This window comes from Episyrphus balteatus, chromosome 1 (genome assembly GCF_945859705.1).
Source record: "Episyrphus balteatus chromosome 1, idEpiBalt1.1, whole genome shotgun sequence".
NCBI lineage: Eukaryota > Metazoa > Arthropoda > Insecta > Diptera > Syrphidae > Episyrphus > Episyrphus balteatus.
Genome location: NC_079134.1, coordinates 145,023,635 through 145,300,477, shown reverse-complemented (window position 1 = coordinate 145,300,477; position 276,843 = coordinate 145,023,635). Strand labels below are relative to the sequence as shown.

Sequence of the window (276,843 nt, the reverse complement as noted above, 5' to 3'; positions counted from 1 at the left end):
ATTTTTTGGTAATAAGTTGTTAAAACTACGTGATTCGAAAAATGTTTCAGAATTGTTGTATGATTAAAGTATTCAAAATCTGACATTTTTGAAGTGAAAACTTCTTTATTATCGTATAGTACAGGTAAAATAGGCATTTAAAAATAAATTGTTACACTCATGAAACTTGGCAAAAAGTTTGCTTTTGGAATAAGAACCAAGGACAAAAAAGTCTATAAAAGGTGAAGGTCAAAATTATACTGAAAAAAATTGTTTGTCGAATATCATCATATCACACATGTTTTAAAGGTATTTTTTGATGCTGAATCTAATGACATAAAAATAAAGTCAATACGATTGCTCTAAGAAAAGTTACTGCCGATTAAAAACAAGGGTGCTTGTTTTTTTACCTCAACCGGTAATATATAACCGAAACCCATGTGAAAAACATGCTACACTGATGAAATTCGGGATGAAGGTTTAAGATAAAGCAGGGACAAAGGATTCAAAAAGTTCTTAAAAATATTTTTGGTGAAAGGCTGTTTTTTTTTTTTGATGGGTTGAGTTGTGTGTGAGAAAGGTATAATAAAAGCTGACTTAAATTTTATTAATTTTTAAAAGTTGGTGAAAAAGTTTTGGTAGGTATAAGAATTAAGAATCTATAAAGTGTACAAAACTATTTTAAGTGAATGGGTGTTTTTTTTTGTTTTAAAAAATGATGAAATTCGGAATTAGTACCACAAAAACTGGGAAAAAATTGTTACACCAATAAAAATTGGTAAACATTTTTCATTTATAACAGAAACCAAGAATCCAAACAAATATTTTAGGTTAAAGGGTGTTTTTTTTTTGATATATTGAAAATTCGTGATAAGTCCGATAAAATCAATGGTATAAAAGTTACCCTCACGAAATGTTCTCTTTCCCATGGAAATTACGAATAAAAGAAATCTAAAAAATTTTTTCATGTGAAAGTTTGATTTTTTTTTAGATGTAGAGAAAATATGGGTATATTTGAAAAAGTGTGTAATACTAGAGTAATATTAGTGGTACCCCATTTAAATTCAGCAATTATGTTACTTTTAAGATAAGAAACAAGAATCTAAAGTGTCTATAAAAATATCATTTTTAAAAGGGTGTTTTTTTTTAGTGTAGGTAAACAAAAATGATGGGCCACCTTAATGAAATTTAGTGAAAACATTGATTTTGGAATAAAAATCAAGAATAAAGAGTTTTCATAAAAAAAAATTTAGATGAAAGGGTGTTTTTTTCGAAGAGACAGTAAAATCTGCAATTGGACCCAAAAAGCCAATGATTCATATTATTTATGGTTTTGATGACAAATTAAACATTTATACATAAGTTCTTATACGTTTTACACGAATCATTGGCTTTTTGATACCAATTACAGATTTTACTATCTCTTCGAATGATACATTTTCCTAAAAAGCCCATTAAAGTGACAAATTCAATAATTTTGGGTTCACTCTGGTGTATGCGTGCCTTTTTTTCTATATAAAAACTCAATCACTTGAATTTAAATCGTGGGTGTTAAGTTAGATTATTTTTTAAGATTATTTTATTTTTATTTTAAGATTATTTTTTTTTTCTATTTATGTATTTTGTTAAGGGTATAGGTTAAAATTGTAAAACTATATGCTTTAAGATACCAATTAAATTTTTTAACTAAGGGCTCTCATAAAAACAGAATAATTTTTAAATATATCTAATAGACTGATTAAAAAAAAAAATATTTTTTTTGTTCATAGTTATATCGAAAAAATTGTTCGAAATGACGAAAAAAAAATACTGTAAAAGTTACAGCCCTTAATATTAATATTTAGGAGTGCCGCATCGCAAATTTCTATTTCCCATATAATTTACATGGGAAAGATTGTGTTTTTGAGTTTGGAATTTTATAACTTTTTAATGGTTCATCAATAAGGCTGGACTTAATCATATTCTTGTATAGAATTTAACGCTATACAAAAAAGCTCAAAATAATTTTTTTGATAAACCACCCCGTTTCGCAGTTATTCAACTTTAAAATATAAAATGTAATTTTTTCTTCATTTTCTTCAATTTTTTGACGAAATTGTTAGTTTTTTCAAAAAAATTTGGCAAACTTTTCGAATTTTTTTGTATTCTATGTTGTTTTTAGGTTTCAAAAATCCTGACAAACTCCTAATACTATTAAATTAGAATTTTTTCAATAATTCGAATTATTCATTTTTCCAACTAAAAATTATTTTTATTAAATTTTTCGTGTCGGTTTTTTTCAAAATGTTATAAATGCATTTTTTGTAGAGCGTTCAATTTTATACAAGAAAATGATTAATTCCAACCTCGACATCGAGATCATAACAGCGCCGAGCAAAGGAAGAAGAAGAAGTTTAAATTTTCAGCTGTTTTAGAAAACAAGCACGCATAAAAAGTAGCATAAAAGCATAAAAATTAATATTAAATTTGTCTCTTAAATGACAAAAAACTTCTCTTAATATTGGTTTTAATCTCAAAATAAAGTATGCAAAAACAATTATAACAATGCGTTAAAAAATTTTTGTTTGGAAAATCGTTAGAGCATTTTTAAACACATAAAAAAAAAATAGATTTGGGATGACATAAGGATAAAGTATTAATTACAAAATTTACACGTTTTGTTGTCAAGAAATTAGTTTTAACAAGAAAATTATTTTATTTTGAAAGTTTTTCTTAAGCCTAGGATTCTTGAATTAAGATAAAAACTAAACATTACCTAACAATGTTAGAGAACGCTAAAAAACGGGGGCACGTGCCTCCCCTCCAGAACTGGTTCATACTTAAAGCAAATCAAATCATAAGAGTTGCTAAAATATATGAATAAAATAACAGAAAGAACTTGAGTGAGAATTTTTTTCTTCGATTAAAAAAAAAAGTGAATTTACTAAGTATTTTTTTTTTTTAATTTAAAAGTGATTTTGGTGAAAAATTTTGATATGGACTTAACAATCAAGGTATGAATGGTATTCTAAAAAAAAAAAATTAATGGTATATTCAACTCTATTTTTTCATAGGGTAGAGTTGCTAGTAGCCAGCCCCTTAAGGATTTTGTCTCATAAAATAGAGCACAGAAACTGCAAATATCAACATTTTCGAAAAACTCTTGAAATTAAATGCACTTTATTTATTAATTTTTCGGTATGGTTAAAAAAAAAGTTAATAATATTTCCCAAAAATATTTTATTTAAGTTTTTGTATAAAAAAGTCTGATTCTCCTAAATCCGGCCTTTGTTTCCTATTTTCGGCCATCTAGTGTCCCATTTCCGGCCACTGACTTTATTTGGTCAAGCCTAAATAAATTGAATGTTTTTTATTTAAATTTTTGTGTTTTTAGAATTTAGAAACAATTTTGATTGTTAATAAGTTATACCTAACATCAAATGATTCAAAAATGTACCTCTTTTTCCCCATTTTTTAAACTTTTATCAATAAAAGGGGGCCGAATACAGGAAACTCTTGAATTTCAAAGCTTTTTTTGTGTTTTATTTCCGGCCCCTCTTAAAATTACCAAAATTCACTTCTTTTTCCTATTTAAAAACTATTTTATTTGAAGAATAATATATATTTAATATAATGAGAAAAACAACATTTCAAAGCATACGCTCGGAAATTGTTTCCACAAAACACTAATTACGAAAGTAGGTTTCGGCAGTAAAATTACAAAAAAACCATACCCGATTGGATCACTTCACAAAAAGTTATTTTTTCTAAGAAAACTGAATAACAAGAATACTACGAATATTGTTATTTTAGGAGGGACATTTAAAAGAACAGCATAAGAGCAAAAATTTGGAATAAATCCTACAAAAACACTAGTTATAACGATTTTTGTGAAAGGTGGCCGGCTACTGGAGACGGCCGGAATTAGGCAACTCTACCCTACGGAGGGGTTGAAGTAAATACTTACAAAAATTTGCACTTTTTTCTTTAGATAAAATGCATTCCGGGAAAAAAATGCAAATACAAAATTTTAATGCAAATAAAAAGAAAACAGGGTTTCCCGGGGGAAAAGTATGTTTTAAAACTTAGTTTATCAAAAATGATTTAATGAAACAACTTCAATCCAAAAACAAAACAAAGATTAATTACTAACTTTAAGAAAAATTATAGCACAATATTGTAAGTGCATTTTTTGATTTTTAATATTTTTTTTCTCCCGGCTAATCGGGAGGTAAGTGGGTAAGCACTTAAGTGGGTTTTACTGTACCAAGAAAATGCAAAAAATACCGCACTGTGCGTCACTAAGTCGTATGATACTTTATTTCTAACTGTTATTGATGATTCTTTTGACAATCCGTACCTTGTACCCTCCCCCCCCCTCCAGAAAAAAAATCCTGGATCCGCCCTTGAAAGTACTGGCACTTTTTTTTGTGTGGGCCTGTGTTATTATAAAAAAGAAAGTAACAATAAGCATAAGAATCATCCAATATCACTCGTAGGTCCGTGATTCATTAGAAAATTTCTTGTCCATTATGCAAAGGTCTATTATTTTAATGAAATATTGTAAATAAATGATGACTAACAAGTATGTACCAGTAATAAACGTCTACCTACAGTGACACCCAAAGGTCTTTGAACTCCTATTTCAAAACCACGTGAAATCAAACAAGCAAACCAGAATATGTCAATATTAAGATAAATTCAACCACATTTCATCAGCAAAAAAAAAAAACCGTTTTATTTATTTATTATAATCTCGCATGTTGGAATTGGAATTGATTTAGTAGCGCGTCATTTGTAGCATCATCAGCAAAAAAATCTAAACCAACAAAAGTTCATTTTAATCATCATATATGTAGCTTGGCTATGTTCGTATAACTCAAAGTGCCTGTCTGTCACTTAAAATGTTAAATTTATTGGAAACCCCGCCACCAGAAAACAACATCAGAAAACGCACGCACATCATTTGAAAAATTTGAATCAGCTTTTGGCAAGCTGGGCAATTTGTGTTACGCTCCTAGTCCGCTACAAAATTTACAACTGTTTGGTTACCGCACGATTTACATACTAATACCTATAGCCTCTTCCTAGTTGTTGTATGGATTTGTATGGTCTATTGACAACAAAAATAGCCAAAACACGTGCAGGTTATGTGGGCGACCATCGACCAATCATCGGTATTAAAACTCAAAAATGTCCTTCGGTTTTTGGTGAGTCAATCTCTTCTGAGTAAATATTGAAGGGGGAGGAGAATTGAGAGGGGAATTATTGAAGTAAACCAACGAGGATTGTGGTTTTGTTTGATGCGCACATTTCGACCGGTCACTGTTATAAACGATTTATCATAATATTGATTGTGGTTTAACGATATTGCTTTGAGGTTTTTATATATGCCGTTACTGATGATTCAGTCAGCACACAGATCGTTTTGAATTTGCATATACGCAAAACTCTCAAAATACACACAATAGTATTATTTTTTTTAATGATTTTTTTTTTATTGCGTAAGCCACAGGCGGGATTTCAATTAAAACTGATTAAGGTGATTTTTAACAGTGGAAACCTGATTCGAAAACGAATTAAAACCATTTTGGGTGTGTAATGAGATGGTATTGGAATGAAAATTGGACCTGCGACGATATAATGATTGAAAAATGCTCAATAATTTGACCCTTTTAATATGGGATAATATGGTTACAAAGTAGAAAATTAAATGGAGCTTCCAGCTGATTTAAATTATGTGTTCGATAATATTTTTATCTTGTATCGTAACCAATTTCAAGAGCTTATAATTTTAATTCTGCTATGTTGATTCTTAGTTATTTATTATTTTTGGAGCAATTACACTAGTTTACAGCCACAATAAACACTCAATCCCACTATTTTTTCTTACGTACTTTGACCTCAGGAACTTGGAAATCACTTTAAAAAAAATTACGATGGATACGTTTTCGAGATATGATTTTTCAAAGTTTTTTTGTCGTTTTTTTTTCCCAGCTTACTTAGTATTCGGGCTATATCTTGAGTAATAAACAACAAACACTGGAATTACTTTTTTGGATCACTCAAAAAGTTTAAGTGCATTGTATCAAAACACTTAAAAAAAAAAAACGACTTTTTAAAGGAAATTTTTTCAAAAAAAGAGTTTCTTACTGACATAAGAAAATCTAAATTTTGCGAATCCTCATAGTTTTATATTTTGTATGTGTACTGCAAAGAAAAATTACGCAAAGAGGCCAAAAACAGTAGATTTTGCAAGTCCAATTTCAGCCGTATTCAATTTTTGTGACCATTATGTTGAAAGTATTTTGTTTTTCTCCGTTACATGTTCAATATCTATAAATTCTTAAAGGATAAAAATATACTATTTAGTAAAAACATCAAAAATGTCATGTTTTTATCTTTTTTGAATAGTTTTTCATTATTTTTTTTAGAATATTTTAATTTTAAATTTTTACTTGCTCTATAGGGCAAGTATTGGTTTCGTGTCAAAAAAATAATTCGAGGTTTTAATCAAAACTAACATTACGATAATGGAGAAGTCTGAAAAAGTGGTTTTCGTCATGACGTCCGTCGGTCTGTGCTTCGGTGCGTCGTCGGTGCGTCTGTGCGTCTGTGCTTCGTCAAAAAAAGCTGTACAAGAAGCTGCAGCCTAAACGGGTGGACGAATTTTCTTGAAATTATATACCTCCCATACAAACTTTTCGAGGTATTGCAATTTTCTCGAAAACGGCTCTAACGATTTTGATTAAATTTGACACAAGTAATGCTGTACGTATATCTATAACTGCGTTTTTAGTTTTTCTCAAAAAATACGGATAGTGGAAATATGACAATTTGTTTTTTTTTAATCGCTAATGTCGGCTCTTCCCGTGTATCGTTAATGAGTCATTGCAATTTTCTCGAAAACGACTCTAACGTTTTCGATTAAATTTTGTATTCGTTATAGTCTTAATGAGTCTAACAAAACTGCGTTTTTAGTTTTTCACAAAAATTTCCTAGAACGGTATGGCGTTGCCGTTTTCTGCCAAATGGATGCATTTTTTAGTTAATGTCGTATATTTCATCAAAGGCTAAGCCAATTTTATTCAAAATTTGCAGACAGATATTTCTTGTCATTTTTAGAAGTGTAAAATGTAAAAAAAATCTAAAATTAAAGGATATAATATATCGATAGGAAATTTAATTGTCTACAAACAAATATCTTGTTATCTTTGCCAGAAAGTGCAAAGCTTTCGGGAACTGGTTTTTCTGTTCAGAATAGTTGTTTATTACTCAAGATATAGCCCGAATACTAAGTAAGCTGGAAAAAAAAAAACGACAAAAAACTTTGAAAAATCATATCTCGAAAATCTATCCATAAATATTTTTTTTAGATAAGATTTTCGTGTTTTCTGGGATCAAATCTATACGAAAAGTATAACGGCACTTGGTGTCCAAAAAAATTTATTTTTTTGTAAGCTAGTGTTATTATAGTTTTTGTGAAAAGTCCATTCTGAAAATAAAAGTGTGCTGCACTTTATTTTTGCAAGGAAAAATATATTTTGCTCAGATAAATGGGTCACATGGAAAAAAATTAAGTAAAACTATTTCCTCATTTTTCAGGGTGCCGTGAAATAACGCCCAATATCAATTTTCGGCCTTATTGCACTTTATCAAAGTGAAATAACACCGAGTCCCAACTGCAAAATAAGGCCGAATGTTATTAAAAAGTGAGGATAAAAGCAGACGCAGGTTAACCGGTATGTTAACCTTTTTTCTATTTTCAAAGGCAAATATGGACCAAATTTATGAAGGAACAATGGCCCAAAAATCAATTTGGATCTTAGTTCATCGCATCGAGGTATACCTTAGTTCAAAAAAAAGTTTTGGGTCTTATGTGCCCCTTGGTTTTATTGATTGCTTTATAGACCAGTGCCAATAATTTTTGAAAATAAAAAAATTATAAGCAGCATATGGGTGGTGGGAAAATTTAGGATAAATGGTATATGAAAGGGGAAAAATAAAGTGCCCACAAAAAAATTGGGGGAAAGGGGGTGGGTGGGCGAAAAAGTGGGGTGGGTGTCAAAAATCATGGTTTTTCACGATTTCTGTCAAAATTAGACTTTTTTCGATAGGACAAAAGTCAAATGCAAAAGTTGTAGGTAGTATAAATGTCTACAATTTTTACTCAGACAATTTTTTTTCTATAACCTCAAAAATATTGAAAAAAAATGCAAAAATACGATTTTTTGATTTTTTATTTTTATCTTTTACAAAAATAGTTGGATTTTAACAAAACTTGTCTAAAAATTACTTTGTTATGTTTTCTATCTACTAAAAATGTTTTTGAGCAAAAAGTTAATTTTTGGATTTTTGAAGAATTTAATTTGAAAAAATAGCCTATTTTTAAATCAAAAAAGTTACCGAAAAATTTTTTGATTTTTGAAAAGTTTGGAATGCAATTATTTAGCTTAAAACCGTTTTTTAAAGATTGTGTGGAAAAACTATACTTTTGTTTTAGAAAATATTGAGAAAAATTGAAAAAAAACAAAAAAACGATTTTTAAGATTGATTTTTCCGTAAATGACAGTAATATTGGCGAGAAATAATTTTCCATAGAAACCAAATTATACTTTTCTAATGTTCATTGACTTTTTTAATTTGAATCAAGCTTTAGAGTAGCTCTAACCTGCAACGTTTTTGAGATATAGAATTTTGAACGTCCCAAACACTATTTTTCTGTCAAAAACGTGATGTGATAGAATTTTTCTGACTTCAGATTCGAGCTCAGCGCACAAAAAAACCATTAGAAAAATATACTTTGATTTCTATAAAAAAAACTTTTTGACTAGTGAAATCGAACAGGGCAGAAAAAATCGAATGCCTCGATTTTTTGACCTCAAATATCTACTAAACGGTAAGATAATTGAAAAAAGCGTATAAGGCGTTTTTTGTAAAGCGTTCAATTTTCTACAAGAATATGTAAAGAAATTTGCTAAAACGTCAATTATTAAAAAAAATGATTTTTTTTTAGTAGAAGCTTGATGTAAAAATGGAAAATTGCGAGCTCATATTTGGTGTGTATATTTTAGCAATCAATTTTTCGGACTACAAAATCGAAAAAACGTATTTCGATTTTTTTTTTACCCACCCTAATACATATATATCAATATCATAGTTTTTATTTTGAATTAAGTAGTTTCGAAACTGTTTGAAAGTCTAGTATACCTACAATTTTTTGTTACTAAAAATGTTTGTTCAATAACTTTAAATCTTGCGTTCAAGGACTTTAACCATTTGGGCTATAGGGAATTGGTAAAGTTGAAATTTTGTCTGAAGGTATTAAAAATATGAATTATAAGTGGCAGAAACTTCCGAAATATTCTTTTGAGAAATTTTAAATAACAAGCAAATATTTGGAGGACCATAAAATTGTCTTCTATGATTTAGCAAATTTCTTGCCATCTATAGATTTGTTCATTATTATTAGGTCAGCAGGCAAGTATAGAAATTTCACTTTAGGCATAAAGCTACGGTTTGACGATTTAATAATAAAGAGTCTTCTGTTATAAAAAATGTACTCGATGTTACTACTACATAAAGGTTCAAGAATATTAATTTCATTCATCCACTCAACATATTCTAAAAGAACTTTTTACTTAGCAAGCCATCAACCTGAGACTATATAAACTTGTTAGCTTTATATCCATCAACCGATATACAACACCCTCTCAAGGCGGTGCACAGTGGGCCCATATGGACTTAGGCGTCTCAAAAATCTGTAACTTTGTTGTCTTTTGTGATAATTGCTTCAAATTTGGAATATAATGCCTTTGATATATAACGAATCATTCAACTTAATTTTTTTTTTAATTAAAATTGTTTTTAAGCTTTTAAAAATTAGTCAAAGTTCAAAAAGTACGATTTTCGCTTGATTTGGGTATTTAAAAATATCTGTAACTTTTTTGTCTCCTGAAATAATTAAACCAAATTTGGAACATATAATCTTTAATGTATCAGAAATCATTAAGCGTAGTTTTTTTTTAAATGCAAATTATTTTTGAGCTTTGAAAAGCTAGGCAAATCTGTCATTTCTTCGAGTCTGAAAATAATTAACTCAAATTAGGAACATATTACCTGAAATGTTTAATAAATTATTTGACACACTGTTTTTTTAGCTAATATTTTTATTGAAGTATTAAACGTTTATGCAAAGCTAAAAAAAATACGATTTTGACTAGGCTAGAACGTTTCAAAAATCTGTAACTTTTGTACCTTAAAAGATTATTTTCTCAAATTTTGCAAAATAAGATAAAACTGGTTTCTTAATTTTATAAAAGCCTTCCTTTCGTGTCTTTAAATTACTTAATTATTTTTATGAGTATAAAATAAAGAAAAAATACATTTCAATGTAGTTTGTTTGTGTTACGTTATTTGAAATTAAAGCTATTTTATTAAAAAATTATAAAAAAAAAAATTGATTATACTAAATAAAGTCGTTTGTAAGGCAAAGTGAAATAGTCGAAAAACTACGCTTTTGAAAAAAGAGCAAAAAAAGAAATCACAAAAAAAAAACTTGTTGTCAATTTTCACGAAAATCCTTCTTAATTAAATATTTTAAACGGCTCTTTTGAAAATCTTCGAGTAAAATCAAAATCAGTAATTTAAATCTCTATTTAACTTTTTCCATAGATGACATTTTTTTCAACAATTACAATATTAAATTCTAACAGACTTTTTCTAATAGTACAAATATCTTCAATTTCGGGTGCATATACTAAGTCTAAGAGCCCACAGCAAATTTTGGGAGTGGAGGTATAACCAATATGTGAGTATGCAGTTTTATAGCCTTATGCGTTTTAATAACGAATTCAAAAGTCTGGCAGCTTTAAATCGCGGCTTTAAATGGTTTCCGAGGGGTTAAATATCGCGAGTTTTCCAATTAATGTGAGTAGGCTAAATTAACACAAAATCACATTTTGAATATAAGGACTGATGCTCTGTCATTCCCTCAAAGCCTGAAGACATCAATCTTGACAGTGCGATCAATAGAACTCAAGATATGTATTGAAACAGGTCAGGATGCACCAAAATACGTTTTTTACTATGTCTTTCGACAGATATATAGTTCTCTATCAAAGAAAAGCAGATAAAAGCATCCAATTTTTACTTGCGATATAGGTACTAGGTATATATCAAGTTATGCATTCGTACAAAAAAAAAAAGTTGAGATAACATTTTTCCATGACATTACGATGGTAGACAATGCCAAAAAAGTGGGTCCCGGAAGTCCGTCTGTCTGTCTGTCTGTCTGTCTGTCTGTCTGTCTGTATAAGGAGCTACAGCCTAAACGGATGGACCGATTGATGTCAAACCTGGTATGTAGCGTTATTTGGCGACTCTCCAGAGGGGTTTTTCGAATTAATTTTTTTGGACCAAAAATAACGGTACTTGTCATATACCGATTTTAGTAAAATTGAAATATCTCGAAAACGGCTCCAACGATTTTGTTTAAAAAATTCAAGTGTTAGTTTAAAGTTTAGGTCTATCTTCTAATGAAAATTTTTTTTTTTGAAAATCATTATTAATGGTACCTGCCATAGAACCGTTTTTTTCAAATCCGATTATCTCCAAAACTGCTTATTCGATTTCAACGAAACTTTTTGTGAAGAAGCATTTATATAATTTAAATATAAGCCAAAAATAAAATTTTGGAAAAAATAATTTTTGGATTTAAAAAAAAATTTTGAAAATTTTTTTTTTGAAAAATCAAATTTTCGAAAACGGTACATTTAATTCTTTTGAAATTTTGTTTTTAGATGTTGATTAGTGATTTCTACAAAATGGCATACCAATTTTGTTTTTAAACTTTTTTTCCAAAAAATTATTTATAAAAAATTAGTTTTTTAAAAAACGGCTCTAACGATTTTGAAAATTTTTTTCTAAAAATGCATGTTAATATATCAATCAAAACTGCATACTTGTTTTGGAGGGCAATTTAATTTCAGATTTTATTTTATTTTTTTTTAAAAACGAATTTTATTTTTTTTTTTCAAATTTCTATATAAAAAGTCTTAAAAATGTAAACAACTTTAACTCTAAGAGCAAGTTCGTGCGACCCCAGTCGTGCATTTTATTTTTGTATCTTTTAGTACATAAACCAAAGAACAAAATTGTGAAAAAAAGTAGACAGCGGAAACATTTTTAAAACTCAATTCGAAATTTAAAAAAACTGCAAATAAAAGATTATTGTGTGAAAAAAAATAATATTAATTAAAAATATATTTTTAAAAAATTTTATTTTCAGCAATATAAATAGCAGTTAAAATAAGCTTTCCAACGACATACAACACTTATATAATTTATTCAACTATAGTTTTGAAAACGTATCGTGAAGATTTGCTTTATTTTGTTACTCAAACAAAGTATTTTCAAGTGGAGACTTCAAATTTCAATGAAAACAATATAGATTGACTTTCCCTTGATTCATTTCCGTAAAGAAATTACCAAAAATTAAAATTTCATAAAAACCATATTTTTGAGACGCAAATGGTCCTTTGGGCCCATTGTGCGGTGGTGGTGGTTATATTCTGCATCAGGTAGGTATTATGATATAATGCCATCCATATGATGGCCACATTGAACCCAAAAATCTACCTTCCATAGACTCGTAAAAAAAAAACTCCCGAGATTTTGTAACAGGGGCCATAAAACCCATCAAGTGCGAATACCCCGAATATACCTTTATGCCAAACTTTTTCACGAGCCAGTGCGCTCTCTTGAAAAAGACAAATAAAAAAATAATAATAAATATAACTCATAGACACACACACACACTCTCAAAAACAACACCAAAAACCATCGAATCCATTGCCATGTGCTCATCGAAATTCTCTTACGCAGCAGCACACAATGTTATTAACCTCTCACAGAGCTCATACAGAAAATGAAAATTTCACAACGAAATTGTGTGTTTGAGGCTAAGGACCTTTGTCTGAGCACAGATATGAGCTGCGCTCTGCTATAGCCCCCCCCCCCCCTAGACCCCAAACCAAATGTCAAATTCATCGGCTCAACAACCCCAGACAGGGTGTCTGAAAATTGATAGGACTGGTGTTGTGCTGGCAAAAGAGGAGCTTCGCTTAGACATCATACAATACAGAAAGAAGCGAGTGTTCTTTTGCGAGGCCATTTACACTTTTATTATACTAAACCCATCGACGACGACGACCCCCCAAAAACCTCCCACAATTCGGTTTTGGTTGCGTTTCTAGGTTGTTAAGAGCGGTGAATCCCGCTTTGAGTCAACCACCAGCCAGCACCCACACGTGGATAAAGTGGGTGGTGTGGTTTGGTTGAAAGTCCTTGGCTAAAAAAAGGTGACCAGAAACTGCACGGATGGCCGCTCGGTCGTAAATTTCGTAATGACATTGGAATTTTTTATTGGTCGCTCCTTTTGCGGGTCACACACGTCCTTATACGACAAGGAGCGCGAGGACGTTGGTGGATTTTTATTTTTTATATATTCCGCTTCGCTTCAAGTGGCACTGACCTAAGACTCGACGAGACGAACTGCGAGGCGAGTTTATAAATGTTGGGGCGTTGTTATAGAGTGCGGCGGTTGTGGTCATTGGTGTGATGGTTGGAAATAGTGGGATCTGTGAGTGATTGTTGCTGCTGGTTATGTTCGTCGACGACAAATGATTAAATGTTTTCGTCAATTAAACTTGGTTTCAAGGAGTGGCAGTAGCCAGAGAGAGAGCAGCAGTCACAGAGACGGAAACAGCAAATGGAAATGGGGAATTTGTTCGTTGTTGCAGTTTTAGCTGGATGCGAGAATGTGTTGTGTTCGTTCAAGCGAACGGACTATAATGTGCCATAATGGAATGGGGAGGATTGTCGAAGTCAATGCCGACTTTAAGACCAACACGCGGTCATCGTGTCGTTGTCCGGCGCCCCTGCCCCTGTTCAGTCAGTCCAAATTCGAGCGAGGAAAAAACAAAAAAACGATGGCGTTGATGATTTTGTGCTAAAGTGACGGACCAAACAAATAAAAAATAAAGAAAAACAAGTAAAACAAATTCAATGGAGTTCATTTGACGTTTGTTAGCATTCTTTTAATGGCTTATAACTGTTGATGATGATGTTGATGTTTAGTTGGACTGTTGATGTACTGTATCGAGCATCAGTTTGGTTTTATTTTTTTTTATTTTTATTTTTGTGTGTTTTTATTACTTTAGTGTGTGCTCTCGTTTATTGCTCTTTGGTGAGGGTCATGATCAGAGCCAGCAGAAGCAGTAAACACGCAAAAACTTTGTTGATTTAATGATAGTTTGCTGTTTATTTTTGTCTTAACAGAAAATGTTCCAAGGAAATGAAGTGGATAACCTTTTAATGGGGAAAGGTTTTGGAGATTTGGATAATAATTTGAGGAAAAGTAGATTTAGTAAAAATTTTAGTTTTGGTCAGAAGAAAAGTTTTTGAGTTGAAAATTATGACGTGCAATTTTTTTCTTTTTATGACACGTAAAATAAGATTATCATTTTACTAAGTATAACAAACACCATTAATTTTGACTGCTTCACCAGCCGCATTTTTTGAGAATAATGACTCCAGTCCAAACCATTTGTCATTATTGATCACTGTGGCGTATGTGTAATATTTTGTTCCTATAGAAAAATTTAAACAGTTGACATAATTTACCAACGCAATGGATCTTGTATAACTATTTCTGACATTAAATTAAAAAAGTTTGTCTTCAAATTCTGTCTGTCTCTCTTTCGAGCTGCAGCCTAAACCACTGAAGGAATTAACTTCAAACTTGGCATAAAAGGGTTTTTGGTGATTTACTAGATAGGAAATTGAATTTTTTTTTTAACAAAAATGGAAGTGTATTTTTTTTTGTCTTAAACACGGCTCTAACGAAGATTTTGAATAAAAATATACAAGGATTTTGCCAAATTAGGTCATATTTTTAAAATAAAAAAAATATTTTTAATTAATGATACCTCCTATAGCACCGTTTTCTTTATATCTGACTTTTTCGTATATATGACACATCCGATTTTTATGAAAATTTTTGTAAAAAAAAAAAACATTTTGTTGGTTACTTTTAATAATGAAATTAAGAAACATTCTAAAAAAATAAATACAAAAAAATGTTGAATTTGTTTTTTAAATCAATTTCGAAAACGGACCAAAGAATTTTATTCAAACTTACCTACCATATTTTTTTGAAAATTTTTATATAAAAAAACTATTATTTTTAAAAAATGTTTCATCTTATTCAACGGTATACTTCATTTCGACGTGGAAAACGTTTTAGGAAGTGTTTTTGCAAATTTAAACCAAATTTAACACATATTATTTACATTTTGTTAAATATGTTTAAAAAGTTCTTATATGAATTTCTTAAATGCATTAATATTTCAAATTAATACATGGATTTAAAATTTTGTTTTTTAAATGTAAAGGATTAAAATTCAAAATCAAAATATTGTTTTCTGACTAAAAAATTGGTAAACATTTATATATTTTAAAGGTAATAAACAAAGAGCAAATTCATTATATACCTAAAAAGTCAATATTATAAATGATTTTAGTGTCACTGTGACATTTAGCTATATACGTAAGTTTTTGCAATATAGAACTCTTAAACAGTTAATATAAAATGACCGTTTTCAAATTCAAAATGACGTTCTTAGCTAATTGTTTAAAATCTTAGTGTACACTAGCCCGAAAAATTAAGAGAACAAAAAAAAAATTGTGATTTTTTTAGTGATGATTAAAAAATGATCGTACAATGACAAAACAAAAAGCATGTGAAAGCTACTTTCCTCTTGTTTTAGGATTTTAAAATTAAATATTTTATTTCTAATGGTGAAATAGCTAATTCTTTGGAACTGTTCACATACCAAAATTTTCCAAATTTTTTTTTTGTTTATACTTTTCTCTAAAATAATCATTTTTAGCAAAAAACAAAACCGACTTCCATGGATGGTTTTAAAATAGTTCCTACACAGAAAAAAATATGACCCGCTAAAAACTAACAGATTGCCATATTGTTTTAATGTCCATACATTTCATAAGGAAATCTTATTAAAATCAACGATTGATAAGGTGTTTTTAAAGAGATTTCTTATTATTTTTATAGAGAAAATCTTATTAAAATTTGACTGAAAAGTTGATTTTTTTTGCAACTTAGCACTAGAACAAAAATCGCGATCAATATTTTCATGGCAGGTTGGTTCAGGTGGTAAGGTTGGCGACTAATGATTTGAAGTCTCCAGTTCGATTCGCAGCCTGGTCATGTTTTTTTTTATTTTTTTGCAGATTTTAAAACAATAAGGAAAACCCGATTGTCTTAATAAGGTTTCCTTCTTGGATGAAAACCAAAAAGAAATCTTATTGTTTTTGTTCTATTTTATGTGGTCTATTTTTCTCTGTGTATGGCTTAAAGTAACCGACTTCCAAAAAGGAGGAGGTATTCAATTCGCCTGTATTTTTTTTTTTTTTTTATGTTTGTTATCTCATAACTTTGGACTGAGTGAACCAATTTTGATAATTCTTTTTGTATTGGAAAGCTGGTGGCTGCAATGTGGTCCCATTTCAATTTTGTTCAGTTATATCCATAGGAACTATTAAAAAAACCATAAAACCATTGATCCATGGATGTCGGTTTTGGTTTTTGATAAAAAAGATTATTGTTTTAAACTTCTTCGATTTTTTTTATCAATATCTAAGCAAGGGATGACTTTGATGAGCTATCAAAATAGGCCTTTTTTACGGTTTTTTGCAGCTGTAAATGACTTACTTCTAATTGCGTCACATTTTCTAAAAAACCGTAAATAAATTTTAGCAAATTTATAGCGGTAATGTTTTTTTTTTTTTAATAACGTTCGTCCGTTTGCTGACTTTGGAATAAGTAGAATAATGTCAATAACATTGCTAGGGCAATCTACTTGGGCTAATTTTTACCAACTTTACTTAATCTTACTTGGAACTTGTCGTGCGTATGTTTTCTTTAATGAGCTATACTATAAGAGTTAGACCAAGTTAACTTTTCGCTTTTTTTTCGTACATTTTAAGACTTTCTACGAAAAAAAAAGTATTTCCCGTATTACCAAAATCTTAATAAGACCAACAAAAATTTTGCAAGTCATTGCAATAAATTTAAATAAAAATAGTTTGACGTAACAACTCATTCCCATAATAAACGGTATTATGTGTTGCTTATTTTTCAACGGTATATTACCAAAGATGTCAATGATTTGTCATTACTGGCTAAAAACTCCCACATCGATTATGGAATTCCCCCCAAAAACCCAAAACCAGAAAGGTGATAAACCTATATTTTAGCCTTCTCATTCAAAATAACAAAACAGTTATTTCATTCCGTTATAATAATAAGTTATAACGAGTAAAGAGTTATGGTCAATTGTCGGAGAGCAATGATTTGTTTTTAAAAAAATTTCATAAACCATTTTTTTTTTTTTTGAAAATTCTTACTGATGCATGTTGTAACGCATGAATACAATCATAATAATCATTAATATTTCTCTCAGTCTTAGCGCCATTGCCATTTTGCCATTCCAAAGTGGTCTTGATGAGTAACAACAATTTTATGTTCGATTTAGCTGCACTATGCAATATCACACGACATTCCCTAACGTCAGAAAATCGGAAGCTAATCCCTTTGCATGACGCACACGTTCGCACAGCCACTTTATACTCACGTGAGTCTTTGTATTTTTTGTTTATGACTCACAACTTGTCATGAACATGGACTAAGACTCAGAGTTTGAATAGGAAAAATAAAAGACACAATCGGGGCAACAATCGCTCCGCCAACATGCCAGAGAGCCAGCGCCAGCGGAGACCTGTGACGGGAATTATAAGAATCTGTTCAAATACAAAAATTACAAACCCTACGCGTTGCGCCACCGTGTGGGGCCAATGGAAGTCATCTTTGACTATAATTTCACTCTTTTCTGTTGTCAGCTTAAAAGTTTCTTTTATTTATTAATTTTTTTTTTTTTCAACACGCAATTAGCGCTTGGGCTATAACCAGCGCACAATCATACATCGTATAATCGCATTTGAACGCTACTCGTTAGAATTAATTAGCGAGTTGTGGTTTGGTTTGGAGACGGAGATGCCGAGACGGATATGAAAGAAACTTTGCCTGGAGCTTGGCGTTAAGTCGGTTGAAATGGCGCTGACGCTGCTGACGCCTAATGGCAATGGTGATAGCAATGCACCATGACGATTATGATGATGTTGATGATGGAGATGGTGATGATGATGACAAAAGCAGCAATATAATGGTCCGGTTGACAGCGTTGACCGGATCAAATACGATTTGTACAATTTCTTGTATTTTTTTTCAACTTTTTTTTTTATTATTTACTTACACTTTATGGCGCGGTCAACAATTTTTGTTGTTGTGTTGTATAGTTGTTTAGATGAACAACAACTTTGCTGTGAGAGAGAGCATGAAACCTATAAACGTTTTGACCTTCGCTTCGGTGCATGATGGGGCTCTGTGCTCTGGGCACTGTGTTTTGTTGTCAATCATCGCATATTGTTGTGGTGTGGCAATGTGTTGATTTTTATATTTTTTAATTGAGATGTCAACAATGTGTTAATGAACTGTGTGCGGTTGGCCGATTCAAGACAGTCGACACAGCCAGCCAGCATCTTTTTCTCTATAAAAATAAAACAAATAAAATTATTTAGCATGGAAATGTACAATAATACCTACTCTCTGCGTAAAGATTTTTTATAGATTCACATTAAAATTAGTCTTGGCCTGAATTAGCAATGGTACTTCATCGACACAACAGAGATAACAATTATTTGAAAAAATTCTTTTGTTTTTTTTTCGGTTTTTATGTGTTTTTTCGTTTCAGTCAGCATAATGGTTACAAAGTTTAAAAACGGCAATGAATCCATAAAACCAAAAAATGCTAATGGAAATGCCTTTTGGTTGAGTTTTATTTATTGAAAACAAAAAAAAAATAATTACTAACCTACGACTTAAAAAAATATTTAGATAAAGAGGTGCAATTAAGCGACTGAGACATTCAAAAAACAAAAGTTCAGTTTTTAAATTGTTTTGAAAAAAAAAAAAAAACAAAAAAAATCTCTTTTCATCAGAAAAAGTCCAGAAAAAGTCATAAGACGTATGAGAGCTGATTTCATTTTTAGGGTTGTATGAATTTTTTAAGTACAAACCCCAAAAGCTTAGAATGGACATAATTTAAGTAGTTCAAATTTCATTATTGTTTGGATAAATCTTTCTTGTATTTGGAAAATCTTAATTATAGAAATTTTTTTCTACAGAATAATCACATTTTTATAGGGTTAAAACCTAGAAAAGTCCCAAAATTTCATGATTATTTTTATGACATGCAGTTAACACAGGTCTGCACTGGTATACTATAGAAACGTACCAAAAACACCAGTTCGGTGCAATTTTTGTCGATCTAAAGCTAATTTCTGGCTTGTGTGACTTACTTATTTATTAAATATTACCCAAATTTTTATACTAACGTCTAAAATTAAATTAACTGTCTGAAAGGTTTTACTAATGTCACTGTTACCCAAAAAGTCCCCAAGAAGTCTCATTTCATAGCTAAAATGTTTTGCAAAAAGAATAATTTTAAAAAAAAAATTGCGCATACGCCACAGTGACCATTTACCTCTGTAACTTGAAACAAAATAAATTGGACTTTATTGAGTTGGAGAAAACACAACGGCTGTATAACCACGGAAAAATGTAGAACCTATATTGGAATTTCATTTCAATAAAACAAAAATTTAGGGCAAGTTTAGGATTCGTAAAAAAAATCGAACTCGAGATAACAATTTTACATGACATTACGATGATGGAGAATGCCAAAAAAGTGGGTCCGGCAATTCTGTCTGTCTGTCTGTCAGTCTGTATGTACCTCTAGCTGCAGCCTAAACTATTCAAGTGATTTTGTTCAAACTTGGTAGTTAACAGTTTTGAGTGATTCCGTAGAGGACAAATTGAAATTTTTTTTTAGGACCAAAACTAACGGTACCTGTCATATAACGGAAATAGAAAACTAAATTTTTTTCAAAAACGGCTTTAACGATTTTGATTAAAATTTTTGAGTGTTGTATTACACATAAGAGCCAACTTTTTAAATAAAAAAAAATATTTTTTGTACCGTTATTAACGGTACCTGTCATCCCAAGTTACAATTTAGCTTTCATAAGGGTCAATGCAAGCTATTTTATTACTTTGATAACAAGAATGACAGGTCTTATACAAATCATTTTGGCGCATTTTACCGAAATTGCATAGGACTTTCCTTCACAGGTAATCCACAAGCTAATAGCTTGTGACAAACAGCTTAAAATGGCCTTACGGAGGTCTTTCTGCAGAGGCTTATCTTATGCACAAACCGGATTACTTGCGTAGGATGTTATTATAAGGCCATATAGAAGTTGTTGAAGGTGTTGTAGAAAATGTTGAATTTATGCATAAAAAAAAAGAATTTATTGAATTTTATTTAATTTTTTTTATTTTCTTTAGATTTTTTCTGTTTTGCATTTTCTACATTTATTTAAATTTTTTTTCTTATTTGTTTCTATTCCTTTTTTGGAAATTCCACTGCTTTTTCTGTTGTTCTGAAATGATGAAAATATTATTTTAATTGAAAAAGAGCACATTTTCTTATTTTCATCACATGGCCCGGATAGGAATCGATCCCAGGTACATATGCCTACCAAGCCAGCACCTTACCAGTAGACCATGCTCGAATATTAAAGATGAGTGGAAAATTGGGAGCTAATTGAAACCTCACATTGAAATGCAATAGGGGTATTCACGATTCGATGCAAATGGTCTTGTATCGTTGTAAAAGTGCAAAAGTGTAATATTTTCTTAAAATAAAACAACTAAATATACAGACTACAATTTTTTTACACTTTTGCTATACACTAACCCTATTGTAAAAATAAAATACAATGGTGTAAAATTTGTCTTTTGTAGTTGTTGTAGCAGAAAAATAAAATTTAGCAATATTACACCTTTGCTTTGCACCGGATCGTGAATACCCCTAATGTTTTTTTCTAATGCGTTACAAACTTTATTACATATCTGCAGGATAAAAACTTTGCATACTTACAGGTGAAAACATTGCATACTTAGAAGAACCTCTTGGAACAGGTCTTATAGAGGCCTGCAGTCACTTGAAAATACAAGGCTTCTTTAGAACGGTTCAAACAGGTCTTATAAAGGTCTTCTTTAACTGATATTTACAAGGCTTCTTCTTAACACTTCTAGATAGCCTTAAGGAGACCTCCTTTCTTTCCAAAATGGATGACTTGCGTAAGTAAGCCTATACAAACTATATCTTGTCGAATCGAACAAAATGGACCTTATGCAAGTTAAATTGTTACTTGGGATAGAACGGTTTTTTTGAATTTATGAATATCTCGTTCAAGACCAACCCGATTTCAACAAAAGCGTTTCAGTAAAGGTAATTATAAAATTTTAGAAAATTTTCAAAATACTCATTTTTGGATTTTTAAAAAATATTTCAAATTTTTTTTTTTGAAAAATCAATTTTTTGAAAACCGGTTTATGAAAAATTTTGAAATTTCGTTTTTATGTGTAAATAAATTATTTCTTCAAAATGGCATACCAACTTTTTTTTTTGGAAAAATGTTAGAAAGTTTTTATATGTAAAAAATTATTTTTTTAAAAAACGGCTCTAACGATTTTTGAAAGTTTTTTTCTAAAAATTAATTTTTATACAAGAAGTAAACTGGCATAATTGTTTTTTTTTTTTTTTTTTTGTGAAAGATCATTTAAAACGGTATTTAATTATTTATAAAAACGGATTTTATTTTTTTAATTTCTTAAATTTTAAATTTTCTTAATTTTCTTGAATAAAAGCTTTAATTTTAGAGTAACTTTAAGCATTAGAGCAAGTACGTGCGACCCCAGTCGTGCATTTTATTTAAACTTGAACGCTTAGTATTTTTTCAGATCTAATCTTTTTTCTAGCTTTTTTTTTCGGAAAAAGGCCAAATTTTTTTATCAGATTTTGCTGAGAAAAAAAAATTAAATAAAATTTTTTAAAAAGTTAAAATTTAAAAATTGGAAACGAATTTTCAATTTTTTTTTTTTGCTTTTTTTGGTTTTTAATTTTTTGTTAGCTTAAAACCTCTTAACATAGACTGCCTTTCTCGTAATTTTTTATTTCGTATTTATTAAAAAAAAAACATCTCCCTGGCCCTTTTGTTAGTCAATAATGGAATAAAACTTGTTCAAGTCTTTAAATTATAACTTTTATTAATTTGCCGTCGTTCTTTTTTTTTCTTCAATTTTAATAACAAAATAGAAAATTTAAATTTTTAAACAAAAAAAAAAGTAAAAAGTTAAAGTTTAAATAAAAATGTAAAAACGTTTTGACTGACCAATTGTTATTTGAAAAAAAAATCAAAAATGTACAACAAAATTTGTAACTATTATAATTCTACCCTTAAGAACTTATCATTAATTTTTTTTTAATGAAAAATGCGACCTTAATCTTGTGATAAGTGCAGTGTATTATAACAAATATTTACTTATCAAGGAGCATTTTAAAGGCTTTTATAACTTTTAACCGATTGCTTGACTTTGGGACTTTGGGTTTATTACATATTTTAATGTTTTTTTTTTTTTTTTATAAAATTCCGTAAAAAAAACATGTTTACAATGTCTCATGCTTTGTTTTAAATAGTTTTATCAAAGTGTCAAACCTTTTGTCAATTAATTTAATTTTTCCAACTTTCTCCTTTCACAAAAAATACAAAGTTGCAAAAACATTGTAATTAGAAAATTGAAAGCTTCATCTAAAACCCTTGTCCCAAATAATCAGTACCCCATGAACTATGTGGGTAAGGTGCCTTACTCTAAAACTAATAAAATTTCATCAAGATATGTCGAAAAAATTGTCTTAATCTGTCCATTAACTTGTTTAACTTGCCATTGGTCTGACCAGCTGCTGCCTATATAATACCATAGCACAAGATATCATTTCAAAGCAATCTCTTGCAACATTGTAATAGATTTCTTCTTAAAGTCTATACACGATCAATTGTATACCTAAAACACACACAAAAATAGAAGAAAAAATAAAAGAACACCCTAAGTTTAGATGACATTGTAAACCTCTTCCGACAGTTATCTGATGGTAATGGCTTAGGATTGAAAAAAGGTAAAAAAAAAAAATGCCAACCGCGCGATCGTGTGCCATGTGCCATCCCAAAAATGGTCAAAGCACGATCTAAAAGATCGAAAAATACTTCTTCCACTCCTTAATCATCACTTGAGAGATGTTTGGAAGCTAGACTTTTGTAGACAACAACAACAAACTATTTATCCCTATGAGCCACACCAAAACGTTGATTGCAATAATTTAGGCCATCACATCTTCAAAAGAGTCTGAAGATCTCTTTGCTTAGAGACGAAAAAAAACATCACCTCAGGGAACATACAGAAAAAACTCAGGAAACATAGCAACAAAGTATTTAAAAAAAAAAAAAAAAACACCAAAGCCTCTTTCTTTGGGTGCCTCTTTTTTTTTTTTCAATTCTGTGATTCTGAATCCGCTCCGCCGAGCAATAAGAGGATTTCAAAAGTCTGGTTAGGAGGTAACCATGTTGTGAAGTGCTGCCCGAGGGGCAAGCGTTGATAATTAATTCAGTGTGGAACACCAGTAGCTACAATTTGATTTGGTTTAATGTTGTGTGTAGCTTTATTCAAGAGAACCGGTTCCATCATGACGACTTGAATTTTAAGACGAAAACCATGGCAACCATACACAACGTACAGACGGACAACGATGATGTTTATGTTGTTGGCTGGCTGCCGGCCGTTTCGCTATCATGATCATCTCTTTGCACTCCAGCACCCAGTCAGAGCCAGCATAGGGATTTGGCATCAAAATTGAATCCAATTTTAAGGCCAGCTCAGGGCTTTTTAAACAGTTTGGTTGTAACATTGGGTTGTGTGTGTGTATTTATTCGATTTTGCAGATCAGGTTCATCCTCTCACCATGATACCCCAGCGAGCTCTTGAGTTATGGCCAATGCTGCTCTCTGAAATAAACTTTGTCTACTAACTCTATGAGGTTCATAGGGTAAATATAGTTTGTTGGAATTCAAAAACTAACTTCGTTAACTTTCAAATAATGAACAATTAATTAATATTGTCCCCATCCTGCTGATGTGATTCCTCAAGAGATAGAGAAAAGAACAGTAACACTGTTGAAACCATTTATTGTAAGTGCTCGCATAATGATGGGATACCACAAGGCTGAGCGTCATCACCGATACTTTTTTTCTTTAAATAGTAATTTCTAAATTCTTTTTAGAAAACAGACTTCTAAATACATGCTTTAAAAATTTTTTTTTTTAAATTCCTTTCGAAGGCATTGCATAAGAATTGTAGGAGTAACAGAGGCTTTTTGTGTTTGCTCACAGGATAAGTTAAGATGGGATAGATAGTTCCTAATAAAGACACTTTCTTGTATCCAAAGGGGCAAGAAAAGTGATCGTGATACCTGCCTAAATAACCTTTGATTCGTAACACGGGAACTTGTGATTACTAACACGTTCAGTCCGTGATATTTATTAGGAACATTCCGTGATATCAACTTAACCCTTTCGGTACCAGCGTTATTCTCATGTAACATATGTTTAAAAATTCGTAAAAAATATTCCATTAACTAATTTTTTAGGTTTCGATGGTATAATAAATTGAAAGATAATAATGCCTCGTTACTGGATTAGTACAAAACGTAAGTCAAATATCATAGTTTCCATTTTTATTTTTTTTACTTTTTTCAAACAATCATAAATTACAAGAAAGAGCTAAAAAAAATACCTTTTTAATTTTCTCATTATATTAATTTTTTTATTCTAAAAGCTTACAAAAAAAATTATGCAATTTAAAAGCCAATTATTTTTTCTTAAGAATAAAACCATTTTTAAATTTTTACAATTCGCAAAAAGTATAAAAATAATTTATTGAAAACAATCATTTTCATCAAAAAAAAGCAAAGAAAACATGAATTTTTATCTTCTCACGTCATTAATTTTATTTTTTTCCCTAAAAACCTATACAAAATTTTATACCATCTAAAAGCTTATTGTCTTAGCTCAAAATATATATATCGATCAGGTCTATGAGACATCTACAAAAAGAGCTAGAATTTTTTGAACTCGATCAAATTTCATTAAAAAAAGCAAAATTATTTTTATGTTCTCACCCTATGACATCAATTTTTTTGTTTGACAACCTATAAAAAATATATACCATGTGAAAGTTTATTATTTCACCTTTCATATGACGTATCAATCTCATTTCAAAGATGCCTACAAGAGAAGTTAGAATTTTTGAAAGTCAACCATGTCGAATTTCCAGACTGAGATTATAGTACTTCCCACACTGGTGGTTCGGGGGGCAACAGATCTCCACTGGTGTTTTGAGGTTTTTCGCAAGTTTCTTGATTTAACATTGTGTAGCTTGTAGTTAGTCTACCGTTATGTGTGATATACCAAATGAAAGGTAATTGTATCAGGATGTTTAATAAAATTTCTATCTGCTCTTGGTCAAAAGTTATAACCTGTTGAATTTAAAAAATTTATTTTACCGTTATCTCAAAATTGTGTTTACGAAAATGATTGAAACTTCGCACACATATAGTCGTAGTCATTGTCTATCATTACTCTATATATTTTATTCCTTAATCTATTAAAGAAAAAAAGATAAAAATAAAAAACGATCGGTTGAAAACGGTCAAAAAACGTGTGTTTTAAAAACTTGTTTCTTCCGTTATTCAGTCAAAACTCACTAAACGATTTTTGCACATGTATGCAAAACCTACATGTCCTATAAGTTTGAGATTTTTTCCCAAAATTTCCCAAAAATACCCCTAAAAAACAAGGTGTTTTTCAAAAATTCATATTTCGAAACGTAGAGTGTTGGAAAAAAATCCGTATCAGATGCCTAATATTTTTTTCCCTCATCTTTCACTTGGCATCTTTAGAATTGTCAAAAAAAATTTCCTTTACCCAAAATCATCATTTTGTCATAGCCCCAACACGTGTACAACGTTCAAACAAAACGTTATAGCTTAGTTTCAAAATTTTTTAAAATTTTTTCTACAGTATTTTTAAATTAGCCTCATCTATCTAAAGCAAAAAAAATCAATTCTCTACGACTTCGCGTTTAGATTTTAGCCCAAATTTCATCTTTCCGTTTTACCCCCGTTTACCCTATTAAATGGCGGAATTTTTAAAAATCCATGTAACATGGGATCGTGGGAAAAATTCCCTTTTGAGGAAATATTGACATCAAAAGATTTTTCGTTAATTTTGTAAATTAGAAATTTAATTCTGTTATCTTTTTGTTATACATCCATTTATTTTTATTATTATAGTTATTTCTATTTATATTTACTTGTAACGTTAGGATCTTAACGTGATCAATAAATGAAATCAAATCAAAAGGGAAAAAGTTAAACCCGCCTGGTTTTGTGGGAATTTCTTTTTAAACCGAAAAAAATTATATTTTTACAATATTTTAATAAGTTTTTGAAAAATAAAAGTGTAAAAATATAATTCTTATGTAACTGCTTTAAATGAAATGAAAAAAATTCTCCTTTTAAGAATAATTTACTTCATCAACTGGAAATTTTTAAATCCTGATATGGCCCTAAACGTAAAAGAATAAATTGTAAAAACTTAACAACTTCTATGGCAATATTTTGAATGACGATCACTTGCGTCATTCTTTAATGAGACCGTTTAACAAAAAAGACTATAATTTTTACTTTTAAAGATATAGGTGCGTATTCATAGTCGTCTTTAGAACCAGTTTATCCCAGACTGGGGTATATCCAATGTTATTTTAATAAGATAAACTCTAGTCTTTCTTAGTAACAACTTAGTAAAGGTCTATGAATATTTTTAAAAAAATATTAGTTTTGCATTGCCTCTGCAGAGGGAGGCTGAAAGAATTTTCAATTTGGGTCTTCATATTAGTTTTGGGCAGTAAATATCAAATATTTGTTTATTATGAAGTGAGTTATCACCACTACAAATTATTTATTAAAAATAATACACAAAAATATTTAATCTACTAATTTAAATCACACAAGTAGGTACAGTACGCATGTAAATACAAAATTGTGTTAACAAAAAAGCTGTGCATAAATTATGAAAGTATTTGTTTGTTATCTGTGAGAAATAAAAAGGGAAAAATGAAATATAGTTTGAGGGAAAAAATGGGAATTCGGGGACTGATTAAAGCGAATTCTTTCAAAAATGCCCACTCAGCACTACATGGGAGCAATGTTGCCACAATGTTACAAATGTAACAAAAGTGTTACTTATTTTGAAATATTTAATAATTTTGTTACCATGTTTTTTTTTATTCCGTTTTGTTACACTTTTTTTTCAATAAAATTTTGTTTGTTTGTCGTTGAAATAGATTGAAAATTTTAACCGCAAGCACTTTTTTCTTCGACAATTTATGCAATAACTTTGTCTATTTAGCAGGTAACGATGATCTGCTTATGGTAAAAAAGTTTTGAATCTATGTTTTGTATGTCTTTTTGTATTTGCTTAGGATAAAATGAGTTGATTATTAATGAAGGGAAAACTTAATGTGTTAAAGTTAATATTATAAAGTATTTAATTTTAGGCTAGACGCTCTAGCCAAGAAATTCTTCTCAAAAATAGTTCTACCTTTTCATTTTTAAATTATTTTCCAATAATATAATAAAATATGCACTTGATTTCAAAAGTTACAGTTACCAATCTTAAAATATATTTTTAATCTAAAAGCTTTTGTGGTTTTATAATATCTTTGAAAAATACCTAATCACCAGAGGACAAAACTGTTTTAAAATGCAGGGCTATTTTCCAGAAAGATATTAAACTTATCCAGTAGAACGTTTTTTTTTTTTAACTTCATTATTAAAATTTATGATTATGATGAAAAACGAAAAATCCTATTCAAAAATGGCACAAATAAAAATAATAAATTAAAAAATCTCCAAAGTGGGCAGCAAAAACGATAACGAAAAAATATAATCGAGAATTCTGTCAAAGTAAAAAAATTAAGTTTAATTAAAGCCATAACTACAATGACCTAAAAAGTGAAAAAGTGGGAAATTTACAAAAGTAAACATTTTTTATTTCTATATAGTGCTGTTTGTTTTTGGAAAAAACTACTAAAATTGTTTCTTAAACCAAAAAATAAGCTTTCTGCATCATTATTTTTAATTTTGTCCTCGGAAAAACTGCCTCAAAATGAGTTTAAAAATTTTCACTTTTTGACTTTTTGAAAAAAATGGCCGTTGTAGTTATACCTTAAAATCAGGAAAAAATATCGGAAAATACGTTTTTGAACAAAAAATGGTTGAAAATAAAAAAGCAAAACCGTCAACACAGAAATTTTTCGTTCAAGATAAAATAAAATAAAATTTTGTTTGAGCTGCGTATTAAGCAGTGAAAAGTGAAAACTCTACTAGCTTATTTTATTTCACCTCTTTTTCGCTGCAGCAGCCTAGACTTCGTAATAATAAGATATCAATAGAGATAAGATTCGATTTATGACTTTTTTTTAGTTTGTTACACTTTTTTCCCATTTGTTACGCGTTTTGAAAAATTTGTTACACTTTTAAAGAAGCCTGCGGCAACACTGCATGGGAGTAACTCATAAGTTTTGCTATTTATTATTTTGGAAAATAACTTTTTGCTATTCATATTTCTTAGTTGTGATGTTTTTGATATACGATAATACTAAAAAAAACATTTTTTTAATATCGATTTTCATAGCTTGTGTTCGAAAGGGTTAAGAGAATGAGAATAGCCCGTGATACTTACTGTATCACGTGATATTAACTGTTACTACCCGCCAGAGTGACACTTTCTGGGATAACTTGTCATATTTTTCGGGATAACCTGTGATACCTACGGAGGTAACACATACTGCATGTCCATCAACAGTTGTGATACTTACCGAAGTAGGCCGTGATAGTTACTTAAAATAGCAACAGGCAATACTTACCGGGGTATATAATGGTACTTACCAAAATTACCTGCTCATTCCGTGATATTAACTTAACCTGTTATAATTTTCAAGGCAACTTGTGATACTATCCAGGGTAACTTGTGATATTTACCATGATAAATACCAGCAAATTCAGTGATATTGAATCAAGAGGGCAACCATCACCATACGGCGTGACCCGTAATACTTACAGGCAATTTGTGATATTTACAGCGGATATTCTAAATAGAGCATGATACTAACCGGGCAGTCCATGCTGCTTGTCTAGGTATCTTGTGATACTTAGGAGGGTAATCTGTGATACATTTCAAGACAATACATAAAAATGTGATACATTCATTGATCCCTTCTGCTGGTACGCAGCCAATATCTCCGATCGTAAAACGTTGTAGTGCCTTTCCGATAAATCACGATACCGAATTCTTTCATTTACCTACTCAACGTAAACATGTTCAACAAAGGTTCAAGACTTAAACCTTAAATTATTCGAATGATATTCTATCAGGCTCGGAAAATGAACAATGTATGGTGCCAGGGGAGGTCTCTATCACAATAAGTTGGCACAAGTGAGCGTACTACCATCTGAGCTCTCAGTGCCCTCATAAGAACCTTGATAACTCGTTCTCATTATAAGCGGTTTACATCTTGATGGATTTTCTAACTTTTGTGTTTTTGTCAAATTGTTGATTCTACCGCGCTCCGATCTTTTGTTTCAAAACCCGATCCCCTCTTTTCTAGCGATTAAGTCTCCGGTGATCAGAACTTCCCCAAAAATTATCCTAGGGTATGTTTATCAACAGTCTTACGCTAGATATAGCGACTTCTTCTATAGTTACTATTTCGGAAAAAAAAACTAAATGGTTACTTGGTAACTTAGTTGTAGGCAGGTCCCTACAGTTACCACTGCACATCGTCTTGGATCTGCACTATTCTGGTCGTCTGTTTGGCAGGCAGACATAAATTTGTTCACCTTAATTGACCTTTTTTTCTCTTTCGCTGATCCTCTCCAAACCACCTCCCCGATCCCCAATTTGGGGGCTTGGTGGATGTCTCGTGTCCTGTTTTGTATGGTAACACAACAACACAAGTTGACAGTGATCACTTGTACAAGCGGGTCGTACACAGTAAGGTTGCATGTCACAATAAAGTGGCGTAGTGTCTTCGATCGTATAAAATGGCTTGACTGCGGTAGCAGAACATTGTTGCGAACAATTGTGCTGATTTAATTGCGAAACGACCGAACGGTGCAAAAGATACAAGATACAACTTCAAAAGAAAAGAAAAAAGGACACAAGGAGGACATTCACAGAAAAGTCATTGTACCATGATGATGCGATGTTGAAGAATCGATATAATCGAGTTGGTCGTCGATTTTTTTTTGTGAGAGTCTTTGGTGCTCTGCGACTCTCTTCCGAAGGTGAATTCAATTTGTATTTAGCACTGCAGCAAGTCATTAATCAATGCTTCTGGAGTGGACCTGGTTATGTAGATTAATTGCTGCCAATGGATGTCATCGGCTTTCTTCCCTCCCCCTCCTCCATATACTCTCTCACTCTCTCTTAAACAACTCTAAGTCCCAACGCATGGATAATTAGATGGCGAGTAATTGTGGGCGCATTAATCCGGGGCCCAAGCAAAACGGTATTAATTGAATGCAATTTCCTCCTTCGTCTACTCTACCTAAAGATTGGATAACGACCGACTGCGAAGTGAACCAGAATCAGCATATAGTAGTTTAGGATAGGATGTAGTAGAATATTAGAGGGTGGTTTATAATAGTTAAAAGTTTTACCTCCTTCATTGGAGAGTCCAAGACTCAATGAAGTTGCAAAATCGATTAATGACATTCAATTAATTTTGATAGTGAATCGATTGCTTGGCTGTATGCGGATGAAGAATAGGTTGGAGGCGAGCACAAAATGCATTTAGGGTTCAATTTAGTAAAGAGAGTTCATTAAGTTAAAACTATAGTCGACCATGTTATATCGATGCAAAAGGGTGGTTGGGGATTTCCGTAGAAAAAAAATTTAAGTTTCCTGATAATATTTGGTGGATTTAAAGGTTTTATCGATTTTAATTTAATTTGTTGAGTTAAGTGCCTTAGTAATTTAAAAAAAAATCGTTTAATTTAATAAACAGTAAATTTTGCCTTTAAAATGCCAGAATACTACTCAACTTGTAGTAGAGGTATGTATAATAACACATAAATTCAACAAAAAAACAAAACAAAAATTTTTACCCTTATAAAGCTTGGCAAAAAGGTTGATTTTGGGATAAAAACCAAGGATCAAAAATGTCTTTAAAAAAAATTGGGTTAAAGGATTTTTTTTCGTGGACAAGAAAGAGGGGGTGAAGGTCAAAAATATCGTGAAAATATTGTTTATGAAATATCACCAGATGTTGAATCTAATGACAGAAGTCAATACGATTGCTCTAAGAAAAGTTATTGCAGATTAAAAACAAGTTAGCTTGATTTCTGACTTCAACAGGCAAAATTTAACTAAAACTCACGTGAAAACCATGATACTGAAGGTTTTTAAAAATATTTTTGGTGAAAGGGTGGTTTTTTACTTGCAATATAGGTACTACCTACATAATATAACAAGTTATGGTATGTAGTATTTTTTTGGAGATTTTTTAGAGGGGTTTTTGGAATTAAATTTTTTGGGACTAAAAATAACGGTACCTACATACCTGTCATATAAAAATTTAGGAAAAGCTTAATTTCTCGAAAACGGCTCGAAAAATATTGTTTAACAAATTCTAATATTAGTTTTTTGGCAAGATCTATCTTACGATGAAAAAAAATTTTTTTTTTTTTCAAAAATCATTATTAACGGCACCTGCCATAGAACTGTTTTTTTTTTCAAATACGAATTTCTGCCAAACTACTAATACAATTTCAACGAAATTTTTTATACTGAAGCAATTTTATAATTTCAATAGTAATTCAAAATAAAATAAAAAAAAAAATGTTTGGAGTTTTTTTTTTGGAAAACAAAATTTTTGAAAACGGGTCATTGATTTTTTTGAAATTTTGGTTTTAGAATTTGATTAGTAATTTCTACAAAATGGCAAAGCAATTTTATTTTAAAACTTTTTTTTATAAAAAATTGGTTTTTAGAAAAACGGCTCTAACGGCTCTAAAAATTCTTAAAATGCATCTTATTAATATATCAAATAAAAATGCATACTTGTTTAGGAGGGCAAATTGATTTCAGATGTTTTGTAATAATTGCTTTGAAAAACGAATTTTATGTTTTTTTTTTTACTTTTTTTTTCTTGATTTTATATACCTTACATTTCCCAAATTTCAATGTAAAAAGTCTGAAAAATTTAAGCAACTTGAACTCTAAGAGCAAGTTCGTGCGACCCAGTCGTGTTAGAAAGGTATCATAACAGCTGACATAATTTTTTTAAATTTTTTTAACTTGGTGAAAAAGTTTCGTTTGTTATATTAGAACTATGAATCTTAAGAGTCTACAAAATTATCCTGAGTGAAAGGGTGTTTTTTTTTTTTTTAAGAAATTATGAAATTCAGAATTAGGACCAAAAAAAATGGGACAAAAATAGTACTCCAATACAAATTGGTAGAAATGTTTCATTTATGTATAACAGAAACTAAGAATCTAAGCAGTCTATACGAAGGTTTTAGGTCTATAAAAATATTTTTGGTGAAAGCGTGTTTTTTTTTTTTTTTTTTTTTGAAATATGGAAAATCCGCGATAAGTCCGATAAAATCAATGGTATAAAAGCTACCCCAACGATATTTATTAAAAAATTTTGTCTTTGCCATCTATGTATATCTATAAATTTTGTTCATGTGAAAGGGTGTTTTTTAGGTGATTTTATTGGAAAAACTAAGTAATAGTAGTGGTATCCTATTGAAATTTAGCAGTTATGTTACTTTTGAAATTGGAAACAATAATCTAAAGTATCTATATAAGAATATCAATATTAAAAGGGTGTTCTTTTGAGCGAAAACAAAATTGATGTGCAACCCAAATGAAATTTGGGATAAAAAGCAAGAATAAAGAGTTTTCATGATATAATTTATTTGATATATTAATAAGATGCGTTTTTAGAATTTTCAAAATCGTTTGAGCCGTTTTATTAAAAACTAATTTTTTATAAAAAAAAAAAAATTTGAAATAAAATTGCTTTCCCATTTTGTAGAAATTATTAATCAAATTCTAAAACCAAAATTTCAAAAAAATTCAATTTCCCGTATTCGAAAATTTGATTTTTCAAAAAAAAAAAACCAAAAAAATTTTTTTTTTAATTTTTTTTTTGTGAAAGGGTGTTTTTTTTCCGAAGAGACAGTTAAATATTTAATTGGTCCCAAAAAGCCAATGATGCGTGTAAAACCGTCAAAGAACTTAAGTATAAAAGTTTAATTTGTCATCGAGACTAAAAATAAAATTAGTTATTGGCTTTTTGGGACCTATTATACAGATTTTATTGTCTCTTCGAAAAAAAAACACCCTTTCATCCAATTTATTTTGTTTAGACTGTTTTAATCCTTGGTTCTTATCCCAAAAGCGAATTTTTTGCCAAGTTTCATGAGGGTAACAATTTTTTTTTAATGCCTATTTTACCTGGACTGTCGTTCTTATATAAAACTTTAAAGATTTTTCAAGAAAAAAAATTAAAAACTTTCAAGCCTTGAAATTTTAATTTATTTTTTCCTCACACATGAATATGTAAATAAAATCAACTTGAATAATTTGTTTACATTTTATAGACCCTCCAATGAGGTTATATAGATTTTAACAAGAAAGCACTTTCAATTCCTATCTAATATATTATTTTGAGCAAACATTGCAAGTTTCATTGCAAAACACTCAAGGCCAATTCTAGACTTTTCGGCACGTGGTTGTAATTCTATAGTTGGTGTTGACGATGATTCAAAAAAATATAAATTACAAACATGACTCCACCTAATCAAAGTTCAAAAATCCCCTCTAAACCCATTTACCACCCAGTCATTTATAACCACTCCTCTATAACAGCTGTTGCAATAAACAAAAAAATAACAAGATCTTGTTTTGCCTTCACAGACTTTTAGACTCCTTTAAAAAATACTTGATATCAGTTTTGTTTTTTTTTTTTTAATTATTATTATTATTTTTTTTTTTTCTTAATTTTCAAAATGATATTATTAGTATGTGTTGCATGGTGATTGGATGGATGATTGCATAAAATGTCTGGTAAACAATATCAGCTGCATGTGCCACATGCACTTTCTAATATACATACTCTCGTACTATCACCTCGTTCGTCTTATCAACATTTTTTTTGAAAAGAAGATAAGAAACCTCCAGTAGTTTTTGGTTGAGTCATGTTTTAAATTATTGTTGTTTTTTTTTTTATAAACTCGAACCGGACACTTTAACTTTGACGTAGAGGAAAGAGAAGTTATAAAATAACCTTGATGTTGCTTACGGATTCAAGAATATAAATTATGATCTCAGAATATTATTATTATTGCTGCCGGGATGATGAAATCCAACATTAAATTGATTCAAAGGGGAGATGGATATTTAATTTCATTATTTTGCCAAAGATGGACACCTGTCCAGGTGTCTTTTTATGTTGACAATGTTTACATTTTATTGAACTGACATGACAGTTCAATGTAATTTTTTTTTTTTTGTATTTGACAAGTGGTTTTGAATTTTTGTGCATAATAATATTTAATAAAAATATAAGAAAATTCCTTGCAATAAATTTTATTGAAAGACATCAAAATAATTCTCAAATTCTCATACAAAAATTGTTTACTTGGGGCGGGAGTGATACTATTACATACAAAACAAACAAAACTTAAAAAAACAGTGATGTTATTCATAAAGCAGGGTTGTACAAAATAATTTTTTTAATGCATTTGTTTTCCATTAAAAATTAAAAGAAAATATTTATTTAAAAAAAAAATTTGCATTAAATATTTTTTTTTTTTATATTTGTTGAATTTCTTACAATTTTTTCTATTAGATATTTAAACTATAAATTGAAACTAATGTAGATGCCAAATACTAAAAAAAATATTAATGCACACATTTTTTTTTTCAATGCAAAAATTTTTTATTTGCAATAATTTTTTTTTATGCAAAATATTTTTGTTTTGCAATACAAATTTTATTTTCAATGCAAATATTATTCAGTTGCATCAATATTTTTTTTTAATGCAAATTTTTTTTTTAACCCTCTGTAGGCACACTTCTTTTTTGTGACGTGATAGGCACACGGGTGCGAATTTGGTTTATACTTTTTCATGTCGCTAGAACTTTTTTCGGTCACAATATTTTATAGAGAATCAAGTATGAAATTGATGTAGAATATTCCGAGGAATTTGAATATTGTATTCACAATTCCGAAAAAAAATATTTTCACCCTTTTAAAGAGACTTTTTTGTGACCACTTTTTTGAAAAATCGTAATTTCTTTATTTTTGTCTTGCCAAATTCGCACCCGTGTGCCGACAGAGGGTTAGTTTTCAAAATATTTTTTTTTTAATGGATATTATTACAACTCTGTTATAAAGTAATCCGATACAACTGATGGATATTACGTTGCGAAAAGTTGCAATGAAAAAAAAGCATTTTCTAGCCTATTTAAATCCTAATCCTAAGAATTACTTTAATTGATAAAAATAAAACTTACCACTGGGTTGCATTTAAACTTGATCTTATGGTTTAAGTTGCTTTGAATGTTAAATAGCATATAAAAGAATAAACTCTATTTAAATTTATACAAAATGTAAAAAAAAATGTTTTTAAATTTTTTATGGTTTAGATTTTCAAACGAAGTGTGCCATTTGATTTCTTGTACAACAAAGAAATTTTATAATTTTTTTTTTTTAATTTTTGTAACCATTTCGCGTAAAACGTGTAAAAACTTATCTATAGGTAAATGTTTAATTTGTCATCAAAAATAATATGAATCATTGGCTTTTTGGGTCCAATTGCAGATTTTACTGTCTCTTCGAAAAAAAACACCCTTTCAATAAAAATTTTTTTTATGAAAACTCTTTATTCTAGCTTTCTATCTCAAAATCAATGTTTTTACCAAATTTCATTAGGGTGATCCATAATTTTTGTTTTCACTAAAAAAAACACCCTTTTAACCATGATATTTTTATAGAGACACTTTAGATTCTTGTTTCTTATCGTAGAAGTAAAATAATTACTAAATTTCAATAGGGTACCACTAATATTATTCTTGTATTACAAACTTTTTCAAATATACCCATATTTTCTTTACTTATAAAAAAAACACCCTTTCACATAAAAAAAATTATAGACTTATATTATTCGTAATTTCCATGGGAAAGAGAACATTATTTAATGAATTTTGTAAGGGTACCATTTATACCATTGATTTTATCGGACCTATCGCGGATTTTTCCCTATTTCCAAAAAAAAAACACCCTTTAACCTAAAACATTTTTAAAAATTTTCAATGGTGTAACAATTTTTTCCTAGTTTTTGTGGTACTAATTCCTAATTTCATCATTTCTTAAAAAAAAAAAACACCCTTTCACTCAAAATAATTTTGTACACTTTATAGATTCTTAATTCTTATACCAACAAAAACATTTACACCAAGTTTAAAAAATTAATAAGATTTAAGTCAGCTGTTATGATACCTTCCTTACACACAACTTAACCCATCACCAAAAATAATTTTAAGAACTTTATGAATCCTTTGTCAATGCTTTATCTAAAACCTTCATCCCGAATTTCATGAGTGTAGCATGTTTTTCACATTTGTTTCTGTTATATTTTACTTGTTGAAGTAAAAAAACAAGCACCCTTGTTTTGTTTTTAATCGGCTATAACTTTTCTTAGAGCAATTGTATTGACTTTATTTTTATGTCATTAGATTCAGCATAAAAAAATACCTTGAAAACATGTGTCATATGATGATATTCGACATAAAATTTTTTTGTCCGCGAAAAAACACCCTTCCACCCAACTTTTTTTTATAGACTTTTTTTGTACTTGGTTCTTATCCCAAAAGCAAACTTTTTGCCAAGTTTCATGAGTGTAACAATTTTTTTTTTATTTCTTGATTTTATGTACTATTTTACCTGTACTAAATTGTTATGAAAGATTAATATTTTTTTTTTAGTGACATATTAAATTTTGAAATTTTTTGAAAAGTTTTTAAATTTTAATTTTTAACAATTTTTACCATAAGAGCAAGTACGTGCAACCCTGTCGCTCATTTTTTTTTTGTTTTGTTCTTCTTTAATACTCTCAAAATTTTTCTTGAAAGAGAATTATTCCGTGTTGATTACTCATCCGTCAACCAGAAAAAAGGAGAAAAGAAGTGGACTAAAAAGGCAACCCTGTTTGACCCGTGATGGCATTAGAAAAAAAGTCAAACACTTCGGCTCCATTCAATACTGCTGTCAATAAAATTTCACTGGAACGTCACGTTTTTGAAATATGTACTTAAATATAAACAGGTCAGAAAAACGGTGATTTTGACTTCAAATTTGTTCAAAAAGCCATAATTTTATCATCAAAAAATTAATATTTTTTGCAAAATTATTTTTATTTCTCAGAAACATTCGAAATAGAAATTTATGATTTTTCAAAATTTTAGTGGAAAACATTAAATGCTTTTTTTGAAGCAATTTCCAATTCTTGATTTCTTTTCCTATCCAAGTTTAGTTCAAGTACCTACTATAAAACTTTTTAACCTATCCATTTTTCTTTCACTCAATAACTATCCTTAAATAATGATCTAAATTTCAACAGACATCTTCCAATTATGTTACCCCGAGCTGTGTAGCAAAACCATACACCAATAAATAAAATTCCATTCCTTTTTGCATATCTCTCCCCGTCAATTCTAATATAAGATAAATGTCTATTCCTGTTTCTTTGAATCAAAATATTCCATCACGAGTAAACAAAACGTGTCAGCCGTCACCATACCGCCACCAAATAGAGATTCCTTCAATTCACAAAACAACCGGCAACGACAACGATGAGGAATTCAACAGAACCCAAGGAATTATTTGTTTAGAAGTTCCAAACAACCTGCTCAACACATAAAAAAAGTCCTCTTTTTCATATTGTTCTTCTTCATTTACTTTACCTTACACACCACTCCGCACTCACTCGTAATCCAGTAACCAAATTCAAATAAAATCCAAGTCGTAATCTTCTCTGCTTTTACTAACGCCACCTACATTTTCCTTTTATTCATTCCCTCTGTCATAATTTCAAAGGCAAATACAAGGATATTTTTTTTTTTTTCATTCCTTTATAAAGAAAATTGAACCCGCAAATCGACACGTCTGGCCCATTTCAGAATCACAACAAACGACACTACCACCACCACCGCCAATACCATTTCATTAGTACCAACAACGACCACACAGAGCCACCTTGAGTCGTTGAACTGACTCGAAGAAACGAAGACTCTCAACTCTCGAAATGGGAATAGAAATTCCTCATCACACAAAAAACGAAACAAACTAGATATTACACCCCGCCAGAAGTTCGACGGAACGAATTTTCACGAACAAGGGCAGGAACCTTTTAGAAAATACCCCCAAACATCTTTCCCACACATCCTCATTACTTGCGAGTTCTGAGCTGCAAAGTGTCCTTACCGAAGGGAAATTCCTAAAAATTAATTTCGTACAATCGGTCTCGGTTTTTCTGTTCTGTTTTGTGTTCGCTATCGTTCTCCATTCTGAGAGCGCGGTGTAAAATTCACCGACTAATGAACTTAAGATGACGAAGTAAGTGTAGCAAAATAGCAATGCCCCAAAGACAGAGGAGACTTGTGCCGCGAATCCTTATAAACCTCCCTTTCCCTAAAAACTGGTGTTTATAATATTTCGTTCCGATGCCATTTCCCATTCCAATTCTCTTTTTCACTCTACAATTCCACCACCTCCAAAAAAAAAATGTAAAAAGCAACCGACTCTCGGGCTGTCATAAGTAAGTCTTTGAACTCGCCAACTTATTCAGCGGCGGCAGTCGTCGTCGGCAAGGCACTTCTTCTTCGACAGTTCGCTTGTGTACGATATGCAAATTAATTCCGAGTCCCAACACAGCCGTTTTGGAGAGATTCAACAATGGCAACGGTGAAAGGACTCACTTACATTTCCCAGGACTCAAACTCCTTTGCTTTTTCTCTATTCTTTTTACCTTCAAGCCTGCCCCCTGCCTGCAACCCACTATACTCAATTGTGTCTGCAAAGGAAACACATTCAGGATTATTCCTTGAAATGAATAATACATACATTCGCCTGGAGCACGTCATTGCCATTCTTCTCTAATACCGTTTTACCGCCGCCCCGTCGTCTTCGTCCGTTTTTAGTGTTTCTTGTTGTTGTTATTTTTGTTGTTTTTGAGAATATGGTGTTTTGAAACCTTTTTTCCAGGTTTGGCCTGGAAAATGTCGTCTCTTGTGGTGCATAAACTCAATTTATCATTTATGTTGAAGGATATCGCGGAATGGGAGCAGAGGAGGCCGCCCGCCGCCAGTTTTTGGTTCGGGAAAAAGACCATTGAAACAGCTCATAAACAAGTTATGGAGTTATACATTACTTTGGCTAAAAAAGGGTTGTTTCAGGGGGGCGATATATGAACGATGAGCATGTTCAAAGGGAGGTCTTGTGTGAGTTCTTGAGTTCAAAGTTATAAAATAAATTTTTTTTAAATTTTGAAGAGAAAGTTCCTTGAACAGAAAACTTGTCTTCCTTTTCAGTTTGGGTGGATTGTGGGACGAAGTGGAACGTAAATTTGAAGAAAAACGGTTCGATTTGGTGTCCCATCACGACATTGGACGCAAATGATGGTATCGGACGGAAATTTATTGACCATTTCATTGACTGTAATTTGCCATTTGAACATTTTTTTTTTCGTTGTTGTTTGTTTTGTGTGTTGCCTTTGGGAGAGCTATTTTGTACTCTCCTCTCGGGCCCAATCCACATTGCCCCACTGGAATTCTCACGAGTTTGTGAGATCGAATTCGATCGTTTAATAGCCACCGTGGTTGTTTAAGTCTCGTTGTGTTGTCGGTTGTCGTGCAGTGTCAATCGACAATTTGGGATACAAATTTTCTACCACCAGGGAGTTTTCATGCGCAGCGAGCAAGGCGGCAACGAATAGTGCTTAGAAGCAATTAAGGCTTTTAGGTTTTTTTTTTGTTTTTTTTTGGTCTAAATAGTTTGTTTGTTTTTTATGGGTTTTTGCGCGATTTTGCGGAATTTAAAGACTCTAATGAGAGTTCCGATTGAAAAAGTTCTTATATTCTGGTGGTGCAGTAGATACAACTAATTTGCTCATTTAAAGAGTTGTTGTGTTTCAAGAATCGATTTGTAATGAGGTCAAGACAATAAGGAATCTTATAGAGAGAAAAATCATGTGAGGAACTACAAGACAATTTGTAGATGTTGTTGGTTAAGTGTGGCATTGCATGTGGACATGAAAAAGTATAAAGAGCGTTAGGAAAAAGGATTTAAAGTGTGTTTAAATTGACAAGAGATTTTTGTTTACTCATTTTGAAGGCTTGATGGAGGTCTGTAGAATATGTCATTCAATACAATTTGGGTGTTCAAAGGTTTTTTTTAATTTTAATTTTTTTTATCAAAATCCAATTACATACTAGCCAAAAAACTCAAAGGAACACAAAAAATTTGTATTTTTTTTTTTTTTTTTTTTTTTAAATTTGATTTGGTTCATAAAAAAGTGAATAGAAATAAATCGTTTATAGCTGCCAAAATGCAGTGTTTTATTTCTTCTCAAAAGTTTAAACCTTTAGAATAAAAAAACTATTTGATAAATAAACCTGTATCTATAGTAGAGTAACTAAAGCAAATTATTAGGGAACCCGGCCGAACAGCTCTGATTTTGAAGATTTTTTTTTTTCAAACGTAGGTAATTAAAAATACTTTAAAGTCTATAGATTAAAAATTGCCGGTGTTGCCGTATTGTTTTTTAAAATTAAAATTAAATTTTTTTTGAACAAAACCATTTTTTTTGCTTAAATTTCATAAAACAAATGATAGCAAAAGATTCTCTAGGTAATTTAAGGAAAATATATAAAAGGCAGTAAGGGACAATCTTCCATCGTTTAAGCGATAAATGCAATTTTCTAACATTCTGACCTCAAACACAAAAAAAATATTTTGAAAAGAACGGCAACACCTACAATATTTTAAAATACATTTTTAAAAAGCCAGAAGCTCATTCTTATCTCTTAAATTTAAATCCACTAAATTTAATCAAGACTTTTTGAAAAAATGGTCCTCAAACTCAGAATTAAAAAAAAAAAAATATTATTAGAAAAATTTAAAATGACTTTTTTCCAAACTTTTTCTAATAAAATATGAATTTAAAAAAAAAAAATGTTTGACCATAAATATTATCAGTTGAATTTCGAAGCAAAAAAGGTAAAATATATCTCACTTTTGAGAAAAAATGAAAAATTTCTTCAATTTCAATGGTTTTTTTTTATTAAAACTGAATTTTTGCATTGAAGTAATTAATTTTCTCAAAGACTGTGGTAAATAGAAACTTTAAATTTTTGCTATTTAACTTTCAACAGTAAGGGTTATGAAATGAATAAAAAATAATTTTATGTTTAGATGTTGAACTTTAAAAAAAAATAAGTTACATTTTTTTTCAAAACTTTTATTAAAAAAAGTTCTTCGAAAATGAAATACTTTTTAATTTTTTTCATAAACCGTAATACATTTTGACATTTCCTTTTATAATTTGAAATCATAATAAATGCGGCCAAAAAAATTTGAAAATAAATGCATTTTATATTACGACCAAGTTTAAAAACGACATGTTAAAATTTTTTCAATAATTTTTTTTTTTCAAAATCTGAGTTCAATTACCATTCTTTCAAAAGCCGTTCATTCAATTAACTTAATTTTAATTTTACATATATGACTAAGCTTCTAGCTTTTAAAAAATGTATATTTGAATATTGTAAGTGTTGCCGTTGTGTTCAAATATTTTTTTTTGTGTTTGAAGTCAATTAATAAGAAAATCGCATCTATCGCTTGAACTATGGAAGATTGTCCCTTACTCCCATATATTTTTTTTATTTGAATTTCCTAGACAATCTTTTGGCATCAATTAATGTATGAAATTTAAGAAAAAATTTTGAAAAAAATTTGTTTTTGTTCACAAAAAACTTCAATTAAATTTAAAAAATCAAAACGGGAACGCCGGCAATTTTTAATCTATAGACTTTAAAGTATTTTTAATTACCGACGTTTGAAAAAAAAGATCATCAAAGTCTAAGCTGTTCGGCCGGGTTCCCTAATATTGCCAATTTTTGAGCTTTAGTTACTCCACTATCTAACTTTGTAGATTTATTTCAGTTATCTTAAGCTTTAATAAAATAGGTTCCTTTTAATCTTATCATCCATAGTTATAAAATAACGGAAAATTCTGCAAAAAACCGTAAAAAGGCCTAGGTATTTTATTAGCTTTTCCAAGTTACACTGGTCGGCAAAAATCTAAAAAAAAAGTCGGGAGCAAGAACCTTATAAGGTGATTTTGATTGACTTAAGTGTGCTGAATTCAAAACTGTTTACAGATTTTTTCTATCACGTCTAGTTTTCGAGCTATACTCATCACTTTTTTCGCTATAAAGCTTCAAAAACTAATTTTTAATTGAGTTTTTTTTTATGTTTAGTCAAAAATATATATTTTCCGTAATATGTTGCTCTTTATAAGTCCAAAACAGAAGACTCAAGATGGAATTTGATTCAAAAAACCATTCATTGCTTTGAAAAAAATAATCAAGATTTTGAGATATCTATCATAAATTTCTTTTTTCAATATCTTTGAGAAAAAAATAATTTTGAAAAAATATAAATACCTTTAGAACGTGTTGATATGGCGTTTTGAGATTGCATAAGTAGTTTTACAAAAAAAAAAAATTAACGGTGATGTAATTCGATGTCAAATGTACCCAAAAACACGCGTTTTTGACCTATTAATATTCAACTATTTCAAAAACGTGACGTGCCAGTGAAATTTTGACTTCAGATTCGGACTCAGCACACAAATTTCCTCTCGAAAAAAAGGGTTTGGTTCTTGCTCTATATCCGTTGCCGACCAGTGTTATCGTTCTAATATGTAAGAAAACATTTTTTTTAACAAGGCAAACTTAATTTTTTGTAGAGAATTGAATGAAATTTTTGAATGTATTGATTGTAAAAGTTAAGACTATGGTCTTTGATCTGATGACAGATATTGCAGTCTAAAAAAATTGTAGAAGTTTGAAACAAAAAGAATTTTGAAGCTTAATAAAATAGCCTTTCTAAAAATAATAACTATTTTGTCAAATAAAATTTTTCCACTTTCTATAAAAAAAAAGAGGTTGTCTGTAAAGCCGGTTTACGGACGATGATTTTACGTGATAACGTCGTCAGAAAACAGGTTGTGTGCTTTTGTTTAAAATGAGTCAATTCAAGCGTTTCCTTTTTTCAAACAATCACAATTTACAAGAAAAAGCTAAAAAACAATACCTTTTTTATTTTCTCATTATATTAATTTTTTTATTTTAAAAGCTTACAAAAAAAATTATGCAATTTAAAAGCCAAGTTCTTAAGAATAAAATCATTTTTAAATTTTTACAATGCGAAAAAAGTAAACAAATAATTTATTGAAAACAATCATTTTCATCAAAAAAAGCAAAGGTCATTAATTCAATTTTTTTCCCTAACAACCTATAAAAAAATTTTATAATATCTGAAAGCTTATTGTCTTAGCTCAAAATATACATATATATCGATCAGGTCTATGAGACATCTACATAAAGAGCTAGAATTTTTTTAACTCTATCAAATTTCATTAAAAAAAGCAAAATTATTTTTATGTTCTCACGCTTAGTAGAGTAACTAAAGCAAATTATTAGGGAACCCGGCCGAACAGCTCTGATTTTGACGATTTTTTTTTTCAAACGTAGGTAATTAAAAATACTTTAAAGTCTATAGATTAAAAATTGCCGGTGTTGCCGTATTGTTTTTAAAAATTAAAATTAAATTTTTTTTAACAAAACCATTTTTTTTTTTGCTTAAATTTCATAAAACAAATGATAGCAAAAGATTCTCTAGGTAATTTAAGGAAAATATATAAAAGGCAGTAAGGAACAATCTTCCATCATTTAAGCGATAAATGCAATTTTCTAACATTCTGACCTCAAACACAAAAAAAATATTTTGAAAACAACGGCAACACCTACAATATTTTAAAATACATTTTTAAAAAGCCAGAAGCTCATTCTTATCTCTTAAATTTAAATCCACTAAATTTAATCAAGACTTTTTGAAAAAATGGTCCTCAAACTCAGAATTTAAAAAAAAATTTTATTAGAAAAATTTAAAATGACTTTTTTCCAAACTTTTTCTAATAAAATATGAATTTATTTAAAACAAATTTTTGGCCATAAATATTATCAGTTGAATTTCGAAGCAAAAAAGGTAAAATATATAACACTTTTGAAAAAAAAAAATTAAAAATTACTTCAATTTCAATGGTTTTTTTTTATTAAAACTGAATGTTTGCATTCAAAGACTGTGGTAAATAGGAACTTTAAATTTTTGCTATTTAACTTTCAACAGTAATGGTTATTAAATGAATAAAAAATAGTTTTATGTTTAGATGTTGAACTTTAAGAAAAAAATAAGTTACATTTTTTTTTCAAAACTTTTATTAAAAAAAGTTCTTCGAAAATGAAATACTTTTTAATTTTTTTCATAAACCGTAATACATATTGACATTAAAATGCATTTTATATTACGAAAAAGTTTAAAAAACGACATGTTAAAATTTTTTCAATAATTTTTTTTTTCAAAAATCAGAGTTCAGTTACCATTCTTTCAAAAGCCGTTCATTTAATTAACTTAATTTTAATTTTACATATATGACTAAGCTTCTAGCTTTTAAAAAATGTATATTTGAATATTGTATGTGCTGCCGTTGTGTTCAAATATTTTTTTTTGTGTTTGAAGTCAATTAATAAGAAAATTGCATCTATCGCTTGAACTATGGAAGATTGTCCCTCACTCCCATATATTTTTTTTTTTTTTTTGAATTTCCTAGACAATCTTTTGGCATCAATTAATTTATGAAATTTAAGAAAAATTTTTGAAAAAAATTTGTTTTTGTTCACAAAAATCTTCAATTAAATTTAAAAATCAAAACGGCAACACCGGCAATTTTTAATCTATAGACTTTAAAGTATTTTTAATTACCGACGTTTGAAAAAAAAGATCATCAAAATCTAAGCTGTTCGGCCGGGTTCCCTAATATTGCCAATTTTTGAGCTTTAGTTACTCCACTAGCTATGGAATCAATTTTTTTGTTTGACAACCTATAAAAAAATATATAATATGTGAAAGCTTATTATTTCATCTTTCATTTGACATATCAATCTCATTTCAAAGATGCCTACAAGAGAAGTTAGAACTTTTTGAAGTCAACCATGTCGAATTTCCAGACTGAGATTACGGTACTTCCCATACTGGTGGCTGTTCGGGGGGCAACAGATCTCCACTGGTGTTTTGAGGTTCTTAGCAAGTTTCTTGATTTAACATTGCGTAGCTTGTAGTTAGTCTACCGTTATGTGTGATATACCAAATGAAAGGTAATTGTATCAGGATGCTCATAAAAGTTTAATAAAATTTCTATCTGCTCTTGGTCAAAAGTTATAACCTGTTGAATTCTACCATTATCTCAAAATTGTGTTTACGAAAATGATTGAAACTTCGCACACATATAGTCGTAGTCATGGTCTATCATTACTCCATATACTTTATTCCTGTATTTATTAAAGAAAAAAAGATAAAAATAAAAAACGATGAAAATCGGTTAAAAACGGTCAAAAAACGTGTTTTTAAAAAATTTGTTTCTTCCGTTATGCAGTCAAAACTCATGAAACTATTCCAAGTTTTTGCACATGTATGCATAAGGCGAAAACCTACATGTCCTATAAGATTGAGATTTTTTGAACGCTCCAAAAAAAGCTAAATATCAAAAATTACCCAAAAATACCCCTAAAAAACAAGGTGTTTTTCAAAAATTTCCTATTTTGAAACACAGAGTGTTGGAAAAAAATCCTTATCAGACGCCTAATTTTTTGTCCCTCATCTTTCATCTGGTATATTTAGAATTTTCAAAAAAAATTTCCTTTACCCAAAATCATCATTTTGTCATAGCTTCAACACGTGTACAACGTTCAAACAAAATGTTATAGCTTAGTTTCAATATTTTTTAGAATTTTTTCTTAAATGCAGTTATTCTAAATTAATCTCATCTATCTATAGCAAAAAAAAAATCAATACTCTACGACTTCGCGTTTAGATTTGAGCCCAAATTTCATCTTTCCGTTTATGCCCTGTTTACCCTATTAAATGACGGAATTTTTAAAAATCCTTCATTTGGATTAAGCTTTAGGTTATTATCTTTCAAGTAAGCTATAGAAGATTTTTGTATCTCTAATAGTTTATTTTTAATTTTTAATTGAAATTTTTTACCGCACTGCGAAAGTGCGAGAGTGTAACGTTAGAAAATGGCGTCACTTTTGTGTGATGGTGTGATTGTGTGATGCCATGGTTCATCGATTTATAAGACGTTATCACGTCAAAAAAAAATTAGAAAATTTTGGTTTTTGAACATTTCGAATTATTTAGGTATTTTACCATTTGAAATAAAATATTTAGCACTGAAATTCTAAAACTAGAAGAATGTTTGGTTATCACATACAATCATTTTTTACTGAGACACTTAAAAAAGTGATTTCACTTTTTTGGGTTAGTGTACATAGTTTAAGCTTAAAAGATATTTTTTTATATTTGGAAATTACAAAAAAAATCAGTAGGGTTTATTAATAGGCCAGTCAGTATAGACTTCTTTGATCTTTGGTATGTTTTAGGTTAGATATCAATATTTAAAAACCAAGTTTGCAGCTTCGAAAGACCCAACTCCGTTGTAAGGGAAAAACATCGAAATTTTCGTACTTTTTTCCGTTTTTGATTTACAATTTCAAAAAACCACATTTTATAAAAAAAAAGTCAACAATAGCAACCAATTAAAGACGAATAAATTAGCTATTATTGCTATACAATAACCACAGCTCTGTTAGTTAAAAACTTATTGAAATAAATCATTCCAAAAATTGAATATTTTTCTCATTAAGTAGATAAAGCAAAGTTATGGACTTGAGTCAATGAAGAGACTGGTGGTGTCAAATTAAAGTGTGAAATTTTTTGAAAATCGTATAATGCGACAAAAAGATATAACGGGCCAAATTAAAAATGCATAAGCCCTACGTCTTATTATTTGGTATCAATTGAATGGTATGTAAATTCATTACCTCGAGACTGAACTAAAATCTTCTTAAGTGTAAAATAACCCTAAATAATATTTTTAACGAAACCTTTTTAAGAGTTTTTTTTTTTTTTTAATTGATGTAGGTACCTATGGAAATTCACTGAGATTGGACACATTCATGCATTTATTGTTTATATGTATAGTTAAAAAAAAAAACTTTCCTCATGTTTGTACGAAATTTCCCAAAATCCGACAATTCTCATGTTTTTGCAAGAATCGTTTCATGAAACCACTTTCGTTATAGGAAAAAAAAATCTTTAATTTAAGTTTTATCATTCATTGACCTCAATAAGTTGTTGAGTCATGAAATCAAATTAATAGGCAATAGGAAAAGATTATCAATTGCCAACTGCAACCGATTGGCAATCTTTTGCAGAAACCAATTACTTTTTGGTAAAAATTACTGATTTTTTGATAGCATCTAATCAATTTGCTATCGGTGTCTTCAGTCACCAATTTATTACTTTAAATTGGTTATACTATTTTAATTATTCCCTATTCACTTTTACATCAAATAGAATTTGTTTTGCCAACCTGTCAAAAAGGATTACATAATACTGCCTCTGTTTGCATATCTTACATTCATCTATAAACTATAACCCAATTTGATTAAAATCATTAACTTAAAGTGTAAAATTAACTAAAGCCACTCAATTGCATCTAAAGACTTAAAAAAAAAAATCACAGAAAGTTGTTTAGGCGTAGGTAGGTACAAGAAATAAGGGAGCACCCAAAATGTCTTAAAATAAATATCAAACATACAAAGTTGCATGCAGTTTTAACCTGTTTCCTTATAACAGTCAAAATAACATGTTGCATGTTATATGACAGAGTGTCCAGATCATATACATGCAACCATCTAATAAAGGAATACTTCTTCCTGGTTTATGTTTGGGTGGGCTGCGGGATTGCCACAACAAGAAATCAGTTAAACCACGTGTGTTGTTAGGACTTACTTATATTATAGTCCATCAAAAGTTGTAATTTTTACAGTCTGTCTTAAAAGTTAGAAATTTAATAATAAAAGTCAATATCAAAGACAGTCTACTTCTAGCACACCCTTCTATCAATTTTCCTCCTATAAAGCTTTACAGAAGCAACTGTAGTACCTGTAAGGCTTTATAGAAACAAAATTGTAAGTTGAGTGGAAATGACAGAATAAATATTACTCTCAAAAAAAAAAAGACTGTTATACCCACTGTAATTTGAATAACATATCAACGTTAAATCAAACTTAAAACCAAGCAACCCGCATCCGCACATCTAAAACAGACAGACGCAAACAAACGAAAAAAAAAATAAAATAAAAATACAGTACCTACACGACTGGCTTTTGGGGATTATGTCATTTCATTTTGAAAAATGTCACAAAAACTATGTTGCCTTCCTTAGAAAAGAGATGGATGGAGTATAGAGGAGCTCCAACTCAGCCACCAGACAGTAGCTTTTTTTTTTGCATTTTCTCCGAAATGCATGCGAACTGCATTGTGCACCACGTAGATATGTCATCTGACAGCGACAGGTAAATTTACTTTGACAGATGCAAAATAGTTAAAAAAAATTATATCGCTGATTCAAAAAAAAACTGCTCGTAAAGTTACAAAATATACCAAAATCAACTCAAGGTTACCCTCTTTGCTGATGGTTTGGTTGTGATTTATTTATTTAACGGTCTAAAGTTGAAAGCTTTTTTTTTTTTGTGGGCCAACATCACACAATTTCAAAATCCATTCAAACACAATTTTTTGAAAATCATTAATTTTTGAAAGCACACAAAAATATTGTCCTTGATGATGTGATGATGAAAGCTAATCATCGACAGACGGCGAACGAGTCTATTCGAATTTTCCATTTGTATGATGTCACATTTTTAGTGATGGTGTTGATTTTGGGATGCGGAAAATCATTAGTCGGAGAAAATTGTGTTTTCAAAATGATGGCTTCTGGGGTTTATTTATTGATGATTATGTATTTGTGGCATGAGAGAGGGTATTTGGAACAGTGCAACCTCGATAGTTAAGTGGTTGGATATAAATGTAGTGTGCATAGAGGATAGAAGCCATATGGAGCTTGTCTATGAAAATTAGAGCAATCAATGATATTACGTGATTTTGTCCATCAAACATTTGAAAAATTATGAGAAATTCCAGATGTTGAAGAAAGACAACACGACTTATAGATTGTAAAAGAGTTACAATCAATTAATACATTTTTTTTTTTTTTTGTAATTTTTTCAGGATAACCAAAATTATAAAAAAAACGTCAAAATGTATCATCTTGGACGTTGACTCATTGTCCATTATTTTTTTTTTTTTACGCACCTGCGTCACTTCTTTCTGATAGTCATTCTAATTTTCATACAAATTTGATCGTAAAAAAGCTGTGGTTAACAGATTCACTTATATGGGAGAGAGACGCATCTTAGTCATAATAATTTTGATAACACACTATTGTTTAATTGAGTTATCACGAAAAATTAAACTAAATTAAAATTTCTAGGAAATCATTGCGAGTAATTTAAAGGAAGGGGTCAGTCACTCAAACATACAAAATTCAAAAAAAAATTAACATCATGAATTGATGACTCAAATAAAAAACGCAATGAATGTCGGGAAGAGCACATTAATCAAAATTATATGCGATTCCAAATATGGAATGACAATTTAAATTGAAGTAAGTTTTATATTTTTTTTTTTTTCCTTTTTTAATCGTTATTTCCGATGCACATTTTTGGCATGAGATTACTCAGCAACCAGAAATAAAAGGAACTTTACGTTTTCATTTATTAATCCAGCTTAAAGAGGCCTTGCTTTTAATGTCTAACTCGTTTGATTTTTAAGAAATTTTTAAAAATGCATTTCTTTAAGGCAAGAGGTTAACCTTGGATTTTTTGTCGAAAATCTGAAAAATATAAATTTATAATTTTTGTACCAAAATCGAACTTCAAACGATCTTTCTTTAAATGTCCCACTCGATGGATTTGGAGGAAATTTTTAAAAATGCATTTTTTTCGGCAAGAGGTTAACCTTGGATTTTTTGTCGAAAATCTGAAAAATATAGATTTGTAATGTTTGTACCAAAATCGAGCTTTAAGAGGCCTTTCATTTGATGTCTCACTCGATGGAATTGGAGGAAATTTTTAAAAATGCATTTTTTTCGGCAAGAGGTTAACCTTGGATTTTTTGTCGAAAATCTGAAAAATATAGATTTATAATTTTTGTACCAAAATCGAGCTTAAAGAGGCCTTTCTTTTGAATGTCCCACTCGATGGATTTGGAGGAAATTTTTAAAAATGCATTTTTTTCGGCAAGAGGTTAACCTTGGATTTTTTTTCGAAAATCTGAAAAATATAGATTTGTAATGTTTGTACCAAAATCGAGCTTAAAGAGGCCTTTCTTTTAATGTCCCACTCGATGGATTTCGAGGAAATTTTTAAAATTGCAATATTTTTTCTTCAAGGGGTTAACCTTGGATTATTTGTCGAAAATCTGAAAAATATAGATTTGTAATGTTTGTACCAAAATCAAGCTTAAAGAGGCCTTTCTTCTAATGTCCCACTCGATGGATTTGGAGGAAATTTTTAAAAATGCATTTTTTCGGCAAGAGGTTAACCTTGGATTTTTTGTCGAAAATCTGAAAAATATAGATTTGTAATGTTTGTACCAAAATCAAGCTTAAAGAGGCCTTTCTTTTAATGTCCCACTCGATGGATTTCGAGGAAATTTTTAAAATTGCAATTTTTTTTCTTCAAGGGGTTAACCTTGGATTTTTTGTCGAAAATCTGAAAAATATAGATTTATAATTTTTGTACCAAAATCGAGCTTAAAGTGGCCTTTCTTTTAATGTCCCACTCGATGGAATTGGAGGAAATTTTTAAAAATGCATTTTTTTCGGCAAGAGGTTAACCTTGGATTTTTTTTCGAAAATCTGAAAAATATAGATTTATAATTTTTGTACCAAAATCGAGCTTAAAGTGGCCTTTCTTTTAATGTCCCACTCGATGGAATTGGAGGAAATTTTTAAAAATGCATTTTTTTCGGCAAGGGATTAACCTTGGATTTTTTGTCGAAAATCTGAAAAATATAGATTTGTAATTTTTGTACCAAAATCGAACTTCAAACGACGTTTCTTTTAATGTCCCACTCGATGGATTTGGAGGAAATTTTTAAAATTGCAATTTTTTTTCTTCAAGGGGTTAACCTTGGATTTTTTTTCGAAAATCTGAAAAATATAGATTTATAATTTTTGTACCAAAATCGAGCTTAAAGTGGCCTTTCTTTTAATGTCCCACTCGATGGAATTGGAGGAAATTTTTAAAAATGCATTTTTTTCGGCAAGAGATTAACCTTGGATTTTTTGTCGAAAATCTGAAAAATATAGATTTGTAATTTTTGTACCAAAATCGAACTTCAAACGACGTTTCTTTTAATGTCCCACTCGATGGATTTGGAGGAAATTTTTAAAATTGCAATTTTTTTTCTTCAAGGGGTTAACCTTGGATTTTTTGTCGAAAATCTGAAAAATATAGATTTATAATTTTTGTACCAAAATCGAGCTTAAAGTGGCTTTTCTTTTAATGTCCCACTCGATGCATTTGTAGGAAATTTTTAAAAATGCATTTTTTTCGGCAAGAGGTTAACCCTGGATTTTTTGTCGAAAATCTGAAAAATATAGATTTATAATTTTTGTACCAAAATCGAGCTTAAAGAGGCCTTTCTTTTAATGTCCCACTCGATGGAATTGGAGGAAATTTCTAACAATGCATTTTTTTTGGAAAGGGGTTAACCTTGGATTTTTTGTCGAAAATCTGAAAAATATAGATTTATAATTTTTGTACCAAAATCAAGCTTAAAGAGGCCTTTCTTTTAATGTCCCACTCGATGGAATTGGAGGAAATTTCTAACAATGCATTTTTTTGGAAAGGGGTTAACCTTGTATTTTTTGTCGAAAATCTGAAAAATATAGATTTATAATTTTTGTACCAAAATCGAGCTTAAAGTGGCTTTTCTTTTAATGTCCCACTCGATGGAATTGGAGGAAATTTCTAACAATGCATTTTTTTGGAAAGGGGTTAACCTTGGATTTTTTGTCGAAAATCTGAAAAATATAGATTTATAATTTTTGTACCAAAATCGAGCTTAAAGTGGCTTTTCTTTTAATGTCCCACTCGATGGAATTGGAGGAAATTTATAACAATGCATTTTTTTGGAAAGGGGTTAACCTTGGATTTTTTGTCGAAAATCTGAAAAATATAGATTTATAATTTTTGTACCAAAATCGAGCTTAAAGTGGCTTTTCTTTTAATGTCCCACTCGATGGAATTGGAGGAAATTTCTAACAATGCATTTTTTTGGAAAGGGGTTAACCTTGGATTTTTTGTCGAAAATCTGAAAAATAAAGATTTATAATTTTTGTACCAAAATGGAGCTTAAAGAGGCCTTTCTTTTAATGTCCCACTCGATGGAATTGGAGGAAATTTCTAACAATGCATTTTTTTTGGAAAGGGGTTAACCTTGGATTTTTTGTCGGAAATCTGAAAAATATAGATTTGTAATTTTTGTACCAAAATGGAGCTTAAAGAGCAATTCGATGGAATTGGAATAAATTTTTAAAAATGCATTTTTTTCGGCAAGAGGTTAACCTTGGATTTTTTGTCGAAAATCTGAAAAATATAGATTTATAATTTTTGTACCAAAATCGAGCTTAAAGAGGCCTTTCTTTTAATGTCCCACTCGATGGAATTGGAATAAATTTTTAAAAATGCATTTTTTTCGGCAAGAGGTTAACCTTGGATTTTTTGTCGAAAATCTGAAAAATATAGATTTATAATTTTTGTACCAAAATCGAGCTTAAAGTGGCCTTTCGTTTGATTTCCCACTCGTTGGAATTGGAGGAAATTTTTTAAAATGCATTGTTTTCAGCAAGTGTGTGTTAACCTTGAGTTTTTTTCGAAAATCTTAAAAATATAGATTTATAATTTTTGTACCAAAATCGAGCTTAAAGTGGCCTTTCTTTTAATGTCCCACTCGATGGAATTGGAGGAAATTTTTAAAAATGCATTTTTTTCGGCAAGAAGTTAACCTTGGATTTTTTGTCGAAAATCTGAAAAATATAGATTTATAATTTTTGTACCAAAATCGAGCTTAAAGAGGCCTTTCTTTTAATGTCCCACTCGATGGAATTGGAATAAATTTTTAAAAATGCATTTTTTTCGGCAAGAGGTTAACCTTGGATTTTTTGTCGAAAATCTGAAAAATATAGATTTGTAATTTTTGTACCAAAATGGAGCTTAAAGAGGCCTTTCTTTTAATGTCCCACTCGATGGAATTGGAATAAATTTTTAAAAATGCATTTTTTTCGGCAAGAGGTTAACCTTGGATTTTTTGTCGAAAATCTGAAAAATATAGATTTATAATTTTTGTACCAAAATCGAGCTTAAAGAGGCCTTTCTTTTAATGTCCCACTCGATGGAATTGGAGGAAATTTCTAACAATGCATTTTTTTTGGAAAGGGGTTAACCTTGGATTTTTTGTCGGAAATCTGAAAAATATAAATTTGTAATTTTTGTACCAAAATCGAGCTTTAAGATGCATTTTTTTGGAAAGGGGTTAACCTTGGATTTTTTGTCGAAAATCTGAAAAATATAGATTTATAATTTTTGTACCAAAATGGAGCTTAAAGAGGCCTTTCTTTTAATGTCCCACTCGATGGAATTGGAATAAATTTTTAAAAATGCATTTTTTTCGGCAAGAGGTTAACCTTGGATTTTTTGTCGAAAATCTGAAAAATATAGATTTATAATTTTTGTACCAAAATCGAGCTTAAAGAGGCCTTTCTTTTAATGTCCCACTCGATGGAATTGGAGGAAATTTATAACAATGCATTTTTTTGGAAAGGGGTTAACCTTGGATTTTTTGTCGAAAATCTGAAAAATATAGATTTATAATTTTTGTACCAAAATCGAGCTTAAAGTGGCTTTTCTTTTAATGTCCCACTCGATGGAATTGGAGGAAATTTCTAACAATGCATTTTTTTGGAAAGGGGTTAACCTTGGATTTTTTGTCGAAAATCTGAAAAATAAAGATTTATAATTTTTGTACCAAAATCGAGCTTAAAGTGGCTTTTCTTTTAATGTCCCACTCGAAGGATTTGGAGGAAATTTTTTAAAATGCAGTTTTTTTGAAAAGGGGTTAACCTTGGATTTTTTGTCGAAAATCTGAAAAATATAGATTTATAATTTTTGTACCAAAATCGAGCTTAAAGTGGCCTTTCGTTTGATTTCCCACTCGTTGGAATTGGAGGAAATTTTTTAAAATGCATTGTTTTCAGCAAGTGTGTGTTAACCTTGAGTTTTTTTCGAAAATCTTAAAAATATAGATTTATAATTTTTGTACCAAAATCGAGCTTAAAGTGGCCTTTCTTTTAATGTCCCACTCGATGGAATTGGAGGAAATTTTTAAAAATGCATTTTTTTCGGCAAGAAGTTAACCTTGGATTTTTTGTCGAAAATCTGAAAAATAAAGATTTATAATTTTTGTACCAAAATCGAGCTTAAAGTGGCTTTTCTTTTAATGTCCCACTCGATGGAATTGGAGGAAATTTATAACAATGCATTTTTTTGGAAAGGGGTTAACCTTGGATTTTTTGTCGAAAATCTGAAAAATATAGATTTATAATTTTTGTACCAAAATCGAGCTTAAAGTGGCCTTTCTTTTAATGTCCCACTCGATGGAATTGGAGGAAATTTTTAAAAATGCATTTTTTTCGGCAAGAAGTTAACCTTGGATTTTTTTTGTCGAAAATCTGAAAAATAAAGATTTATAATTTTTGTACCAAAATCGAGCTTAAAGTGGCTTTTCTTTTAATGTCATACTCGAAGGATTTGGAGGAAATTTTTTAAAATGCAGTTTTTTTGAAAAGGGGTTAACCTTGGATTTTTTGTCGAAAATCTGAAAAATATAGATTTATAATTTTTGTACCAAAATCGAGCTTAAAGTGGCCTTTCGTTTGATTTCCCACTCGTTGGAATTGGAGGAAATTTTTTAAAATGCATTGTTTTCAGCAAGTGTGTGTTAACCTTGAGTTTTTTTCGAAAATCTTAAAAATATAGATTTATAATTTTTGTACCAAAATCGAGCTTAAAGTGGCCTTTCTTTTAATGTCCCACTCGATGGAATTGGAGGAAATTTTTAAAAATGCATTTTTTTCGGCAAGAAGTTAACCTTGGATTTTTTGTCGAAAATCTGAAAAATAAAGATTTATAATTTTTGTACCAAAATCGAGCTTAAAGTGGCTTTTCTTTTAATGTCCCACTCGAAGGATTTGGAGGAAATTTTTTAAAATGCAGTTTTTTTGAAAAGGGGTTAACCTTGGATTTTTTGTCGAAAATCTGAAAAATAAAGATTTATAATTTTTGTACCAAAATCGAGCTTAAAGTGGCTTTTCTTTTAATGTCCCACTCGATGGAATTGGAGGAAATTTATAACAATGCATTTTTTTGGAAAGGGGTTAACCTTGGATTTTTTGTCGAAAATCTGAAAAATATAGATTTATAATTTTTGTATCAAAATCGAGCTTAAAGTGGCCTTTCTTTTAATGTCCCACTCGATGGAATTGGAGGAAATTTTTAAAAATGCATTTTTTTCGGCAAGAAGTTAACCTTGGATTTTTTGTCGAAAATCTGAAAAATAAAGATTTATAATTTTTGTACCAAAATCGAGCTTAAAGTGGCTTTTCTTTTAATGTCCCACTCGAAGGATTTGGAGGAAATTTTTTAAAATGCAGTTTTTTTGAAAAGGGGTTAACCTTGGATTTTTTGTCGAAAATCTGAAAAATATAGATTTATAATTTTTGTACCAAAATCGAGCTTAAAGTGGCCTTTCGTTTGATTTCCCACTCGTTGGAATTGGAGGAAATTTTTAAAAATGCATTTTTTTCGGCAAGAGGTTAACCTTGGATTTTTTGTCGAAAATCTTAAAAATATAGATTTATAATTTTTGTACCAAAATCGAGCTTTAGGAGGCTTTTCTTTTAATGTCCCACTCGATGGATTTGGAGGAAATTTTTTAAAATGCATTTTTTTCGGCAAGAAGTTAACCTTGGATTTTTTGTCGAAAATCTGAAAAATAAAGATTTATAATTTTTGTACCAAAATCGAGCTTAAAGTGGCTTTTCTTTTAATGTCCCACTCGAAGGATTTGGAGGAAATTTTTTAAAATGCAGTTTTTTTGAAAAGGGGTTAACCTTGGATTTTTTGTCGAAAATCTGAAAAATATAGATTTATAATTTTTGTACCAAAATCGAGCTTAAAGTGGCCTTTCGTTTGATTTCCCACTCGTTGGAATTGGAGGAAATTTTTAAAAATGCATTTTTTTCGGCAAGAGGTTAACCTTGGATTTTTTGTCGAAAATCTGAAAAATATAGATTTATAATTTTTGTGCCAAAATCGAGCTTAAAGTGGCTTTTCTTTTAATGTCCCACTCGATGGATTTGGAGGAAATTTTTAAAATTGCAATTTTTTTTCTTCAAGGGGTTAACCTTGGATTTTTTGTCGAAAATCTGAAAAATATAGATTTGTAATTTTTATACCAAAATCGAGCTTAAAGTGGCCTTTCTTTTAATGTCCCACTCGATGGATTTGGAGGAAATTTTTAAAAATGCATTTTTTTGGAAAGGGGTTAAGGGGTTAACCTTGGATTTTTTGTCGAAAATCTGAAAAATATAGATTTATAATTTTTGTACCAAAATCGAGCTTAAAGTGGCTTTTCTTTCAATGTCCCACTCGATGGATTTCGAGGAAATTTTTAAAATTGCAATTTTTTTTCTTCAAGGGGTTAACCTTGGATTTTTTGTCGAAAATCTGAAAAATATAGATTTGTAATTTTTATACCAAAATCGAGCTTAAAGTGGCCTTTCTTTTAATGTCCCACTCGATGGATTTGGAGGAAATTTTTTAAAATGCATTTTTTTTTGGAAAGGGGTTAACCTTGGATTTTTTGTCGAAAAATCTGAAAAATATAGATTTATAATTTTTGTACCAAAATCGAGCTTAAAGTGGCTTTTCTTTAAATGTCCCACTCAATGGAATTGGAGGAAATTTCTAAAAATGCATTTTTTTGGAAAGGGGTTAGCTTTGGATTTTTTGTCGAAAATCTGAAAAATATAGATTTATAATTTTTTGTACCAAAATCGAGCTTAAAGTGGCTTTTCTTTAAATGTCCCACTCAATGGAATTGGAGGAAATTTCTAAAAATGCATTTTTTTGGAAAGGGGTTAACCTTGGATTTTTTGTCGAAAATCTGAAAAATATAGATTTATAATTTTTGTACCAAAATCGAGCTTAAAGTGGCCTTTCTTTTAATGTCCCACTCGATGGAATTGGAGGAAATTTCTAAAAATGCATTTTTTTGGAAAGGGGTTAACCTTGGATTTTTTTTCGAAAATCTGAAAAATATAGATTTATAATTTTTGTACCAAAATCGAGCTTAAAGTGGCTTTTCTTTTAATGTCCCACTCGATGGATTTCGAGGAAATTTTTAAAATTTTTTTTTCGGCAAAGGGTTAACCTTTGATTATATTTTCGAAAATCGAAAAAAAAAATTAATTTGTAATTTTTGAACCTAAAAAAAATGGCGACTGTTTTAAGTGTAAAAAAAAACGTATGTTTGGTAGCAAATATCTCAGCAACCAGGCTCAAAGAAACATCTGGTTTTCACTCATTAATCGAGCTTTCTTTAAAAGTGTGGGTTGCGTTGATTCTCACAAACACATACAAACTCACATAAATAAATCTGATGACCTGCTGAAACTAACTCAAAATTCTGAAGAATATTTGCGAAAACCCGATAAGACGACCCTTATCAGTCATAAATAAAATATTTTACTAGGTCACATGTGGAGATTGTGCGAATAGAAAAAAAAAAACCCGACCACAACTGTCTATCAACTTCACTACCAATAAAAGGCAAACAAATATATCTCAACTCTCTAACATCACCGCAGAGATATACGCAACAGAAAAAGTAAGAACCGTCCCTTCCCTAGGGTAAATGTATTTTGCTACGGAATAACAAATTCGAATCAATGGACTTTGCGTGCAAATTCGAAAATCGAAACGAGGTCAAAAGCCGACATCAACAATTCATAACTAAAGGATTGGAGTCGGTCGTCGTCGCAGATACAACAATTGCTTGCGAATTGCCTTTCCATAAAGCTGATTGTACTGCGAGTCGCCAGATAGTCTTGTACATTTACCATCGTCATAAAGATGCGAGGTTTTGCTAGTTTCTGGTATATCTTTATCTTCCTACGAGAAAACTTTACTTTTTTGCTTTTTCGATGGATATGGAACTTAAACTAGCATCAACCCACGCGGCTTTCGAAGTTCTATACTCACTCGAATATATCATCATCCAAGCTATAGCACCGCTTCAGGGTTAAGTGTGCCCGCTGTCAAGTGATGGAGGTGTACCTACGCTTGCTGGCTCGCAGAGAAGATTAAGTGCAGTCGAATGAAGTTTAGACGTGATATGTGCATTCACTAGATTTATCTTTGAATGTGTGTGTGTGTTTAGCTTTCGGCTTAAACCGATGCTAATTCCCTATCTAGTTATTTTGTGTACTTTTCCCAGAGAGAGAAGAGGTTTGATCATCAAGTCGGTCGTTTGGTATTGCTTTTCGTGGAATTGCTATTAAATTAACAATCTGGGAGTGTTTTGTCACTCTTGCCCCCAGCTTTTCCTCACTTTTTCTAACCAAGATACGACATAGATATATTTTATGTCTAAAAGAAGGTATATGCACTTATTCAAAAGAGGGAGAGAAGAAAATTTCAAGCTTCTTCGAGCGGAAAATTAAAAACAAACATTTGTGTCGGGAAAGACGAAATGGCGACGAATCTACGAAGAATCTACGACGACGATGACAAACGCATTTGTGGCGATGTTCCAAGTTTTCAAGATAACGCAATTCAACATCACACATCTGCCAGTCGCCTCTAGAGTATTTATATGAGCAGATGTGTGTTTTTATGTAAGTATTTGAAAGAAGGTGTGGAAAAGTGGTAATACGGCAAATAACTTCAATTTGACCTGACTCCAATAAGAGGTGCATTGATGACATAGCGATATTTTATTGACAAGTTGTACGGGGGATACAAGGTAATTAGTTTGATGAGGATACAAGCTGATTTGGGATGGTTCGTTTGGGGTTTTGTGATTGGAAAAACTTAAGTGGCAAATCATTTTTGAAATGGTCTTTTTTTCTGTCTTTATATTTGAGATTTGAGAAAGTTCAAATTTAGACTTCCTAGGTTTTTGATAATTTTTTTTGGATCGCATCTGATTTTCGAAAGGTGAACCCCTTTCCGAAAGCAGATTTTTGAAAAAAAATCCAAAAATAACCCCTTTCCAAAAAATGCATTTTAAAAAATTCCCTCCAAATACATAGAGTGGGACATTAACAGAAAGGCCTCTTTAAGCTCGATTTTGATATAAAAATTATAAATCATTATTTTTCAGATTTTCGACAAAAAATCCAATGTTAACCCCTTTCCGAAAAAAACGCATTTTAAAAAATTTCCTCCAATTCCATCGAGTGAGACATCAAAAGAAAGGTCCTTTTAAGCTTCATTTTGGTACAAAAATTACAAATCTATATTTTTCAGATTTTCGACAAAAAATCCAAGGTTAACCCCTTGCCGAAAAATTGCGTTTTAAAAAAATTTCCTCCAAATCTATCGAGTAAGATATCAAAAGAAAGGTCTTTTTAAGCTTCATTTTGGTACAAAAATTACAAATCTATATTTTTCAGATTTTCGACAAAAAATCCAAGGTTAACCCCTTGCCGAAAAATTGTATTTTAAAAAAATTTCCTCCAAATCTATCGAGTAAGATATCAAAAGAAAGGTCTTTTTAAGCTTCATTTTGGTACAAAAATTACAAATCTATATTATTCAGATTTTCGACAAAAAATCCAAGGTTAACCCCTTGCCGAAAAATTGCATTTCAAAAAAATTTCCTCCAAATCTATCGAGTAAGATATCAAAAGAAAGGTCTTTTTAAGCTTCATTTTGGTACAAAAATTACAAATCTATATTTTTCAGATTTTCGACAAAAAATCCAAGGTTAACCCCTTGCCGAAAAATTGCATTTCAAAAAAATTTCCTCCAAATCTATCGAGTAAGATATCAAAAGAAAGGTCTTTTTAAGCTTCATTTTGGTACAAAAATTACAAATCTATATTTTTCAGATTTTCGACAAAAAATCCAAGGCTAACCCCTTGCCGAAAAATTGCATTTTAAAAAAATTTCCTCCAAATCTATCGAGTAAGATATCAAAAGAAAGGTCTTTTTAAGCTTCATTTTGGTACAAAAATTACAAATCTATATTTTTCAGATTTTCGACAAAAAATCCAAGGTTAACCCCTTGCCGAAAAATTGCATTTTAAAAAAATTTCCTCCAAATCTATCGAGTAAGATATCAAAAGAAAGGTCTTTTTAAGCTTCATTTTGGTACAAAAATTACAAATCTATATTTTTCAGATTTTCGACAAAAAATCCAAGGTTAACCCCTTGCCGAAAAATTGCATTTTAAAAAAATTTCCTCCAAATCTATCGAGTAAGATATCAAAAGAAAGGTCTTTTTAAGCTTCATTTTGGTACAAAAATTACAAATCTATATTTTTCAGATTTTCGACAAAAAATCCAAGGTTAACCCCTTGCCGAAAAATTGCATTTTAAAAAAATTTCCTCCAAATCTATCGAGTAAGATATCAAAAGAAAGGTCTTTTTAAGCTTCATTTTGGTACAAAAATTACAAATCTATATTTTTCAGATTTTCGACAAAAAATCCAAGGTTAACCCCTTGTCGAAAAATTGCATTTTAAAAAAATTTCCTCCAAATCTATCGAGTAAGATATCAAAAGAAAGGTCTTTTTAAGCTTCATTTTGGTACAAAAATTACAAATCTATATTTTTCAGATTTTCGACAAAAAATCCAAGGTTAACCCCTTGCCGAAAAATTGCGTTTTAAAAAAATTTCCTCCAAATCTATCGAGTAAGATATCAAAAGAAAGGTCTTTTTAAGCTTCATTTTGGTACAAAAATTACAAATCTATATTTTTCAGATTTTCGACAAAAAATCCAAGGTTAACCCCTTGCCGAAAAATTGCATTTTAAAAAAATTTCCTCCAAATCTATCGAGTAAGATATCAAAAGATAGGTCTCTTTAAGCTCGATTTTGGTACAAAAATTACAAATCTATATTTTTCAGATTTTCGACAAAAAATCCAAGGTTAACCCCTTGCCGAAAAATTGCATTTTAAAAAAATTTCCTCCAAATCTATCGAGTAAGATATCAAAAGAAAGGTCTTTTTAAGCTTCATTTTGGTACAAAAATTACAAATCTATATTTTTCAGATTTTCGACAAAAAATCCAAGGTTAACCCCTTGCCGAAAAATTGCATTTTAAAAAAATTTCCTCCAAATCTATCGAGTAAGATATCAAAAGAAAGGTCTCTTTAAGCTCGATTTTGGTACAAAAATTACAAATCTATATTTTTCAGATTTTCGACAAAAAATCCAAGGTTAACCCCTTGCCGAAAAATTGCATTTTAAAAAAATTTCCTCCAAATCTATCGAGTAAGATATCAAAAGAAAGGTCTTTTTAAGCTTCATTTTGGTACAAAAATTACAAATCTATATTTTTCAGATTTTCGACAAAAAATCCAAGGTTAACATCTTGCCGAAAAATTGCATTTCAAAAAAATTTCCTCCAAATCTATCGAGTAAGATATCAAAAGAAAGGTCTTTTTAAGCTTCATTTTGGTACAAAAATTACAAATCTATATTTTTCAGATTTTCGACAAAAAATCCAAGGTTAACCCTTGCCAAAAAAAAAATGCACTTTAAAAAATTTCTTGCATTTTAAAAAATTTCCTCCAAATTCATCGAGTGAGATATCTAAAGAAAGGCCTTTCTTACCAAATTATGGTACAAAAATTACAAATCTATATTTTTCAGATTTTCGAAAAATCCAAGGTGAACCCCTTGCCGAAAAATTGCATTTTAAAAAAATTTCCTCCAAATCTATCGAGTAAGATATCAAAAGAAAGGTCTTTTAAAGCTTCATTTTGGTACAAAAATTACAAATCTATATTTTTCAGATTTTCGACAAAAAATCCAAGGTTAACCCCTTGCCGAAAAATTGTATTTTAAAAAAATGTCCTCGAAATCTATCGAGTAAGATATCAAAAGAAAGGTCTTTTTAAGCTTCATTTTGGTACAAAAATTACAAATCTATATTTTTCAGATTTTCGACAAAAAATCCAAGGCTAACCCCTTGCCGAAAAATTGCGTTTTAAAAAAATTTCCTCCAAATCTATCGAGTAAGATATCAAAAGAAAGGTCTTTTTAAGCTTCATTTTGGTACAAAAATTACAAATCTATATTTTTCAGATTTTCGACAAAAAATCCAAGGTTAACCCCTTGCCGAAAAATTGCATTTTAAAAAATTTCCTCCAAATCTATCGAGTTAGATATCAAAAGAAAAGTCTTTTTAAGCTCGATTTTGGTACAAAATTTAAAAATCCATATTTTTCAGATTATCGAAAAAACTCAAGGCTAACCCCTTGAAGAAAAAAAAATGCATTTTTAAAAATTTCCTCAAAACCCATCGAGTGAGACATAAAAAAAAGGTCTTCTGAAGTTCGATTTTGGTACAAAAATTACAAATTTATATTTTTCAGATTTTAGACATAAAAATCCAATGTTAACCCATTTAAAAAAAATGTATTTTAAAAGATTTCCTCCAAATCCATCGAGTGAGAAATCAAAAGAAAGGTCTTTTGAAGCTCAATTTTGGTACAAAATTTAAAAATCCATACTTTTCAGATTTTCTAGAAAAATTAAAGGTTAACGTCTTGCCGAAAAAAAATGCATTTTTAAAAATTTCCTCCAATTCCATTGAGTGAGATCTCAAAAGAAAGGTCTTTTGAAACTCGATTTTAGTAGGTACAAAAATTATTAATCAATATTTTTCAGATGTTCGAAAAAATTCAAGCCTTCCTACCCCTTAACAAAAAAAATACCTCTGGCTTACTCCTAGCTTTCAAAAAATCAGTAAAACGCTTAAAAATATCCTCAGCCTAGATTTACAAAATAACTTAATCAAAATAACTTCATTATGTAAGCCAAGACACAAAAGCTTATATTAATTTGCAAGTACCTAATTTACGATATTCACTGCTTACAGATAAGTCTAATGAGCATATACACAACAAAGTAATAATGTCTTCCGTCTCCCCAGTATAACAACACCCTACTGACCGAATGGCCTTCGATTTAGTAGGTGAATGTAAAAAAAAGCTTTGTTACGTTACGTCACTGACAAGCAGCAACTTCTACGATGGTGGTGATGCAGCACTTCAACATCAGCCTTTGTCCCGGGAAGAAAGACAGACTCAACAACAACAACAACTGTTTGCCTCAAAGCCAAACAAAAGAAAAATTCCAACTCACTGACAGACAACACTTTTGAATTTTCATAAAAATCTCTCGCACTTCAAATCTATCCCCGTTTTGTTAGGTGCAGTAGTATAAAAATAGACAAAACCTTTGTCTAACATTTGACGGCCCTTCGCTAAATGACCGGTGCGCAACGACGACGCAAAGTAACGGGACGGAGGAAAAAATCGCTACGCAAATCAAGCGCAACGAACACTTGGTTGTCATTAAACAGTCGCCATTTTTATTTTTCTATGCTATCTATAATGTGAACACGTGTCCTTTTCCTTTATATATAGATCATTGTCGCGAATCAAGACAAAGAAGGTTAGAGGGTCTCTAACACTCTACCACCTCCACTTCACCCCAAGCGGCCAAAGACGGAAGCTCATTACGTAAACTAATTAATTATAAAATAAATCAAATTTCAATTAATCGGTACGATCGATGGCGAAGTAATAAAAGATGGGGTTGTTGTTAGTAAGTAAGTCAATAGTTGCACACTTACACTATCTAGCCATTCGACATTGCCGTGATAAGAAGGGGTTGGGTCTTGGGCATCATAGAGTAACTTATAGTTGGGTTGTCAACGACGCGATCGCGATTGAAATGCGCAATTTTTTATTGCAAACGTGAATCTCTGAGAGACTATCTGTCTGTGCCCTGTGGTGCCCTCGTCTGGATTTAGAGAGGAGATAAGATCGCCAGCAAACACCCGGCTGGCGATCTTGTCTCCGTTACATCAATATCATCTGTAAACGAAGCATGTATCGAGCGAGAGAAACAAGCCTTCAAGGCTTTCAGGTGGGTGGAAGGTGTTATAAATGCGCGAGAGGGGAGACTACGTTACGTACAAGCTTGTGTTGAACATTACGCGCAAAAACAATTATTATTTTATTGTGAAATTATTTATTAATCGATTATAATTTATATTAAAATGTTGTTCTATGATTAAAGTGTCATTTACGTATTTTTTAATTGAATAGATAAGCTCTAAACACAACACGATTTTTATGAGAGTGTGTAAACGTAATGTAACCCCGCAAACGACACTAGGCCATAGATACAAACAAGTTAGTTGTGTGTGGCATCGATCGCTTCAAGCCTATCTGCATGCACTCTATAGGCAAATCGCTGCACTATATTTATTATTATTGATGATTTAATTAAAAATTACTCAAAATATACATTTTCTTATCGCAATTTTTGAATTTTTATTGTTTTTAATTGTTTTCCCACTTTGAATTGAAGAGAAATTAAATATTTTAAACAAAACAATCAATTTATTATAATAATAGTTTTTTAAGTAAACGTGTCGATTGTCATATATATTTTTTTACATAAATGCGTTTTAGATTTTAACAAGTTTGTGAGATTGAGAGGCTTTTGAAATTTTGTATGGGGTCTTACATCAGCTCAATTTCAATGGTGTGACAGTTTTGAAGATTGTTTGCACATGATAAATGCGTGTATGATATTTTTTTTTAGGAGTAATTGGTTGAATAACTGGTCTACGCACATGGTAATTGATTAACTCTTGATCGATAAAGCAAGAATGTAGGAAAACAATTTGTTTGGTGGCAAATAACTCAGAAACTAAGAAACTTTTGATTTACACTAATTTATCGAGCTTAAAAAGACCTGACTTTTGATGTGTCACTCGATGGATTTAGAGGAAATTTTTAAAAATGCATTTTTTTCGGTAAGAGGTTAACCTTGGATTTTTTGTCGAAAATCTGAAAAATATAGATTTGTAATTTTTGTACGAAAATCGAGCTTAAAGAGGCCGTTCTTTTAATGTCCCACTCGATGGATTTATAGGAAATTTTTGAAAATGAATTTTTTTCGGAAAGGGGTTAACCTTGGATCTTTTTCGAAAATCTGAAAAATAAAATTTTTTAATTTTTGTACCAAAATTGAGCTTAAAGAGACCTTTCTTTTAATGTCTCACTCGATGAATTTGGAGGAAATTTTTAAAAATGCATTTTTTTCGGTAAGAGGTTAACCTTGGATTTTTTGTGGAAAATTTTTGTACCAAAATCGAGCTTAAAGATGCTGTTCTTTTAATGTCAAACTCGATGGATTTATAGGAAATTTTTTAAAATGCATTTTTTTCGGCAAAAGGGTTAACCTTGGATTTTTTTTCGAAAATCAGAAAAATAAAATTTTTGTAATTTTTGTACCAAAATCGAGCTTCAAAAGACCTTTCTTTTGATATCTTACTCGATAGATTTGGAGGAAATTTTTTAAAATGCATTTTTTTCGGCAAAGGGGTTAACTTTGGATTTTTTTCGAAAATCTGAAAAATATAGATTTGTAATTTTTGTACCAAAATGAAGCTTAAAAAGACCTTTCATTAGATGTTTCACTCGATAGATTTGGAGGAAATTTTTTTTAAATAAATTTTTTTCGGCAAAGGGGTTAACCTTGGATTTTTTCCAAAATCGGAAAAATATGGATTTTAAATTTTGTACCTAATTAGAGCTTCAAAAGACCTTTCTTTTGATGTCTCACTCGACGGATTTTGAGGAAATTTTTGAAAATGAATTTTTTTCGGAAAAGGGTTAACCTTGGATATTTTTCGAAAATCAGAAAAATAAAATTTTTGTAATTTTTGTACCAAAATCGAGCTTTAAAAGACCTTTCTTTTGATATCTCACTCGATGGATTTGGATGAAATTTTTTAAAATGCATTTTTTTCCGGTAAGGTGTTGTTAACCTTGGATTTTTTGTTGATAATCTGAAAAATATGGATTTGTAATTTTTGTACCAAAATATAATTTCAAAAGACCTTCTTTTGATGCCCCACTCGATGGATCTGGAGGAAATTTTTTAAAATGCATTTTTTTGGAAAGGGGTTAACCTTGGATTTTTTCGAAAATCTGAAAAATAAAGATTTTTAATTTTTTATCAAAATTTAGCTAACTTTTAATGTCTCATTCGGTGGATTTGAAGAAAAAAAAATTATAAATTCTTTCAATGAGAACATTTGTGCCCTTGATTATGAAAGTGGACTAAGTCACTTTTTGCATTGGTTAAAGAAAAACTTACATAATAATTTTCTTACAACGATTTAATTGTATTTCTTTTATGAAATCACTGAAGGAGCATAAAGAAATATATTTTCTGCAATTTCGCGATCAAATAAACTTTACCCCTTAAATAATAATTATTTTTAGGCTAGATTTGATGCCATTTTTAGGAGTGACTTAGTCCACTATCATAATTAAGGGCACATTTTACTTCATCAAGGCAGACATTTTACTCCCTGAAGTTCAAAAATATTATAAACACTTTTCAATGAGAACTTTTAAGTCCATAAACGCACACTTTTTAATCCCTTTAGTTCTTATACAATATGAAGTCTTTTCAATGAGGACTTTTTATTCCGTGAAGTCACTTCCTGAAGTTCTCAACCCGACTCATCAAGATCAACACATCAGTGGGAAATAAGCAAGATTTCATTGATTTTCAATTAAAGTACCATCATTACCAAATTTAATTACATTTATCAAATAATTTATTTGTTCCGTGCTATTTTCGGTTGAAATGTTGATTTAAAGTAGGCCACTATTTTTGGCATTTTTCAAAAAAAAAAAAAAAATAAATAAAAACACCCAAGATCCCCAAAGAGAAAATAAATTTAAGTACTTTACGCGCGATTGTTCTATCAAGAGTCACTTCGCCAGTCTCTCTCTCTCTCTCCCCATCCCGAAAATCTTCTTAATTGCTCCCGAATTTAACGCCCCCTTCCTTCCCAGTTAAAAGCAAAAATGCCATCATGCTTCTGATATTTCAGCCAAAAAGACCTTAATCACCCAGGAGAATGTGTACGTTTTTTTTTTTATTTTCATTTTGCTTGCTCCAAGAAAAGGTCTTAAAGAGATTTTAAGTATCTGGCTGCGTGCATACAGTAGCTGAAAGTGTAAACGGTACACAAAAATAATTTAACCTCCTCAAACCACTCCCCCTGTTATGGATGGCCATCACCATAATCAGTGGGTGATGGTTATGGTGCTGCTATGCCAGAGTGCGTTCAGCAAAATATCAACAAGAAAAAAAAAAAATAAAAATCAAGGAACACAAAAACGAATCCCAATTAATCACAACCAGATGGTGGGCTATCTTGTTTGCCCATCTACGTCGCCGAAAAGCCGTAAAACGTCTTAATACACCGGGTAAATAACAAATATTATGTGTGTACCTACTTATGATGGAAGTACTCGTATCTTACATCTTCTTAAAGAAGGAGGAAGGTATGTTTTGGGGGACTTTGGGGGGAATGAGACTTTTACGTGTTTTTTTTTTTCAGGCAGACAGGAGAGACGCCAATGTCCGTTCGAGGGTTTCTTCTGATCCCTCTCCCGAATCGACCGAACACAGACTCACTGATGCGATGTAATCTGCCAAAAAAAAAAATGTAATTCTTCGGGTATAAAATTTCTGTCTTGGTATCTTTTTTCGATTTATTTGCTTTCGCAACAAACGCAACGGTATTTAACTTGATAAGGTGTATTTATGTACTTTTGACTTGACCATTCGGCAGCGTTCTTTCACCTGAACGAAGAGAGTGGCTATGACTGTGGCAGTGTTATGTGTACGTTAGCACTTTTACTCTTGAGCGATTATGTTCTTAAATGTTTTTTTCTTGTTGTTGTTGTTGTTGGACTGATATTTTGTGCAGACTCCCCCATCTCTGGTATAATTTTGTTGTCTGGGATAACTCCTGTGTTGCGGACTGTTAGTTGAGGCACCTTGAGTGCACTTTGCTCTGAAGCTTTTTGATTGAGAGTGTTGTGAAAGTGTCTTCCTTTCCTTCCATGCGGGTATAAAGATTGGTTATAATGTGTTTACCTACCTGGAACAAGATGAACATTTTGGTTAATTGAATGCTTTTGACCCTGCATTAATTTAATTAGTTGTTATGGAGAATTTGGGACAGAGGCGAAAGTATACTCTTTTGAAAAGAGGATAAGAAGTGTTATTTTTTTTGGATTTATGTAGAGTCAACTTCCAAAGTCGTAGCGTAAACATTAATTTTTTTTTTTTTTTGGTAGAAAGCAATTATTGATTTCAGCAATGAAGATTTTTTTTAACAGATTTGCTGTTTTCAGTAGTCCAAGTTATTATATTTACAAAAAAAAAATTGGGACTAAATATACATTTAGGCAACATCATTTTCTGAACAGTCGCATATGGCTCTGACACCAAATTTCAATTTACCTACTTTAATAATTAAATAATCATTATTAACGGTACCTGCCATAGAACCGTTTTTTTTTTTCAAATCCGATTTTCTCCGAAACTGCTTTTTCGATTTCAACGAAACTTTTTGGGAAAAAGCATTTATATAATTTAAATATAAGCCAAAAATAAAATTTTGAAAAAAATAATTTTTGGATTGTTAAAAAAATTTTGAAATTTTTTTTTGAAAAATCAAATTTTCTAAAACGGGACATTGAATTTTTTGAAATTTTGTTTTTAGATGTTGGTTAGTGATTTATACAAAATGGCATACCAATTTTATTTAAAAACTTTTTTTCCAAAAAATTATTTATAAAAGAATAGTTTTTTAAAAAACGGCTCTAACGATTTTGAAAATTTTTTTTCTAAAAATGCATGTTAATATATGAATCAAAACTGCATACTTGTTTTGGAGGGCAATTTAATTTCAGATTAAATTTAATTTTTTTTTTTTAACTAATTTTGTTTTTTTTTTCCAAATTTCTATATAAAAAGTCTTAAAAATTTGAGCAACTTTAACTCTAAGAGCAAGTTCGTGCGACAAAGTCGTGCATTTTATTTTTGGCAGTTGACCAACCAGAGACCGAGAAATTACCTAAATATTAAGTCCCTAACGATTCTGAACCTGCCCAATATTTTAATTTATGTCAAAAATTTCCTCTTAAAAAAATGATTTTTAAAAATTTTTATTGAAAATTGAAGTGTATTCAGCTGTCAATTCTTCGGCTCAGAATGGTCAAAAAACTTAAATAGAATTATATCTCAATAACATGCATAAACATTTTTTTGACAGAAAAGTATGATGGTCCTTATTGCCTAAGCAATTAATTTTTTTTAACAAGCGTTATTTGATATAAGGGTTCAACGGTTAAGTTAACAATAAATTAATATAGACCCGTGGATATTACCCAGGTGAGAGTTTACAATTTAATAGTGCATCATCTTAATTAACTGTAGATTCCATGTAACTGGAACATGTAGGTTTAACATGAGTGCATTTTTATTTCAATAAGTTGATTCGTGTTAGTTTTACATGGTTCATTATTTAAGCATGTAATCTTCACAGTTTGTAATGTAAACACTTTTTAACCCTCTGTCGGCACACGGGTGCGAATTTGGCACGACAAAAATGAAAAAATTTACAATTTTTAAAAAAAGTGGGTAAAAAAAAGTCTGTTTATAATGGTGTAAATACATTTTTTTTTAATTGTGAAAACAATATTCGAATTCCTCGGAAAATTCTACATCAATTTTATACACGTTTTCTCTATAAAATATGAGACATAAAAAAGTTCTAGCGACATGAAAAAGTAGAAGCCAAATTCGCACATGTGTGCCTATCACGTCACAAAAAAGAGGTGTTCCTACAAAGGGTTAAATAAAAATTACGTCGAAATTTGTATCTTCTTATGGCTTTTACATACCCATTTCGCTTGAAAAATAATAAGATGATAATTGGTTGATTTCTGGTTAATTTAACAAAAAAATTTTTAAAGTGTAACTTTTTCATGTTAAACTTTCAGTTGAACTTTCTTACTTATTAAGGCTACCTCTATGTTTTCTGGATTAGAATTGCACTTTTTTCTGAGATAAAATAAAACCCATTTTTATTGTTCATTATCGTTATAAATAATGTTATTATGTGTATACCTTTGCTTGAGGTATAACGAATAAATGAGAATAATGTGAATGGAAGATAAGGAATTATAAAAAAAATTATTCAAAAAGATTATATACCTAGTTTAATTTTTTTAACCTATTAAAAAAAATAAAAAAAGTACGTATACGCCCGAGTGACTATTTAATTTTATGTTTTATACTGAGAATAACTTAATAATTATATAAATAATGCAGTAAATGATGGATTTAAATATTTTCTTCTAAAATGTTTACATATAAGTTTCCATTTAATGCATTTAATTGTCTAAACACGAAGTGATGAAAAGTTGCCATATTTAAATTTATTCTACCTATTATTTCCTATTAAAAATTATAATAATACCAATTAAGTATAAATATTAAATGATAATGGTTTATATTACGTAAATTGTATACATTTCTTTAGTGTTTATCCTTTTACAAAACTTTCTATAATAGTTTCAGGTGCTTTAAGATCCAAGTAGGTATTATTATCAATTTTTAAATAATTTATTCATAAAGAAAAATTATTCTTATTCTTAGAGCACAACAAATTCTGTCAACTAAAACTTATTATACTTAAGTATTAGCTCAATTTAAAACTATAAAATATAGACGAAATAATTTCCATGAAAAATTGACACACCTTTTCTAACAAAGGTGGTACAAGATATATTAAAAAAAACACCCTTTATTGCCACACATTAGCAATTTTTTGAAAACCAGATCTTTTTCGAAGTGTTTCTTAATATTATTTTTTTTTTAAGCCTTAATAACCCTTCCCATTAATTAAAAGGTAAAAAATTAGAATCAAATAATTAAACCATTAAGTAATTGCTTTTAGTTTTTTAATAAAAGTTGACATTTTCCTTTGATTTATAATAACTCGAAGCGTTTTTTTTTTTTTTTTTTTGGTTTTTCCTGAGTTTGACTGAATATTCATTTCAAAAACTCAAATCATAAATCAGAAATGATTTGAACTATAGGCGGCTAATTATACCTATTAGGCCCAGGCATACGAGTACATTGGCATAATAAAAGTAAACTTTAATCGGCATCAGTCAGAGTGTATATGGAATAAATTATTTATGCGTTTGAGCATACATAAAGGACGGTCACCAACGACCGTCCACATAAATAATATCAACGCAATTTTCCTTATACTCGTCGTAATATATCAACAAAACGATATGCAGCGCGAGTATGTCCTTAGCAATATTGCGTGACATGGTCGAGAACCGTACCCACTTATATTTATATATCTTTATATATATATCTGCAAAACCATGCGTTTGTATATTTGCTTTCGAATAATTATTATTTCACGTCACTAAAGTCAAAATAGTATGTTTGTCTAGATGATATGCATTGGAGAAATCTGCGTGAAGTGGAGGAGGAGGTATGAACTAAAAAAAATATCTAATCGTATGTTGTATAGAAGAAATGGTATATTAAAGAGCATAAATAATATCTTTTTGACATTTTTGACACGCATATTAGTTTTGACTATGCCCTCAGATAATTTAAGGTTCAGATAAGTATTTTGTAGCTTATGCCAAAAAGTATATAAATTTAAACTTAAGCGACCACTGTGGCGTATACGTAATCTATTTTTGCGAAATTAACAATGAAATTAAAGAACCTTTGTGGATCTTTGTCGTTTCAGAAGAGTTTTTCACAGTAATTGGACTTTGGTTGTAAGTCTACTGGGAGTCTATAATACAGTGGCGTATTAAGGGATGGGAGAAGGATTGATTCTCTCCATGATATTTAACATTCTTGATAAAAAGAAAATACGTCTTGGAAATTTAAAAATGAGTGAATTTTGACAGCTTTTGGCAACCGAACTCGTTGGTACTTACAAAATTTATTCGGCTAATAAGGCCTCCAATATTTCTTGATTCAGTTAAAAAACGCAAAATTATTTTTAGGAACAATTTCTAACATCATGCAATTGTTTGTTGAAGTGATAATGCCTCTAGTTTTCTTTCTAAAAAATGTACCGAAAGGTTCTATTTAAGGGCCACTACTATATCAATTTTGTAAAACCAATGTTTTGTATGCATAATGTTCATTACAAAAAGAAAATCCTAAAGGCTAAAAATTGATTTTTTAACTGATCTTGAAAAATTGGTTTACTGTGCGAAGGTGTTCAAAAACAAAATCATCTCAAAAATGTATGAGCTGATTTATCTTAGAAAAAATTGAATTTTGCATTGATTAAATAAAGAAGTAGCTAATGAGTTATACCAAAAAACATCTTTAAAAAAGTGGTTGTCAGTAAAGTCGGTTTACGGACTATAATTTAAGGGGGGAAAACCCTCTGGAATTTTTTTTATTTTTGCATTATTAATTTTTTGCCTAAAAAAATCATTTATCAACTGAAGAAACTATTTTAATGGTCTTAGCCTTAAATGAAGCCTCAAAAGTCCCAAGATAGTCCTAAAACCCATGGGTTCCGAGCATACCACAGTACAAAAATGAAAACTTTTAACGAATTTTTCTCGAAACACGTTTTCTTCCGCGCCCTGCAACGTAACTCAAAAACTAATGAAGCTATCGACTTGTCTCTAATTTTTATTTTAAACTTTTTTTTTGCTAAATTTGGGCTCATGCAATGCGTATAAATATATTTTAATGGAAAAAAAATTCTCTTTTGATTAAAAATAGTTAACTGGACCTGGGCATCAACTTTAAACGGCTGTAGAGCCGCCATTTTGTTATTTTATTACTTCAAAAAAATTGTGTTAACACTTCTTCATGATGTCAAAAATATTATGTATTTTTCCAAACTTTAATTAATGCTTTCAGTTTTCCAAAAAAAATTCTTGAACAACCCGTCGTCCAGATGGATTTCCCCCCTTAACGTGATAACGTCATAAGAAAACAGGTTGTGTGCTTTTGTAAAAAAAAAAATGATCTAAAAATTATTTATTTGTTTTGTAGAAAAACAGAATAACTTTTTGAATCCTATAATAATTTACAGGAAAAATCTAAACAAATACCTTTTCTTCTCATTACACAAAACTCCATTAAAAAGTTTAATATTTTTTCTAAAAAATAAAGCCACATTTAAATTTTTACAATGCATAAAAGGTATAAAAATAATTTATTCAAAACAATCATTTTCATATGAAAAAAGTGAAAAAATCAAGCTTCCTTTCTTCAAACATCATTAGATCAAAAGATAGAACGTGTTGGAAAATAGAATTTTATTTTAACTTTATCTCAAAATTGTGAATACGAAATTTCATTCAATTTTTCACAAAATATATTCCTGCCTATTATCTATCTACAGTATACATTTTATTCATTTATCTGTTGAAAAAAAAGATAAAAATAAAAAACGGTTAAAAACGGTCAAAAATCAAAAATCATTTAGGAATACTTATTTTTCGCACATACATACGCACGACTAAAAACTATATGTTCAATAAGTTTGAGATTTTTTTAACTCTACGAAAAATTGCTAAAAATAAAAACCCACCCAAAAATACCCCTTTAAAAGTAGGTGTTTTTCAAAAATTCATATTTCGAAACGCAAATATTTAGAAAAAAAAATCCAAATAAACCCCTGATCTTTTTTTTCTAAAGGACTCCCTCATGTTTTAGTTTAAAAAAACCATTTATAACTTGGTTTTTAAATTTTCAATAATTTTTTAATTCCATTGTCTGCCATATACAATAAATTTATCAACGATTTTAAAACAAAATTCAACTTTCTACAACGTCGGTTTTAGAAAATAGCCACTTTTTTGTAATTTTGTTTAACCCCATTAAATGACTGAATTTTTAAAATCCTTTGTTAATATTCATCTTTAAGTTATTATCTTTCAAATAAGCTATTTTTTTTTTAGCTCCAATAGTTTAGTGCGGTTTGCTGCACTGGTTAGAAATGTCAGGTGGAACGGGAGAAAATGGAGTCACTTTTTCGTGGATGCTGCCATGGTTCTTCGATTTATAAGACGTTATCACGTCAAAATGGGAAATTTCTTTTAAAGTGTTTTTTAATGATAATAAATCGACGGTTAAACTTCATAACCTCGTAAGTCGTTTTTGACTTTTTTTTAAATCGAAAAAAAGCTATTAAAACAATTTTTAAAAAATAAAAAAATAGTTAGGTAGGGTAGATGTACCCATTTCCGAACAGCTCCAGTAGCCGAACACTTTTCACTTAAATATGTAAAATCAAACTGTTTTGTCCCGTTAGAAGTAAAAACCCGGTTAAACTAGAATCTATATACTATATTCGATCACTCCTTGCGATATCTCGCTCAGAAATCTATATTTTCTTGTTCAAATAGCTTTCAGTTTGTCGGAAGGATCAGATGCGTAAAATTATCGTATTTTTTTTTGTAAAAAAATTAGTTTGAGTGGTCACATGAAATAGTGTTTATTTGAATAAAAATAAAGTTTAGGCTAAATTTTATAATTTTATGCATTAGTTTAGACAATAAGTAATTGATTTTTATTATTTTTTTTTTTTAAATTGTATATACTTATTCTTATTTTAAACTGTTCGGAAATAGGAAGCCAATTTTTATGATTTTCCTTTCTCCGAACAGTACTGTTTGGAACTAGGCAACTGCTTTAAATTTTATTTATTTAATATTTTTTTAATAAATATTTATACAAATTTATAAATATTTAAACAAAATAAATAGTTATTCATATTTCATAAAAAAAATGCACTTCATTTCTTCTCCGAATACAACCCACATCGTGCTACACATGTAGCCGGCAGATGTTGGAGCTCAAAAGTCACTGCCGAGCTTCAATGTGGGAATGGACCAGTTTAAAAGGCAACGAACGTTGGAAAATTCCTAGGTGACAAAAGCAAACTTCTGCGGACTGTTGTGCACGTTTTAGAAAATAAAGACCTTTTTGGTTTTGTACAAATGCATTGCGCAGATATGGAATTAATCCCTTAGCGGTCGACCATACAAAATGCATCCATAGTAACTTTCTCTTATATGTCTACCAACCAGTTATTAGAATGCACATCTAACGCTACGTATTCATAGCCATAACTTAAAAAAAAGTTCGTTTTAAAAAACCGTTCTTAAATTTGTATCGGAAGCACCGACAAAACTGAGCCCATTGAAGAGCCAGAACCAAATGATATAGGCCCGTTTCCTATATGGTTTATAAATATATATGTATGGAACATTTTTGTTTACCTTGAAAGTTCCATATTTTTGTTATTTAAATTAATTGTAAAAGAGTTTTTATCTAAATAATAGAAGAAAATTGTTAAAATTTATGGTGTTCGGAATTAGGCACATTAGTGTTCGGAATCAGGCACCTTGTGTTCGGCTTCTGGTGAAAACGACATGCCTTCGGTTTTTATTTTTTTATAAGAAAACTTTTGTACTCATTGACAAAATTTTATTTTTTTATAATAAAGTATTCTTACACCTTTCGTAAAAAAAATATTTTAACTTTTTTTCTCCAATAAATAATTTTTTGCAGCTTTTTTACTTTTGAATTTCCGTTAACTGTTCGGGTATTGGTACATCTACCCTAATTTGAGTTAAAAAAAATAATTTTTTATTTTTTTCATTTTTTACTTGCGATATAGGTACTATAGGGCAAGTTTAGGATTCGTAAAAAAAATCGAACTTGAGATAACAATTTTACATGACATTACGATGATGGAGAATGCCAAAAAAGTGGGTCCGGCAATTCTGTCTGTCTGTCTGTGTGTCTGTCTCTATCTGAAGCTGCAGCCTAAACAAGTGAAGTGATTTTGTTCAAACTTGGTAGTTAGCAGTTTTTGATAATTCCCTAGAGGGGAAATTGAAATTTTTTTTGTATGACCAAATCTAACGGTACCTGCCATATAACGGAAATACAAAAGTTAATTTTTTTCAAAAACGGCTCTAACGATTTTGATTAAAATTTTTGTTTGTAGTATTACACATAAGAGCAACTTTTAAAATAAAAAAAAAAAAATTTGTACCGTTATTAACGGTACCTGTCATAGAACGGTTTTTTTCGTTTCGGAATATCTCGTACCCAATTTAATAACAAATTTTATACAAAAGTGTTCAAGTAAAGGTAATATTAATATTTTAGAAAATTTTCAAAAAACGCATTTTTGTATTTTTAAAAAATATTTCAAAATTTTTTTTTGAAAATGGATTAATGAAAAATTTTGAAATTTAGTTTTTATGTGAAAATTAATTATTTCTTCAAAATGGCAAACCAACTATTTTGTTGAAAAATGTTAGAAATTTTTTATATATAAAAAATTATTTTTTTAAAAAAACGGCTATTACGATTTTGGAAATTTTTTTTCTAAAAATACCTTATTATACAAGTAATAAAATGGCATACTTGTTTTTTTTTTTTAAACATCATTTAAAACGGTGTTTAATTAATTATAAAAATAGATTTTATTTTTTTACACTACCTATGAAATTTCTTGAAAATATCAAATTTTTCCTAATTTTCTTGAATAAAAAGCTTTAACATTAGAGTTACTTTAAGCATAAGAGCAAGTACGTGCGACCCCAGTCGTTAATTTTATTTAAATTGTTTTAAGAGGTTTTTTTTTTCGATTTCGAAAAAAAAGTCAAAAACGACTTACGACGTTTTGAAGTTTAACCGTCGAAATATATGTTACTAAGTTAATAAAACTTTTACCAGTTTAATTTCCTTTCTATCCGATCTCAAAACTTAGTGAAACAATATTTAACACTCTATGCCTTCGTAATAACATCAGTACCTCAATAAGTCAACACTTTCAATGTTGTTAAGCTCAAAGGCATATTTTTATAATCTAAACATCTTGCATAACAGTTTCCGTTCCTTGTTTGACCATTTTATATTTTACCGACTTAAATGAACATCATTAGTCGAACTTAACTATAACAACATCCCATTAACATTAACAATAATGTCAGCTTAATACACCAAACACAAAATTAAGTTTAAACACAAAAACGTTTTTTTCTGATATGAAAATTTATTTTTATATAAAATGATGCAAGTAAGTGTCTGAAGGGCAAAAGGGAAAAATTAATGACATGACAATGATGACGCCAACTTGTCGTCTGTCTGTTGGTGGACCGTGCGTCGTCGTCGTGTCGATGAGTTGAATTCGTCCACCATCATCAACGACTTAATCTCTTTCTTAAGGTGTGTAGTGGATATAGAGGAACCATCAGGAGAACTTCAAGATTGGTTTTCCTTATAAGACCCAGGCAGCAAAAGTATCAGCTCATCAAGGCAAGGCACGAGAAATATACTTCATCTGGTTATCACGTTTTGTATAATCCTCAGCGAATATACACGCGTCATTTGATAATGACGAAAGTGATGAAGATGATGACTCTGATGGGGTACATGGAAATAAAGTTGACGCTCGAGGGTTTATTTACATTTCCTCTATGCCTTATAAGAATCCTCATACGTGCAATTATCATAAAATATCAAAAAAGTGTTAAAGAACATCATTCGGATGACTCGTAGGTTTTTTTCGTCAATCAAGCTCTGAAATGATAAAACATAAAGAAAATTATTCTTAGAAATACTTCTAAAGATCATCAAACTGTTTGTTGAAGTAATAATGCTTTTAGTTTCCTTTCTGTGTGGAGTACCACAAGGCTCCATTTTGGGTCCTATACTTTTTATTTTATAAATTTTGTTTTTATAGATATTTTGTTTATATTAAAATCTGAGTAATATTATGCTTCTGTTTTTACCGGAATATTGAATAAATGAAAACCTTTTTTAAACTTTTCCCAAAAAATGTCAAGTCTCATTGGAAATCGTAAGGAAGCCCCAAGACCTAGTTCTAAAACCGTAAGTATCTAAAATTACAAAACCGTATTATCATATTTTATTCAATTACATCATGTTTGGCTTTAGATAACTTATTCATAACGCGCCCTTATATCACCACTAAGCAGACACAAAATAGGAGCAGTTGCATTTTCATGGGCCTTATGTCTCTTCGTGTCATATAGCCCAAAGATACAGTTGTATAAGTTGCACCCTTTTTTTTCTACCATGTTGAGTTTGTGCTTGTTTTGTTAGGGAAGGAGGATTTAATTTATACGCCAATCGCACATGGCGCTGAGATTTTTACCAACTGATAACCCAAGATTGTGGTACCATTTTGCAGCGCGCAAGAAAATCATGAAACTGAGAGCAAAATTATCCTCCTACCACCACCATCCGCCACCACTAGAGAAGACGACCAAAGGAGGAAAAAAAAAAAAAGCATAATATATTTCACGGTTCCATTTCGTGCAATGGAATTGTTAGATTGTAACCTTTTATGTTGGAGACTGGTTTCGTTTTAACTTTGTTCAGCAGCCCTGTGAGTTGCACTATACCTTTAGCGAGTTGATTTTGTTGCAGCTGCCTCGTACATACATTCACCATTCAAAAAGGCAAAAGACGAATATTTATGTATGTGGAGTGAATGTTGTTTGTGTGTGTAGGGTAAATTATTGCTGTTAGTATAATTCAGCAAAACTAACATTTGACGCCATCTAAATATCAGGTGAATGCAAATTGCATCTTAAAGAAATCCTTTCCGTTTGTTGGTTGGATGGTTGTGTGTAAAGAGGTTACGACTTACGACCAAGAAACAAAAGAAAAAAAATATTACCAGAAGGCATCATGAAAGAGGCTGGAAAATGTCACGTGATGTGTTTGCATAAGGAACGCGAGCGATCTTTAAAAACACGTGTAGGTGTCAGCAAGAGGTTTTTTGGTTTTAATTTTAGATCGCACGCGAATGGTGACATCTTTTCTGGGGGAGATTTTCGGATTTAAATTTTTGTATTTGCTTAAAGGATTTTTAAATACCTACATATTTTTGGGAAGTTTAATAAAAAAGTTTAATAAAAATAAAATAAGAAATTTCGAACCGATAACTTTTGTCACTAGATGGCGCCATATTATGGTACGTTTAACAGCCTATAACTAGTGGACAATAAAGACGCTTCTATTAAAAAAATATTTGTCAAATAATAATAAGTAGTTTAGAAGTTATGTTGGAACGTAGATATCAACATGCATTAAAAATTGGAAAAAGCAATTGATGTTGCTTACTTTGCGTCTAATAAGTTGCATAAACAAAGGATTAAAGAGATATTTAAGCATGAACATGAAAAACTGCCATTCAAAGTACACTATTATTTTCAATTGATAATATTTGGTTTTATATGTTCCCCCATAACTTCCATACTACTTATTATCCCTTCACAAAAGAAGTTTTGTTAGATCCGTCTTGTTTGCCCGCTGGTTATAAGCTATGTACATTGTACACATGTACAGTAGGCTGTGTCACATTTGTATGGCCGAAAAACAAAGTAATCTAATTTTGAAATGTAATAGTGGTCAAAAGTTGTATTATGGTCTAAGATTTAATAATAATGTACAAAAATATTTAAATTGTATTAAAGTTATAATTTAATAAAAATTCACAGTGTCAATGTTCCTTAAAAACAATTTGATTTAGTTCATAAAAATGTTGCCACAAGAGGGCGCCATAGTCTTTGGCCAGTTGACAAAAAAGGCGATTCAAATGATAATTTATTTGTCAAATAATAATAAGTTGTTAAGGAGTTATAGTGGAACATGATAGCGATATTAATATTTTATCTATATATAAATATGTATGTTCCCCCATAACATCAAAAATACTTATAATTTTCTCACAAGAGAAGTTTCGTTAGAACCGCCTTACCTGTCCGCTGGTTATAAGCTATTTAACGTTTTCTAGTATGGTGATCTTTATAGAAAAACGTCACCAACTACCCGAGTTTTAGGTTTTGAATTTTTTTGTATTTAAAGTAATTACATATGTTCAAATCATAGTTTGATAGATTTTATTACCAGTATCAGCTACGGTGACCATATTTCTAAGGGCTAAACCCGGGACAGATACAAAATTCGTTGGATTATTTTAAAAACATTGGTTTTTCAAAAAAAAAAAAAAATAATAATAATAAAATGAGTTTTCATAATTTCTCCTAATATTGATATCAAAATTTCTTAAATTATTTTATGGGAACATTTTCGTTGAAATCATTTAAGTCATTTACGAGCAAGTCAGAAATCAAGAAAACGGGTTTATAATAGATACTGTTAATAACTTCTTTAAAAAAGCTGTTTTTTAACATTTTAATTTTATTTTACTTAAATGATTTTCAAATTTTGCAATATCCAATTCAACATTTAATATGTCCTTAAAACTCTTGAAACTAAGCGGATTCTTTCCTCTTTCATAGTTGTTCATTACTCGAAAAAAAAAAACTTTTTCTGATGTAGCTTTTCAACCTGACAAACACAAGCTAAAACTAAATAATTGACGAAAAAGTTTAAAAAACTAATGGTTATTTACCAAAAAGTCAAAAACTTTTACTGATTTCTTGTTTTCCGTACAAAGTTTTTAAAATTTTGAATACAAAAATCAGAGAATGTAGAAATACGGAACAATCACGGGACAAATTACAAAATACGGGACACTTATTATATTTTATTTAACCCTCTGTAGGCACACCTCTTTTTTGTACGTGATAGGCACACGGGTGCGAATTTGGCTTCTACTTTTTCATGTCGCTAGAACTTTTTTATGTCTCATATTTTATAGAGAAAACGAATATGAAATTGATGTAGAATTTTCCGAGGAATTCGAATATTGTTTTCACAATTAAAAAAAATGTATTCACACCATTATAAAGAGACTTTTTTTGCACCCACTTTTTTGAAAAATTGTAATTTTTTTCATTTTTGGCGTGCCAAATTCGCACCCGTGTGCCGACAGAGGGTTAATAAACCCGGGACGTATAATACGTAGACGTATAATACGTCCCGGTAGGGTGGGTCAAAAAAATCGAAATTCTTTTTTTTGAATTGGTACTCCGAAAAATCGATTGCTAGACCCCTCTAGAATATACACACCAAATATGAGCTCTTTATATTAATGGGAAGGTCCTCCGCTTTGCAATTTTCCATTTTTACATCAAGCTTCTACTAAAAAAAAATAATTTTTTTATTAATTGACTTTTTAGCAAATTTCTTTTCATATTCTTGTAGGAAATTGAACGTTCTACAAAAAAGGCCTTATACACTTTTTTCATTTGAATAGATATTTGAGGTCCAAAAATCGAGAAAATCTTTAAAAATTCGTTTTTTGTTCTTAATTTTGTAACAAATTGAAAAATTATTATGATCAAACGCGCAAGACATATTCTTGTTGAAAATTGATTGCTCCACAAAAAAGGGTGCCGTGAAATAACGCCGAGCGAAATAACGCCGAATTCCAAAATTCGGCGTTATTTCACTTTACAAAAGCGAAATAACGCCGAATTTCAACATTCGGCCTTATTGCACTTTGTCAAAGTGAAATAACGCCGAGTTCCAACTGAGAAATAAGGCCGAATGTTAGAAAAGTGAGCATAAGAGCAGACGCAAGTTAACCGGTATGTTACCCTTTTTTTTATTTTCAAAGGCATATAAGGCCCAAATTTATTTGGGCACAATGGCTCCCATACTAATTTGGGACTTATGTCCATCCCATCGAGGTATAGGTTCAAAAAAAGTTTTGGCTCTTATATGCCTCTTAATTATTCATTAACCTAGATAAGTTTCAAGAGGTGATAAAAATGTGGCGCAGGGACATAAGACCCAAGGACATAACGCCCACTCTTTATTTTTGGGAGTTATGTTCCACTTGAGTGGGACGACATTTAATTTAAGAATTATATCCCACTTGAGTGAGACATCAGCCCAACATATTTTTTATTTAACTGGGACATAAGCCCCACACTTTTCGAAATATAAAATAATAATGTAGAATAACTTTTGTTCTATTTTATTCGCGTTTTGTTTCAGATTCTTTAAATGAAAAAGAAACTTTGAATACAACCAACCTCGCATGATAAGCGCGGGTCATTTTGAAAATTATATCGCAAATAGGGCGGTCACCACAATACAAAGATAAGAAACGAATAAATCCCACCTGTTTTAATTGGTGGAAGGCAAAGCGGAAAAAAATTTGCTTACATGAGAATCTATTTAATTTTCGGAACCCAAACGCGAAGCGGAAAAAATTTTGCCCACGGGAGAATCAATTTTGAGGTGTGAAAATAAAAATTCGCGCGAATTTTTATTTTCACACCTCAAAATTGATTCTCCCGTGGGCAAAATTTTTTCCGCTTCGCGTTTGGGTTCCGAAAATTAAATAGATTCTCATGTAAGCAAATTTTTTTCCGCTTCGCGTTTGCTAAGTTATAACACAAACATATCTTTGTTGTTGGTATACACATAAAAACAATAATAATACCCAGGACTTAGGCGTATAATCAGTGATGTATGTTTGGAGGCTGGGGACATGCTGTCCTGCTTTGGATACACTATTGGATAGGCGTATGTGCCAATAGGGTGGGACATAAGTGCAAAATCGAACTTTGTAACTATCCCAAATCCAGTTGGGAAATAATTTTATAACTTGTGAATTCTTCGTTAGTGAGACATAACGTCCATCTTTTATTTGTGGGTCTTATGTCCAACCTGAGTTTGACAATCAATTTGGAACTTATGTCTAACTCAAGTGGGACTTAAGTCCACAAATATAAAGTGGCTGTAATGTCCATGGGCTATGTCCCTTTGCCAAGAATATGGCATTTCAATACCAAAGTGACTACAGGTGGTTACATTGCAATTTTTCATAAGCTCCACTTAGCAGGATTTGCCTCACTGAAAAAGTGAAATAATGCCGAATCGGCGTTATTTCACTTTGTCATTGTGAAATAAGGCCGAATGTTGAAATTCGGCGTTATTTCGCTTTTGTAAAGTGAAATAACGCCGAATTTTGGAATTCGGCGTTATTTCGCTCGGCGTTATTTCACGGCACCACAAAAAAGGTCTTATTAACTTTTTTCATTAATCTAACCATTCTAAAGATATTCGAGGTCAAAGTTAAAAAAAAATATAAAAACATTTTATATTTTTAAAAAATTTCTAATTCACTGAAACTTCATTATTTTCAAATTAGCAAGATATATTCTTGTAGCGGCTTAAACGTTCTACAAAAAATTCCTTGGAATGAAATTGATTGCTTTAACCGTTTAGAAGATATTCGTATCCAAACCAATGCTCACTGATTTCAATAGTTTTCTTATGACCCGTATGCATTGCGATTTGGATACGAATATCTTCTAAACGGTTAAAACACTCAATTTCATTCCAAGGAATTTTTTGTAGAACGTTTAAGCCCCTACAAGAATATATCTTGCTAATTTGAAAATAATGAAGTTTCAGTGAATTAGAAATTTTTTAAAAATAAAAATGTTTTTATATTTTTTTTTAACTTTGACCTCGAATATCTTTAGAATGGTTAAATTAATGAAAAAAGTTAATAAGACCTTTTTTGTGGAGCAATCAATTTTTAACAAGAATATGTCTTGCGCGTTTGATCATAATAATTTTTCAATTTGTTACAAAATTAAAAACAAAAAACGAATTTTTAAAGATTTTCTCGATTTTTGGACCTCAAATATCTATTCCACGTTTAGATAAACGAAAAAAGTGTATAAGGCCTTTTTTGTAGAGCGTTCAATTTCCTACAAGAATATGAAAAGAAATTTGCTAAAAAGTCAATTAATAAAAAAATTATTTATTTTTAGTAGAAGCTTGATGTAAAAATCCAAAATTGCAAAGCGGAGGACCTTCATATTAATATAAAGAGCTCATATTTGGTGTGTATATTCTAGAGGGGTCTAGCAATCGATTTTTCGGAGTACCAAATCAAAAAAAAAAATTTCGATTTTTTTGACCCACCCTAACGTCCCGGGTTTCTTAAATAAAAACCTGGGACAAGCTCTAGAAATACGGGACAGTCCCGGGTAAACCGGGACGGATGGTCACCGTGAGTATCACTGTACTCTTAAAACAATTTTCTTTTTAGTTCATAGCTTTTGACACTAGAGGGCGCTGTATTAAGTAACTTTTTATATCCTATACCCATCGGAGAGTAAAAATTCTTTTAATAATACCTTAATTGTTAAATGGTGATAAGTAGTTTGGAAGTTATGAGGACACATACATGCTCATTTTTGATTGACAAGATATGATCTGTAACATATGTACTAAAATTTATATAAAATATGACTGTAACCACTTTTTCCCTTCTGCCTATCAACTCAAAATTTATTTAATTAAGAAAATAAATCTTAAAACTATTTGGGAAAAGACCTTGATGGTCTTATAATCCAAGGCTCAACACACACGAGACAATCATTGATTTATAAATGCAAGCCCTTAATTTGTCAGCTTTTTATAACTGGGACATTACATAATTTAATTTAACTATCCCACATATAAGTAAAGTAGATAAAGCTTAAATCCAGACAATAATATTGTGATGCCACACAGCAGCAGCGGCACAGACACGCACAACACAACACGTCTTCTCTTCATCTGCCTTAATATAGGAGAAGGTCATTCACCATCAATTAATTTGCAGACTGGAGGCTCTCTATATATAGTTTAACTCTGCTGCTGTCTGTATAACACTCATCTCATTCGTTTTCTCTCTCAGTCGGATCAAAAATTGTTAATGGCAGCAATTAAGCAATTTAAGTTCGAAACATCGTTCTCACCAAATCACCATCATAAATTTTGCCATCTTATAATCCCTTGGTCTAAATCTGAAGTAGGTTTAAAAGGATACCAGTTTTTGTTGGCATAAACTATTCAAAACACGTCGCCTTGATATTGAAGTTGTATATGTGTTATGATGACTTGAGGAAGGGCACACATGAGCTTTCGAAACCTCCAAAGTGAATAAATAAATTAAGAAACCTAACTCATAAATATGACGTCATTCATATCAAATCACAAAAATCTAGTGAATTTTTAACAACAACAACACGAGAACAAAAAAAAAAATAAACTGCACGACTGGGGTCGCACGTACTTGCTCTTATGGTAAAAGTTACTCTAATGTTAAAGCTTTTCATTGAACGAAATAAGGTATATGATGTTTTCACGGAATTTCATAAGTGGAAAAAAAAAATAAAATCTTTTTTTAGTTTAAACGTTTCTGTATGCCATTATTTCTTGTATAAAAAGGAATTTTTAGAAAAAATTTTTCGAAAATCGTTAGAGCCGTTTTTTAAAAAAATAATTTTTTATATATACAAAATTTCTAACATTTTTCAAAAAAAAAGTTGGTATGCCATTTTGAAGAAATAAATAATTTACACATAAAAACGGAATTTCAAAATTTTTTACCAACCCGTTTCCAAAAAATTGATTTTTCAAAAAAAAAAATTTGAAATATTTTTTAAAAATTCAAAAATGTGTTTTTTGAAAAATTTAATTTTTTTTTAAATAACGATAGCTTAAACGTTTCTGTACAAAAATGTTGGTCAAAATATGTTTTGAAAAAAACCATTCTATGGCAGGTACCGTTAATAACGGTTCAAAAAATATTTTTTTTATTTCCAAAGGAAGCTTTTATGTGTTACACTACACACAAAAATTTTAGTCAAAATCTTTAGAGCCGTTTTTGAAAAAAATTAACTTTTCTATTTCTGTTATATGAAAGGTACCGTAAGTTTTGGTCCTAAAAAAAAAATTTCAATTTGTCCTCTAGGGAATCACCCAAAACTGTTAACTACCAAGTTTGAAGGGAATCGCTCCATTAGTTTAGGTGGTAGCCTGAGGTACACACAGACAGACAGACAGACAGACAGACAGACAGAATTGCCGGACCCACTTTTTTGGCATTCTCCATCATCGTAATGACATGTAAAATTGTTATCTCGTGTTCGATTTGTTTTACGAATCCTAAACTTGCCCTATAGTACCTATATCGCAAGTAAAAGTCATAACCTTAAATAAAATTTGACACCATAATGACACCTCATTCCCCTTCAAAAAAGTCATCTCAACGAGCACACAGAAGTTAGTTTTTTGTAGTCATCATAAACCGTTGCACGAAACTGTGTGGTTGTAGTTGGTTTGAGTCTTTGGTGTAGCGGTAGCTAAGGAAAAAATTGATAAATTGTGCAGTCGGCAGCAATTTCACGACTTGTTAGCACGTAATTTTGTGCCATCTCTCCATAAGCCCCCTGAATAGACCAAGAACACAAAAAAAAAAAAAAAGAAACCGAAAGAGAGGACGCATCCGTCGTCGTCCTCTGCTGTGCTTGAAGTTCTTGAAGTTGCATTCAACTATATAGAATTAGCCTAGCACCAATGGCACCAAAGGTTAGCCATAAAAGCTAACACGACATGGATCTCGCCTCATCCTGGCTGGCTAACTGGCTGGCATTCTACCACACGACTTGACTGCCTCGCGCGCTAAATCCGGACGAGACGTGAGAAATGGAATTTATTTTTATTCTGGAAGAAGAAGAGGTCAGTACCCGTTAAGACTTGGTAGTATTTTTGTTGTTGTTTTTTAGGAGAAGAGAGAAGAGAGTATCATTTCACCCAAACAACAACGACGGGGTATTAAATTTAATTTGAATTATCGCGTGATCACGAATGCTTTTTAATTCAAAATAAAAAATACAAAAAAATTAATGAAAAATAAAACCCCAACTCATATGGTCCAAACCAAAACTGTGTATAGACTTCAACGTCACAACAAGGACGAAGGAGGGAGAACTTAGAGACTTTGACAGCCCTATTAAACAGTGATTTGGTGAGTTGGCTCTGGCTCTGGCTGTGTATTAAATTATGTGTAGCTGCTGGGTGTTGTTTAAGAGTTCACAACTCTTTTTTGCATGTGGACATGACATCTGATTGAGGTGATTATTCGAGAACACCAAATGGGCGTTGAATAAAGTTAAACATCATCAACAGCCACCACAATGTGAATATGTGAATGAAAATAGCAATTTTTCTTCGTCTTTTTTTAGAAAGAAAGAAAGACAGGAGCAGCCAAGAGGTCATGTGAGAGCTATTTTCAGGATAATTTTATAAAAAAAAAACGCTTCTAATATTATTTTCTTAATTAATTTTGTAAAGTTAGAAGGTGGGGATTTTGTTCTTAGTGAAAAAAAAAATCGTGATTTTCAACTTAGGTTTATCGGAATCAAAAAGTAGGTGTTTAATATTATAAAAAGTCTTAAATTTCTTATCTGCTTTGAAATGAACAAAATATAATCTCAGTTGGTTGAGTCATGATTTAAGTCTTTTAATTGTGGTAAGAAACCTTATAAGGAAATTGTTTCTTTAAAGCTTATTTAAAAAAAAAAAATAATTTCCAATTAGGTAGTTACTTTGTTATTTAAAAAAGAGGTTGTCTGTAAAGCCGGTTTATGGGCGATGATTTTACGTGATAACGTCTTCAGAAAACAGGTTAAAACAATCATAATTTACAAAGTACCTTTTTTATTTTCTCATTATATTAATCTTTTTATTTTAAAAGCTTACAAAAAAAATTCTGCAATTTAAAAGCCAATTATTTCTTCTTAAGAATAAAACCATTTTTAAATTTTTACAATGAGCAAAAAGTATAAAAATAATTTATTGAAAACAATCATTTTCATCAAAAAAAGCAAAGAAAACATGAGTTTTTATCTTCTCACGTCATTAATTTTATTTTTGTCCCCAAAAACTATACATCTAAAAGCTTATTGTCTTATCTCAAAATATATATCGATCAGGTCTATGAGACATCTACAAAAAGAGCTAGAATTTTTTGAACTCGATCAAATTTCATTAAAAAAAGCAAAATTATTTTTATGTTCTCACGCTATGGAATCAATTTTTTTGTTTGACAACCTATAAAAAATATATACCATGTGAAAGCTTATTATTTCACCTTTCATATGAAGTATCAATCTCATTTCAAAGATGCCTACAAGAGAAGTTAGAATTTTTTAAAGTCAACCATGTCGAATTTCCAGACTGAGATTACGGTACTTCCCATACTGGTGGATGTTCGGGGGGCAACAGATCTCCACTGGTGTTTTGAGGTTCTTAGCAAGTTTCCTGATTTAACATTGTGTAGCTTGTAGTTAGTCTACCGTTATGTGTGATATACCAAATGAAAGGTAACTGTATCAGGATGCTCATAAAAGTTTAATAAAATTTCTATCTGCTTTTGGTCAAAAGTTATAACCTGTTGAATTCTAAAATTTTATTTTACCGTTATCTGAAAATTGTGTTTACGAAAATGATTAAAATTTCTCACACATATAGTCGTAGTCATGGTCTATCATTACTTCATATACTTTATTCCTGTATCTATTAAAGAAAAAAAGATAAAAATAAAAAACGATGAAAATCGGTTAAAAACGGTCAAAAAACGTGTTTTTTAAAAACTTGTTTCTTCCGTTATTCAGTCAAAACTCACTGAACGATTCCAAGTTTTTGCACATGTATGCATAAGGCCAAAACCTATAAGTTTGAGATTTTTTTTGAATGCTCCAAAAAAAAAGCTAAAAATCAAAAACTACCCAAAAATACCCCTAAAAAACAAGGTGTTTTTCAAAAATTCATATTTCGAAACGCAGAGTGTTGGAAAAAAATCCGTATCACACGCCTAAATTTTGTTTCCCTTATATTTCACCTGGCATCTTTAGAATTGTCAAAAAAATTTCCTTTACCCAAAATCATTATTTTGTCACAGCCCCAACACGTAAACAACGTTCAAACAAAACGTTATAGCTTAGTTTCAAAATTTTTTAGAATTTTTTCTTAAATGCAGTTATTATTAAATTAATCTCATCTATCTACAACAAAAAAAAAATCAATTCTCTACGACTTCGCGTTTAGATTATATCCCAAATTTCATCTTTCCGTTTTACCCCTGTTTACCCTATTAAATGACGGAATTTTTAAAAATCCTTCATTTGGATTAAGCTTTAGGTTATTATCTTTCAAATAAGCTATAGAAGATTTTTGTATCTCTAATAGTTTATTTTTAATTTTGAATTGAAATTTTTTGCCGCACTGCGAAAGTGCGAGAGTGTAACGTTAGAAAATGGCGTCACTTTTTTGTGGTGGCTGCCATGGTTAATCGATTTATAAGACGTTATCACGTCAAAAATTTTTAAGTAAAATTTTAAATGGCCTCATAAGTCAACATATACCTATTGCAAATATTAAAAAAAACTTTAACCCTCTTGGGGCGCCATCTAGCGTCCAAATAAAAATCTGAAAAAATTAGAGGATTTTTCTTTTATTATTTAAAAACAGTTTTTCCACTTAGGAACTTGATTCAAAAATAACGAACCACCCTAATATACATATTAAATCAAAATTTGAGTCTAACTTATTATTATTACCTTCAACACTAAGGTTGAATGATATACTTTTGTTTCTACCGAAAATGAAAAAAAATGCAAATTATTCATGAATAAAGTTCTGGAACATTTGCGTTCGTTTTCTTTGTCTTAAATCCAAAATTATATACTTTCGTTCAAAAAAAAAAAAAGGGTGTCAACAATGCTTAAATTAATTGCAGTCCAACCCTAAATTGCCTTAAATTTTTATTACCTATAATAATATGAAATTTTAAGGTTTGTATCTTAAATTAATATGCTGCACTAATGCTTTATTGCATTTATATGTTAATATTTTAATGTTAATTCTCATTTTCTTTATTTGAATAACAACTTTGAGGTTAGTTAACAATACAATTTGTTAATTATACATCAAATGCATGGTATTAATTTAAATAAAAAACAAAGAAATTTAGCAATAATATTTAACATTTGACTAATAGCTTTTTCATAATAATTCGTAGAATTAAGGTGTTTGAAAATTTTTTAATTGCAACATTAGTTACACATTCTTGGTTATTATTGTTGGAAACATAATTTGGTTAATGTGCAAATTAAGTTTAGTGTCATTTCGAATACAATAAAATTATAGCTTATAAAGGAAATTGTAATTTTTCAAATTTTCAACAACTATTAATTTATTTGGAATAATAGTAAAAAAGGTTTAATGCAAATTTGGGAACCCATCATAGCATGAAGTTAAATATACCTATCATAAAATTTCATTAAAGATTTCTCACTAATCAGTTCAGAATAAATTTCTCAAATACAATTGAATCAAATTCCAGAAACTCCGAAATAAAAATAAAAACATCCCATTACAGCAATATCCCAAGATTGATGAGTGGGAAGAAGGTTTCCGTCTTCTGTGGAAAATACAAATTTTTTTTTATCCAAAACCATTTCAACAGCTGGTATACATGTGAGTACTGTGTGAATGGCAATGACCAGGCCACTTGAAACAAATACGCCACAAAACGCTGCAAGGAAGTGAAGAGCGCATTTTCATATATCCACGCACTTAAGTGCATATTACGTGGCCGGTAGCGCTTGATGAAGAAAAAATAAAAATAAGTTTTTTTTTTTTTAATTTTTAATTGCTCGTTGAGGCGATTTTTCCGGAACGCCAGCCAGAGAGTGAGCGACACTACAACAAACCAGCACCATCACGACCATATTCTCGAGGACTTGCTGGTTGCTTGGGATTATAATTTATAATGTGTGTGTTATTGCATATGGAAGAATTCATAGGAGGAAACAATTTTCACTCACATTTTTAGCTGGTTCTGAATTCTGATGATGATGGTGGAGCTGCTGCTTCTGGCCAGATAAATCACGAACTCAAGGATATAAATTCTACTCAAGTATTTCAAGTGAGTGTTACAATTTTATTTTTGGTAATTATGTTAACAGCAAATGAATTAATTGCCCCGAGAGATATATTCTTATTTTTTTTGGTTTGTGTTGTGTGTTGGCGGAGACAGGAAAAAAAAGAGATACTTGTATCTGAGTTTGGGCATCTATGGTGGTTTTGTATGCAGGAAAAGCCATTTTGGTATATTTGGGTCAAATTTTCTTTTTTTTTCGTTTTCTTAAATTTCATCCAATTTAAATTATAAGCTTTTTGGAAAATCGGGTAATGACTTAATGTGCAATGGTTTGTTGACAATAAGAATAATGACTCTGATAAATGATTTGGATTTTAATTAAATTAAATTGACATTGATTTGTGTATGTTGGTAATGAAGACATTCTAAAGTGGAATTAAAACATTCTTCACGGTTAAATCATTTGAAAGTCATTTCTAGAAAAAAAAAAGAGCAATAAATAAATTAAATTTCTTGATGGCTTAACCCTCTGTAGGCACACCTCTTTTTTGCGAATTTGGTTTATATTTTTTCATGTCGCTAGAACTTTTTTCGATCTCACTATTTTAAAGAGAATCATAGATGAAATTGATGTAGAATACTCCGAGGAATTCGAATATTGTATTCACAATTCAAAATTCAAAATTATTTTCACCCTTATAAAGACACTTTTTTGTGGCCACTTTTAATTTTTGTCCTGCCAAATTTGCACCCGTGTGCCGACACAGGGTTAATAATCGAAGAGTTCCATGAACTTTCAAACATTTGATTTGATTTTTACTTTAATCTATTTGTCAATGCTTTGTATCAATTTTTTAACTCTTAGCGCATTATTTTCATGTTGGCACTTTTTATGTCTATTTTATCTGGACTACTAACTGTACTATTGCTTTAAAGTCCCCATTGAAAATTATAAAACTGTCAGATCATGAGACATGACATTACGATCATGAAGAATGCCATAAAAAAGAGGGTCACGCAATTCTGTCTGTCTTTATTTGAAACCCAAGAGCGAAAAATGAAAAAAAAAATTAAGGATCAAAATTAACGGTAGGTACCATATAACCAAAATGGAAAAAGATTTTTTTGCTCAAAAACGGCTGTAACGATTTTAGTTTTAAGAAAATACATACATTTGCAACATTAGCTACCCGAGTAAAAATAGAAATTGAATTTTTAAAGAAAAAAAAATCTTGACCGCCGCACCACCGCCTCCGTTTGCAGGAATTTTCGCCGCTCGACACAGCCACACCACGACTGCAGCACGTCCGCACTATTTCATTTTGTATGAAAAATTCGCCGCACCGAGCACTTTCAATTAGAAGTCCAAAGCTTCAAGCACTCGACCACCAAGTCATGTTTGCATGATTTGGCAATTTGTTACTTAAGCCAAAATAACTTTGAAGACAACTTAAACATTTGTATAAGTACGAGAATAGAATTTTTTCCTATACAAAATTAAATAGTGCGGACGTGCTGCAGTGCTGGCGAGGCGGCCTTGGTACAGCGAATTTTTTTCATACTTTTCATTTTTTTCAAAATGAAACGGTGCGGACGGTGGTGCGGTGGTTTAGAAATTTTTGATCGTAGTGCGTAAGCGCTGCAGCGTAGGTGCGGCGGACGTGGTGCGGCGGAATTCCATTTTTACTCGGGTACATGTATTTTTTTTTTAACTAAAATCGTTACAGCCAGGACCTAGATCTACATATATTTAAAATAAAGAATTTTTTTTTTAAATTGTTTACTGTACTTGCCATAAAATCATTTTCTTGATTTCTGACTTTCCAAATTTCAACGAAAATTTGTTTGCGAAAACGTTTTGATATCTATAAATTTTACGAATTATAAAAAAATTATTAAAAACCAGTAGGTAAATTTTTTTTTAAATACATTTTTTCAAAACGAATCTATGAATTCTCTTTGACATGTTGTTTGTGTACGTGAATCTATACTTTCTTTTTGAAGTTATACTTCTTATGGGAGGGTGGGTATGAAAATTTACTTTTTGACAAGAATGTCAAAGGGATTATGACGCGATCACCCTGGGTAGCAGGGCTGTCGTTTCACCTTTAGAGTAGGCAGTACTTTAGTATTTAAAAATGCAGTACGCCGCAGTACGGCAAACATAAAACACACAACACGTTGCAAGTTACATGTTTCATGTGGCAAGTTGCATGTGGCAAGTTGCATGTTTCAAGTTGCGTTTGGCAAGTTGCATGTGGTAATTTCCATGTGGCAAGTTGCCAGGGTTGCAAAAAGCTCACATTTCAGCTCAGCTCACAGCTCAGCTCAAATTTGAGCTAGGTACCATAGCTTAGCTCATTTGAGCTGAGCTGAAAGTGAGCTGAGCCGAAAGTGAGCTCCCCAACTTCCAACGCCTGTATCTCGGAATTTTGAAAAAAATGAAAAAAAAAATTTTGATGCCAAAAGGTAGCGGGGACTCTAACCTACATTTGGGTACAACTCTCATTCCTGTAGGTCCACGCGTTCTCAAACCTGGAGAACTTAAAAGTAAAAAAAAAAATAGGCACGATTCTGAAAAAATAGGCATGATGTGGCGGTTTAACAAATGTGCAAAGCGTAGGCCCATGACACAAGCTATCATTTGGCATCACTCCCAAAAATTGCTCTAAAGCGGTTTAGCTTCCAGGAGCGTTCAAAGATTCGGGGATTTTTCGAAAAAAAATTTTACCCCAACTTTCAAACGCGATTTTCTCGGAATTTTGAAGTAAATCGAAAAACCGGATTATACCACTATCGGCTAGCTGAGAATATAAGCTTTCATATGGCACCACTCCACTGTCTCTAGATCAAAGCATTCAGCTCCCAGAAGTTTTTTCGCGCCCCCAACTTCCAACGCCTATATCGCGGAATTTTGAAGAAAATGAAAATAAAATTTTTGATGCCAAAAGATAGCGGGGACTCTAACCTACATTTGGGTACAACTCCCATTCCTGTAGGTCCACGCGTTCTCAAACCGGGAGAACTTAAAAGTAAAAAAAAATATGCGCGATTCTGAAAAAAAAGGAATGATGTAGTGGTTTAACATGGAAGGCGATTTTTTAAAAATCTGATAATGTGCAAAGCGTAGGCCCATGACACAAGCTATCATTTGGCATCACTCCCAAAAATTGCTCTAAAGCGGTTTAGCTTCCAGGAGCGTTTAAAGATTCGGGGATTTTTCGAAAAAAAAAATTTACCCCAACTTTCAAAGCCGATTTTCTCGGAATTTTGAAAAAAGTCGAAAAACCGGATTGTACCGGAATTTTTTTTATGATAAAAAAAGAAATATATTTACTATCAAAAACACCAAGAGAAAAGATCACGAAAAATTATCTGTCTTATTTATAAAAATATCTATGTGTTAAAATAATTCCATCAATAACTAGATCCAAACATCTTAAGCTATGGTGTTATATGAAAGTTCAAAATATCTTCATATTTCATTATACTTTCCAAATAAAAATCAATGTATCCTCTCACCCATCACAGCTCAGCTCAGCTCACTTTACCTTAGCTCATAAAATTACCATATAGCATATTTTATGCGCAATTTGTTTACTTTCGTTAAGCATATACCGTACGTTCTGAACCGCACAACATGAGTAAATTTCACAGAATAAATTGAAAACTACATGGACGCAAGGAGGATGAAAGTATTAATTTATTGTTCACTTGATAAAAATGTAAGAAACGAAGTGTGGATTAATTAATTTAATAATAGAAATTAAAAATATCAAATGAAATTCATTTATATATTATACTGAATGAGAAGTATAACTTCAGTCGCGTGTACATGTGTACACACACTCTTTTTTTTTTTTTAGAAAATGGGTGAAACCTTTTTTTTAACAAATTTGTAAAAATTCTATATTATACAAGAAATCAAGTTATTTTTTGTTTGAAGATTAAACCATTTAAAAATGTGTTTTCGTAATTTTTAAACAAAATTTTTAAATTTTTTAAAAATATATTTCTTATAAAATTAACACTTAAACTGATCTAAAATGAATATTAACATAAAATTCCTTATCATAATAAATTTTCTATAAAGCTTTCAAAATTTTAAAATATAGGTACTGGAGGAAAATAAAGAGAATTTCCACTAACAATTTTGCATTACTTAATCTTGATAGATGCAGCCAGTAGTTGCTTTAAGACTTGTCTAAAATTGTTGGAGCAAAGTTCTTACTTCGGATGCGCCATACGCATGCATGAAAGAACTTCTTGCACCCTTAATCCCATTTAAATGTATCTTAACCTTTAGTTTCGGTTACTCCTATAAGTCATATACAAAAATGCTTTGCAAATTAACCTTAGTAAGCTAAGTTAGCTCTCGTATTCACAATATTACTCAAAACGCAAATAATAATGTTAATCATATTTTTTTCACTTCTCCCATATCAACCACAAAGTTGTCCTCCCGCTCGTTTCATATGAAAATTAATTAAATCCCATTTAACACCCGTTGGATTAAACATACATCACTTTGTCATTTTTTATTCGGTTTCTTCTACAAAAATGTATATGCATCTAAAGTTTTAATCTTATCTTCACTCAGCATGCAGAAACTATTTATATTAACTCCTCTATTCTCCATAACTATGTAGTAGGTAAACTCCCTCACCAACAAGTTATTCATATTTTTAACACCACAATCCACAACATATTCAAAGGAGACCGAGGGGGGCTAAAGTGCACCCACTATAAAAAAAACCCCTCTTTGACCCCCTCAGAGCAGAACTGACCATATCGAATAAAAAAATTGTTTAACTCAAATTGAATTTATTAGTACCATTTGGAACGCATCGCGCGCGATAACCATCTCCACTTACAAACTGTAAAAGTAACAAATGATCATTTAAGTTGCCGCTTGCCGCTCGCTCGCTCTCAGCAACATGACGCCACAACGCGCCGCTTATCATATTTAAAAGTTAAAAGGTCCAAATAGACCATCAGCCAGCATAGTACAGCACCAACACACTCGGGTTGTTATGAAGTATCAGAGCACTCCACAGGGCTGATGGTCTGCGTGCGTCTGGACTGGACCAAAACGAAGACGGCAAAGGACGATATGAAAGCCGCAACTTGGCATAAGATTAATTGACCATCGCAATGACCGCATTAATCGAAGCAACACATCTGCTGCCGACGTTGAAGTTGAATTTTTTCTTTTGTAGCAGCTCAAGACTGCAACACTATAATGCAGTTTGTGGGTCTTTAAATTAGGGATGGGAACTTACGAGTGATTTGAACTATCGATAGTTAGTAACTGAATAATTTGAACAATCGAATAGTTCATTAATTCATACATTAATTCATTAATTAATTCATTAATTCATTCATTCATTCATTAATTCATTCATTCATTCATTCATTCATTCATTCATTCATTCATTCATTCATTCATTCATTCATTCATTCATTCATTCATTCATTCATTCATTCATTCATTCATTCATTCATTCATTCATTCATTCATTCATTCATTCATTCATTCATTCATTCATTCATTCATTCATTCATTCATTCATTCATTCATTCATTCATTCATTCATTCATTCATTCATTCATTCATTCATTCATTCATTCATTCATTCATTCATTCATTCATTCATTCATTCATTCATTCATTCATTCATTCATTCATTCATTCATTCATTCATTCATTCATTCATTCATTCATTCATTCATTCATTCATTCATTCATTCATTCATTCATTCATTCATTCATTCATTCATTCATTCATTCATTCATTCATTCATTCATTCATTCATTCATTCATTCATTCATTCATTCATTCATTCATTCATTCATTCATTCATTCATTCATTCATTCATTCATTCATTCATTCATTCATTCATTCATTCATTCATTCATTCATTCATTCATTCATTCATTCATTCATTCATTCATTCATTCATTCATTCATTCATTCATTCATTCATTCATTCATTCATTCATTCATTCATTCATTCATTCATTCATTCATTCATTCATAGTAAGTAAATGAATGAATGATTTAAACTATCGAATGAATGAATATTTTACAAATATCGATAGTTTGATAGTTTTTATTCGATAGTTCCCATCACTACTTTTAATGATCATGCAACTGCAACTGCCCCTGCTGCATATATGAAAATGAAAATGATGATGCTGGACGAGGAATCAACTCCCGCATCTGTCTGCGATGGACGACGATGACTCCGAGAACTCTTGGAGAAGATATAAGAGAGTATTGCAGTGAAGCACTCAATTATCGCCATAGCAAAGCGTTAAGAGGATTTTACCAATTAATTGTCGAAGCTCTCGGGTTGCGTGGAGTTTGTGCTTCATCTTCAATAGGTATAACCAAAAGCATCCTCTTTTCCTCTGACTTCTATACCCTACGACTTGTCCAAGAGGTATAAACTTATAGCTCCTTCTTCTCTAGCCTCTGTATATGGCTGTGGGTGTGTTGCTATATTTATGTGAGGAAACATCATAAATCCACTTAGTTCGTGATTTAACAGCTCACGTTTGTTTTTATGTCCAGATGATATGATGGTTCTCTTTCTCTCCTTCTCTCTTTCACTCTTCGTTCGTGTTTTTGGTCAATGTACTCATTTCCAGCTGCAACAGATTGGATGGATGGATTTTCTTCAATTAAATTGGATGAAAAAAAAAAATAAATATAAAAAGTGACCAAAAATAGATATTTTATAGCGTGTCGTTCCAGCAGCGGAGGCGCTAGGAGGTTGTGAGAAGTCATATAATATTGCATAAGACCCTCCAGGGTTTTCAACAAAAGCAGGAAAGTTAACAGCAACTATTAAATTTACTTTTATATTAATTTAAAAGAATTGGACTTTTATTCGAAACACGCAATTTGGTTTTTTTTTGCCAGGGAATAGTAGTGGGTGTTTTTGGATGCACGAAACAAATAAGGAGGTGCAGATTTATTGATGGCCTGGGACCACTTAGATGGCAGATATTGTAAGACTATGAGCAGGTGCAGTTCGATTAAGTAAGAGATCAAAGGAATGTCCAAATTGAATATCTAAAATATATTGTTATAAAATACACGTTTTGGATTAGTTGTGGACCCGTTTTGGACGCGTTTTAGACGCGTTTTAGACGCGTTTTGGACGCGTTTTAGACGCGTTTTGGAAGCGTTTTAGACGCGTTTTGGACGCGTTTCGGACGCGTTTTAGACGCGTTTTGGACGCGTTTTAGACGCGTTTTAGACGCGTTTTAGACGCGTTTTGGACGCGTTTTGGGCGCATTTTAGACGCGTTTTGGACGCGTTTTAGACGCGTTTTGGACGCGTTTCGGACGCGTTTTGGACGCGTTTTAGACGCGTTTTGGAAGCGTTTTAGACGCGTTGTGGACGCGTTTTAGACGCGTTTTGGAAGCGTTTTAGACGCGTTTTGGACGCGTTTCGGACGCGTTTTGGACGCGTTTTGGACGTTTTGGACGCATTTTAGACGCGTTTTGGGCGCATTTTAGACGCGTTTTGGACGCGTTTTAGACGCGTTTTGGAAACGTTTACTACGCGTTGTGGACGCGTTTTAGACGCGTTTTAGACGCGTTTTGGACGCGTTTTGGGCGCATTTTAGACGCGTTTTGGACGCGTTTTAGACGCGTTTTGGAAACGTTTACGACGCGTTTTGGACGCATTTTAAACGCGTTTTGGGCGCGTTTTGGAAGCATTTTAGACGCGTTTTGGACGCGTTTTAGACGCGTTTTGGACGCATTTTAGACTCGTTTTGGGCGCGTTTTAGACGCGTTTTGGAAGCGTTTTAGACGCGTTGTGGACCCGTTTTAGACGCGTTTTAGACGCGTTTTGGACGCGTTTCGGACGCGTTTTGGACGCGTTTTAGACGCGTTTTGGAAGCATTTTAGACGCGTTTTGGACGCGTTTTAGACGCGTTTTGGACGCGTTTCGGACGCGTTTTAGACGCGTTTTGGACGCGTTTTAGACGCGTTTTGGAAGCATTTTAGACGCGTTTTGGACGCGTTTTAGACGCGTTTTGGACGCATTTTAGACGCGTTTTGGGCGCGTTTTAGACGCGTTTTGGACGCGTTTTAGACGCGTTGTGGACGCGTTTTAGACGCGTTTTAGACGCGTTTTGGACGCGTTTTAGACGCGTTTTAGACGCGTTTTAGACGCGTTTTAGACGCGTTTTGGATGCGTTTCGGACGCGTTTTGGATGCGTTTCGGACGCGTTTTGGACGCGTTTCGGACGCATTTTGGACGCGTTTCGGACGCGTTTTGGACGCGTTTCGGAAGCGTTTTAGACGCGTTTTGGACGCGTTTCGGACGCGTTTTAGACGCGTTATAGACGTGTTTTGGACGCGTTTTAGACGCGTTTTGGAAGCGTTTTAGACGCGTTTTGGACGCGTTTTGGACGCGTTTTGGAAGCGTTTTAGACGCGTTTTGGACGCGTTTTAGACGCGTTTTGTACGCGTTTTGGGCGCATTTTAGACGCGTTTTGGACGCGTTTTAGACGCGTTTTGGAAGCGTTTTAGACGCGTTTTGGACGCGTTTCGGACGCGTTTTAGACGCGTTTTAGACGCGTTTTAGACGCGTTTTGGACGCGTTTTAGACGCGTTTTGGACGCGTTTTGGAAGCGTTTTAGACGCGTTGTGGACGCGTTTTAGACGCGTTTTGGACGCGTTTTAGATGCGTTTTAGACGCGTTTTAGACGCGTTTTGGAAGCGTTTTAGACGCGTTTTGGACGCGTTTTAGACGCGTTTTAGACGCGTTTTGGACGCGTTTTAGACGCGTTTTGGACGCGTTTTAGACGCGTTTTGGGCGCGTTTCGGACGCGTTTTGGACGCGTTTAAGACGCGTTTTGGAAGCGTTTTAGACGCGTTGTGGACGCGTTTAGACGCGTTTTGGACGCGTTTTGGACGAATTTTAGACGCGTTTTGGACGCGTTTTAGACGCGTTTTGTAAGCATTTTAGACGCGTTTTGGAAGCATTTTAGACGCGTTTTGGACGCATTTTAGACGCGTTTTGGGCGCGTTTTAGACGCGTTTTGGAAGTGTTTTAGACGCGTTGTGGACGCGTTTTGGACGCATTTTAGACGCGTTTTGGACGCGTTTTAGACGCGTTTTGGAAGCATTTTAGACGCGTTTTGGACGCGTTTTAGACGCGTTTTGGACGCATTTTAGACGCGTTTTGGGCGCGTTTTGGAAGCGTTTTAGACGCGTTTTGGACGCGTTTTGGACGCATTTTAGACGCGTTTTGGACGCGTTTTAGACGCGTTTTGGAAGCATTTTAGACGCGTTTTGGACGCGTTTTAGGCGCGTTTTGGACGCATTTTAGACGCTTTTTTTTGCGCGTTTTAGACGCGTTTTGGAAGCGTTTTAGACGCGTTGTGGACGCGTTTTAGACGCGTTTTAGACGCGTTTTGGACGCGTTTTGGACGCGTTTTGGGCGCATTTTAGACGCGTTTTTGACGCGTTTTAGACGCGTTTTGGAAACGTTTACGACGCGTTGTGGACGCGTTTTAGACGCGTTTTAGACGCGTTTTGGACGCGTTTTGGGCGCATTTTAGACGCGTTTTGGACGCGTTTTAGACGCTTTTTGGACGCGTTTCGGACGCGTTTTAGACGCGTTTTAGACGCGTTTTGGACGCGTTTTAGACGCATTTTGGACGCGTTTTAGACGCGTTTTGGACGCGTTTTAGACGCGTTTTGGAAGCGTTTTAGACGCGTTTTAGACGCGTTTTGGACGCGTTTTGGGCGCATTTTAGACGCGTTTTGGACGCGTTTTAGACGCGTTTTGGAAACGTTTACGACGCGTTGTGGACGCGTTTTAGACGCGTTTTAGACGCGTTTTGGACGCGTTTTGGGCGCATTTTAGACGCGTTTTGGACGCGTTTTAGACGCTTTTTGGACGCGTTTCGGACGCGTTTTAGACGCGTTTTAGACGCGTTCTAGACGCGTTTTGGAAGCGTTTTAGACGCGTTGTGGACGCGTTTTAGACGCGTTTTGGAAGCGTTTTAGACGCGTTTTGGACGCGTTTCGGACGTTTTTTGGACGCGTTTTAGATGCGTTTTAGACGCGTTTTGGACGCGTTTTAGACGCGTTTTGGACGCGTTTTAGACGCGTTTTGGACGCGTTTTAGACGCGTTTTAGACGCGTTTTGGACGCGTTTTGGACGCGTTTTGGAAGCGTTTTAGACGCGTTTTGGACGCGTTTTAGACGCGTTTTGGACGCGTTTTAGACGCGTTTTAGACGCGTTTTGGACGCGTTTTGGACGCGTTTTAGATGCGTTTTAGACGCGTTTTGGACGCGTTTTAGACGCGTTTTGGACGCGTTTTAGACGCGTTTTGGACGCGTTTTAGACGCGTTTTAGACGCGTTTTGGACGCGTTTCGGAAGCGTTTTAGACGCGTTTTGGACGCGTTTCGGACGCGTTTTAGACGCGTTTTAGACGCGTTTTGGATGCGTTTCGGACGCGTTTTGGACGCGTTTCGGAAGCGTTTTAGACGTGTTTTGGACGCGTTTTGGACGTGTTTTAGACGCGTTTTAGACACGTTTTGAACGCGTGTTAGACGCGTTTTGAACACGTTTCGGACGCGTTTTGGACGCGTGGTGGACGCCTTTTGGACATTTTTTTTATTTCGGACGCGTTTCGCAAGCGTTTCGGGATTAAAAAACGGTGTCATAAAATATTAAAAATATCAAATTGTAGGTAACGTAGAATTTTGTTAGAACAAGTTGAGCCTTAAGAGTATGAAATTGTGATCTGCAAATTAATTTACCGCCCAATAATTTTATCTTACTAACTTTTGGGAAAATAAAACCACCAACATCTAAGAATCGCTGATTAAAAACAACTTGCACAGGGGGATTCCCAAAACCTTTCTCTTACCGATAGGCCTATACGTAATACCAACCAGCTAATGTTAAAAAAGTTAAGTTGACTCTGTTAACTGTTGATCATGTGAACCAGATGTTTTGGTGCTTACTTCTATAAGTTATTACGCTTTGCTGATAACTTTTTCTTAAGGTAACTTGAATTAAATTTTTAACTGATCCAGCAGTACAAAATAAGCCTTAGGTTATAATTTTGGACGTACCTAATATTTCAAATGCTATCCAAAAACTTCCGTCGGTATTTTATCATCATTTCTTTAAATCATGTTTCTGAAATTGAATGATCCCTAGATATATTATTATGTGTAACAACAAGTTGACACTACGTCAACTACAAAAAATATAAGTCATCAAAAGTTCCTCTGTTTATCATCAAAAAACCTTGAGTTTGAATAAAAGAACACATAAATATTGAATTTCGAAAAAAAAAAAAACAAAATAAAAAAAAAACATTCGCGCGCCTGAAATTTAACACACCACTTCGACATCGACATCATCTGCCTGATTCTGCATTGCTTGCGCAGGTGTTTATATGACGAATGACGAATCGATCATGCCTTAGTCACGTCCGTGTTTTTTTTTTTTTTTTTATTTTTTATATATTGTTTATGGTACTAGGTACTGATATTTATTATTATAGTTTTTTTTTTATTTGTATATAAAAAAAAAAAAACAGATTATATTTACACAAAATATAATTCATGATAGGTGTAATGTCAATTTGAATTGACACAAAACAAAACTACCTTATGGGATCGAGAATCACACGTTTTTAAAGCTGGAGCTGAGTCGTGTCGTATTCGTTGTCATCATTGTCAATCCTCGTGTAAGCTTCATGCCCAAGGTTTTCCGATAAAAAAAAAAAAAAAAATTAAACAAAAAAAAAAACTAAAAACAAAAATGTATTAATACGCATTTTACTTCTCTTTTTCTGACTCATCATTTGATCGACGACGATACAATTATTATTTTTTTGAAACAATAAAATTATGACTCTTTTGGAGGAAATGGTCTTCTGTTTACTTTTTTTTTTAGAACAAACAAATGGAACAAAAAAATAGTAATTTTGTGCACTTGAACTGATACCTATCGAATATTTCAACGGGTCTATGACTAATTTTTTTGAAAATCTTTTAGATTCTCATAAACTTTTTAGGAAAATAGTACCAAAAAGTAGGTTTTGGGAGCTTTTTTAAAATAACTGGTCCGAAATTCGGAGCTTTTCAAAAAAATCCTCCAATTTCCAAAATTTCTTCTGACAAATAAATAAATAAATACTGATGATGGTTCTAATTAAATCGTCTGCTATTATCAAATCCATCATATGTCAGTTCAATGTTATTATTATGTAAGAACGCAAACAAAACAGAAATTACATAATCTCAAAAAAAAAAAAAAAAAAACTTAAAGATGTAAATAAACACCAAGGAGCGAACTTGATGGTGGCTTTGATATGTGCGATTGCCTAAATTCATGTGTCAATCTTTTCACCACTTGACCGATACCATCAATGCTCAAACCACTTGAAGCTTTTTGAACTTATTTTTGACTTGTGTGTAACAAGTCATGTGTGAATCTTACAAAACCTCACAAAAAAAAAAAAAAAAAATAAGAAATTTAATACATCTGGAAGGCGCTTGTGGGTGAAAATGTGCGCCTTTCCAGAAAGTGATAAACATGAACAAGTTACTATAATGTGATGAGATGGAAAATTGGAGCAGACGCAGACCTAGTTTTTGAGAAAATCAAATTAGATTAAGAAAAAAAAAAAAAAAACAACATGAAAGTAAATTTTTTATATTTTTTTTCTGTTTAGGACAAGAGAGCTGTGATCACTCAATTGTGCATCATTTCATGGGAAGTAATTTGGCCTAAAAAAGAAAAAAACGAAAATGATGTTTTTGGAACATGGGATTTTTTTTGTGTAAATGTTTATTTAAAATTTTTTTTCGGTTTACTAAACAAACATCGTTTTGGAATGAAATGTTTATTTCATGAGAAAAGTTCAGAATCACAGAATTTGGAAGTTCAATGAGTAATTAGGAATTGTTGATAAGAAATAAAATGCAGGACTGGGTCGCACGAACTTGCTCTTGGAGTTAAAGTTGCTTAAATTTTTAAGACTTTTTATATAGAAATTTGGAAAAAAAAAATTCGTTAAAAAAAAAAAAAATTAAAATCTGAAATCAAATTGCCCTTCAAAATAAGTATGCAGTTTTGATTGATAAAGATGCATTTTTAGTAAAAATCAAAATCGTTAGAGCGGTTTTTTAAAAAACTAATTTTTTATAAAAAATTTTTTGGAAAAAAAGTTTGAAAATAAAATTGGTAGGTATGCCATTTCGTAGAAATCACTAATCAGCATCTTAAAACAAAATTTCAAAAAAATTCAATGTTAAGTTTTCGCAAATTTGAATTTTCAAAAAAAAAAATTTTCAAAATTTTTTTTTTAAATCCAAAAATTATTTTTTTTTAAATTTTATTTTTGGTTTATATATAAATTATAGTAATGCTTCTTTACAAAAAGTTTCGAATAAGCAGTTTCGGAGATAATCGGATTTTAAAAAAATGGTTCTATGGCAAGTACCGTTCAAAAAAAAAAATGTTTCATTATAAGATACACTTTAGCTTAAAACTAACATTTAAATTTTAACTTTAGAGAAAGAATTTTTGTATACATTGTATACAAATTAAAAAACATAGTTAAAAAAATGATTTTTCAAAAAACTAAATATTTCTTTTCAATCCAAAATATATGTTTTTTGAAAATTTTTCATTTTTGAATTTAAGGTCACTTAACATTTTTATACAAAAATGTTCGTCGGAATTGTTTGCCTTTTTGCTACATTACAAATATTTTTGTTTTTATCGAAACCGTTAAAACCTTTTTTTTTTTTTTTTTTTGAGAAAAACAACATTTTTCATTTTGGTCGAACGGCAAGAATCGTTAATTTTGGTCTTAAAAATAAAATTAATTTCCTCTTCTAAGGGATAAAATTCTCAGCTACGAAATTTGAAAGCAATCTTCATCCATATGTAAGACCATGAATGAGATTCTAAATGATTAACTATGCATAGAACAATTTGCATAAGAATTTGGATTGAGTAATAAAAGAATTACACATACACCACAGTGTACTGCTTTTTTAAACTGCACCAACAATTCAAAATAATTAGTCTGTCTAATAATAGAATTAGATAACAACTTAATGACTGTCAAAATTATAGAGTTGTCCATTTCAAAATTTTAAAACTAATCAAGCTAGTCTCAAAATGGCGGATAGACAGTACATAATGTTAGTAAGAAATTAAGCTTAAATTTTATAAAAAAAAAAATGTGTCAGAACTTTGATTTAGGTATAATTTATAATATTTATTTAAAAACAAAGTCCGCTATTTTGCGAAATATGCCAAAATTGTAAGGCATACTTTAATGGCTCATAACACTGGTCTGCAAGGAAGTCAGAATTGACCGAGCACGTCACGTTAGAAAATCTCAAAAACCCCTTTTTTTGCTGTTTTCGAGGAAATATTTTGCACAATGTAATCTTTTTCAATTAAAATTGTAACGGTTTATGAAAGAACTTATTTTTTCTTTCAAATTCAATTTCAATCTTCTCAATATCTCTTTTCTTCTCCTAGATATCTTAATTTAAGTAAGTTAAGTGGGTTTGGAATATTATCTTACCATAAAGAAACTGATCTCTAAAAATTAATATATCTTTCTCCCTAGAACAAAGGTATACTTTTCTAATAAACTTTAGTGTGCTGTTTTTGAATCCGAGCTCAAAAAATTTCGGTCAGCTATGGTTTTTGAGATAAAGTAGTTTTTTTAGATTTTCTAAAAAAAAAACTGATTTTGTGATACTTTAATGCGAATATCTCAAAATCCTTGACTTCTTATTCTAACTCAGCACATCAAAAACTATAAGAAAAGTATACTTTTGTTTCTAGGAGAAACAAATCTGAAGCTTTACAAGGCAGTTTATCGATAGGTTTATTACAAATAAGACATTTCTAATTAGAAAAATAGTAAAAGTTACAGAACACGTAAAAATTTTGTTTGATTTATTTTATTATGGTTTTCTTTACATATTTAACTTTTTAAATATAATGGGCGTTGATATTTTACATTTTCCTTAATGAGCTCAATGCGACAAATAGTTCTAATTTTATACAAGTTCAAATGAATCTAAAAGGGTGGTTTTTTAGAAACTACCCACATTTTTCAAAAATCATTTTTACAAAAATGGTACCTGATAGAATTTTTCTAAAACCAGATTTAAATTCAGGAAAGTCTAATCTTTTATAATATCAAAAAATTATTTGAAGGAGAAAAAAAAAGTTAAATTTTGCAGACCAGTGTAATTGGTAGGTACTAATTGAATACTTTTTTGAATATGTAAAAAATTTCGAAAACTTTCCTATCAATTTTCATTAAAAATTCGAATATTTTAACATTACATTAATTCCAATTTTATATTTCAAATTACAAAATTTAGTTTGTAAAAACTAGGATTTCGACAATTATGAATAATCGAAAAAAAATTAAAATTTAAAGAGGAACTGAAACAAAAAATTCATATTAAATTTAATAATATTTATTTGAAAAACCTTGTGTTTCCTTTGTACCAAATTCTTTGTCCACAATGATTTACCTCAATATTTATGATCTGTCATGTAAAGCAAACTGTGTAAACATTACATTTTACATCCCTTGTCTCAAATAAATTCAATTTAATCGTCTTTGTTTGTTAGGAAATTTATACACCTAGATTCTTATTTTTGTATAAGAATCTGAAACAAAACTCTATAAATCCCCTAACAAAATATTTTACTTGTATGCATCCTTCTCAACAAAAGACAAAATTAATGAACTTGAGGTAAAAAAAATAAATAAAATTCCTTGTGATCATTATCGTGGACAAAAACATGATAATCTCAGCGATTACAGTCACCATTATACAAATTTTCCAAATCGCCAACTGTCATTTGTGTATAAAAATGACAACATCCATATATCGTCACCTTTTACACCGAACAACAACAACAAAAAGCTCTCAGTTCCTTAGTTCATTTTTGTATAGATCGTTTATTTCAACTGGACAACAACTGTTCCGTTTTGCATTGAAACAGCTGCTGATTTCAGAAAAAAAATTATAAATTCACAACAACAACAAGAAAAAAGAACATAAAAATATCATTCTTCGTCACACATTTATTATGGCCATTAAATTTGTTCAGCTCGGGGATCATTCAATTAAATTATAAATATTTTCCCTTTCTTTTTTGGTATATTAAACAATTCAAGTTGAAAATTATTGCTTTTTACATCCGCAAAGAATTTTAAGTTCCAGCTAACCAGCTTGTCACTTGGGGGCTGTTCTTGGTTTTTTTGGTGATGAAATTTTGTGATGCGAGGCAAGTTGGGAGGAAATTCAATTACAACGATTTTACTCTGAGTTACATGAACCTACTTGGTCTAATGAGGAATATTACGTGGCTTAAAGTCGTCAGAAGCTTGGCTTTCTTTCTTTAAAAAGTGAGCTAATATGAAAGTTCCTTAATTAAATTAAATTAATTAAAAATTTTATAGGTTATAACCTAAAGGTGAATTTTGATAAAGGATTTTTAAAAAATTCAATCATTAAATAGGGTTAATAGGGGTATTTCCTAAACGCGACCTCGCAGAAAGTATTGACCAAAGTATTGAAAAAATTTCAAAATGAAGTTATGAAGGGTTTTTTTTAAAACTAAAACATGAGATAGACCTTCGAAAAAGTGGTTATTATGGGTAAGCGAAATTTTCTTACAGAAATTTGAGTTATACCAGGGAAAGTATAAATAAATTTTTTTGAAAAGCGCTGCGATTTGAAATATGAATTTTTGAAAAACAACTATTTTTTAGGGATATTATTTTTTAATTTTTCTAAGCGTTCAAAAAATTTTAATCTTGTAAGAAATATTGGCTATATGCATGCATTTGCAAAAACTTGTGCTTCTCAACTAATTTTTGACCGCATAACGGGAAAAACAAGTTTTTTTTTCAACAAATTTTTTGACCGTTTTTAAGGTTTTTTATTTGTATCTTTATTTCTCAAGCAGATAGATAAATGAAATTTATACTGTAGATAGATAATGAGCAGGACTGTATGCGTACAAAATTTCAATTAACTTCGTATTCAAAATTTTGAGATAATGGTAAAATTATGCTCTTTTTTTAACGCATTATATATTTTGACCTAGAGCACAACCAAATTTTATTTAACTTTATTTCGCATATTGATAATACATAACCTTTCATTTGATATATCACACATAACGGAACATGTACTACAAGCTACACAATCTTAAATAACCACAAAACATCTACGGAAGAACCATAACCTCAGTTTGAAATTTCGACATGGTTGGTTTTAAAAAGTTGTAAATTTTCTTAGACGTCGGTCGTACAGATATGGTTAAAATATATTATTAAAGCTGAAATAATAAGCTTTCAGATGATATTAAATTTATTCAAGGTTGTCATATAAAAAAAATGGGTTTAAAGGTGATGGAAGAAAACAAAAAATTGATTTTTCATTGTATTTAATAAATCATTTTTATTCTTTTTACTTAACGTATAGACTTAAATGTAATTTTATTTTTAAGAAGAAATATTAAGCTTTTTTATGGTATACCTAATTATAAAAAATATTTAATGATAAAAGAAAAAAAAGGTAATTTTTTTAGGGTTTTCTTGTAAATTTATGATTTGACTCAAAAAATTATTCCGTTTTTCTGCAAAACACACAGATATAAATATGTAAAGTAGTGATCTGACAAAAAATAATTTTTAAATCATCTTTTTTTATCAAAAGCACACAACCTGTTTTTTTTTTATGACTTTATCACGAAAAATTATTATCGTCCGTAAACCGACTTTAAAAACAACCAATTTTTTTCTTCTAATTAACTTGTTTTCACGAAAACATAACTTGCCTTTAAAGTTCCAACTTTTATTTTTTTTTGAATTTGTATGTGTTTTAGCCTCAGCTATACTTTTTATAGCTTCTATAGTCTATTATATAAACCGTTTTAGGGGCGAAAATAAAAATGCTTCTTCTCCTTTTTTTGTGTCGCATCAATTAAATCCTTTTGCACATTTGAATTTTAATGCCCAGACACTTGAGTGTGTTCCTCTTGCCTCTATTCCCTGATTTCGCAGGATGATGATGATGGAGGACGGACAACTACGATAACGATGATGACGAAGAGAGACCCACGACGACGACGACTCGATGACGGTGAGTGAAAGTGTTTTATTATATTGCTATGGGGGGGCTATAATACGATGACAGATTTATTGCATTTAGTTTTGATGGGAGACCATACACTCACTCGCATTCGAATTATAAAAATGTGAACGAGAAGGTATTATAGTTGACTGCACTATCGAGGACAATTTTTTTACAAGTGTACACTGACTGCACTTTTCCGCGTGGGGCTATTATTTTGTGATGCTTTAATTTTTATTTATATTGATGTCGCACAGATGTTAAGCTCCCACATGGGAATGAGTTGAGTGTTTTGTTGTTTTTTTGTTGATTTAATAGTCGTATAAACAGCAAGGTGCTTGAACTATTTTAATATGAATAATTAAATGGCCCTGAATTTGAAATAGCTCTGCTGAATCAACAAATGACCTTCTAGAAGTTCTAGGAAATGCTTTTTTTAAAATTAAGACAGGGATCAAGGATTCAATTGTCATTATGTGAAATTTATTTAAAACTGGAGGTTTTTTATTGTAATTTTAAGGAAGGAGATTCAGTTATGTTGAAAATAAAAATCTTAAATCATACCATTTAGGGATAGAAATTCCTTTTTTTTAGGACCAGGATAGAAAAAAATATTGATGAGACTTCTCAAAATTAGACTTATTTAAACTACCAAACAAAATTAAGTTCAATTTTAAGACTTGGCCACGCCCCGAGTAAGCATGAAATTCCGCCGCACCACCGCTGCACCATGTCTGCACCATGATCCAAAAATTCCCAAACTACCGCACCACCGCTGCACCACGTCTGCAATATTTTAAAAATTTTTAAACCACATCACCACCGCTATACCACGTCCGCGCCATTTCATTTTGAATGAAAAATTCGGTGCACCAAAGCCGCACCATGACTGCACCATGTCCGCGCCATTTCATTTTGAATTAAAAACTCGGTGCACCACCGCAGCACCACGTGTGCACCATGATCAAAAATTCTATTTTCTTACTTATACAAATGTTGAAGTCTTCATTAAAGTTTCAGTTCTTACAAACTTGGTGGTCGAAAAAATAAATGGAAGTGCTCTGGAAAATCAGGTTCGAATCTCGTTCTCGTCTGTAGTTTTTATATTTTTCAACAATTTAAAATTATGTATGTATGTATCATGGTGTAGCGAATTTTTCATACAAAATGAAATGGTACGGCGCTGGTGCACCGAATTTTTCATTCAAAATGAAATTGTGCGGACGTGGTGCAGTCGTGCTGCGTGGTGGTGCACCGAAATTTTCCGCTAAACGGCAGCGGTGCAGCTGTAGTGCGGCGCGCGGTTAAGATTTTTTTTTTACTTTTTTCTTTAAAAATTTAATTTTGATTTTCAGATTTTTCGGATTAGTATAATAAACGACAAAATGGCACGAAGATACATTGTTTTTATTTGAGAGACAGAAGGAGTTTTCAATGTTCTCTGTTTATTCCTTCCCTTAGCTTACCCGTTTTTTTTTTCTTTAAGATAATTAGTATACATATGTTTATCTACATAAAACTTCTGAATAAAAAGTCAATTTTTTAATGTTTAATAAAAAAATTATGTTTAATAGTTCAGTAATAATTATTTACAAGCATTTTATTTTTATTTTATTTTTTTTTTAAACAAAGTTTACAAGAAGTTATGAAAAAAAGTATTTTTATTCATTTTATTTTGTTTTTTTTTTTTTTTTTGTTACTTTATTTCCATTTTATACTCAAATATCTCTTAACAATTCACAATAACCCCAAATTTCGGTGGAGTTTTTTTTTTTTATTTTTTATTTTTAACAAAATTCTTCAAAAAGACGCTTTATTAATATTAATTGCTATACAATTCAGTTCAATGCACATTCATGAATAAAAACTTACATTCTTATATTTATTATTTTATAATTTATTTTTTTATTTTTTTTTTTTCTGTTTCTTTCAATAAAAAATATTTTTTCTTGTGAATATTATTTTATTCAATCTTTTTAATTTTTAATATTTTTTATATTCCATGATAAACAATCAACATTTATAAGAAAAAAATTCTGTTTTGTTTTTTATTTTTTTTTTGCTACCCCCAAATGCTCTAAACGCTCCCATACATTTCACCCATTCTCAAAAATATTTTACCATACAAATATCAATTGTTATTTATTGTAGGTTAATGTAAATGTATAAATCTCTAATAAAAAAAACCTTAACCTTGACGAAACTGTTTTTTAAATTTTTATTTTTATTTTTATTTTTTTTTTGCGTAGAAAACCATTTTTATTTTGTTTATTAATTTGTTTTTTTTTTCTTATTTTTTTTTTGCAATAAGATCACACTTCTGAGTTCTTTTAGTTAAAAATTCCAAAAGCACATAATTTTTGTTTCTGTTTTTTTATTTTTCAAAAAAATTATTTCTATTTTATTTTTACTTAACATTTATATTTAATTTTTATTTTTTTTTAATGTATGTAAAGAGGGAATGAATTTTTGCATTAAAAATTAAATTTTTATATTTTTTTGGTGGCTGGAAATGTTTCATACACATGTTGCTACACATGTTTGCAATAATTGTTTGTTTTTTCTTCTGTTTTCAGAGTTTAATTGTTTTTTTTTTTTTTAATTTATGGCTTACTTTCAAAATTGCTTAAATTTTAAGTCTTAAGATCCACTCTGAGTCCAATTTCTTCTTTAATTTTTTTTTTGTAGCACAGTGCACAATTATACGTATTTTGTATATGAATTTATTAAATTTTCAATAAATATTATTTTTTTTTTAATTTTAATTTTTTTTTTCTTTAATAATATTTATATAATAATTTCTGTGTAATAAATAGACATTTAGAGTTTTTTGAGAAAAAAATATCTACTTAAATATTAAGTATGACTGTTTATATTTTTTTTTTTTGTTTTTAATTTCATCTACACATTTAAAGCGAGTTGAATTTTTTGTTTTTGTTTTTGTTGTGGGTGGTTGTTTTTTTAATATGTTTTTATTAAAATACAATATAATCATGCAATTATATTTTACAAGAATGAAAATCATTAGATAGGCCTTTAAATATATTTTTTAATATATGCACTGATTGTTGCAAATATTGCAGTTATTTATTTTTGTCTTTTATTTTTTAAATTTATATTTATAATTAAAATTTAATTTTTTTCCCTAACTTTGAGGGTTTCTAAAAAAACTTCATGTTTATTTATTTTTTTTTTTTTTAATTATTCGTTGAAATACCGAAAACCATTATTTTTGTTTATGTCCAATATCATCAAAATTTACAATTTCTTCACAATTTTTTTTTTCTTCGCTTATAACTATCACAAAATTAAGAATTAAGAGAAAGTTTTTTTTTTTTAATTTAATTTGTGTAGAAGAAAAAATAAACGAAAATTAATCTCAAGTGGTGTTGGTGTTTGTTTTAATTTAATTTTTTTTGTTTCGGTTGAGATTTTTGTATTCGGCTGAGGTTGTATTCAGATTTTATTTCTTTGATTTTTCTTTTTGGTTTTCAGCATTTTTTTGTTTTTGTTTTATTTTGATGTTTTAATGGCTTCGAGGTGAAAATGTACATTGATTTTTTGTTATTTTCTTTTTTTTTGTTTGTTTAATTTTTGTTGCCTTTTTTATTTGTTATGTTTTTTTTTTTTTCTTTTTTATGTAGTTGCATATCACAGTTTTGTTTGATTACCTGAATATTTTTTTGAAAACAGATTTTTTTGTTTATTTATTTTCATTTTGAAACTTGGTAACAAAATTATAAAATCAAATATTTTTTTTTGTTGTTTAAGAGATGGTAATCCATAGAAAAAGGAAGAAAGAGAGTTTTTTTTATATGTGAATATTTACATTTTGTATTGATTATTTTAAGTTTTAAAATAAAAATGTATTTAAAAAGAAAACCTTAAATATATTTGTTTATTTTTTTTTTTTCTAACATTAAAAACTTATTAAAAACATAAATTTCTTGAAAAAAAAATTAAAACGAAAAATATATTAAACCTAATTATTAAATATATACAAATAAAAGTACAGTATTTCTTTTGTACAAATAAATAATTTAATAAATTCTATAAACTTAATAGATTTTTTTCACGGTTAAAATTTATTATTGAAGTTCCGATAAAAAATATAGATATGAAACTGAAAACCTGGCTTTGTAAAATTATGAAAAAAAAAGTTCTGAAAGCGTCAAATTGAAAAACCACATTTTTTATTCTATTCTTATGATTTTCAGTGTTTATATTTTTTGAATAGTTTTCGTCATCAAAATTATAATAAAAAACTGCATTTTTTTATTTCGAAATTCAAAAAAGCATATGAATTAAAATATTCAGCCCTATTGTAAGTTTCACGTGGAATGTTTTTCGCCCGGAATATTTTTGTTCGCCCGGAATTTAAAAAGCTATCATGAGTTTCATCCGAAGGGAATTTACATTTTCCGCTAAACTAGTTTCTTGTTTGGCACCGAAATTTCAGTGAGAGAAGAACTGTCGAATATCTCGCAAATTACCTGAAAAAAAAGTTGAAAATACAAAAAGATGTCCGAAAGTGAATAACTTTTCTCCCGGAACTCACAATAGGGGAAAAATGAAATTCAATTTTTCTGGGTGGAATCTTGTTCACGTGAAACTTACAATAGGGCTGATTATGAACTGAAATAAGATGAAATGGAGTGAATTGAGATGAATTGAGATGAAATGAAATGAGATGAAACGAGATCAAATGAGATGAATCGAGATGAAATCAAAGAAATCAAAGAAATGAATTGAAATCGAAGAAATGAAATGAAATCGAAGAAATGAAATGAATGAATTGAACTGAAGTTAAATGAATCGAAGTGAAATTATATTAAACTAAGGAAATAAAGTAAAGTGAAATAAGTCAGAATTCGCAGAAAAAACCAGCTTACTCTTTTGTTTACGAAAAATTCCGAACTAAAAAAAAGGCATCTATGCCAACGATCGAAATATGAATGAAATAAAATGAATTGAACAGAAATAAAATGAAATGAAGTATAAAGTGAAAAAATATGAAATGAGATGAAATGAATTAAATGATGAATTGAAATAATGATGAAATGCAGTACCTGCATAAAATGAGCTGATCTAAATAGAAATGAAATTTAAAATATTATGAATTGAAGTGATATGAAATGATGAAATGAAATGAAAAGAAATACATTGGAATGAAGTGAAATGAAGTTATATAAAATTAACAGATATTAAACTAAAGTGGTTATAAGAAAGAATGTGAAGTGAAATGAAATAATCAATTTGAATAAAATAGAAGAAAATGAAAATGAAATGATGAAAATGAGCAGAATTTGAATGATGAAAAATGAAATGAATTAAGAAAATGAAATAAAATTAAAGTGAAATTATGAAATAAACTAAATTGAACTGAATGTTTATATGAAGTGAACTGAAATGAAATCAAAGAAATGAACTGATATGAAGTGAATAAGAGTGAAATAAAATAAAATAATGAAACGAAATGAAATGAAGTTAAATGATAAATCGAAATGGAATGAAAATCAATGATAAGAAGTGAAATTATGAAGTGAAAAGAAATGCAATGAAAAGTCTTAAAATAAAATGATGTGAAATAAAATTAAATACAATTTCACGTTACAAATGGCTCAGAAAATAAAATTTTTGATGGACAATATAGGTAGTAGGTATATAAAATATTACAATTAATAGGTATTAAAATTAAAATTTTATATTTTCTAACCATTACGATTATAAAACAAAAATTGATTAATTTCATTGAAGCCATAAATAAAAATTTCGAAAATCAGAAAAAAGTTAAAACTAAAAATTGAACAAATTTTGCAAACATTATCACTCTCATAGTAAAAACTTTTCCAAATCAAACAATTTTTTTTTTTATTTTTAACTGATTTCAAAAGTTTCATTTACTTCCAGAGTTTTAAGTTTTTTTTTTAGAAAATACGAGTATTATAAATAATTAAAAGATGTTTCCAAAACTTTTTACACCTGCTACCATGTGTAATAGCGGACAAACTATACGACAGAAATTCAAGAACCAATTTACTTTAACGATTTCAGAAAATGCACAAATAAATACAAGAAAGATATAAAAAAAAACACAAACAACGAACGAATATACTGCGTAGGTATAATATCTATGCGTTGAAGGATGCTCCATAGGGGGTTGTTGAATGAAGCTAGCACAAGCTGGCGCTGACTCTGCCAATGGTGGAGAGAAGTTAGATGATTGTTGGTAATTTGCATTCGGTTCGTGCCTCACATTCACACCGTGTCACACTTCCGTGGGTGGCTTATACTTATGCAGCCAGAGCTAGCACTCGTAATGTATCTGCAGAAGCTAGGAGCAGCCAGCAGTTAGACTATCTACATATTCGTATATATCTAAACGAGCAGTGCGATGCAAATGTGCGCCATCACCGTCATTACTGGCAGCGAGTGCATTTGTTTAGTTAAACTTATTTCCTCCTAGATATTTTGCTTTATTATTTTTTTTTTTTTGTAAAAAAATTTTTTTTTGTATCTCACGGTATATAACGTTGAACAGATACGAAAAGATTTTCAGATACTTTCTGTTGGTAAGTGCAATGTGCACAACACTGCAAACTGCAGCACATACGCACTCACAAGCTTTATACATTATACGGGGCTTGCAGCTAAGTATATCTGTTTGGATTGTCTGAAGGGAGGGAGGGTTGGTGGTGGTGGGGGGGGGGGGGGGGGGGGGAAGGGAGGTGATTAATATTTATCGCTTTTAACGTTTGGCTCTATAGGATTGAGAGTGCACACACGTTGCTAACCTTGAACGAGCCATGTTGCTGCTGAGTTGATGTTGGTGGTGGTGGTGGTGGTTGTGGTGTTATATAGTGCTAGTTGGTTTTAAAACTTGGAACTGCTACTGCCATCTTGACAGCTGACTGCTTGGGCACGCATTTTGCATTTGAAATTAGTTCGAGTTAAGATGTCAGGCTCTTTTCCGCATGTAGCGCTTGCTACTCGCTACTTTACTCTGGTGTGCATGATTTCTCAATTGGTTTATTATTTTACTTTTTTTTGTTTTTTTTTTTTTTTTTTTTGTGTTCAATCATAACCCAAAATTATGATTGCCACTTTTGTTTAAAGATGACACAGTATTATTTAAGTCGTTAGCGAAAAAGAAAATAATAAATAAATACCTATAATGCTCCTATAATCCTTCATCCTTTCAAACATATATTTATTGGAAAACGGTGTCAACAACAAAAAAAAAAATGGTCGAGAGATGTAAATCACTAGGACTTGGAAAGATGAGATGTGAAACAAATTATTTTAATAAAAATGCATGTAAAACTGAAAATTTTGTGCCACAAATTTTCTTTTTACCAGGGTTATAAAAAAAATCAATTTTTTTAATGCATTGGAGATTAAAAAAAAATATTTACTGCAAACACAAAAAAAATGCATTAGAAAAAAATATTTATTGGAACTGAAAGATATTTGCATTAAAAAAAAAAACTGTTTATAAATTTTATATAATTTATTAATTTTTACCATACATCAACTAAATGTAAACTATTACCAACATTGAACGCAATGTACGGTCAAATTGTAGAAATATAAGGAATATTAAAAAAAAAAAAAATATTTTGTGTATGTGTATTAGGCTGGGTCACAAATGTATGGAGAAATTTTTTTTGCTGATTTTTTTACGGGCACAGTGATGAAAAGGTGCCAAACTGTGAATAGAACAATAATATAAAGTTTTGTTATAATCAGACTTTATCTTCTGCCTTCGGTTGCCCAGCCAAGTTCTCTATGAACTTTGGTCCTACACCCTTAGGAAACAACTCAGGCCTTTTTCGAACCATTCTTACTTTTGTTTCAATAATGTCAAACATTTCAAACTCGTTTTATTTGTTAACATAGTCCAAATCAAGCTCCTCAAAAACTTTCAGCTACGAAGGATTAGTAGTTTCTGAGTAAAAGGCCTTAAAAAATCGCAAAAAGAGTAGCTGATTTACTCACTAACACACTAACTAACATATGATAAAAATTACGAAAAACTTCTAGTTTTCATAGAAACTTGTTATGGTCATGGATCTTGAAGTAAGTACAAGGAAAAAAATCGAAAAATTGAAATTTTACATTCAGGGGGAGTGGTAACCGCCCATTTTTGGCAGAATTAATATCAATTATTAAAAAGTATACTTCTGAATACCGTAGAATCTTGAAACTTGGTAGAATTGTAGTTAATGCAAAGGAAACATATTCAAACTTACGATTTTCTACCTTGGAGGCGTGGTATCCCCTTAAAAATAATAAAAGAAAGATATAATGTTTCATAAATTAATTAGAAAAATGTAGTTTTGGTTTTTTTTTTTTTTAATTTCTCAAAAACGACAAAACATTTTTGCATCCGGTTTTCTGTTTTTGCTTACAAACAAATGAGAGCATTGAATTTTGAAAACTTAAATAGTACTTAATCACATAAAATTAAAAAAAAAAAAATTAGTTCGCAAATTTAATAAAAGTTTTTTTCAAAATTTTGATTTTGTAAATTAATTAATTTTCCAAAAACTGTTTTATAAAACAGCTTTATTTGAAAGCGAAATAAAAAAGAGATTTTGGGCTTAACAAAAAGGTATAACATGTTGTTGTAGGTATAACCGTTGATTTTTAATAATATTTTTTCCTAATTAAATCATTTTTTTAGAAAATTGCCCCTCCTGACTAAACGTGGGCGAATATTAATCCCCTCCAATACGATTTTTTTCTGGTCTGGACCCAACCTACACGCTTAAGCTTTTTGGCACATGCTCTTGAATTAGATTTTATAAGAAATGAGATAATAATCAATTAAGCAAAGCATGTGAGGTTTTTAGGCAAAAATCAGCTTTTTCAAAAATTAACCCACAATCCGGAGGCACTTAAAGTTAAAATAATGAAATGAAATTTTACTAACTTATAAGCTAACCAAACCAATTAGCACCTTTTAATCGCTGAGCCTTTTTGAAAATCCAAAAAATTGTATTTTGACCCACCCTAATGTGTATTGATTTTTTTTTCTTTTTTAATGCAGAAAATTTTTTATTTGCAAAAACATTGTTTTTTTAATACAAAATATTTTTATTTGCATTAAAAATTTAATTTTCAATGCAAATAATTTTTAGTTGCAAAAACATTTTTTTTTTTTAATATCTACAAAATATTTTTTTTAATGCGATTTTTTTTATTTGCAATACATTTTTTTAATTTGTAATGGAAAAAAAAGCATTAAAAAAAATGATTTTTACTAAAATATTTTTGTAAGTTTAGTACAAATTAATTTTTAATTTTTGTTTTTTTTTTTTTTAATGATTCAAATAAGAACTTATTTTGTTAAAACTCTGTATATATTTCTTAGAAATTTTCAAATGGTTATTTTAAGAACTGAAACCCTTCTTTTTTTCAGTAAAATAAAAAACATATAAGAGTCTGGTTAAAACTTAAGTTTTTATTAATTTAATTAACTAATGAAATATTACCTATTAAAAAATTAGAACTTAAATTAAATTAACAAAATTACTTGAAATAAATTCTAAATCTAAATTTGTTTGAAATAAAATACTTAAAAACAAATTAATGAGTACACTGTGGCGTATGAGTGTTTTTTTTTGTTTTTTTAAGAATCCATAATATTTTTTTATTCGAAGTGTAAAAATTGTAAGGATTAGACGATAGCAACTATAGCAGTTTAAACCTACTTACGTCAGATAAATATTAGAAGAAGTGATACTAAAAGTAAATATATGCAAATGGATTGATTAAAATATGCTTTAATATAAAATTTTTTAGTACCTTCATACCTAAAAAATATATCTTCTTTTTCAAAAATTTAATTTGGGAGAAGCGTTTTGTAGGGTAAAGACATCATTGCTGAATTGTTAGAGGGTTAAGGAATTTTGAGTTTTCCACTCTTTTATATTTTTACGGAGATTCAGGTCGTTATTGAAGTTTTAGTGGGTTTTAACTATAATAAATGTCGAAAGATAAATAAATTTGAATGCAAAATATTGCGTAAATCAGTAAACCTTGAAGTCAATTTGTGGTTATAATTTTTAATCATTTTTGAATTTGGTTATTTTCGTTTTAAATGTTAACGCTAAACAAAATTAAAAATCACAGTTTTAAAAATTCATTGCACATTTCAAAAAATCCTACCTACAATTACGGTTATTCAGAAAAAAGTTCAAGTCTTATGACTACCAAATTTAAAAACGAAATAGGTGACTTCAATTTTTTAGAATTTTAAAGCATAAAAAATCAAAATATTATATCTAAGCTTTTTTCACCATAAAGCAAACAAATATTTATTTTTTTTTTTTATGTTTTCCTTTTATGAAAATTTCACACAAATTTATGTTCCCTAATAATTTTCGCCCCTCCTGGCAACCATATTCATAAAAAATACCTCCCTAGAGGTGCGAGAAGAAATGCCATTTTGACGCCACCGAAATATGATTGCGTCTTATGATTAGAATATTGCGGCTTATTGTCGCGTTGGAGGTGGCTGATGTGATATGCCTGATGGTTGTCTCCGTATGACTCTGTTTTATATGTTTCATTTTGTAAAAAGCGAAAATTGACAGTGGCGCCTCCGAGTTAAGAGGCTTATACACTTCTTTTTATATTGCTTTTATATATTAGATTCATCTTGATTGAAAACAAAAAAAAATAAAATAAATAAAATTGATGTAATAAAAAGAGTGAGAGTGAGCATGAAAAAATTTACAAAAAAAAAAAAAAACAAAATGTGGGGCAGTCACTGATAAAAACTAAACAAATTCACATGACAGATTGCATTAGACTTGAAGTCAATAAATTTTATGGAATTGAAAATGTATTTTTTTTATGCAAAAAAAAAAAACTTGAGATGGTGGCTCTTAGAAATATACAAACAAAGCTATACACAAACGAGACACACACAATATTTCGAAGTCAAATGATTTATTAGTTTGCCTTATAGCTGCTTTAATTTGTAATTTTTAGTGTCACCTCTGACATTTTGTTGTATAAAAGTGCGGTTTTTAGACACGACATGGCAATTAATGATTATATGTTAATTTTTATCGAATAAAAAAAAAAAAAAACTTTGAACATGAAATGACAGAAGGTTGAAGTTGAATATTTCTTTTTTTTGTTTGTATTTTGTATGTAGGTAACTTGTACATCAAATAATAAGAAAAATAGGTAATAATCTTATAACGATGTTGCGTGGGGTAACTCTATTTGAGTCTCTTTCGGTGATGCATATTATATGCATGCATAATCACGCAAAAGAAGTGATTTAATAGATAAAAATATGTATAATGAGGATTGCTTCAAAGATGCTATCATAGATCTTATTTTTGGAATCAAATAAACAACATCAGTGATAGCAATGTAGGTGAGATTACAACACTTTTCGGCTTGAAACTGAGTTGATACACGTTCAAGCTAGTTAAGGAGTTGCACTTTCTCCATACTTACAGAGGTTATGTCACTTATATGCGTGGGAATGTGGCATTATGTCTTACCATCTTCTATCACTGATTTCCAATGTGTCGATAAATGATTTAATGAATAAAGTGCAGGCGCTAGAGGTAGTTGATTATGTAAAATATGAGGACCGATTTTCATCAATGGACTTGAGTTCAGAAGAGGTTAAAGATGAATAATGTGGATCTTGCCGGTAAATTTTGTGGTCCATTTTTTTTTACGACCCTATAAGCTATAAAAATAATATAAAAATAAGTCATAAAAATCAATGATCCTGAACTTTGCAGACAATTTGTCTGCTGAGGTTTGGACAGCCACCAAAGTCGCAAAACTCGTCTGATTTCGAAAAAATTAAACGCCAATCGCTTCGTTAAATCAAAATCTAGGGACGATATTTTTAAGTTTTTTTTTTATTTGTCTTAACAAAAAAGTTATGATAAAAAAACGCAAAAAACACCAAAAATGTATTAAACAAATTTTGGACTTTCGTCACCACTGTAATAATGGACTGATTTTCAAAACAAATGGCAATCGCTTTGTTTTATAAAAATCTAGATTTTGATTAATCGAAGCGATTGCCATTTATTTTATAAAAAATCAGTCCATTATTACAGTGGTGACGAAAGTCCAAAATTTTAAAAAATAATTTTTTTGATGTTTTTTGCGTTTTTTGGCCATACATTTTTTGTTAAGACAAATAAAAAAAAAACTAAAAATGATTGCCATTTATTTTTTGAAAATGGGTCCAAAATTTGTTTAATAAATTTTTGGTGTTTTTTGCGTTTTTTTTTGCCTAACTTTTTTGTTAAGACAAATAAAAAAAAACTTAAAAATATCGCCCATAGATTTTGATTTAACAAAGCGATTGCCGTTTAATTTTTCAAAATCAGACGAATTTTGCGACTTTGGTGGCTGTCCAAACCTCAGCAGACAAATTGTCTACAAAGTTCAGAATCATAAAAATCATAGCAATAAGGAACAAAGACGTTCATGAGTTTTTATTGAAGGAATCGTTCAATAAGTTATAAAAGAAGATAAAACCGCGAAGTTCCATTAAATGAGGGGGTGAAAATTGAAAATAGGGGGCAAAAACCTCCTTTTTGGTTTTTTCAATATCTCATAAACAAAGCTAAATTTTGATAGATTGCACTTAAAACTTTTTGTAGAGAATTAATTTTCCTATCGGAATAATGTTTTTTTAAAATTGAAAAAAAAATTTATACAGGGTGTCCCAAAAGTTAACGTCGAAACGAAAACGGTAGATAGGGTAGGTGGTGACGGTTATCAAAAAAAATCGCAGCCATATATTTTGGGAGTTATGGGCATTTGAAAAAAAGTCGAAAAAATGGTCACCCTGTGACGGTTTTTCATGTGCCGTGACTACAAATCTTAATTTTTCTCATTTTTTTCTTTTGTTGCGGAACCTTGAATAACTCTGCTACCAAGTGCATTCGAAAATTTTAACTCAGATGCATCATTTTAAAAGAAAATATTACTTTTTTACCCAACTTAGTACTATAAAATTTTACATGACTCTAATTTAAAAAAAATGCACAACGATGTTTCGGCAAGTTGCCTTAAAAGTTGGTTTGTTCAATTCTCTTTTCTAAATGGTATAACATTGTTGGGAATATTTCATAAATAACAGAGATAAAATTTTCTTTCTTAAGAAATCCGACATTTTTTTAGGTAATTTTTCCATATTATTTAAGTTTTTGTATTCTGAAAGGTTCTGAAAGGGAATTGATATGGTTTTTTGTAGAGGAGTTTAATGCAATTATTCTTAACTATAAAAAGAAGGCCTATCTCCCTCCGTTAGAGCGGGATAGGCAATTTTCTAAAAAAATGACTTAAAATAAAAAAAAAAAAAAATTAAAAAACAACGGCAACACTTGCAGTTATGAATTGTACTTTTTTCCAAAGCCAAAATTGTACACTTAATTTTAATTTCCAAATCAAGTTATTTTAATATAATTGTTTTTTGAATAAACAATTTCGGAGTCAAAATTTGGGGAAAACAATTTTAAATAACACACTGAATAATAGCTAGTTGAGTACCTATCTAAAATACGAGAACTGGCAACTATGACCGGATTCTTATACCTGAGACCCCCAGTAATGACAAAAAACATCTTGACATTAGGTTTGATGGTCCCTTCCCGCTCCCGTCATACCGCTCTTCACGCAAGTAAAATGGACTTACGTTTTGTCTTCCTTTTGCGAATTGAGCTAGCATAGCGCCTTAACGGATGGATTAAAGAAACTAAACCTATAGACTGCCTGGCAATTGTACTTCATCTAAGACCCGAAGTTCTTTTTGTACTAGGAGCGGCATATAGAGGTACTAAGCTTCCCAGACTGACTGCTGGTATTAAGAGAGTTTTTCAAAGATACGCAAATAAAAATAAAAATGATATCTACGCCATTGAACGCAAATTGAGTCATGTATATTCCTTTCACGAAGAACCTTGAAATTGTTAGGCAGATATTTCTACGATAGTTATACGTATAACTGTAATGTAGGTATGCTTATGACATTTTTCTATTTTCATTTTCAAAATTTTCCACATTTCGATACACCCCTGAGGCGAATTTTGCACCGATATTGCAACGAAAAATTATCAAGTACCATTTTACGAATATTTACAACAAAAAAAAAAGGAAATCAACGTTGTGTTGTAATTTAGTGACATAACCAATCAACTTTACGATTGACTGATAAATGATTGACAGTCGATAATTCGGTTTGAGTAAATTTATTTTCTGCAATTTATATTTGTATTTTTTCTGAAATAAGCAATCATTAATCATGATTCATATGAATTTGCTTTGAAGTGCTGCAAGGCATAAAACTATTTATGTTAACATAAATTTTCCTATGTTATATCAATTCATTTTGTAAGGAAATAACTCTTGAACTTGAATACACTTCCAGAAGTCATATAAATCAAGAGTTCTTAAGCTTTTTTTTTCTAATCTCAAAACAAATAAACCACATAATTTACAAGCTAAAGAACACTCTTAATATAATCAACAACAATCAAAGGGGGCACTAAAAACATAAATTTTAATCACAAAAACCAATAAAACTTCCTATCAAAAACCAGCAATTTGGTTGTTTTAAAAATCATTATGAAAAACTTACAAAAAAAAAAATTAAAGATAACATTATTTAATTATATTGACATAAAAATGCGTCAATAAAACTAATAAAATTACCATTAGCAAGTAGTGATGATAGATCAACAAAAAAAAAAATACATAAATGAAATTAAAACTTCATCAAATTTTTTTTTTTTTTTTGCCAGAATAGAGATAGAAAATTGATTATTGTATAGATAAATTTGTATGTAAAGTACCTCAAAAAGATGCAAAGGTTTTTATTTCTGCTTATCAAAAAAATTGATATTTCAATTTTATATTATTGACAAATACAATTTATTTGTAATCGATTTATAAATAAATCATTGATAAAGACAATTCAATCAGATAACGATTAAATTAATTGCTTAAGGATCACTACTTGTTGGGTCTTAAGTGATTTAATATTACAAAAAATTGGTGAGGTAATATTTTGAGGTTGGCATGAGTAAGAAAATTATTTATTAAGTGGGTAGCAAATTTTGTATGAAGAGGGAGGTTGATAAAAATCAAGAGTTTTTTTGTTCAGTTTTTATATTGAATAAAAAAAATTAAGTCACCCCTACCTAATTCAAAAACAAAAAAATCATGTGTGGAATTCATACGTGATAGAAGTGAAACTTTAAAAAAAACTGCACCTACTTAAATTTTTGCAATGCACAAAAAGTATAAAAATAATTAATTCAAACAACAACAATTTTCAAAAAACCAATATTTTTTTGCTAACATCATTAAATCCATTTTTGTATGACAACTTAAAATAAATTTTATATGATCTGAAAGCTTATTACTGCACCTTTAGTATGACATTTCAATCATACTTCTACGATGCCTACAAAAAAAGTAAGAATTTTTCAAAGCCAACTATGTAGAAATTTCAAACTGAAATCTCCACAGGTGTTTTGTAATAGTTTTGAAGTTTTTCAAATTAAGATTGTGTTTCTTCTAGAGCACGTTTCACTATGTGTGATATATCAAATGAAAGGTGATATTATTATCATGCGTATTAAAGTTAATTCACATTTGTATGTGCTCTAGATCAAAAGATATAACGTGTTTAGGAAAAGCTTGTCTTTTCACAATTATCTCAAGATTTGGAATATGAAAATAATTGAAATTTTCTACAATTATAGTTTATTCTATTACCTATCTACGTCTTTAGTATCGTAGTGATTTGAAACACGATGAAACGAACAAGCGAGAGGAAAAATCAATTGATTATAACTTTTTTGTGTTAATAGATAGATGAATGAAATTAATATTGTAGATAGATAATAAAATAAAATATAATTTTACAAAATTTCAAGTAGGTAATTTCATATTCAAAACTCTGAGATAATGATGAAAAGATGTTTTTTTTTTTCTAAACACGTTATATCTTTTGATATAGAGCCCATACAAATTTACCGTAATCTCAGTTTGAAATTTCGACATGGTTCGTTTTAAAAAATTCTTCCTTTTTTTGTAGACATCGTAGAAATATGATTGAAACGTCATATAAAAGGTGAAACAATAAGCTTTCAGATGATATAAAAATTATTATAAGTTGTCATAAAAAAATGAATTTATTGGTGTTAGAAGAAAAAAAAAAGAATATATTTTTTTCTTTTTTCATGTAAAATGACTGTTTTGAATAAAATATTTTTTACTTTTGCATTGTAAAAGTTTATTTATAGTTAAATTTATAAGCTGTATTTATAAGCTGTATTTTTTTTTCAAGAAAAATGATTTTTTAAGGTTACACTTCTACCATGTGTGAATTGCACACATGATTTTTTTATATTTGCATTTTTATTGCTCTGATAATCTTACTGACGATTGAAAAATCAGGACTAATGCAAAATTCATTTTATTTTACATTTAAAAAAATGGAAAAATCAAACACGAAATTGGAAAATATTGATTCTCATGAATTTGTATCACCAAAATAAGAACTATTAAGGACCTAATACGGCGCTGCCTTCTAAAGAATAACTATGACTCTTATTAGGTCAACAGACAACAATTTTGGTGAAAATCGAAATTTGTCGAAATGTTTAATTTTTGTAAATTTTGCGTAGAAGAGACGCAGAAAAAAAAAATAATAATTCATATTCGGAAAAACTTTGGAATTGCCTTTATAGCTTCACCTTCCTTAAATTGTGGAAATCTTGTCTCTGTGTGTCAGTTTCCTTTTTTGTGTCAAAATAATAATTCTTCTAGGAGCAGGAATTTTTAAGGGATAACTTTTAAGGTTCATGCTGTAAAAAAATTATACAAACCATATTAACTCCAGAAATTAAAAATTCCATCCAAAATCAACGTAAGAAAGAAGAAACCAAAACAACCAAAGAGGAATCTAAAAAATAACAACAAAAATCCGCATCAGCAACAACAACAACAACAACAAAATAGTGAAAGAAAAAAAAAATCCATCCAATATTAAAATAAAAAGAATTTTTGTTTTGTATATGTTTTTTTCGTATTGAGAACGTTTTTTTATGTATTTGTTCCGTAATGTAATTTTTGTATCTTTTTTGTTTCTTTAATTTCATAATAATCTTAAAATATAAAAAAATAATATTTACACAATGTCTATTTATAGTACACAAACAAGTTTTTTTTTTTTCTTAAATACTAAAAAAATAATAATAATAATAGATTTTCATTAAAAACTAAAACATTTTTTTTTTATTTTTAATAAATTTAATAAAATAAAAAAAAATAATAATAAACATAATTCATAATTCATTTTTTTTTTATCTAAATAAGAATTAACTAAATAAAAATAATAATAATAATAATAAAAATTTAACTGAATACAAATAACAAAATAAATTTTTTCTTTATTTTTTCTTTTATACAATGGAATTTCTTTTCAAATCGATGGTAATGAAAAAAATACTAAATATTATAAATTTTTTTTATAATTTTCATTTTTTGTTGTTTAACAATAATTTTGAAACCAATTTCAAGTGAAGAAGAAGAAAAATTACACAGCCTTGTAAATATATATTTTTCTATCCTTCTTTTATTTTCTTTTTAATTTATTTTTTCTTACATATTTTTTGCAAACCACCAAGTTTTATTGTTTTTTTTTTATATGAAATTCAACTGTTTTTTTTTTTGTATTTAAATTATATTTAATTCTTAAAACTTAAATGGAACACAGGCATATTGATATTTTTTTTTTTTAAATGACAACAAAATTAAATTTAAATAATAAACAAGGGATAAAAATGTTCATTTCTAATTATTATGATATTGTTGTTTTTTATTTTATTTTAAATTAAATTTAAAATTTAAACAAAAATTAAAATATTTCACAAATTATACAAATTTTATTTATAAGAAATGTGTAAATTAAATTTTATTTTTTTTTTTTTTTTTGGTATTTAATAGCAGAGGATGGGAAGAAACAAACTGAAGGATATATAAATTTTAAGGCTGGAAATTCTTAAAAATATTTAAAAGACACATGACTTGTTGTTTATTTTATTTTTTTGTTTAAGAAAACTATGAAAAAAAAACATCTCATCAGACACCTGGCAGCATTTTCTGGATAGTTGGTTCAACCTTACTCTTTTTTGCTAACGATTTTCAAATTAATTTTTACCCGGAGAGATCAGGTACTTGAGAACTTTTTAGAGTTGGAATTTTAAGTTCAAAAATGATTTTGAAGTCAACTCTAAAGCTCAAGACCGCAGCAGTTAGAGAAAAAAAAATCATCGTTAACATGAAAGAGGAGGTTGATTTTTAATTAATATGCACTTCTTGATTCTATTGTTGTATTTGTGTGTTGTTTTATTTATGTGTAAGTGTCTTATAGATTGATTAAGTGAAATTATAATTCACTGTCAGGAGGCGAAATGGTTCTTTTGTCTAAGTGTTAATGTTTTTTTTTTTTTTGTTAAATTATCTAAAATTAATAATAAAAAAGTGAATAAAAATATTTGTTTCATATATTTTGGTGAGTTTAACATGAAAATACCATTTGAGTAACGACTATCTTTTATTTCTTCTTTTTTTTTTCTTTCATTCCGCACTACCTATATGCTTCCTTATTCATTGCTTTCATTATTTTTTTCTTAAAAAAAAAATATTTTTTATATCACTTATTGAAGTAATGCTGTTTGGCAAAATTCTTTTTTATTTTTCTGTTCTTTCATATTTTTTTTGTTTTTTAATCATAAAAAACGTAATACCCTGAAAATAAAATAATATGAATAAATAAAGAGAAAAAATAAATATATTTTTAAATTTTTTTTACAAATTGTATGGAGATTTTTTTATAAGAAAAAATATTTTTATTAAAAAAAAAAATAAAAACTGATCGATTTAAATTTGAATTTTTGCTAAAATGTTAATTAATTAAAATACTTAATAATTTTACAAAAAAAAAATACAATTAATTTTTTGAAAAACGAAGCAAATTGAGCTAGTTTTTATTCATTTTTTAAAATTATTAAAAACAGTATTGCCTTTTTGTGAGAAACAAATAAAAAAAATGATAAATTTAACAATAAAACAATTAGTTGAAAAAGAAACAGAAAATAAGAAATTAATTTAAAACAAAAAAAAAAAGAAACTGATTTTTGTAGCAAAATTCATAAAAATTAAAAAAATCAATTTAAGGAAAAAAAAAATATATTTTTAAGATCAAAGTTTAATTTATTGTTTGTGTTTTTTTTAGCAAGATAAGCAATAAAAAGAGAATATTTATTTATAACTAAAAAAATATTTGCTTAGTTTTTTTTTTTATTAAAAGTTCAAATTTTAAATAAAATAAAATAATTTAAGATTTAATTTATTTAAAAAAAAATGAAAAAATAAAGAAAAAAATCTTCTCAGGATTATAAAAACACTAAATATTTTTTGGCATTTTTTTATATAACGTCTATGAAAGATCTATAAAAATTAAAACAAAAAACATAACTGTCTCAGAAGTCAGAACATAAAATAAAAACTTATTTACTTTCGTTTCTTTCAAAATTAATTGTTTTTTTCCAATGGTGAGAAAATTATTTTTTGCCTAATAGCCTGTTAAAATTTTGCTCAACTATAATAAAAAATACGGCTTTTATGGACACAAATCTATTATTATAAAAAAAAATCCGAAGTCTCTAAAAATGTCAAAGTCGAATATTTTTTTTTAGAAAATATTAAAAAATTTGAAATTGATAAAAAAATGTCTTTTTAAAAATTATTGAAATATTTTTGAAATTAAAAATTTAAGAACATACATAAAAATTTTATTTTTAATTTAAATTTATTTTTTATTTGGAAATGAAAGTCCAAAATAATAATATTGCTTTCGATCACAGTTTTAAATTGACCCAAACTAAAGAGAGAAAAAAGGGAAGAGAGAATGGGTCAAATTTTATTTTTTCCTGTTTTTTTTTTTTATTACAAAAAAACAAGAAACGTATACATTTAAAAAAATTAAATTAAAAAAAAATCTTATAAATAAAAAAAATGTTTTTAAAAGAAGTAAATACTTTTTTTTTTTTTTTTGTTATTATTGGACTTTCATTAAAATATTTTTGTTAACTGTCAACAGCATTACCCAAAACTCAAAAGAAAACAAATCTACTTTCACACATTTAAGAAAAAGAAAACCTAAATGGATATAAAAATTTAATGAATTTTAATGAGAAAAAGAAAAAAACAATAAAAACTAAAAAAAAAAAATTACCATCTACTTAAACACTAAGACTATAAATTGTTTCAACAATTATATTAATTTTTTTTTTGTTTTGTTTAATATATATATATATAAGTTTTTTGTTTTTATTTTATTATTTTTGTTTATATATAAAAAAGAATTTTTATGTTTTATTATTATTTATTTTAATGTATAAAAAAGAACTAAAAAAAAAAACAAATTAAAAACAAACCGTTTTTTTGAATGTTTTCTCTATTTACACAATTTAATTTTTTTTTATTTGTATCCTTTTAAGATAGACTTGGACCTTTTTCCTTGAAGAAAAATAATAAACCTCAGAAACCCCTATTTTTGAATTCTCATCTACCTCCTATTTTGTCCAAAATTTGTCTCAAACTAAAAAAAAAAAAAACGGTCCCTCACGTTTTGAAATTTCTTTCTCTCAAATAGAAATCTTAACAAACTATTTTTTATATATAGAATATATAGATTTTTTATGTATATAACATTTTTTTACTGATTTTTTGTTTTTTCTTTAAATTTATGAATAATGTAAATGTGTTATGTGTTTTTTTGTTTTTGTGTGTTATGTGTGTGTGTGTTTTGTTTGGAGGTGTGTGGTATAATAACATTAATATTTTATTTTTTTTTTGTAATAAATTTTTTAAAAATATTTCGTGCACTGCACCAAAAAAAAACAAAATTAAAATATTTATTTTTTTTTTTTTTGTTTTTGTTAATTTTTTTAATTGTTTTGTATTATTCCTGATATATGTTTTCCTTCTTTAAAAAAAAAAAATTATAATTTAAAAAATAAAATTTATAATAAATTTTTATTTTTTTATTTATTTAACTTATAAAATATAAAAATCAATTTTCAAATGCTATACTTTTGATCACAATTAAATTCAAGATGTGAATTCAATTGTGCCGGAAAGTCATCTAAACAATTGAACAACGTACCATCCATTATTGGCATGCCATAAATATTGAGATATTCATTTCCTAAGAGGTTATTGGTTTCTGTGTTGCTGCCGCCGCCGCTTCCATTAGAACTTCTATCGCCGCCATTATTATTACGATTTGGGCTACAGTAGACAGCTGAGGTTGGTGAAAACGCATCACTGGTAACTATGCTACAGTCACTGTCATCTGTCACACTGGCACTTGGATTTGTCGTATAATAGTCGTCGAATTTGGCAACATTGACATTCATGGTGACAGTTGGTGTGCCGCCATCTTGTATAATTATCGTTGTTTCATTGTTGTTGTTGTTACTGTTGTTATTGGTTTGTAGGTTTTGTTGCTGTTGTTGTTGTGATTGTTGAAGTGATTGTTGTTGTTGTGATTGATGATGATTGTGATTGCTGCTGTTCGTCGTATGGTGGAGCTGTTGTTGCTGGTGGTGTTGTTGTTGCTGTTGTTGTGATTGAAGTTGTTGTTGATGGGTATTATTGTTGTTATTGGTTTGTTGTTGTTGCAGGTGATGATTGTTTGATTGCTGTTGTTGTTGTTGTTGATGTTGATTGTTTAATTGCTGGGCAGATTGTTGATGCAAATTATTATACAAACTGAATGTGGGCAATTTGGTTTGAATACTGGCAGGATGAAGGTTAGCGTCATTAAAAATGGTACCCTTATCGTCGTTGTCATTACATCCCTGCACCACCGGATCTGACCCTACAAACACGGTATTCTGTGGTATTAGATCGTTAATCATCAACATAGTATCATTTTGAGGATCGCTATCATAGTAACCAGGGAAGAAATCATCGAGAAACAAATTCGGCGTTAGTTTGGCACCTTCGGGCGAATTGGGAGTCAATGACTCCAGAGGTCTCTGATCGATTTCGTGCTTGATTGTCAGAGCGGTAATGTCCATTTCGGTGCTGCTTTCGCTATGATTGAGAACATATTGCTGATGATTGTTGTTGGTGTTCGTGTTGTGATGATGATTGTGGTGATGATGATGATTTGTGTTGTTGTTGGAGTCATTTTTCTGCCTTTTGCTAGTAGTGCTGCCACTACTGCTGGTAGTTGTTGTTCGTGTTCGTTTGGTGGCAGTGTGTTTGGTCTTGCGACCGTTGCTGGCAGTGGACGATGTTGATGTATTCGCTGATCCTGTTTTGCCTGGTGTCGATGGTGATGGCGATCCTGATGACATTGACGATGACAAAGATGGTGAGGTTTGTTGTTGTTGTTGATTATTAAATTGCTGTTGTTGTTGACCATTGGACGATGATGAGTTACTTGTTGAATTTATGGACGAATTGGATTCTCCGTTTGCCGTTGTTGTTGTTGCAGCTGATTTCGAGGATTTTCCTTGTTTCTTTTGTGGACGGTATTTATAATCGGGATATTCTTTAATATGTAACTGACGCAATAGTTCCGCTTCATCGATATATGGTTTTCTTTCTTCGGTGGACAATTTCTTCCATTCACGACCGAGTTTTTTCGATATCTCAGCATTATGTAGTTCAGGTGTTTTTTCACAAATTTCTCGACGCATTATTTGGCTATAAACCATAAAGGAGTTCATTGGACGTTTAATGTGATTGGGACTGTGTTTTTTCGTCTGAAAATAAATAGAAATACAAAAAAAAAATTGATGAGTTTCATTTCTATAATGATTGTATAACAGCTTTTAACAGCTGTTTGAAAAATGTTTGGTTTGTATTTTTCTAAGTCAAGGTCGTTTGCAAGTTGTTTGCATGCCCTCACTGAAGGCTTTTTGATTAGGTAATAAAATTAACAAACGTCAGTAGAATTTTAACAATAGCAGTTAAGTAGGAAGTGACGTTCTAAAAACATTCCATTCAGGTTGATAAGCTAGGAATTTCCAGCTTTTTTCTATCTATTTTTATTTTTTTTTTTTTTTGTCGAATGTGAAGGTAATTAAACTTGTCGTTAATGACACCTGCTTTGAATGTCATTTCTATTTTTTTTTTTTATTTAATGTACTTCTCGTGAGGAGCTTGTTTTGAGGTGATAAAACTGGGATTGAAGAATTTGTTAATTTAATGGAAATTTTGGTATCAGTGATTCAAGGAAATTTCTTTAAACTAACTTCTTTAACTTAAAACTTCTTCTTCTCCTTCGTCAATAATTATTATTATTATTTTCGTTATAATGGGAGTCCATTAGTGGAAGAAGAAGTCACAGCAGTAAAACTGAATTTAAAGTTCAGTGGTCTGTGAAATTCTTACACAAAAAACCCCTCCAACCAAGACGAAGTCCACTTCTTCCAACCAAATATTCTTCTATTCATCTTCATCCTTCTTTCCATGAACCTTAAAAATTTTAAAGCGAATTATAACTAAGTATCCGCCAAAAAATTTTCGTACACGATTTTGCAATTCCTTCCCTTTTTCTTCGTCCTTTTTTTTTTAATGACCCTTTTTAAAATCGTCGTCCTCGAAGAACTAAAAATATACCACGAGACATTATTTTTGTCGCCCTTTTCACAGGGCGAGAGTATAAAGTTGGTGGTGAATAAAGGACATAACCTTATCCCTAAGTTGCGTTGCGAATTAACAGGACGAAAGAGAACATCAACCTCAATTTTGATTTTGTTGCTTTTTTTGGTGGTCGGTTGGTTGGTTGGTAGAGGTCGTCTTGGTTCGTCGAAATTCAGACTCTATAACAAACAACATTAGGGATATTTTGCAAAAAAGGACTTCTTCGTAAAAATAGGAAAAAAAAAAAAAATTAAGCACATAAAACAAGGAAGAAATTAAATTGAGGTATAACTCTCGTCGTCGGGAATAACAAGAACACATAGGGATGTCTGCACATTTTTTTTTTTAGTCTTCTTTTATTTTTTTTTTTATGTAAGCACTCAGGCGAATAAATAGAATGTCCTTATCCTTATTTTCTTTAGTCGACTTTTCCACCAAAAATGAAACGAATTTATGACAGACATTTTTGTTCTTTTTATTTTGTTTTTTTTTTTTTTTTTTTGGTGAAATGATAGGAATGGTTAGTGAAGAAAGTCCTTGAAAGAGTAAGGAGAGTGTGGGTGCTGATGCTTCTGCTGCTGTAAATACTTAAATAATTAATTGAAGTAGGGCAAAACGATTTTTGGTTGTGCACATTTCCACACAAACAGAGTGCATGATGGTCATGAAAAATTCAAAACTCAATTTTGAAATATAATGAAACGATATACAGGATGGCGAGTAGACACGAGTTTAACACAATTTTTTTTTTTTGTGTGAATTTTTGATATATCTATATTATATGTACGAAGAAGAGGATATATGTTTATCATTTGGGAAATGCTTTTTTAAGTTGAAATATCTATTCTGGTATTTTCCATTTCAAAAGAATCCTTTAATTTTTAATTGCAATCTATGTTGTGAGTTGTAAAAGTCCGAAATAGTGCATTTTTTTCTTTGAAACAAATTTAAAAAGATTGAATATTTGTTTGAAATAAATAGAAAAACAAGATGATGAATGGACCGAAATTTCAGCAGACCACTTAAAATGCTACACGAAAGGTATTGAAGTTTTTTAAACAAGCTTTGAGAATGTGTTTGTCAAAAGCTAAGCTTGTTGATTTAAAAGACCACACAGTAGATAACTATGGACCTATTTCACAACTTCAACGACTTTAATTCTGATATTTCTTCTCCCAAAACTTTTTTTACTACTACCGGTACTAATTCTTATTCTTCTTGTGCTTCTTTATCTTTTTTAACTTAAAATTGTATTACAACTGCGACTTCTGCTACTGTTAATTCTTTAATAGCTGCTCTTCTTTCTTCAACTTCTGCTACTCATACCTATTTATACTATTAATACTTCTACTTTTTCTAAATCTTCGGGTACTGCTATGGTTTCTAAAAGTGCTACTTCTGTAACTTTTGTTACTTCTACATTTTGACTACCAATTTGTTTTTTTTTTTTATACTGCTTCTGAATCTGCTACTTCTTCAATGTCTACCATTTCTATTGCTTCAACTGATACTTTGGCTTATTCTACTAGTACCGTTTGTTCTCAAATTTGTGCTACTATTGTTGCTTCTGATAATGCTTTTTAAACTGATACTTCTTCATTTTTGTTGCTGCAATTGATATTTTTTCTTCAACTTCTGTTATTGATTTCACTGTTTTGGTTTTTCGGAACAGTTTTTACCACTTTTTCAACTTTTTTTCGATTACTCTTTTTTCTGCTCCTTCTACTTCTTCTTCAACTTTTGCTAAAAAAATTGCTTCTTTTTTCGGTTTCTGTCAATAAAGCTATTATTGCTACTTCTGCTGCCACTTCTTCTTCAATTACTGAATTTTTTTTTTTTTGTTCTTTTACTGTTTCTTGTTTTTCAAACTTCTTCAGCTTCTTCAATTGCTACTGTTACTGATACAATAACTGGTACTGATATTTCTACTTTTACTTCTAATTCGACAAAAAAAAAATGTTCTTCTTTAACTCTTAATTCTTCTTGATTTCTACTTTTAGATCTTCTTTAAGTTCTTCTTTTTCATCTACTGACCTGACCTGTCATCTGTCAAAAATTGGTAAAGTTCAACCATATTCCAAATAAAAAGCTTTTCATTATTATTTATTTTTTTTTTTTTTTTTTTTGAGGAAAATAAAATTCATTTCAATCCGCCTCATGAACATAAATTAAAAAATAAAAGTAACTAACTAGAGGCTATATACTTAATTTTGAAATCCAAATGTACCTACTTCATATAGACTCCCACACACAAGCAAAAAAAAAAATCAAATATTGCACCCATCCAGGTGTTACGACTTAAAACAAAAAAAAAAAAAAAAAAAAAAAAAAAAAAAAAACAAGAAATGATAATAATCAATTCCGCTCCACTGACATCCCTGAGATACAATAAAACTATAACTTTCAGGTGTTTCACATAAAGCTCAGCAAGCGTGTGTGTACTAGAAAAATGTTCAAGTTAATTTCAATCACAGAAAAACACTTTGCTTTAAATTTTCATTAAAAATAAAAAAAAAAAAATTTTTTTTTACCTCGAGGAAAAAAAATATTTTTTTTTTTTTTTTTAATTTTGTTCAAAATAAAACTATAAAATCTTCAAAAACCAATTATAGATGCATCTGAATTAATTTAAAATCAACAATAATATGCAATGCATCTGGCACTCACAACACCAAAGTGCAACGTAGAAGATAAAGATACTTTTAGTGGCAAAGTATACATATATTTTACCCAGAGCCATGTGGGTTGGTTTGGTTGGCACAAAAGTTTATGGTATAACTTTTTTCTGTATCTTTTTTTTTGTAACCACTTTTGAGGAGAATTTAAAATTGTTTAAGATCTATCTTTGAACTAAAATCTCAAGTCTTCGTTTTGCATGTGAATGAGTTTTAAATATAAATTTAGATTTTTTTTTTTTGATGAAAATCAGCAGAAATTACCAAGACATGTTGTGTTTTATTTTAGCAAAAATAGTTAAAAGATCTTAAAGAAAAAAAAAAAAAATAAACTTCAGATACACATAACGAACGAATCAACTCCAATAATGAAGAACGTTATAGAAACGAAATAAAAAAAAATCAACGAGTGAAGTGAAGTGTAATTCTAAAGTCGTTAAGCCCAAGGCCAAGATGCATGCAGAAGAAGAAAAAAAAAAAAAAAAAAACTTAAACACAGAAGGAAGGAATCGCGTACTTTAACTAGTATTTTTGTATCTTTGTATCTGCGGGCTGTTTAAATGAAGTTAATTTTTTTTTTTTTTTTTTTTTGTTGTTGTATTCTATTCTTTTATAGTAGATACTATATTATTTTGCTTTTTGTGGTCGCGTCAGTTAAGTTTGTTTCAATATAGCTCGAAGGCTAGAGGTGCAGTTAATAACGAATTGTCTTTATAAACCAACCAACTACTCTAATAGAAGTCGACTTTTTTTTGTAGTATCTATATTGTAGATAGAGATAGATATTGTATGATGAATATAAAAAAAAAAAAAGAGTTTAAACTTGGGGGCTTCGCTTTAGATTTTTTTTTTTTTTTTTTGATGATGTTGGATGATGATGATGATGGAGATTGGGTAAACTTGATGTTGTTGGTTGAAAAGAAAACGAAAAACGATTAGTTATTCGTTTTTAATTTTTTTTTTTTTTTTTTTTTTTTTTGAAACTTCATACAAAAGTGCCATAGATTTTGTAGAAATAGATATAAATTGACATCGGTGTTTTGAGGGCAATTAATTTTAAATTAAAAATGATTAATACCACATCATTTTTTTTTTCTTCTCTTTCTGAGGTTCTATAGTAAAATATGTTCGATATTTAGATTGAATTTTTTTTTAGTGGAATTGTAGGTAGAAAAATTAAAAATGTTAGAAGTCATGGTGGTAGCATAGAAAATGATTTGATTTTTAAGGTTGTACGTTCATTATTTTAGTTTTTTTTTCATTCCATTGAGATTTTTTAACTTAAAAGTCGGAACTTTAATAATAAATTAGATTCAGAGTCTTTCATCAGACAGTAAAAATAATAATTTATTAATGCCACCTGCATGAATATTTTACTTTAAATTGAAAATTGTGGGAGCATATTTATTGAAGGTTAAATAAAATTATGTTAACGTGAAGTTAAAGCTCTTGGTAGTCAAGAAAAACATGTTTAAGTGAAATGAATCAGTTTCAGTTAAAACATTTTTAAGAATTATATTGGAAACTAAAATTACTTCAAATGGAAATTTCAACTTGCATAATACTTCTTTAAGAGCTTTTTTTGGAGTAGGGAATATAACTTCGATAACATTTCCGTTAGCAATTAATTATTTTAAGTTTTGAAGCAATTCCAAGCTTATTTTGGTAAGATGTTTAACGGGAAATTTATTTATCGAAACCTTATACAAGTCTTATGGAAACTTAAGCTTCCCTTAAACTTCTTTTTTTCCCACCTATTTAAACCAAAACAGCTTCGTTAAAATTTCGTCAAGTTTATTCGTAAAGTTTTTTTGGCTCTTTTTGGAATCTGTTATAAAGCTTCGGTAAGGTTGTTTTAGCTTTTCTGAAAGAAATTTCCTTATGAATCCTTAAAGAAGCAATTAAAATTTTTCTAATGATTCAATACTTTTTATATTGCAATGTTTTATTAAAAATCAATGTAAAATATCAATAAAAAGTATCAAGTATCAGTTTTTTTTTAATAATTCTCCTTAAAATCAAAACTATGAATCAGAGGCACTTTAAAGAAGTGATTTATGATTTATATTTTTCAAGTCCTCCTAAATCACTAAAGGCTATAAGTCTTCTTTCTTGACTTTTGTTTGTAATTTACTTCTCTTTTCTTTAAAAATTCAAAAATGTTCTTCCTCTATTTCAATTTCTCACAGAAAAGAAGCAAAATAAAAACCATTTATCATTCACCATTCAAACAGATTGTGACAGAGGGCACAGAGTGTATCTACTTAATCCCCCTCCTTCAGGCCAATTACTTATCGCCACAATTTTTGATCAATTCAATTTGTCACAATAAAATAAATAAAATAAAAAAAAACATGAAACCCTATTTTCAATTTTATTCTAAAGAAAATGAATTGAAAGCTTTTTGGTTTTCTTTGGATTTATTTTTTTCAATTTTATTTTTCTGTATTTTACTTATTTCGTCTATATCTTGATGGAAATAATATAAAATGCATTGATTTGCATTTTTGTGAATTTTTTTAATTTTTTTTTTATATATTCATGAACCTATCGTTCTAGGTTCTTCTCAACCCCTCTCCTCTTTCTCTTTATCGTTCATCTAGACAATTTTATAGATGAGATATATCGTTCAGTTTCACTAAACAACTTGCTGCTAGACGAAGACATAAAAAAAGTAAACAGAAAAAATACAATCCAACAATAAAATAGAGACTCTTTTAAAATGGAAAAATGAAAAAAAAAAAGAGGGCTAAAACCCCCCATGAATTGGTAAAGCTACTACAACGGCGATGAGTGATGACACATTTGCATGCATACGACATACTTTTAAGTCAACATCAACACTCTTTATTGGATATGGCGTCCCCCCCCCATTCTTTCTTTCATTTTTTATGATACAACTAGTCCCTCCTGTTGTTTTATGTCATGCAATGTCCCTTCTTTTAGCTTGAAAGTTTCATTTTTTGTAATTTTTTTTTTCTTCTGCAAGTGAATTCTCTCAAAGTTCATGAAATTTGTTTTTAGTTGTTTTTTTTTTTTGGAAGGGGTGGAGGTTATTGTGTAACGGTATCTGTACTAAATTGTTGTAAACTCTTTTGGACACTGACACCGCATCGCACTACAACAACAAGAGAAAAACAAACAACCATTAACTTTCGGACACAATTGTGCCGTGTGAGTGTGCAACATGTCATGGCACATGATTATTTATTATTCCCCAGTTTTCCTTGTAAAAAAAAAGGGGGGGGGATAATATTTTTGAAGGAGAACAAGCAAGGGTAGCCTGTCAAAAACAAACAAGAGCACAAGTTATGGTCATAATAATAATAAAACAATAATTTTCTTAATATGCTCAATTTATTTTCAACTATACTATAGACCCCCCCCCCCCCCCCCTTCGCAAAAAGAGGGTGGCATTTTTATGTATATGAGAGGGGTGGGTGACGACCATATTGGTGAAGTTGGAGGCAAAGTCCTTTTCTCGGTGTCAGTAAACTATTAATGCGATGTTGGAATATTCATGAGAGAGATAAATTAATGTGAGAGAATCACACACACACACACCCTGTGTGTATTTTGTGTTGTGTTGTATATTTGTCTGACTATCGGACCTACAACTTGGTCGTATAGAGTTGGAAGTAAATGTCCAGACCTCGCCAGCCATGTGCTGCTACCATCACCCATCCAAACCCCCTTCTCTTTTTTAGATTCCTGGTTAGGCGAATATAATTAATATTCAACATAGGATATCGTTATAATTGCAGAAAATTTAACAAACACACTCAAACACATATGAGTGTTGTGTGTTGGGGATGGAAACATTATAATAAACGTGAGGTTCATAAAGTTCACTTAATTAACGCACGCGATTTAACTATACACAACCCAGCAGACTAGCAGATACATTTCAGTAGAATCAATGAGATAATTTTTTATACAGACAGACAGATACGATACACATATGGATTTAACTACAATTTGATTCCTTTTTTGTATGAAATAAATGTGTGTGTGTGTATTTGTGTAAAATTTTTGGAGTCAGTGTCCGCTTAACTTGGTGCTCTGTCCCGTCAATTAACTAATTCAACTGAAATTGCTATAATTTTTTTTTTTTGTTTCTTTTATTTGATTGAGTTATTTTTCATATTTTTTAATAATTTTTTTTTATGACATGTTATGACCGGGATGAGTGTTGTGGATGGTAATAAAAGGCAATAACAACATGTTGCATAAGAGAAGAGATCAATAGACTCTAAGAAAAGTTTTTATATGGAGAAGATTTAAGTTCTGTCAATTAGGTGTGATTTTAATTGGTCGTAAATTTTTAAAATGGTTTTATTAGATGTTTTTATGTTAGAAGTCTGTTGTTGTATGGTGTTAGCAACATGATGCTAAGACTATGTTTTTTTTTTGTATTTTGTATTCAAATATGGTTTTTAACTATATTTTTAAATGATTTTTGTGAGAAATCGTGAACAAATATTTTAAGCAACATGTTGCAATTTTCAACATATACACTGTTTATTGAACTAATAGATTTTTTTTACATTTTTAATCAGACTTTTTTGTTCTCAAATAAGTGATTCAAAACCTTTATTCAGAATATATTTTTTTATGCAAATATTGATGTGTTTAAAGAACTGTTTTACTCCAAGCAACATGTTGCCAGACATACCTACAAGTTGTGTACACACGGGTTGATTGAATTGTCCTACAACCACTATTTAAATTGAATAATCTAAGATTCTTGTTAGTTTTAAATAAATTCACTGTGTATATATTGCTCCTGCAACATGTTGCTATGCATCATGAAAGTAAAAATACCTAAATTATAAATATAAAATTTCTATTGCAAACAATTCCCAAAGTAAAAAGAATTACTCTTCTTACTACATTGTTTAAAAATGTTTCGCAACATAATAAATGAATACTAGAAAAATGTTGCAGAATGTGAATATTTCGCAATATTTCTTTTATTTCAAAATATAACAAAATCATGTATTAAATAATCCTAAGTCAGCTAAATTGCAAATTTAATATTACCAATTAAAATTTACTGCAACATGTTGCCAACAAAAATAACAGAAATATAAAAAAAAATCTTAAACAAATTTTGTCGGATTTTAAAATTGTGTAAACCAAATATGAAACGATATTTTCTCGTCTGCACATAACAATATTTACTCTAAAAATGACTACAAAAGTCTTTACTGAGATCAAGGGTAAACGATGTATAGCGTGACCAAAATTTAAAAAAAAAAAAAAAAAAAACAACTTACAACAACCTTGGTCCTCATCAAATCACCCATTCTTCCCAAATATGATAGTTTTGTACTCATATTTACCTGAAAATAGAAAAAAAAGAAAAAAATCCAAGATAAATAACAATCGAGATTGCAAGTCAAAAAAAAAAAGCAAAGAAAAACAAAAAAAATATAAGAAATAAAATATTAAATGGGTACATAAATATTGAACATGACAAGACTATACAACCAACTTGTTACAAAGATGAAGTTATTATTATGTTTTTCTGACAGCTTAGAGCTGTTATGTTATTTTTATTTTTTTTTTTGCAGTTTTTTTTTTTTGTCTGATCAAGGTGTTTTGATAAGGTTCACGCTTAAGATATTAAATTGTCAGGGAAATACTGTTTTGTGATGAAAGATTTATTTAAAAAAAAAAGAAGGAAACGAAAAAATATGGTTGAGCAGAATTGCTCGTAGAAGTGGAACATGTTAATATGATTTGATTTAAAAAAAATACTTTTTTTGTAACTTTGGGAAAGGATACAATGGAAACTACTTTCTGTATTGACCCCAGAGAAATTTTCAAACCTTGATTAAGTTGTGATAAATCATATAGGCTAATAAAAAATCAAAAAAATTGTCAAATCCAATACTTGAGCGTAACAGGAACAAAACAGAAAAAGGTAAATAAATGTGTGTTATCCGATTGGATTGCAACAATGTATTTAATTTAATTTATATATTTTTTTGCTGTGTTAAGATAGTTTGAACAAGATTTTCGTGACAGACAAATAAACTCTGACAAACAGCCATCGCTAACACAGTCACCACCACCACCACCACCACCATCGACTCTATGCGTCTGTCGTCACGTTAACTTTCTGGTTTTCTGGTACAAAATAATTTTGTGTGTCTGACAAAACCATTAAAACCATTATAAAGTGTGCTACTAAGTGCTATATATCATGTTTCATGAAACTTGTTTCACGTAATTGCAGACACAAAAAAAAAATTAAATTAAAAAAAAAAAAAAAAAAACATTCACACAACTAAATAGCGACATAATTTTTTAATTAAATCACTTGTTGTCCGGCAGATATAATAATAATATATTTCTCACTCTTTTACCGCCGCATAATATCACATAGCGCGTTACAATTAAAAAAATAAAATACACAAATTACCTTCCACCAGATAAATTTGCAATTAATAGATTTCAAGGTTTTTTCTTTTATTTTTTTTTTTAAATAAGCGTTTAAAATTATTATCAAAAAAAAAAAAATTAAAATATTTAAATAAATAACCAACTAAAAGAATCTATTAAATACAAATCATTGGATCAATAAAGTAGAAGAGACAAACCGCAAAAACTGTAATCGACCAACGCTTTTTTTTTTTTTTTGTTTCATGAATTTTTAATATGGGAACTCAATTTGTATCTATGGATTCTGTTTGGCGGGAGATACTATATTTCAAGATAGTTTTTTTTTAATTAAAAAAAAAAAAAAATTATTTTTTTTTTTTTTTTTTTTTTTTTGTAAATCAGATTTGTACTGCCCCAGGGCTGGCGCTCGCTACAAAAATTTCTAAATGCTTTTTGCTGCTTTTTGTCTGGAAAGCTTAAATTGTAACATAATTCTATTTTGTTGTTGATTTTTTTATATTAATTTATTGTAAAAGTCCCACTGTGGGATCGAATAAAAAAAAAAAAAAAAACATGAATACAAAAATTTAAATATTTTTTTTTTGTTGATGTTGCTCACGCCTAAAAGGTGGTGATGATGAGTTGCTTCAGCTGCTGTTGCTGCAAGCAATATTAAGTGTCACTCTATATATGGATTTATTTATTTTATACTATTTTTGTTCATTTTTGGGTTAAAATCAACAAAAAAAAAATAAAATTCAATAATCTCTGAGGGTATTCATTTCATTTAAATTCAATTAAAATTCAACTGTATTTTTTTTTTGTGGATGGTAATTTCTTGTTTTATAAATCAATAACCATATTTGGATTGATTGTGCGTATGTAAATACTCACAAAAAAAAATGTGGGTGGTTTATGATAACAGACATGACATATATAAACATATTTTATGCGAACGTGGGATTTGTAAATTTATGAAGGTTTACTCGTTTGTGGTGATAATTTTGACAGATAAGTTTGTTGTTAGCAAATGTTTTTAAAATAGGTTTTTTTTCGTTTTTCTATTTGGTATTTGTTTATGCAGATAAATTTGATAATTAGTATGTGACATGTTTGAAAAATTAAATGTGGGTAGGTATAGGCTTTTTTTATTTTTTGGTGGTTATAATGAACTTTGACAGTCCAATAACAAATTTTCGGTTAAATTTATTCATGATTTTTTGTATATATTGTCCTTCGATGGCAATGTCATTTATGTTGAATATAAAAAATTTGGTGTATGTCTAAAATTAAAATAGCTTATTAGCTAAAAATGAAAGATTTTAGGGGCCTTTTTGGAATGATTTTTGTTCTGAGTCCTCATTGCAACATTTCTAAAATCAAGGACCTATGTATATAAACATTTAAAAAATAATTGATAAACACGCAAAGCATCTGAACAATTCCCAGCACCATGTTTATCAAATATTTTAGAAGTAGTTTTCCTTTTATTTTTGACATATGTACAACATTTTAGAAACAAAACAATATTTGTTTGGAAACATTTCCGGCAACATGAATATAATATATTGAATTGAGAATTTCAGTAATTTTCATTGACAGATACGCCAAGTTTGAAAAGTGTAAAATATTTCTAATTCAATTGAAATTAAAGAATTTATCTAAATAAAAGGGATATATATTCTAGAACATAGAACAATTAACGTTAGAAACATTTTGGAATCAATTAAAAAAAAAATTACTAAAAACAAAGGAGTACTAGCCAGCAACATGCATCTTAAAGGCATTAAGAAAATGTTGTAAAGAACAAGATGTTTCAGAAACATTAGAAGATGTTTTAAACACTTTATAGTAAATGTATAGCAACATTTTCTTAATATTTTTTACACTTTAATGAAGTGGAATGAAAATATTAATCATTCAAACACAAAAATGAATTTAAATAGAAAAAATAATCACATGATGATTTAAATAACAAACTGATTAACATTATTTAATAAAAAGTTTCTGCAACATGTTGGTAAAATTTGTAGGTAACAAGTTTAAAGAAACTCTGATTTGTTGTTTATAGATAAAGATAAAAAGCTGAAAAATAATAAAGCATTTATTCAATTCTTATTTATTTTTGCAAAAAAAAAAAAACAAGGTTAATAAATTACATAAATTCTAGAAATATTTAAAGATATGTTGCTAAACAATTGACAACATGTCGCTGATCGTTTTCTTCACTCAAATTATTTATTGTTATTTTTATATTATTTTGTATTGTTTTATTTTTGGGAAAAAACCAAATAAAATATGGATGAAGGTGAGCCCGGATTTAAGTCCAAATGGAATTTCCCTGACATTTACAGTAATTTCTTCAACTCTATCAACATAAAAATCATTTTATTTTATTTCTTTATTTAGGTATTAGAAAATAAAACCCAAATCAAGGAACAAAGAAAAATCAGAGTGACAGTTTGAATTTAACAAACAACAATTTTATGGAAAATCAAAAAAATGGAAAACCAAAAATTCTTTTAGGTTACCATCATATCTATAACCAGTGTCTTTCTTTTCCTTTGGGGACTTGACGGACTAGATTTGTTTTTTTTTTTTTAGAACTCATGAGAGCAACCAATATGCATAATAATTGCTATTCATTTCGTGTGCTCCTGAGGCAAAATCCAAAACGATTAAAATCAATGCATGGATACACGATTGAACTTCAAAGGCAGGTAACGTATACGTATTTTCTGTAACACATAATAAAGTTGAATTCAGCAAAAAGAATTACAAATAAAATTCTGATTTTTTTTTTTTTTTTTCATTTTTATTTTTGTAACTGAGTAGGAAGTAATTATTATGTCATGTGCAATTTTATGACTAAGAAAATGTGAATTCACTTTACCTACTCATAAAAAAAAAATAGAGAATTAAATTAATTAAATAAAAAAAAAAATCTTTTGAAAGACCACAATAAAAAGTTGTTGTGTTTAGAAACACCAACAACAAATATATAAGCAGCAACTTCTCAAAGTAGCTTTTGATCAATTTGACTTTTTTTTTTCATTTTGATTTTTTTTTTTTCAAACGAATAGCGCGAATCGATCATGCAATTTAGCTGCTGTCCTTCTTTCAACCATATTTGTCAGTTGATTTGACCCTGAATTAAAAAGAGAGTTTGTTATTTTTTTTTTCTAATTTTATTTCAATTTCAAGTGGATAGTGTTGAAGAATAATGACATGTGGACAGAATTGACAACAACAACAACAAAAAATTACCACCAGTGAGAGAAAATATATATAGTTTTTTTGTATTTTAATTGAATTTAAATCAAATTGAAATAAGAACAAGTTAGTTGGTTGGTTGCTTGTTGGTACCCCAACAATCTTTCAAGAAATAAACGTGGGTTATAAATTTAAATTTTGTTAAAAAAAAAAAATAAATCTTTTATAAAAAAAAAAGAATTGATTTATATTAATTTTCTTGAAAAAATTCAATACATTGTATGCAGTTGAATTCTATTAGAGAATGTTGAGATTTTTATCTTTTATTAAAAAAAAAATTTACTTCATTGAGTAGTGGCGCTGTGCTAGATACAAAAAAAAAAAAATAGAAGTATCAAGAATTTAAATTTATTTTTGGAAATGACTGAAAAATACGAAAATTAGAAAGTTGTTCATTAATTTTGGTTTGATGCAAGAGCAAATAAATATTCATAACAAGTAGAAGATAATGATTGTTACCTATACAAGAAATAGTACAAACGAATCTTAAAAAGGTGAAAATAAAATTGCAAGCCTCTAGAGGGCGCTATACACTATTCCATATAACGTCATATAGCCTATAACCAGCGGATGGGCAAAATGCTTCCAACGAATCCTCAAAATTCAAATTGCGACAACTAGATCAGAAGTTATGATGGAACAAACTTACTTTTTATACACAATGTTCTATAGATTTTTCCCTACCTATGTTTGCCAAAGATTTTGGTACTTGTCGCCTATGTATAAAATGATGTAATTGTGGTAGGTTTTCATTTAAGATAAATTTCAAAAAATCATTGATCATGACTTTTGCCTCTAGAGGGCGCAATATTCAATTTAAACGTGACGTCATGTAGCTTATAACCACCGGACAAATAAGACGCTTCCAACGATACCTAATTTTTTAAAATGCGATAAGAGGATTAAAAGTTATCATGGAACAAATCTACTTGTAAACAAAATTGTATGTTTAACACGCTCTATCTCTTTTCTCCGGCCGTTTTATTACTTTTTACTTTTGTATAAAATGATGTACTAGTTATAATCTTTCGAATGAGATATATATCATTGTTGTTGCCTTTACGCTATAGACCTACAAACATAGTTTTATAGAAATTGAACACTTTGAAAATTTCAAAATATGAGAAAGACATTAAAAAAACTGTTTTAAAGTTCTAAAAATCACAACATGTTGATGATTTGACAAAAAAAAAAGTTGACAAAATTACCAATCTAACACATCCTTAAGTGGTCAAAATCTAATGACCAGAAAAGAAAAAATAAAACCTAAAAAAAAAAAAAACACAAAAAAAACCTCATGACTTGACTATGGGTTTGTGTATATATTTTTATTGCAATTTTTGCTCGACTAAAACTCGACACAATTTTTTTTTTCGCAAAACCACTTGATGAACATACGAAAAATCGTTTCTCCTAGCAGCCGCCTGACTGTCTGTTTCTCCTTCATCAAGTACAATTAGTAATTCTATATAGTTTTCTATACCACACAAACAAACAAAACAAAACACACTGTGTATTATATGAAAATAAAAAAAAAAAAAAGCAAAGAAATAAAAATAATTATATCAATTTTGCAAAAGTTGCTAAAAAAATAAAAATAATCAAAGAGGTGAAGTCAGAAACTAAATCACTTTGTAGAGAGGAAAAATATACTACTCGCCAACTCATGTTCGGCCAAAAAGATACATGTGTTTTTTTTTTTTTTTTTGCCTTTGCCAATAGAATTCTCCTCCTTTTCAGAGCCAACAGAGGTCTTTTGCTTAGAGAGCTCTCTCAAAAGTCATTTTAAATATCGTGACTGGGATTAATTGGCCAATTTAGAAGATACACATTTGCTCACATACAACACACACACACATACAACTTCTCCTCTATAAACTAAACTAAACACGGATATAATGTTTTCAAGTTGGTCATAGAGTCAGTCGGTATCTATTTTGTGGCTAGGGTATCTTTCTGCATTTGATGGTTTCTAATATAGTTTGTGCTTTTGCTCTGACTGTGTGGTATAAATTCAATAGAATATGGCTCGTGCAAAAGTGCAAAGCTGCAAAAATTCAATCAGCTCTACACAGCTCCAACGGCAGACCAGTAGTAGTTTTCAAAACCCCAAAATCACTCTCGAGGGGGTTTTATAGAAGCTATATATACTTGTATAAGAATAGATATAACGATGGCGTAGAGTCTTTTAGGTGAATAAAGCATTAAGTTGGTCCGATCTCTTCCAAATCATGAAACTCTGCTCCTGGTTTGTCAGCAGAGAGATGCTGACGACTGCTGCTGCTGCTGCTGCTGTTGGTACAATCGTAGGTAGATTAAAGCCTTTTATGCCCCAGACAGCTAGATGATAATGTAAGCATTTTGTCTATTTACCAGTTCAAGGTATTACCGCATGCAATCAAGAAATTAATTTTGTTGAAGAGTGAGGGAGAAGGAGGGAGACTGACACGGGGACGGTTTAATCTCTCTCCACCTCTATAATGTTAATACGTCTACACTCGACTCTATACGACTTCAAAGATCGAGGTTCTGAGTTAATCAAGGTGTGGATAACTTCCATTATAGATAGATATTTCCTAGCACAAAATACATTGAAATTGATTTCCTCCAACCAGATTGATTAGGAGAAATTAATCATTTCTCTTTTCTCTCTGATTATTTTGATATGTGAGTATATACATTATAGTTGAAGGTTTTATTAGGTCAGCGTTAGGCATAAATATACGAGTTATAGGTGTGAATAGATAGATGGGGTGTAGTTTGCTAAATGATAGATTGTTGCCATAATCATATGTGGAGATTAGTATAGTTATGAGTATTGTTTGGTGGTCCTTAGAGGAATGAGAAGATAATGGATGAAGTTCCAATCAGTGGAAACAATGATCGAGAAATCTATTGAATATTGACATGGGACTTTGTAAATTGATTTGATGGCATTTTCTTAATGAAAATGGTGTCATTAACTTTTGGGGCTTTCATACATGGTTACATTATATTAATTTGTTGGAAATAGGCTTGAAAGTGATTTATTCTGATATCAAAATAGTTTGGAAACATTTATAAAATATATTTATCTACAAAACGATGGTGAAATATGTTCGAAAAATCAATACCGAAAATTGGATTGGCAAATTTAATTTCGAAAACTAGTGTTAAGAATGACTCAAATTGGAATTATATAACTTTATTTCGAAAAAGATTGCACCAAACCCGACCTCAAAAAAGTAATTTCGAAAAATTGGTTTGAAATTTAGAACTCAAATCAATATTGTATTGGTTTTCGAAAATGTACTGTCGAAAATTCAATCTTCAAACTCCTATTTAAATAACTAAAACAAGGTTCAGAAGAGATTGTTTAGCTTGATTTCGAAATTGTTTGATTTAAAGTCTCAAGATGATATTTAATTTCGAAAATTTGAGTTTTAAACAGGAGATTACATTTTTATTGCTAAGCCATTTGTTAAATATAATAATATCAACATAAATTTTTTCTTAATTCGAAAACCTAAAGCCAAGTTCGAAAAGTGAAAATTTTGGGATATATTACAAAATCATTAAAAACACATAGTTTCGAATATACTATTCGAAAATTTTAATTCGAATAACGTTTCATTTTTTAGTAGTTTTTGTTAATTTAAATATTAGTTTAACATTTTTATGCTAGAGTTTCGATATTTGTGTAAGAGTTATTTGTGGAATATAGTTTTAACTTTCGATATTTGCTTTCTATATATTTCGAAAATACAAAAATAATATTGTTGTTGAACAAGATTATTTCGTAGCATTTATTTTCAAATTATATAGTGAAAACTCTAGCGTCTATACTGTTATTCTAAATTTTCGAAATCATATTCGAAAGTCTTAAAATTTATTTAAATGAATTGTTTTTTTTTTTAACACGGAAACACAGTTTTTGATACATAGTTTCATAATTTAAGGAAATGTAGTGAAAAAGTTCGAAAATTCGAAAATACAATCTTAAAGCCATGTAGGATTTTTTTTTTGTTGGATTCAATTCACATAAAAAATTTAAACTTTAAGCTTAGAAAGCCAGTTGATAGTATCTCTAAAGATTACCCTTTTATAAATTACCCTTTTATAAAAAAAGAAAATTATGATTTTTATAATGTTCGAAGTTTCGAAATAAAAAAACTCTGACTATTATGAATGAAAAGCGTTCTTACTATGGACATCTGTCTTTAGATTTTTATTAATTAAGTGTCACTTGACTGGTATAAAATAAAGAACTTGATTGGTATAAACTAATCTAATGTAAAAATCAAGCAGTTTAGCCCAGATTTTATAAAACTATTAGAAAAGAGGGAAAAAAAACGAGTATTTTTTCTATGATACAGACTTTCTAAAAATTGTGTGAATGGTCTAAACGGGAAAAAGCTTTCTATTTCCATCGATTCTTCGGAAATACAAAATAAGGTTAAAATTCTCCAAATTTTATAATGAACAAAAGTCCAAGTTCTAAATCCGAATGTATACCAGTGAAAAAAGTCAAAAACTTGAATGGTATAAACTGGTCTTAAAACTTTACTTTTATTATTTCAACTTTCGTAATTTTTCGTTCACATCATTGCCCGTACTATAAAAACAACAACAAACAAAAAATCACAAAATTTTCCACACTCTATTAAATACCTATTTATACCAATAAATTTTCTTCATTAAATCATATAAATCCAATAAATTAATAGCCCCCCCATGAAAAAGTTCATATAAACTAAACACCTATCCGAATCAATTCGCATGAACAAGTAAACGATCTGTGTGTGTATAATCTGGGGAAATAATTTTAAAAATGTTGTTACACTGCAATTAGTAGGCAGTTTGAGTATGAAACAGCAGCATAATTCAAACCACAAAGTGTCCTCGAATCAGTCAATATCTTGTATCTGGTTTTATATTAACATTTTATTTTTTTTTTTTCAATAGATTTTTTCTTATAGGATTGACAGCCGTGAGTATTCATAGTGAGCAAGTATAAGTCCATTTTTGTCATTGGAGTGTTTGTTTGTGTTTTTTTTTTTTTTTTTTGTTTATAGTGAATATCACAAAAGTTCTCACGATCAAATACGACATTATAGTAGAAAAGTCACCATCATCATCATCATCATCATCGTCGTCGTCGGGCTGTCATCATAAGTACCTACATTTCGCGTGTGTAATGCCTTTAGAATTGAAATGAATTATTTGAATTACTAATGCATCTAGATACTATTACATATTGCTAACGTATAATTATACCATTTGTTGTTGGGTGAAGAAATTATAAAAAAAAAAAAAAACAGCGTAGCAGCATAAATGCATTCGCTTATACCTGAAACAAATAAAAAAAAAAAATATAGAAAAACGTGAAAACCCGCCTAGGTGAGATTATATTATATTTTTTTTTTTTCTCTGATTTTACAAACTGAAAAGTATGGTCATAAATATTTATAGATATTATGCGCACATATAATTAAAATTAAAAGCGAGAAGAAAAAAAAATATAAAACTGCATCTCATGCTGGCTTATAATCTTCCGGTGTGGGAATAAACGAGTAGAATAAGGATTAGCTAATAAATTTATTATAAATAAAAAAAAAAAATAAAATAAAACTTGAAAGTGTGAATCAGTTTTAAGTTTATATTTTAATTTTTTTTTTTTGTAATTTATGATATTACTTTCGATTTCTGCAAAGAGATTTCTGTCTTGTGAGGGCTTTTTTTTGTATATCAAGTATTTTTTTTCATTTTTAATTGTATAACCAGTTGAACTGTTTTTGTTGTTGTTGGTGTTTCTTCTATTTAGAGGCCGGTTCTTTTTATTATTTCTGAGATGATTTATGATCATTTTGTTGAGTTACGTTTGCTTGATAATAATTATCATTCCAATATGAGAATTAAAATGCTAATTTTTATTTTTTTTTTTTTTTTGTTACCACCTGGTACCACCAGGAGGTATGGTGTGTGTGGTTATTTAAATGAGAGATTTGAATTTCAATTTGAAAGATAAACGTTATTATGGCTCATAAATGTGCTTGAAATGATCATAGTAAAATCATAAAAATAATATTAGTAGCATATGGTGAAAAATAAAATTCATTCGGGTCACTGTGACGTATACGTACTTTTTTCTTATTTTTTTCGGCTTTATCTTTTGTTTCACAAATTGTTATAAATTGCATTTTTTCTTAACATTGGTGTCAAAGAACATCTAATAGTATTATTAAATACCAAAATCAAGTTGATTGGAAGGGGAAGGGGGGATGCAGGGGACACCTAGAATTGTGTACTAATTTTTTTGTTTTACTTCAATTTCTGATTTTTTTTCTCTAGATCTTCTGTCATCACTTCAACTGAAATGACATTAATTAAATCTAAAAAATGTATACATTGCAACTTTATTGTTTTAGATTTTTATTCAGAATGTTATCTTTAAAAATGAATTGCATGTAGAATTTTAATGCTTAACACGTTCATTCAGAAAAAAATATAGAAAAAAAAAAAACTAAACAACTTTATATTTACGAATGCGGAAGAGATGCGTCGTCGCCAAAAGAAGTTAATAATCTGCAGGTATTGTCATTGGCACGTGCGTAAAAAAAAAAAAAAACTATTTAATCAGTCAAGAAATATAGGGGCTTGAAATATTGTGCTATATTAAAGTTTGAAGGTCGATTAACAATTTACATTTGTTGATAATTTTTTTTACGTTTTTTTTATTTTGATTAAAAAAAATTTAAAATTTTGATCCTAAGTGGGCTGTAGGTCTGTCTTGGTAATTTTAATATATTTCGTCGACGTTTCGGGCGTGATTACACCCTTCTTCAGGACTAATATTTTAAAATAATAAATTTTAAGATGTTTCTTAAAATTTGTGGTTGTTAGTTTTCTGGTATCTCTTTTATATTTTTGTAAATATTTCAAAATTCAAAAATTGAAGCCTTGAAAAAGACGTTTCAATTAATCGAATTTCAAAATAAAAATTTATTTAAAATTCTATCCATTATGCTTGTTTTTTGAGGAAGTGCATCCTGTCGGTTTTCGTATGGTATTTGTCTAGATTGCTTTAAAAAAATTTTCATTCAGACCTCTTATTAAGTTATTTCTAAAATATAGTTTAAAAGTCATACAAGAAACACACCACACACTCACTTAAAGCTTAGCATTGTGTATTGTATCTTCAGTCTGTCACTAAACACAAAATACAAGTAATTAAGGACCTCTAAAATCAAAATTTTTAGACTAATTCAAATGAAAATAAGTAGAATCATTCTTAAATGTTGAAACTTAGAGAAAAAACGTGCATTCGCAACTTAAGTTAGGATATTAAGTATTTGAACAAAGACTTGGACCTCTAACAGAATTTTTATTTGTCTTGAGATTTACAAAAACATACGACAAATTTGAAATCTTTTTTCAAAGACTCTCACATTATAATAACGAACATAAAGCAAAAACATCCATAGAAGAAAGTCCTTTGGGACCTCTAAAAAATATGTATTAAAATTTAATAAAAGGAGGAGCATTATTCAACTTCAAACTATTTTCGAACATGAGCGTTATATAAAAGTTTAACACTAATTGTAGATGTTTAGGACCTCTTTTATTTTTAATTTAATATATCACCACTTGAGTACCTATCTATCCAATTTAAGTTGCACCTTTTATATTTAAACATAATTTGTTCTTCTAAGATTTTTCTAGAATTACGTACTCTAATGAAAACTCATTGACAAAATTAAGTCTTTAAGACCTCTTATAGAAGATTTCCAAAATTTAATCCAAGCAAAAGAAAAATTCAATATTATACTAATTTTGAAGATTTTTAGGTAATTTAAGCTGTTTTTAGAATTCGTACTTAAAGAAATGACATTGACAAAAGAAAGTCCTTTGAGACCTCTAAGAAAACGTCTTTAAATTTAATCCAATTAGGAACAGAATTAAAACACATACTGTTTTAAATTTTTAACAATAATTTAAACTATTTAGTACCTCTTGTCTTTTAAATTTTCACCACTCAGGTTATTTGGGACCCTATCTTACGATTTTAAGCTCTCAGTTTGAAACATAATTTATTCTTAAATTTTTTACTTAATTATTGTCTTAACTTCTTTTTAAAATATATTTTAATTTTGAAATTCAACAAAAAATTGTGATCAAAATAACGATAACTTGTCCATAAATGCAATTAAAAAAAATCCATTAACGCTCTTTGATCATGTACTCAATTCTAAAATCCAAAGTCACTATATATTTTATGTTTCCTGCTGCACACAACACACAACATAACAAAAATCGTGTTCACAAAGCTCATATAAAAGAAATCAATATCTATCCTTCAATTATATTTCAATCACATACAATAGCGCGATTTATTAGAAAGATAACATTGACAACAACCAATTTATGCACACAAATGAGAACTACATTCAATGAATATAAACAAAAAATATAACCAACACACTAACAATTCTATAAGTTTGTTAGCAAAAAAAAAAAAAGTAAAGGCAAAGCCTAAAATATTAATTAAAGTATGTTGCTTGGTAGAATACTAATCTTAATTTTTTTTTTTTTTTGAATACGACGAACTGCGGTTACCTAATCAAGAATTTAAAAATAAAATAAAAAAATGAAAAAAAAAAAAAAACAGAAAAATGGATATAAAGTTAAAAAAAAACCACATTATCCAGACGTGCGTACTAGCAGTCAACAGCAGCAGCAAAAGCAGTAATAGCTTACAACAACCACAACCAACCGTTGTTGTTGGCTTTGATAACTTTTGACTTTTATGGAGCTCATAGATACACTAACTTGCAACAAAACCGCATCCACACTGTATTGACGCGCATTATGCACGCGTGATAATCTCTTCTGCATCACCGACGACTACGTCCAAAATAGACGACAAACAGTCAGACAAACAAACAAACAGACAGACGGACATACCTACTCTAAAAAATATATGCCTCAGTGAACATGAAAAACCACAAAAAAAAAGTATATTTGTACCCCAGAAGAGGAGAGATATCCCAGTTTACACCAGAGCGACTGACTCCTCTTCTTCTTCGGTGCGATCAAACACAGCCAAATGTCAAAAGCAATTGCCATTAGATAGATACAAACATATACGACGAACCAACTAACCTAGCAACCATATTTCTATCTATCTGTTGTATGTTGCCCCCTAAAGTAATTTGCATGCGAGAGGCGTGTAACCGTGCAGTGCAGATAGCCCAACCGCTGTGTCGTCACATTCGCACGAACAAATGCGGAGGATTTTCTAAGCCAAGTTGACCAAACTCGGAATCGGAGTCCCATTCCAAGCACACGAAAGAGTAGATACATAAACATACTTTTTAACCGCTACTCAGCCATGATATTTGAACTTGAAGTTGTGTATATGCCCACGTTTGTTGAGTGGAGCAAGTTAAAAAAAAAAAAACAGGCAACAAAAAACCATGAAGCAACAACAACAAAAAAATGTTTTCTGCTTGCGTCAGAGAGATACAGCTTAAGACAGTCAGTAGAGCAACCGCAGGCAGCACCTCTATCTTTAACCTAACCCCTCGCAACATGTATCTATACATTATATATGCCTATAGCACGTTTGTTGTTTATAAATTGTTGTTGTGAAGCGATATGTGTGTGCCACATGAGGTAACATTGAACATAAATATGGCGCGCGAAAGAGAAGATTGCATCACGCTTTTGGATTAGTTTTTACCTATAGATAATTTTTTTTTTTTCATTTTTGTCTTCAGGTGTGCGCTGCAGTATTTTTGGTTTGGCTTAGTACCAATCAATGTTTTTTTTTTTTTGCTTCTTTTTTCGTCTATTTTTTTTTTTTTTTTTTTTTTTTTTTTGTAATTTTCAATGGTGAGTAGGTAATTATGTTATGGAAGTGAAAACAGTCTCTATTTTTTTTTTTAATGCAATATCGTGTATATGAGTTTTTGTACACACCTTCAATTGTGTGATTGCCACATAAATTTTGTACTTTAAATAGATCCGAATTAAAGATAAATATAAACGAGTTAAATTGACTTTTAAATAAAAATTATAAATTAATTTGTTTATATGAAATGTTTTGTGTGTATTGTGTGTTTAGAGAGAAAATGAGATATGAATGCATAATAATTGAACATAAATTTTATTTTCTATTAAAACCTGCGACACACCCATATGTGGAATATTCGATAAATATGATTGCATCGATTTTTTTTTTTTAATTGAGATACATATCAAACGATATTTTGCATATAATTTTGTTTGTATTTCCTAATTTTCGAAGTTAAAGCAAAATTTTCGAAATAAAACGTCACAAATTGCAAGATACTTGTTCATTTTAGTTTTAAATATTTATTGTCAGAATAGAACAAAACTATTCTGACAATAAATATTAAAAACTAAAATGAACAAGTATCTGGCAATTTGCGAAGTTTAATTTCGAAAATTTTGCTTTAACTTCGAAAAATAATTTTTTTCGAAATTGAATTCGAATTTTCGAAAAAAAAGATTCGATTATAATTCTCTCAAAATAAACCTTTTTTTTCAGAGGTGCTACCAACCTATCTCGATTAGGGTCACATCACTCATCTTTTTTTAAAATGAAAATATTTTCTGTTTTAGTTTTATTTTTTACAAGGTCCTTACGCAAGGTCTTAATATATGTCTACAAAAAAACACCAAAGATTTGTTATTGTTGTTGTTATTCATCATATTACCCTTTCAAATTGAATCAAACAACATTTAAAAGTTTTTGAGGTCCTAAAAATATTATTTAGCGGAGTTTTGTAAGAAATAAAATCTACTTATCACATTTGCAGAAACTAAGGTCCATTTTCTTCACTCGTAGTAAAAATATAAAATATAAAAATTCTCAAGTTTTGTTCAACTTCGAGTGAAGAAAATGGACCTAAGGGTCCTAACGAAGATCATATTAAATTGTTGAAGTCTGTAGTGTATTTATTTTGCTATACGGATCTATAAATGGAATAAAGTTATGTACATATATAAATCGATGGGGTCCTAACTCAAGTGTATGTATGTGGGACCACAACATTTAGAATTGTTCGCTGTTTTTTTTTTCTAGCTAAATTAAAAGAAAAAAATTAAAAACGAAAAAAACTGAATGAAACTGTAATAAAAGCAATTACTTGTTAAAACTGTTGTTATCTACAAAGTTGTAGTCTTTTAGAAACTGTTTACTATTAAACCGATAAGGTCCTAACGTAAGGGAAGGTCTAAAATAACAATATGCTGGACTCCTTTTATGAATAAATGTTTGTGCTCATTATATTTTTATCAAGTGAAGAAAAAAGTTATACACATATTTCAAGAATATTTCGGGTCCTAAAATTTATATTCAAGACTCTTACACTCAAAACATTTCTTTAAAACAGTTTTAGAAAAGTTTCAAAAAAGTTTTTGTTTGCAAATAAAAGACATGACAATCTAAGACCTTAGAATTCTTAAGTATTTCTGGCATTTTGCAAAGAAAAAAAAAAACTTAAGAATGTTTTGCAATTTTTAATCACTTTGACCTTTTGCCAATTAAATCTAAACTTTTGTTAGACAATTTACATGAAACCTTCTTTTATTCGTTTCCAATGAATTCTATGTCGTACTTTATTGTAGTACCCTTCTATTTAACTCAAGAACCAACTAAAACATCGACCTTAATCTTAATCTTTATGATAAATCACAATCACCATCAATCAAATCCAAAAGCAAAGCAAAAACGAAAAATAATAAAAAAAAAAAAATTAAAAAAACTTCATTACAACTGCCATGACCTCTCAACTCTAAGTGACAGGCACTGCAACGCGACAACCATCAAGCTTGTATTCCATACCATTCACTTCTTCTTCTTCTTGTTTTATAAAGTGCATTCGAATTATTATTACCAAACACCCAACCAACCATCGTTACATTGGATTGGGTTGAGTTGTCATTGTCATTCGAGATGACATTTCGCCGAGAAAAAAAAAAAACAGGGTGACATCATCAGCATCATCTTAATGAGTTCTTTTTTTTTCATAATTTTTTTTTTTTTTAAATATTCAAAGAATCCAGCCAATGAATTAATGCAAAAAATAAGTCTTCTTAATTATTGTTCTAAACAAATGATTTCTTCAATTCACCGACCCTTATACGCTCTCTAATTACACGCTACGTGAACCCCAGGTTAAAAACTTTTCCCCGACCATGCGTCGAAATGACACGGCAACCAAAACATGAAAATAAGTTTAATACAAAAAAAAAAAAACAACACACATAACTCATTTCGTTGAACTCGCATGACTGACAGATTACAAAAGTCTGACTTTTCGAGTTAGTCCAGTGTGTGAAGGGGTTAAAAACTTCAAACTCATATACTCTCAACAATCGCACACAGAGTTCATTCAAATAAAAGAATCATTTTTTGACAGCTTCATTTGGAATAATTAAGTGGAGAGAATAAAGAAGTCAGTAAAACACACACCACCGCCCGAAGGGAGGTTATAACATCAGCTTTAACATTGGATTCGAAGCTGGACAATTGAAGCTGATTTTCAATTCAAAGAGTGACTATGTTCCGCCTAGCGAACGAACGTTCGAAGCCGCAGCCGAGCGCACTCAATAGGTAAATCCATCAAAACGCACTCAACCGTGGCCCTTTTTTTTTAATTCTGACGTTTGTAGGTTGGTTTGTGTACCATTATTTTTCGTTGGCTTGAGGCGTTCGCCTTCAATGTTTTGTTGTTGTTGTTGTTGCAAATCTTGTGTCATAGTCTAATGCTATGCACACGATCAGTCAATTGTCCGTCAACATAGACAATTTCCAATCAAAGTTGGTTAAATCGCGCATAACTCTTTTTTACCTTCTTTTCTATCTGTCAGTTTGATGATGATCAAAGTGGGGCAGTTTATTTCTTAATCATTTATTTGCTATAGAAAATCGAACCATCATCTAAATGGTTATACCCCCTCTCGGTGGGAGGGCCTGATGTTGTAGTAGTCATTCATTGCATTGCAACAGCGTATAAAGAACTTAGAAAACGACCACCTGCAGCGTTTTAATCGAACAGAACGACAAAACGATGACAGTTGTGTCAGAAAAAAAAAAATAATATGGCGGCTGCAAAAGAGGAATGATGATGGTGGCAATGGTAATGGCGGCAAGAGATTGTGCAATCGAACGAGTTTAACTCTATTCATTGCACTTCTTTACTTCTGTTGATGGTGCGTTAGTGATGTGCTGATATTCTGTTTTTTTTTATCGATAAAAAAATCTGATTAGTTGCGCTTGATAGTTTTTTTTGCTTCTGTACTAGTTTTTTGTGTCTGCAAGAGCATTTAATAGTCCATTAAGTTGTGGAAGTTGTTTATATTCTTTTTCTGCAAATGGAGTTGAGTATGTATCTGTATGAGCAAAAAAAAAATAAACGATTTAGAGATTAGAGTGAAATATTAATATCCTGTTGCTGATATGATAAGAAGATTGATATAAGTTTTGAAAGTTTTCAAGTTACATTTTTGAGGCTTGATTACCGTCGCTAATATCCCAAAACATACTCAGCGAATCTTGTTCTTTTTGCTTCTATAGGATTTCTATAATTTGGTGGTAAGAATATTAATAAAATATTTCGCTAAGTTCTTATAAATGTGGTTTGGGAGTATTCAATTTAGGTCTTAAAAATTTTGTACTCAAGGCTGTTTTGCTAAGATCAAGCTTAAGCTATAGATACCTATGGCAATATGATAAAAAAATATAATTTTAAATTGATTTTCGAGACTGAAAGTTCAGAACAATTAAAACAATTCAGATTAGTACAATATTTTTTTGCTTTTATTTTTCGCTAAGTTGACATGAAGCTATTTTATAAAAAAAACTATTTTATAAATAAGCGACAAGCTAAGCGATAAAGATTAAAATTTATTGCTTGTTTTTTTTTTTTTTTGCAGATTTATTAATTTTCGCTTTATTTCGCTTTGTTCATATAAAATTTTCCAAAATTTGTGTCATGTTTAAAGTATCAAATTTAGGTATCTAAAGTATTTCTCAGTAGTTCCTGGAATTTTAAATAGTCATGCTGTTTTATTTGTGGATTAAAAGGTTTTTCGCTGAGTTCATATTCATTCCTCAAATATGGCGAAATGTAAGAAAAAGTTAAAACAGTTTAATTGTTGTGGTTCTTGCTTATCAACAAGAGCTGATAGGTAGTTAAAAATATTATTACTTGGTTATATTAATTTGTCATTGTTTTTCGCTAAGTTCACAAAAAATTAGCGGAGAATCACCATGAATTGATACAAGGCTTAACAAATGAAGTCTTTAATTTAGTGGCAACTAATTACTGCATACATTTGGTTGATCTACAATTTTTTAATAATGTTTCGCTAAGTTTTCATATTGAGCGAAAAATATTCGGATATTGGCGTAACAATTATTAAATGAAATCTATAGTTTCTTTACTCACTGGGAAATAGAATTTTGATTCTGATACTGTTTATTTTCTTGATTCAAAAGTGTTTCGCTGAGTTTTCGCTTAAAACCTTTTACACTGCAATATGAAAGAAAAAACTTAACTTTAAACCTACATATTCCGCCTCATATTCAATAAATTATTACAAAGTTAACCTTTCCATATGTAACCATTAAAATCGATTTTGAATAAGTCAAAAACTTATCCATAATATATGTATGTGATGGTGTCTGTTGTTCTTGTCTTTAAAATTTATGTTTTACAAACCAAACACAAACAAAAAAATAAATGTTAAGCGAATAACCTCGTTACCAAGCGAACATTGAGGTCGTATAGTATAACCATATCGTGTCGTATAGAGAGTCGACATCATTGAACAGCTAAACACAGAATACAAGAGAAGGTCACCTCCGGCAAAATACGGCCTATGTTTGCTCCTTGTAGGAAAATGCATGCAAAATATTATTAACCTGGTAGTTTCTTTTTGTACCTATAAGGAATAAGGATAGACTCTGACGATTGTTGCTTCTCAAATTACACCCTTAAATAAACTAAAAATACCATGTGTAGGTAGTTTACCGTTTTTTTTCGTCTTATACACAAACACACATGCAAAAGGACTATATTTCACTTGAATCCTTTTTAAAAAAAACAAGAAAAATGAAAAAAAAACAAGGCTCCAACGAACAACTCACTGCCAATAACTCATCCAAAACTCATCTATAAACCTATAAACAGAGACGTTCGAGGTATAAACGGGGACTAAAGTTTACCTAAACGTGCTTATAAACACTTTGATTGTCTTAATGGCTGACAGACATGCAAACTTCGTCCTCTTCGATCAACGTCATCGCCATTACCATCACCATCATCGTCATTCTCATCATCATCATCATCGTCGCGCCATATTATATTCTCCCCCTCCCCATAATCATCATTAACATCGTCATATCGTTCAGGTTTTCATATACGACGATGTTAAAGTAAAGTACGACGAAAGTAAAAACCATGGCATTAATTACAATCGAATAGTATAAGTAAGTGGCACCTTTTTTCACAAAAAAGTAGGGTGTTATGGGGGAAGAGGGGGCAACAATTTATATTCTTAAACATACGAAAAACAAAAAAGCCGGTAGTACAACTTGGCATCAATCATACACACATGTGTTCGCTGCACAACAACTCGCTGACTACTTGCTGTCTGAAAACCATTTGGTAATTAATAATAATTTGAGTCTCAAGCTAAAAACTAATTGATTTAGAAAGTGAAATTAATTTGTTGCTTTTATGGTTGCAGTTCATTTCCTACCCCCTCCCATCCCCTTCAACTAAAAACACACACAAGTCTATAGTTTCTCACGGCAGCTCATTTGTAGCACCTTTTTTTTTTACTCTATACTTGACTAAACTATATTAAGAGAGTTGTTCTTTTGGTGCATTTTAATGCTCAACACGTTCAAGTTGTTAAGCATTTATGAGCTATAGGTAGAATTGAATATTATGGGAGCTTGAACGCGCTCGAGTTTTAGCGAGAGCGCAAAAAATATAATAAAAATAGAAAGAAAATTTATAAACCCATAATGTGCCAAATGGGCAGAGGTATAAATCATTCAGGTAAAAAATATACCTACACTAACTTTACACACACACAACTCATATAAAACGTAGCAAAAAAAACACACCGGTGTAGATATATGGTTTTCATTGAAGTGTACTTCCTGTTTCAGTCAACCAAAAAAAAAAAGTTGCCTAGTAATTTAGTTCACACACAAAACTTCGACCGACTTTTTTAAGTGAATATATGTAAGTATCTTAGTTTTTTGCACGACTATACCTTCAAAGCGCGTTAAGAGTTGAAGTTGAAAAATTTATGTTGCGCTGTCTGTAATGAGTTTTGTATAGGTACGTAAACTAGCAACGAAGGTGGCGCTAAATAATTGAAATTCTCATAAAGTTTTGCAGAGTGCTGAAAGAAATAGTTTTTTTTTTTTGCGAAATTTTTAAAATTGACGTCAACTTATGAGAAGTAACAGGTTTGCTAGATAAACAAAATAGGAAAGTTTAAGTCTTACATTTATTTTTAGTTTGCAGTAGGAAAATTTTTATATGGAAAAAGATGTTCGAGAATATGTATGTGTAAAGACACAAGATTTATAGCCTTTATGGGCAAGAACATACTTGTGCGGAGTTATCTCCTTACGAAAAAAGAGTAAGACTAGTTTTTTTTTTTTGTTTTCAGAGGAAATATGGCGATAAGATGCAAACTAACCCTCTTATATTGAAAAGCTGGAATTTTAAGAGAATTTTGTAGAGAAAAATTTAGCATTTTTACTACTTCGCATCGCTACGATTTGTAAAAAAAACTTAAGATTTTTTATTTACTAACACATCGCATCGCTATAAAAAATGGAATTTTGCATTTGCGAAACTTCGCATTATTAAGATTTTTCATTAGCGAGGCTTCGCATTGCTGATTAAAATTTAGAGTTAATTATAATTGTGCTATGAGTACAAAAATTGATATTTGAAAAATTTGCATTTCGCATCTAATAAATTAGTTTTTAATTTCTTAAAATTTGTTTTTAATATGTTAAAGATTCTCAAGATTTTGCAAATTAATTGCTTGGAAAAAAGTAAGCGGTTCCGAATCTTCGCACCTTAAAGGTTTTCGGTGAGAACATGATTATATCGTTACCCATTCAAAAAAAATGTTTCGCATTTGCAAAGCTTTGCATTTGGGTTTTGCATTGCAAATATCGCAAAATGTTGCAATGCCAAAAAATGTTATTGCTAAAATTTCCCATTTGCATTGCTGAAACTTTGTGAAGGTTATGCTTTGCTTTTTTGCTACGAAAAATTGCATTTGCAACACTTTGCGTTATTGAAATTCAGCAAACTCTTGATGACTGCGAAGATAGATACTGAAGCTGGATAAAATAAATGTTCTATACATTCAGTGGTTTTTCATTAAGATAAAAATTTTACTTTCTAATAGCCGGATAGAAAAAATGAAATTTCCAGTCGGATAAGATTTTATAAATACGGATGGTCAAAAATGTGAACATAATTTTTTTTTTTTTAATTTTCGGCTTTTTTGGAATATTGAACTCTGTTCGGTCTTTGCAGTCGGATATGATTGAATTTTCAAGCTGGATAAACAAGAGAATTAAAATTATTACAAGTTTATTTTAGAGCAACACAATCACTGCTGAATAAGAGCAAATATTTTTAACGGATAAAGCCGGATATGTGAATATGCATTTTTTGTAATGCGTGTTTAATACAAAATTCAACTCTTTTACGTCTTTCTTTCCGGATAAAATCGAATATTGAAGCCAGGTAGGGTCAATGTGGGTAAATGTAAACAGGGGTAAATGAAAACATGGCTCATAACAAGCTTCAGTTAAATCTCTTTGATGCATACATAAGTACAAATCGCGGACGCATATATCCTTTAACTTATACGTCAAGCTCATTGCTGTCAAGAGAGAATTCATTCGGCGAGCGTATTTTCCGTGAAAGATAATTTTTTAAAGTGCCAAACAAGTCGTTAGTCTTTCAGAAAAATTAAATATTTTTGCAGATTCAATTAAGTCAGTATAATTTGCAAATACTTTTTTGTTTTTAATTTTGATGTAGATTCTATGTGATACAAGCAAATTTTAAAATACAAGACATTTATGTCGATTGGTATGTGTTTACATTTACCCCAGAATATTTTTCATAATGGGTAAATGTAAACAGCGTATTCTGGGGGTAAATATAAACATATATTTTTGCTGAAATTATTGGTTTTAATAAAAATAACGTATTTTAAGTCAATTACTATTGCTAAAGTGCCGCGGAGTCACATTTTAAAGTAGCCAACACCATCATTTTCAGTGGATGATGTTGCAAAATCGGTCTTTGACGTAAAAAAACAAAAAATTTGACGTTCGGAGCTGCTCAAGATGCATATTGGGCGCCTATATAAAGAAACAAAGGAAGAAAACAAAAACTTTTATTGGAATTTGAAAAAGTTTTTGTCAAATACCTTCTTGAACGTTTTTCAAGTTGTTATCCATATGATAAAGAGGAAATTCTAAATTTTAAACCACCGTTTACATTTACCCCAAATTTGTAAAAAAACACAAACATGGTGGGGTATTTGTAAACATGCCATATTTGACAGTAATGTAAACAATTTGGGAAATATTTGTTTATATTTATAAAGAAGAATTGCCATCATTTCATATTTGCATTTGAAGATACCATTCAAGTTGTTCCGTGAAAACATATAAAAATCTTAAGTCGAAAGAAAAAAAAGACATGAAATTGTTTACATTTACCCACATTGACCCTAAGCAAAAATGTATTAAAAATGTATAATTAAACTGGGATAAGTTGAAATATTACATTCGGATAAGCTGAAATACGAGTCATTTAAGATGTTTTACTCAATCAAACTCCTTATTTGAGCTGAAAAAAATGTTGCCAGTAAAAAAAGTACCTCGGATAATACATTTTATTCAGTTCAAACTTTTATATAAATACATTCAACATTCATGAAATCAAACAATAGCTCCATAAAATACTTGCTTATATACCCTGATTAAAATATCAACAAATAAAAACAAACAATACACCAAAAAAAAAAAAAAACTTTTCAATATTTGTTTTTAAACAAACTTTTTGTTATTGCAATTTTACATGTTACACAAAAAAAAAGCGGATTAATTTGCAACTACTTTGAAACAACAACACCGAAAAAAAACAAAAAAACTCCTGATTGACAGTCATCATTTCAATTTTTTGTGCTATTTTGTATAAATAAAAAAATGTAAATACAAAAATTAAATAAAATACAAAAACCAAAAATTGTAAAAAAAAAATCCCTCACATCTATTTTAATTAAAATGAAAAACTTATGTCGAATTAAAAAAAAAATCTGATGAAAATAATATGATGGAATTTTGTGTACCCAATAAACAACAACCATATTAAAAAAAAACCCAACTATTATTGAGTATTTTTATGTATATCGATTCTCTAGCAAACAGTTTTTTTTCCTCATACCTCGTCATGTCGGTTTCATTACACCATCAATTCCAACTTCCTTTCTCTTTTTTTCCCTCCCTCCATCTATTTTTTTTTTTGCATGTTGCATTTCCACTTCAATTTTAATATCCTATTATCCTGGTTGTATACCTTTTCATATGCTGTAGACTGTTTGAAAAAAAATATGTATGCATGCAAAAGTAAATTACCCCATGAAACCAACAACGCAACGTTGCAAATTGCACACAAATCTGCATCCATTTACACACGATATATATCGAAAATATACTCTACACTGCAAAAAAGGAGTGTAGGCGAATAAAGGGGGTTAAAAACCAAACATTAGCACAAAAGTCCTGTTTGCTCCTGTAAAATATACATACACACATAACCAAAACCATATCGGGTAATATGTGAATGTGAATTATAAAAACAAAAAAAAAAAAAAAAAAAAAAGGTTGTTTAATAAATGAGGGTTGAAACATGTCAGAAGTGGGATATTACACACAAACCCACAGGATACGTGTACACTTCAAATATATTTTTTTTTAATATGCACATCACACAACTTCCATCATTTCATATTGATATCCTTTCATCCAATTCAAATGGTTTTGCTATTGCTCCTGTTAGTCGTCGTCGGGGCATTTGATATGATGTGTGTGTAGAAAATTTTCATGCGCTGCTACAAGGATAATGATGATGAAAATCCATAGAAAATATTATATTTGATTGTTGCCAGCAGAAAACCGACAAGTCCTTCTCTTCTCCACCTCCTGTTTTTTTTGGCTCAACTCGTTTTTTTTTTGTGTGTAATCCTGCTCGACTTATAAGTAACGAAAAGAGTACAATCACCTATTGGAGGGTTTGAAATAAATTCTTTTTTTTTTGCAAAAATACGGGCAAAAGAAACACCCTCTCCATACTCCTCAACACATTGTTTAAATACAAAAAAAAAAAGGGTTAAAACTTTATGTATGTTATGCAAGGAGCCAGAGGAAGCCGACCGACGACTCTTTATGGTAGAGGTACGATTTTGTGTTAAAAAAGGGGTTCATTTGGCCAGGCCGACGACTCTTCGGCATCGACATACAAAAATCATCATCATCATCACGAGACTTTTACAATGTGTGTGCAACCGACATGTGTTGGGGTTATGCATGCATGGCTTATTCTCGATCAGACCAGTCGCATGGCAGGCTTCTCTATTGTGTGGATTTTTATTATATATTTTATTTCGTCCTTTTTTTGGGAAATCCTACACATTTTTTTCTTAATTATTAATAATTTTTAAGGCTTTTTTTTTTGTAGAGAGGTCAAACGGGTTTGGGGTGTTTGGCATGTGTGTATTGAATTTATGTTTGAATACAATTTTTGTAAAGCTTTAATTCAACCATGTCAAGGGAATTTTTGGGTGTTAATAATCCGAAAAAATGAATAATGTAAAAAATGTAAGCGGTTTGTGTTTAAATGGGGATTAGTTTACTCTGTTCGTGAGAAAGATATTTTGTAAATTAAAATCATAAGGATATGGTAGCAACAGTACAAAACAGAGCTCATAAGAAATATATCCGGAGCCAGATAAAGCTAAATTCACATATTTTGGATAAGTCGGATAATCGAAATAGTTAATATTGTTGCTTGATATTTCTGGCTTATTGCAAAATTATACTCTTTAATGCTTCTCCTGTCTGAATAAGATCAACTATTCAAGTCGGATAGATGAAAATGTGCATAATATACATTTTGGTTTTTGATTTTCTTAAATTTAGCCCAATTTGGTCGAATAAGATCAAATATTCTAGCCGGATAAGCGAAAATGAGCGTATTTCTACTAAGTTCTTATGCTTTTTGCAATATTTGACGATTGGATAACTAAAAATCTTTATTTTGGTAATTTTGGCAAGTTCATAAATTTAAATTTAAATGTAATCGGATAAGATCCAAAAATCAAGCTGGATAAGTAAAAATGTTAATTTATGTTTTCTTTCTGATATTTACTTACTGAAAAATTAAATCTTATATGTCTCTTCGCGAGAAATAAGATCAAATATACAAGCTGGATAATCGAAATTGTTAATATTTCTACTAATATAGTTTTGATTATAAGAAAAAATGAATTCTTGTTGATTTTCCTAGGAGGACAACATCAAGTATTTAAGCCGGATAAGGCAAAATGTGCATATTTCTAATTAAGAATTTTTGATTATAAGAAAAATCAACTCGATTTCACTATCCTGACTGTGTTAGACCAAATATTCAAGACGAATAATCGAAATTATCAATATTTCCACTATCAATTTTTTGATTATTATAAAAATCAACTCTTCTTGATTCTCATAGCCGGAATTATTATAATATATTTAAGACGGATAAGCCAATATGTGAACATTTCTTCTTTTTTGTACTCGGAGAAGCTGTTTTTATCCGGATAAGTCCAAATTTGAACATTTTGATGAGTCGGATAAGAAAAAAACTGAATATTCTTCTGTTATAATGTTGTATTATTACAATATTCGACCTTATTTGTATCTCCTTGCCGAATACGCCCAAGTATTCAAATCGGAAAATTGAAATTAACTTTTTGAATGCGAAATAGTGGTTGAGTTAAAATGTTATTTAAATTGTCCTTTAAATATAAATACAATACAATTACGAGTAAAAATCTACGTGACCTCACAAAAATCAGGAAACAAATAGCATCTTTTGTCTGCATCTTTACACAAAAGCACAAATTCCAACGACAAAAAATCTATTTAAGAAATAATTTATCCTTGAATAAAAATTTTTCATTTTTCAAAAAAAATTCTAAATAAATAAATTGTTTGCTATTTGTATTTAACAAGTTTTTTTTTTATCTTACTTTCCAATTGATTGTGACAATTATTATTGTTTATCCATGAAAAAAAAAAATAAATAAAATCATGTGTACCCACTTAATAGAGAATTACACAAATATATCTATTTTCAATAGGAGGACACACAAACAATATAAAATTAATTGCAATATGTATGCAAAAAGGCATCTGATTTATTTTTTGTAGTGGGTGTGCCCCATGTTAATATAGTAACACACTCTTCTCTATAGCTCACGTGAATTGATCGACCATGGCATAACATTATGCGCAAACTAATGCTAATCCGAGTATTAATTAAATAAAAATAAAAAAAAAAAATATTTAAATATAGAATCAACAACTTTTTAGATTATTATTATTTTTTTTTTTTTTGCAAAGTTTGTTTCAATTAAAGACAAATGCAAATTTATGAGGATGACCATAGATAGTTCGTAGATGCACACAATCCACACGACTTGGAAAACTAAAATAAAAAAAAAAAAAAATAAATTAAAATGAAAAACTAAACAACAAATTCATGTTCCATGAAAAAGATGTGCACAGAATTTTTAATTTGAATTTTTTTTTCAGTTTGTTTTGCATCTTCCTATTTATTTTGTGTTATGAAATAAAAAATAAAAATAGAATGAATGGAAAATGTTAGGACTTGCATTACAAAATTAAAAATCTCTTGTTGGTTTTAAAACTCCAAATCAAAATTTTTTAACCCAGAAAATGATTCAATTTGACCAATAAAAATGTAAAATTGAGTCATGAAAACATCTGACCAAATAAAATTTAATACATTGCCCTCGATAAATTCTATCATTAAAAACTTAATTCCCTCTAAAAATCAGTAAAATTAAAAAAAAGATTAATTTCGTCTTATGACTTGACCCAATAACAAATAAAAAAAAAATAAAAACATTAGCTCATGTGCCGCCCATGTGTTATTCCTCAATCCTTCAACTCAAAAAAATAATAATAAAATCAACACGATAAAAAAAATAAATACAAATATAGGGCATCAGGGCAATGTTTGCTCAATGAAATGCTTCAAATAACTAATTAATCAGGCCAAATACCCCTTTAAAAAAAAAAATACCAAAAAAACATGACCTTAGCTATTATTTCACTGAGTTTAAAAATCGAAAAACGACCTAATGAAGCCATCGCTACAAATTATATAAAAAAAAATTAAAAAAAAATGTCTTTAAACTTAAATTTATGAAGGTACCCATGTCCGCCAAATTAATCACGTGCAAACAACTAACGAATACGAATTTGGAAGCTTGTTTTTTTTATATTTTTTTTTTTTTATTTTGAGTTAACAGTACTGGAGTACTCTGGCGCCATGGGTCTCGTTTAGATACTTTACTGTCGCGTTTCTAGTTTGTAGACATAGCATAGACAAAGGTTGTCTATTTTTATCCAAAAATAAATAAAAAAAAAAAAAAAATAAAAACAAAAATTGTGATTGCATGGCGATTTAAAATTCAGCTGTGAAGAAATTTTTTTTTTCGGTCAAGGGCATTTTGCGTATAAAGATAAAAAAAATAGAAAACAGAAAAACAGCTGGAATTGCTGTTATTTTGGAAGCCTAAAGGCCTCTATAAAATATTTTGGTCTAATTTTTTTTTTTTTTTTATTTTTAATTTTTTATTGCGATTTGTGTTGAGTTATATGCCATTACATAAATGCGGAAGATATTTCCAAATAAATTGTAATCTTTTTACACTTATGAACATATATCTACAGATACTTTATTATTATTTTTTTTTTTTCAAATGCGTGAGAGGCTTACAAACGCCCATTAATTTCAATTTATGTGTATTTTTTTTTTTTTTTTTTTTTGTGAAAAAAATTTTTTTTTTTATTTCAATTTTATTACTACGAGAGAATATAGGAAACTGAACCAGTATTATAATTTGTAGCATAATCATAAAAAAAAAAAATAAAAACACACACGACTAACAGTGCGTAGAGCTCCTATCCTATACAAAGTATCTAGTAGATACTTTTTTGCTTTGGTTCGTCGTACTATGAACGAGCGCGCAGTGCGTCTGACATTTGATTTATGTGTGTAATTTGTTTAGAGGTCAGTGTAACTGAACGTGGCACTGAGATATTGCCAGCAGTTTTGTTTGTTGTTGGTGTGTAGTAATAACGCGATTTGAAAGTTTAATTATTTGTAACAATTTTTCCCTTAAGATACAGATAGCTACTTAAAAGTACTGCATAATAATCATTAAAAAAAAAAAAACAAGCTTAAAAATAGATTTGTTTGATATGTTTTGTAGATACATTTTTAATGATTTTTTTCTTTTATTTCATTTTTTTTTAATTTAAATTATTTTGTTAACGATACAAAATAACGGTAATTAATTATAAACTTATTCAATAAACTTGATTATTTATTGATAAAATGTGTTAAAATTGTGCTTCTGGGTTTTTTTTTTTATTTTTATTTTTATTTTGTTTTTAATTGCAATATTGATGAATATTCTTAGTTTTTTTTTTTTTAAGACTGGTTTTAAATTAGATATGAAACAAATTAAAAACACTTGAAAGTGAAGTGAGCTTAAGTAGGAATCACTTTCCCAACGTTAGAATGATTGAATAAATATGTTTTTAGTAATTTAGACCAGTTTATACCAATCAGTAGGTTAATAACCAAAGCTGGTTTCAAGATATTTACCGTATTTCTATCAAAACTATTCGATTTCATTGGCAAATTCTGATTTTGTTCATTAATTTTTAATTATTTAGACCAGTTTATACCAGTCGAGAAAAAAATTCAAATAAATTGCAATTTTATTATTCTCAGCCAGTTTAGTAGGTACAACTTCACTTGGATGAATGCAATTTTAGTTTTTCTTTTCATTAGGCAATTTTGTTTACCAATTAACGGTAATTGCTGGTAAATTATTTTAAGTTTTTAGACCAAATTATATTAGTTATTGAATCAGGCCTGTCTACTACTCGTTGAAAGGAGTCTAATAATTTTAAGAATTCGTTTGTACTATTCATTGATAAAAACAGTCTAGCGTAGCAAAAATAATAATTAACTTGACTTGGTAAACATGAAATTTTGTTTATACCAGTTAGAATACCAGAAATTTGTTTGAGTTTTCTACGTATTAGATCGATATTTCAAAAGTCGAGAAAAAACATTATAAATATATTTTTTTAACTCTTTTCTACTAGTTGATAAGAAATTTACAATCCGCTCATTTTTTGACTCAGCAGACAGTTTTTACTTTTATACCATTCAGAAGCATTGGGAAAACCTATGATCTTTAGACTAGATCTTAAATCTATTTTTACATTTTAATATGTGAAAATACTTTTTTGTCAAGTAAAACAAAATATACAAATAAGTTTTAACCTTCTCAACTGATTGGTATAAAATCTGGTATAAAATCAAAAAAAAAAAAAACAATAAAAAGAGTGACTTATAGTTATTTTTTCGAATGAACTTTAAAATTCACTAAAATCAGTACAACAACTCTATGTCCCCTAAATTGTCCGATGGTCAAAAACTTATCTGCTCTGTATAATCAAACAATTAATTTAATTTTCGTCGAAAATAAAAAAAAAAAAAAAAAAAACAACAAAGATTCCAAACATAAACTTAAATCCCATTACAACCTATTTTCAGCCATTTACAAGAGATGTTATCGAAGGCAAAAAATCCTACCATCTACCTGATCATCATTCAGTGTCAAGTCACGCTGAGGAACCATAAAACTTTTCCCTAACTATAAAACAAAAACCAAAACAAAAAAATTAAACCAAACTACCAGTCCGTTACTCTTCTCTCTAATCATTAATCAAAACATAAAAACTAAAAATACAAAATAAAAAAAAAAAAACACACAATCAAATTCAGATTGACCCTAAAAAATACAAAAAAAAAAAAGTCCAAAATAAAAATGCAACTCTGTGCATTATTTTTTATAATCTACACTAACCACGATATACTCTGATGGCAGCTATAGAATGACGACGACAATAATAAACGACGCCAGCCTAAGTGCTAATTAATGCCCAATAAATGTCAAGATCACAATCGCCCGCGCGTTCTACGTGCCCACAAATGGAGAATACTACAAACTGTCAGTAGGTAATGTCAGGTGAAAAGAAGGTGAGGTGAAGAAGACGAAGAGTTTAGTAGTAATACACCACACCAATACCCATGGATTCCCTCCATTTATTCTTTTTTTATTTCTTTTTTTTTGTATTTGTTCCTATTTGCATAAATTTTATGCCGCGACCTCATATTTACTATTTTATTTGTATTTGTATCTGCTGTTTCTTTTCCAATTCACTGATAATTAACCAACGATGACATTTCCACTTTTTATTCACCCCATCCCACAACTCTACCACGTGGTAGGTAATAAAATAAAAGATTTTCGATTTTGTTTATAATCATTTTTTATTTTGTATGTTTTTTTTTATGCTTCCATGTCATGCAATAATGTCGAGGTAACCAAATATACAAGCTGTTGCTACTTTTTTGACGTCAAAGAGCTGCTTCTGCTGTAAAAGAATAATCGATGTGTGACGATCTTTTTTTTTGTATTTTTGAACGGAGGGCCTAACTTTACGGTTTAAATTTTCATTTTTAAGCATCTACCTAATACGAAGATGGTCAAACTGACAAGAGATATGTTTCCTATTTCAATTTCAACTCACACAGAAAACAACATGTCATCGAATTTGTATGTCAATGGATTCTGACAGGAGGAAGATTACCTTGATACTTTTTGGTGTGTGATGTTGTGTGTGGTATGGTAGAATGTTAAAACTGTCAAAATCAATTTGTGACACATCTTGCGTGACCCTTTTTTATAATTTTTTTGAAAGTTGTCAAAATAAAAAAAAAGTATATACTTTTTTTTTGGTTTGATGATAATGATTATGGTTATTTTAATAGTGACACAAGGGAGCTGATGTGAATAAACGCTTCTTGGGATCAGTCATTGACATGAGGTAGGTTTATTTCTTTTTTTTTTATTTAATATGACAGACAGAGAATAGTGACCAACCGAACACAGCTCGGATAGTGTGAATAACAAAAATATAATACGCTTGAATAACTTAAGAGAAATAGTGAACTGTCATTTTCCATTAACACCTGTCAAAATTGATGGTGAGTTTTTGATTTGGGAAAATTTTACTGAAATAGTTGAATAAATTGACACCATTCTTTGCTACAGCAGTAGATTTAAGGGTAATTTTTAGTATTTTATTAAATATACTATAAGCTGCTTTTATTTATGTACATATTTTGACAGTAGTGAGGTGAATTTTTAATTTTTGACTCTATTAAGGTGAATTAAATGTACATCAGGACATTAACCAACAATTGAACTCTAACAGAAGTTTAAAATCAACTGACCTGCCGTCCTGAACACAAGAAAATATGCAAACATCAATTTGGCATCACTTTTTTTTTTTAAAGAAGTGACAGTAGTGAGGTGAAATTTGAATTTGTTTCTAATTTTTCTGATTTTTAAGTGGAGATAAACGGGCATTTAAATAAAAACTCTCAGAAAATTATAAGAAATAAAGGTGAGTAAAGGTGAATAAAGGTGAATATGTATAATATCAAAGTAATATACCAATAAAAATGTTCATACAGAACACCCTGTGTATAGTTATGATTTTTCTCAACCTTTTATAACCTTCTATTTTAAATAATCATGAAAAGTAACCAGCACAGAGTAAACGAAATATCTAAATAAACTCACCATACTTGATAACTTGATATACAGAATATCACAAAAATTAGAATTATAGTTCAATTTGTTAGAAGGTATAATTATAACACATTAACAAAATTAACCTCACGCACTGTTATTTAACTCAAAAAAAATAAGCTATCATGTTGCTCATTTTTTGTTATTTTATACTTTAAGTGGATTTGAGAGCATTGTCCTATAATTATATTTCGGTTATTACCTACACATTTTTCATATATACTATACATGTCACTTCACATACGGGATTTAAAAAAAGGGTTAATAGTTCTGAACTTTATGATTAATGGCTTTATTATTATTACTATTTAAGTATTATAAAAAGTTAGCGAACTTGAAAAGAAAAAAAAAAAAAAATATATAATAAAAACTTATTTAGTTTGTTTTTGGACCTTGAAATTTAGTAGTCTACAAAAATTTTAGGTTCAATGGACTATAATAACTTAAAAAAAATATTAAGTGAGGTCAGAAGGGTTTGACACTTTTACAGTTGATGTGTAGCTGGTGAAAAAAAAAAATGGAGAATATTTTATCATAGTCTTGGGGACTTTTATATCAAGATCTTTAGACCTTATATCTTCATAAGCTTGTCATGCAAAAATTATCCGATTCATAGTAGTATCAACTGGCAACAATGTTCCTGAAACATTTGTTTCTTATTAATTACTTGTATTGAGAATACAGAGAGAAATGTATGAACACTTTTATCAATACAAACAATCAAAAATAATGAATATTCTAAAATGTTGCAGCAACATGTTGCAGCAACATGTTGCAAGATATTAGAAAATTATACGTTTCTGAAACTCAACAAATGATGCAGATAGTTTATCAATTCTAAGGACAAAAATTGATTTTTTTTTTAATATGTTGCTATCAACATAGTTAAAATTTTGAGCAACTCCTAGAATTTTTAATACATATTTCAAAAAAAAAAAAAAATTTTATCTTTGATCATACACACAGCTTAAAATACCATAGAAAAAAACAAACTGAATTTTTCGAACCTAAAATTTTCATCAACATTCTTAACAAAATTTTAAACATTTTATTAAAAAAAATTGTAAAATATTTAATCCAAATGAAAAACCCACAAATTTGTTTAATTATTTCAAAGCCATCAAAATTGGTAAGGTTTAAGAAATTTTTTCCCAACATCAAGTTGTTCCATACAAAAATATTGCCAACATTTAACATAGCAACATTTTCTTTCCATAAATGAAACTTATTAAAATACTTTCAATACCTTTCAGTTTAAATTAAACAATTGATACAGAAAATAAGTCATTGATATGAACACAAAAATGTTGCACCAACATTTTATCAGCAACATTTTTTTCCCATAAAAATGTTTACTAATCAAAAAAACACCTTCTCTTATTTCATTTTAAATTATCTACCTAAAAGACCACCCATAATCATAAAGAATTTCTAAAAAAACATTAAACCACTTTTCTTCCTTCTTTTTTTTATTATTATTACTTCATGTGGAAACATACACTCATTTATAATTGGCTTTATTAATTAAAAAAAGAAAAAAAAAATAATAATTCATTTACCAAATGCTATTTCATCAAAAAAGCTTACTATGATCCCCTTTTATTCATTAATCTGAATGAATGTCTTATTAAAATATTTTCTTCCCCATTCGTTTCGAATAATAAAAAAAAAAGAAAGAAGAAAAAAAAAATATAAAATAACTATGTTATTGGGTAGACCTGAACTAATTCCACGCATTTTCATTTGAAATTACCCACCGACTTTACCCACTTTTCTTCTCTTTTTTTTTTCTTACAATTTTCTTATGAAATTTTTCTTATTCTTCGTTTTGAGTTTTCCCACTGAAAACGCACAAGTTTTTCCAATTTTTTTTTTTTTTTTCAAGCTGTCTCCCCTTGTAATGCAAAACATGTATATTTGTTCACATTTGGTAAAAAGGAGAAAAAAAAAAATCCACAAATGATGATAAGATATTGGTATACCAGTAAAGTAAGAGGTTTTAATACCCCCTCCTATCCACCTCCTTGGAGATTCAGTAAAAATTATTGCAGAAAGATGACGCCGCCGACGCTGAAGCCGCCGCTACTAACAAACGTTGCAGAAAACAGCGCAGACAATTCACCATCATGTTGTCGTATATCTCTATACATATACCAACCTACTCTGTACCCAGCAACTTGATGCGAATGAATAGTTTTGGTATCCGTATAGTCATTACTTTATACACCACACACTATGATGATGGCGGTCTCTGCTGTTTTTTTTCGTTTGATGTTTGCCGGTTGTTTGATGGAGTCTCGGGACAAAATCGACCGACAACGACGATACAACATATGGCCAACGCAACGATGCGTTGTCAGGCCGTAAACAGTGCAATCTTTATTTAATAGACGTCAGATTTTTCATCAAATTGAGTAAAAAGAAAAACTAGGGTTGCCACATGGAAATTTAGATTTCATTTTAAATGAATTATAATCATCGCTTATGTGTTGTATATGCAAAACCAACCCCACTTTATACCAGTTGATGATAAGATGTTGACAAAATACGTTATAGTTTTCATTTTATACCAATCATCAAAAGATATCTAATTTATATTAAATTTTATACCAGTTTCTACCAGTTCCAAATTGAAAGAAATCAATAAGATATTCAAAATGTTAGTCAAGTTTATACCAATAAATGAATATTTACAATTTCATAACAATTTATACCATTTAGCAATCAAAGTGTTTTTATACCAATTATTTAAACCAGTGAAATTCGTTGATACAAAAATGGGTAAATTGTTGACAAACTGTCATTTCAAAAGACAACAACAGTACACAGATTTTACAAATTGGTATAAACTGGTGTAAGCTACAACTGGTGTAAGCTTTTTAGCTACAAATTGAGGTTTTGCTTAGTTTTAAAATGATTCTCCTAAAGAAATCATAACAGTTTCCTCAAATTTATCGGATTGAGTTATTAAGTTTTTTTTTTTTTTTTGTTTACGAACAATTTCTTAAATTTTTAGGATCAAAATGTATACCAAGCATTTTGGTCTGGTCTAGTAAATTGTATATTTTCTGTACTAAAATTGTTTTTACTTATTTTCTGAAATATACAAATATACTTTCTTCAAATTAAATGTTCATTAGGATTGGTATAAACTGGTCTAATTTATGTACTGCCTCTCACATTATGATTTAAAATGATTTTCTACGAGAAAACATGACCTTTTCTTCAGTTTTTAGGTTCATTAGGATTGGTATAAACTGGTCTAATTTACAAATTAACTGTCAGGTTGTATATTTATATTACTAATTTGTTTGAAAATTATTTCCAGAGAGAAATTAAGAAAATTTCTTCAGTTTCAAGGTTTATTGGGATTGGTATAAATTGGTCTAATTTGCAAATTGATTGTCAGCTTGGGTTTCTCACTAATTTGTTTGAAAATTATTTTTTGAGAGAAATCAAGATAGTTTTATCCGGTTGAAGGTTAAAATCAGAACAGTTTCTTCAATTTGTATATTCATTACAACTGGTATAAACTGGTATAATAAACCCATATACTACCAAATAGGGTATTTGATTAACTACATTAGATTTTAAAAATTTCTTCACAGACAGCAAAGAGTTTTTTTCAGTTTTCAGATTGATTTTGATTGGTATAAACTGGTCTTATGCAAATTTTGGCTTTCAAATTGAGCTATTTTAATGCTTTATTGATTGAAAATGGTTTTTTCAGTCTTTTTTCTTCACTTGTCGGCAATCTGGCAACTCTTTTTCTATGCCTAACAAACTACAATAAGTTAGTTTACACACAAAAACCTCTCGTAATAATCTAAATATCTATGTTTGTTTGAAGTCACTTTTTATTTTTCATATTCACCGAACCATTTCACCGCGTGATAATAGTGAACACCAACAAATAATAAAAAAAGAAATAAAAAAAATATGTAAATGTCAAATATTTGCTTGATATTATACATTTCGAGCACTTTTCTAACACCCTTTTGTTTATAAATCCATTCCTAGCACACACACATGAGGTTCGAGGCAGAGGTAGGATATAATATCTTTCTTTTTGATTGTGGCGGTGCGGTTCGATTAACAAGATGACAACCTATGTCAAGTTGATTGGAACGAATGATGACACACGGAATTGTTGAAGACAGAAAAAAAAAGAAGAATAGTAGAGAAGTCCCCAATGTCACTGCGCCATCAAATGATAATTTTTTTTATTTTATTTTATTTTTTTTTTTGTAGGTAGGAAGTCAATGGGCTCGTCGAGACGACAATTTGACGTTTGATCAAAAAATGATGAAGATGGCTTCAAATGATGACGATGACATTTTTACTTCTTGTTCGCATGTTGGTGTTTTTTTTTTCTATACGAAAAATTATCATCATGCTTTGTTGGTCATGCTTCTCAATCATTGAAAACCGAATAAAATAAAACAAAAAAGACTAGGAGGCAAACAAAAAAAAGACAACTAGCCAGCCAGACAAATCCGTAAAGAAGCATAGAAGCCAAGGCTTAGATGTGTGTATTTTTTTTTTTTTTTTGCCATCTTCATATAGAATAGTCCCCTGCTGGTTTAATGTATCTTTCTCCAGAGGTTTACTTGACATATAGAAGAAATTACAGAAAAACAAAATTCAAACACAGGTTTTACGTCAGAATTAAGTTACGGTACTCTAACGCTCTCGGTCTCGGTGGTATCTGTATCTTTTTTTTTTTTTTTTTCATTTTCAAAGGCGAAGGTCAATCTTGTTCACCGAAGGGTAACAAATCTTTTTAAACGACAAAAAAAAATAAAGTCTTCTGTTCTAAGCTTCGAGAGTATGGAAGAAGAATTAAAGCCAAGAAGAGGTCTTTCGAGAAAGATGGGACAGAAGTATCATGATTCTAATTGCGTAACCCATTTTTTTTTTTTTTTTTTGTTTTTTTTTTTTTTTTTTTTTGTACTTGGAGTACCCAGATTTTTTTTTTTTTATTCCTCCCACCCAAAATTAAATGGACACTTGGTCAGTGGAGGGTTTCAATTCAAGTTTGTTATTTAATTTTTTTTTTTTGGGAGGCACACCAAAAATGAAAAAAAAAGAAAAAAAAAATTAAACTGTTTCAATTTTTTTTTTCTTCTTCGTGGAAATTTCTTATTCAATGAATTTAAAACTTTTTCGTTTATTTTTTTTTTTTTTCTTACATTTGTGTGTGTGTTAAGCTTGACGATGTTTTAAGCCGGAAATTGTCATTAAATTAATGATTATGAAGTGGCTGACCTGTAATATAGCCAACAGCTTGTTGCTACTGTCGACTGGAAGGCCTATTACTTGCTTTATTATAGGTTCTCAAAGTAAAAGAAAAATTTTAAATAAAAGGAGGAATTAATTAGTAATTTATATTTTCTAGGGTAAATATTAGAGATGGATATTATTATTTCTTTTTTTTCTTTTTTTTTTTTGTTCGTTCGTTTTGTTACCTGCATTTTTTTGTATTTTAGACTAAGTGGTGTTTTTTTGGAACATTTAATTACCTGAAAAGATAAAAAAAAAATAAATAGGTGAGTTTAGTGGTTTTGTATATTTTTTGTAATAAAAATTAACACAAATTATATATATATAGGGCCTATCTATTGTTTTGTAATAGAAAATATTTTTTTTTTGGTTTTGAGGTTTTTTTTAGATAAAATATACATAAAAAAACAATACAAATCATAAAAAAAGGTCGGAAACATTTTAAGGGGATTAATAATTTTGGCTGCCACATAAAGTAAGGTGTTTGAGTTATGGTTTTATTTATTCCAGAATAGAAAAGATTTTTGTTTTAAAACATTTTTGTATATTATATTAGTGTCTTATAGGAGTTTTAAGTATTGCACTTTTGAATAAAAACTAAAATGTATTCAAATAGAAGAAACTAACTAAAAACATTACTTTTAGAACAGATCTAAGGCATATCTACCATATTAGACCAGTTTATACCAGTCAGCAGATAGGCATTATTTATGCTTTTTTTCATCATATAAAGATTGTTGATTAAATTATCGAAAATCAAATTTTTAAGCCTCCCTTTATTCATTATACCAGTTTATACCAATCAACGGAAAAACTTGAATAGTCTAAATTTTTTTAGTTATACAAAATGCGTATTTTCGTTGGTTAAGCAGATCATTTTAGCTGTAAAATAATTGTCTAATAGGACTATAAATTGAATTAATTATGGCAAGCAAAAGGCATTATACAAATATTGTGACTAGGCCTTAATACACTTTAGTAGGGTAATAAGGCCCACTTTTTTGAAATGTCATAATTAGTTCAAAATAAACTCTGCACATTTTCTAATTGAGAATAGTATTCATAATGCTTAGATCCTTTAAAACAATGTATTTTATTTAGAAATTTAATATTGCCCATAGGCCAATTTAAAAACAAAAAAAAAAATCAAAAAGAAAAGCCAGAAGTAAAACGTTCTCAATTAAAAAAATCGTCATTTACAAAAAAACGCACAATTATTTCATCTCCGTATCAATTCTGATTGCAATGTGTGGTATATTTTACTTATTTTTTTTTTTTTTACTTAAAATTTATTTGTTTTTCTCATTTAAACTTGGCACCAAAATCCAATTTCCATTTTATCGTACGGAAATTTCATTGGCATTCAAATTTTTTTTTTTTTTTGCATTTCATGAGTAAGTAATACTTTACTTTACAAAAATGTGTGTATGACTATTTCAAGAGTAAAAACATGAAAATAACACAAATTTTTCAAAATAAAACACATGCAGTCAATTTGTGGTTAAAAATTAAATATAAAAATAAATTTGCAACAAATTCACAGAGGTCAGGTATAAGAAATAAAAAGTCCAAAAAATTATGTCCGGAATTTATGAGTACATCTACTTAATACGTGTTTACCAGCAGCTTGCCTCGAAAAAACAAATTTTTGTATTATCATTCTGATTTAACCTATAGATAGACAACTGACTATATAATAGATACGTTTTAATTGAATGCAATTTATATATTTTTTTGCATGTGAAATAAATAAAATTGGCACGTAGTCAAATTGCATTCCAATAAAAAAAAACCTAAACAAATTTTGTTAAATAATAATAAAAATGACAAAAATAGCAAAAAGATACTTTTTACAAAACTTAAAAAAGATACATTTGTTAAATTTTTAAGATTTTTGTATCTTTTGCACCAAACTGTCTTATTTGTCAGATGACAATGATGAAAAATGGTGTAAGTAACACCTCTAATTCCCCCTGTCGCTCATTATTTTTTATTATTTTTTTTTTGTGCAAAATATTTGCATATATGTAAATAAAATTTATAAAATAAATAACAACAATCAGAACCGGGAAATGTAATTTTTTTTTTTATTTTCATTTCATTTGGAAAAATATGACCAATCGACTAAACGACGACGACCAACGACGACATAGACGTGCAATGTCCGACGTTTCGACGACATCCGATGTCCGACGACGGACGACGACGCAACGGACGAGCGATGATAGATTTTAGTTCCGTCATAGCGACAATTTCAATTTAATCACGTGCCAAATGCGCTGCTGCTGCGTCGCGTCGCCTTCGTCGTTGTCGTCCCGTAACGTCCCGCCCGTTGTCGGTCGGTCGTTGTCGTTGTCGTCGCACAGTCCAAGTGTAAATTATTGATATATATGTGTTTAGTATCTATGAGAGAGGTGGTCTTGGAAATTATTATACTCGTTTAGTATAGAATTATATACGAGCTGCGATTATTGCAGAATAAATGCTTAATATTTCCTTAATAATTCCACGAGAATTATGGTTATGGCTTGAGTTTTGTTATTGAATTGTGTTATGGAAAAGTCTATACGCAGAGACACGCGTTCTAGCCATGGCAAAAAGTGTATGGTTTGTATCTTTAGAAGAGAGATACAAATAAGTATCTTCTGTGTGAGTTGTATCTATATTTTATTAATATTCATGATGCGGTGAAAGATATATATTTTTTTTTTTGTAAATTTTATTATTTTATATTCTACCACATTCAATTGCCAGAGACCGTTCGTAGTTCAGTACACCTTGTTTAAAGATGAAGAAACTGCGAGAGCAAAGTAGGTATCTGAGAGATAAAACTAGATCTCCTTTGAAATTTCATATATTTTTGTATTTCTCTACAAGGAATTCTTAATTTTTTTTTTTTCTATTTTTTCATATCTATGAAATGAAATCAAGGCTGGAAAGAAGATTATATATACGGAGGACGATGCTATGATGATGATGACGGTTCATAGTCATTGGGTTATTAATCACAAAAAAAAAAAAAAAAATAGAAGAAAAAAAAATATGTTTCTATGGAAAAAAAAAAAAACCAATGAAGATGATAATCTTGTGACCGAGAAACATGCACCGAACAAGAAGACCATTCATTTCATGATGAACCATGAAAGTCCAGAGGAGGATTTTCTATGGGCTTTAAATTCCTTTTTGGGCTTCTTTTTCTCTTCTATCAGTTCAGTCTACAAAGATACATGTGTGTGTGTAGGTTTATTGTACAAAAAAAAAAGATAAATAGATATAAGATAGAACTATGAGTTTTATGTCTAGAAGATACTTTTGATTCACTTTGTGTATATACTATAGATATTAATTAGGGTTCATTGTAAGGTAGTTTACTTGAGGATTTTCATCTTTTTGTTGTTGTTACACAGTGCATAATAAAAATGCAGGGCGAGGTCATGAAGGTCGACGATGTCAATTTTAAAGTGGCTACAGATTTTTTTTTTCTTTCTTTTGAAGATATATTTGTTTTATTTTATCTTATAACATAGATCTGTTTTGTGAACACAAGAAAAATAGATGAAATATTTGAGTGGAGAGTTTTAATTTGAAGTTTTTTTTTTAGAAATTTAATTTATTAGTTTTGGGTTTTGATAACGACATAGATTAATTTGTTTTCGGGAGCCATATGGTAGGAAACTATGTTGAAATTTAATACAAATGCTGACATAAAATATTGGTTGGTAACTTGTTGAAATTTTTTTTAATATCGAATTTCGGGTTTATCATTTGATTTGCCACACAGAAATCTAGATCTTTTTTTAATTGATACTTTTTTCGCCTAAGGAAAAAGTTTTTTTTTTTTTAATTTTTCTGACCCAAAAAGAGATGACTGGTCATTATTCAAACCGCTAGTAAATAATTTTCAAACCATCTTACAATTTTTTTTAATGTTTTTTATTTTAATTTTAATGTAGGTATATCAATTTTTTTATATTTTTATATTTTTGTGTTTTATATTTTTATATTTTTTTTTTTTTTTTTTTTTTATATGTTTCTATTTTTATATTTTTATATTTTTATTTTTTTCAATTTTTCAATTTTTATATTTTCATATTTTTATATTTTTATATTTTTATATTTTTATATTTTTATATTTTTATATTTTTATATTTTTATATTTTTATATTTTTATATTTTTATATTTTTATATTTTTATATTTTTATATTTTTATATTTTTATATTTTTATATTTTTATATTTTTATATTTTTATATTTTTATATTTTTATATTTTTATATTTTTATATTTTTATATTTTTATATTTTTATATTTTTATATTTTTATATTTTTATATTTTTATATTTTAATATTTTTATATTTTTATATTTTTATATTTTTATATTTTTATATTTTTATATTTTTATATTTTTATATTTTAATATTTTTATATTTTTATATTTTTATATTTTTATATTTTTATATTTTTATATTTTTATATTTTTATATTTTTATATTTTTATATTTTTATATTTTAATATTTTAATATTTTTATATTTTTATATTTTTATATTTTTATATTTTTATATTTTTATATTTTTATATTTTTATATTTTTATATTTTTATATTTTTTTATTTTTATATTTTTATATTTTTATATTTTTATATTTTTAAATTTTTATATTTTTATATTTTTAAATTTTTATATTTTTATATTTTTATGTTTTTCCATTTTTTTATTTTTATATTTTTATATTTTTATATTTTTATATTTTTATATTTTTATATTTTTATATTTTTATATTTTTATATTTTTTATATTTTTATATTTTTTATATTTTTTATATTTTTATATTTTTATATTTTTATAATTTTATATTTTTATATTTTTATATTTTTATATTTTTATATTTTTATATTTTTATATTTTTATATTTTTATATTTTTATATTTTTATATTTTTATATTTTTATATTTTTATATTTTTATATTTTTATATTTTTTATATTTTTTATATTTTCTATATTTTTAATTTTTTTTAAATATTTTTAAATATTTTTATATTTTTATATTTTTATATTTTTATGTTTTTTATATTTTTATATTTTTATATTTTTCATATTTTTATATTTTTATATTTTTTATATTTTTTATATTTTTATATTTTTTATATTTTTATATAAAAACAAAATTCCATTCTAAAAGCTCTTTATCATTTTTCTTAATTCAAAGCTGTCTACAAATTCTTTGAAATTTATAAAGTCTACCTTGAAACACATTCAATTGATTGAAACAGTCACTGTGATCTATTTTTCTAATTCACATATCAAACGAATTGAATTATTAACAATAAAAGCACTTTACTTGTCCTATTGTGTTTTTATTTATATTGACGATGTAAATTCTTACCTTTCACCAAACTAATTTTCGTCAAAAAAAAAAAAAAACATCGACGCCACTATAGTAAGTACTTTCTCTGATAAAAAGTGAGGCTATTAAAATGTCTCCTTTAAGACATGTTAATTATATACTACAGGCAGATACCTTATAGTCTAAGAGCCCAGAGCAGATTTTGGGAGTTTTTGGATAACCGAAAATGGGTCATATGTATGTGTAGGTAATAGCGTCCTGATGAAGAATTCGAAAGTCTGGCAGGTTTATTTCACGGCATTCTATGGTTTATGGGGAGTTGAAAAATGCATTTTTTCCGATTTTTGTGTCGAGTATATAACCACTTTAATTCATATAGAGCCAATAGGGGGCGATACCTTGATTGCAAAAAGTTCGGTCCCAGACGTTTTATTCGCGGCATTACCCCCGCCAGACGTCCTTGAAGATTCGCGAAATGGCGATTTTCATACAAAAGTCAGAATATTATTTTCTGCAAGATATATAACCGTCTGGTGGTACCTTTTAAAAAATCACCACTACCCCCTGATAAAAAATAAATTAGTGCCAGACGTTTTAACCACGGCATTACCCCCGCCAGACGTCCTTGAAGAGTCGCGAAATAACGATTTTCATACAAAAGTCGTTATTTCGGGACTTTTCAAGGACGTCTGGCGGGGGTAATGCCATGGTTAAAACGTCTGGCACTAATTTATTTTCTATCAAGGGGTAGTGGTGATTTTTTAATAGGTACCATCAGACGGTTATATATCTTGCAAAAAATAATATTCTGACTTTTGTATGAAAATCGCCATTTCGCGACTCTTCAAGGACGTCTGGCGGGGGTAATGCCGTGGTTAAAACGTCTGGCACTAATTTATTTTTTATCAGGGGGTAGTGGTGATTTTTTAAAAGGTACCACCAGACGGTTATATATCTTGCAGAAAATAATATTCTGACTTTTGTATGAAAATCGCCATTTCGCGAATCTTCAAGGACGTCTGGCGGGGGTAATGCCGCGAATAAAACGTCTGGGACCGAACTTTTTGCAATCAAGGTATCGCCCCCTATTGGCTCTATACGAATTAAAGTGGTTATATACTCGACACAAAAATCGGAAAAAATGCATTTTTCAACTCCCCATAAACCATAGAATGCCGTGAAATAAACCTGCCAGACTTTCGAATTCTTCATCAGGACGCTATTACCTACACATACATATGACCCATTTTCGGTTATCCAAAAACTCCCAAAATCTGCTCTGGGCTCTCGGTCTATTAAGATTATTATCCTCTTCTGTTTTGTAAGAAAATGTAGATCTAAAAAGGAACTCACTATAATATTGCCATCTGTTAGTAACCACCATGCATTTAACCAATAAACCATATAATTTTCCTGTTTATTGAATCGATCATGATATGGAGTGCCACAAGGAAGTGTACTAGTACCCCTATTTTTTAGTTTTTTTTTCTCTCTCTTCGTTTCTTGTACTTTTGAGTAAACATTTAATTAAGGATTCTTGTAAGAAAAGTTATAATTTTCTAGTTAAACTTTCAAAGCAAGCATATGTTCATGATTCATTAAGAAATATACATACATCAAGGAAACAGTGGCGTATTGAGGGGGGGGCTCAGGGGGCTCAAGCCCCCCCCAAGCCTTCCAGATCATGTTATTTTTTACATAATTTCATTGTAATGTATATGCTTCACTGAAACTTGTTCGTAAATCTTATAGATTTAGAGGCAGCTCACATGCTCGAGCCCCCTCCAAGTTCTGAAACGGCTATTTGTGTTTGTTTGAGTAAGAGCCTTAGCTGTAGCTGGGGGTTGGGTGGTTTTTTTCGGATTTAAGTCCAATTCGAAATTCTTCAGATCACTTTTTAATATAATACGTACGTCGAATATCATCACCGTGTAATTTTGCAAAAGTTCTTATGCAATCTCGATAAACACTTTTTTCAAAAATTATATACTTCTCAAAGCTATTGGAAATAGAAATATTTGATATCTCAAAATCTTAGTGGTCAACATATGTAACTAATGGTTTCTTTCAGCAAATGCCAGTTTGGACTTCGAATTCGGATTATAAAAGCAACATATTACGAAAAAATATATATTTCGAATTAAACATCTAAAATAATTTAATGGAAAATTAGTTTCTAGGCTTTCACTTTCTGCATTTTTCACTCATTTAGATTTTCTGATCGAATTCAATTCACATTATTTCTGTTTGTAAATTTGGTGCCTTTTTTAATGAATCTATAATTTTTAGACAAAATATTATCATAACTTATTTGTGTCTCCTTATTTTTTCTCTTGAATTCTTCTTTTTTTTTCATTAAAATTGCCGATAAAATTGCATCCAGCAGTAATAATTTAACTTCAGAAACAAAATTAAAAAGGATGATCCTTCAGCTATGACAGTTCGAAGCAATTTCGAAGTTTTTGAAATTGATCCAAATGAAGAATATGATATTTTATTTCACGTGAAATCTAAAAGTGATTTCAATTCACTTTCGGTCGAATTGCGGAACAAGAACTTTAAAAACAGGAGACAGCAGTACGAAGCTGTCGACGTCGAGAGCAGTTAAATGCTACTATACCACTTTCAGTATCGCAGCACAGCGCTTCACTCTCGATCAAAGGTGAATAAAATAGAGAGAAAAATTTTTCGTACCCCTCTAAAAAATGTTTGAAAAATTTTCTAGCCCCCTCCAAATTTTTTTCTGGATACGCCACTGCAAGGAAATATATATAAGTCTGTATAGAAATGCGTAAATACTAAAAGGTAACACTCTATCATTAATTCTACCGTTGCATTAACTCTTTGAGAAGAGTGTGTTTTGCGCGAAAGTAGGTGAGAGATATAATAACATACACGTGTAAGATGTCTAGAGAAATGGGAGGAAAATATACTCGAGAGTTAAAAATGATGTAAGATACAAGTTTTTGGTTGTAAAATTGTATAACAAAGTTGAAAGCAAAAAGACTTTTAATGAATCTTCAACTTAAAAGTATTTTTTTTTTTTTTTAATTAAAGACAAATCCCCCCTGGAAAATCAACTATCTATAAAGATACATCTTTATACACATTAATTCAATGAAAAACTAAGTCATTATTCTCAGATGTCGGTAAGACATCAAAGAGACGTGCAAATAAATGTTATTTTTTTTTTATTTCTAATTCTACTTCAGTTAATCGTAGATGGGAAAATCCATATTATTTTTCCATTCTAGAAAAAAAAAATAAAATAAAATAAAAAAAAAACTCAATTTCCATCGAGATATTACACAAACCCAGAGACATATTGTCTACCGAGGTACAAACGTTCGATGGAAAAAAAAAAATAAAATATAATACAACAGAGTGAAGGGGGGCAAAAAAAAAATCTTTAACAGATAATTAAATATAATTGGAAAACATTTCAAAACAGCTACCGTTCTGCTAATAATTTAATTTTTTTTTTTTTATTTTTTTTTTTTTTTTGCACTTTTAATAGTTTTTTTTTGTCTATGAATCGATTTTACCGGCAATTGTAATATCTAATCGATCCCCGATGACTAGAAACAAACCTATATCTATATAGATTTATATTTATGGATAAAGAAAGAAAAAAATAAAAAAAAAAAGGTCATCAATAAGGTTAGCAACGATGATGTGCCTGGCCGAGAGCGACGACGTGAGTTTGACCGCATAATAAATAAATATAAATCCAAGTTGGGAGATGTATTCTATTGTGAATATACATATATTTTTTTTATTATTTAGACTTTGATCTCAAAAAAAAAAAAAAAAAAAAAAAAAAACTATTCTAAAGTCTGATTCAATGTTGATATAGTCACGCGGCATAATATTGATGAAATACTTGCTGTGTATAAGAAATTAAAATAAAATTTTTCCTTATAATGATGGGCTCTCTCTTCTTGCTCTCTGCTGGGCTTCTCAATCAGTATTTTATAGAAGTGAGGAGTAAAAAATATGTTATGATTTTTTATAAGAAATGATTAGTAGAATCTTTCATAGTGCAAAAAAATCAGAACACAAAATGAGGGTTAATGGGTTAAAGTTTTGCATTGATAGTGTGATTTCCTGGTTATTATTTTTTTTTTTTTAATAAAATCAATTTTATATATATTATTACTTTAACTGATGTGAGTAATGTGTAATAAATTATAACAGATGATACATGTTTAATGAAGTAATATTTATGTAGGTTGCAAGTTCTCCAGGTTTTTTTTTAATTTTTTTAAAATTATGTCTAAAGAATGTTGCAGATACATGTTTCTATTAAAAAATTTTTTTTTAATTTTTTCAGAAAGATGCTGTTCAAAATACATATGTTGCAGACACATGTATCTTATAATTTTTATTTATTTATACTATATTTTTAATTTCCATAGATAAACATAGATACATATATATTTGGAAGGAAATATGTTGATGTTTTTTTTAATGGCAACATGTTGCAAGCAACATTGTTAAATATGTACCTACCTAATCAAAAAAAGTAATGGGATCTAAAAATGAGCGCAAATAAATATTTGAAATAAATATCTTATTTTACAAGCAACATGTTTCTCAGATAACAAGCAACATATTTTTTTTTCTGAATTTTAATGCTTTAATATAATAGTCTTAAATTTTTTAGCAACATGTATCTTTGAAATATTTCGAATACAAATTTTTTCCAGCAACATGTGTCTATCAACAACCAAATGTTGCAGGACTTCAATAAAACAAAATACCACTTAACTCAATACATCTGCATCAGTCTCACAAAATTATCTAAAATTCCTGTTTTTCCCTATCTTATATTTCAACAAAACTATATTCGCATACCAAACAAATTTTCTGTTTAATACTTTTTGCATTTAATTCATTTCATGAATTTCTACACAAAATTCCTTGCCAATTTTTATTTTCTTCGTTTTGCTCTGCAAATCCACCAATTTAATATCGAAAATACTTTGCTTTTTCCTTTTTAAAACATTCCCAAAAACTCATTTTCGCAGACACTATACTTTGCTTTTGCAATCTCTCCAAAAGTGCACCGTATTCCATTTCTTATACCTATAACTATTTCAACCACCCACTCATAACTATTCAACCCATTTACATGGAAGAAAAAGTTTTTAGCGCGCACAAGTTACTTAAAACTCGACACGAGGAAATGCATCGCTATTGAAAGAAAATTGTGTTCATTTTGAAAACTTTTACTTTTTTGTATTTCTTCTTCTACAGAGTACACACTCTCTATGGATGCTTTTTAGAGAGAAAATAGAGTAGAGTAGAGTAAATCCTTTAAGCTGGTATAGGAAGTTGGTATGTTGCAGGAAGGTAAAAGTTGCTAAAGGAAGTTAGTTTCTTCCTTTAAAAGAGAGACCGACCACTACCACCACTTTTCTCCTGAACAATATGTATGATGTATGTGTTCACAATTTTCCATATCATTCACTTTTCTCTCTTGATCCTGCTTCTGCTAAACTTGTCTTCCTTCCAAAGTGAGTGTTATAGATGGAAAAGTTGAACAAAAATAAACTTACTTTTAGCTTTTTTTTTTGCAATTCATTTGTAAGCATCGCACATCGACCGACATCGACATATTTTATATGAAAAAAGTATGCTGCACGTGTTTCTGCACTCTCTCTCTCTCTTCTAGATACTCAAAGTTGTCACATAGAAATATACATATATATATTTTCCATTCGCACAATTTTACTTGAAATAGATATGCCACTTCTAAGATTGCAACAGCTAATGTATAGAAGATACCAGATACGGCAATTGAGGCAATTTTAATGGGATTTATGCACGACAGAGAGTAGCAAAACAGATAACTTAACCAACCGACCGACACAACGAATGCGAGTCAAAGTATCTGTATCTTTGTATCTAAATATGTATCTATCGGTAGCAGCAATATACATTGAATGCACTTCAAAAATCATGCAGCGCATAAATGACATTTTCATAATATTCATCTCAATAAAAAAAAATTAAATGCACGACTGGGTCGCATGTACTTGCTAATGTAGTTCAAATTATCTCTTGAAAATTTAATGTTTTGTTAAGTTTCGAAAAAAATTTTAAAAAAATCTAGAGCTAAAAAAATTAAATTTTTCAAACTTTTTTTTCAAACAACTTTTTTTTTTACATTTGACACTTAAAAATAATAAATTAATAAGAAATACCTGTCTATAAAATTTGAATAAAATGGGTTTATGCTTTTTGATGAAATATAAGAACCTCAAAATATGTCAATTTTTGCAAAAAAAAACACACAAAATATTTCCGTTCTATGCATTTTTTAAGAAAAACTAAAAACGCAGTTTTGTTAAAATTAATATGACTACTACGTATACCAAATTTAATCGAAATCGATAGATCCGTTCTTGAGAAAATTGCAATACCTCGGAAACGGAGATATATGAGTTAAAAAGGAGATATTAAAAAAAATTTTAAAAATAGGTCTATAAAATTACGCAAAAATGATCTGTACCAAGTTTTAAGCAAATCCATCCATCCGTTTATGCCCTATCGATGTACAGATTGACGTACAGATGCACAGACGGACAAAAAAATAAAAAATTGAATTTTTCAATTTTTTTTTTTTTTTTTTTCAAAAACACTAAACAATTTTTTTTTAATCATTGTAAAATAATAAGAAATACGTGTCTATAAATTTTGAATAAAATGGGCTTATGCTATTTGATGAAATATAAGAACCTCAAAATATGTCAATTTTTTGCAAAAAACGCCATATTTCCGTTCTGTACCTACATTTTTTGAAAAAAAAAAAAAAACTAAAAACGCAGTTTTGTTAAAATTAATAAAACTATTACGTACACCAAATTTAATCAAAATCGTTAAAGCCGTTTTTGAGAAAATTGCAATACCTCGAAGACGGAGATATATGAGTTAAAAAGGAGATATTTAAAAAAATTTAAGAAAATGGGTCTAGGCAATAACACAAAAATGATCTGTACCAAATTTTATGTTTTGTTTTCTACAAGAAACCAATACTTGCCCCTATAGAGCAAGTAATCAAATTATTCTGTGTATCCAATAGATACACCAAGTCTTCGGTCGTCGCGGTATCTTTTAACGATCATATATGTTCGATTCGGATGTTGATCATATTTCAAACCACATTTTACCAATTACATAAGGATAATTACTGGTTGCTGGCGGTGGTGGTGGTGCGGTAGGTAGTGGTGCACTTGACATTAAAAAAAAAAAAAATAAACAAAAAATAAAAATTTTCAAAACCATACCACAACATGTTGCCGCATGGTGTGTTCCATCGGTGAACCACAAAATAATGTGTCTTTCCGATGTATACGAGATAGAGAGAGAGAGAGAGTACTAAGATGCGGTCATTATTTGCTCGGAGGAGTTTATAACATTGCACTCGCCTCAAGTAAGTATATTTTTTATCTTTTATGGTGATATCTCTCAAACTACTGCCTCCACGATGACTCCTTTTTTGTGGATGGTTGAAGCTGGTGGTGTTGTTGAATGCATCATGTTGAAAAGATGTGTGCCTAAGTTTTTTTTTTTTCTTAAAATTTTTATTCATGGATGCATCCATGAATAAATTGTCGAATGAAAAATGTGGAGCGCAGTGGAGAACATTAATCCAAGAAAAAGGGTAGTTGCAAGGAAGGTGCACTTATACAATTTTTTATTATTATTTTTTTTTTTTTGCCACTTGGTGTGGCAGAAAAGAAGGCGCTTAGCACCTTTTTTCACTTGAAATAACAAGCGGTTTTTTTTTTTTTATTTTTAAGTCTTCGGGTCACAGACGATTCTTCGCATAGATATTGCGGTTTTACTGATGCAACAACTGCTGTTGTTTTTTTTTTTTTTTTTTATTTTTGTTGCAAAGGGCAACATCTGCATCTTCTGAATGACAATTGAAACCTTCGATTTTTTTTTTTTTTTAATTTAAAACTTCCAGTGAATGGCAGAATGATGATTGTACGCAGTACCTACCTATCTTATGTAGATACTCTTTATTCATTTATAGATACTTTTGTACCTTACCTATACTTAATGATGGCATATATTGTTAATATGGAGGGCGGAGGGTATGATGCAGGTTAATCGTGATATTGAATTAATATATTTTTTTGTTGTTTTTTTCTTTTACATTTTGGTGGAGGTCAAATGGGTGAGGTTGTTTATGATCATAAATATCTATGCAGTGTATTGAGCTGCCATACGAGTAAAGAAGGTATATTGACAAGATCTATAAATGCAAAATAGCTCATCCATCTATAATATACATACACAAAACAGATTACTATTATTATTAAGTATTTTTGTTGTATGAATTTTTATAAATTAATTGTTTGTCTTAAATTGACATTTGGATTTGCCTTTTTATGGAAAAAAATATAAACAAAAAAAAAAATGCTTTGAAACGGAAGTGAAAGTCATGGATTTAAATGTAATTTTTTTTTTTCTTCTCTTTTCTATGCGGTGAGATCATTTCCTTTAATTGGAACTATGAAGTATGATTTCTTCAAAGTGAGAGAGAAGTTGGTAATGCGCTTGTTAACAAGATTTGACTGTATAATAAAACATTTTTCTTTTTTTTTTTCATTTTTTGAGTCATAATATAAATTATTGTTTAAGCTTAAGGTGAGGGTAATGATTTGTTGCAAGCGCAGATTTCGTCAAAGTTTTGTGTGAACATTAAGAGGATAAGTTATGAATTTTTATTTTGTCTTGTTAAAAGATTTATCAGTTATGTAATCAACATAAGGTGTGAATTGTTTTATCATTATTGTGAAAAACTATGTTGAAAAAAGAATACAAATTTTACAGCAACATGTATCGGCAACATTTTTCTTTGAAAAAAGAAATTCCTTACTTACACTTTTTCTTAAATCTAAATTCTGTTTTTATACAATGCTAATACATAGTATTTTATTTAGAGAAGAATTTTAGAGAAACATGAGTCTGCAACATTGATAGTAAAATAAAAAATAAACATTAAAACAACGTTTCTATTTCTAGACAATGTATACTGTCGGAAAAAAAATTTGAAGACATACATAAGTTGGTAAACATGTATCAGAAACATAATTGCAAACAAATTTTGATTTCAATTACATTTTTAAAAGAAAAATTTAATTATTTGTATCAGCTGAAATAACTGGGAAAATACCCACCAATTCGTTTATAAACTTAAATGGAAGCCAAATATAAGAGCAACATTGTATCTGCAACATTACTTTTTAACATTAAACAATGCTTCTGACTATCTTTTCTTTTTACATGCTTTTCAAGAACAGTGTATGATCTTTGTTGTAGTCATTAATGCATCTAATCATAAAAGCAATTTAAAAATTTTGAACCCAAGTAAGCACCTAATACATTTTGCTATCCAGAGAAAAACTATAAAAAAAACATGTGCCTGCAACATTGTTGATAAAACACTATAAATTAAAGTCCTAAGAAAACACAGACTCATTTTGTTTCTTATAAATACCATTTGACAAAAAAAAACATATATGTATATATAATATATATGTATCTGAAACATTGTTGCAAGTAATTCTCAATTTGTATTAAATATTTAAAACAGGATGGGTAAAAAAAGATAATAAGTCCGAAACATATTGCAACATGTTGCAACATTTTCATATATGTTCTACTATTCATAATAATTCTTTCCTTGCAATACTTGAATTAGAAAAAATCTACAAATTTAAACAAAATAAATTCTTTCCCAATAAAAAAAAATTATAAGCACACTACAAAAATCATCTCTGACTCTTGAAAAAGGATAAATACGAATTCAAACAATTTTGTATACATATATATTTTCCTTTCAACTCCTCAAAGTTAAATTAAAACCAATCAACTTTTAAATTCTCTTTTACCAACCATCATCGCATATTATTTTAATAAACTTGAAGCTTTTTTGGTTTAAAAACCCAACCAACACATACAAAAGAGGATACTTGGAAATTTAATTTCAAAATTCAACATAAAATGTGTGCATGGCAAGGACACACCTGGCTGAGATGGATGAAGGCAAAAAACCCCTTCAAGATATATATAATTTATTTTGCACAGAGAAATTAAATTCTTCGAATCTTTCTCAATTTTGTAAATTTGTATATTTTTTTGAGAGAAAAATATAGTGTTTGTGTAAAATATATATAATTTCTGTAATTTCCAAGTTATTGTTAATTATACAAAGCCCCAACTGTTTTGAATGTCTTAACCACAATTTCAGTTTTTGCAGCAAAATGTATATAGTCTTAACACTTTACAAAAACCTTAGAACTTCTTTACAAAACAACAACAAAAGTCATAATCATCATCAAAAATAGTATTTTATTAGGTGAAGGAGCTTGCTTTTCATAAAACCAAATTTAGAGTTTCATTTTTTCGAAAAATGGAAGAAAGTTTTTGTGTGAAATGTAAACAATATCATGCGAAGGTAAGTAAATAAAGGATTTTCATTTTACTTAAAGGAGCTTTCATCTTATACTTGAATCGTTTTAATTATACTTTCAACAAAAAAAGTTACTTAAAACTTAAAAGGATAAAATTACAGGAAGAGTTACTACATTATAATGGTTTCATTTGCAAAATATTTCCCACTCATTGCCAACAAAAATTGTTTATTTTGCGGTATACGTACAAATTATGACATAATAATACCGACTTCGTCACACAACACGTGTTTAATAAAAACGTGTAAAAGAGGTATATTTTAAAATAGATTTTTCTATGGCCTCGATAAATATTATGAATTTTTAATTTCTATAGGAGAAGGCATTATTAGGTCACAGTTTGTTCTTAGAATTTTAAAAGGTCATAATAAACGTGTCGAAAGGATACTCCAATTCAACACCTGTAACGAAAAAGTTAACAATTTCGGTTTCGGATTTTCCTGTAATTTCCCTTTGGTTTAAAAACGATGGTTTGCTGGTGTTCCTATTTGTTGTATTAAGAATTATTTTTGTAAAATCACTTAGTTTCCCAGTAACATCAAGGGTTTCGTAGATAAAATTATGGATGTGTCGAGTAAATTTACGTGTTTTCGCAGTAAAATGATGAGTTGCCCGATTCTCGGTGGCAAAAATCAACTCGTTCAACTTAATAAAATCACTGATCTCTCTTTTTGATCACTCTAGAACACGTGTTGTGACACTTAGATCAGGTGTTGTGATACTAAAATCACAAGTTCTCGCGGTAAAATCACAGATCCCTCACAATTAAGTCAGAAATTTCCCTCCTTAAATAAAGAATCTATCGGTAAATTCAAAAACACGTGTTGTGACACTAAAATCATGTGTTGTGAGAGTAAAATCATAAGGTTCTCGGTAAAATCACAAGTGATCTTATTTAAATCACTTTAGATAATTTAAAAATCAGTGTTGTCACACTTAAACCAGGTGTTGTAACATTAAAATACCAGTTTTTGCGGTAAAATCACAGATCACTCCAAGATTTCTCAGTAAAATTAGAAGGTCCCCCCTTAAAGTCAAGATTCTCTTTGGTTAACCGAAAACAAGTGTTGTAACGCTAAAATCAGGTGTTGTGAGTGTTTAATGCATGCGGTTCACATATTTCAAAGGATCAATGTGGTTTTAATACTGATACTGATCTATGTATACAAATTTCGATATTTTTAATTCATTGTTTTCCTCGAAAAAAAAAACAAGATTTTAGTCTTTTTTATAACTCACGACTGTAGTTTCGTAAACTTAACTGAGTAGAGTATTCCTGAAAATAGTAAACAGTACAATAGTACATTCTATTTTACAAAAAAAAATATAATAACATTTTATTAAACTTCTTCAAAATACCTAAAAACGTAGAATCTTTATGTTGTTTACCTCTTAAAAAAGTAAAAAAGAAAACAACATGTTTTTCTCTTTTTCAAAATTGTAAACAAATGCGTAAGTTTTTTTAGATGGCGCGTGTTGATGTAGATTATTATTTTTCATTAATAAAAAATAAAATACACGCAAATATCACGAAAAGGTGTTTCATTCAATAAAAGTATTTCTTAGTCATTGCCAAGAGATAAACATTAAACACTAAAATAATAAAAGATAAAAAAAAAGTTTTTTATCTCCGTTTTTTTTTTTTTAGTGTGTATCTTCTAAATCAAACGGAGATTTGAAGATTTTTACAATAATATAGGTTGATTTTAGTGTTTATTTTTAATTGAACGACGAGTTGCACTCATCGTTTTTTCCATTATTTTTCAAACAACATACAAAAATACTTATGCAAAGTTTTTTTCTAATTCACTGGCAACATTTGAGAATTAAAAACTTCAATGAGTAGTTTTGAATTTGCAAGCTTTTTAGTGCAACAACTTCAAAAATAATTTTTTTTTATAAAAATTCAAAATACTTTCTATGACCCATTTTATTTTATAAATGAGTTGAAAAATTGCGAATCATAAAGTTAAAATCAAGAAAATTAGATAATGTATCTGAAATTTCATTTTATTAAAAGATATTTATCCTCTTGTTTAGTCTTCATACATAAATAATTACTTTTTCAAAGTCACGTAAACACACTAACGTAGTGAAACCACGTTTTTCGTCGAAAAACAAAAACCGCGTAGTACCTATTGATTTCTCTAGCTTAATGTGTCGCAGAATTTTATATAGTCAATATGTATCTCTCTCTTAACAATAATAAATATTTTATATCTTTTTAGCTTCAGAGATCCTTAAAATATTGATTTTGTGTTAAAATTTTTTTTTAAGGATTCATTTTACATATACCGGAAAATAGGCATACGTACATTATATCAAATTTGTGTTGATGAGAAGATTTAGCTATGAACATTATCCCTTTGACATAATAATTTATTTTATCTTAAGTATCGACACAGATACAAGTAGATATATAAATATCCTTCCGTTTAAGTCATATTTGCTTTTAACCTAATTTCCTGCTGAAGGCATGTTTTAGATTTTAGGGTTTTCTAGGTCTTTTTTTCTGGTTTAGGTATCTATTTAATAAATCTATGCATGTGAAATCATATTTAAAGTGATTTTTCATGTAAGATTGTATCTTTTGAAAATATACATTTTGTAAATATTAGATAAAGATGTGCAATTTAAAAAAAAAAAAATATCAACACTGAATCACACGCAAAATTTCACAATTTTTGTTCACCTTTTTCGCATTCATCTATTTCTATATAGTTGAGATATATGTTTGCTATGAACATTAACAATGGTTCAAAAGACCCATTTATCAAGTTGGTAGATAAAAAATTGTGATTAACTTTTAAACACACGACGACCAAAGTGTTAAAGAAGAGAAAGGCATATTCTAAGCCAACAACAAAAAATCATAAAAAAAACCATCATAACTAAAAAAAAAAAAAAAAAACTTAACTGCTGCTATTTAGAGGGGCTCGACTCTAGCAGAACTGAAAATAGATTTTTTTTTTTGTATTCATAGAAGCTACTTTTCTGTATCTCTACCTAGAAAAAAATCTATTATTTCAGATAGTTTATTAGTTATGAAATTGTTATTTTTTTGAAGGCCGTTTGAAATGTATTTCAAGTTCGCAATAACAATTTAGATAAATATTTTTGTATATAAATATTTGTGTATTAGTGAGAATTATATTTGTGTATCTTTTGTAGGTGATTGAACCTCTTTTTTGACACATTTTTTTTTGTTTTTTTGTTTTTATTTATATTTATTTATGACGTTGATAAAGTATATTTTAGAAAACAACATTTTATAAATAATATCAACTGTATTAAAAAAAAAAAAAACAACGCAATTTGTTATTCGATAAATAAATATTTTTTTTTTATTTTTTTTTTTTTTTGATAAATTTTTATTTTTAAAAATTGATAATAAATTGATTACTCCTTCCGGAATTTCATGGTATTTGTAAATTTATTTTTTTTTTTTAATAAAAAATGACAAATTGAAATTTTGAAATTTATAACAAACAAAAAACAAAAAATTATAAAAAGATTTAACATCTTCTGATGAAAGATACTTTATGATGGCGCCTCAAAAATTAAAATTAAAAAAAAAAAAAATAAAGAGAAACCACAATAATAATAACACCCAACACAAAACAACGGATATTGCATCATAAACCAGAAGAAATAACGAGAAAAGATGATAGCAGAATTTTAATTTGACGAATTTAATAAGTAGGTATAGTAGCGGCGACGACAAGACACAATTTAGAATTTTATAAGACCACACGCACACATAAAAATTAACTTAAAAAAAAAAATAAAGAGAAATTCCGAGAAATTTTGGTTTGATCATTTTTAAATTAGTCATAAAAATTGAATCAAAATGCGGTGATAAGTGTTTGTTTGTCTGTCGGCTTTTTTTTTTCTTTATTTTTTTTTTTTAGAAAAAAGTGTTAATCTTATTAAAGATTTTGATACTTGATAAAGATTGATTTTGGTAGAGATTTATTTTTTTTTTTTTTTAGGTTTAAGTCGGAAATTGTTAATTTACTGGTTGCGAGAATGCAATCATCGTTTTTTACTTTAAGAAGCTACGAAGATATTGTTGTTATTAATTGATTGCCTTGAGATAATTTTACAAATTTCTATTTGGTAAAATTTCTTACACTCAAGTCATTTAATTAATCTAATGCGAGTATTCAGGGAATTTAGATTTCATGCAAATAAAAGTGGTCCCTGTAGTCAACCTTCTGGAACACCAAAAGCAATTTTTTAAAGCAGTCATTGATTAAATTTCTTCTTGCTTGCATAAAGTTCTAACAGAAAGTTGCAATAATAAAAAAAAAGAATTGGTCCTGCAGTGGAACCTTCTGGTACTCCATGTAACTTTAAAATTATTTCATAAATATCAAACCTTAAACTTCAAAAATATATCTCTTCAGGAAAAAAAAAGGATAAACCTGTTAAAATTGCCTACTATTTTATCCGTCTCAAGTTAATTCCATAACTCAAGCTCCATTTAATTCATTACCAACCATCTCATATTTTTTGTTTTCGCATGCACATAATATGCCCATATGTCTGTTATGTTTGTGCTGCTATTGAAAAAAAAAACAACCAACATTCACTTACCACCAAGAGGAGACCAAGAGACATGCACTTGTCACCACACCGACATTGTCAACGTTATTTGATACTTCAACATCGTCTGTCGTTCCAAGTCGTCACGTTGACAGTTCCTCGTGCATAAAAACAACTCTAAACTTGGTCTAGTTACACACTTTGGTGTTGAAAAATTAAAAAAAAAAAAAAAAAAAAAAAAAAAACAAGTAGTCAAAGTGGTAGAAAAAAGGCATATACAAAACTTATCATGCATATAAACATATTGCATAGTTGAAGCAGCACAAAACAAAATCGAGACACCACACCACAACATATTACACCGAACCGCATCGAAAAAAAAAAAAAAGTAGTGACAAGAGCAAAATAATTACAAATTGATTTCAATTGCAATCGAAATGGTAGTAATTATCATCGTGAGTTTGTGTTGTGTCTGTCATCCTCGCCTTGCCTCAAGTCGACTCGACTCGTGTCGATGTCGTGATGTCTCCCTCAATCAATCTCTGAACTTCTTCATCATCATCATAAACATCGTATAGTCATGTATAATTATTATTATTATTGTTGTTGTGCCTCGATTTGTTGCAAAGTTACAAGTTAAACTTGTCACTTTTCAAACAATTTTTCATGTTTTGCGTGCAATAATTACAATTTGTGGTAAGTTTGTGTTGTTTTATTCGAACGTGCTTCGTTTGTTGTTGTTGTTGTTGTTTGGCTGTCGAATGATTACAACATATTTAAGTTGCATAAAAATCACAGTGGAACTTAAAGATACCACGAACATAGATAATTATGATGATGATGATGACGAAGAAGTCTTATCCTATGTTTTGAAGGAAAAAAAAAAAATAAAAAAAACCTATCTCGAATGCGGCCTAACCAGTTTCTTTTTTACTGAGTTACTGTGTTTGTAGTAGGTTTTTTGCTATAATCTTGAATCAAGATCGTATAGGAAGTGGGTGTTAACTTGCAGAAAATTACTGCCATTATAATGCGGTACAAAATATTATAACACCTCGTATAGCAACATAGAGACACAGACACCTAATACGGAAAAAGAGCAGCTGATTGAGGTTTGAGGTTGATGGGGGGGCCGACTTTTTTTCTAATGATTTTTTAATGTCACTGTAGAAAGAGATTGAATAAGGGGTTACAATAGGTTGAATAAGGAACGTTTGACGTTATGGACTGTGTTTGTCAGTAAAACGTTAAAATTCAAAGAATTGTTAAAAAGTAGTGGCCTTTATGTTCAACCTTCTGGTACTCCTAGTTTCTCAGAATACTTGAGACTTTGGGTATTTCTTCTTGGGTAAATAATCGCCAGGACTTCAATAAATATTGACGACTTCCATAAGACAAGACTATTTTTAGAATAAGTTTAAAAAAATTGATTTGTAGTGAAAGGTGTTGCAAAGGTGTCATGTCTTTTTAAATGAGCTATTTTTAATCGATTTTTTTTTTTTTTTGAAAAATGCTTTTGTTTGGTTTTTATTAAAGAGTTATTTCTTGTTGAATATTTATTAATTTCAATTAAAAAAGGCAGCAGTAAAAAGAGACAATTGTTCATCTTCTCTAGCGGTTTTTGGACATACCAAGGATAGAATAAGGCTTTGAAATCTTTATTTGATGACCTTCAGAACCTTTAGAATATAGGACCAGTGAATAATTTGTTTTTAGTTTCTTGATATTCCCCAAAATCGGTTCTAAACTAACAGTTTCGACTGCGATTTAAAAGTTTTGACTCCGATTTATCAGATTTGGTTCCAATTGACCAGTTTCGGTAGCCATTTACAGTTAAGAAGCGATTTACTAAATTTGGCTATTATTTGCACAATTTAAGCTTTGATTAACGAAAATCGGTTGCGATTTACAATTGTCGACCCCGATATATGAGTTTTTGACAACGATTTACTTGATTCCACTACAATTAACTAGTTTTTGCAAGTGATTTATCAATCTTTGCTACAAATTATTAGTTTCTACTACAAAGTTCCCTGTTTAAGAAGCATTGAACACATTTTTGATTACGATTTGCATAAATCGTTTGCGATTAACTAGTTTTTTACATAGATTTGGCTCTAATTTTTCAGCTTGTGTAGAAATTTACCAATTTTTGGGAGTGATTTACCAGCTTTTACTAAGATTTATGATTTATATTTTCAACTACGATTTAAGAGCTTTTGAACAGATTTGACTGTGATAAACCAGATTTAGCAAGAATAAATCAGCCCTAGAAACCCAAAGCATATCACAAAGCCCAGCTCTAATTTTTAAATCGTAGATTCAACTTATTCCTTCATTTAATTTTTTTACAAATGTGGATCAAAAAACTTTCCAGGAAACTAAAAAAAAAAAAAAAAAATCGCTACAAACTAAACCTCAACTAGATCAAGGCTAATAAACCAGCTTTTGAGTTTAGTTTAAACAAACAATTAATTAAGAACACACATTCATTAAACTTAAGCTACTATATACTGGCCAAGTTTATATTACTTCCTTAAGTTTAATCTGTCAACTTACATTACACTTGATGCTGCTATAGTGGTCAAGTCATGTCTTTACCACATAATACTCGCCTCACAAGTTCAAAAAGAACTTGCATAGAAAAAAAATATACATTTTAAACAAAAAAAAAAAAAAAATCAACTTCAAGTTGTACAAATAAACAAACAAGATTTATAAACAACTCTTGTGTTGACATACAAATACACTATAACAACAATTTATAAAAATGTGTCATGTTTGCAAAAAAAAAAAATAATAATTAGCTTTCCTCTTGTATCTTTTTAAGTTTCCATGAGTTTTGTAATTTTTAAATTCCCTAAGTCAATGTCTAGTTTTTTTTTTTTTTCTAAAATGACATTTAACAACAAAATTCTCTAAATATGTAATTGACAACAAATGTTTAAAGACGTTTTGTCAAGCTTCAAATCAAATAGAGAATATAAAAAATAAAAAAAAAAAAAACTTTCAACTCGCCCTTAACGATGTCTCACCTAACATACACGTGTCGTCTAGAAAAAACAGATTGAGTAGGTAAAACGTCATGTCTGATTTTTTTTCGATTGCAACATGTTGACAAATGTTCTTATTGGTTAAACAACATTTGCCAATCTCTCTCATTGATTCCTCTATCTATTCTATAGATGATGATTTTTTTTTCTATTTTGTATTTATTTATACTTGATTGCCTGTTAAAATATCGATTAATATTACTTCATTGAACGGTGCAGTATTAATAATTTTTTTTTTTTTTTTGTAAATATTTTATATAGACAAAACCAGGCAAAAAGGCAATTATCGTTAACGAATGCAACACATATTTATTTATACACACATTACCATAGAGAGCAAGTTTCAACTCAGATACAATAAATAAATACAATTTTGTGTTTTGTAATAATAAAAAATTGTTTTGTAATATTTGCTCTTATCGGTTTTATATTGTTTGAATTTTTTTTTTTTTTTTTTTTATTTTTTTTTTAATTTCTTCCTAGAAAGTTCTGTTTGATTATAATAAATTCATTAGTAACACACAACAACAACAAAAATTATTATAATTTATTTAAGTTTGATTTTTTTTATCAGAAAATATACATATACGAGTACTGTTTCAAGTAAATACCACAATTGAAATCGAAGTAGGGTTATTTTCTAATTTATCTGCTTTAAGTGTAAAAAAATATATATATATTTAAGTACTTTTTGATAAGATATAAAATTATCTTGAGAGGGGCAATTTTTTTTTTTTTTTTTTTATTTTGTTATCTGGTGACTTGGAGTCTGGTTCAACTCTTAGTATTCCCATGACAATGGAGTCCAATGTGACTGATAAAAAAATGTGCAACCATTTTTTTTTGTATTTTTTATGATATTTGTTTGTATTTTCTGAAGTGTTTTTATAGGGTTTTTTTTTTCTTTGTTTTTGTTGTCAAGGTTTTATATTTTATCAATGAATGAAAAGGTGATATTGAGGAAGGTACTTTAAACTAATTATACCTACTTTAAAATGAAAAAAAAAAATTGTTGAGTGGAAACTTTTGTTCGATATTTAATCTGATTAATTCGAAATTTCACATTTATAAGAGACTTTGCACTAGAATTAAATCAATTTATTTAGCCGCAGAGTCTAAAAGGGTGTATATGTAGATGTACGTGTCACACCCGAAACCGTTTCTAGGTGAATTTAAAGGTACTAATACCTACACAGCACATGTAAAATTATGAAACTCATAGAAATCGTTATGGAAATCAGGTGTATGTCACACCCGTAACACAATGGAATGCGATATTGAAATTAGTTTTATTACAATTTAAATTTATTTAACATGTCATTGTATGGAACTACAAGTATTTTGGAGACTTTTTAAGATAAATTCTTCAAATACTAAAAAATTAATGAAAAGTCCATACAATTATGAGAAAACATGTCACACCTGTAACAAAGCAAATACTCATTTTAAAGGAAATTAAATGAGTAATGAGACTTAATACTTCGTTTCGTTTACTTCATAAGATAATATCAATCCAAACTATCAAATGTCACACCCGAAACATTTTTATTTTTGTTGCTGAATTAAAATTAAAAGATAGTGACACTAACACAGCGTATGCAATATTTTGTATTGTAGAAATTTTATATCTGACTTAAAAATCAGGGGATTTTGTATGTCACACCCGTAACACAAATCAATTCGATATTGGAACTAGATTTAGTATGCATTCCACCTTATTTGTCTTCTTTTTGTTCGTTTATACCAATCGTCAGGTTTTTTTTATGTCAGAAGAAATCACAAATGACTAAAATTACCTTTACTTTTTTTTTGGTTGACTGATTTATAACAATAGATATTTTCAGTCGTATTCAGTTCATGGCTAAGAAGAACTGTACTCAGTACATAAAATCTATAGTGAGTAAATGCATTTTTTAACTTAGTACACGAACTCTTATACTTAGTTCATTTCGGACTGTACTGTGTACCTAAAAATCGGTACTTTTGTACCTTAAAGTCTGTATCTAATCAATTAATACAATTTAAATCGATTGATAGTAAAAAAAAATCTGTAAGTACTCATTTCAAGTCTATATAATCAGTAATTTAAAGTCTATATTCAGTACAAAGTTTATATTCAGTACAAAGAGCAAATTAATGAGATTTTCTGTACACATCTCTCGACAAAATAAACGTGTTCCAAAGAAAATTTAAATTTTCACTCGTAAAGAGAATTTTTCAAAACTTTTTAGAGTACATTTTAAGAGTACTTTTTGTATAGTACTTATTACAGTCTTTATATTAAACAAAGAACTTAATTCAGCTTAAGTATTTAAAATATTTCTATTTATAAGCTTACAAAAAAAAATTCTACAATTTTACAACAAAAGACATGTTTTAAGCTAAAAATCTAACACTATTCGATGAATCACATCATCAACCTACTTTTCAACAGTTTATATGTTATTCAAGAAATTCAATATCATTCAATGTTGGTTGATGGATATCAAAAAAATAAAAATGAAAAAAAAAAAATTCCTTTAAATAATACCAAATTACATGTTCTTTGCATGTCTCCATGATTCTTCCTTTCCAAAATATTTTTTTTTTTTTTTAAGTCTTTTTAGCCACACTTCAATGGATTCGATTTTGATGTTGATGATGAAGATGATGATGCTACCCACAGACAGACATTGGGCTACTACAAAGTAGATATATCTATAAGGCTCCCGAAGAAGCAGAAAAAAGATATCAATCAGCTTAGATTAAGTTTGTTTTTTTTTTTTTTTTGTTTTTTCTTCTCATGTTCTTTTCTTCAATAATATTGACTGACTGACTGACAGTTTTGTCGTGATGCATCCCCATCATCACCGAACGAATCTATCTTTTCACGAATTCACGAAAGATGAATAACCTTCAAAATGACATGAAAAAAAGGACAAGATACAACTTCTCCTCCGCCATGATGGTGGTCTGTCCAAAATGGGAACAACTAACACAAAACCCGCAACGGTACAATATAGAATTTGATATTCTTTTGTTTGTCAGTATGGTCGATAGAGTACGAATACATACAATTTAACAGAATGACGAAAAAAACCCTAAAAATAATCTCAAATTACCTCTAAAATCGTGTTGTGGTATTTGTTTTAAAAATTTCAATCACATAGATACGAGCTGAACTGAACAGAACTGAAAACCACATGCCAGATATTGGTGTGTGCACAGAAGTTTGGCATAATTACAAACTGATTTGTCCACAAGCTGTGTCAACATAAATAATTTCAAGCTTGATAGTAATCTAGGGTCTGTGAGTGAGTGCATTTGATATGTGTACAATGTACATGTGAGTACTTTTTATTTGATTATGATACCAAACAGACAAACATTCATATTTATAAAATATTTAATTAAATGATAAAGTTTTTTTAATCGGAAAAGCGAAATCAGTTTTCCATGAGTCATTAATTATTTCCACCGATTCTCTATCAGTGTACAGTGTACACATAAGCTCACATAAACTAGGGTTTGGTCTATCACCATATTTTTTTTTTTTTTTTTTTTTGGGAATCATCATCATCAAGGGTATATTTTTAAATTAATTACTGGGAATTTTTTAGCAATCTGTCTTCCATTCAAAATTGACTTTGACGATGAGTTGAATTTTTTAAAAATGTATACCACACCGACCGACACTGCGTAAATAAATAATTTTGTCAACCCGTAAAATGTTAAATTTCATGAAAAATTTTCTGACTAAATTGATTTCCGAGAAAAAATCTTCCTCGCTTTTCTGAGAGAAATAAAGAAGAGAAACAAAGTTGTATAATTTTTGTTTTCTGATGAATTGTCAAACGGAGCATAAAAGTCGGTTTTAATATATTTTATTTCCTCATTTTTCCCAAAAAAAAAAAAAAAAAAAAAACAATTTTTCATGACAAAACTGATGAAAACTTATTTCACCACTACGAAATTTTTTGGCAGAATTTTTGAAAAACAAAAAAAAAAAATATTTTGTCTTTGCCAGACTAAATGTCGTCTGTTATAGTAAAAAGTTTTTTTTTTTTCTATTAATGTTAAATATAATTTCTGTTGAATTTTAACCAGGTGTGGGTTGAGGTTCTTTTTTTTTTTTTTGTTCAATTTAGTCAAATTAGAAAATTAAGTACTACGTGCAGTTTTGTTCGTATTAATTAAGTGAGATGATTATTATTTTTGGACAAGACTTTTGTGTAGTACGACGACAAAATCCCATACTACGAGAATTTTTATAATGTCAATGTAATTTTATTGCAACTAGTTGCATTTGTAATAGCAAATTAAGGTAATTTTGAAGTTTTTATTTTGACATATTGTTATTTATTTTAGTTGGACAAAGATAATTTATTTAACTGCAGAAGGTAATAGTACGTATTTTGAAAGTCATCAGGAAATTAAAATTTGGAATTGACTTTCTCATAGAAATTATTAGGAAAAATTTGGATGATGACAATAATTCCGTAGCCAAAAACGTATGTTTGTCCGAAAGTTAGGACGCAATTCTAACATTTGCTTTTTGTACTGTACACTTAAATTAAGTGTATATTTAAACTTTTGTATGCACCGAACGGATTTTCCCATCTTTTAAATAGTATTACTCCTAACTATATTGTTCACTTTTATAGAGTAAATGTACTGTACTGAATATCATTTTTACCTTGTTTCACGACTTTTGAGAACATATTAAAAAAACTAACAAAAGGTATGTTTTCAGTGCAGGATGATGTTCTCATAACAGGTACTCATATTTAGGTACACACTGCAGGATATAATTTAAAGAATATATTTTAAAGTAGGTATTCAATGGAGTCTTCAAAGTACTGAATATAAACTTTAATGTACTCAGTTCAGAAATTTAAATTCTCTGTATAAACACTTTTAAGTACTGATTACATTTGATTTTTGAAGTCATCAATAGACTATATTTGTTACAAAATCTACCAAAATGTGTGTATGCATTATATAAAATCTTTAGATTCGGTCCTAAGGTTAATGTTTACCGCACAGAGTACAGATAGTTTAGTACTCAATACAGATTTGTATGTACAGAACATAAGCTCTCATGTACTGAGTACCTATACATACAAATATTATGTGCCCATTACAGATTATTAAAGACTTTTTATGAGTACCATTATGAGTACAATTAGGATGGTACTCAAGAAACATGTCAAATTAACACACAAAGTATGTGTTTTTTTAAGGGTACTGAGTAGAGGTTTGCATAAACAGGCCACAGAATTTTACTTGGAACACATTTGCATTCAAAACTTGTACAGAGTACAATTTTTGATTCGGTTATCGTCAGAAGTAAAATGTTAAAAATTCCGAATATACAATTATTTTTAAAATAAAAATCAGCACAAATTCATAAAATTGCTAAGGTAGGTATATTGTGATTCATGACAGACTTATGACAAAATTTTTCTCCAAGGTCTCTAGAACCTCATAAAAGAAATATTTCTATTAACCTGTTTTCCATTAATCTAGGAAAATATTTGAAAAACCACTTTTACCAACGATAGAAAATCCTTCCTGAAACTAAGCTAAGGTCACTTTCTTAAAAAAAAAAAAATTACAACAGCACAAAAAAATGCCAACACACAACTTGTTTTCATGCAAACGTAACATACCAACATGTTTGTATGTTGTTGTCGACCCTGAAAGCATAAATTTTTATTTTGTGCATTACGAAACAAAAATAAAAAAAAAACTTCATTTCCCACTTGAATGCACATATATATATAAAAAAATATTCATATTGTACCTCTACTTTAACTACCTACACTCTTTTTTTTTTTTTATGGATAATATTAATAAAAAAAAAATAAAAGTTAGACACGCACGCGACATAAGCACACACACGTTTTTTTTTTTTTTATTTTACTACAATTCCATATTAATATGTCGGTACTATAGTTTGGTATTAGAGTTAGATACCAGCAAACAAGTTATTCCGCGAGTATACCAATTTAAGCCTGAATTCATCCAACAATGCCATAAAGTTAAAAACATGAAGTAGAGTAGTATTTGAATATTAATTAACTCTAACGCAATTCAAAAGGCGGCAGCTCTGTGGTTATTATGGTTAGTAGGTAATCCGTACAAACTATATAGCAACTAGATATTATAAACCACCCACCTTTTTCCAATCAAGTTTTTTGAGATGTATAGATATTTTTTCCCAGAGATACATGTGGTCGCTGTCGCCAACACAAAAGCAAAAAAATTAAAAAAAAACTTCCTCATCATGTTAATCACTCTGTTAAATCTACTTCAGAAGTTCAAAACGAAAAAAAATATCAAGTTTCCATTGATTTTTTCGTTTCCGAAAGAAATAAAAATTTTCAAATTTCAATACAAACAGTTTCGCAACAATGTACGAATCAACAGCAAATGAGAATTATTTAAAAGCCAAAAACTCACTTCTAGCCCAGGAGAATATTGTTTTACGCCAGCATATTGCCTCACTTCGCAATGAACGCATTCAAATTAATCAAAAACTGTTAGAAGCTATTGGGGCCAAGGAATCCTTTAAAATCGATGTAATCAAACTAATTACAAATGTACAAAATGGTTTTGAACGTTTGAAAACATTTATCGAGCATACAACAAGCACGCCACCAACTCACCCATCATCATCATCACGACAGAAAATACTACACGGTTTGACGATGGAAAAATTGTTGCAACAGCAGCGCCAATCAGAAGTTATTCAGGATATTCCAATTCACAAGGACATCAATAAAAATCCTTCTTTCACCTCAACTGTTTCTCGAGCCGAAATAAAAATAATTGAAAAAGACATTCATCATTTTGTAAACAATTGCGAAAGCAATAATTCTAAGGTTCTTAATCGAAAGTCTCCAAAAGTGGTGGAGACTAAGAAAATAAATAATACACCTCCGCCACTGGTAATGAAAACAAAAGTTAACGAACAAAATCGAAGATGTTCAAAGCGATTAAAGTCGAATGTAGTAGACGAGGGCGTTTCTGTTTCTGGTGATGGAGGAAAACAAAATGCACCACCACCTCGTCCTCGTAAGGATATCAAGGATAACAAGGAAAACATAGAAATGGCATGTGCATTCAAGGATATAACTAATGAGACACGAATGCGATTACGACAAGCTCAAAATCAAGCAGGATTAGTTGTTCCTCAAACTCCCAACACTCGTGGAGCAAGGAAACGAAAGATCATTGTTTAACAAAAACAAGTTCCTTTTTTCGTCCTTTTTACTTTTTTCTATGTTATTTTTGTTGCAATAAAGAATTTTAGCTTGAAGCTTTAAAAAAAAATATGTGTGTCGCCTCTGTGTTATAATGATTGATGATGAAACTATTACAAAAGTGTTTCCACTTTTCTTTTTTTTTTTTTTCTTAAAAAAGTGTACTTGAATGGATACAGACGTTAACCTCTTGACAAAAAAGAAATAAGAAGGTATAATGCCGCGCGAAACTGTTAATGTAATTTTAATAGCTGGGAATTTTGCCATATTTTTCAAGGAGACTAAAAGAGTTTGTGATATGGGGAAGAGGGTTAAATAATGTACTTTATTCACATATATAACGGTAGCTTAAGTTGACGACATTTTAGAAATGAATATAATTTAATAACTTTCTCGTGTATATTTTGTGTATTACCCCCATCTTTTTCATTTTTTTTTAGGTTGGGTGGTAAATTAAATTTACATTAAAGTGGCTTTATAACATTGATCGTGTTATAGAAAGAGAAAACTGCTTACTTCGTTGGATAATGATTATGATGATGATGAGTTTTTATTCTATCAAAAAAGTTGTTGTTGGATAAAAGTTTTTTTTTTTATATTTTTTTTGTGACTTTTTAGTGTTTGGCAGTAAAGTACTAAGTACCTATGGGTAAGACTTTACGGAGTAGAAGAAGTCACATCAGTGACTGATGACGAAATTAATTTTTGACAAATTCCTTTCATATTTTTTGTAGATTTTGATAAAAAGCCAAGTTTTTGAAATTTTGTAATGCTAAAGATTTTTCTTTAATTTTCATCTTTTGGAATCTTTTGAGGTCTGAAAAATTCTATATTTTTATCTATTTCCAAAAACGATGTCAATTTAGGACAACATTTTTTTTAGAAGGATTTTAAGATTAAATTAAGTTATAATTTTTAAAAAGAAATCAGTATTATGTTTGAGGTCTGAAATTTTTGAGTTTGTGTTTAATACCATGCCATTTTAGCTTTGTTAAAAAAATGCCTTTTATAATTTGCAATTCATTTTCATGTCATGATTTGATCATTAAAACATAATTAACTATGTATTTTTTTTTTTTTTTTTTTTTGAGGTCTCAAATTTTTGTCAGTTCTGAGATTTTCAATTGTTCTTAAATACATAGTTATTTAATATTAAAAATTAACAAGATGCTTTCAATTAAAATAGGTTGAAATATTTAGTTTGGAGTCTCAAAGTTTTTCATTTTGTATGTTGGTAATTGATATGTCTATAACTAACATTACGATAACTTTTGGTTCAAGAAGAACAAAACTCAAAAAGTCTCTTATTGGTAAAAAAAATTGTGCAGAGGTCTAAAAGTTTGCAAACATATTTTATTTTCGAAATAGATCAAAAAAAGATTGTCTGAGGTCTCAATCTTCAGAAATGATAGAAAAATTTGCTTTTATACATAGTCTCTTAAATTTGTTTTTATAATTTCGTTGAATTAAACTTAGTTACAAGCAGTTTTTACTTCTTTTAACAAAATTAAAAAAATTCAACAAACATTTTTTGAGGTCTAAAAGATGGTCAAATTTGTTTTCTTATATTTTTGTCGACCAAGTGTAATCAAAATGTTTTTCAACATTTTTATAAAAATTTAAATAATAATGGAACCTTTGCAGTGAGGTCCTAAGGTTCAATATATTAAAGTTCTTTAAATAAAACAAAGTCCTTGATAAAATTGTAAAAGTTAAAAGTTGAAGTGGTAATTCTAGAGTCATAATACCCTATATAAAACCATATTGCCTAACATCTCAATACACTCAAATATTAAATACCTAAATAAACCCTACAAAAAAAATTACTTAACATGCAAATAAATTACCCTAGCTTATAAAATGGGAATTATAGCAATACTTATTAAAAAGATAAACTATCTTTAAAAAAAATATAAACTTAAATTTTAATACCATACACCGGTACCGTATACTCACTTAATAAAAGCCAGATAATTTGTCGTGAGAAATTAACACAATATAAAGTTACACATGTGTAAGAGAGCCCTTACCTGAAATGAAAAAAAAAAAGTGAAGAAAAAAATATTATAATAATGGAGTCAATAATTATTATTCAACTTATCTTATCTTAAGATTTAACAAAAATAACTTAAAAAAGAAGAAACAAAAAAAAAAAAAAGATTATCATATTTTATGGTTTGTTGATTTTTTGTATTTTTTTTTAACAATAAAAAAAATTCAAAAAGACCGCCACAACTATAAAAATAAAAAATTAATAATATTCATTAATAATCATAATAATTTATTTGTAAAAGAGTCAGTATGTGTATGCAAATTAATTAGCAAAAATCCTTCCTGATTTTTTTTTTTTTTTTAATATATACAAGCGCCGCCACAGCTGCCGCGTTGTCGATGTGTTTTTTTTTTTTTTCAACTTTAACTCAAAGCATAATGAGATACATTTCGATGGTCATCATTATTATCAAACTCGATACACTATCTATCCCCACATCAGATTAGGTGATTAATTATTATCAAAAGAATGTTTGATGTGTTTTTTTTTTTTTTTTTCTTAAAAAAAAAAACAAAAATAGATAGGTTGTAATGCAAATTAGTTGCGAGATTTATTAGAAAAGATACAATTAGTTCTCGTCAGTGCGGTTCATATAAAGATGTTTGTTTATTTTTTTTTTAAGTTTTTTTTTTATAATTTTTTTTTTGTATAATGCCTGCCCTTCAAGCTAATTTGACTGACAGATTAATTGCAGAAATCTTTGGTTGAGAGGTCAAAAACAAACAGAAGCTTGACTCTGATGTTCAGAATATTACCTTCCACTAATGGATGTTTTTTTTTTTTTTTTTTTTGTTTTTTTTGCAAAATCATTCAAGAGGTGTTGTTTGTTTCTTCAAAACACAAGAAGAAAAAAACGTTAATTTAACAGAGAAAAAAAAACATAAATTGGTAAAGATACTCCCCCTGTTTTTTTTTTTTTTTTTTTTTTGAAAACCTTGATGTAGTGATAAATTCAAATGACCCAATTTTTTCGTTCAAGTCTCTCTCTACACCCATCAAATGAAAGAATCTGTTGCCAAATATGATAAACTTTATTTGATTTTTGTGCTTGTTTTTGTTTTTGTATTTTTTTTTTTTTTTTTTTCAGAAAAAAAAAAAAAATATACACACAAATAACAACCAATTTCGAATAAAATAAACATCATCTGAATCTTTAAACTGGGGATTATCTCTTTTTCTTGTTGCTAAAGATACTCTTCTCCTCTTAAAGATACTTTTTTTTTTGCTCGGTACATATTGTGTGTGTTTTTATAGAAATTGTATTTTATTTTTAGGAACTTTATGAGGTTCTTAGTCTTTCCATAAAAACAAGAAAAAAAAAAAACACGATTAAATGTGGGAGAGAAACGAACTGTTATTGTGAGTTTAAGGTAATGGAAATTAAACAACAACAACAAATAAATAAATACCAGTTAAAGCTAAAAGAGAAATTATTATTATTTTTTCTAAGTAGGTATCTTTTAATTATTTTTGTCCGAATTTAGGAAAAAAAAACGGGAATAAGTATCTCTCTTTCCTTTTTTAAATATAAATTTTAAAATAATTAATACATTTTTTTTTTTGTTAATTTAGTTGCATCATATTATTGCAGCAGCAGGTTTTTTTATATATATCTTCTTTTGCATCGATGCAAGAAAAAGAAGGATGAAAAAAAAAAAAAATAATAAATAAACTTGATTTAATTGCGATGGAAAATTAAAATTTTTGTTTCATTAAGATACGATTGAGATGGAGTTTTTTGTTTCAGAACGAGGTGTGAGGATATTGAAATGTGATTGTTTATAATTTTTTTGAATTTTAATAAGATTTTTTTCCATCAAGGATTTAAGTACCATGAACCTTTTTGAAAATAACCGTAATTATCATCTTCTCTACACATTTAAGATAATTGGTTAATAATTTTAAAAAGTGTCTTTAAATCGGTTGCACATTTTTACATAATAATTAATTAAATTAATGATAATGGAAGCTGATACGAATCTTACAAGGTATTTCACAATAATTTTTAAAGACAAATTAAAGCTTTTAAATGTTCATGGTTCATGAAAGTTTTTTTTTTATTTATATCAGATTTTTTTAATGAGAAAATTGATTTTTTCTCTGAGTTTCTTTTGAGGTCTTAATTGTTTCACTAATTTTACAAATTCAATTTTTTTATTAGAACAATATATTTCCAAGCTTTCAATAATAAATTGAAGAAAGATTTTATTTTGAGGTCCTAACTCCTAAGGTCTCCTAGTTTTAGAGTTGTAGATAATATCATTTATTCCCTAAGGTCTTTAAAAATATTTGTTTTTTTTTTAATCATAAGTGGGTCAAAGAAGATGTTTTCAATATTTTTTTAATATATTCATTACGTAGGCTTTTAATTGAAAATATAAAAGTACAAAAATTTATTTTTGGGGTCCAAATGTTTCCCAATTTTTTTTTTCTATTCAAGTGCAATTATTTTATGGAACATTTCATTAAAAATTGGAAATGGGAAAATTTAATGAATTTTGCTTTAAGGTCTGAAATTTAATAAAAATGCAATTATATTTTTTTTTGTAAGTTCTAAATGTTAACCAATTTGTTTTTAATTTTTTCAAAAGATATTGAGATTTATTGTATTGTATTGAAATATTCTTTTGATATTTATTAAATAGAAATAAAATCCACTGTTTTTTTTTTTTTTTTGAGGTCTAAAATTTCTTTTTTTTTTGTTATTGTTATTAAAGTTTCCTTTAAAATAAGTTTAAATAATTCTTTGATAAAAATTTTACTATAAAATATTTCTACAGCAGAAATTCAATAAATTGTTTGAGGTCTCAATTTAAAAAAAAATTTAAACTGTCATGCAAGTTTTTCATGGGTTTTTACTCCTTTAAAAAAAAAAATTCAGCAATGAAACCACCTTCATTTTTCAACTTTTATCCTCGTTTAAAACCTCGCAGTCGTCATAGTCTCGTCATTTTGTATGACACTGAATAAGTTTTAATGTATTTAATCTCAACTTCAATAATAATCATTTCCATTTCAGTAAAACTCATTATTCAACAATACTTTTCTATAAATTTAATAAAAAAAATAACATAAAAGTCTATCAGAATTCCTAAAAGAGAGTTCCTCATTGATTGATGGTTTCACAAACAAAAACAAAAAATTCAAAAAAAAATAAAAAAAAAATCTGATCAATTAATTTGTCCCCATCTGTGATTTTTATCTCTTTTTTTATCACAATAAACATACAAAAAAAAAATCCAATAAGTTTATTGAAAAAGTCTACATCTCATCTTTTCATCAAATTCATTATGATCAGTTATTAAAACCTTAAACGTTGCATATTTCCAAAGTAAGTAAGCAACCTCTTTATCATTTTTTTCTTTTTTTTTTTCTCTCATCAATAATCAAATCATGATGTTTTTCAAAACAAAACAAAAAAAAAAAAATCAGACATCCACCAAGGGCGACTATAAAACTCCATTCCAATCCACAATGGGTGGCAGGAAGAAAATATAAAAAACAAAACAAAAAGCTTATCCTATAAAATTCGAAAATCTCAACAAAAAAAAAAAAATCATAAAATATCGTAAAATTTATCCGCAATTGGAAAACATCCACATCACTCAATACGAAAGAGGAATGAATATAAAAACGGTAAACACAAAACAATTCATAAAATGAAAAGCTATCAAGGAAACTCCGACAGCACAAAAAAAAAAAAAATCATTCACCATGGACAAACCAACAAATAAAACAAAAAAAAAAAAATATAAAAAAAAGATCTGTTTGAGGCCAGAATCGTGAATTTTCCTCATCTTCCTCATTTTTCCTCCATTTGCCAAAAAAAAAAAAAAAAAAAAAATGGACGCATGTCTTTGTAGAGGTAAAATTTACCATATAGATACATATACAATAATGCATTTTTAGTGCTGGGGCATCATAGTGACGACAATAGATGGCGCGTATCTATTCTAAATTCCTGCCAGACTGTGTGCCAGAAAAATGTATTCACATCCAAGTTAAACAATAAAAATATTTTTTTTTTTTTTTTTAATATTGAACAAAAAAAAAAAACAATACACCCTCGGGGCCAAATTCAATGTCAAGATACTTACTATTACTATACTACACACGCTCGCTCGAGAAGATGAAAGAAAGTATCTATTGCTATTCAAACTGTATCTATTGCTATAAACTTTAAAGATAAATCTTTAGTTTTCATCTAAGACTTGGGGATATAGTAAAGTGTGGATAGTTCTTGACGTCATTTAATTTAGAATGATGTGGTTTAAGTATTTTTTTTTTTTTGTACTTTTTTTTTTTGTACACAACACTTTTAAAAGCACCCAAAGTCATAATTTATCGGTGTAGGCAAGTATGTTCAGTTTTTAATAGATATAAATTAGAATTGATGTGTTCACGGGTGTATAAATAATCAATTAGCTTAGATTGATGGTATCGTTGGCATCAAGATAAAAGAATTACACACATGTCTTGCATAATACAAAAGCACACAATGCTTTAAAATTCACAGGTAAAAACTGTTAGTTCACAATTGAAAAAAAAAAAAATTTTAGTTTTTTTTTTTTTTTTTTTTTGTGATGATTTAACAAAATTTTAGTTGAGATATATTTATTTTTGAAATAAATAAAAATTTTAATCGTTTTAAACTATAAGCACCCATGTTATGTTATTTATGCGTTGACATTTGATTGATTGCATATTTTTATTTATGGCGCACACACAAGACAATATTTTTTTTTTTTCTAATTTTTCTTCTTGGCGAATTCTGTGAAAATTTTTATTTTGAGGTTTTCACTCACAAAATTTTTATAATTAACCATTGGATACTGGGTACCTCTACTGCATTATACACTTTTAGTATAATTAGCTGAAAATTGCTTTTGAGAAAGTTTTTGCATCTTTGTTTACAAATAAAAATTAATTGGTGGTAACGATTTGTAAACTTTGTTTCCTCTTAAATTTTACTTAAAATTTAAATTTAATAATTTCATTTTTTGTATACAAAAAAAAATTATTGTGAATATTTTAATTTTTTGTGCAAGTTTTTGAATGTTAAATTTTGAACTATTGTGAATTATTTATTTAACATGCTTCTAAAAATTCTTTCTTCTTAAAAAAAAAATTGAAAATGCATGACATTATTTTTTTTTTAAATTGGCAAAAACCAATTTTAAAATTAATGGACTCACATTTTGGTTTATTTTTTTTTTTTTTTTTCAAAACATCAAACATTAACAAGAAGTCATCATCAAACATCATCATCATGTGATAGAAAAAAAATTTCCATAGATTGAATTTAAATTAAATATAAATTTATTTTCACACAGATGAGTTCTTTGTGGCACATAAATATTCAATTTAAAGCTGATGTCCGATTTATTGTTTATAAATTGAAATTGGAAATAAAAAAAAAAAAAAACTGTTTCTTAAAATAGATTTTGTCTGGGCTATTTTTGCGATACCAAAACAAATTAACCTTGAATTTTGTATTAAGTTGTCCAAACTGTTTTTGTCTTGATGGGATTTTGTTAGATTTAGTCCCCGGTTTAAGATTGGGTTCAACATTCTTAATTTAATAGTTATTTAAATATATTTTTATTTTTTTTTTTAAAGCTAAGCAAAAATATTGCATGATATAATATTTGTGGTATCAATTGAATAGAAAAACAAATTCTTGATCCGGCAATTGATATAAGTCCCATGACATAGTTCTTAAAAAAAAAACTGCAACATTAAAATAAAAGTCGCATGATACAATTGTCTCTCTTCTTTAAGAATTTTGCAGCATGATACAAATTGACTTAAAGCTAGTTTTTATAGCTTCTGATGGAAAAATGTCATGCAATAAAATATATTCTTAAATATAATCTCATTATTTGTTTTCTGTGATAAGATTCACTTTAACTCTTTTAACTGATTTCTGATAGAAATATGTCATGCGATAACTATCAAAGTCAAAGTGTTGTGATACAATTCACTTAATTCAAATTTCAGATTGCAAAGAGTTTTCTTTGATAGACTTAACGAACTATTAGTGTTAGGTGATTTTATTTTGTAAAGCTAAGACATTTTATTTTTAAGTTCTTTATCAATATCCTTTAAGTTTTTCAATGAAAAAAAAAAAAAAACTCCCAATACCACACCTTAACCTCTTAACCCTGATTAATTTCACAATAATAAATATCGCAAGCAATATTTTTTGGGTGTGAAAGACAGAAAAAAAAAACCTTTTTACATCAGAATTCAGAAACAATAAATAAATATAATAATACGTCAATGATAGCATTGCCGTCGAATGGTCGTGCCGCCACCAATATTATTGTTATTATTTTTTTTTTTTTTTGAAATCGCGCATCCATTAAATTATTACTACACATACCGCACTCGTACACAAATCCTTATCAATTTAGGTCAAATTGTAAAGAAAAAAAAAAATCATTAACCCATTAATTTTGTATATATGGATTGGATTATAAAAATTTGCCATAATTCTGGAGGTCGAAAAAATTAATTTCAAAAAATAAGAAAAAAAAAAAAAACATACGTAGTATTAATATACACAACATTATTATAATTGAGTCACAGTTGCAACAAAAATTATTATCAGACATAATTGTTATTTTTAGCTCAGTAATTGATATATCGTTTTAGTCAATCGTGTTTGTACATATTTAAGCAATAAGTTCAATAACATTTGTGCAGATAAATAGATTGAGGAAGGACTTGTAATTTGTATTGTTTTTTTTTTTTTTTTTTTTTTTTGTATGATAACATATTGCAAAATGTTTACAGAGTTATTTATGATTGCTTAAACTTTGTGATACCTTTTAACATAAAAATGTTCTTAAATAGAAAATGTTTAAAAACTAAAAATAAAGTGATATTATTAACTGAAATATGAGTGATAATAACAAACATTTGTGATACCTGTTTTTTTTTTTTTTTGTTGCATAAAGCTGTGATATCTGTTTTCAATTTGTTTAAAAAATTACCTTTGAAAAAATATTCAAATTTGACTTAAAAACTCTAGATATCATGGATTTTGGTTAGCAAATAACTAAAAATGTGCTTGAACATGTGATATTCTAATACCTGTGATACTTTTTAACACAAAAACAATACTAGTTATTTTTTGGTAATATTTAAGTATGAAAATCGTCAATTTTTCATCAATGTTTTTTACTAGATAAATTTATTTGTGATAATTACAGAAATATCACAAGCTTTATATACATCTGTATATTGTGTTATTACTGTCAATTTGTTAAAATTACAAAACTAAAAATTTTAATCCATATTTTTAAATACCACAAAATTTGTAATGTTCGAAAGTAGACGCAACATTCCTTATACCTGTGATACCTTTTCAGCGAGCTCTTAAATATTTCTGTATCACTGAATACTTTTATCTTCCGTTTAAGAAAGATATAATATTTTAAGAGTCAAATAATTGAATGCAACTTACAAAAACTTGTGATATTCTACATTGTGATATAATATATCACAAAATTCGAGTACTCTGTGATACCTTCGTGATCTCTTACATTCTTGTGATATTTTTGTATATTTAATTGAATATCATCGTTTTTTTTTTGTGAAGATAATTTTAACAGTTTTTTGTAATAAAATTTATCACATTGAGTAGAAAAATTTCATGACTAAAAACATCCTCCTTAAAAATAAGTTATGATATGGCAAATTTTAACACTACTTAAAAGAAGCTAGATCGTCTAAAATGATTGTGATATCTTAAAAATAACACTTATCACAAAATAATTTTGCTCTGTGATACTTTTAAAAAAAAGTTATATCAGTATTAAAAGTAAGAAAAATGATATGTAACCTACAGATTCTTGTGATATTTTATATTAACTCGTGATAAAATGTATCACATGTTCTCAGACCGTACTAAAATTAAGATTTTGATGTGTGATAACTTCCATAAACCACTGTAAATCGATCAATTCATACTCTTGTCTACACGAGATTTTCAATGTATACCACATAAAACCACAAGAATCATTTCAAACAACACCAGAAAAGACATGTTAAGCTTTCAATCATAAATTGCCCTGCAAAAAGGTATACCTTTTATATATGTATCTGTAGATATACATTTGCCATCAATATGCAACTTCAGGTGCAATCATGCATTTATTATATTTATGCGCATGGTTTAGTCAAACATAAGCAAAAGCATGAGCATAAGTATAATAATTTGCTTTTGTTTGCATCTCCGCCGCCGCATATTATTCCCCATTCGCAGCAACCACATTAAATTAGTCTGCAAAATTTCCATTCGAATGATTTTTTAGATACTTTAACAGCTCGAGAGTACTTTTATACATGACTTTATGCATTTTTGTATATAGATATAAGATTTACACGCTATGTTGATTATTGGTAAACGTCAAAAGTTATAAAAGCCATGGCACTAAATTAATAAAAATTTACACTGCTGCAGTGTGTTTGCAAGGTGAACTCTCGCAAAGTGTTTATACTAGAGTATCTATCTGATGGATCTCTATTTAATAAAACTATCTAACTATCTATAGGAAAAAATCAAAATTGCAATTTTTTTTTTCTTCAATTTTTTTTTTTTTTTTTGCAATTAAATAATTTTACCTCATTCACTCTCTCAAGTGCTTGCTTGCTTGCTTGCTTTGGCTGTGTATGGGATATGTTACATAACTTTGAATAGAAATAGTGAATGCATTTATGCACTTATTTAAAACTTATGATATAATTGTTGAATCTATATTTGGGGGGGCTCGCTTGGTTTTGGGGGGAGGGAAAGGGGTATAGTGCTCTTAAAAGTGGTGATGTTAAAAAAAAAAAAAAAAAAAAGAATTATATATTTTTTTTTTTTTTTCTTTTGATTCGGTGCCATATCGTTGCGCTTTTGCTATGCTGCAAGTGATTTGTAACTGAATTTTTCAAAGAGAAGGAAATATTTATTTTCGAATTTTCTTAAAAAAATGAGAAAAAAATGTAGGTACACGCTTTGCCAGTGCTAAAGTATAAAATTGAATCAATACATTCTGGTTTGAATAAGGGGTGGAAATTCTTAACAAGAGAGAGAGAGTGGGGGGTTGAGAGAAACATAGGAAAGTCAAAATTAAATTTAAGACTATCCCTGACATTAGGAGACTGCTTGGCGTTGGCAAACATTGTTTTTTTTTTTTTTTTTTCATTATTGCTGTTTGTGTTTTGTATTTTGTTTTTGGTAAAAATATTTTGGCTCAGAAATAGATACGACGAAAGTACGAGTAACATCATCGCGCGAAAGTGGTTTTTTGGCTTTAAAAAACAATAAAAGGGATAGTTGTTTTTTAAATGGCTATTTGTATGTTTTTTTTTTTTTTTTTTTTTTAGGTAATTCATTTTTTTTATTTCGAGAATTTTTGCAATTCAATTAACAATGTTGCTTAGATTAGCATTTTTTTAATGTGATCTTTTGACAAGTGACTGTATAGATTGATGAAATTGGAAAGGTGCCTGAAGGTTGACATTTTAGACCTGAACTTTTTAATTTTTTGTGAACTTGGTCATTCAAGAAATCTTTGAATTGAAAATGAAATGAATTTCTTTCAACAAAAAAAAAATGTAAGTCTTACCTTAGTAAGACTTAATATCAATTTTTTCTTGGCAACATGTTGCTGCAACATGGAACTTTTTCCGATTCGATTTCCTAGTATTACTCCAAGTTACATGTAGTCTTTACATAAAAAATATCGAATTGTCAATGATAATATTGACTTTACAGAAGAGAAACATGTTGCTGACAACAATTTTTACTAGATTCTTCGAGTACACAAAACATTAATACCAAACATTTTAAACAAGCTCGTCTTCTATCCCTTCTTTATGAGTCGAATATTTTTTTAATAAAAATACAAACGTAATTCCAGCAAAAAGTTGAGCAACATGTTGCTGATATGGTCAATTTTCTTTAAGAATACCTACTTGAAACTGGTATGGAAAAAAATGGACATTTTGCTTGAACTTGTTATCACAAACTTTAATTTGGCAGAAACATAACTATGTCAACATGTTGCTAGTAAATTAACTGAAATAATATTGAATGACATACAAATCATCTACCGAAAGTTGTTAGTAGCCTACAGAAATTGTAATCATTATATGATTTAAATATGGAAGTGTTGATAAGTCCTTGCAACATGATTCATGCATTTTGTTTGAATTTTTTGGTTTTTATCTAATTAGGTTTTCGTATGATAGGTACATAATGATTTTGCAAAACTGTACAAAAATTATTCAAATGTTGCGTCAACATTTTGAAATGTTTCAAGAAATCTTTTTCTGATTTTCTTCTTATCATTAGAAAAAAAAAATGATTAATTAGAAAAACAAGGACACAAAACCATTCATGCGTAAACAATTTACAAGTTTTTCTTGTTTTTTCTGCTTTAAGTAAATTTTTAATCACACATTTCAGAGAAGAGACTCACATTTGCATCGTTATCAAACCGATTTATTTCAATTAAACCATAATTATGACTTCAATCAAACAGCCTATGAAAAGGGGTTGTTGTGTTAGCTGATAAGAAGGCAGAAAAAAAGAAAAATTGATAAAAAAAATATAAATGTGTGCCTTGGGTGTATGTCGCAGTTAAATATTAAGAATACAAAAAAAATAATGCAAATGAGGCGACTTTTTTTTCCATGTTATTTGATTAAAGTATTTTCTTCTTCTTCAAGAACGTGTACTTCAAAACAAATATGTATTCACTTGAAAGTGTTATTTGTTAATCATAAAACATGTTACAAAAAAGCTTTGATATTGCACCGCCTCAAAAAAAAAAAAAAAACAAAAACCACAAATCAAATATTTTAACTTTAAGTCAAACTTTAGATAAGATATCGTAGGAGAGCGCCTTTAAAGCTTGAACTCATAGGACTAGAAAATTGTTATGGAATAATTTTTATATTTTTTTTTTTTAATATTTTTCTGGAAGTCAAATTCAGTATTCAATGTTTATGTTGATTTTTGATAAAATTTTATATGTTTTCAACCATCTGCTATGGTAAATATTGAAATTTTATGATGGGGGGGGATTTTTCATTTTTATCAATTTGCTTATGTTAAATTGTGCAAATATTAGAAAATAGATTAAAAATCTACTAAATGTATATAGAAACGAGGACAACAGATTTTTTTCCAATCAAAAAGTATGCATGCATGGCAAAGTATATGCAAGATTTTTAAAAATATTTTTATCAATTTATAAAAATGAGGACATGTGAAAAACTCATATAGTAGATAAGAATTTGTTTTCTTCATTTTTTTTTTCCATCAGCAAATAGGTATTAAGACATTGTGTATATTACAAATTTTGATAAGGACATATTTTGAGATATATTTTGTAATATATATTTCGGAAAAATATTAAGCAACATGTCAGAAAACTCTTTTGCAACATTTTGAAAACATTTTTTGTTGCTAGGATTTTTTGTTGGTTTTATTGCTTTTATTTATTTATTGCAGTTCAAATTCATTACTTGATAAATTGAGTCGAAAATTGGGTGCAAATAATGATTGTATCTAAGAAAATGTATGTTAACTACCCTGGCAACATGTGTCTAAGATTTTTTTGATGCTTTCAAATCTAGTTCATGAGTTTGCATGAGATTATAATATCGAATACCAAATTTTGAATCGAGTAAGCACATCAAATACTTGAGAAAAAAAAATTATCTGGCAATATGTTGCTAGCAACATTTTACTGTATAATGTTAGAGTGTATAACTTTTAAAAGGGAATTAATCTCTTGGAAAGCTTCGTTTGAAGTCATGACAGCAATTATTGTCAGTAACTTTTTCGAAAACAAATTCATTTTGAAGATAACATCAAAATTACGAATATGTTGCCAGTGGATGCTCTATGCTGCAAGATTCATTTGAGAAATTTTGTTTTTAATTTTTCTGTATGATAAATCAATTTCCTGCTATTGTTTTGCAAATTTCTTATCTTTAACAAAAAAAAAAGTAAAACCCAGACAATTTGTTGCTTGCAACATTTTTTTGTGTCCAATGTTAGTTTGTAAATTTAAAGGAAATACATTTTTTTTGATAAAAATGAAACTATAATTGTCTATAAAAAAAAATATTTTCGAGAAACATTGAACCTCCCCAAACAATTTGTTGCTAGCAACATTTTCTTGTGTCTATTAATAATTAAAGTGTAAAGCTTTAAAGGACCTTCATTGTCCTGATTGCTCTTCAAGAAAATATTGAAAATAATCATTAAAGCCTTTACAAGGCAATTTGTTGCTAGCAACATTTTATATGTTGTTTCAGTTTTGTATTCTTGGACCTTAATGATAATAATAAAATTTTTAAAAATTTTGTATCTATTGATTTTAGTAACTTTTTTCTACAAAAGAACGGATCGAAAGCATATGCAACATGTTGCCAAGAATTTTTTCAATTTTTTTTTTTTTTAATTTTACTTATGAGAGAAAAAAGTTCCACTGTGCTAATAATAGCCTGCAAGGACACTTTAAAACCTCAATGTAATAACAAATTGGGTCCGGTTATGTAATGTTATGTGTAATGTGACCAAAGCTATAATTACAGTTCTCGAATGAGACGAGTTCTTCTGTTTTTTTTTCTCTTTTCGATTTAAATCAATTTAAATATAAATACATCCGTTCGTTTCAAAGGGGCCATCATTCATTATACAATACAATGTATGGAACTTAAATTGGTAATATATTCTGCAATTGCATATTTTTTCATCAAGGAGTGAAGAAAAAGTCAAAACAACACGAAAAACAAAACTTAAAAAAAAAAAAAACAGTTCAAGAGCCATCATTTCCTGCGCAGCTGATTTTGCCCCCAAAGAATGCTGCTACCCAGTATGATGGTGAGAACATAATCATTTTTTGAACGAAAATCATATGGTCAAGACCAAAAAAAACCAAATACAAAAAACTTCATCATGATGATTTCGTTGCATCGATATAAAATAATTCACTCTGAACACCTTGAAAAATTAAAGTCCACAGAAAAATGGATGAATATGATAATGAGAATAAAGACGATGATGATGATATGATGGATGAATATATAATTCAAAATGATTGCCCAACAACGGTCATGGATTTTATACAAAAAAAAAAAAAAAAAAACAACAACAAAAATTCTGTACATATCCTTCTCGTGTATCTCACTTACATCGACTTTGAATTTGAATCGCCTTCACTTGAAATTGCTCTGCAATCAGGTATAAATTCATTTCGTACACATTGGAATGATCGATATTCTTTTTTCTCTTTTTTTTCTGCACTGTGATTGTAAGAATCTCAAGGTGTTTGACATAATTATTAAGTTTTACTGATATCAGCAGGATAAATCTTTGGTAAAGAAAATTATAGTCAAAGAGTGTAGAAGGTGAGAGATAGAATTCATCATTCGATAAACGTTGGAGTGCCACAAGGGACAATTTAAGGACCACTACTTTTTGTGCAAACACTTGGCTGGTCAGTTTAACGTTGAATGCTGCCAAATTTTAAATAAAATATTGATGAATATTTATCGGGAGTGTTTACACTAAATTATTTAGCAATAAACTTTGAAAAATTTCAACTCTTTCGATGGCATTTTTATTCAAGCTTCTAAAACCACGTAACCTACTTTTTGTACTTTCTACTTCAGATTATTTGGGTAAAGACACTCAGGTGAAACATATTTCATTTTAAAAATCTGCTGAGTCTCCCGATACCTTAAGTGATGAGGGTGTAATTTCTCTGAACTCTTAAAACATTCTCGCCCAGAGATAAAAAAAAAAACATTACCAAAACAATAAATCATCAGCTTTTGAACCGAAGATGATGATGATGATGCTCAAAATAAGGTAATAAATTATAAAACAGGTACCAACTAACTACTTCGTACAAAATAAATGAAAGAAAAGAGAGAAATAAGAATTGCTATAAACAATAATTAACAATTAATCTATACACTAATCTGGCAGCCAACATCTAACATGGCTTCTGTGATGTTTTCAAAAACAAAAAAAAAATTCTAAATTAAGAAGTTAAAGAGAAATATCAAAAAAAAAAACGAATGAATTACTTACTTGAATTTAAAAAAAAAAAAAATTGAAAACATTAAATTTGAGATTAAAGAAGAAATACGATGACATTCAGCGGTCATAATAATACTTCTAATTAATTGTTTTATCAAAAACGAAATAATAAAACTAAAATGATTTTATTTTTTTTTTTGTTTTTTGTTGTTAAGACACACTAACAGGGTGGAGAATTTTGAAGAGAATTAAAAGTGATTTATATGAGAGATTAAGTTCAACTTAGAGCTTAAATAAGATTTGCCCCAGAGCAATTTTGCGTTTAACCTGTATTAATTCCGTAATTTCACAGACAATTTTACATATTCTATACATTAAATAGAACAGAACTATCAAAAAGCACAAAAAACGGCAAAGTTGCTCAGTTAGTAGCTCAATTTTCAGAATTGTTTTGTCAATTCTTACTCATATTAAATTAGTTAAAATTATCGAAAATGTATTGTTTCAAGTGATTTCAAAATCAGAGCACTTCACAATAGAACAAAATTGCAATAAAGCTAAATAAAGTTGCTCAGTTGGTAGATATTTTGTTTCTATTTTTGTTAACTCTTTGTAATTCCTTAAATGTATTACTCATTTATTGCAACAAGTCATTATTCAAACTGAAGTTCTTATTAACAATAAAAGATTTGAAATTATCTAAAAAAAAGATAATAATAAAGTTGCTCAGTTAGTTAGTTAGTGCGTTATTAAATTAAGTTGCTCAATTTTGCTCTGCATCTTCTCTAAAAGTTCTTATTTAAATCGATAAATGGTCTGAAAAGCACAATAAAGAATTTTGGTGTTCTCCAAATAAATAGCTCAGTTGTTGCTCATGTATAATAAGGCGCAATTTATTTATTTTTTATTCGCCAGTATACATCCACCAAGTATTGATATTAATTAATTCTATAAAGAAGTCCAAACAACCCTAATTTAAAATTATACAAATAAGTTGCTCAATTATTGCTCAGTACATTTTTGCTGTATAATGTTAACCTAAGGTATAAAAGCTTTAGCTTTAGGTATTGTATTTTAATGATAAAGGAGTTTAAACCAAAAAAGGAATATTTAATGAAATTTGATCAGATTAGTTATTTTAAATTATTTCACTATTTTGAAAAAGCAAAATCTTGGTTTAAATACACATTTTTCATAGGTCTATAGTCGGATCATGTTTGGTATTTAAAGGAAAAAACAACCTAATTTATTTGTAGCTCAATTTTTCCCCATTTTTACATTGAAAAACAACTCGCGAGTAAGAGTTGCTCAGTTGAAAAATTGAGCAACTTTACAAATAACCGTGTCTTTATTAAAAAAAAAAAAAACACAATTTGTACAAATTGAACCAAAAAATGAGCACTAAAAATTCAATATTTTTAAGATCTCTAGATTTTGAATATGAATCTGAAATTTTTTATACGTTAAAGTTGCTTAGATGAACAAAAATTGAGCAACTCTTTACAAATTAACGTCTATGTTCTATTCACAGAAAGAAAATATTAAAAAATTAACTACTTAATATAACCAAAAGTTATCAACAAAAAAATTAAAAGTGAGCTAAAAATTGAGCTAAACTAGTTAATATCCTAGTTATTATTTTTGTTTACGTTTTTCTTATTGCCAAACATAAATTTTTAAAGATTACATTGGTTTCGCAAAGAAAGGAAGTCAGAAGCAAAAATTGCTCAGTCAAAGAAATTGAGCAACTTTTTACTTTTAAGCAAAATTCAAATTTGCTTTTAAACAAAATAGCATTTTGACAAAGGCTCTTATAAAGAAGTGAAAAGCAGAAAAATTTACTCAGTGCATTTTTTTTTAATTGGTGAAATTCTGAATTAAAATAAAAATATCGAAAATTTTGTACACCCTTTAAATAGCAAAAATACCTTCTCTCAAATTAAATTTTGATTCTATTTCAAACTTTCCCTGATAAGACTGTCTAGTCTCTAGTTTCTAGGGCGGCTATTTTCAAACAATTTCTTAAAATAAATAATAATTTTTAATAATTTATTTTTTTATCTCTAAAAGCAAAAAAAAAAAAAACATCACCCTGTGCTATCAATTATTATTAGCATGCATTTTTTGTGTGGTGGTTCTGGTTATACATGGATGGGATGACAAGTGATCATCGCTAAAAGGCAAGGTCAGCACTTGGGAGCATTCTCATAAATTAAATAAATGATGCAAAACATAGCGCAAACAATTGCGGCTTTTGTAATAAATCAGAAGCGACTATACGTCTCTGCTGAAAGAACAGAAAACAAACTTCTTCTTCTTATTCTATACTGTGTCTGATCGTATGTCCGTCTGTCTGTTGTATCTATGGGTTTCTTTTGATTGGAGGATTGCGGCGCAAAGATACTATACTATGCATTTTGTATATAAAAATGTTTTCAAAAAAAAAAGATAGAAAGATACAAAAATATGCACACAGTACACATAAATTCGAATTTAATTTTATTTGATGATGATTTTTTTGATGTTGAGAGATGCCAGTAGTGCCGCAGCAAACAGAATACTATACAACCAACGGACGAAGACGATGAAGGCGGCAAAAGGCAAGTCTTCTTTGGATGGTGATTCTTAAACTGATGATGATGATGAAGATGAAGATGTTTTGATGCATCTATGGGATATACTGTTTGTAAATCAAAAATAAAGGCAAATGACCTGAGGGATTTCTACAGCCACCACATCGAGAGAATTGTTAATAAATTGTATATAGAATGTAATAAAATTCAACTTGATTTTGAAAAATTGTTGTAGGAGGCTGATGGTTACTTAATTTTTTTTTTTTTTATTTAAATGGTTATAAAATTCGAAGGATTTCTTTATTTTGAAATTTATAGTCAAAAACATCATTACTTAAAGTCAATTTAAATTGCTGTTTTTATAGTTTTATAGCTTTTTTAAATTTTTGTTAGAGATTAGTTTGGATTTTTGGTATGCATTTTTTTTTATTTTTTGACTTACTGATCGTGAGTTTCAAAGATACATTAAATTTGGCCTCAATTAAACTTACCTGAAATTAAAAAGAAAGAAAAAATTAATAAATTGCATAAAAATAGTTAATAAAATAAAATTATTTATAATAAAGTTTTCATATTCTAAAAACCGCATTTTAGTTGCAAATTAGTTTTAGTTTCGATTTCAAAATAGTCAATATTGCATTATAAACTAGTTCTGAGATATGCGTATAAGGATTTAAGTCTACAACTTACTAAGAAGTTAGTTTAAAATCAATTGCAACATTTCACCTGATCAATGTAATTTCAAATCGATTGCAAAAGAGTTTAAAATTAGTTGCACACTAGTCAATATTGTCCATTCTGATAAATTTTTTGGTGTTTCTAAAGAGTATTAGGATGTCAGTAATTTTAACCTTGAGAAAATTCAAATCGATTGCAAACGAGTTTGGAATCGGTTGCAAACTAGTTTGCCAAACTATTCACGATTTATGTACATTTAATCGTTGCAACAACTGTGTTTCAAATCGATTGCAAAACTTTTAAATATTGAATATGTAATAACATCAAAATGGAGCTAGAAAGTTTTTGTTTCTCATTGAAAAGTCAACTCAATGCAGAATTTCACAAAAAAAAAATCAAAAATGTATTTCAAATAAATTTCAAATCAGTTTCAATACGATTTCAATAGTTGATACGATGTTTTAAACGTTGTAGGTCATGATTGCAAACAATTTAATATAAAAATGCAAGCAACTTTTTGTATTCTTCAATGTTTTAAGTAATTTAGTCCGGAAAGTGCGTAAATTCAACAAAAATTGCATATTAGTTGCATAATGATTTTAAAATAGTTTGAATTGGTTGTTAGCTACAAATTTTTGCATTTTTGAGCTTTATCTAAGGTTTTGAAAAAGAAACTTATCGAATAATCAAAATTTCACTCCAAAACTAAATCAAATCGACTGCAAATAAATTTTTATTTGAATGCCAAATCAGTTTCAAGATGGTTGCAAACTAGTAACATCGCTATGTAGCCTAGTTTAAGGTGTATTTCGAAGTACCAATTCTTAAAACTTTAAAAAATTGCTAAGAACTGATGGGTAACTCAAGTTTTCATAGTTAACAATAATTGATTTGAGTTGATGTGGTACTCTGTAAACTGTCGTCGTCTTGAAACTGTAGGCACATGTAATTGGATAGAATGACATAACATTTATCAAATTTTGTGAGTATAATTGGATCTTAAAATAGTTTACCTACTTTTTTCTGCAATTTAAATTAATTTACACAAAACTCCTACTCAGCCCATAAGTCTACCAATTTAAAAACTTTCTTGCCTCGAGTATTGTTTTTTTTTTTTTATTTTACTTTTTTATGACAACTTAACTTGTACAAAAAAAAAATGGACAGTAAAATGGACAGACAAAAAAAAAAATTATAATTGAAATCAAAACACAATTAGCCCCCACAATCGTTTATGTTTATAAAAAGAAAACCACTAAAATAAATTAAAAAAAAAAAAAATAAGCAGTCGACCAATTTTGTGGTATCTTTCTCTCTCAATCACTTTTATCCTCATATTCTTGTGAACCATTTGCATTCATCCACAATAAATAAATAAAAATGAAAAAAAAAAATTCCTTTTGTTAATTTAAAAAAAAAAAAAAAACAATCCAAATATGGGTTCCTCGACAACCGACCATCATAAGGAAGTTGGTTGGGATTTGAATGATGGTCGCCAGCTAAAACCATTATGGTCTTGTTGCTTTTAGGAGCAGCTGGATGCATCCGTATGAGAGATGCAACAAGACAGACTAAAGAAATAAATAAAAAAAAAGACAAATGACACGAAATGCTTCAAACAAAAAAAAAATTAAAAAAAAGGATGAAGACGAAAAAAAAAAGTGTTGGATAAGTAAGGGAAAAGGTCAAGATATTTATTATATAAACATTCATCGATCATTTCGGTATAATTTTTAAGGTTTTTTTTTTTTTTTTTTTTTGTTTAAACTGATGCACAGTGTGTCGTCCCCTTATGATAAATCACTTTTTTTTTGTTAAAAATTAATATTTTTGCTATTAAAATATAATTTAGAAGTGTCAACTCATATGAAAACATATTTATCTTACAAAATAACCCAGGTTATGTATTCAAAATAAGCTCCGAAACATGAGTACCTCGGAAATCGAAAATATTTTGAGGAATTTATGGGAATCTTTGAGAGTATATATTTCACATTTGGTAATTGTTTGAAAAATTTTGTTAATGTTATTTTGTTTATTTGAGTGTTGTTGTAAAACGTATAACAAAAAAAAATTAAATTTATAAAATTATATATGAGTTATTAAAATTTCTTTGATAAATGGCCAAAAAAAAAAAAATTTAATTTTTAAACTTAATTTAAAAAAATACTTATTAAATCATATCGATAATTTTTTTATATTATTTTGCCATAGGCTTATACTTAATATTGGCAAAGTTTGGTCTGCTTCTGTTTGCGATTACCAGAGATATTCACATTTATGTGCTACGAGTCAAGTACTCAAAATAATTCATTTTTTGAGAAACATCTTCAAGGGGATCACAAAAATGAAAAAATCGATGTTTTTAATAATTTTTAGCTATACACAAGTAACAAAAAGCTGTTTATGTAATTAAAAATATTTTAAATATTGTTTTCAACAAGAAAAAAATTATATTTTTCTGCATACTAGATTTTTAATATAATTACTTGACCCGGCCACGCTCTACTGTGTATTATAGCGTATTTACCAACCTCGCCGATATAAGAATTTACGAAAATGCAAATAAAACGTTATTTCAAAATTTGAAAGCGATTGACAAAAAACTATTCGAGATTTGCTATGAAACGCAAATAAACATACGATTTTTTTGTATAGAGAATATAAACAAAACAAGTTGACTTCAACTTAAGATTTCTCAAGGTAGAAAAAAGATATTGAAAAGATTTAAACGGGCTTTAAAAGAAAACATTTAGTTCTTTTAGAAACTGTCACAAATTTATTTAAAATAAATCACCACGTTCAAGAACATAACCTCAAAAACTGTTAAAAAACGACATTTCAGATTTTCTAACGGGAATATTTCAAAAACGTGATATGATAGAATTTTTCTGAGTTCGGATTCGAGATCAGCACACCAAAAACCTTACGAAAAGTATATTTTTGTTTATATATAAAAAAAAAAATTAATTTTGCTCACAAGTGGCTTCTTCAATAAATGTTAATTTCATAAATTATACTAAAAAAAAAGTAATAGGTTGTTTAATTTGTTAACTTGTAATTTTTTTTTCTATTCCTGCCATAAAAACACAAAAAAAGATATTAAAACTCCAAAAACTTAGCTGCAAGTATTTATGATAAACTTTTGTATGGGCTAGACACACTGTGTGATGGTCTGGTCATCTTGTCTTTATTTGTAATTTTTATTATCACTTTATTTCAACAGAAAACTGGATTTTTTGTTTAACGACATTTTAGCTAATGTTTTTTTTTTTTTTTACTTCAAATGCACTTTTTTGTATCTTAAAGTGCAGTATAAAGATACAGATACATTTTGTGTGTGGTATCCAATTGAAAGATAGAAAATAAGAAAAAAGCTAAGTAGAAGTTGTTTATGGTTTTTATTTTTTATTTTTTATTTTTTGTGTGGGCGGCAACGCAAATTGGTTGTTTTTGAAAATTTTCTGTTTTTTTATTTATTGTAAATAATGTAAAATGTGTTGAGAGAAGGAATCAGAGGTGATGTGAGGTTAAGTTGTTATGAGTTGTTTTTTTTTTTTTTTTAGGTTTTTAATGAAAGATCGACTTTAAGAGACTCTATTCTCTCTATGATGATGGGTCTGTGTTGGGTGTGGCACGATTTTTATATTTTTTTTTTTCATCCGCATCATCACAGCATCCACACGACTCAATTTTCCCGACACTCTCTATAAAGAAATGCTCGCTGCACAATCGTGTTGTAAAGTTTATTGAAAATAATGTAATTGTATACTTTAAAGTCTTTATCTTCTCTTTTTTTTTACTGTCTCGAGATGAATAAATGGCATCTATTCTGTAATGTTGTTGTTGTTATTTGAAAATGGATGCAAACACATTTTCAGCGGTTGTGGGTGTTTGTTTGTTATTGAGGTTTTAGATAGATAGTTTTTTTTTAAATCTGTGTTTAATGTGGTGATGGAGGCTTGAAGACTCACGAAAAATAATAGGCGCTAATTGATTAGATATTTTGACGTTTATTGTAATGTAGAGAGAGAGTTTAATATCTTAATTTCAATTTTTTTTTTTTGTCTGTAATAGAGGTGCATTTATCAAGATATTAAGTTTGAATGGGTTTTTTTTTTGAATAGGTTAAAAGGTGAAAATTGGGTGGAAACACAATTAACTTTATTTATGTAATAAAATACTTTTGAATTGAAAGTTTAAGGTGTTACTTTGCATTCAATTTAAAATTGTTAAATAACCAATTTGAAACTAATTTGAAAATTTTGAACTAAGTTTGCAATTTTTGTGTAATAAATTTTGATATTATCGATGGCTCGTTAACTATAGAGATCTTAAAAACATCTTAAAATTCGATAAAAACGCAATGAATTCTAGTTAACAAAAAAAAAAAAAATTAAAACTACTTTGCGATTGATTTTACACTGCTGAAAAAGCAACCACTTTGAAACTGCTCTGAAACATAGCTTAAAGTTAGATGATAATGCAGTCAGTATTTTTAACAAAATATTTGAAGTTATTTTTAGTACCTAACCAATTGGTAACATTTGTTTTATAATAACCCAAAAATAATGAAAAATTCCCCAAAAAAAAAAGTATTTTTTTCACCAAAAAATGTAATTCCCCTTTAAAAAATAAATTGAACCTGTTTGGTTAGTCTAAAAATTCTTCTAGTTCTTTTAAACACCTAGACTTGTACTAAGGCTTTAATAAGATAAAGGTCGAAGTTTTATTTTATAGAAGTTAGGTATTTAGGTTTTCTCTTTTTATTTAACTTTACTGACCATATGTGAAAAGATTATCATCTCACCCTGAGACATTCAAAAAAAGTCTGCAAATATAAAAATTAATACAAAAAAAAAAAAAAATTATTTTCAACAGAAAACCAACCGCAAACATTTCATTGTTAAGTCATCAAGAGCTATGTATGTAGATTCTATCTAGGGGTTTTTTTTTTTTTTTTTTTTTTCAAGCCAAAACCACAAGGCGTCAGCAGAGTGAAATTATGAATCCCACTTACATACTTTTTTTTTTTTTTTTTTTTTTTTTTGTAAAGTCATTTTCACCATTAATTTTTATCCTCTTTTCGTCTCGTTCTTCTACCTACTTCTTTGAAATGTCTCTGTTGTTGAGTAATCATTGCCACTGATGTGCAGACAATTTTTTTTTTTTTTTTTTTTTAATTTTAATTTTTCAGACTTCACAGCACAAGTCTCGACTCTCGACGATGTGAAACCCTTTTATGAAGATGTTTTTTTTTTTTTTTTTTTTTGTATAAACACAATTTTTACTCATTTGCTTATTTTTCAATATGCCCTTCACGGGCTGCTGTGATGTTTATCTTTAAGTCATCAAGTGTCTTCGTCAAAATCCACAGCGCTCCAGACATTGACAGACCGACCAAAAGGGAGATATATACAATAGAGTGAAAGAGTTTCCCTTTTACGAAAACCAAACAAACTTTTTTTTTGTGTGTGTTTTCAAAAAAAAAAAAAAAAAAAAAATGACGAAGAGAGGGCATCAAAATTCATTGAGGATGTCTTTGATTAAAAAGTGATTAGTTTGGATTTTTTTTTTTCATTTTTTTTTCTTCTGCTTCTATAAACATTTAAATGAAAAACACACACACTTACATACATTTTTTTCAATTCTTTAAATAATAACAAAAAAAAAAAAAAACAAATATACACCCGACAAACTTTATTTCAAAACGACGAAAAAGAATAAAAATAATCAATTCAATGTCCATTGACCAGGGCGCGTGTATTTACAATTTTATGTTTGTCTTCCATTCGTTCTGTTTGATTCATTTTTGTTTTTTTTACACAAAAATTTGGGGCAACACAAAAAAACCTCAAGAAAATGATACAAAATTACTATTTTAAAAACGATATGGTCCAAACGTTGGAAAACAAGGACAAATGAGGAAAGAGGAGTTGAAATGAAAGTAACAAAAATACGAGCCATTCATATGTACTCGTATACAAGTTCCTATCCTATCTAAACCAATATATTGGCATTGTACGTAAAATTTATTGTTGTCATTCTTGGACCGAAGCCGGCTCACAGGGTGACTGACCACAAACGATAAATTATCATGACCAACCATCGCATCCCTGTTTCCAGAATCATCATCATCATCAACATTATTGTCCAGGAGAGAGAAACTTTACGATCCAGCAGCTGACTGGCTGGATGGAGATGGATACGTAGTCCCTTTGGAATAGTTTTTTTTTTTTTTTTGTTCTGGCTTTTTTGTACAAGTCCCTATATATTTAATTCCTCTTCCTTTCATGGCTATGTTATGTCTACTTTTTCCATCAAAGTTAACCGAAAAATAAAAGAAATAAGAGAGGAAGTTTAAGCCTCCCTTATGTGACTCTCGTGCAACATATTCCAACGAGTAGTTTCTGAAGAAAAAAAAAAAATTTTTTTTTTGTTTGTGTTTTTTTTTTCTTTTTTTTCTTATAAACAAATTGTATCTTTCACAAAATTTATTCATTTGACGAAAAAAGAGACACAAAAAATAAGATAGATAATCAGAGCACGAAACACTGATATGTGCCATGAAAAGACTCACAAGATTATTTCTTGCACTATTTTTTTTTTTTTTTTTTTTTTTTTTTGTGATAAATTTTGACACATTATGACACGAAATCACGTTTTATTCTGTTTTAAGCTAGAGATCGCATAAAATAGTTTGTATAGCTTTTGTTTTATGCTCAAATATGCTTGGTATCAGAATATAATTACCTTGTGTGCAAGACGACAAGAGGTCAATACACGTCTTGACTTAGAGGTTATGTGGTTTTGCATACAAAACACACGTTTTCAGTTATTTTTTTTTTTTAACATTTTTCAATTTTTCTTTTATACAAAAATTTGCTGAATGTTGATTTTGAAGGTTGGTGTTCTACGAATAGATTCCAAAATTAAAACTACTTTACCGACATTAATCTTTAATATTGACTGAAAAGGAGCCCTTAAACTGTCACCTAAAGAGATTTAGAAAATCTGAATGTCTCCCAGCAGTCTGTCACCATTATGTTCCCTACACCAAAGTTTGCTTCAAAAACGCTGCTATTTTTCAAAACAAACAAAAAAAAATTCCACACAAAATTTTCGATGTATAAAAGTTCAAAAACAAAAAACAAAAAAATCAACACAAAACACACATAATTCATTAAGTGTCAAACAAATTTGACAATTAGCTCCTCATTCACCTAAATAATATCAAAAAGACTACTTGTCAAAAAAAAAAATAAAAAAATCTTGTGCGTGCTTCTATTTAACGAATGCCTCTAGTCTAACTTCGAAAACATTTTTTGTTTGTGTATAAACTAAGTGGTGCTAAGGGTGTGCGCGGCAGGAGTGCTACTTTTGCTGTGATATGCTTTATTCTATGACATAGTGACAGTGTAAGCATTTTTATTTTAAGGCCTTTTCGGTGCCAACAACTATTAAATCATTTGCAACCCTCACGCAATGAGAAAATGCGAAGAAAATTTATATAAAGGCCAAACCAACAACAACAAAACAAAAATCCAAGTCCAAATTTTTGGGGAGTCGCACAGAGGACGACACATTAATTTTTTTTTTTTGAAAGATGTCAGAGGGGTAGGTATACCGTGAAAGTTGTAAAAACGTTGAAAATATACCGCACACGCAGCAATTATGCTAGCGACAGGCCTATTTAATTTTTGATTATGTGGCGATGAAATATTTATATGTTTCGTATATCAGAGACGAGACTAGGTTTTATTTTTTTTTTCCTTTTTTGGTTTGGTTTGCCGGCGCCATACCACTGTCGAATGACTTGACTTATTGGGGCGAAATGTTTTGTAAATAGGGGATGTTTTGTGGTTATTTTGTTGTTGTTTTTTTTTTGTTCCTGTTTGATGAACGATAAGCAAAAGTATGGAAAATATATGGTTTTTTTTTTTTTTTTTTTTTGCTTTTTTTGATTAAATAAATTTATTATCAACTAGTTGAACTAATTTGGAAAATTGTTTGGTTAGGTGGGTTCGAGTATTATCCGTCTGTCGGTGTGTGTGTTTTCGACAAGGAAATAAATATTAAATCAGACATGTGTGTGATATAGTTTTTTTGGGTTTGGTTCAAAAAGGGGAGGTTTCATATAGTTGAATAAATATCAATTTTTAAAGCACACAATCGTTGTCTTTTACAACAAAAAATTAAGTCGATATATCAGTTAAATAAAGAAATAATAAGTCATACGATATCAAAGACATTTATTTAATTCATCAAATATTTGAGCTTACTAATTTTGGGGGAGATGTTTTTAAACGATATGAAAGTTTATTTATGGTTTATATTGAATCAGTGGGTTCCATTACCCTAAGGTCAGTAAGGTAGAAAAAAAGGTCTTGCTATGATATCAGATAACAAGTGACATTTTGTAAATAGATAGATTGATGCATTATTTCTGTGTTAGTATAAAATTTAAACATGCTTTCGCATTGGCTGCCCCAAATGTCCCAGATTTTGATGTCCCCGATGTTGATGTCCCAGAGATTGCTGTCCCAGGAACTGCCCCAGATATTGATGTCCCTGATATTGATATCTCAGAGACTGCTGTCCCAGGAACTGCCCCAGATATTGATGTCCCTGATATTGATGTCCCAGAGACTGCTGTCCCAGGAACTGCCCCAGATATTGATGTCCCTGATATTGATGTCCCAGAGACTGCTGTCCCAGGAACTGCCCCAGATATTAATGTCCCCGATATTGATGTCCCAGAGATTGCTGTCCCAGGAACTGCCCCAGATATTGATGTCCCCGATATTGATGTCCCAGAGACTGCTGTCCCAGGAACTGCCCCAGATATTAATGTCCCCGATATTGATGTCCCAGAGATTGCTGTCCCAGGAACTGCCCCAGATATTAATGTCCCCGATATTGATGTCCCAGAGATTGCTGTCCCAGGAACTGCCCCAGATATTAATGTCCCCGATATTGATGTGTCAGAGATTGCTGTTCCAGGAACTGCCCCAGATATTGATGTCCCCGATATTGATGTCCCAGAGACTGCTGTCCCAGGAACTGCCCCAGATATTAATGTCCCCGATATTGATGTCCCAGAGATTGCTGTCCCAGGAACTGCCCCAGATATTAATGTCCCCGATATTGATGTCCCAGAGATTGCTGTCCCAGGAACTGCCCCAGATATTGATGTCCCCGATATTGATGTCCCAGAGACTGCTGTCCCAGGAACTGCCCCAGATATTAATGTCCCCGATATTGATGTCCCAGAGATTGCTGTCCCAGGAACTGCCCCAGATATTAATGTCCCCGATATTGATGTCCCAGAGATTGCTGTCCCAGGAACTGCCCCAGATATTAATGTCCCTGATATTGATGTCCCAGAGACTGCTGTCCCAGGAACTGCCCCAGATATTGATGTCCCTGATATTGATATCTCAGAGTCTGCTGTCCCAGGAACTGCCCCAGATATTGATGTCCCTGATATTGATGTCCCAGAGACTGCTGTCCCAGGAACTGCCCCAGATATTGATGTCCCTGATATTGATGTCCCAGAGACTGCTGTCCCAGGAACTGCCCCAGATATTAATGTCCCCGATATTGATGTCCCAGAGATTGCTGTCCCAGGAACTGCCCCAGATATTGATGTCCCCGATATTGATGTCCCAGAGACTGCTGTCCCAGGAACTGCCCCAGATATTAATGTCCCCGATATTGATGTCCCAGAGATTGCTGTCCCAGGAACTGCCCCAGATATTAATGTCCCCGATATTGATGTCCCAGAGATTGCTGTCCCAGGAACTGCCCCAGATATTAATGTCCCCGATATTGATGTGTCAGAGATTGCTGTCCCAGGAACTGCCCCAGATATTGATGTCCCCGATATTGATGTCCCAGAGACTGCTGTCCCAGGAACTGCCCCAGATATTAATGTCCCCGATATTGATGTCCCAGAGATTGCTGTCCCAGGAACTGCCCCAGATATTAATGTCCCCGATATTGATGTCCCAGAGATTGCTGTCCCAGGAACTGCCCCAGATATTGATGTCCCCGATATTGATGTCCCAGAGACTGCTGTCCCAGGAACTGCCCCAGATATTAATGTCCCCGATATTGATGTCCCAGAGATTGCTGTCCCAGGAACTGCCCCAGATATTAATGTCCCCGATATTGATGTCCCAGAGATTGCTGTCCCAGGAACTGCCCCAGATATTAATGTCCCTGATATTGATGTCCCAGAGACTGCTGTCCCAGGAACTGCCCCAGATATTAATGTCCCCGATATTGATGTCCCAGAGATTGCTGTCCCAGGAACTGCCCCAGATATTGATGTCCCTGATATTGATGTCCCAGAGACTGCTGTCCCAGGAACTGCCCCAGATATTATTGTCCCCGATATTGATGTCCCAGAGATTGCTGTCCCAGGAACTGCCCCAGATATTAATTTCCCCGATATTGATGTCCCAGAGATTGCTGTCCCAGGAACTGCCCCAGATATTGATGTCCCTGATATTGATGTCCCAGAGACTGCTGTCCCAGAAACTGCCCGAGATATGGATGTCCCCGATATAGACTTCCCAGAAACTGCTGTCCCAGGAACTGCCCCAGATATTGATGTCCCCGATATTGATGTTTCAGAGACTGCTGTCCCAGGAACTGCCCCAGATATTGATGTCCCACATATTGATGGCTAAGGAACAGTTGTCCTAGAAACTGCTGTCCCAAAGATTGCTATCCTAAAGATTGCACCTGTTGTTCCAGGACTTAAATCCTAGAGGAAATATGTTGAAGAGAGTGATATTCAAAAAAAGCACTGTAAGGAACCCAAACCACCATTATTTCTTTTCTACTTCAAATCTCATTTAAAAAACCCCAAACATCATAAAATTTTATAAACATCCTTTTGAAAATAAATTAAATCTCACATCAAACTTTCTGCCATCTCACAAGTACTAAGTACATAGATAAATCATCTCTCCTTGATGTGTCATGAAATTTCAAGTGCATATTTTTTTACCTAGTATAAGCATGCAATTTCAAAAAAAAAAAAAATACTATAAAAATATAATATAAATTTATACTTTCGAAAAAATCTTAAAATAATATTCCAAAAGCAGCAAAAAAAAAAACCGAAAAACACAACTTCATTGCATGATACAACAACATCAACATTTTGAGTGAGGTTAATAAACCAACTCAATGTCGATTTCAAAAACGAGTGAAAAATAAAGGAAAAAACACATCTTTTTTTTCCAAGGGAAGAAAAATATAATAAATGTAAATAAATGGAATAATAAAAGAAAAACGAAACAAAAAAAAAACGCAATAAACAACATCGCTCAGCATTTTCATACTATAACCAAACATCCTCCAGCTCAGCAGCAGCAGCAGCATGGTGCTCGTCTATACGCTCTCTGTATAAAGAAAAGTATAGAGCAAGAGCAACACAGAAGAGATATATAGATACACAGAACGAGATACACTTCATTTTCCATCCATATTCCTTTTTGGTTCTGTACAACCTCTTCATCTCTAGGTTTATACATGTAGAGAGGAGATACAAGAGGCTGACTGCTCCAAAGAGGCTAACGTAAACAAATCGACGAAAAATATATACTTTGCTTGCTGGCTGCACTTATGTTTACCTCAACCATCATCATCTTTATATCGAGAGAGGGGGTGAAAAAGACCCCAAGATGACACCCCCTCTCTCTCTCAAATACGCCAACTTTTACAGAGTCACCGTGTTTGCATTTAAACAAAATGCAGATTTGGCACTATGATGGCGGTGCATCATCAGCTGAAGTCAAGCTCTGTATAAAACAGGCACCTATATCTGCATCTTTATAAAATGTAAACAATTGCTTTTATTTCCGTGCGCGTTATTGTGTATAGTCTGTGTCTTTCTGTGCATGAATTTAAACAGCGATTCACTTGCAAAAAGATAACCATCCTTGCGCTGTGTCTCGCCCGCCATGAACCGACAAAATACAAAAAAAAAAAAAAAAACTATGAAATAAACAAAATTTCATGGAATGGCCGGATAAAAAGATACAACCTTCAAATTCTTATGAAAAAAAAAAAAAAAAAATACACACCCTTACGCGGGTCAGTGAATTGTTTACACTTTTCCCTTCACTTTACCTCCTTTAGGGGGCACACACATTATTATCATCATTATTTCGCAACATTACACATTCGCCGCGTACTTAGAGCTCGCTGAATTTCGCAGATACACAACATGTGGACTTGTGACTCTTCTTTTTCCATAAGCTAGCAGATCAGCTAGTTAGCTAGCTCAGCAAAAAAAAAAAAAGCAAGAAGATCTTCTTCTTCAATTTTTTTTTTTTTTTTTTTTAAACACAAGTGAAGAGCAACAAGAAGACTATATGTGATCTGAAGATCGTGATAAATCCATAAATAACAATGAATCGCGACTCGTCGTCGTCGTCTGTCCGTCGTATATACATCGGATTGTTACATTGAGTTATTTTTTTTTTTTTCTTTATTTTTTGTCTCCCTCTTTTACTTATTTTTTTAATCTTCTTCTTCATTCTGTGTCTATAATAGGCTTTTACATGTAACGTAGGTACCTTCGAAAAATGTAAAAAGACATCAGCAAACAAGCAAAAAAAAAGAGAGACCTTGACCTCAGACAATCCACAGAAAAAGTTCATATTAATACACAATCTGTTTTGTTGAGGTTTTTTTTTTTTTGTAATACTTGCGATAGCACGATTATTTATGTATAGAAAGAGATAACAGGTACAACAACTATAATATGCTTCAACTGAAATGTTTAAAGAATTAAGGCTGATAATGCAAATGCGATGCAAAAGACAGCAGATGCAACTTTTAATCGCTTTTGTATGCATTTTTGTATCACAATCTTTTTATAATGTACTGATTGCAGAGTTATGTTATAACTTTTTAAGAGTTTTTTTTTAATCTTTAAAAATCTAAATCAAACAGAACTTAGTACATCAAATAGGGTTGGGTAGAAAAATATATATATCGAAATATCGATATTTTTTTTTTTCCAAAAATAATTTTTAAATACTTGCTGAAAGTAGGGGAAGGTGGCCTAAAATGGCCCCCCTAAGGAAAATGTCCTATATCTCAAAAACAAGTAAAATTCAAACTTAAATGCTATATACTATTCAAAGTTTTATATATTACTCTCAAATTTTTTTCATTTGCGAGTTAAAAAAGTTCCATAAAGTATTTAAATTTTTTAATTTTCAAGACGTCTACAAATTTCACTGATCAAATTTACCCGGGTAAAATGGCACACTGTCAAAACATACGTGATTTTAAATGCAATATTGAGTCAAAGGGCTCCTTTTCCATTTTCTTGGAACAAGTGGTGCTTAATCCCCCTAGATTTTTCTACGAGTCATTCAAAACCCAGTTCATGTTGGTTGCTCGACTCGTTTTTGTAGTTTTTGCAACTTTGAATGTTTTGGATGCTTTTTTCCAGGTTTTTGACGGAACCAATTGATTTCCTCAGTCCAGGACTTATTCTCTTTGCATCGTTTATAATTACCAAGAATTTTCACTTTAAAAAAATGAAAATGTGAAAGAAAATATAAAATGGCATGTGAAATAGGTATGCCATTTTACCCGAGCACTAAGTAGGCCATTTTGCCCATTTTGAGTTTTTTCAATTTAATTTTTATACCAAAAAATTTAAAATTTTTTTAAACCAACTTATTTCAGTAAATTAATAAGAAATACTTCATGCATACATACATTAACTTCTTTTTCCAAAACACAATGTTTTTCATACTTTTTTTTTGCAAAAAAAATTTCACAAAACTTTAACGAGTGTACTTTTTGAGGTGGATAGAGACAGTTTGACATGTCAAATTTCAAATAATGGCTTGAAGTTTCTGAAATTTCATATATGTTGGTTTTGGTAGATAAACTAAAGAATTGCGTTCACAAAACTTTCTAATTATTTTCGATTCTACGATTTCTAGCAAGGGGGCCATTTTACCTTGGGGTGCCATTTTAGGCCACTTTCCCCTAGTTGTAGCCTTGATATAATAGTCGAACAATTATTTTGTATCGATATTTTCGATATTTTTTTGTTTGAATGAAGCTACCCTTTAACTACTCTTTCATAAGTTTATTTAACTTTTCTAATTTTATTTTAAATATATTTTGGGAATATACTTAATTCGTGTTAACAAACATCGTAATATCGATATTTCAAAGTATCGAAATATCGATGTTTTTTAGTATCGAAATATCAATCTATCGAAATATCGATGTATTTTGATTGAAAATGTTTGAAAATATCGATTGTTTCTTAAGGTCAGTTAATCTCCGTTTAAATATGTGGTGAACAATTTTTTTTCTAAAGCCTGGTACGCTGCTCGCGTTAAATTTTAGCCGAGATAAAAATCCCATACAAGTTATCGATAATATGTATGGGATCGTTTTTAGCTTAGATAAAACTTTTCGATAATTTGTATGGGAGCTAAAATTTAGCGCGAACAGCGTACCAGGCTTAAACGAGGAATCTCTGTGATAAATAATTAAAAATCGAAACAGTTGTAATAAACTAATTTGTACTACAAAATTCAGGACAAGCTTTAGATATAGAATATGATAGAGCATTTTTTATTTTTTTTTTTTCCTACAAAGTTTCTTAAACACTTTTCTCTTTTTTTTTAAGGGTCACAATAATTCTGTTTCAAATAATATTCTTATCAGTTCAAAATCGTTTTTATTTTTAAAAAACTTTCAATCTAAATCAAATCGTTATCTTGAATTTAAAAATATATTTATTCATGAAGTAAAACAATAAACAGAGGCGATAAAGCCATTTAAATTAGCTACTATCCCTAATACGTCAACTGTTTTTTATTTGATTTTTAATTTTATTATCAAACCAAGAAATAATAAAATTTATTTTCCCAAAAAAAAAAAGTCAACCTATAAATCCAAAAAAAATCGAAAACAAATTGTCTATTTGTTATAAAAATTAAATTTAAAAAAAAAATCACCAATTCAAAAAGTTTATTGACTCCAAAATAATAGATTAGTGTGCTAATTTTATTTAATTGATAACCAGTTGGTTTGGTATTAAATTAAATAAAAAAAAAATAATTAATTTCGATTTAATTTCTTCAGTTTTTTTTTTTTTTTTTGATAAAAAATAAAAACAGAAAATAATTTCATCATCATTGACTGATGTCATACTAAAATTGGTAATTGAATTTCTTTTTATAACACCAATCTTCTCTCCAAATTATCTTGCATTTTACAACAGACACGTAACAGTTAAACAATAAATAAAAAAAAATATCTTATGTAACCACACCATTTTTTTTTTTTTTTTTGAGGATATTTTATCTTGAAAATACAAAAAAAAAATAACAACACACAACGACGATAAATATTACAAAACACAAATATCAAGCTGTGCTAAGTAATATTGTAAATTTGCCGCAAAGAGAGACCTCCTTTTCAAACCAAAAAAAAAAAAACATTTAAGTAAATATATTTCTTGGATACCTACTTCAAAAAATACAAAACGATCACACTCTCTCTCTAAATTGATCCGGTCTGAGAGTGTTTTTTTTTTTTGTTTTTTATTTATTTGAGTGTGCTAAATAAATAAAATAAAAAAATTAAATTTAACAAAAAAAAAAAAATAAAATAAAATGTGCTCGTATATGCAAATGATTTAGGTCAATGTTCTTCCCTTACAAATAACAACAACAACAATAAATTTAACAAGAACACAATCGAACCAAACCGACTAACAAACTCGCCGCAATAACCGGCAACAACCCAGTTCGATAGTTTATTTTACAGATTAGTCATTCGCGGCTCTGGGTTGTGCCCAATTTGTTTGTTATTTTTTTTTTTTTTTTCGATTTTTTTTTTTTTTTTTTAATGTTTTGTGTTATCGAATTGAGGGTACAATTTCCAAATTGCTCCAACTGGACAACCAATATAATATGAATGAGTAGTGTTGTGACTCTTTGACTGTGGCTGGTTAATTTTTGTAAGTCGTAGCATTTGGTGTGACCTTCTAAATGCAATTTGGAGAATTGTTTTTCCCACTAGAATTTCGCAACTTTGTCGGTTGGATTCGTTTTTTTTTCTATTTTTTTTTTTTTTTTTTTTTTTTTTGAGAGAGAGAACGGACATAGAAACTAGAAACCCCAGAGCAATCAACAATCTAATCGGCTTTAGTTTGAACTGCTACTTTGAAAACAACCATAAGTAGTAGAGTTAGAAGAAAAGTGGGACTAACTGATTTCAGCTGTTGAACTCGATCTAAAAATCTAAAAAAAAAAAAAAAATACAAAGAAAAAAGATACAAGATACACTGAACGAAGCTATAATAAAAATCAGAATATTCACGAGGGAGTTTGGAGCTGCTCTATAGCTTCGTTTCGAGTATAAAATAGAGGAGTCAACACTTATCAGCACATTCAAAAAATGTGGGGAGAAATATATAAAATAGAGCCAGTGACTCATACTGAATGATGGTGATGGTATGGTGTTGCACATCTCTATAGTTTTTTTTTATTATCAAAAGCATCATATTCATGAGCATGAACGCGTTTTGAAAAAAATTTTTTTTTTTTTTTTTCAATTTTTTTTATAATTTTTATGTGAGGGCAATGAACAGCAGAGATATATATTTTATCTTTATGCCCAGCATTTTAACAATTTATTGTTAGAGGGAAGTTTTATCATCAAATAAAGTTAGTTCTCAATAGATACGTGTTAAAGGTATAAATTTTGTGTTGTTGGAGGGGTTAAAAATGATGAATCAGTGATTGGGAGTTGGGAGATTTCCGTAGCTATACAAATGCAAAAAATTAAAATTATAGGATGTGTAGGTTTAGTTACGACACAATGACATTGTAAGGGATTCTGTGAAATATACATACATTCGATTAATTTATAGCTGTTTTTATATTTTTTCATATGACTGTTTTTAAGTGGAAAGTTAAAAGGTATTATTAAAATAATAATTATTGTTTAGTTTACATTGCGCAGATATTTTTTCACTGGAATAGTTTTAATGGTATTGTCATGAATTTAAATTGATTTATGGTAATTTTGAATAATTTATTTTATTACTGTTACAAATAAGCTCACTCATTGATAAACAAAACAAGGTTACTTCTGGTGAAATTGCATATAGTTCACAATGATTTAGTAAGAAAAAAAAGTTAGTAAATGTTCAATTTTATTGTTTAGAATAGAATCACCAATTACCTAAATAAATAAATTCTTCGGTCACAATAGGTTTCATAGATAAGTTAGTATGAAACCTATTGTGACTGATTTTTGTTTATATTTATACAGGTTAAAATCAGAGCATCAGTTTTTTTTTCCATTCCAAATCATGTTTTTTCTTTAGTAAAACAAAATTTGTTTTATATTGACTATTGTGAATTTTTACATTATCATATCGAAATTTATGTTTTGAACGTCTATTGTGAATGATTTGTAAAATTTTGTCTATACAGATGAAAATTAAGATTAAATATGCACCTTTGTTCTTTAATGCGTTGTTATATTCATGAAAATGTAGTATAGACAAAAATTTAATGTATCTTTTTAAATATGAATCATTCTCAATAGAAAATTTGAAAATTGTGACTTTCAATGTATATTTATAAAATATGAATGATTAGAGGTTTAGAGGAGATAAGTTCATAAGAACTTAAGATTTCTGAAAATGCATAGGTAAGGTTACAATGATCATTTTCTATAATTTTTTTTTTTTTCTATAGAAAGCTTCATTGTAAATTATATGACCTATTCAAAATAGAAAAATTTGCACTTTTTTATTTATTTTTTTTTTTCAAAACTAAATATAACTTTTATGTTCTCATTTTTCTTAATTTTCTAATCTCTTTATAAAATCACCTGAAAGTCAGAAAAGTACCATACATTTAATCACCACAAATCAACTTTTAAACAAAACCTTAAAACTCTTATAAAAAGTTTTGTATTATTTTTTTTTTAACTCTCCTCCCAGAAAAAAAAAATAAACTTGATTTTTAAAAATAACATTGTGTCAAAAGATTCTTAAAACAAAGATTTCAATGATGTTGTTGACAAAAAAAAAAATTCCATGATTCCATTGAGATGATGTGGATGTTGATGATGAACACAAAACTATTTAGCTTAATCCTTATAAAACTTAAACAACTTCCTAGTACCATACGAATACACTCATGTACTACAGCACACATTTATCTCATTTTTGTTTATTTTTATTATTTTTTTTTTTACTACAAGCAAACAAACAAAAAACTCGTATGATCATCCGGCTCGAAGGACCAAAAAATACACACATGATGATGATGATAGAACTTCAAACTCATTCCTATTTTCCCAGTAAATTATCTTTTCTCAAAAACACAAAACAAAACATAGAAAAAAAAACTGTATTTTAACTTTTTCATCAGAAAATAAAAAAAAAATATATATAAAAAGTCGCAAACTCACTGCACCGCAAAGTAAAATTAAAAACTAAAGAAGAAAAAAAAAAGATGAAAGTTTATATAAAAAAGAAGGTCGACAATGGTGCTAAAATAAAGTTTTTTTTTTTTATTTTTTTTCTTTCAAGAACGAAGACGACGTCGAGGTCGAAATGTAACGAAATGAAAAAAAAAAAAAAATAAATAAAATAAAAAGTTCCTTCTGCACTTTCAAGTTGTCTAATCTTTACTTTAACTTTCTACGTTTTCTCTTCCATCGCATCGTCGTTGTCGTCATTCTCATCCACATCGTCGTCGGTCGTCATGAGTCCTCTTTATACACTCCGTCCTTCGTCCTTTTTGCGTCCTGATAGTCGTCTATATCGGTGTCTAGTAGTATACTTTTTTTTTTCTTGCGTTAATTTACTTTTTAATATGTTTTCGGAAGTTTTTAAGTTTTCCGAAATGTTGCCAGTACCACCAAAAAGAGTTGTTGTTGTTCAAAAGGAATTGTGTGTATATCTACGACGACACTGGTTCTATAAAGTATCTAACCAACCGACCAAACAAAACTAAGTGAATCTAGAAAAGTTTTGATAATTTTTCATTGGAATGGTAAGTTTCTTAATGCCTGTTTTCTACAAAGTTTCAATGTTTTTTCTGTTTGAAATTCTTCTTCTTCTTGGTCCGTTTACACTCTTCATGAACTAATTTCTGATATTTTTGCCAATTTTCTGTTTTTTTTTTTGTATTTATAATTCACATATTTTTTTTTTTTGTTTTCTCAGTTCGCAGTGTTTTTGTTTTTTTATTTTTTAATTTTTAATATTCGAGTTTTTGACAACAAAAGAAAAATTATGAGAATCATGACACATTCACAATAATTCTAAATAAATAAATGAGGAATCCCTAGCAGAAGGACACTTTTTTTTCATTTTCTCAGTTCACAGTATTTTTTTTTTTTAATTTTTAATATTCTACTTTTTAGGAAAAAAATATGAGAAGTATGACACATTCACAATAATTCGAAATAACTAAACGAAGAACTCCTGGAAGAAGGACACTCGGTGTATTTTTTTTTTTTCGTTTTCTCAGTTCACAGTATTTTTTTTATTTTTAATATTCGAGATTTTAGCAAAAAAAAAAATTATGAGAAACATGACACATTAACCATAATTCGAAATAAATAAAAGACGAACTCCTGGAAATAGGACAATCGGAGTATTTTATTTTTTTTTTTTTTGTTTTCTCAGTTCACAGTAGGAATATATTTTTAGTTTTTAATATTCTAGTTTTTGACAAAAAAAAATATGGGAAATATGACAAATTCACAATAATTCTAAATAAATAAAAGAAGAACTCCTGAATGAAGGACACTCGGAGTATTTTTTTTTTCTCAGTTCACAGTATTTTTTTTTTTTGTTTTATTTTTAATATTAGAGTTTTTAGCAAAAAAAAAATTATGAGAAACATGACACATTCACAATAATTAGAAATACATAAACGAAGAACTCCTGGAAAAAGGACACTCGGAGTATTTTTTTTTTTTTTTTGTTTTCTCAGTTCAGAGTACTTTTTTTTTATTTTTCATATTCGACTTTTTAGAACAAAAATTATGAGAAACATGACAAATTCACAATCATTCTAAATAAATAAAAGAAAAATTCATGAAAAAAGTTAAGGCTTAAAGTATTTTCTTTTTTGTTTGTTTTCTCGGTTCACAGTACTATTTTCTTAATTCTTATTATTGGAGTTTTTGAAAAAAAAATTATGAGAAACATGACACATTCACAATAGTAATTCTAAATAAATAAAACAAGAACCCCTGAAACAAGGACATTGCACATGAAAAAAAAAAAAATCGGAGCAATGTCCTGCCTCTGGTTCTCTCTAAAGTAAATTGATGAAACCTTTTAGCAATCCTATGGGGATTATAATTATGGCTACATATATAAGATAAGGACATGTGTGCACAACGCATTTTCATTTATACAAGAAATAAGATCCTTGTACACGTCTCTGGGGTCGTCCTCCTCATATCGGGCAATTATTGTTGATACTCGGTGTGGTGGAATGAAGTGCATTGTGTGTGCATTGTAAAAGAAGGTTATTTTTTTTTGTATGAAAACAACAGGTAGGTGATGAGTGCCGGATTGCTTGAAATTCCTCAACCTGCCTTTATACTGTCATTCATCACTATAAGGATGAGGATGAGGACGAGGACACGTAGATGAAGGAGGCTCAGCAACAGCAGGTACGAACGAGTGGCTCTCCTTTTTTCCATCCATTTTCTGTTCGTCGTCCTGTTTGTCCTTTTTTTTTTGTTATTGTTGCCCCCATCTTGATTCATTTATTCAATTCCGTTTATTTCCTTTTGTTCGTTCACATTATAGTTGTGCTGCTGCCTCTTTATAGTCATCCATCTATCTATCCATCCGTACACTAATTTTGCTCTATCCCTAAGGTGAATGCATTTTAATGACCTTTTTATAGAGATATAGGTACGTAGTCGTTGGTCGGTTTGGTCTTGAGTTGGAGAATAAATATGTTCCCCTAGGTGATGTTGATGGTGTTTTATGTTCCACATTGTTGCAAGTTTTTCTCATATATATATATATAGATTTTTTTTTATATATTATAAATGCCTTTCAGATAAAGGTAGAGAGGGAAGGGAGGGAGGGTAGAAAGAATAAAATAATAATATGCTTCTGAGGGGTTAATGCCTGTTTTTTTTTTTTTTTTTTTGTAGGTATTGAAAAAGAGAGAATTCCCGAACTCTCCTTTCGATGATGATACGGGATGAAGAAAGATGACGATGAGGGTGAATCCAATAGCGATGGTGATGTTGTTGATGATGCGAGTGAGGATAAAGATAAAAACTGCATGAGAAAAGAACGAACAAAAAAAAAATAAAGAAACTGGGCATTGATCCCTTGAGAAGAGCAGGTGCTACCTACTTTTCCTGCTGGATTAAAAATAAAAAAAAAAAAAAAAAAAAAACAAGTTTTTCTGTTCCGTTCGAGGTTTTTTTTTCTGTTCAAGAATTTTTTTTTAAATATTTTATGCCCCATCGTTTTTAAGGATTTTTGTGTTATAAATCCTATTTGATATGCTATCAAAAGGGGATGATGATTGAGCACAGTTTTATAGGGAACCTTCTTATAAGGTATGTAGATTTGTATAGGGATAGGTACCTGCTCAATTTGCCACCTTTTTTCAACAATGACCTGTATTCTTTTTTGTGTTCGTGAGGGATTTGAATTTTATAGTTGAAAAGAGGGATCGATATAAAAAAAATAACACAAGGGCAGGGGGTCTTTGAGAGAAGAAAAAAAAACAAAAAAAATTTGAACAAAAATCAGAAGAAGATGGATTAGGGAAAAAAGAAAGCGATCAAGTGCATGTGGGTTCCATTGTTGGACCTGTATTTTTTTTTTTTTATTTTAAATTATTTTGTCTCATCAATTTTGACAGTATTTGAATGGATTTGAAAGATTTAATCAATTTTAGAATAAAAGAAGAGTAGATTTAGGAAAAAAATGATGATTATTTAAACTTAAAAAATAGTGTAAAACTAAACATTCACAATAGTCAATGAATTTTTGAAAGAAAATTTGGTTCAAAGTAAAATTTGTGTACAAAACTTCATTAAGATACGAGGGCAAATCAACTTTTCGTTATTATAGCAATTTCTAATATTAAAAAAAAAAATCATTCACAATAGTCTTTATGAAAATTAATGATTCAGTATAAAACCCACTTTTTAAATACACAATTTTTATTGTGACCTAATTTCTAAAAATAAGTTTGTAGATAGATAGATAGATGGAACTAATCTTTCTTTCGAATTGAAAAGTAAGAATATAATTTTTTATTTCTCAGAAGAAAAATGTTAATTTCATGAAAAACTCATCTTAAGATTTATAACAATAAACAAGTATAAAATTATTTCGAAGAAAGCAACATAATCCTCTGAAAGCATTTTAAATTGCAGCTTTATTTTTTGAACAACCCACACCAAATAATAGGATAGATAAAATAATGAAAAAAAAAAATACCATTGAAATCAAAATAAAATGAAAGTTAAATTAAATTTCGTTGGAAATTACAACACAAATAAGTTATTTTGAATGACTTTTATAGAATAAACTAAAGTGACAAAATACAGCTTTGTTAGGTATTACGTAAGGGTGTCCATGACGATATTATAACTTTTTATTTTTTTTTTTTTTATCTCAAGACCTTCTTAAATAATTTTATTTAATTTGTTAAAAATTACAAATAAGTTAGTTATTATCTACACGATAGAAGTAAATTTGTCAAAATTTAATTGAATTTTAAGTTGAAGTTACTTCAAACTGAAAGTGAGACTCCTCAATTAGTCTTTTAAAATAATGAAAAATAATGTGAATGGAATATTTTATGATGATATCACTTTTGAGGTTTCAAAGAGTGATTAAATAACTTCATTCTAAATTATGATGAATTATACACCAAGATTGAAATAAGTGAATATGGAAGGTAATAAAATTCAACACTCATTAGGTCATTGTGACCTAATTCGAGTTTTAAAATTTTTTTTGCCACCCACTATTGTAAACTGTGGTTTCATTTTTGTTTTCCTGCTTAATTTTTTCTTTATGTAAGTTTTTCAATACGAAATCAAAAAAGTAGTTATTCGAAAAAAAATTCAGCAAAATTTCACTGTTAATTAATTTTTTGTTAATCTCTAAAGTTTATAATGTTTTACCCTAGAATTTTGAGATCATTCATCATTCATCTCATCATTGCTTTACGTGATTACTCTTTTGATAAATGATTCTAAAAATAAAAGCCTTTTTCTTAATCTGGCTTTTGTGATCTATCCAATATAAAAATAAAAGTATATTATTCTTGCTTTTTTGCTTAAGATTATTGCAATCAATAGAGTAAAATGTAATTTAGTTCATAGTAAAAAAAAAAGTGATGTTTGATATAATTTTATATTTATACTCATAAATTCGTTATTGTGATCTAATATTGAATCTTTTATTTCTTTAATCACATTTTATAAAAAATAAAACTTTTGAGTGATTATTGTGACCTAGTTTGTTTATTTAAAAGATTTAAACAAAACATTCAATTTCATTCACATTACCCTAGAAAATGTCAGTACTTCGTATTGTTTACACTGTTCCATTGTGAACCATCCATTGATTTATTTATCATTATTTTTAAAATATATATACAAAAGAAAGAAGATTAATTTTCTTTAGCATAATAATGTAGCTTTTATGGTAAAAATTTTAGTCAAATCAAAGCTGAGTTTTAAAATAAAATGCACAATCTAAAAAATCGTAAGAAAATTCACAATCATAAATTTTAATTTTAACTTTTTTTGTTATAGATTAAAAAAGGGAAAAGTTTTTTTTAGCCAATTATGCTTTTCTCTCTTCAAGGACCCTATTTTCAACTTCATTTAATAATTTTTTCCTACAAAAAAAGATTAAATCACAATTGAAAAATAAGAAAACAAGAATAAAATCTGAGAAGTAAAATACATTCTCTATTATTCAGAATTTTATTTAAAATTCTCTTTTTCTTTATTTTGTAATTCCCTTTTTTTTTTAAGATGTTTCCATTCGAGCGGAAATTCCAAGGAGCTGCATTTAACAATAATAATTGCTCTATCCAATGGATGGTGGATATATTTTTTTATATGAACAAAAACAGTTTTTCTGTTGTCGATAGGTACTCCCATTCTTTATCGATTGTTTTTTTTTTTTTCGATACAAAAAAAGGAACAGATATAAAATCGAGAAAAACCAACGTCTGACTGCATTTATTATGTATTTTTTTTTTTTACTTTTGTTGTTTTATTAATTGATTGTCGATCTTCTTTGGGGGACAAAATAACAACAAAAAAAAAGTTATTCTACATAAAATTGATTGATTTTGAGTTTCTTGACACTCAATTGAATTTTTTTGTTTTCCTTTTTTAAATTTAAATCAACACAAGTTGTTTATTCAATCTAAAATGAAATGAAAAAAAAAAAACAAAAAACAAAAAAGGTCTGAAATAAACCACTTATTGGTGGCGTAAGTAGCTTTTAGGATGATGCATTATTGTTATTGAACGCCTTCTCTTCACAAATCATTAACTCCTCTCAAACTTCTGTGTGTGTCCTTAACGATGACTTAAAGTCTTCGAAATGTCATCGATAAGAGGAGTTTATATCGAGATACATAAGCTCCAAGAGGAAGCGAGTTTTTTGCCGTTTTTTTTGTCGTTTTTTTTTTGTCGTTTTTAATCTCCTGTTAAGCTTCATTATTTTTGAGTTATTTGTACTTAATCCGTGTAAGGAGGATGCATATTTTTTTTTTGGTATCTACATTGTCAACGACATACCCATTATTATATCCAAAACAGGTAGGTCATTCATCCTTACATTCAAAATGCAAAAAAAAAAAAGAAAAATAATCGAAAATAATAAATAATCAGCGAACTGTGCTGCGCGATGGGATGAGAGGGATAAATTTGTACGTGTTTTGTGTCAGATAAAATGAAACATGACGTTTTTAGCCAACCGGCGCGATTAAACACGTGCCAGGTTTTTCGCGAGAGAAAAATAAAAAAAAAAAATTTTTTTTAATCCAAATCAAATTCACAATTTTATTTATAAGCGAGAGAATAATTCACGATTGCTATGCGAATATTTTGTTTTTTTGCATTATGATGATGATGTTTTGACAAAATTGTATTCAGGGTTTGTGTTGTGCTGTTTTTGGTTTTGTGTTGCCAAAGGGTGATAACCCATTTGTATTCCAGATGCATTATACCTGTACTCGTACATAAGTCAAGTAAAACATTTTTTTTGGTATTGTTAAATTAATAAATACAAGTTATTAATTAATTTTATGTTAATCATCGAGAAGCAATTTTGTGTAAATGTCATTTGGGCAAACTTGTTGAGTTTTTAAGTGTGATCGATTATTTGTATATGAACATGTTATATGAGTTATTGTGAACATGATTTGTAACGTGGGGGGTTGCCCTGGAAAGTTTTTTTTTTTTTTTTTAAGTAATGATTTCATTCGAGTTAATAGTTGTGTTTAAGTTAGTTGTACTATTGTATATAGTGTTTAATTATTATGGGTGTGATGATTGAATCGATTTCTTTAATTGAGATTAATTCACAATGGAAATTTAAGAAACTCATTGATATCGATATAAAGATGACGTTTGATTTATATCTAAGAACAGCATGAGTCTGTATCTAATGAGTAAATACAAAGCAATCCCATGTATTTTTTGTACAACGGTCTATTCACAATAGAATATTTTGAAATTGTCAATTTTAATGTTAAATCATTTCATATGGGAGATTGAAAATCTAAGAACTAATTATTCGATGACAAATAAAGATTTATAAATAAATTAATGAAAATGACAAGGTTACAATGACAATTTAAATAAATAATGCTATTTTTTAAATTCTAACAAACATGGCCTATTCACAATAATATTGCAGATACTTATTCGTTTCAATAAAGTCATATTTTATATCATTCAGTGATATTTTTTTTATAAGATATACCCACAAATTTCTGAATGTTTCGAAAAAAGGCTAGGTTACAATAATCGTACTTTTTTAATTTTGAATATCTGAAGTTCAAAATTTTTGTGAGAATAGATATCAATGGCACTGAATCTTACAAACAAAAACAAATAGAACGTTTCCTAAAAACTGTATAATTGATTAAGAATAAGTCACAATGGTTATTTCAAAAATGTATTGGTAAATGGGAAAACGTTTTTTTTTCTTAATTTTTAACTCAGTAGTTATTTTTATTGACTAAACCAAAAAATTTTATGGATTTTTTGGAAAATATGGCCTATTCACAATAGAAAGTTTTAATAAAGATTTGTTTTTTTTTTCATAATTTTTACTGTGGACTAAAAGTTTGGATATTATTTAAATTGATTCACAATTTAAATTTTTACAAACTATTTACTTCGATATAATTTGATGTTATGAACTTTTTTGCGAATGAAAATAAGAAAAAAGTCTAAAAATACAAAAATTATCAAAGTTTGTAGGTATGGTTTTTTTTTTTTTAATTTGTTTTTCTTCATTTTATTTACTTTTATTTAGAAAATAAAAGAATAAATAAAAAACAAATTTAAAATGAGGTGAGTGTTTCCTGAGCTATTTTGCAAAACACAAATAAAATCAACTCTTACCTCACCGCATCACATTACCTACAATTTTGTATAAACAAATTTCATTTCGCGCAACACAAAAAAAAAAAAAAAACACCTAGACAAAACTTATACGTAACTTAAAAAATGTGTCACGTTGTTGCCTTGATTATTATGATGAATTCCAAAGTAGCACAGAGCCTACAAAAAAAAACTTATGTGTCATCTATACTAACTTTTGAAAGAGAGAAGAAAAAAAATGAATTTTTTATTAAGGAGCAAAAAAATGAACGTTGGGCGCCACTTTTATCCAACATATCTATATCCACCAATTCGACTCATGTTTGTGGCAATTGAGACATCCGTTTTACACTAGTCTAGAGTGGTGTTGTAGTGTATATTTTGTTTTATAATACATCACACATTTTTTTGCACTTTTTTCACATCAATATTCATAGAATGACTCACAGAACTATGACCACGAATCGATATATTCTATACCTACACCGGACGACACGACACGACACCACGACGATGAAGGGTATAGTGTATGTTATTGTTGAAAATTCCTCAAAACTTACTCGATTTAATTGTATTTTAAGCAGTAGTCGAGTAAAATGAATTAATTTCCCTTTTCTGGATAGTTTTTTTTTTTCCTATTCGTAAGTCAAGTTGTGAATTTAAAATTTCAACACAGGAACTATTCGTACATGTAACATGTTACTCTTTATGCCCAAGTGAAATGTCTTCTATACCAATAAAGAGAAAAAATATTCACACTCTTCTGCGGATTCCTTTTAACTGTAAAATAATAGAAGCAAAAAAGTCTGTTTATTCCTAGACGGAGGAGGATGGAATAAAAAAAAAAAACAAGTAAAATCGTTGGGTTTGTTATCTTTTGCAAGGAGTAACCAGACACAAGAGTGTCGCTTCTTCTCCCTTCCATATTGTCTAAATCGAAGGATGTTTTCATCTTCGTTTTACTTGTAGGTACTTGGATTTGAAAAAGAAAGAAAAACAAACAAAAAAACACAAACAAAAAGTGTTTGAAAAAAATCGTTTTATATTAAAAGTAAAACAAACACAAATGCGATTGAGAATGGAATTGATATGTCTGCCAGACGAATATAAAATTTAAAAGAAATTAAATTCTTTTCGAAATAATTTTGCATTAAAAATACAAATTTGATGATAAATGCTTTGATTTTCCTAAAGGAAGTTAGAATGAATTTAAATTTTTAATAATAGAGGCCCTAATTCGCTCTCTTGTGGTATTCCATTTTTTAAGGATTTATTATAATAAAAAGTAACATGATGATTAATATGAATGAAACATAAAATAATTTTCCATCGTTACAGAGTTTATGATAAATAAAACAGAATTCTTAATAATAATAATAGAGGCCCTAATAGGCTTCCTTATGGTACTCCATTTTTTTTTTTAACTATTCTGCTGAAATATGTAATTCAGGAAATCACTGAAAACATAGACATAACATGAAGAACATACATTTTATAAAATTTTTCTTGAACACTTAAATACCCGAAATATAATAACGCACCAAAGCGTTACAACGTTGTTTTGAGTGAGAATCAAATATATAATTTTTCTTCTCAAAAAAAAAAGTATTAAAGTGTAGGCTACGGTTCCTAACCAAAAAGTTCGAACAAAATAAAAATCTTAATAAAATAGGCCCTAATTGGCTTCCTTATGGAACTCGGTTTTTTTTTTTTTTTAATAATGACACTTTTTCTCTTTGCAAAATTTATTGATTTGAGTGACTTGTTGGTGCTGATAAAATACTCCGGATACAAAGTTGCAAGCAAAAATTTAAACCTTTCCAATTATAAAGCCTCTATAATACTCCTATAGCCACACTTGTAGTTAATTTGGTGATATCCAATACCCATTTTACAGTGTTACTTCCATGACTCATATTTAAAACAAAATTGAAAGCTTTGTAAACAAAGTCAGGAAATTTATAAAATGTATCTATCTATCTACATAAATACACTTATCTTTCATTGGAATGAAGGTTTATCAATCTTGAGTTTATTTTTTTTTTTTTTTTGTGTTCATTTTCAAAAATCGATTAATGTGTTATTTGAAAGTTTACTTAATAAACAAAAATATTTTTCTTTTTATTTTGTGAGTGTTTTTGCTGTAAGCAATAAACAGCTGCAGCTGCAGTTATTGCATAATCATACAATTACAGATGCAAATAGACCGAAAAAAAGAGAAAAAAAAATAAATAAATTGAAAAAAAATAAAAAAAAAAAAAATATTAAACCACACCTCGCTTAAAGGCTTGTTTTTTTTTCCTTCTTCTAATTTTTGTTGGTATACGTCTACCTTGAGACCTCTATGATATGGAGTACCACAAAAGGGCGGAAAATTACAAAAAATTAGCTTTTGAAAAGGCGTTGAAAATGACTGCAACCAATGGCTAAGGCACGTCTCTTCCACAAAAAAAAAAAAAAAAAAAAAAAAAAAAAAAACATAAAACTATCTTAAACGACATGAAGTTAAAAATTTGATTTCTGTTTTTTTTTTTGTCTACGATCACGATTTTTGTCGTTCTTCTTTGATTGTTTTTTTTTTTTTTTAGATTGATACATGGTGTGGTGATTTTAATTTTTTTTTTTAATTTTTATGAGTACCTTTTTCTCCATGATGAGTTAATAGCGTGACATGACTTTTTATTACTCACTTTCCTTTTATCCTCTCTTGAAGGTATTATTTGTCGTTTATTTGTTAGTTTTTTTTAATTTTTTTTTTTATTACGATTTGTATCTGTGTAGAAATTATTCGAATATCTATGAGATGAAAAATTGATTGAATGCGCGTCAGTTGGAAATTATAATTACAACTATAATGCACTCAGGCGAAAGTCATTCGTCGTCAGTCGTCGTCTACACCGTCTGTTGAGTTTGGTTTCTTAAAATTACTTAATGTTTAATTTATTTCCTAACATTTATCATTTTTTTTTTTTTTTTTTTTTTTTTTGGAAAAAAAAAAAATATCATTATATGGCCACTACAACTAGGTTGATCTTTGTTGAGGATGAAGAGAAAAAAAAATGACACACAATCTTATAGATACTTAGATACAATCTGGTTATTTAGTATCATTTTTCTCTGATTCTTTTTGGTGTTGTTTTTTTTTTTTTTTGTATTGAATCTAAACAATTTTGCTGATGGGATATGGCCTTGAACTTGTTATTCGAGAAAAACAAACGTTTTTTTTTTTTTTTTTTTTTTGTGAGCAAAGATGAAAATAAAAAAAATACGTAATTACTGTGTTAGACTAGAATTGGAAAACATTTTAATAAATTCTTTATTTTTTTTTTTTTTTTGTGTAAGAAAACATCATCAATTACTTAAAGTGAAATTATTAAAAAAAAAAAAAATAATTAATGTAGGTACTTTTTTTTTGAAAGTCTCACTACAGGTGGTTTACTAAATTGACAGACCCTTATGATCTAAATAATCATTTTCTAAAAAATTTAAGTGGAATCTTTTTTTTTCATATTAAACAGCCTATTTGGACTCTCTGATTGATGAAGAGTAATTACATCGTTTTTTTTTTGTTAAGTCTTATACTTGAAGACATAATTAATCATTTAAGTTTATGTTTGTGTTTAATTGATGAAATGAGGGCACCATGACTTATATGTGTGAAACATAAAAAAAAACCTTTAAAGTGAAAGAGTTAGTTAAAAAGATAATACAATTCTTTATAATAGAGGCCCTAATTGGCTTCCTTTTGGTACTCCTGGTTTTTTTTGCTAACCGAAATAAAATAACACGCAAAAAAGTTACATTGACTGAGAGACAAATTTATAATTTTTCTTCTCTAAAAATAGGCAAATAGTTTAAATGTAGGAAGCTACGATTCCTAACAAAAAAAAAAAAAAAAACTTAATAAAATAGGCCCTAATGGGCTTCCCTATGCCATCCCATTTTTTTTAAACAAATTATTTACTGAAATCTAGAATTTATTGACTTAAATTACAATTAAAATACAACATGATTCTTTAACGTAAAAAATACACTACTTTATACATTTTTAAGGTCGTAATGTAACCGTTAATGGGCTCACACAAGATTTGCAATGTCAAACATACATACATTAACGTTGTATTACGTTGCGTTTGAAGTTGACATTTTTGACATTTCGCATCAAAGAATTCAGTCTAATTCACAGTAATAAATCAAATCAAAACGATGGTTTAAAAAAGAATATATGAATGTCAACAAAAATCTACTACAATCTTCTAATTAAAAAACAAGTTCAAAGTCTTTTCATTTAAAAAATTCCCCAGCGATTCCATTCGTAATTTATATTTTTAGAATGTTGTGAATTCTTTATTAAATAAAAATTATGTTCTCATTAAAAAATTGTACTGCGTCAATGTTAAATTTAAAATAACAGTTACTTCTTCATCATTAATTTGTCTTCTTGTGATTTATTTTACACGTTTAATTCACAATAATTCAGCAAACTCATCAAATTCATCTAACCATCATTAAAAAAAAGCAACAATTAAATTAAATTTTGAAAATGGTTCACCATGAAGTTGTTTTAACCTCAGAAAATATAACTACAACCTTGAAATTTGTTGTAAAATTGCAAGTTTTTCAAAAATCTACTAAACAGTGAATGGTAACAAGATGGCGTGTGTTGGTGGCAATTTTTAAAACAAAATTTCATAACATACAAGAAAGAAAAACATCTAATTTAGCAAAAGAATTGTTAAAAAAAAAAAAAAAACATTAATTCATTAAAACAAAACACAATTCACCTTAACCTTGACTTTAACCTAATAAAACAAAAAAATCAATTCGAGGGCAGTCAACTATATACTATACACAAAAATTCTCACAATCGTATTTCAAAGTCAACTTTTTCAAATACATTGATATGAATCATGTTTGTCATTTATCAAAATGTTGTTATTTTTTTATTTTTTCAATTTTATTTCTTGTTTAAAGAGAGCAAATACACCACAATAATAATTGTTGAAGAGAGTTGAGAGTGAGTTTGAACTGATAAGACAAACAAAACAAATCAAAAATGAAAAAAAAAAAACAATTCACAATAATAATAATAATCATATATAATTGGTGTTTATCAAAAAGAGTGGTTTTGTCTGTAAGTTTCTGACAGTTTGTTTTGTCACTTTTCCTTCTGACTGGCAAAATGCAAACGTTTTTGTTTGATTTTTCTCTTCTTCTTTATTTTTTTTTTCAAAAAAGATAAAAAAAAAAAAACAAAGTAAAAGTAAAGAAGTATCTATTTGTATTGCTTTCCTATGACGAGACACACTACACAAATATGGAGATACATTCACAATAATAATAATAATGATAATTAAGATATATTCTCTGAGAGTTGATTATTATTAATGACTTTTTTTTTATAATTTGTTGCAATGCAAGTTTTTTTTTTTTTTATATTCATATATAATTTTTTTTTGTGGTTTTTTCAAGGTTAATGCGAAAATGTTGAAATGTCATTAACCCTAGAAGAAATATAGATAATATTTTTGTATTTTTTCTTTTCCTCTTAATTCTAAATTTGTATACAAAATAACCTACACATTAAAGATTTTTGTATATTAGATGCATTCAATTTGGTACTAATATTTATTCTGACAATAGAATTAAAATAGGGGGTGGAGGTTGAGGGGGGAGTAAGGAAGCCTTGAAATGCGAGTTAAATTTTATTTTTTTTTTTTTTGGGTATGAAATCGCACATAGACATTGTACTTGTATAAAAAAAAGAAGTGTAACAAATTGATTTGTTATATATTTCTTTGAACAAAAACAAAAAAAAAAAAAAGTCAATAAACAAACAAAAATGTATAATGCGGGATTGAAGTGCAGACAAAATTGTTGTTTATCGATTTAACAATTTCAAGGTTTTTTTCGTTCAAACGAAATGATAACCCCATACTTTTTAGAAATCAGGTAATCAATTTTAAATGAGGTCATGTGAGGTAGAATGTTAAAGAATTTTCTTTTTGGTTTTCGAGATCTATTAGAATTTTGTTTAAGGCCTTCAAATCTTATAAATGTTTAAAGACATAGGAATTATCTTCTGAAAGAGTCTTTAAAATGAAGTAAAATATCCTTTCTAAATGTCATAATAATACAATGCATATGATAATTTTTGTTACTATTCAAGACTGCATGAATTTTACTATCTTACTTTTCACTATTGTGAATGATCACATTATTTGCTTTGATTGCCTTTTTTAAGTTAACCTTCAACATATTTTAAACTCTTCAGTGGGCATTGCATTGATATTCATACTAAAAATATCAATAGAATCTAATCGTAACTTAAACATAAATTGATTTCATTCACAATAGAAGTCTTAGTTACTCAAAACTTCCATTTAAAAAACATAAAGCCATTTTTGCTTGTAATTTAATGAATATTTTATGAAATTTAATTAAATTTAGCTATACATATTCAAAGTATTTTAATAAAAAAATAAACTAATTCACAATGACTCCTAATTTTTTTTAATTTGTTCTAATTTTTTTTTTTTTAATCTGTTTCTGAGATATAAATTCAAATTTATATTACAAATTTATACCAAAATCTGTTTAAAACCATCCAATCGTACCTTAAATTTAAATGAATTTCATTCACAATAGAAATTCAAATCACTCAAAAATTTCCATTAACAAAAATAAAGTCATTATTATCACTTCATTTAATAAGCATTATGTCATTAATTACTATCTACTAAAATGTCATTCAGAATTTTTCTACATTCAATATATTTTGATAGAAAAATAAAAAACTGATTCACAATGACTCTTTATATTTTATTATTTTTCTAAAAAAAAAATACAAAAATTGTTTATTATCTCTTATCTGATGAAATAAATTTCTAATTAATATCTTACCATCCTCTTAAATATTTATTTTATAAAATACTCATTTGGGAAAAACCCACCCTAATTTACCGTAGGTATCTAGCTGTTCATTGAAATGAATTAATCACCAAATTTTCTTCTATAATAAAAAATTCCAGGAACAATATTGCATGTTAAATGATACAAAAAAAAAAATAATATGTAAAAGTCATGTATGCGTTTTTAATTAAGATTTCAATCAAAATTGAAAAACTTTTTATACAATTAATCCAGTGTACTCGTATCTATAATTATATAGTCAAGTCAATTAAATTGAAAAAAAAAAAAATACAAAAATCATTCTGTAATCTATAAAATCCATTGTAACAAGTAGATATACCTCTACTTAACTCTCTATTTATATGGGAAAAGTTCAATTGAATTCCAATTCATTCACAATAGAGAAAAATTTAGAAAACGATCATTATTGAAAAGTTATAAAAAAAAAAACTGTATCTATAACAAAACCCTATAAAATACACAAATACATTTAATTGATTGAAAGTAAAAAAAAAAAAAAAAAAAAACAGAAAAAAATTTTTTTTTTGTGTTTTACTTTATTTTGCAAACAATTGAATTTAGTTTCGTTTCAAAAATCCTCTCTCTCTAAGAACAAACTGAAAAAAAAAAACTGTAACTACATACAATTGTGTTTGCTCGCACAAAACAAAAGCAGCAACGCAACGCACCAGAGGGAAAACACAAAACTTAGCACGGAACTTTTTTTTTTTTTTGCAATTTTTATTTTTTTTTTTTTTCTACCATACAACCCGTCCCAGACATTTTGGCGTCGACGTTGTCGTCGTCGTCGTTGGTTGCCTGTGCCGTATAGAGCTCGATATTCGTACATTTATAGTAGATAGATAGATAGATAGTGTAGGTAGGTTATAGTGGAGGTATAGGGTACTTATTTCTCGTATAAAATACAAAATCCAAAGTTGAGTCTCTCAACTTTAGTCAATGTAAATATATAACACAGGCGGCAGCAGCAGCAGCTAGAAAATGGCTAGGGCTATGGCAGCGACATAGACGAGAAATAGCGGCGCGGCGACTTGTTGTTGCTGCCACTGCGAGTACATAGATATTGTATCTATCTATCTTTTGTTGTAAGTACAACACAAACCCAGTGTTAGTACTAATATTATCTCGAGTACAAAATGGAACAGAAATCAATATATGACATTTGGAGAAGAGAAGACAGCAAAAAAGGGCAACTAACAAACAAACAAAAATTGGTTTTTTGCAATTTTGCACATACAAAACATGCAATTTATTAGAAATCCATTTCTATCTTTGTATATTTTTAAAAAACTTAGGTTTGTAAAACTAAAAAAAAAAACAAACGACAAAACAGACAGAATGGACGTCATCATAAAAAAATTATTTTCATTATAATACACCACTTTCATCACTTTGTTTTAGTTGCTCAAGCAGAAAACACACGATAATCACGTATGAAAGGCACGCGAAAAAAGATATACGTACTAAATTTACGAGATAGAGATACTTTGTACAAACGGTGTCGGCAGTTTATAGATAGTGTAGAGAAGGAAGAATGATGGGGTTCTATAACACACTTTGTGTGTTTTATCGGAGCATTATAGAAGGGAAAACTTATAATTAAAAAGAATAAAACAAAAAAAAAATTTATAATAAAACATTTAAAACAAACAAAATGCCAATCTTATACTGGACTGGATAGAATAGATTAAAAGTAAAAAAAAAAAGTCAAACAAAAAAAAAAAAAAAAAATTTTTTTTTTTTTTATAATTATGAAAAATGTACACCGTATGCTTAATTGTATTTTTGTTTGAAAAATGAAACCAACTCAGAGATTGAATTTCAGTTTTTTTTTTTTTTTTTAGTTTAGTTTTGTGGAAAAGTTTGCTGCTGGCTGCAGCTGATGTTGTCAGTCAGTATAGAATAGGTATAATATGTTGCTAACTAAGTTGGTTCTGGTATGTAGGAGGAATGTTTGTAAAATATATGGGGTGATGTGGTTGTTCATTTTTTTTTTTTATTTTTTCTTAAAGGGGGTGATTTAGTGAAAACCATACTATGCTGAACAGGTTTGAGTAGGTATATTAGACTTTTGTAAAATTTTTGTAAAAGGGTAAAATGTTTACCCTCATACGCATAATTTTTAAATCTTGACACACAACGGATCAATAAGTTTGTTAAATAGATGAGTTTTTTATTTAAGCATTAGTAATTTGATTTGTAGTTACATTCAGTGGAAGCAGAAAATTGTATAATTTCAGTATGACAGTTTTTTATTAATTCTTTATTTAGTTTTAAATTGGTATACTTTATACTTTATTCCTTTTTTATTAGGTACTCTTTATTAATTCCTTCTTTTGGATCTTTTAAGGCATTCTTAAAGAAGAATATTAAAAGTGCTTAAGAATTCTTAACTTCTCCTTTAGAGTATTTCTATTGTCACGGGTGTGACACCGCAGTTACTTAATTTTTTCTTCCTGATTTTTGTACTATTCACTTCAACTAATTGTAGTCGTTAATATATCTTTTAAATTACATTTTGTTAACAAGTCTTTTATTGTCATAATCTCTTAAAATAAAGTGTAACGGGTGTGACGTTAGAAAATCGATTCAGTTTGCTTCGGTGGCTTTAAAGAAGTTTTATTGTGAATTTTTAAATGAAAAGTTACTAAATTAAGGTTACTAACTAAAAGGAAAAGCATTTGATTTAATTTTGTTTATAAGAATATTAGACTTATAATAATTTAAAAGAATACAAAAACATAACATCAATAAAATTTTTAGTGAGGATTTTTTTATACTAAAACATAAAGCAATTGTGAATTGTAGGATCACATCTAAATAATTTTTTTGCATTCACAATAATAATAATTTTTTTTTAATAAATAAATGAATGCAAATTCAATAAAAAAAACAGGAGCAACATACTATAATGTAAAGAATAACCAATTTTCGTAATTAGTCTTGTTTTTAAGGGTATTATTATTTTTTTTATTATTTACGACCCTTATATAACATGGGAATTCATGGACATGATAGAGTATAGTATAGTTGCATAATGTGACCATTTTCCTCGACCACGGCACAACCGCAGGTATATAATGTTAGTATAATAAAAATATACCTTTACCTAATTTTGATGCAGTTTTGTTGTTATTTTTTTCTACAATTAAGTCCTAATTTTTATTATGGTTACTTCTTAAAAAAAGAATGGCTAATTACTGTGAATTGTACCTACCCTTTTACAATCTTAATTTTTGTAAATAAACTATTGATATTCTTGTGCACTATTTTCGACGAGATCATAACGCATTAAGTTCAAGTTACCCTTATATTAAATCCTTTCTTCAAATTTCAAGTTTTAGATTTAAAATAACCTTAATTTAAAAATATGTACAACAACGAAAATTGTTTAAACTGGAATTTTATCTTTTTTCGATAAAATTCGACTTCTTTTATGCGATTTAAAGTTTTGATGACTTTATTATGTTCTTGACTTGAAATTGGATTACATTTACGATATTATAAAACGCGTTACAACATTATGAAAAACTGTCAACCGCAAATGCTATCTATTGTGAATAATTAAAATATTTCATATTTAAAATAACATTAAATTAAATCTCAATCAAAATGTGACATTTTCTCAGAATTCAGAAAAATATGTTTATAAAATAATTGTGAATATTAAATGTCATTTCAAATTCTGTCTAGTTCACTGAACACATCCATCATTTATTAATAAATTTGTTTAGAGTTAAAGAGGTGCAATATTTACATTATTTTATTATTCACAATAGAAAATCAGAATAATTCAAATTTTTTTTTTTTCAATCAATAGAGAGAGAATTAAGAATATTAATTTTTCTAAAAATGTTTTGTTTATAATTTTTGAAAGATGCATTCAATTTCGTTTTCGTTGAAAGAAATTATTTTGGAAAGTGAATTCTTTCACAAATATGAAAATCAAAAGGCAAATAATGTTTATTTTACGTAAACGTGAAAGTAAACTTAAACTTCTAGAAAGATTTTTTAATTGAGTTGTAGATGAATGTATACAAAAAACTTCCAATATTAAGTAAAAACAGTGAACAAAATTTGATCAAATTTAAACGCAATTTGTAATTTTTTTTATTTAAAATATTAACTTTAATTTGGGAATAAAATTTACGATTTAAAATAGTTTTTTTTTTCGATCCAAATAAAAATTTTGTCGTTTTTATCTGAAATTGTTAATACGAATTTTTTATTTATTTCAGGGAACTGCACAATTTCCAGCAGGATTAAATTTTGAATTTTTTAAATTGAAAAAATTTATCTCTCATTAAAAAGCTTTGTTATTATAGTGTCATATTTTCTATTAACATTAGATCCGTTTGTGTACTGTGAAATTGACAAAAGTCAATATAAATAAAAAATAAATGCATAATTGTATTTTAAACTTAATGGAGATATTATATTTTCCTTGTGTGTGCTAAATTTTGTTGTCAAATGGATAAAATCTATCTTGTTTTGAAAATTAAAAAAAAAATCACTATAATTCCAAGTTTTAAATCAATGCATTTCGAGGATGAATTAATGATTTTTTTTTTTGCAAAACGAAAAATCAGAAGTGGTAATTACAAACAGTTGAGTGTTACGGCTTTTTTAGAAACTAAAAGGGCTTATTTCTGTTGTTTTAAATATTTTGAATTAGAAATTACAGTTTTCTATATATTAAGTTAAGCAAACAGAACTAGGTATTAGGCGTTCTAGGTATCAGAAAATATCAGTTTAAAAATATATTCGTTCATTGAGGCTGATGATCCCTATTAGAAAACTTTGTACAAAATACTATCACGGTTTAGTTAAGAGGAATTTAGTTCTCCTAGAACTTGTTAATTTGTTTTTACTTATCACTTTTCAAATTAATATGTATATAAATTGAATTCTTAATTGTTTCCAATATTTTACAGAGATTTTACACTTTGAAAATATTTTTAGCCAAAAAATATGATGGATTTTTTTGTTATTTTAAATATTGGCACTTAGAAAATACAATTTCCATTAATATTGAAGGTTTTCCATTTGTTTATATATTTGTTTTTTTTTTGCGTTCCAGGTATCAGAAAAAAGTATAACTATAGTTTAATCAATTTAAGTTGTTCTTGATTTTTTTGGTACGATAAAAGTAAAAAGGTAATCTGAGATTAATGAAAAAGTCTCCACCAACAAAAGAGGATATCGAAGAAGACCGCTTCAGAATTTTATTTTTAAATAATTTGTATATTTAATGGCATTTTTAAATTGTTTTTAAGGGTAATTTTTTCTTTAAAAATGGAAAATATTCTCAAAACTCAAATAAATTTAATTTTGATTAAAATAAGTGCAACCAGCCACAATATATCAACCACGAATTCTTAAATTTGTAAGCCGGTGTAGTTGGGTGGTGAAAACGTATACAATTTACGATCAGTATTAGGTTAAAATCTTAACAGGTAAACTTCCTCTTCGGCGTTCCTGGTTTACCTACATAATTTTAGATTTACAGAGTGCATTTCAAAATAGTAAATCGTAGCACTCTAGTTTTGTGTACTAAATTAAGCTAAAATACGATTTAAATATTTAAAATTGAGTATAACCAAGTTTTAGTTCACAAACCTCAGCTGGCCAATGATTTTCAAGTTTATTAAATTTTTACTTAGTATACTTGAAAATTTAACCTGTTTAGTTTTTTTTTTTTTGAAATCTCAGAAAATTCACTTTGACCGAAAATTTGTAGGGTAAAAGTGAAAAATTTTTCTGAGGCATCTATTTTGTTTTGAGCTGACTGGCTTTTACGAGTAAATCACTCTTTTGACAATTTTCCCTAAAGACTGTGAGAAATTTTTGAATTTACTTTGGCACAAAAAGTGTAAAAGTGGATGAAAATTTTCAGACGTGGATATTTGGTAGCCTACTAAGTTTTTCAGTCTGGGACTTTTAAATTTTAAAAATAGGTATTTTTAATTTTGTATACATTTTCAAAAAATGACCAATGTATGTAGTTAAACCTTTAAATTAAAAGAATACATGAAGCTTTGAAAGCCAATTAGGTCATTTTTTAAATTTTCTTTGTGAATTTCACCATTAAACTTGTTTTTGTAAAATAGGTACTTTTCGTTCGCCTTCGAAATTTGAGTATAAAACAATTGGCACTTCATAAATTTGAAACGAAAAAATAGTTCACAATAAGAATTTTTCAAATTTGAACAATTTTTCATCTAGGATTCGTTCAAAATGTTGAAAAAGTTCATTGCAATTTTGCATGACATTTTTTTTTTAAACTGACATTTCGAACATTTTTGACAAGCATCTTAATGTGAAATATCAGGGTACTTCAAAGTTTTTAAATTTTTGGTCATGTTGGTAAGCAAAATTTCATAAAAAGTGTTTGTGTGTATTGTCGAATTATCACATTTTTGAAAATTCTAAGTACTAACCGCATCCGACGAAGTTTGATTTTGGTACCTAATTTTCTAGCAAAAATGTAGTAGAATTATGTTTAAAATCTGTCACTTGTCATTTTAAATCTGTCAACTGTCATCTGTCAATGATTTAAACGAATTTATCCACTTGTAAGAATTTGACAGATGATTTTAAAGTCTAGAAGTCTAGGTTCGAAAAAAATACAACACAACTTGTTCAATTTTTTTTTTTTTTGTTTTTCGTACTAACCTGAGTTGCATCCGAATATGGTGTTGTGGAATGAATATCCACACGCTGCGATCCAAAAAGGATACTATTTACAATATATTTATTTCCCGTTGTATCCATTTCAATGGAGCTATTGCCAAATAAATTTGTTGTTGTTGAATTATTCATGTTGATTAATAAATTATTATTAATAGCAGCAGAAGAAGTTGAAGTTGAAATTGTTGTATTAAAATTGTTTAAATCAAGGGTTGAGTTGGTGGAATTGATTGAGGAAGAGGTGGAGTTGGAATTGGTGGTAATAATTTCAATAATGGGACCGGCACTTGACGGCGATAGCGGTGTTACACTTGATTCTTGTGTATGCTGTGGCACCATTTTGATCAACAAAATGTGTTGAAAAAAAAATTTTCTTTTTTTTGTACAACTTTTTTTACACTTTTTTTTTTTTGATTCCTATATAAATTGTATAATCAATAGGAACATTTATAATTAAAAAAAAAATTAATAATTAATTTTTTTTTTTTATTTAAAAAAAAAGAGCGTGTTGTGTAATTGGCAGTGGAAAATATTATCAAAATATTTTTTAACTGTTTTCACTAAACTTTTTTTTTTATTTTTACTGTTTTACGCATGCAACAGCAATTTTTTATATATTTTTTTTTTATTTTTGTGAATTTCTCACTCAAACACTTGTTTGATTTTTTTTTTTTGTATTTTTCTAATTTTTGTTTGTTTTATTTTTATAATCCGGTGGACCGACGTATTTTAGCAGAGAGAGAAAAAAAATGGTGGTGGGTTTTTTTCAATTTGTATTTTATTTTTTTTTTTTAAATTTTTGTTTATAACAATTTTTCTTATAAGTTTTCCAAGAAAAAAAAAAATTGTAAAAAAAAAAATAATTATAACTCAAGACAGAGCACCGCACGTGTTTTTGTTTGATGGGATAAGAGAAGAGTGAATAGAAAATAAATCCACTTTGACGCGAAGCACAAAAACTGTTAACGTTTTTTTACTTCTCAATTTTATTTAAAAAAAAAAAAAATATTTCTGATTTTTCAAAATCTATTACAATTTTTATTTTTTGTGAAAAATCAATTTTTTATTCCAATTTTGCATAAAAAATTCACTTTTTAGTGCAATTATTAAAATTTTTAGCAAAATCTTGCACAAATAATGACACTTTTTAGTAATCAAACAGATCTTTCTGTTTGCTGTTGTTGCCACTCTCCGAGAGAAAAATTAATAAAAATGTGTGTAAACATTGTCTGCAACATTTTTTTTTGTTTTTAATTTACAATGTGCATTTGATTAAAACCAATTTTTTTTCCGTTACTTAAAAAAAATCCGTTTTGAAATAAAATAGTTCTGTTCAGTTCAAAAATTCTTTTTATTTTTTTTTTTGAATTGGAAAAAAAAATATTCATATATATAAAAAAAAAATTCTAAGTTTGTTATAATAATATTTTGCAATCAATGCATAATGCAACGCGTTTGTGTGTTGGTAGTTGGTAGATATGAAAAACTTAAAACGTCCGAACGGTTTGTCTTCTAGTTTACGACTGAAAACTGAATTGAATCGGGTGCTTCGCTCACAGTCAGTCAGAGTCAGAGTGAATGTGTTTTTTTTTTCGTTCGTTGGTGGCTGTTTGGCTGGTTTGTTGGTTGAGTTTTTTTTTTTTTGGTTTTTTTCTTCGTCTTTCTTCTTCTTGAAGTGAACTGACGTTTATTTGTGTGTATATATTTTGTCTGAGTTTATATATTTTTTTTTTTTGCATAAATGTATGTGTGTAATGATGATGAATAATATCAGCTGTTTTAGAAAAGTTTAAGTAAAGACGACTACGAACGAATCTAGAAAAAGGAGAATAATTTGAGTAAAGTAGAAATGAAGAAAAAACGGTAGAGTGCAATTGGAATAATGAGAATTATACTGGAATAAAATTCATTTTGTTAAGAGTTCATCCGCTCAGCTGTTTTTAGATTGTTGTTTTTGTTTGTCTCTTCTATTACTATTGTGTGTGATTGTGGGTTTTTCCTTTGGGGGTGTGTGTCTAATTGGTGTGTTGTTGTTGTTTTTTTTTTTTTATTAAAGTCGTTTGACAGGCAGTCAGCTGTTTTGATAAATTTTGAATGTATTTGAAGATGTTTGTTTGTTTTTATTAAGAGTGTTGCTATTGTTTGGTAGTTTTCTAGTACCTTTTTTTGAACTATTAAAAATTGACCTTGAGAGTAAGGTGTTTTTCCTTATTATATTGAGTTAGAGTGAACTAAGAAATTTAAAAAAAATTATTATTTTTAACAAAAAAAAAAAAAACAGACTTCTAGAGATTGAAACTTATATTACGATTTTCTCATAAATGCCATAGTCAATGGGAAAGCACCAGCTTTTAAATACAAAAAGAATCATCAAAATCGGTTTACCAAGTCCAAAGTTCTGAGGTAACAAACATACAAAAAATATAAAAAAAAAGAGTACACTAGAGCTCACGTTATTTAAAGGTTTTTCGAAAATCAAGTTCCTAAGTGCAAAAAATATTTCAAAATACAAACAAAAAAATCTATAATTCATGCAGATTTTAATTTTGACGCTAGATGTCGCCTCAGGAGGGTTATTTTTTTTCTCATTGGAAATAGGTATATGTTGACTTATTAAGTAATTTTTTTAAATATAGTTCTAAAGGAAAAAAAAGTGTTTGTCTGTAAAGTCGGTTTACAGACGATAATTTTACGTGATAACGTCATAAGAAAACTTCCTAATTGTATACCATCTGAAAGCCTATTATTTTAGCTCAAAATATTTATATCGATCATGTTTGTGCGACATCTACAAAAAGAGCTAGAATTTTTTGAACTCAATCAGTTTTTATCAAAAAAAAAGCAAAAATATCAATCATTTTTATTTTCTCACGCCATTAAATTAATTTTTTTTTCTCATAACCTATATCAAATTTTATATCATAAGAAAGCTTATTATTAAACCTTTCATATGATGCTTCAATCATATTTCTACGATGTCTACAAAAAAAGTTAGAATTTTTTAAAGCCAAAAATGTCGAAATTTCAAACTGAGAATAAGGTACTTCCCACACTGGTGGCTGCTCATGGACAACAGATCTTCACAGGTATTTTGAGGTATTTCTGTAGTTTTTTAATTCAACATTGTGTAGCTTGTAGTAAATGTACTGTTATGTGTGATATATCAAATGAAAGGTAATATTATCAGCATGCTCAATAAAGTTAAATTAAATTTCTATCTGCTCTTGATCAAGAGAAAGAACGTGTTATTTTACTGTTATCACAAAATTGTGACTACAATTTTGTCTATCATTTGTCTACAGTATACATTTTATTGATTTATCCGTTGAAGGAAAAAACATATATAAAAAACGGTTAAAAACGGTCAAAAAGCTTGGGACAAAAAAAAATTGCTTTCCCCGTTATTGTCAAAAATCATTTTAAAATACCAATTTTTTGCGAAAGCGCACGGTCATGGACTATATCTCGACTGAAAAGGTAATGTATCTTAAGTCAACTTAAAATGTTTCGTATTTTTTTGTTGAACCTCAGTGCCATCCTAAAGGCCTATAGTTCTGTATTATCGGCATCTTTCTATCTAATCCCTTTGCTTTTTTATGCACAAAAACAATTTCATCTTATGTTCAAAAGACACATATTCAAAAATTTAAGTAGACTTAAGATTATATTGGGTTAAGACTTTTTTTTATTATTGTGACATCTTAAATTATCTTATCTTGACTTAAGATATTTTGGCGCGTGCAAGCAGAGACAAAAGTCATCTATAAGTTGACATAAGATTTTGGAAATTAATATAAAATACAATTTATAGAAAAGCCAAACTATCTTAAGTCATATTTTTCCTTATAACAGAAAAAAATATTAAAAAATAACTTTTTGAAGTAAATTTAATAAAAAAGATCTTAAAATTTGACATCTAAATGTTTTATACAATTAAATCTTCACTTGAAAGAATTTTTGGGAGGCAGCTTTGAAGAGTTTTTTAGCTCTCCTGAAAAATCATCAAAATTTCATCATCATTTTCAGTCGAGACATGTTCTATGAGTTTGAGATTTTTTGAACGCTACCACCCTCAAAAAATACCCCAAAAAAAGTAAATGTTTTTCAAAAATTTATATTTCGAAACGCAGAAACTTAAAAAAAATCCGTTTCAGACCATTTTTTTTTATTATCTTTTGAATGACGTTTTTCAAATTGTCAAAAAAAATTTTCCCTACCTATAATAACTACTTTTTCAAAGGTCTATCTCAGGTTTTAGTTAAAAAAAAAACCATTTATAACTTGGTTTTGAAATTTTTTTGAATTTTTTCAATACTACTGTATAAATTTGTTTAACGATTAAAAAAAATCAACTTTCTACAACGTCGCGTTTAGAAAATTGCCATTTTTATTCAATTTTGTTTTACCCCTATTTACCCTATTAAATGACAGATTTTTTTTAAATATTTCACATGTATTCAACTTAATGTTATTATCTTTCAAATTAGCTATAGAAGATTTTTGTGGCTGTAATAGTTTATTTTTAATTTTAAATTGATTTTGGAGAAAATGGCGTCACTTTGTCGTGAATGCTGCCATGGTTTATCTATTTATAAGACGTTATCAAGGCAAAAGTTTGTTGAGATTCTTGTCTGCATTAAACACTGTTTTCCAAAAGGTATTAAACATCTTTCTCGTCTAATCCCAACCTCCAAATACAATTTTTAAGAATTACTTAAAATCTATTTTTGATACCTTTTAGATAAGAAACTTGAAAAATTCTAATTTTTAATACCTTATAAAAACTACATTGGCATCACTGAAACATGATTAGAGTATTTTTATATGGACCGAATGCGTCATCCACTTCAACGCACACTGTTAGAATATTTTTTTTTTTGGTTTGTTTATTTGTGTATATTTCTTGTTCTCGCAAAACACAAACAGAATATACACTCTCCTTCCAATGAGATTACAAATACTAATACATTTTTATTCCATTGGAAGTGTGTCAATTTGTTTCGTTGGTTGTGTGTGGTGTTTTTGTTTAATAAATGCACTAAACATGTGTTTAACAGCAGCCCCATCAGCTGCGTTCACCAACATGCGCTATTGTGGTGGGTGTGTTGGGTTTGTTTATTCTTTTGCATTTGAGTAGGTACATTTTTTTTTACTCTCGTACGTAAGTTGGTTGGTGTTGTTGTTGTTGGTATTTTTTTTTTTTTTTTTTTGTATAAAATGTTATCACTTTGTACACTTTTTACTTTCTTCGTTGTCACTTTTTATAATATTATTTTTTGTTGTTGTTTGTATGTAATACAAATAGTACCTACTTATGCAAAAAAGGCTGAAAGTGTGATGATAACAAATTGCAATATGCGATTATCATTATTTTTTTTTTATTCAAACTCATTTCATTTAACAGATTATTATTATTTCATATTTTTCTTTTTCGGTTTATTTATGTACCCACCTAGAACCTAGTAAGTAATTAGATACCCATCTAGTGATTCAGTTAAATTTGACAGCTTAATTTGGCAGTGTTCTTTTGAAGGTGGTAATAGAAATCTACTAAATAATCCTATCTCTTAAAGCAGAAGATCAAGCATTTATTGTACTAGATGTAAGGAACACGGCTGTTTTTTAATTTTACTGACGCACCAGATGGGTCTGTATTGACAGGCAAAATTTTCTTACCTGTCAAAATGAAATTTCCCAACTGTTTGATTTGGATGAAACTGACAAAGAGGTAAAAAGCTGAAAGGTTAATGAAAGAAAAGTTTAAATAAGCATTTATAATAGTTTCTAACTTTTTAAATAATGTTGAGTCATCAGAGCAGAGTAGGGACTTTTAGGTTGTTGAATAACACTGATCAATAAAATTGTTTTTTTTTTGCTTTTTGTACCAAAATATACTTTTCTGGTTCTTAGCTCGAATTCGAGGTCAGAAAAATTTAATTGGCCTTCGTTTTTCAAATATTACCGTTATAAGATGCAAAAAAAAAAAACGTCATTTAGGCTATTTTATAGGTTATGGCATTTTGTGAGGTAATTCATTACAAAACTTGTAATGGTGCCTATAAGAACTGATTTTTTTCTTCTTCTAAAAATTGTTTAAAATCTCTTTCCGAAATCTCTTTTATGGCTCGAGATATGATAAGTTTAAATTGATAATTCAAAGACCAACTTAAATTAATCGACAAGAACCAAAATATACTTTTTCTGAAGATTTGTGAGGTGCTGAACTCGATCGGAAGTCAAAAAAATTCTATTACCCTTCGTTTATGTAATAATACTGTTATAAAAAAAAACTCCTTTTTTTATTAAAATAACTATTTTTTTTTATTTTTCAAAAAATAAATTTTGTTTAAAAACAGTCTGATAATAATTTATATTTTAAATGAAATGAAACTAAAATTAAGATCATTAAGATATCTTTACTCTCTATTAAAATTTATTTTTAGTTTGAAACCAGTGGCAAATCGTAAGATTTTTTGGGTCACTGTGGTGTATGCGTAATAATTTTTTCTATAGAAAAACTCAAACTTAAAATGAAATTTATATCGAACGCCAAACAATTTATTTTTTTTTTGTAGAGAATATTAAAATCTAAAAAATTAGAACAAAGTATTTTTTTAGAACTTCTACATTTAAGCGTCATAAGAAAAAGACTGATATTTTTGACTTATGATTTTTTTTTTATTCCTATTTATGTCAAATAAAATTGTGAAGGATCTTTTATTGTTAATATAAAAGTATAATACCATTTTCTAAGTCTATCGTGTCGAATCTAAATTGAAGAAAATGACGACATAACACTTGATGTTTAAAATGAATTATTTGAACTCTCATATCGTTATCATATTTATCAGCAATGCAATTTAGTTGTGAAATTTGTGTATCTAATAGAAATCAAATTGAATTTGTTCCTAATATCTGGTTTTTATTTCCATGTGGCAATTGATCAACTGATAGCATACTCCTTGTATGATTAGGAATTTCTTGTCTTGCTCTTTGTTGTGGGCGAATCCAATGTTCAGTTATAAATTCAGTGTAAATTTTCCTATAAAATGTAGCAACTCAAGTGTCAACTTTATCTACATTAGTAAAAGTGCCCAAAATTCCAATTTCTGATTCTTTTTTTTTAGTACCGTGTTAAACTTCAGACTCCATTTTAAACTAGATCCTGGACTATGAATATGGCTTGCATGTAAAGCTTACACAAAATGAAATTTAATGTATAACAGTTGTGTATAACAGATGCGTTACAGAAATACAGAGGCCCTGGCCCTTTCACTCTGAAGCATATTTCGAGACTTCGTTAATGTTAAGTTTTTCATTGATAATGCCTTAATCGTTATTTCGTACTTTCTATTTAAAAAACTATTATAACAGTTATAAACTGGTATATGTCTTCGAGTTAAAAAAGTGGTGATCAACTATTCATTGGAAG

General features: G+C 29.2%; 1 protein-coding gene and 1 long non-coding RNA gene across 4 annotated transcripts; one reads left to right on the top strand and one right to left on the bottom strand.

Moving 5' to 3' along the window:
- Positions 1-127,668: 127,668 nt before the first annotated feature.
- Positions 127,669-270,174, bottom strand: LOC129907338 (alpha-protein kinase 1). Of its 3 annotated transcripts, XM_055983488.1 has the most exons (4): positions 269,397-270,174; positions 141,294-141,359; positions 130,845-132,456; positions 127,669-128,422 (listed from the first exon to the last, which is right to left on the bottom strand). In XM_055983488.1, the coding sequence occupies exons 1-4, from the start codon at positions 269,748-269,750 to the stop codon at positions 128,400-128,402; spliced, it is 2,055 nt and encodes a 684-aa protein (XP_055839463.1). In that variant the 5' UTR covers positions 269,751-270,174; the 3' UTR covers positions 127,669-128,399. The 3 variants fall into 3 exon arrangements, with proteins under 3 accessions (XP_055839463.1, XP_055839462.1, XP_055839464.1); XM_055983487.1 differs by lacking the exon at positions 127,669-128,422 and having other exon boundaries at positions 130,615-132,456; XM_055983489.1 differs by lacking the exons at positions 127,669-128,422; positions 141,294-141,359 and having other exon boundaries at positions 130,619-132,456; positions 269,397-270,173.
- Positions 144,724-145,772, top strand: LOC129907368 (uncharacterized). The gene is made up of 3 exons (XR_008771010.1): positions 144,724-144,930; positions 145,009-145,124; positions 145,488-145,772. It is a non-coding gene; the product is annotated as an uncharacterized LOC129907368 (long non-coding RNA).
- Positions 270,175-276,843: the final 6,669 nt, after the last annotated feature.

Bases quoted from the DNA above. Each gene is read 5' to 3' on its own strand.
- LOC129907338 (XM_055983487.1), bottom strand. From the start codon at position 269,750: ATGGTGCCACAGCATACACAAGAATCAAGTGTAACACCGCTATCGCCG. The intron at 141,360-269,396 runs GTTAGTACGAAA...TTCTATTTTCAG, and splicing joins CATATTCGGATGCAACTCAG to GTAAATATGAGTACAAAACT. The intron at 132,457-141,293 runs GTAAGTTGTTTT...ATTTATTTTCAG, and splicing joins TGATGAGGACCAAGGTTGTT to ACGAAAAAACACAGTCCCAA.